The following is a 288358-nucleotide window of genomic DNA, read 5'->3' as shown; positions in this document are numbered from 1 at the left end:
CCAAAAGACATTCGTCTGCGGGTCGTTACCATCCGTGCCGTCTCGTTTGGGTCCATGTTGGTGGATTGTACCAACCGACTGCCTATGTGAGGAGAGTCTTTATTCCTTATCATAATGGGACAAGAGGTTAGTGTTCATGACATGTTTATCTCAGGACTAAAAGAGTCCTTACAAATAAGGAGAGTTAAAGTCAAGAAAAAAGATTTAGTTATCTTTTTTAATTTCTTAAAAGATGTTTGCCCTTGGCTCCCTCAGGAAGGAACCATAGACCACAAAAGATGGAAAAGGATCGGAGATGCCCTTAATGACTTTTATAAAACTTTTGGCCCTAAAAAGAATCCCCATCACTGCTTTCACTTATTGGAATTGCATTAATGAGCTACTTATGGTACATCGCTACACCCCTGACATCGACCGAGTGATACAAGAAGGAAACACATTTTTACAAAACGCTTCCCGCCCCTCCTCCTCCTTACAGGTCCCCTCTTCTAAGTCCTCTCACGATTCAGATTCTATTTCTATTTCAATGCCTCCTGAAGATCCTGAGACCACCAAAAAAGATCCTAGTAAGCCCTTATATCCTCCCCTACCACCTAATTGTCCTGATCTTAATGTAAATTCTAGCCCACCTGAGGACGATCAGTTAAGCCCTGAGGACGAGGCTGATTTAGAGGAAGCTGCCGCTAAATATCATAATCCTGTCTGGCAGTTTCTGGCCTCTAATCAATTGCCCCCTCCCTATAATCCCCAAATGCCTTTAGCTCCTATCCACGATCCTGATCAAACTCTCCTCTCCCACCAAGTCCAACAATTACAAAGAACTGTTCAACTCAAAAAACAACATCTAACTCTCCTTAAACAACTTCAACAATTAGATTTACAACTCTCCTCTGCTGCTACTCAAAAAATTCCCCCCCTTTCCATAAATCCTACAAAAACATTTCCCATCTCAAATAAAAAAAACCCTATTAATCTTTTCCCCGTTATTGAATTCCCCCCAATAAAAACTGAAGGAGGCAGTGCAGATAGTGATAAAGACCCCGACAGAGACAATATAGAACCCGCAAGACACTATAAACGCCTTGACTTAAAAACCACAAAAGAACTCAAAAAAGCGGTGGACGAATATGGCCTCACGGCCCCCTTTACACTCTCAATTTTACAATCCCTAGATGACCTCTGGTTAACCACCCATGATTGGCACTATTTGGCCCATGCCACCCTATCGGGGGGCGATTATGTTCTCTGGAAATCTGAGTTTTCTGAGGCCTGTAAAGAAACTGCACACCGCAACGCAGAAGCGGGAGGCGAGTGCACTGATTCGACCTATGATAAGTTCAGGGGCTTTAAGCCCTACGATACAAATGAAGCTCAACTACAATATCCATCTGGCCTTTTTTCTCAAATTCACCTTGCCGCTACTAAGGCATGGAAAAAACTTCTCCCTAAGGGGCCGGCCACAACTCAACTCACTAGTATTAGACAGAGGCCAGAGGAACCTTATGCTGACTTCATCAGTCGCCTAACCAATGCCACTGAAAGACTCCTTGGTAGCACAGAAACTGATAGTGATTTTTTCAAACAATTAGCTTTTGAAAATACCAATTCTGCCTGTCAGGCAGCCATCTGCCCTAGAAAAAAGGATTCACTCTCTGATTACATTCGCCTATGCACTGATATTGGTCCTGGTCACCAAATGGGCCTCGCTATCGGGGCAGCTTTAAAAGATTCATTACTTAATCTGTCTAAAGGCAAAAACAATTGTTTTTCATGTGGCCAGCCCGGACATTTCGCCAAACAATGCCCAACCCCTCGCCAGACACCATTAGGCCAACCCACTCCCACACCCATATTGCCCCCGCGAGTATGTCCCAGATGCAAGAGAGACAAACATTGGGCCAATCAATGTAGATCAAAAATAGATGCCCACAACAATCCTCTCCTGCCCCAGCAGGGAAACTTCCTGAGGGGCCAGCCCCAGGCCCCTACAGAGAATCCAAACCTTGGGGCGACTCGGTTTGCTCATCCACAACAAAACTTTGTCCCATCTCAAGTCTCCTCCGAGCAACCCCTGGCAGTGCAGGACTGGACCTCAGTCCCTCCTCCAAATCAATATTAACTCCTGACATGGGACCTCAGATACTACCTACGGGTGTCACCGGACCCCTACCACCAAACACTTTTGGTCTAAAATTGGAAGAGGTAGTTCGAGCCTACAAGGCCTATATATTTACCCTGGTGTTATAGATAATGATTTTACGGGAGAAATACAGATTGTAGCCTCCTCCACTTCCTCTCTCATTTCTATACAACCGGGACAGAGAATAGCTCAACTACTCCTTCTCCCACTCCAGACCACCCATAAATCTGCCAACAATGAGCCTAGAAACAACAAAAATTTTAGATCCTCAGATGCTTATTGGATTCAAAATCTCTCCCCCAATAAGCCCATGCTAGATTTAAAACTTGATGGAAAAACCTTTAAAGGCCTTATCGACACTGGTGCTGATGCAACCATTATTAGACAAAAAGACTGGCCGCTTTCTTGGCCCCTTTCTGACACACTTACTCACCTACAAGGCATAGGACAAACAACTAACCCCAGACAAAGTGCCAAGTTCCTAACATGGCTAGATAAAGAAAATAACTCTGGCACAGTACAACCTTACGTTGTACCCAACCTCCCAGTAAATCTGTGGGGCCGTGACATATTATCCCAAATGGGAGTAATCATGTTCAGCCCCAATTCCAAGATAACCATCCAGATGTTAAAACAAGGGTTTCTCCCAGGTCAGGGATTAGAAAAACAAGGACAGGGAATTAAAAAACCCCTGTCTACTGCTCAGTGCCTGCCTCGATTAGGCTTAGGACATTTTCACTAGTGGCCTCTGACCAACCTGCACCCCATGCTGACCCTATATCCTGGAAAGACAACTCGCCCATATGGGTGGATCAGTGGCCACTAAATTCAGAAAAACTAAATGCTGCCAATCAGTTAGTGCAGAAACAATTGGCGGCAGGGCATCTAGAGCCCAGTAACTCCCCCTGGAACACACCTATCTTTGTCGTAAAAAGAAATCTGGAAATTGGAGACTTCTCCAAGACCTTAGGGAAGTCAATAAAACAATGATAATTATGGGCGCCCTTCAACCAGGCCTACCTACCCCTGGAGCTATTCCCTCGGGATCCTTAAAAATCATTATTGATCTCAAAGACTGCTTCTTCACTATCCCTCTACACCCTCAAGATAGACAATGTTTTGCTTTCAGCATACCTATAACTAATTTCCAAGGGCCCATGCAGAGATTTCAGTGGAAGGTCTTACCTCAGGGCATGGCCAACAGCCCGACACTGTCAAAAATTTGTTGCTCTGGCCATCGATCCCATTCGAACTCAGTGGCCCTCTCTTTATATTATTCATTATATGGATGATATCTTAATAGCTGGCAAGAATGGGTCTGTACTTCCTCTCCCCAATATAAACAAGAAAAACCTCAGCCTTGTCCCGCTAAATGCTCTACTATTTACCCTATTATTCATAGTTCTTGTTACAATACCTATAAAACATGTACAAAAGATAACTCCTCTTATTATACGGCTGTCATGACAAGCACTGGTCCCGCTGTCCCTCATTCTGACTGGTCTAACACCCCTGCTGCGGTTGGCATTGGCTCCCATAAACCCGCACCCTGCGCGGCATCTAATATGTTAGAAAAAAATATTTGCTGGCAGATCGAATCCCCTATACCATATGTTTCTGACGGCGGGGGTCCAGCCGATCTCCAATCCAATGAAAAACGCATTAAAAAATTTGCTAAAATACAAAAGACCCTTAACCCTAAATTTACCTATCACCCTTTGGCCCACCCTAAAAAACCGGGTCACGTGGACATTGATCCTCAGACTTTTGACATTCTTAGTTCTACCCACAAGTTATTGCTTTCTGTTAATTCATCCTACGCCAGAGACTGCTGGCTGTGTTTACTACAAGGTACCCCTTTACCATTAGCTATACCCTATCCCTTTGTCACCTCTACTACCAATAATTCATACAACATAGCTCTCCCTTTTTTAGTCCAACCCCTTGGCTTTAACAATACCCCGTGCATCCTCTCTCCCATTCAAAACAATACTACAGAGGTTAATTTAGGAAGCCTCTCCTTTACAAATTGCTCCTCCTTCATTAATGTATCCTCTCCTATGTGTACACCCAATGGATCGGTATATATTTGTGGAAATAATTATGCCTACACCTATTTACCACAAAACTGGACAGGAGTTTGTACCCTAGGCTCCCTCCTCCCAGATGTATCCATCATTCCAGGAGATGAGCCAGTCCCTATCCCGACTTTCGAACATATTGCAGGACGCACTAAACGTGCAGTCCATTTTATTCCCTTATTAGCGGGTCTAGACATCACCAGCACACTTGCCACCGGGTCCGCGGGGATAGGACATTCCCTAGTACAATACCATAAATTATCTGGACAACTCATATCAGATGTCCAGGTACTCTCAGAAACTATCCAAGATCTTCAAGATCAGGTTGATTCCCTAGCAGAAGTTGTCCTCCAAAACAGGAGGGGATTAGATTTACTTACTGCAAAAAAAGGGGGCATCTGTCTGGCCCTCGGAGAAAAATGCTGTTTTTATGCTAACAAATCTGGAATTGTTCGTGACAGAGTCAAAAAATTACAAAAAGACCTTGAAAAAAAGAAGGGACCTCCTTTCCAACCCTCTCTGGACCGGATTCAATGGACTTTTACCCTACTTACTACCCCTGCTTGGCCCCATACTCGGGTGCTTTATCCTACTATCACTGGGACCCATCCTCCTCAATAAACTCATGCGCTTTCTCAGACAACAAATAGAGGCCTTGCAGGCCAAGCCCATACAGGTCCATTACACCCGACGGGAGATGCAAGAGCGAGGAGATCCCTATCTCCAATAACAGGAGTCATAAAACAGGACTCCTCCCCTGTGAGATGAACTGGATAGCCAATGACGGGTAAGAGGACAGCTCTCTAAGTAACATAAAAAATCAAAAACCTGTCGCTGTACCAGGTTTCACAGAGATGGACTGTCCCAACCTAAGACAGGCACAGTTCCCTAGGGGCTCAGAGCTCTTTTTTATAAAACAGAAACGGGGGACCTGTAGTGGGCGGGTGCCTGTAAGGCACCATCACATGACTGAGAAGCATGAGATAGAGGAAGTTACTTGGGTCTTTAGATAACACCCACATTCTGTAAGGTATGTCCAGAGGGCTTAAGACCATCAGCCTGCGGCAACCCTGCTTATGTTAATGCCCCTCCACCCAGCACAAAAATGTATATAACCCATGATTGAGCTGCAATAAAGAGAGACTTGATCAGAACTCCTGTCTTGTCTCCGGTCTTTGTGTCTCCCATTTTCCTCCCTTCTAGGTGCTTCGGGGTCCCTCGTGTAGTGTCCCGCGGGTCGGGACAAGTATCCTATATTCTCATAACACTTTACATTTCTTTTTAGCACCTAACATATCTGTGTATCCACCCTCAATGCCACCTAAAGTGCCAGGCAAACTAAGCACTGAAAAATTTGTTGAATCAGTGGATGAGTGAATGAATGGATGAATGAATAAATGATCAGTCCTTGGCCCCAGCTCTCCAGGATCCATCCCAAACTAGAGGTGCAGGTAAATGGTGGAAACTTTAAGGTAATAAGATCTGAGTGTGTGTGTGTGTGTGTGTGTGTGTGTGTGTGTGTGTGTGTGTTTGGGGCAAAGAGAAAAGGACTGTAGGCCTTTGGTTCAGAAAGTATTTGCAGTCGTTGTCCTCATAACTGAAATATAAGCCTCTTGAAACCATCAAGAATATGGAATCCAGAGAAAGCAGTATGCCTGCGGAAGTACAGCTCAGTGTGAGTATGGCTCAGTATGAATGTTTGTTCTTTTCAAGTTTCCCTAGCTGCATCCAGCAGTGATTCACAACACGGTTGTCCAGAATTGTTTTTGCTTCAGTGAGAGTCTATTTGTTGTTTGTTCCATTCCTGTTCTGTAGCAGGACGTACAATACCATACCTCTCTTCCTTTTACAAATGAGAATTAGGAGGCAGAATGTACAGTGGTGGGAGAGGAAATTGTTTACTCTTGGGAGTCTAATTGAATTTCAGAGAAATAATTGCATAATGTTAAGTGATTTGCATATAGATGGGACCAAGAATTTCCAGGAGACCTTGTTTACTTCTATTCCCTCCCATCTCAACCTTCCAACCTAAGGACACACAGTAGAGGCCAGACACAGGTGCCTTCCCAGTTAGCCCTCACCCGCCTGGTGCTTGGAAGAAAAGATACCAAGGCAAGAGGTTTAACAATGTCTCTTTTTGTCATAATAATGATATGTAATTTAACTCGAAGATTTACTACTTCTAAGAATCAGATTATAAAATACTGTTGGAGCTTGCTCAGCTTGGACAAGGGCCATTAGCGGTATTTTTGATTGGGTTGCCAACAAGCAACAACGAAGTCCTTTGTAAAGCTATTCTTTTTTTTTTAACTTTTATTTATTTTATGTGTGTTTTTCCAGGAACCATCAGCTCTAAGTCAACTAGTTGTTTCAATCTAGTTGTGGAGGGCACAGCTCACAGTGGCCTATGCAGGGAGTGAACTGGCAACCTTGTTGTTAACAGCATCATGCTATAACCACTGAGCTAACCAGCCACCCCCGGGAAAGCTATTCTTAAAGATTCTACAAGCTATATGGGTGGCAGGACCTCTTTCAGTCAATCTTTTGGTTAGAGCAAGCCTTTGTTTGCTTGCTATAGGAAAACATGGTTTCTATCGTGATCCGTAGCACAGTTCTACAATCCTCAGCCTGGTCCTGGGATAGCATCAAATTCCTCTGACAGTCTCTAAAAACTCTTATCAGGAGCATAACAAAATTAGTTACCATGATAAGAGGAAGTTCTAGAAATCACCAGTAAGTTCCCAACACTATAAATAGGAAGCAAGAAAAGTCGGGAGACATCATCAAAATGGCGGCGTGAGGAGAGCCTCTGTAAAGCTCCCCTGGAATTTACACCTAATCGAACAACAATAACTCCACAAAGGACTCCCTGCACAGCAGATAGGCAAGACAAAGTGGCCCACTACTGAATTCACCGAAAGGTGGGCAAATCGCGCGAGCGGGGGAGGAGGGAAGGGAGAAGTGCGAAGACAGAGCAGCACAGGCGGGCGCAGGACACAGATGTACCTTAGTGCTCGGAGCTCGCTGCATCCCGGAACTACCACAGCTGTGGGAGAGGGAAGAACTCGGACGGCTAAGGCTTCGCTTATGGCCCACAGGGCTGAGGGGGCAGCATATAACACGGCTGAACCAAACGCTCACGGCAGAGACCTCGGAGCAAAGACTGAGGGAAGAAGGCTGAAAACGGTGGTTTAAGCCCTCACTGCCAAGCAAAGAATGGAAGGCTTAGGCACTGAAACTAGCCGCACCCTCCCTACCCTCCCAGAGCTCGCCCCACCCCACCTGGCCGGTGCTAGAAGTGGAACAGTAGCAGTGTCAGATCAAAAGAACAGAATATTTGCTGTTCTGAGAACTGTGGACCGCAGACACAGATTCGCAGCCCAACTAGTTCCGGCAAAGGGGAGGGAGCTGTGGATCTAGGACCGGGTGTGGTGATGGTCACCACCATTGCTCTGGGCCACCTCTCACAACTCACACTACCCCAGGCCCCACCTATCTGGGCGGATCCCTGCACGAGTAAACAGAACTGTTGAAACATACAGGCTCTGAATCTGGTGCGGGAAGGGCTTTGGAACTACAAAAGCTCTCCGCATGCCCACACAGACACTGCGCCCTGTGACCCAAAGGAACTATTAGCAGAGGAGAAGCCCATCTCCCAGGGAATCCCCCCATTGTGTGAGAAGCTGGAATAGTGCAGAGAAAACATAGCACTACCGTGTGAGAAAAATAAAACGCTGCAGTTGGAAAGAAAATAAAACATTCTACCAACAAGTACTAGAAAACAATAGAAAGACCTCTTCCTATCAACCTGTTGCAGAAGCCACTCCTGTGGATGTCTAGGAAGAGAAATAATAAATCAGTAATTGCCATGAATAACCAAGACAACAAGACAGCTCAGAAAGAAAGTGAAAAGTCTCCAGAAAAGGAACTTAAAGATATGGAAATATGTGACTTAAACGACAGAGAATTAAAGATTGCAGTTCTGCATCAACGAGATGCAAGAAAACACAGAAAGGAAGTTTAATGAACTCAGAAACGCAATCAAAGAACAACATGAGCATTTTAGGAAAGAGATTGAAATTTTAAAAAAGAACCAAATAGAATTTCTGGAGATTGGGAACTCAACAGAAGAAATTAAGAATGAAATAACCAGCTTAGGTAGTAGAGTTGACCACACAAAAACCTGCACATGGATGTTTATACTAGCATTAGTCATAATTGCCCAAACTTGGAAGCAACCAAAATGTCCTTCAGTAGGGGAATGAATAAATAAATGGTGGTACAGAATTGGAATAATATTCAGAGCTAAAAAAGAAATGAGCTATCAAACCATGAAAAGACATGGAGGAAACTTAAATGCATATTATTAAGTGAAAGAAGCCAATCTGAAAAGACTATATACTGCATGATTGATTTTAACTATTAGGTTGATGCAAATGTAATTGTGATTTTTGCAATTACTTTTTACCTTTTAAACCTCAATTACTTTTGCACTAACCTAATATATGAAATTCTGGAAAAGGCCAAAACGTGGAGACAATAAAAAGATCGGTGATTGCCATGGAGGGGTTTGGGGATGAATAGGCACAGTATAGAGACTTTTTAGGGAAATAAAAAATGACATTATAATGATGGATATATGGCATTATATATTTGTCCAAATCCATAAAATGTACAATCCTGAGGAAAAATAAAGGGTTTTTTTTTCAGGCTGGGGAATTATTGTGGAATAGAAAGTCCTCTGAATTGAGTCAGGAGATTTTATTTCTAATTATGATTCTGCCACTTACAAGCTTTGTGACACTTGGCAATCCCTCAACTCTGTAGACCTCAATTAGCTTTGCTATCAAATGGAGTGAATACTTATAGACAGGAGATATCAAAAGTACTTAGAATCAAAGAACTCCAAATTATTCAATTTAAAATGGTGATTGCATCACTTCATAAAAATACTAATGGTTCGTTCTTTAAAACAAGCCCCATAGCCACTCACCATTTATCATTCTCTTTCTAGAAGGTGACACCAAGGAGACTCCTGTTAGTCTGGCAAGCTTGTCCTGAGCAAACCTTTTTTAGAGTGCAAAGAAGAACAGTTAACCCCTGCATTCAGATTGCTAGACTGAGTTTTTAATTCTTACCCCAAGTTGGCATTTTCTTATAAAGGGACATATACCATATGTGACAGTTGATGGAGCAGTATAGTATGCTGTGGTAGGCCAAGGAGTCAGAGACTTGGGAGACCCGGTAAATGCTAAATTACCTTGAGTAAGTCATTTAACCTCTGTTTTTCAGTTTTCTCATCTGTAACTTGATGATGAAAATAATAGTAGCAGCTACCATTGGTTGAACACCTACTATGGGCCAGGTATTATTCCCAGTATTTCAGATATGCATGATCTGAAACATCCTTCATTAGAAGGCATTACAATCCTCATTTTACAGAAGTGGAAGCTAAGGCCCAAAAAGGTCTTCACTTTCCCAAATTTACCCACTAAGAATTGAATTCAAACCCAAGACCTTATGACTCCAAAACGTGTGTCTTCCTCTTCCCTCCCCATAGTTCTACATTACCTCCCATTAGATAAACTAGAGGACCTCTAAGGTCCCTTCCAAGTCTGAATTCCAATATTTTATGACCCCAGTAGTTATGTGGCCAGACTTACTTAATACGTAATGAATTGCACAATCCTTGCAAGCCCTGCCCCTTTATATTACCATGACATTTTTATTCTTTTTCTAAAAGATTGCTCACATTTGTATTGAAGACCTTGATAAATTAATTCTTAGCAAAATGAGCTCAAATACTTTGCATCTTTCTAAAACCCTAGTCCTTTCATTCAATCAGAAGATAGGTGAAGCACCTGTTTTGGAACAGATTTCTGGTTTGAGAGAAAATTTTAAACCCCTGGGAACCGAGCCATTACAAATGCCTTTTTTTCTATTGAAAACTGGTGGAGTACGTGACTGCCTCTGAGTGGAGAGGTGCTGAGATAAAATGAAGCTCCTAAAGACTCAGTCCCTCAGTTTTTGAAGAGCTTCAACTTTTCAAAGAGGTCCCTATTAAAATGGTAAAAAAGTATGGAAGGATAATAATACCTTAAACTTGGAAGTGGATAGGAAAGCAAAATTGCTTTCCAGGTAAGAATATAAGCCCACCGTGGGATGGGAGCAGAATTTAAATTCCTGGTGGATGTAAGAAAAGTTCCTCGAGGAGACAGAGGAATGAGAAGTAGGGAGGTGTCAAAATCAGCTTGGCTAACTTCTAGTTTTGCTGCATATGAATCCTGCTCATGGAAAACTACAAGAAGACTGATAAATGAGAAAGGGTAAACAGAAAGCAACATTTAAAATAGGAGAAACAACGATCAGAAATTAGAGACTTGTCAACTTTTATGCCAAGAAAAATCCTGGAACAAAAAAAGGGGGGGGGAGATAATCAATTGATAAAGATTTTAAGGTACACAGGGCACTCTATCAACCTGACAATGAAGAATAGGATGTCAGACAAACCTAATTTCCTTCTCTGACAGAATGGCAAGTCCAGTAGTTTGGAAGAAATAACAAATGTAGTATACATTTGATGGGCCTTTATATTCTGCCCCCATGGTGAGGAAAGTGAAGTCTTCAAACAGCTTGCAAATAGAGGTACCCCAGAACTGAGCCAGAGCCAAATCCAAGCACAGGGCCTGCAATTTCATGGTCACTTAATGCCTACCACAAATGGCATGTGTCCTTCAAGTTCTGTTACTATTGTTTAGTATTTGAGGGAATTCTTATACAGGCTTTGAAGGTCTTGCATAGGAATTTGACCTCAGCCTTGAGCTTTCACAGCCAGTAAGTGCTGGAAGGAATCTAATATTTGCCAGCTGTAACTGCACAACTGTTAACCAAGGAATAAGTATAAAATAGAGATAGTTTAAGTCAGAGACTAAACAATTTATAAGCAAAAACTGTAATCTAATTAGTAAATGAAATTGAAGTGAGTTAACAAATATCCATTAGAGTAAGTCCAAAAACATAAAATCTTGTATCTGCTAATAATTTTTGCAGTAACTTATAACCAACCTCTCAAAGATAGATTTCTTTTCAAACCCCAGGCATTGTCAATAACTGACCTGCTCCATAAGGTCAGTTATGTACAAAGCTGTTTGGTTTTCCTTTCAACATATTTAAGAATTCTTACAATTTCATCAGGGTAAACATAGTCACTTCAGTATACCCAGCCATCTGACCCAAGTGGGCCTCCCATGATCTTGTTTTATTACAAGTCCCATATCAGATTTCCCTGAAACTGCATCTAAGGGACAGTCAGGTAAGGTGGTATTATGAACTAATTCATAATGTGTGCCCTTCCCAATTTCATATGCTGAAGTCCTAACCCCCAATGTGACTGTATTTGGAGATAGGGCCTTTAAAGAGGTAACAAAAATAAAAAGTTGAAAGGACAGAGCTCTAATTCAGTCTGGGTGGCATCCTTATAAGAAGAAGAAAAGACATCAGGAAGGTGCATGCATGAGAAATAGCCATGTGAAGTCACAGTGAGAAGACACCCAGCCATCTGCACACTAAGTAGAAGGGCTTTAGGAGAAACCAAACCTGCCAGCACCTTAATTTGGACTTCTACTTTCTAGAACTCTGAGAAAAACAATTTTTGTTTAAACCATCCAGTCTGTGGTCATTTTTTATGGCAGTCCAAGTCGACTAAGACAGGTGGGAAGAGTACACATTGAAGAGTTAGGCCAAGCTGGATTCAAAGCCTGCAACTTGTTGTCTGTATAGTGCTACACAAGTCACTGCACCTTACTGAGTTTCAGTTTCCTCATCTGTAAAATGGGAATAAGAATATCCTCTGGTGGTAGTGTGAAAATTAGCAGAAGGGTTTTCGGGTAGACACCCAAGAGAGGGATTGCTGAGTCATATGGTAATTCTATTCTTAATTTTTTGAGGAACCTCCACACTGCCTTACATAACAGCTGCACCAGTCTGCATTCCCACCAACAGTGTATGAGGGTTCCTTTTTCTCCACAGCCTCTCCATCACTTGTTCCTATTTGTCTTGTTGATGATAGCCATGCTGACTCGGGTGAGGTGATACCTCGTTGTGGTTTATATTTGCATTTCTCTGATGATTAGTGATGTTGAGTATTTTTTCATATGTCATTTGGCCATCTGTATGTCTTCTTGGGAGAAATAGCTATTCAAGTCCTGTGCCTATTTTTCAATTGGATTATTTGTTTTTTTGTTGTATGAGTTCCTTATGTATTTTGAATATTAGCCCCTTATTGGAGGCGCTGTTTGCAAAAATCTTCTCCAATTCGGTTGGTTGCCTCTTTATTTTGTGGATGGTTTCTTTTGCTGTGCAGAAGCTTTTTAGTTTGATATAGTGGAGATTTCTCAAAAAACTAAAAGTAGAATTACCATATGACCCAGCAATCCCTCTCCTGGTTATCTATCCAAAAATATCTGAAAACAATTATCCGTAAACAATGAACATCGTGCTCCATTGTTCATTGCAGCTTTAGTTATGGTGGCCAAGACATGGAAACAAAGTGCCCTTTGATAAATAATTGGATAAAGAAGTTGTGGTATATATACACAATGGAATACTATTCTGCGATAAGAAAAAATGAAACAGTGCCATTTGCAACAACATGGATGGATCTTGAGATTATAATGCTAAGTGAATTAAGTCAGAAAAAGTAGAGAACCATATGATTTCACCAGTATGTGGTATATAAAACTGAAAACAACAAACGAACAAGACAAACAGATGAAGAAACAAACACTCATAGACACAGACAATAGTTTAGTGGTTATCAGAGGGTAATGGGAGAGAAGGATGGTAGATGAGGTTAAAAGGGATCAAATATATGGTGATGGAAGAACTGACTCTGGGTGGTGAACACACAAAGTGAAATATAGATGATGTATCACAGAATTGTACACTTGAAACCTATGCAACTTTACTAACAATTGTCACCCCAATAAACTTTAATTTAAAAAACAAATAAATAAACAAATAAATAAATAAGTAGAAAATTAACAGAAGGTATGTACGCAGACAATCACATAGGGGACCCTCAATAACTGGGCTTTTTTTTTTTTATTAGTACTTTCAATTTAAATATGTTTGCCTAGATTCTGATATATTTTTATCCAAGTTAAATTTTAACCAAATTTAACCAAACCGGAGAGGCTTATTTTCAGTTAAAACTCAGCCTTTAAAGCTCAGATATCTTGCTCTGTTTGAAGTTGCCATATTTTCTTCCCAAGCTCATTTCAAACTGCTCTGTCTCTCTCAGTGTCAGACAGAAAGCTTCCTAAAGTTTCAGATATACTCACTTACATAAAAAAGGATTCCCTCAGTTAATTCCCCATTTTAACTGACTCTTTTTAGTAGTTCATCTCTCAAAATTAAGATCTCCGTATTCAGGTCAGAGTTATGCTCACTCTGACTGCACCGTCATATTTCTCTCACAAGCCTCGTCAGAACAGCTGTCTGTCTCCAAAGCCTTTATCAGTGTCTTCCTTTCTCATCACAGTCAGAATCAGACTGTACCTCCCAAAAAGTCAATGCATTCTAAACTAGCACATTGGCACAGGACCAATTTGACTTCACATCAACAGACAGCATAAAGTGATAGAGACATGTAATAAATGTAATTCAAATATTTACAGTAAAAATCACATGAGATTGATTTGCTGTTATCCTCTTCAATCAGAGCTAATGCTTGCTTGCTTTAGAAACTGGTGGGCAGAAAATATGCAATAAAAACAAAAGTACACAAACACAGATCATCAGAATTAAAGACCAAACACAACTTACACCCATAATCAAGGACAAACACGTTTATCAGATGACATTCCACATATACTGCTGTTGCCCTAGATAATTAATTGTTAAAGTAAGGTTTTCCTGGGAGGAGGTCATTTGTGGCCATGAGAAAATGGAAATATTTGAATTACCAAAATCTAGCATAATATCAGATAGACCTCTGCTCAAATCCCATCCGGGCCTCTTGTCAACCTGTGTAAGTTACAGATTGTCGGTGCTCAATAAATATTAGCCTTCTTTATTCCCGTTCATAACAGGGCAAAATTTTAATGTTCTGACACCAAAAGTCAAGTTGTATAGGTTTACTTGCTCTCTACAAAGTCATAGATGAGGTTATCATTAAAGGATTTGCTGCTTTTTCTTCATGGTGCAGATATTAGTGTTTATTCTTCAACATGCTCTTCAAAGAGATTGACTAAATGATTGAACACAAGGGTAACCAATGCTTGTAGTATTTCAATAGCAAGTTATCATAGTGTGCCAATGAGCACAATGGGTGTGCTGTTTATAGACCTATGCAGCACAGAGAGAAGATGCTGGTTCTTTCTTCATAGAGGCCCTGAAGTCATTTATCCTTTGTGGATAAGCAGAGTTGGTAAGAAGGTGGCAGATGCAGTAAAAGATTCTGGATGAGCATAGGTTACCGGGTCAGGATTAGAAACAGGAGATGACAGAGTAAGGTGCCAAAGGAAGGCCAAAAATAGAAAACAGAGTCATTTGGCCAGGCCAAGTCAGACAGGTGGAGTGGGGAGGAGCTCTGAGCACTACTGAGTTGACTAACAAGATAGAGCCATATACAGACACCTAGCACAGAATCTTAACTGCTCTCAGTCATTGATGCCCTTCCATAGGTTGGGCACTGATCTTGGCTTATTTGAATTCTAGCTATTAATTTCTGTCTCTCCCAATTAATGAAGTACATCTGGGCTTACTGGCTATGGACTTAGAACCAAAGAGATAACAGAGTGGAACATGTGATTTGCTTTAACCCAGAGAATAGACTCCAGGAGCACTCATTCAATTTTGCAAAAAAGACACACAGGAGTGAGGCTCTTGGTTGAACCAATTCACTACAATGAGAGTCACCTGAAATCAGGAATCACACTGTTTTCCAATTTATATCCTCAAAGCATTCATCTCTGCACATATCAAAACAACTATAGTGATAATTATCAATAAATCGTTGTTGAATTACATTTTATTCCTAGCTGTTCTTTATTGTACACAGGCTGAATATTGGAACTGGGTGGCATAAGCCAAGCTCCAAAATATGTGTGGCCTTGGAATGAACTTTATGGAGCTACTGGGGATCCTGGAGTCAATATTATAAACTCCTCTAATTATTAATTACCATTGACAAATATAACCAGTCTTGCTGTCATACAAGATGGATAGACTTCTGTGGTGGTATTTTTCAAGCTTTAATGTGCACCAGAATAGGAGGATTCTTTTTCAAATGCAGATTTTCTGACCCCACATCTACAGATTCTAATTCATTAGTTCTAGATTAGGAATCTCCATTTTCACCAAGCACCCCAGGTTGATGCAAATGGCCTATGGACCAAACTTTGGAAAATACTGCCATGTGTATTCACAGAAAACAAAAGAGAAATTCCTTATTTCAAACAAGCCCATTAGGTCTTTCTGCAGAATGTGGATTGTAAACAAAACCACAAAAGTACTTTAAATCCTGGATTTAGCTTGCCCACTGGCCTAGAGATGGCGTGCAATGTTAAACTGAGGACATTTGACACGATGTTTGCAGGTCTCACGCACAAACTGCAACATCCCCACCAACTCTTGGCTCTTGGTTCTCTTGCAGATTCTAATACATTGGATGCCTGTCAAGACATACTTGGGTTCAGAAAAATACCAGCAAATAATTTGTGCTGTGCTAGCATCAACATGTCACCTGCAGCAGCATTAAGGTATCTGCCTCAACCTTAATTTGAATATTAAAGGTAAAAATTTTTTGAATGTTTTTAAACTCAAAGTTGTCTTTTCTTTTTTAGCCCCCCCAACTAACACCTGCTTCATCATTCAGACATTTGAGAGTCTACTATGTACCAAGCTATATAGTGATACAAAGCAATGATAATAGTAGTTGACATTTATTCAGTTCCAGGTGCTGTACTGATCTCTCTGTGTGCATTATCTTGTTTGCACAACAATCTTAGAAAGTGAGCACTAATAGTCCCATTTACAGATCAGAAAGGTGATGAAACATGGCCAGGGCCACACAGTAAGGGATAGAACTGGGATTCGACCACTGGTCAGAGCACACGTGCTTAACCACTCCATTGTCAATTCTATTAGCACTGGTTATGTATTAGTGGTTCTCAAAAAGTGGTCCCCAGGCCAGCAGCATTATTACCATTACCTGGTAACTTCTTAGAAATTCCAATTCTTGGGCCTCACCCCAGATATAATGAATCAAAACTCTGAGGGTGGGGCCATACAATGTGTTTTCACAAGCCCTCCAGCTGCTTCTCTTGTACACTAAAATTTGAGAAGTACTCAGGGAATGGTCTATGGAATTCTGAGTCTTAGAAACTGATTCAACCAATCAACTCTGGCTACTCATTATATTGTCAGCACAACTTCCCTATGGATGAAGTATAACCTCAAAGCCCAGGGTGGCCCATTGTCCCTCATGGTTCACTCCTTTTCTTATTTTAAAAGATACTTCTTCCACAAGTGCAATAAGAACTTACAAATGTTCCCCTTGCTGATAAGTGAAACTACCATCTAGGCATCTATTTGTTCATTCACTAATTCCTCCATTCATTTATTCACTCATTCCTCAGGGATTTAAGAACCTCTCATGTGTTGGGTACTGGTGCTACATACTGAGGATACGTAAAAAGTACATAATGACGACCATATACAGAAAATCACACAGCATATGGGACTGAACCTTGAGATGTGGTGAGAGCACTGACCACTTCAAAGACTATATAACTCAATATAAGCTATGCCTGCATCACTTGTAAAGACTCAGGTAATGAGATTTATAATTATAACTACACAACAATAACACTGTTCTTTTAATTAATTAGTCCCAACAAAGGTGTGCCTGGAGCATGAGATAAAGTCACCCAAAGACTAAAATTCAATTCTATATTCCCCAGTCAAGTGCCAGCCAGAGTCAATTTCCAGATGGCTTTTCCAGTATCTCTCAAGTAGCATACAGACAACTACTCCCATAACAGCTAATTTTACTTCAAAGTTCATTCACTAAAAGGCTGATGCCTGAAAAGACATTTTACACACATCTCAGGAAAAGTATTCCTGGTTGAAATCCAAGATTGTAAAGTAGACAAATGCTGTGCTTGCCTCATCCCATGAACACATTAAAATTACGACTAAATTATAGAACAATCAACCTGGAGAACCATCTGAAGTCCAGCTGAACAGAAGTTTTATAATAAAGGATATAACAAAGAAGCCACTTCGAGACTAGTAGTAGAGGCAGAGATGCAAAATGGGCTGGCCCCACACCCATGTATGGCAGTTGAAAATTGGGAGAGATATCTCAACCAATGAGGTTCCCCACATAGAAGCAAGGGAACCCAAACCTACAGCAGGCTCCCCAGCCCAGAGTATTGGTATTGGGAAGAGACATCCCCACAACATCTGGTTGAGAAAAACAGTAGGAATTCCGACTCCCCAGATGGGATGGAAGGCTAAGGGAAATGCAGAATCCTTTTTTTTTTTAATTTTATTTTATGATTTTTTAAATTAGTTTCAGGTGTACAAAACAATGTAATAGTTAGATATTTATCATTTATATCCCTCACACAGTGATAACCCCCTTTCCCCATCTACTACCCCTCTGACATTGCATACAGCCATTACATTTCCACTGTCTCTATTCCTAATGCTGTACTCTGTTTCTTGTAAATATATATATATATATATATATATATATATATATATATATATATATATGTAAAATTGTAGTTGACATTCATTATTGTTCAGTTTCAGCTTCAGGTGTGCAGTGCAGAATCCTCTTAAAGGGCATGCACAGGCACTCATCATGGGCTCTGGTAGAGGTACAGTGACTCAGAGGATGTTGGAGACATGAGGAGAGACTGAGTTATGTAACTTCGATGTGATGACTAGAGGGACAGTCACCATTTTCACTGTGTGAAACCCTCCTCCCATGCAGCTGGCAGGTTAGTGCCATCTTTCCTGTGGTGAGCCCCTTCCCCATGCTAATGGCCAAATCTGAATCTGAATTGGTCTGGTGAGCTCTGCTCACTCCACCCAGGTGACTCACTGAGACCCTGCCACATCCAGCTCTGTACGCAGGAAGCTTTATCAGCACCTAAACCTTACAGGAGCTTGCAGGTGGCAGCGGGCCTTGGAGGGTCCTGGCTCTTTGTGGAGCTGCTCCAGACCCAGTACTGGTGGCAGCCATCCTCAATTCACAGCGTGGCCTCTCCCACGGGCCTCCAAGTACAGCAAAGGCAGTGATCAACCATGGATCACTTTGTAGCACTTACCAGGTAGTCCCTGGCCAGTCACAGGGAGTGGGTGACCTAGGCCTTCATTGGCCCCTCCCAAGAGGTCCCATAACCAATATAATTGATTCTTCAAACCACAGCAGAGCACCATCCAATTAGCTCCACAAGTGGAACACCCAGAGGGCAATCTCAACAGGCACCAGAGCCCACCGGGGTGAATCCCATTCCATGGTTAAGCCCCCTGCACAGCAGCCTGTCAGCTGCGGATGAGGCCAGACCCCACAGACAGTTAGCCTGAGGGTTAACACCACCCACAGATATGCCAACAGCAATCAAGGTTCAACTATAACAGGAGGGCACACACAACTCACACAAAGGACACTCCTGGATCACCCCACTCAGCGGACCAGGGAGTCTGTGCCACTGGGCAACCAAAGGACACCTACAACCTAAGGCCACTTGGCAAGACTGGCAGACATAGCAGATCTACCTGATACATAGAAACAAAAACAGGGAGGCAGGCAAAACGAAGAAACAAAGAAATACATTCTAAGTGAAAGAACAGGAGAAAACTCCAGAAAAAGAACTAAACGAAATGGAGGGAAGCAACCTTCCAGAGACAGAGTTTAAAACAATGATTATAAGGATGCTCAAGGAACTTAGTGAGAACTTCAACAGAGAGATGGCAAGCATAAAAAAGGACATAGAAACCATAAAAAAGAACAAGTCAGAAGTGAATAAAACAATAACTGAAATGAAGAATGCACTAGAAGGAATCACCAGCAGACTAGATGAAGCAGAAGCGATTTGGAACACAAGGTAACAGAAAACACCCAATTGGAAGAGCAAAAAAAAAAAAAAAAAAGAATCCAAAAAAATTGAGGCTAGTTTAAGAGACCTCTGGGACAACATCAAGGATAACAACATTTTACATAATAGGGGTACCAGGAGGAGAATAAAAAAAGCAAGAGATTGAGAATCTATTTGAAGAAATAACAACTGAAAACATTCCTAACCTGACAAAAGAAATAGACACACAAGCCCAGGAAGTGCAGAGAGTCCCAAACAAGATTAACCCAAACAGGCCCACACCAAGACACATTATAATTAAAATGGCAAAAGTTAAAGACAAAGAGAGAATCCTAAAAGCAGCAAGTGAAAAGCAGTTAGTTACCTACAAAGCAGTTCTCATAAGATTGTCAACTGATTTCTCAAGAAAAATTTTGCAAGTCAGAAGGGATTGGCACGAAATATTCAAGGTGATGAAAAGCAGTGACCTACAGCCAAGATTACTCCACCCAGCAAAGCTATCATTTAGAATTTAAGTACAGATAAATGGTTTCCAAGACAAGAATAAGCTAAAGGAGTTCATCACCACCAAACCAGTATCAAGGAATGTTAGAGGGGCTAATTTAAGATGGAAAAAAGAAAAGATAAAAAAGTATGGATAAAATGTCAATAACTACATATCTATCAACAATTACTTTAAATGTAAATGGATTACATGCTCCAACAAAAAACATAGGGAGGCTGAATGAATACAAAAACAAAATCCTTACATATGCTGCCTACAAAGGACTCACTTCAGATGAAAAGATACAACAGAGGGGGTGATGTCATAGGAATGGCAGCAGCAGGGCGCACTTTCTGAGTTCTCCTCCGGATCTTCTTGCAAACAAGACCTATAACCCATCAAGGAACTTTTTGCTCATCGCACAGAACACCGGGGAGATTCGTGGTTTACTTGAAGCTAAGGAATACTTGAAGTTGCGCTAATAGGGCGAGCAGGGGAAGGAAAAAGAGGAGCAGAGTGAAAGCGCCCGGCCGGCAGCGGCGGGAGATCCCAGCCCGCAACGGAGCCTCGGCTGGCGGGGGCGAAAACCAAGAACCGAGGTGAGACCCTCTGTGCCGGGCACGCACAGGAGCCCAGGGCGGAGCGGAGAGCGCAGAGACCGGGAGGTGGGCTCTTTCCCTGTGTCCCACGGCTGATGTCTCCCGCCGGGAGGGCGGAGGGAGTCGCCCGAGGGCAGACAAAGAACACAGCCTCCACACCTGGGCCCCTCCCCCGCCCCGCTCTTCCAGTCCTACCCTGCCCTTCCAGAGACTTGGACTGGAAGCCGCGGTGGCAAAACCCGCTGGGCCGGGCACGCACGGGAGCCCAGGGCGGAGCGGAGAGCGCAGAGACCGGGAGGTGGGCTCTTTCCCTGCGTCCCATGGCTGATCTCTCCCGCCGGGAGGGCGGACGGAGTCGCCCGAGGGCAGACAAAGAACACAGTCTCCATACCTGGGCCCCTCCCCCGCCCCGCTCTTCCAGTCCTACCCGCCCTTCCAGAGACTTGAGCCGGCCCCTGAACTGAGGAGTGGCGGCAGATTGCAGAGGAGCCGTGAAGCTCAGACTCTGGGAGGCTTGGCGGGCAGCCCTGGCCCAGGGAGACTGGGAAGTGTGTGTGATTTTGGCTGCGCTGGGAGAGAAGAGACTCTTCCACCCCCAACCACCACCTTTTCTGGCCTGCAGGAAGAGGGCGACACGCGGCTGGATTGGGAGAGTGAAGACCCCTCCATCCCCAGCCCCCACCCTTTCTGGCCTGCCTAGGGCGGGGCGGGTGCAGCTGCAGAGACACACCCGTAGATCAGCAGTGAGGCAGGCGCAGCTCTGGGTTTTCAGCAGATCAGAAATCTCCTGCCCGCACTCACACACAAGCACACTGAAGAAGGGCCTTAAGTCTCAGGAGTTCTGGACACGGGGCCGGTGGTGCCACTCTCAGTTTGCATATGTACAGGCAAGGGCAGAAACTGCACTGATTTTGTAAAAACTATCATCCTGACCCCTCGGGCCCACGCTTTTAAGTCTGCAGTCCCAAAGTCTCTCTGGGCACCAGGTGACCGGCTCTGCCTGCGCAATAAGCAGGGGGCTCTTTGGTACAGCAGAGGACAACCTGGACATTGCTTGGTGGGCTTAGGCCTGGACTGTCGCTGCTTCTTGTTTTGCTTTGTTTTCTTTTGTTTTGCTTTGTCTTTATATCTTCGATATCTGTGCCTGTGACGAGTAGGGGTTATCTGGTGGTTTTCCATGTGAATGTATTTGACTTTTTTTCTTTGTTGTTGTCGTTGTTGTTGTGCTTGGTGATTTGCTTTGTTCTGAAACTGCCCTGCCGGGGCTCAGCTTGTGAGGCACGGTCAGCAGATCAGAAATCTCCCGCCCGCACCCATACACACACACACTGAAGAAGTGCTCTGAGACTCAGGAGTACTGGACCAGGGGCTGGTAGGACTACTCTCAGTGTGCATACGTGCAGACAAGGGCAGAAACGGCACTGACTGTGTAAAAACTATCATCCAGACACCTCAGGCCCACGCATTTAAGTCTGCAGTACCAAAGTCACTCTGGGCACCAGGTGACCGGCTCTGCCTGCGCAATAAGCAGGGGGCTCTTTGGTACAGCAGAGAACATCCTGGACATTGCTTGGTGGGCTCAGGCCGAGACTGTCGCTGCTTTTTGATTTGCTTTGGTTTGTGTTGTTTTGCTTTGTCTTTATATCTTTGATATCTTTGCCTGTGACGAGTGGGGGTTATCGGCTGTTTTTTGCATGTAAATGTATTTGATTTTTTTCTTTGCTGTTGTCATTGTTGTTGTGCTTGGTGATTTGCTTTGTGCTGAAACTGTCCTGCTGGGGCCCAGCTTGAGAGGCACGGGATTCAGAATATCCAGGGGCCAACTCCAGACCAAACCGGAATGCTGCCGGGTTTGACCTCCAGGTCACACACCCAGAGGGGGTTCTCTGCAGGCACTGGAACCCATAGAGGCCAAACCACATTTGGGTGGTCAAACCTCACGCAGCAGAGCGCCCTGCGGGGGGCAGAGCCAAGTCTCACTACGGGTCAGCCCAGGAGTTAACCCCACCTACTCACAAGCAAAAAGCAATTAAAGATCTTCTTGAACGGGACAGTGTACACAACACAAGAGTCACCTTTGGAGCACACGCAGAGGAGGACGACGCAGTGCGAGTCAAATATAAAGGACACATACTACATAAGATAACCTAGCAAGAACTAAGAACTCTAGGGGATCTACCTAATATATCAAAATAAACACAGTCAGCCAGAATGGGGAAACAAAGATACACGTCCCAAATAAAAGAACAGAAGAAGCCTCCACATCTGGAACCAAATGAAGCAGACGTAACCAACCTTTCAGAGACAGAGTTCAGAACACTGGTGATAAGAATGTTTAAGGAGCTTAGAGAAAACATAAAGAAGGATGTAGAAATCATAACGAACAACCAGTTAGAACTAAAGAACACAATTACCGAAATTAAGAACTCACTTGAAGGAATTACCAGCAGGCTAGATGAAGCAGAGGATCGAATCAGCGACTTAGAAGACAAGGTAGCAGAGATCACCCAAACGGAACAACAGAAAGAAAAAAGAATAAAAAACAATGAGGATGGCTTAAGAGACCTCTGGGATAACATCAAGCGCAATATGCACATGATAGGAATACCAGAAGGTGAAGAGAGTAAGCAAGGGATTGAGAACATATTCGAAGTAATAATGTCTGAAAACTTCCCCAACCTGATGAAGGAAACCAACATACAAGCCCAGGAAGTGCAGAGAGTTCCAACCAAGATTAACCCAAACAGGTCCACACCAAGACACATTATAGTTAAAATGGCAAAGCTTAAAGACAAGGAGAGAATCCTAAAAGCAGCAAGAGAAAGACGGATGGTTACATACAAGGGAACTCCCATAAGACTATCAAATGGTTTTTCTACAGAAACATTGAAGGCCAGGAGGGAGTGGCAGGAGATACTCAAAGTGATGGAAAACAAAGGCCTACAACCTAGATTGCTTTATCCAGCAAGGCTATCACTTAAAGTTGATGGAGAGATAAAGAGCTTTCCAGAAAAAAATAAGCTAAAGGAATTTATTACAACCAAGCCAGCATTGCAAGAAATACCAAAAGGACTTCTATAAATAGAAGACAGATCAAAACAACCTAACTACAAATTTAAAAATGGCAATAGCTATGTACCTATCAATAATCACTTTAAATGTAAATGGATTAAATGCTCCAATCAAGAGACATAGGGTGGCTGACTGGATAAGAAAGCAAGACCCTTGTATATGCTGTATACAAGAGACTCACCTCAGAACAAAAGACACACACAGGCTGAAAGTGAAGGGCTGGAGTAAGATATTTCATGCAAATGGAAACGAGAAAAAAGCTGGAGTTGCAATACTTATATCTGACAAAATAGACTTTAAAATGAAGAACATACTAAAAGATAAAGATGGACACTATATAATAATAAAGGGATCGATCCGACAAGAGGACATAACCCTAGTAAACATCTATGCACCCAACATAGGAGCACCTAAATATATAAAACAGGTACTGACTGACATAAAGGCAGAGATCAACAGTAACACTATTATAGTCGCTGACTTCAACACACCTCTGACAACAAGGGACAGGTCTTCCAGACAGAAAATCAATATGGAAACAACAGCCTTAAATCATACATTGGACCACTTGGATTTAATCGATATTTTCAGAACATTTCACCCCAATGCTGCAAAATACACGTTTTTCTCAAGTGCACATGGAACATTTTCCAAGATAGACCACATGTTAGGCCACAAAACAAGTCTTGATAAATTTAAGAAAATTGAAATCATACCAATTGTCTTCTCTGATCACAATGCTATGAAATTAGAAATGAACTACAGGAAAAAAACGGGAAGACACACCAATTCATGAAGGCTGAATAACTTTTTACTAAATAATGAATGGGTCAAGCAGGAGATCAAGGAAGAAGTCAAAACATATCTCGAGAGAAACGAAAATGAAAACACGACGACCCAAAATCTATGGGATGCCGTGAAAGCAGTCCTAAGAGGGAAATACATAGCTTTGCAGGCCTACCTAAAGAAACAAGAAACATCACTAATCAACAGTTTATCTTCACATTTAAGGGATTTGGAAAAAGAACAGCAAAATAAGCCCAAAGGGAGCACAAGGAAGGAGATAATAAAGATCAGAGCAGAAATAAATGAAATAGAAACCAGAAAAACAATACAAAAGATCAATGAATCCAAGAGTTGGTTCTTAGAGAAGATAAAAAAAAATCGACAAACCTTTAGCCAGACTCATTAAAAAAAAGAGAGAGAGGACCCAAATTAATAAAATCAGAAATGAAAGAGGGGAAGTGACAACGGACACTGCAGAAATACAAAAAGTTGTAAGAAGTTACTATGAGCAACTATATGCCAACAAATTTGACAATTTGGAAGAAATGGACAATTTTCTAGAGGCATACAACCTTCCAAGGCTAACTCAAAAAGAAACAGAAAACCTGAATAGACTGATTACCACCACGGAAATTGAATCAGTAATCAACAGTCTCCCAACAAACAAAAGCCCTGGACCAGATGGCTTTACAGGTGAATTTTACAAAACGTTCAAAAAAGAATTATCACCTATTCTCCTCAAGCTCTTCCAAAAAATCCAGAAGGAAGGAAGACCCCCAAACACTTATTACGAAGCCACTATCACCCTGATCCCAAAATCAGACAAAGACACCACAAAAAAAGAAAACTACAGGCCGATATCTCTAATGAACATAGATGCAAAAATCCTCAACAAAATATTAGCGAACAGAATTCAGCAATACATTAAAAAGATCATACACCATGATCAAGTGGGAATCATCCCTGATATGTAACGGTGGTTCAACATCCGTAAATCAATTAATGTGATACACCACATTAACAAAATGAAAAATAAAAATCACATGATCATATCAATAGATGCAGAAAAAGCATTTGATAAAATCCAACAGCCATTTATGATAAAAACCCTTAAGAAAGTGGGAATAGAGGGATCATGTCTCAACATAATAAAGGCCATATATGACAAACCCACAGCTAACATCATACTCAATGGGGAAAAGCTAAAACCATTCCCCCTAAGATCAGGAACAAGGCACGGTTGCCCACTTTCTCCGCTTCTATTCAACATACTGCTGGAAGTTCTGGCCACAGCAATCAGACAAGAAAAAGAAATAAAAGGCATTCAAATTGGTAAGGAGGAAGTAAAATTATCATTGTATGCAGATGATATGATACTATATATAGAGAACCCTAAAGACTCCACTAAGAAACTATTAGAGCTGATAGATGAATTTAGTAAAGTAGCAGGATACAAAATTAATATTCAGAAATCAGTTGCATTTGTACATACCAATAATAAAACATCAGAAGGAGAAATTAAAAAAACAATCCCATTTACAATCGCTCCAAAGACTATAAAATACCTGGGAATAAATTTAACCAAAGAAGTAAAAGATCTGTACTCAGAAAATTTTAAGACACTGAAGAAAGGAACGAAGGAAGATATAAATAGATGGAAAAACATATCATGTTCATGGATAGGAAGAATTAATATAGTTAAAATGTCCATACTGCCTAAGGCAATATACATATTCAACGCAATTCCTATCAAACTACCAACGTCGTTTTTCACAGAAATAGAACATATAATCCTAAAATTTATATGGGACCATAAAAGACCCCGAATAGCAAAGGCAATCTTGAGAAATAAGAACAAAGTGGGAGGTATAACAATACCTGACTTCAAATTATACTACAAGGCTACAGTAATCAAAACAGCATGGTACTGGCATAAAAACAGACACATAGAACAATGGAACAGAATAGAGAGTCCAGAAATAAATCCACACCTATATGGCCATTTAATCTACGAGAATGGAAGCAAGAATGTACAATGGAGTAAAGACAGTCTATTCAATAAATGGTGCTGGGAAACCTGGACAGACACATGCAAAAAAATGAAGCTGGACCACCTCCTTACACCATATACAAAAATAAATTCAAAATGGCTTAAAGACTTAAATGTAAGATCTGAAACCATAAAATACCTAGAAGAAAACATAGGAAGAAACTTTTCAGACATTACCCGGAGTAAGATTTTTACTGATATATACCCTCGCCCAAGGGAACTAAGAGAAAAAATAAACATGTGGGATTATATCAAACTAAAAAGTTTCTTCACAGCAAAGGAAACCATCAATAAAACAAAAAGGCATCCTACTGAATGGGAAAAGATATTTGCCAATGATATATCTGATAAGGGATTAATATCACAAATCTATGAAAAACTCACTCAACTCAACTCCAAAAAAACAAACGACCCAATTAAAAAATGGGCAGAGGACTTGAAGAGACATTTTTCTAAAAAGGACATACAGATGGCAAACAGACATATGAAGAAATGCTCAACCTCACTAACCATCAGAGAAATGCAAATAAAAACCACAATGAGATACCACCTCACCCCAGTCAAAATGGCTATCATCAATAAATCAACAAAAAACAAGTGCTGGCGCGGATGTGGAGAAAGGGAACGCTTGTGCACTGTTGGTGGGATTGCAGATTGGTGCAGCCACTATGGAAAACAGTATGGAGGTATCTCAAAAATCTGAAAATGGAACTACCCTATGATCCAGTAATCCCACTTCTAGGTATCTATCCGGAGAAATCCAAAACTCCAATTCAAAAATCTTTATGCACTCCTATGTTTATTGCAGCACTATACCCAATAGCCAAGACATGGAAACAACCAAAATGCCCATCAGTAGATGACTGGATTAAGAAACTGTGGTACATTTATACAATGGAGTATTACGCAGCCATAAAGAAGAAAGAAATCTTACCATTTGCAACAACATGGATGGACCTAGAGAACATTATGTTAAGTGAAATAAGTCAGACAGAGAAAGATAAGTACCATATGATCTCACTTATTTGCGGAATCTAAAGAAAAGAATAAGTGAATGAACTAACCAGAAACAGTGTTGGAGACAAAGAGGAAAAACTGAGGATTGCTAGATGGGCGGGGGGGGGGGTGAAGGGATTGAAGGGCAGTCGGTGACCACAGGATGGCCACGGGGTTTGAAAATTAATCTGGGGAACGTAATTTAGCGGTTACCAGAGGGTAAAGGGGTTGGGGTGGGAGGTGAGGGTAAGGGGGATCAAATATACGGTGATGGAAGGAGAACTGACTCTGGGTGGTGAACACACAATGTAATTTATAGATGATGTGATATAGAATTGCACACCTGAAATCTATGTAATTTTAACAACAATTGTCACCCCAATAAATTTAAATAAAAAAAAAGTATCATGTGATTGAAAGAAAAAAAAAAGAAATGAAAGAACCCTACAAGAATTTTTTACTCTATCAGAAAGAAAAATATAAGAATGAATGGTATACAAGAAGGAGAAGAAAGGGAGAAGGGAACAGAGAGTATATTCAAACAAATAGTCTATGACAACTTCCCAAATTTGTGGAAAAAACTGGATCCTCAAATCCAATAAGCAAATAGAGCGCCTAATTACCTCAATCTTAACAGGCCTTCTCCAAGGCACATTGAATTGAATCTGTCAAAAATTAATAACAAAGAAAGAATCCTCAAGGAAGCCAGGAAAAAGGAGATGGCAACCTACAAAGGAAAGCCCATCAGGTTATCGTCAGATTTTTCAGCAGAACAATACAAGTCAGGAGGCAGTGGACTCAAATATGCAAACTATTGAAAGAGAGAAATTATGAGCCAAGAATAATATATCCAGCAAAGATATCCTCTAGATATGAAGGAGGAATAAAGACCTTTCCGGACATACAGAAGCTGAGGGAATTTTCTAACACATGACCTGCACTACAAGAAATACTGAAGCAGGTTATTCGACCTGAAACAAAAAGGCAAAAGAATACAAACCCAAGAGTAGTATTATGAACACACAGACAGAAGCAGAAAATAGCAACCCCTACACCAAAGAGGACACTATACACTTAAACATAAAATAAAGGGCAAAGAAGGAAAAAAAAACACTTAAAAAAAGAGAAAAAAGACAACTTAGGTGGTACTGCAGCACAGAAATCATATATAGTGATAATTTGTGACAATGAAACTTTCAAAGGCGAGAGAGTAAAGGGCTGAACTGGCAAAACGGAATGGAGAAAGGAAGCATGCTGAAGAAAACGGAATACTCGAAATATGAAACTTTGTTCTACTTAAACTTAACGGTAAACACTCAAAAAAATCCAGAACTGTAATATGTAACATTATAAAAAGAATAAACAGAGGGAAAACCATGGACACCACCACAGTGAAATAACAGACAGCAACAAAAATGCAAAGAAACAATGGAGACACAGTCCTACAAGAAAACCAGAGATAGAATGATAGGAAATCCTCATACATCAATAATCACCCTAAATGTAATGGACTGAAATCACCAATAAAAAGACAAAGTGTAGCAAATTGAATCAAAAAACTAAACCCAACCACATGCTGCCTCAAAGAGACACATCTCAGCTACAAGGACAAATATAGATTCAAAGTGAAAGGGTTGAAATTGATACTCCAAGCAAATGGCATTCAGACAAAATCAGGTGTATCTATACTGATACCAGATGAAACAGTCTTTTGTATAAAAAAGGTAAGAAGAAAAAAAGATGGACATTTCATAATAATAAAGGGAAATATACAACAAGAAGACATAACAGTAATCAATATTTATACCCCCAATCAGGGAGCACTGAAATATACCAAGTAATTACTAACAGAACTAAAATGAGAAATTAACCAAAACACAATTATAGTATGGAACCTAAATACATCATTGACAGCTATGGATAGATCACCCAAAAATAAAATAAATAAAATAAATACAGAAATAACAGCCTTAAATGAAACATTAGATGAAATAGACATAACTGACATTTATAGAGCACTTCATCCTAGAACATCAGACTATATATTCTTTTCTAGTGTACATGGAACATTTTCAAGAATAGACAATATATTAGGACAGAAAACTAGCCTCAGAAAATTTAAGAAGATTGGACACATCCCAAGCATATTCTCTGAGCACAAGGCTTTGAAATTCGATGACACCTGCAAAAAGATAGCAGGAAAATCCACAAATATGTGGAGATTAAACAACATAATTTTAAGGAAGGACTGGATCAAAGAAGAAATAAGAGGAGAGATCAAAATATATATAGAGATATACAAATGAGAATGAAATATACAAATGAGAATGAAAACACATCCTATCAATATTATTGGGATGCATTGAAAGAAGTAATAAGAGTGAAATTTATATCATTACAGGCCTATCTCAAGAAAGAAGAAAAATCCCAGATAAATAACCTCACGTTACACCTTAAAGAACTGGAAAAATAAGGACAAATGAAACCCGAAGTCAGCAGAAAGAAGGAAATAATGAAAATCAGAGCAGAACTAAATTAAATAAAGAATAAAAGAACAATAGAAAAAATTAATGCAACAAAGTGCTGGTTCTTTGAAAAGATTAATAAATTGAGAAACTCTTGGCTAGACTCCCTAAGATAAAAAGAGAAAAGACACAAATAAACAAAATCAGAAATGAAAGAGGGGAAATTATCACGGATGCCACAGAAATACAAAGGATCATCCAAGAATACTATGAGAACTATGTGCCACCAAATTCAGTAACCTAGAAGAAATGAACAAGTTCTTAGAAACATATAGCCTTCCTAGGCTGAATCATGAAGAATTGGAAAACCTAAATAGACCGGTCACCAGTACGGAAATTGAATCAGTCATATGAAATCTTCCCAAAAGCAAAAGACCAGGACCACATGGCTTCACTAGTGAATTCTACCAAAGAGTCAAAGAGAATCTAATACCTGTCGTACTCAAACTTTTTCAAAAAATTGAAGGACAGAGAATACTCCCTAACTCATTTTATGAGACCAATATTACCATGATACCAAAACATGGTAAAGATAACACAAAAAGAGAAAATCACAGACCAATACCTCTCATGCATACAAATGCAAAAATCCTAACCAAAAGTCTGTTGAATCAAATGCAACAATGCATTAAAAGGATTATACATCACGACCAAATGGGGTTCTTCCCAGGGCCACAAGGATGGTTCAATATACACAAATCCACCAATGTGATTTACCACATAAACAAAATAAAGCACAAAAATCATACGATTATATCAATAAATACACAAAAAGTGTTTGACAAGATACAATATCCATTTATTATTAAAACACTTAGTAAAATGGGTAAAGAAGGAAAATTCCTGAACATAATAAAGGCCATATATGACAAACACTCATCTAATATCACAATTAAGTTTGAAAAACTGAAGCCCTTTGCTCTATGTTCAGGAACACGACAGGGCTGTCCCCTATCACCTCTGCTTTTCAATATACCGTGTTTCCCTGAAAGTAAGACCTAGCCAGACAATCAGCTCTAATGCGTCTTTTGTAGCAAAAATTAATATAAGAGCCAGTCTTATTTTACTATAATATAAGAGCAGGTCTTATAGTATAATATGATATGATATGATATGGTATGATATGATATGATATGATATAATACTGGGTCTTATGTTACTACAACGTAAGACATGGTCTTATGTCATATCATATCACGTTGCATCACATCACATAATATAATACATTACTATTCATTTTATTATTAATTTAATTAATGTAATCATATTAATTTTTGCTCCAAAAGATGCATTAGACCTGATTTCCAGCTAGGTTTTATTTTTAGGGAAACACAGTAGTATTGGAAGTCCTAGCCAGAGCAATCAGGCAAGAGAAAGAAAAAAAGGCATCTGAATTGGGAATGTAGAGGTTAAATGTCGCTTTTTGCAGATGACATGATTCTTTATTTGGAAAACCCTAAAGACTCAACCAAAAAGTTGTTAGAAACAAGAAATGAATACCGTAGAGTTGCAGGCTACAATCTCAACATGCAAAAGTCCATTGCTTTCCTATGTACTAACAATGAAGTCTCAGAAAAAGAAAAGAAGAAAAACAATTCCTTTTGCAATTGCAACAAAAAGAATAAAATACCTAGGAATAAACTTAACCAGGGATGTGAAAGACCTAAACACTGAAAACTGTAAGACATTAAAAAAAAAAAAAATTGAAGAAACCACAAAGAAATGGAAAGACATTCCATGTTCATGGATTGGAAGAATCAACATAGTTAAAATGGACATGTTACCCAAAGCAATATACAGATTTAATGCAATTTCCATCAAAATCCTAATGGCATTTTTTAAAGAAATCAAACAAAAAATCATCAGATTTGTATGGACAACAAAAGACCCCTGATAGCCAAAGCAATCCTAAGAAAAAAGAACAATGCTGGAGGTATCACACTCCCTGACTTCAGCTTATACTACAGGGCAATAATAACCAAAACAGTATGGCATTGGCAGAAAAATAGGCAATCAGAGCAATGGAATAGAATTGAGAACCCGGAAATAATCCCACCTAAATAAGGACAGATAATTTTTGACAAAGAAGACAAACACATACAATGGAGAAAAAACAGCCTCTTCAATAAATGGTGCTGGCAGTTGGAAAGCCACGTGCAAAAGAATGAAACTGGACTGCTATCTGTCACCATGAACCAAAATTAATTAAAAATGGATCAAAGACTTAAGCATACGACCTAACACAATAAACTGCATAGAAGAAAACATAGGTACTAAACTTATGGACCTTGGGTTCAAAGAGCATTTTATGAATTTGACTCCAAAGGCAATGGAAGTAAAAGCTAAAATAAATGAATGGGACTATATCAAACTCAAAGCTTCTCCACAGCAAAAGAAACCATTGGGAGGAGAACTGACTCCGGGTGGTGAACACACAATGAGATTTATAGATGCTGTAATACAGAATTGTACACCTGAAATCTATGTAATTTTATTAACAACTGTCACCCCAGTAAATTAATATATATATATATATATATATATATATATATATATATATATATATATATATATATATATATGGGGGGAACCATCGACAAAACAAAGAGGCAACCAACCCAATCGGAGAAGATTTTTGCGAAAAGCGTCTTCAATAAGGAGTCATATCTGAATATATAAGGGGTCATATACAAATATATAACTCAACAACCAAAAAACCAACAATCCAATTAAAAAATGGGCAGAGGACCTGAATATGCATTTCTCCAAAGAGGACATACAGATGGCCAATAGACATGAAAAAAATGCTCAACATCACTAATCAGCAGAGAAATGCAAATAAAAACCACAATGAGATATCACCTCACACCAGTTAGAATGACAAGAAGACAAATAGTAACAAGAGTTGAAGTGTTGGAAAGGCTATGAAGAAAAAGGAACCCTCATACACTGTTGGTGGGAACGCAGACTGGTGCAGCAAGTATGCAAGGCAGTGTGGAGGTTCCTCAAAAAATTACGAATATAATTACCATGTGACCCAGCAATCCCTCTCCTGGGTATCTACACAAAAAATCTGAAAACATTTATCCATAAAGACAAGTGTGCTCCAATGTTCATTGCAGTTTTATTTACAGTGGCCAAGACATGGAAACAACCAAAATGTCCTTCCATAGATAATTGGATAAAGAATTTGTGGTATACATACACAATGGAATATTATTCTACCATAAGAAAAGAAGAAATAGTGCCATTTGTGACAACATGGATGGATCTTGAGATTATTATGCTAAGTGAAGTATGTCAGACAGTAAAGTTGAGAACCATATGATTTCACTGATATGTGGTATATAAAACTGAAAACAACAGTGGAACAAGACAAATGAAACAAAAAGTCATAGACACAGACAATAGTTTAGTGGTTACCAGAGGGTTCGGTGGGAGGGGAGCGGTTAGTGAGGGTAAAAGGATCAAATATATGGTAAAGGAAGGAGAACTGACTCTGGGTGGTGAACACACAATTTGATATATAAAATGATGTATTACAGAATTGTGCACCTGAAACCTATGTAACTTTACTAACAATTGTCACTCCAAAAGACTTCAGTTTTAAAAAAAGAAAGAATATTGAACGGCACAGGCATCCTAAGGCCTCCTCAGCCACACAGGAGTTGATGTTTCCTCATTTTTGGGCATAGGCATGAGTCACGTGCCCTGACCTCCTTGAAGTCTGTTTCTTAGGCAGAGGAGTGTGAGGTGGACTCCTCAGCAGCTGGTGCAGATGGACTGGACATGAATTCCTACTGATTGGTATATGCTCTCTGCTTTCCTAACGTACTAGGACAAAGAACCTTTTCTCTACTTCCAGGATTCCTTGGTAAGCCTCTCTGAGAGTTCCTGGCCTCCTGCACACAGGACGGTCCAGCCTAGGCTGCCTATCTACCTCTTGATTCATCTTTCACTTCATTTCTTCCATGGCTCAAATCCACTGACTCCTGGATCTTTCTTAAACACTGAGGGTCACAGGCGGTGACAGGCACCCTTGTTATGTGTGGCCAACTTTTCAGGCTTCAGGCAACTCGCCTGACTTTTTATTCTTTTGGTCAGAGACTACGCACGTTCTTCGTTGGACTCACAGAAAGAACAGCAGACACAGATGCGATTTCACTGTTTTCTTGTCTTTATCCAGACTCATGGGGTCACATATATGCTAACTTGGACAAGCCTGAAAACAATCGTAAGAACAGATAATATTTCACTGTCTCTCCCCCCACCTCTTAAGAGTGGAGGGGACCCAAGTTTTCAGTTAGTCACCATTCCCAACAGGGCCCCTATCTTTTGTGCTATTGCAGAGGCCCTTTTCCTGTAACTATTCCTGTCACTGCTACTTCTCTTTCCCCCGGTTGCCAGGCTTTAATCATGCTCTAATTTAAAAAGGAAGCAAACCATGCTTCAAGGTTGTGACTCAGTTTCTCCCTGTATTTTGCTTTTGATTCTCCACTTAACAAAAGAGGTTCACAGTTCAAGCTAAATGGGCAGAGCCTACATTTCCCTGATATTGATGCTATGCAGCCGTGCTTCAGGAACACCAAAGATTAAATAGTAGGAGTAAAATTCATGAGGTGTTCTCACAGTTGCCACCCTCATCTCTCAGTATGAAGTAATAGCAGATGGGGCTTCCTCATTGGTACCTGCAGAAACAATCTATTCTTGTTCTCTTTCGGACTACAAGATTTTTTGCCCCATGAGATCTTTTTGACTGACAGACCCAGTATGAGATTCTGGCATGGACACATGTTGCCTCTTAAATCAAACAGATGAAATTCTTCCACTGTGGCAGCATCTGCTAATGCTTTATACTTGTTCTTTCTTCACAGTTTAACCTTAGACTGTATTTCCTAGACTACTTGAAAGTAGTGTGGGAAGTTCTGTGTACCACATCTAGATCTGCTCCTCAAATCCTTTCACTTATTCCTGAGTTATTCCCTCTTCCCGCATATTTGCTCACTGGGATGGAGATGATCTTGGTTGTTAGGGAAGTCATATGTGGAAGACCTGGTTCCCGAGTGACTGGATGGAGGATAGCTACCCTCAGACCTGGAACACTATGCTTGAGAACTATATGGATAAGAAGTAACATGTTTCGTTTGAGTCATCATCATTTGGGGGTCTATTTGTTGCAGAAGTTTAGCTTACCATAAGAAATAATTTTTAAAAGCTTACCTTTGTTCAGTTCTGTATCCATAGATGTCCTACGTATGTTTTTCAGGCTTCTGGGCCTGCTCTTGAGAGCTCTGAAAAAAATGTTACACTTCTGAATCCCTGATGAAAAGTTTTGCTTTTGGAAAATTTTTCACTGATGATGATCATTAGTCTTTTGGGGCCATTGGGTCAGGGCACCCCCTCCCTCTGCCATATGCCCAGCATGTCCAGGGACTGGATAGGAACTGCATGTATAGGTGGTGCTTACCTTTCTTACTGTCTCACTGGCCAACATTCTAAAGGAATGTTATTGTGTCACAAAACCCTCTTCTGTCCTGGCTTGGACAAGGAAATAAGGAATAGTTGGGGAACAACTGGGGATATTTAAAGATCTAGATGGTATTTAAATGAATACTGAGTGAGGAATTATGAATTTTATTAGGCAGCAAACAGTGTTGAGAAGGAAAAAAAAATCCCTTAGCTTTAAATATACGTACTGAAGTCTTTAGAGGAGAAACATCATAATATCCATACTTTAAAACATTTTAACAAAAAAGTTAGATGAAGCAAATATGACAAAATTTGTTTACAATTGTTACATATAAGTAATGGGTATGCAGGTGTTCATTAAACAATTCTGTCTACATATCAGTACATTTGAAATATTAAAAATGAAATGTAAACGGAAGTCTTCATTCCTTGTAAACAGCTCTCAAGTTGAAGACTTCCTTGCACAATTGAGTTTGAAAGAAAAATACAATGCTTATCTTTTGATTATAATCATTTTACTTTTGGCCTCACCCTAGCATATCAGACACAATGATTTATTCAAATAAGAGGAAAGACACAGCAATCTAGTCTCCCTCTCCTGCCACGCCCTGATGACTCTGACCTTGCCCTTCCCAAATTTATTCAGGACTATGTGGAATATATAGGACTCATGTTGTCCCAAACACTCAGCAAGAGGAAGAAGGTAGCCGATGGGGTGCTCCCTAACAGCGTGTGTACATAAGGCAACACTTCTTGCCAGCTCATTGATTTCAGGTACCTGAAGAACAGATCCCTGGTGTGACCTCCCATACACTCTGCACAGGATCAGGTTACTGATGTCCCACCACCACACCAACTGACATTGCCATGTATGTCCTTGGAAACATCTCACTCCTGAATCAGCTGTCCAAAACATTTTTTATTAGTTTCAAGTGTACAAAGCAATGTAATAGAGATTTAAACCCCTCATGAAGTAATAACCCACCCTCCCAAGCTACTACCTCTATGACATCTTATATAGCTGTTACAATACCATCAACTATCTTTCTTATGTTGTATTCCACATCCCATGACCATATATGCTTATATATTTAGTTATATAGTTGACATTCAATATTATTCTACTTCAGTTTCGTGTGTATAATGCATCGGTCAGACATTTACAAAGTCTATGATGTGATCTTCCTGATAAGTCCAGTGCCTATCTGGCACTTTACATGATCTTTACAACATTGTTGATTATATTTCCCATACCGTATTAACTATCAATTTGTATTTCTTAATGTATTCACCTTTTTCACCCTTTTCCCCCACCCCATTCACATCTATCACCCTCTGATAGATCTAGTACCTATCTGGCACCATACCTAGTTATTACAATATTATTGACTATATTTCTTATGCTATACTCTACATCCCCATGACTACTATATAACACCCAATTTGTACTTCTTCATCCCTTCCCCTTTCACCCATCCTTACCCCCCTCCCATTTTAAAGAAGTCCCTCTAAGATTCCTTGTAATACTGGTTTGGTGATGATGAACTCCTTCAGCTTTTTCTTGTGTGGGAAGCTCCTTATCTGTCCTTCAATTCTACATGACAGCCTTCCTGGGTAGAGCAATCTTGGTTGTATGTCGTTGCTTTTCATCACTTGGAATATTTCACCATTCCCTTCTTTCCTGCAAAGTTTCTGTTGAAAAATCAGCTGGCAGTCTTATGGTGGCTCCCATGTAGGTAACTAACTGCTTTTCTCCTGCTGCTTTTAAGATTCTCTCTTTGTATTTAACTTTGGCATTTTAATTATGATGTGTCTTAGTGTTGGCCTATTTGGGTTTATCTTGTTTGGGACTCTCTGTGCTACCTGGACTTGTCTGTCTATTTCCTTAACCAGGATAGGGAAGTTTTCCATTATTATTTCTTCAAATAAGTTTTCAATTCCTTGTTTTCTCTCTTCTTCTTCTGGTACCCCTCTAATGTGAATGTTGGTACACTTGATATTGTCCTGGGGTCCCCTTAAATTTTCCTCAATTTTTTTGGATTCTTTTTCTCTTTTTGTTCTGGTTGGATGCTTTCTGTTACCTTATCTTGTACATTGCTAGTTGGATCCTCTGCTTCATCTAATCTACTGTTGATTCCATATAATATATTCTTCATTTTCATTATTGTATCCATTATATATGACTGGTTCTTTTTTATGGTTTCCATCTCCATTTTTATGCTTCCTATCTCTCTGTTGAAGTTCTCCCTGAGATAATTGAGCATTCTTATAACCAGTGTTTGGAACTCTGCATCTGATAGATTGCTTATCTCCATTTCTCTTAGTTCTTTTTCTGGAGCTTTGTTCTGTTCTTTTATTTGGGACATGTTTCTTTGTATCCCCATTTTGGCTGACTCCCTGTGTTTGTTTCTATGTATTAGGTAGGGCTGCTATGTTTTCCAGTCTTAGTAGAGTGGCCTTATGTAGTAGGTGTGCTGTGGAGTTCAGTGGCTCGTCTTTCTGGTCACCTGAGCCATGCGCTCCATGTGTGTCCCTTGTGAGGGTTGTGTGTACCACCCTATTGTAGTTGAGCCTTGGTTGACAATTGTACATCAATGTGAGGGACTGACCCTTGGGCTCACTTGTTGTGAGGACTGGCCTTGACTACAGTGGAGGAGTTGTTGTACAGGGGCTGATCCTACAGAGGAGGATCTGCCTCAGCAGGACTCTGGTGCCTGCTTCTTGGGTTTGTCATACCTGGAGGCAGCTGGACAATGCTCCAGCTCTTTTTGAAGCTGGCCACTGAGGGTGCCAGCCCCAGGACCTCCTTGGAGGGGACCTGCTGTAGGTCAAGTTCAGCCACAGACCTTGCCCCACCTAGGGCCATTTGGCAGGAGCCACAAAGAAATTTGAAGTTGGCTGATGCCTGAGCTGTGCTTGGAAGTGCCTTGAGAGGCCACGCTGAGAACCAAGGCTGGCTGCCTCTAGTGCCGCTCTTATAGCTGCTCAGCGAGTGGTACAGGACATGCTCAAGCCAGATGCTGCTTGTCTGTGTTCCACAAACCTTTAAGATACTCTAGGAAACTCTGCAGCTTAAGCTGCAGACTGTCAGAAGGTGGTCTGTGGGAAAAAGCCACTGGAAGCAATCTGTGTGTGCTCGAAAGTTGGGCGGAGCTGGGTCTTGATTCTCCAGGTCATTGCAAAAGAACAGTGGAGACTCAGATATGGTGGCCGCCTGCATCTGCACGTATTGAAGGGGGAGGGCTCAGCAAAGAAACAATGGCCTCCACCAGGTCCTCCGTCCAGGAGAAAGCTACTTCACCAGCCCCCGTCCCAAGCCAGACAACTCAGTTCCCCATCATATGTTCCTGCTGCCTTTCCAGCTGTTGCCCAGCACTGGAGCTCAGAGTGAGTGTCCATTGGTGGGTAAGTCCATGCAGAGTGCCTTTAAGGGGAGCACCAGTGAGTGCAGCTGCACTCAGTCTCACGCAGTCAAAATCTTCGCTGGTTTTCACAACCAGAAATTAGGGGGACTTCACTCCTCAGCACTGCAAACCTGGGATGGGGGGGAGGGAGGGGCTGGGACCTCTCACTTCTCTGGGGGTTGGGGGACCCCCACAGCTGAACTATCCCTCTCGATCTTTAATGGTCATACACAGGTGTGGGACCAGCCTGTTCGGCATCTCTACCCCTCCTACCAGGCTTCTTCTGCCTGTCCTTAGTTGAAAGGCTTCAGTTAAACAAGACTTTAGGCGATTCTCAATAATGGTTGTTTTGTAGATTAGTTGTAATTTTTTTTAATTTTAAGTTTTAATGAGCACAACGTGGAAATAACCTCATAATATTTTAGATTCATAATGTTTTTTTTTCCTTTTTTCTTTTTTTTAAATTTATTGGGGTGAAAATTGTTAGTAAAATTACATAGATTTCAGGTGTACAATTCTGTATCACATCATCTATAAATTACATTGTGTGTTCACCAGCCAGAGACAGTTCTCCTTCCATCACCATATATTTGATCCCCCTTACCCTCATCTCCCACCCCCCACTCCCCTTACCCTCTGGTAACCACTAAACTATTGTCTGTCTTGTCTATGAGGTTTTTTTTTTTTTTCCTTAGACGTTTATCATTTATATCCCTCACTCTGTGGACTCCCCTCCCCCATCCACTATATCTCTAACATCGCACCGAGCCATCCCATTTCCACTATCTCCACTCCCAATGCTGTACTCTGCCTCTTGTAAATGTATACATACCAATATATACATACATACATATATATATATATATATATATATATATATATATATATATATATATATATATAAATAATATTATAGTTGGCATTCATTATTGTTCAGCTTCAAGTGTACAGTGCAGTGATCAGGCATCTACATCTTCCCTGAGATGGTCTCCGAAATGGGACGCATGTCTATCGGATATCCTACAAAATCTTTACAACATTATTGATTACGTTCCCCAGATTAATTTTCAAAACCCCATGGCCATCTTGTGGTTACTGATTGTTTTATAATCCCCTCACCTTCGCCCTTACCCCCATTCCCCCCGCCCATCTAGCAACCCTCAAATTTTCCTCTTTGTCTCCAAACCGTTTCTGATTAGTTCATTCACTTATTCTTTTCTTTAGATTCCACATATAAGTGAGATCATATGGTATTTGTCTTTCTCTGTCTGACTTATTTCACTTAACATACTGTTCTCTAGGTCCATCCATGTTGTTGCAAATGGTAAGATTTCTTTCTTCTTTATGGCTGCGTAGTACTCCATTGTATAAATGTACCACAGTTTCTTAATCCAGTCATCTACCAATGGGCATTTCAGTTGTTTCTATGTCATAGCTATTGTGTATAGTGCTGCAATAAACATAGGGGTGCATAAAGATTTTTGAATTGGAGTTTTGAATTTCTCTGGATAGATACCTAGGAGTGGAATTACTGGATCATAAGGCAGTTCCATTTTCAGATTTTTGAGATACCTCCATACTGTTTTCCATAGTGGCTGCACCAATCTGCAATCCCACCAACAGTGCACAAGGGTTCCCTTTTCTCCACATCCGCGCCAGCACTTGTTGTTTGTTCATTTATTGATGATAGCCATTTTGACTGGGGTGAGGTGGTATCTCATTGTGGTTTTTATTTGCATTTCTCGGACGGTTAGTGAGGTTGAGCATTTCTTCATATGTCTGTATGCAATATGTATGTCCTTTTTAGAAAAATGTCTCTTCAAGTCCTCTGCCCATTTTTTAATTGGGTCTTTTGTTTTTTTGGAGTTGAGTGAGTTTTTTTATAGATTTGTGATATTAATCCCTTATCAGATATATCATTGGCAAATATCTTTTCCCATTCAGTAGGATCCCTTTTTGTTTTATTGATGGTTTCCTTTGCTGTGAAAAAACTTTTTAGTTTGATATAATCCCACATGTTTATTTTTTCTCTTACTTCCCTCGCGTGAGGGGATATATCAGTAAAAATCTTACTCCGGGTAATGTCTGTGATATTTCTTCCTATATTTTCTTCTAGGTATTTTATGGTTTCAGATCTTACATTTAAGTCTTTAAGCCATTTTGAATTTATTTTTGTATATGGTGTAAGAAGGTGGTCCAGCTTCATTTTTTTGCATGTGTCTCTCCAGGTTTCCCAGCACCATTTATTGAATAGACTGTCTTTACCCCATTGTACATTCTTGCTTCCATTGTCATAGATTAAATGGCCATATAGGCATGGATTTATTTCTGGACTCTTCTTTTCCATTGACCTATATGTCTGTTTTTATGCCAGTACCATGCTGTTTTGATTACTATAGCCTTGTAGTATAATTTGAAGTCAGGTATTGTTAAACCTCCCACTTTGTTCTTATTTCTCCAGATTGCTGAGGATATTCGGGGTCTTTTAGGGTCCCATATAAATTTTAGGATTATCTGTTTTATTTCTGTGAAAAACGTCGTTGGTAGTTTGATAGGAATTGCGTTGAATATGTATATTGCCTTAGGCAGTATGGACATTTTAACTATATTAATTCTTACTATCGATGAACATCATATGTGTTTCCATCTATTTATATCTTCTTTCATTCCTTTCTTCAGTGTCTTATAATTTTCTGAGTACAGATCTTTTACTTCTTTGGTTAAATTTATTCCCAAGTATTTTATAGTCTTTGGAGCAATTGTAAATGGGATTGTTTTTTTAATTTCTCCTTCTGATGTTTTATTATTGGTATATACAAATGCAACTGATTTCTGAATATTAATTTTGTATCCTGCTACTTTACTAAATTCATCTATCAGCTCTAATAGCTTCTTGGTGGAGTCTTTAGGGTTCTCTATATATAGTATCATATCATCTGCATATAATGATAATTTTACTTCCTCCTTACCAATTTGGATGCCTTTTATTTCTTTTTCTTGTCTGATTGCTGTGGCTAGAACTTCCAGCACTATGTTGAATAGAAGCGGAGATAGTGGGCAAACTTGCCTTGTTCCTGATCTTAGGGGGAATGGTTTTAGCTTTTCCCCATTGAGTATGATGTTAGCTGTGGGTTTGTCATATATGGCCTTTATTATGTTGAGACATGATTCCTCTATTACCACTTTCTTAAGGGTTTTTATCATAAATGGCTGTTGGATTTTATCAAATGCTTTTTCTGCATCTATTGATATGATCATGTGATTTTTATTTTTCATTTTGTTAATGTGGTGTATCACATTAATTGATTTGCGGATGTTGAACCACACTTGCATACCAGGGATGAATCCCACTTGATCATGGTGTATGATCTTTTTAATGTATTGCTGAATTCTGTTCGCTTATATTTTGTTGAGGATTTTTGCATCTATGTTCATTAGAGATATCGGCCTATAGTTTTCTTTTTTTGTAGTGTCTTTGTCTGATTTTGGGATCAGGGTGATAGTGGCTTCATAAAAAGTGTTTGAGAGTCTTACCTCCTTCTGGATTTTTTGGAAGGGCATGAGGAGAATAGGTGATAATTCTTTTTTGAACGCTTTGTAAAATTCACCTGTGAAGCCATCTGGTCCAGGGCTTTTGTTTGTTGTGAGATTGTTGATTACTGATTCAATTTCCCTGGTGGTAATCAGTCTATTCAGGTTTTCTGTTTCTTCTTGAGTTAGCCTTGGAAGGTTGTATGCCTCTAGAAAATTGTCCATTTCTTCCAGATTGTCAAATTTGTTGGCATATAGTTGCTCATAGTAATTTCTTAAAACTTTTTGTATTTCTGCAGTGTCCGTTGTCACTTCTCCTCTTTCGTTTCTGATTTTATTAATTTGGGTCCTCTCTCTCTTTTTTTTTAATGAGTCTGGCTAAAGGTTTGTCAATTTTGTTTATCTTCTCTAAGAACAAACTCTTGGATTCACTGATCTTTTGTATTGTTCTTCTGGTTTCTATTTCATTTATTTCTGCTCTGATCTTTATTATCTCCTTCCTTGTGCTCCCTTTGGGCTTATTTTGCTGTTCTTTTTCCAGATCCCTTAAGTGTGAAGATAAACTGTTGATTAGTGATGTTTCTTGTTTCCTTAGGGAGACTTGCAAAGCTATGAATTTCCCTCTTAGGACTGCTTTCGCGGCATCCCATAGATTTTGGTTCGTCGTGGTTTCATTTTCGTTTGTCTCGAGATATCTTTTGATTTCTTCCTTGATCTCCTGCTTGACCCATTCATTATTTAGTAATAAGTTATTCAGCCTCCATGAATTGGTGTGTCTTCCAGTTTTTTTCCTGTAGTTCATTTCTAATTTCATATGTGATCAGAGAAGACAATTGGTATGATTTCAATTTTCTTAAATTTATCAAGACTTGTTTTGTGGCCTAACATATGGTCTATCTTGGAAAATGTTCCATGTGCGCTTGAGAAAAACGTGTATTTTGCAGCATTGGTGTGAAATGCTCTGAAAATATCGATTAAATCCAAGTGGTCCAATGTATCATTTAAGGCTGTTGTTTCCATATGGATTTTCTGTCTGGAAGACCTGTCCCTTGTTGTCAGAGGTGTGTTGAAGTCCCCTACCATGATAGTGTTACTGTTGATCTCTGTCTTTATGTCAGTCAGTACCTGTTTTATATATTTAGGTGCTCCTATGTTGGGTGCATAGATGTATACCAGGGTTATGTCCTCTTGTCAGATCGATCCCTTTATTATTATATAGTGCCCATCTTTATCTTTTAATATGTTCTTCATTTTAAAGTCTATTTTGTCAGATATAAGTATTGCAACTCCAGCTTTTTTCTCATTTCCATTTGCATGAAATATCTTACTCCAACCCTTCACTTTCAGCCTGTGTGTGTCTTTTTTTCTGAAGTGAGTCTCTTGTATACAGCATATATAAGGGTCTTGCTTTCTTATCCAGTCAGCCACCATATGTCTCTTGATTGGAGCATTTAATCTGTTTACATTTCAAGTGATTATTGATAGGTACATAGTTATTGCCATTTTTAAATTTGTAGTTAGGTTGTTTTGATCTTCCTTCTATTTACAGAAGTCCTTTTAGTATTTCTTGCAATGCTGGCTTGGTGGTAATAAATTCCTTTAGCTTATTCTTTTCTGGGAAGCTCTTTATCTCTCCATCAACTTTAAATGATAGCCTTGCTGGATAAATCAATCTAGGTTGTAGGCCTTTGTTTTCCATCACTTTGAGTATCTCCTGCCACTCCCTCCTGGCCTTCAAGGCTTCTGTAGAAAAGTCATTCGATAGTCTTATGGGAGTTCCCTTGTATGTAACCCTCTGTCTTTCTCTTGCTGCTTTTAGGATTCTCTCTTTGTCTTTAAGCTTTGCCATTTTAATTATAATGTGTCTGGGTGTGGACCTGTTTGGCTTTATCCTGGTTGGAACTCTCTGCACTTCCTGGGCTTGTATAATGGTTTCCTTCATCACGTTGGGGAAGTTTTCAGACATTATTACTTCAAATATGTTCTCAATGCCTTGCTTCCTCTCTTCACCTTCTGGTATTCCTATGATGCACATGTTATTGCACTTGATGTTATCCCAGAGGTCTCTTAAGCCATCCTCATTGTTTTTTATTCTTTTTTCTTTCTGTTGTTCCATTTGGGTGATCTCTGCTACACTGTCTTCTAAGTCGCTGATTCGATCCTCTGCTTCATCTAACCTGCTGGTAAGTCCTTCAAGTGAGTTCTTAATTTTGCTAATTATGTTCTTTAGTTCTAACTGGTTGTTTGTTATGATTTCTAAATCCTTCTTTATGTCTTCTCTAAGCTCCTTAAACATTTTTATCACCAGTGTTCTGAACTCTGTTTCTGAAAGGTTGGTTAGCTCTGCTTCATTTGGTTCCAGTAGTGGAGGTTTCTTCTCTTCTTTTATTTGGGTCGTGTATCTTTGTTTCCCCATTCTGGCTGACTCTCTGTGTTTGCTTTGATGTATTAGGTAGATCCCCTAGAATTCTTATTTCTTGCTGGGTTATCTTATGTAGTATGTGTCCTTTATATTTGACTTGCACTACTTCATTCTTCTCCTCTGCGTGTGCTCCAAAGGTGACTCTTGTGTTGTGTATATTGTCCTGTTCAAGAAGATCTTTAATTGCTTTTTGCTTGTGAGTTGGTGGGGTTAACTCCTAGGCTGACTCGTTGTGAGACTTGGCTCTGCCCACCGCAGGGTGCTCTGCTGCGTGAGGGTTGACCACTTAAATGTGGTTTGGCCTCTATGGGCTCTAGTGCCTGCAGAGAATTCCCTCTGGGTGTGTGACTTGTAGGTCAAACCCGGTAGTACTCTGGTTTGGTCTGGAGTTGTCCTCTGGATATGTTGAATCTTGTGCCTCTTAAGCTGGGCCCTTGTAGGAACTTTTGATATTTAAGGTATTCCATAACTCCTTTTTTAAGTAGATCAAGAACTGAAGAAGGCAAATGTGAGATTGTTTGTAAAGCCAATGACTGGCAGATATCTTTTATAAAGAAAAATAGTTAATTTGCTGTGAAAGAAAATGTGGAATAACTTACTAGCTGTTGGAATTGTTTAATAACAGCACTCATGTGACATTAATTGTTATTCTAAATAACATATGGCACAGAGGCATAAAAGATAAGCTGTCAAAGAGAACTGTGCATGCTCTGTGGTATTCCCTGTGGCAAACTGCTGCTAACAGATCACCAACCCTATTTCTTCTTTTTTTCTAGGCACACAGCTTCGTGGTATTTTTCTGTCCCCTCTGTTTATATATGCCACAGGACTTCTGGCCAGTGGAATGTGGATAGGAGTGATGTGCCTCTTTCACGCCTGACCCCTACAGCCCTGATACCTGCAATGCTCCATTTTTCTTCTGCTGATTGAATGGAGACGATGCTGAGGACCTAAGAGGTGGAAGAGGCCACAAAACGGAAAGAACAACCACCACTTGGAGGAGAGTTGCCTGGCCAAGAACACCCATACTGGACTGTGGCAGGACCATTATTCTGTCCTGTGTAGTCTCCCATGTTTAGGCAGGTTCATTATGTGCAAATGGCTAAATCTGCTCTGCCTATAAGCAGAGAACTGAAGTCACTTGACCAGTTGCCCTTCCTTCAAAATTAACTTGCCAAAGGAGGTCTTTCAAATTCACAACAGTCTTCTTCCAACATTCAAAATACCACTGATGGGAAAATCATTTTCTTCATTTTACTTAACTCAAGACAGAGGTAATGACACCTGTACTGATAATTAACCACTGGTGACGAAATCTGGTGACACTCTAGTTGTTATATTATAGCTGGAAATTTTGGGTTCAGATTTAATCTGGTCATTTGCAGATAAAGTAGAAAAGATCATGCAGATGCCCTAACATACTTCTCAAACAATCTTTTACAAAAACATTGTTTTTGTGTGTGATCCTAGCTCCAGAACAAATATCTTAAGTCATTTTACACAATCCTTTCTCATTAGGGAAGATGGATATTCTTGAAGATCTGAAAAACTGACCTTATGGTTTAGAAATGTCTAGCAGCTCTTCTGTAGGAATGAAGAAGAGCCAATTAGCATTCTCCATGAACAAATTCCTCAAAGACAACCAACCAGCAATAAGTTTTAACCAATTAGGTTAGACCTGGTCAAATTCTTTTTTTCCTTGAATGAAACTCATTAATATGAATTAATCCAAGTTGTTCAGTGCTCCAGGTTCTACTCACTTGAATTTTGCTAAACCACCCAAAAATATATTAATAAAAGGGTGTCAAATTAGACAGTAATGGGATGCTTCAGACCAAAATGGCATTAAATGCTTTTTATTGAACAAAAAGATAAAACATGGAAGTTGAATTCACTGGGCAAAAGCAGCTTGCCAGGTGAAGCTGCTATACTTTGTGCTAAATAACCTTATAAACTGAGAGTATACAGAAGACATATAGTATGGAAGTTACCTCAACAGCAAGGGAGAAGGTGTAGTTTATACTTTGGGAAGGTAAAATTTGGTCAAGTGACACATTTAGTTGTTCAAAATTTCAAGCCCTTATCCACTTAATTCAGTATGATTCCACATACGTGCATTCAGTACATACTGAATTCCCATTTTAAATGAAGCTGCATTTTGGAATAAATTTATTTTTTTTACATCTATTTGACATGCCACTCAATTTTTTAAATTTTGTATTTGATATTTGTATGTGTGTTTATGTATTTATACACACTTTAAAACCCTTGTTTATAAATACAGGGGTCATGCTGCTTTAAAAAAATAATATTGGTGAATTTTAGTTATTATTTCTTCTGTGCATCTAAGAAACTTCATGTGTTCTCAATGCACCCACACAGGTGGGTTGACACTATATGTCAAAAATACTTTATGAAATGAGTAAGGTAGCTCATGCGTGTTGGCAACCTTTTGTCTATTGTTTTCTGTGGGAGCAGGCTGCCTCCTTTTGACACCTTACTGTGAAGATGAAAGGAATACTTTTTACTTTGAAGCCTAGTTAGCACAGTTGTACATTTACTATAATCCACCTTCAACTTGGTTGGGCTTTCTAATGTAAGATGACAAATACGTTATACTCAGTACACAGCATCAAAAAAGTACTGAAGAAACATTTTAAAGACAATACCTTGGTTGGCTTTTTTTCGTATTGTTTTTTTGTATGTTAAACATCAGCTTCTATGGGATACATTTCCAGAATGGTTTTGTTACCACTTATTAACCCTCTAGGCCAATCAAACAGCACAAATAACATCAATGTTGCTTTTTTCCAATATCTATATCAATTATTGAAGGCTAATCTTAACATACACTAATTAAGAGGGAGTGGCAAAAGAGAAGAATCCAAGAAACATTGCAAATATAGGACTACAGCATCTTAGTTGTAGGGGTGATCTTATGGTGCAGAAAGAGGGGACTCTCTAGAAGGTGATGGTGTTGTTTCTTCAGGTGGAAAAACCATGAGTGTGCAAGCTCGGATGCCACCCAGGGACTCAGGGAGATCAAAAACCTTATGCCATTCATCTTTATCTGGATCATATTTCTGCACTATCTCTACCATACAACGATTATTCCAGGAATACCCACCAACCACATAGATTTTATTTTCAAAGACAGCAACTCCAACATCACTCTGCCCTCTTAACATGGCAGCAATTGGGGTCCACTGGTCAAGGATAGGTGAGTAGTATTCACAGCTTAGGACATCATCATAATCACTTGTTCCTCTGAAGTGATTGCCACCAATGACATAGAGCCTTTCTCCCACTGTACACATGCAATGCAGACCTCTGACAGTGGTCATCGGCGCCTTCTGGATCCATTTGTCAGCATCAGGGTCAAAGCACATGAGCTCCTTTTGGAAAGTGTCATGAGTAATTCCTCCTAAAGAATGAAAATAATAGGCATGAGCTAAACAGATCATCATAAAAATGCAAGAGTAAATAAAAGGCTCTCTGTCACAGATAATTAACTTCTAGCCACAATTATGATATTTTAGTTTATCAATAGTATTTTTAGAAATGTCTACTTTCTATAAATACTTTCCCTGAATTAAAAATAAAGAAAATAACATTTTCATCTTCTTAAAGGACAAAAATATAGTTTATATCATTGCAATGACTTTCTCAGAGACCTATGGGATTTAATAGGCTTAACTGAATGAAAACATATTTTGGTCACTTTTTGAGTTGGGTCTTCAGTAAATCCCAACTACAAAGCATCATTCACTGCCACTGCTTTTTAGCAGGTACCCTCTGGGTGCTGAGCACAGGGCTAAGGCACTTTAAATTCTAGGTGCCCATTTCCTCACTTGCTGAAGAAGAATATCTACTCTAGTTATTTCATTAGAAGTGTGACTATGACTATGAGTTGAAATAAATCAAAATACTTTGGAAAAGTTGAAAGTGTTATGCAAATAAACAAGCTTATAAGAATATTCAGAATTGTTTCTTTTTGTAGAGTTTTGGGTGGATGAGGTAAGGATGGGTAATGTCTTCTATCAGCATGGGTATTTAAAAAGCTAAAAAATTAAAATGCTGAATATATATGGAATTCTATATGTGCAGCAATCGGTTGTTGATCTATTGTGTCTATACCATCTACAAAGTGTATTTTTAGAACACAAATAAATTAGTCTCTACATTAAAAGAATCAGACTACATGTTCTGCAGATTAAGGAGAGATCTAAACTAATTTTCAATGGTGTCATTCAAAGCTCTATTATCTGGTGCCAGATGAAAATCACTGTTTTTTCTTCTGCTTTTTTATATTTTTTCCTGTGCTTTACAGAATTCCCAGAAAGCAAAACAGTGTTCTTTGATTTGAAAATCAGCTATGGTTCCTATCCTACTCTTGATTGTGAAGGTCATTTGTACAATATGTGCTAGTTATGCTAAAGTACCACTAACAATTCAGATGTCATCTCCCCCTTTCCCCCCCCAGAGGATTTGGAGCTCTCATTATAATTACATAGCATCTACAGACAGAAAATAAGTAGATGGTATAAATCATTGACTACTGGAGCATATGATATTCAGGATGGCTCTTTCAATATAAGACATCCCATAGTTGCTCATAAATTTAACACCAGAAACCTAACAATCACATACTATAGGCTTTTCACTGATCCTTTTTGATTACAGATTTCATAAAGCAGTGTTCAGAGATTCAGACCACAAATGTCACCTTAATGCCTTTGTTCTCTAATAATGTAACTGCTGGCCTGGCACAGGCAGGCCTTCAAAAGGGGAACACACTGCCAGAGGCAGACTGTGTCAGGCCCGAATGATAAGAAACTACCTACCAAAGGGAAATTTCAATAACAGAGGTAAACATTACAGGAAAATAGGTCTCCTTTCTAAATTCAACAGAAGGATGATTTAAACACCAAAAGTTTGAGAATGAAAGTTATTATTGGGACACTGGGAGCAAACTATAGTCCTTTCAGACTTTATTAGAAAAATATATGTGCATCTGGCCAAAATATAGGATAACAGCACAGAATTATTCATGCAATGACACCATGCAATGATAGAATCTCATTATAATGCTAAGGAACAGGGAAACATAAGTTGCACTAAATAAGAGAATGAATATTATTCTGTATTATATGTATGAGTATACGAAAAGCAAGTTTATGCACAATAGAACTTATATGTTAATAATGATATATTTCCTCAAAGATATTAGCTACATTTTAAATAAAAATGAATTAAGGGTTGCTAAAAGAATATGATGGTGATTATAAGAGTACAGAATTTGAGTACGGAGCATGAGCATGGAAAGGCAAGTTAGAGAAATGAAATAATTTCCTTTTTTTTAATTAAAGTTTATTAAGGTGACAATTGTTAGTAAAGTCACATAGATGTCAGGTGTACAATTCTGTAATACATCATCTATATCGCACTTTATGTGTTCACCACCCAGAGCCTCTTTGCCTTTTTGTTCTCTATTTCATTTAGTTTTGCTCTGATTTTTATTATTTTCTTCCTTCTGCTGAATTTGGGTTTCATTTGTTCTTCTTTTTCTAGTTCTTCAAGGTGTAACGTGAGGTTATTTATCTGGGATTTTTCTTCTTTCTTCAAATAGGCCTGTAATGATACAAATTTCCCTCTTAAAACTGCCTCTATTGCATCCCAAATATTTTGGTAGGATGTATTTTCTTTCTCATTTCTTTCTATGTATCTTTTGACACTCCTCTTATATCTTCTTTGAGCTAGTCAGTCTTTAAAATTATGTTGTTTAGTCTCCACATATTTGTGATTCTTTCTGGTTTCTTTTTGCAGTAGATATCCAATTTCGATATCTACTTGTTATCAGCCTTGTTATCAGAGAAAATGCTTGATATGATTTCAATCTTCTTAAATTTGCTGAGGCTAGTTTTATGTCTCAATGTATGGTCTATCCTTGAGAATGTTCCATGTACACTAGAAAAAAAAGTATAGTCTGATGTTTTAGGATAAAGTGCTCTATAATGTCAATTACGTCCATTTCATGTAATGTGTCATTTAGGGCGGCTATTTCGTTATTTATTTTCTGTTTGGATGATCTATCTATAGCTGTCAATGATGTATTTAGGTCCCTTACTGTAATTGTGTTTTGGTCAATTTCCCCTTTTAGTGCTGTTACTAGTTGCTTGGTATATTTCGCTGCTCCCTGATTGGGGGCATAAATATTGATGAATGTTATGTCTTCTTGTTGTATAGTCCCCTTTACCATTAGGAAATGTCCATCTTTGTCTCTTGGTACCTTTTCACCCTGAAGTCTGTTTTATCTGATATCAGTATGGTTACACCTGATTTTCTCTGGGTACCATTTGCTTGGAGTGTCCATTTCCACCCTTTCACTTTGAGTCTCTATTTGTACTTCTAGCTGAGATGTGTCTCTTGGAGGTAGCATATGATTGGATTTAGTTTTTTGATCCAATCTGCTATTCTGTGCCTTTATATTGGTGAGTTCAGTCCGTTTACATATCAAGTGATTATTGACATGTGAGGATTTCCTATCATTCTATCTTTGGTTTTCTGGTAAGTCTGTGTCTCCATTGTTTCTTTCCCTTTTTGTTGCTGTCTATTATTTCAGTGTGGTGGTATTCTATGATTTCCCCCTGTGTTTCTTCTTTTATTATGTTATGTATTTCAGTTCTGGGTGTTTTTTATGCGGTTACCATTAAGTTTATGTAAAAGCCCGTTTCATATTTAGAGTATTCCATTTTCTTCAGAATAAGCATTTTTTCTCCATCCCCATATTCCGATTCAGGCCTTTACTCCCCCTGTTTTATGTTTTTGTTGTCAAATATTATCCCTACTTATGCTGGTCGCACAGTCCACTTCAGTATTTCTTGTAGTGCAGGTCGTGTATTAGAAAATTTCCTCAGCTTTTGTATGTCTTGAAAGGTCATTTTTCCTCCTTCATTTCTAAATGATATCTTTGCTGGATATATTATTCTTGGCTCATAATTTTTCTCTTTCAATAGTTTGAATATTTGAGTCCATTTCCTCCTGATTGTAGAGTTTCTGCTGAAAAAACTGATGATAATCCAATGGGCTTTTCTTTGTAGGTTACTATTATATTTTTCCTGGCTGCCTTGAGGATTCTTTCTTTGTTGTTAATTTTTGACGGTTTCATTACAATGTGCCTTGGAGAAGGCCTGTTGGGATTGAGGTAATTAGGTATTCTTTTTGCTTCTTGGATTTGAGGATCCAGTTCTTTCCACATTTATGAAAGTTCTCGTAGACTGTTTGAATATACTTTCTGTTCCTTTCTCCCTTTTATTCTCTTTCTGGTATGCCCATTATTCTTATATTTCTCTTTCTGATGGAGTCAGAAAGTTCTTGTAGATTTCTCCCATTTCTTTTAACTCTCAAGTCTCTCTCTTCTTCCATCTGTGTCATTTCCAGATTTCTGTATTTGATGTCGCTGATTCCTCCATCTCGTCAACTCTACTACCTAAGCAGGCTATTTCATTTTTCATTTCTTTTATTGAGTTCTTAATCTCCAGAAATTCTATTTGGTTCTTTTTTAAAATTTCAATCTCTTTGGGAAAATATTCATTTTGTTCTTTGATTGTGTTTCTGAGTTCATTAACCTGGATGAATGTGTTTTCTTGCATTTCGTTGAGGTTTTTCAGAACTGCAATCTTGAATTCTCTGTCATTGAAGTCACATATTTCCATGTCTGGAAAATTTTCTGGAAAATTTTCATTTTCTTTCCAAGCTGTCTTGTTACCTTGGTTATTCATGGCAATTAATGAATTATTATTTTCTTCCCAGGCATCTACGGAATGGGTTCTGCAACAGGTTGATAGAAAGAGGTCTTTCTTTTGTTTTCTAGTGGTGTTGGTAGAATGTTTTATTTTCTCTCCGACTGCAGCCTTTTATTCTCTCTCACACTGTAGTGTTATATTTTCTCTGCACTGTTTCAGCTTTTTACACAATGGGGGTGGTACCTGGAAGGTGGGCTTCTCCTCTGTAAACAGTTTGCCTGTATCATACAGCATCACCTCTGTGGGGGGATTTGGAGAGTGTCTGAAGATCCAAATCTTTTCCTGCACCCGAGTCAGAACCTGTGTGTTTCAGCTGCTCTGTTTCCTCCTCCAGAGATCCCCTAGATAGGCTCGGACAGGGGTGGGGTGGGTTGTGAGAGGTGGCCCAGAGCAATGGCGGTGACCACCACCACAGCCAGTCCTTTACCCAAGGCTCCCTCCCCTTTGCTGGAACTAGTTGGACTGTGAGTCTGTGGCTGTGGGCCACAGTTCTCAGAACTCCAAATGTTCTGTCCTTTTGGCCTGACACTGGTACTGTTCTGCTTCTAGCACTGGGAGTTGGGGTGGGGGCGGCTAGGCTCAGTGCCTAAGCCTTCCATCCTCTGCTTGGCAGTGAGGGCTCAAACCGCCATTTTCACCTTCTTCCCTCAGTCTTTGCTCTGAGGTCTCTGCTGAGAGCGTTTGCTTCAGCCGTTTTATATGCTGATCCCTCAGACGGGACTTTGGGCCATAAACAGAGAGCTAGCAGTCTGAGTTCTTCCCCCTCCTACTACTGCGGTAGTGCCGGAGTGCAACGAGCTCGGAGCTCTGAGCTCTGGTCTGTGTCCTGAACCCGCGCAGCCCGCATCTCTGCACTTCCCTCTTCCCACTTCCCTCTTCCCCTACTCGCCCAATTTGCCCACATTTAGATGATTTCAGTTGGGTACTTATTAGTATTGCTTGTCTGCTATGCAGGGAGTCCTTTGTGGAATTATACTTCTTCAGTTTGTTGCAAATTCCAGGGGAGATTTCAAGAGGCTCACCTCATGCCGACATTCATACGCTGTAATCGAAACTGAACAATTTCCCATTTCTTCTAAGTTATGTATATTCAGTAGGATTAGTTTGCTGCTAGTCTTATGAAATTACAGATTACCAAAATACTCATATAGAAATGTATACACACAATACATCTTCTAAAATCATCAAAAATTATATTTTGATTATCTATTTCATGGGTTATTTTTATCAACACTATATAGAAAGATAGTTACATAGTTAAAAGTTTATGTATTATATTAATTGTATTGACATCAAATTGTTTACCTGAAATATACATTACTCCTCCATACACAGTTCCAGCATGGCCATAGTGGGGCTCACTCATTTTGGCTACATAGGTCCATTCATTTGTTCTTGGATTGTAACATTCTACAGTAGCTGTTGTTAAAAGAAAGAAAGAATAGGAAAAAAAAGAAAGAATAGAAAAGAAAATGATTCATAATTTCAACTTTAGCAATTAATTATTTTTCCTTTTAAGTAGAACAATAGTAATATCCAAATAACTGAAGCATATCTATTGTAGATACGGGACATTTTCTGGGGGTCTAACATTAATTATTGAGATTATAGTAATTTGAGCCTTTAATGCATGCTACATTGGACTAGATACTTAATGCAATAATGCAACACATTTTTGCCAGTGCAGAAATCACTAGGATTTCTTTTCTTCCTGTATTTTATTACACCTTTATAATATGACCTTTCTCCCATTTTTTACTCCAAAAGTGTGGGAAGAAAAGATGAAAAAATCGCAAGGAAGAAAAACATTTCAATTTTAGATTTTCATGTTAATACACTATATAAGAAAAAAGGTTACTAAATGTGAAGCAAAATTTTAAGTTGAAAATGAAAGTATGCACACCACCTGTGTATGTTCTAATGCATATTGCTTTATTTCATACACATACTACAAACAAGACACTAACAATAATTTTTCTACATCTGTACATTAAAGCCAATAGTCTGTACACACCCAACATTGTTGAAGCCAGTACTTCTCTTAATTTGAGATGATTAGCAGCATAATATGAAGTTAAGATTTTTATTAGGGGTACTGCTCTCAGTAATTTATCATCTTTAACAAAATGCTTTGGAGACGTGACATCAACTTATTTAAATATAAATTTATTATAACCTCAATAATATAACAATAACTGTCCAGACTGTGAGCCTTTTTAGAAAGGCAGACAGATATAAGACTGTTATGAGAACTCTGGTTAAAAGCACGAAGTTTAGATAAACTTGAAAAATTTATACAATTTATTGCAGACACTACCAGGTGCCAACCTAATTTCTTGTTTTTCCCAATCCTGCTTTTTTCCTTACTAAGAGAACCACAACACTGCTCAGGTAAGTGCTGTGCCAAACAAAATAAAATTGAAATTAGCAGATTCCCTTGAAGCTGGAGTTGACCATAATATACTTCTAGGCAAAGAAATGGAAGGAGAAGTCTACTGGGTGTGGCGATTTGATCAATCCATGGGAATAAGGTTTTGCTACCTGCAGCCAAACACAATTCTGACTGATGAATCATCCGTTCAACCCAGTTTCCTATTAAAAATGGATAAAGAAGTCGTGGTATGTATACCCAATGGAATACTATTCTGCCATAAGAAAAGATGAAGTAGTACCACTTGTGACAACATGAATGGATCTTGAGATTATAATGCTAAGTGAAATAAGTCAGACAGAAAATGTTGTGAACCATATAATTTCACTGATATGTGGAATATAAAACTGAAAACAACAAAAGAACAAGACAAACAAACGAGAAACAAAAACTCATAGACACAAACAATAGTTTAGTGGTTACCAGTAACCACTAAAGGGTAAAGGGAATCAAATATATGGTGATAAGGGTAAAGGGAATCAAATATATGGTGATGGAAGGAGAACTGACTCTGGGTGGTGAACATACAATGTGAGATGATGTATTACAGAATATAGATGATGTATTACAGAGTTGTACACCTGAAATCTATGTAACTTTATTAACAATGGTCACCCCAATAAACTTCAATTAAAAAAATTAACATGCTTTGAAGGGTGGACTAGGCATTAGTGTTGGTGCATAGGTTCCCAAGGGGAGTACTTCGAAGGTGACTATAGTGATATTCAGCAATGAGGTGTGTAGCATTTTTTCTAGGATGAGGTTGTGAACTTAATTGTCATACCTGGTATTCATGCCCTTATTTCTGTTTTCCATATTTACAAGAATAGTGCCAACAATTTTGATAGTGGGAGGGGACAAGGGGTGATGCAAGGCAGGGAGTTGTACCCACAAAGCAGTGGTTTCATTATTGTCTAAGAGCGGTGGGCACTGTAATGAGGTAACTGGGAAAATCTAGAGCAAGAGTCAGGCAAACTATAGTCAGAAAGTCAAATCCAGTATGCAATCTTCTGTATGGCACTGAAGGTAAAAAATATGAATGGTTTTTACATTTTTAAAGAGTTGGGGGGGAAATCAAAGAATATTTTGTGACATATGAAAATTAGATGCATTTTAAATTTCAATGTTCATATAAAGCTTTATTGGAACACAGCTTCACCCATTTTTTAAATAAGTTTCCTATAGTTGTTTTTGCTTAGTTATGAAGAGATCTTCATAACTGAAAATATTTACTTTCTGGCTCTTTACAGAATTTTGCTGACCCCTACTCTAGAAAATCATCTTCAGTAGTCTGGTGGCCTGGTATTTAAATTAGGGGCACTCTCCAATTTAATAATTACACTTAGGTTGGTTGTTTCACATATTTCACCAGGAATCTTATTTTCTTGGATGAGTCCACTTGAGTCCAGCATCAGTCCCAAGGGATGATGTAAAACTTACTCGTTCTTTGAGATTGGGAAAGAGATTAGGCCTGAAGAAAACCATTTGGACAATGATGGCTCCTACAGAAGGTAAATGGGCTCTAGAATCCTAAAGTGCTAGTTGGTGATGTGCTGCTTATTAAATAATACCCCAAATCCATTAAGGGATATGGAGGTATTTGATAAATTTCAGCAAGTTTATTGTACATTTATTTGAAAAAAATCTAAGTTGTTTTCTATAAGTTATTTCATTATTTGCAAACTTGATTTATTAATATTTAACTGAAGTGAAAGATATCCTAGCTGTCATATTTATCTTCAATATAGAAAACCTCAATGGAAGATCGATTGCTTATGACGTAACTTTGAAAGATGCCAAAAATAACTGACTCCTTTTTACTTAAGTGACAGCTACTCTAAGCTTCCCCTAGGTTCCCATTGTACCTGGTGTCAAAGTAAAGCAACGTTTCTAAGGAATTATATTTCATCAATATGCCAGGCTCATACACACACACACACACACACACACACACACACACTAGTAGTATCATTTTGATTTATTATGGGCTTGGGTCCAAGCACTCCATGAAAGGATTTTAAAAGGCCAAATGCATTAAAATGATCTAAAATGTCTTGCAAAGGCTGCCACTGTTTTCTTTCATAATTATATATAGGCAATGGTTATTGGGTGTATGAAGAATAAATGATGTACTGGCACTAACGTAATGAACCTATGAAATTATTAAAAGGCTCTCCCATCAATCCCCTTTTCCTGACACCCATTCCTACCCTCTTCTTTATTTACAGAAGCATGTTAATATGTCATCGTAATCAGTTAAGATGGGAATATTAAGTTATTACAACAAATGTGTGTGTGTGTGTGTGTGTGTGTGTGTGTGTGTGTGTGTTTGTATGTGTGTGGAGGGGTTGGTTTCCATTAAAAAAAAAAAAAAGCAATGCTTATGGAGCACGAGAAAAGTTAAAAACCCAGCCTCTGGCTGGAATATTCAGAAATAAAAGCAAGAGTTTCTTTAGAACCAAAACCTGCTATTATGCAGAAACAGTGGGCCCTAGAAACCTGGAAAGGGCAAGTGACACATATACTTTTCTTATTTACACAGAGAAACATTAACAGATAAAATTCAGAAGAACTCATTGATATTATTCTTTTGGGAGGTAATCAGGGCAGGTTATAGCAGGCTTGGTTATCTCAACAATAAAGAATGTGACAAGATGGGACAGTTGACTTCTTGCTCCCATTTGGATTCAACATAGGAGGAACTCTAAGGGAGTGAGGCTGCGTCTGAAAAAAAATTGAAGCTCCTCATTTCTTGGTTTTATGTAATGACTCCTTTTGGCCTGAAGGTTCTCCTGGAGTCAAGACTTTCACTTTGAGTGCACTTAATAAGTCAATCATATAATTTTTAAAACAAACTTACAATATATTTTAACTTAAAATAATTACTACAGATTGGATTTGCTGGATATGTTGATTTTAAGGGAAGCAATCATTTTCTATAATAGTTTAGCTACTTACAGATTTAAAAAGATAATTTCAAAGGGAAAGAATATCAAATAGTTGGCCTTTAAATGTTTCTTTTCACTTTCAAGCTGAAATACAGAAGACTGTTTTTAATAAGAGATGGAGGTGATTTCTGAATGTCCTGAGCAAGGAAGCTAGCCCCTTGACCAATGGAGTAGTCTTCTTCTTGTTCCCAATTGAATGTAATATGTGAAGGGCTCAAACTAGGTGGGGATCAAGTCAGAAAAGAAAACCTCTAACTTCTAGGTTGTATGCAATGCCTGTCCTTGGCCTGAAGATTATAAATTCTCAGAAGAATTAGAACTCTAACCAATATGAGGAACATATATTGAACTTAAGAGCTACATATTAACAGGGATGATAAAATCAACAAGCAAGCCAGGGATGAAAAATATAGCTATTTCCTTTGAGAAAAAAAAAATTCAAAGTGACCATTGACTGCCAGGGTTGATAATCTATAATTTGTAAACTAGTGAAGATGATCTAACACAAATGGTTTTCTTAAGAAAGCGCCAAGTCACTAGTTGCAGCTTGTGGGTATATCCAGACACCATAAATTTAAGATAGTATACCATGAAAATAACATGTGTGGATTGACTGAAGAGACCTGAAATGGTAATTATATATTAAAAGTATTAATACCTCAAATGCTTTTAAAAGTCTGAATATTAAAATATATTGGGAAACCTGTGTGTTTCGTAATCATGACACTTAGTCCAACAATCTGGAAAGTCTAGTCTTAGGAAAAAAAATATCATTGTGACAACAAAGGAGAAAAATTGTGGGTAGCAAAGATCAGTAACATTAAGATCATGTCACTAACAAGAAAGGGCTTGATAAGCTGAAAAGTGTAAGAGCTAAGAGCAGTTATTTTTCTCTCCTACAAATAGCTTATTCTCAAATCCATTAAACTACCATTTATTTCTTAGCATACTAAAGAAAATTATTCTGATAATTACTCTGAATTTATCCAAGCTAATATCAATATTTTAAACTTCCCCAGCTTTCTGGACAACTACAAGGACTCTACAACAGAGAATAAAAGAATAGTGGTGGAAAAAAGGCCAAACAATGATTGTAATGACAGATAAATAGGGCATGATATAAAATGTGGTCTTCCTGATTTCCCTTTTGGACAGCTATCTCATTCCAATTTTTCTAAAATAATAGAATTGTATTTTCTAGGGTTAATCTGTATAGCCAAAGTATTGCTATGTTAACTGTACATGTGATCAATCTTAGATTAGGACAAAAAAAGTGACCATCCAATAAAGCTTACCAGCACAGCCTACATTGAAGAAAACTGTTTGGTATTTCACCAAGAGAGAATGTTTTTTTAAAACTAATAGCCACAGATCATACTACTCAGAGTAATAAACTTTGGATAATATTAAACTTTGTACATTTAACCAACAAAGAAAACAATAGAGGAAGTCATCAAAATGGCGGCGTAAGGTAAGCCGCTGTAAAGCTCCCCTGGAATTTACAACAAATTAAACAGCTATAACTCCATAAAGGACTCCCTGCACAGCAGACAGGCAAGACGAAGAGGCCCACTACTGAATTCCCCTAAAGGTGGGCGAATCGCGCGAGCAGCGGAGAGGGAAGGGAGAAGTGCGGAGACGGAGCCACGTGGGCACAGGACGCAGACCTAGCTCAGTGCTCTGAGCTCGCTGCATCCCAGAACTACCACAGCTGTGGGAGAGGGAAGAACTCGGACTGTTAGGGTTCTGCTCATGGCCCACAGGGCTGAGGGGGCAGCATATAACATGGCTGAACCCAATGCTCACGGCAGAGACCGCAGAGAAAAGACTAAGGGAAGAAGGCGGAAAACGATGGTTTAAGCCCTCACTACCGAGCAGAGAACAGAAGCCTTAGGCACTGCGACTACACGCCCCCTCCCCACCCTAACCCAGAGCTCACCCCGCTCCAACCTTCACGGTGCTAGTAGCAGAACAGTAGCAGTGTCAGATCAAAAGAACAGAATACTTGCAGTTCTGAGAACTGTGTTCCACAGACACAGATTCTGCAGCACAACTAGTTCCGGCAGAGAGGAGAGAGTTGTGGAAGGAGGACTGGCTAATGGTGGTGGTCGCCACCATTGCTCTGGGCAACCTCTCACAACTAACCATGCCCATATCCCTACTTATCTGGGCGGATCCCTGCAGAGGAAGCAGAACTGCTGAAATATACAGGCTCTGAATCTGGGGCAGGAAGAGCTTTGGAACTTCAAAAGCTCTCCACATCCCCACAAGGACACGGTGCCCTCTGACCCAGGAGAACTATTAACAGAGGAGAAGGCCGTCTCCCAGGGAATCCCCCCATTGTGTGAGAAGCTGGAATAGTGCAGAGAAAACATAGCACTACATTGTGTGAGAGAAAAAAAAGGCTGCAGTTGGAGAGAAAATAAAACATTACACCAACAAGTACTGGAAAACAAAAGAAAGACCACTTCCTATCAACCTGTTGCAGAAGGCACTCCTGTAGATGTCTAGAAAGAGAAATAATAAATCAGTAATTGCCAGGAATAACCAAGGCAACAAGACAGCTCAGAAAGAAACTGAAAGGTCTCCAGAAAAGAAAGTTAAACATATGGAAATATGAGACTTCAATGACAGAAAATTCAAGATTGCAGTTCTGTAAAAACTCAACGAGATGCAAGAAAACACAGAAAGGCACTTTAATCAACTCAGAAACAAAATCAAAGAACAACATGAGCATTTTACGAAAGAGATTGAAATTTTAAAAAAGAACCAAAAAGAAACAAGAAAAATCCCAAATAAATAACTTCATGTTACACCTTAAAGAACTAGAACAAGAAGAACAAGTGAAACCCAAGGTCAGCAGAAGAAAGGAAATAACAAAAATCAGAGCAGAACTAAATGAAATAGAGAACAAAAAGACAATAGAAAAAATTAATGTGACAAAGAGATGGTTCTTTGAAAAGATTAACAAAATTGACAAACCCTTGACTAGACTCACTAAGATAAAAAGAGAAAAGACACTAATTAACAAAATCAGAAATGAAAAAGGGGAAGTTATCACAGACACCACAGAAATACAAAGGATCATCCAAGAATACTATGAAGGACTATATGCCAACAAATTAAATAACCTAGAAGAAACGGACAAGTTCTTAGAAACATATAACCTTCCAAGGCTGAACCATGAAGAACTGGAAAATCTAAACAGACCGATCACCAGTAATCAAATTGAATCAGTCATACACAACCTTCCCAAAAGCAAAAGTCCGGGACCACATGGCTTCACTAGTGAATTCTACCAAACCTTCAAAGAGGATCTAATACCAATCCTGCTCAAACTCTTCCAAAAAATTGAAGAAGAGACAGGACTCCCTAGCTAGTTTTATGAGGCCAACATTACCCTCATACCAAAACGTGATAAGGACGATACAAAAAAAGAAAACTACACACCAATATCTCTGATGAATACAGATGAAAAAATCCTAAACAAAATTCTAGCAAATCGAATAGAAAAATGCATTAAAAGATTATTCATCACGACCAAGTGGGGTTCATCCCCGGGACACAAGGATGGTTCAACATCCACAAATCCATCAATGTGATACATCACATAAACAAAATAAAGGACAAAAATGATATGATTACATCATTGATGCAGAAAAAGCATTTGACAAGATACAACATCCATTTATGATTAAAACACTTAATAAAATAGGTATAGAAGGAAAATACCTTAACATAATAAAGGCCATATATGACAAGCCCTCAGCTAATCTCATAATTAATGGTGAAAAACTGAAGCACTGTGCTCTACATTCAGGAACACGACAGGGCTGTCCCCTATCACCTCCGCTTTTCAACATAGTGTTGGAAGTCCTTGCCAGAGCAATCAGGCAAGAGAAAGAAATAAAAGGCATCCACATTGGGAATGAAGAAGTTAAATTATCACTCTTTGCAGATGACATGATGCTATATATAGAAAACCCTAAAGACTCCACCAAAAAGCTATTGGAAACAATCAACGAATACAGTAAAGTTGCTGGCTACAAAATCAACGTACAAAATTCCATTGCATTCCTATATAATAACAATAAAACCTCAGAGAAAGAAATAGAAAAAACAATTCCTTTTGCAATTGCAGCAAAAAGAATAAAATACCGAGGAATAAACTTAACCAAAGATGTGAAGGACCTATATGCTGAAAACTATAAGACATTTTTTAAAGAAATTGAAGAAGACACAAAGAAATGGAAAGACATTCCGTGCTCATGGATTGGAAGAACCAACATAGTTAAAATGGCCATATTACACAAAGCAATATAGAGATTTAATGCAATCCCCATCAAAATCCTAATGGCGTTTTTTAAAGAAATAGAACAAAAAATTATCCGATTTATTTGGAACCACAAAAGACCCCGAATAGCCAAAGCAATCTTAAGAAAAAAGAACAATACTGGAGGTATCACACTCCCTGACTTCAGCTTGTACTACAGGGCTACAATAATCAAAACAGCATGGTATTGGCAGAAAAACAGACACATAGACCAATGGAATAGAATTGAGAACCCAGAAATAAAACCACATAAATATGGACGGATAATTTTTGACAAAGAAGCTAAAAACATACAATGGAGTAAAGACAGCCCCTTCAATAAATGGTGCTGCGAGAATTGGATAGCCACGTGCAAAACAATGAAACTGGATTGCTATCTGTCACCATGTACCAAAATTAATTCAAAATGGATCAAAGACTTAAGCATAAGACCTGACATAATGAACTGCATAGAAGAAAACATAGGTACTAAACTTATGCACCTTGGGTTCAAGGAGAATTTTATGAATTTGACTCCAAAGGCAATGGAAGTAAAAGCTAAAATAAACGAATGGGACTATATGAAACTTAAAAGCTTCCACACAGCAAAAGAAACCATCGACAAAATAAAGAGGCAACCAACTGAATGGGAGAAGATTTTTGCAAACAGTGCCTCTGATAAGGGGTTAATATCCAAAATATAGAAGGAACTCATGCAACTCAACAACGAAAAAACAAACAACCCAATTGAAAAATGGGCAGATGACCTGAAGAGACATTTCTCCAAAGAGGACATACAAATGGCAAATAGACATATGGAAACATGCTCAACATCACTTATCATCAGAGAAATGCAAATAAAAACCATAATGAGATATCACCTCACCCCAATTAGAATGGCTATCATCAACAAGACAAAAAGTAACAAGTGTTGGAGAGGCTGTGGAGAAAAAGGAACCCTCATACACTGTTGGCGGGAATGCAGACTGGTGCAGCCGTTATGGAAAGCAGTGTGGAGGTTCCTCAAAAAATTACGAATAGAATTACCATATGACCCTGCAATCCCTCTCCTGGGTATCTACCCAAAACATCTGAAAACATTTATACATAAAGACACGTGTGCTCCAATGTTCATTGCAGCTTTGTTTACAGTGGCCAAGACATGGAAACAACCAAAATGTCCTTCAATAGATGAATGGATAAAGAAGTTGTGGTAGATATACACAATGGAATACTATTCAGCGGTAAGAAAAGATGATATAGGAACATTTGTGAGCACGTGGATGGATCTTGAGAGTATAATTCTAAGCGAAATAAGTCAGACAGAAAAAGCAGAGAACCATATGATCTCAATGATATGTGGTATATAAACCAAAAACAACAAAAGAACAAGACGAACAAATGAGAAAGAAGAACTCATAGACACAGACAATAGTTTAGTGGTTATCAGAGGCTAAGTGGGTGGGGGCTGGGGGGTGAGGTAAGGGGGATCAAATATATGGTGATGGAAGGAGAACTGTCTCTGGGTGGTGAACACACAATGGGATTTATAGATGATGTAATACAGAATTGTACACCTGAAATCTATGTAATTTTACTAACAATTGTCACCCCCTTAAATTTAAAAAAAAAAAAGAAAAGAATAGGACTTTGTGGCCTCTAATAGGTATCAGATTATGTAAAAGAAAAAACAATAAAAGTCAGTGCTTTGTAAGGAAGAATTTTAACCTGTTCAGTAAAATACTACGTGGGCTTGTAAAACGAAAAATGAGGAAACATGCCAAAATTCTGTCCAAGATTCTGTTAGAATTTAAATTAGCCGAATACACTTTATTGTTGAACCCTCAATATGAAAGCCATACATACTGCACAAATAAAATATTGTGCAACATATTGCTTTTGTGAGATATAACTTGTACCATAGCCAACAATACCATGTTTCCCCGAAAATAAGACCAGGTCTTATATTAATTTTTGCTCCAAAAGATGCATTAGGGTTTATGTTCAGGGGATGTCATACTGAAAAATCATTCTAGGGCTTATTTTCCAGTTAGGTCTTATTTCCAGGGAAACACAGTATATGCCCAGATAAGGCACACTGTCTCTAGGAAAAAGTTTAAAATGAAACTCTAGTTACATTTTTTGTCTTTTATTTTACAGAATGGCTTATTTTATGAGTTAACAAGAATTTCAGGGTAAAGAAATTAGTCTCTATGCTTAATATAAATGCACACACTTACGTAATTCACCAGCTGCATTTCGCCCACCAACTGCATACAGATATCCCTTGAGGGCACTTAGGTGGAAGAAGGTGCGCTTTTCATTTAAAGATGCAACTTGCATCCATTTATTGTACCGAGGATCAAATCTAAAGACTGTATCAACCGCTGTTTTTCCTTTTGTGTCATAATTACTCTGTCCACCAACGACATAGAGAAAGTTTCCAATGACAGCAATGCCATGCTGGTACCTTGGGGCATCCATGGGGGCTAATGATTTCCATTCATGCTCCTTTTCATCATACATGCGCAATTCCTTGCTGACAACCAGCTGCTGCCTCAGCACTCCTCCTAATGTAACTAAATGAGTGGTGTCAGACCGAATAGCAGTCCTGTCTGACTGCATAACTGGCTGCATATATGGCAACATTTGGTAATTGCTGGCTTCTAAAAGGAGATTCACACAAGTATTGTCAGTTCTCATGAAATCCACGGTTTGCACGTAATTAATGAGCTCTTGTGGTGTCATCAGTGGAAATCGTATGTTCTTCATTAATTTTGCAGCAAAGTCCATCCGAGGCTCTTCCAGGCGTAACCAGCGACAGGTAGCCTTAAAGAGCTCAAGTTCAGTGCAGTGCTTAAGGCTATTACTGGAAAGCACAAAGGCAAGCCGCTCAAAAGGGAGTTTCAAGAATTCCCCAGTGCCCAGCAATGCAGGAAAATTCTTCAAGACAAAGCTGTTAATGTATTTATCCACTTCTGTCAGATTGTAGGTGTTGGCAATTCGCCCAACTTCGACACAATTTTCTAGAGTAACCTATTAAGCCAATAAAAAACAAATTAAAACATGACTACTTTCATTACACTCACATCTGGATAACGTAAGTTCCTGTTCTAGAATAAAAGTAAATGCTGCTTTTTACTGTCCATATAGATACAATAAAGATTCTTATCTAAGTGTATTAATGATCTAAACAGAATTCACAAACCATCTTTACCTACTCCAGTAGAAAGGAGACTAGAACAAAATGATCATTCAGTCAGTAGTTTAGAAGTTACTCTAAGAAACAGGGTTATTACTTGACTGTGGTCAAAATAATCGCAGTAAGTCCTCCGTATCGTCATACATTCTTGGAATTGTGGCTGAATGACATATAATGAAAGTGATATAAACAAGAGTTCCTACTATATCTCATCAACTTTATAATGAAATTACAACATTCAAGGACCTGCTGTACTTTTGTCTCCTTAAAAATCTGTGTTTTCTCTCCCTCCCCCAAAATATACTAACAAAATTCTGGCCAGATAGAAATTTTGGAAAAATAGAGGGTTATTCTATTATGGTTTATCTCAATCCTTTTCTAAGTCATGATTCTTAAAAGTAACTCAGCTAGCAGGGCCACTAACAGAAAAGTTCTAACACAGGATTCCTAGATTTCTCTTTCATGTAAATAGACATCATTCATTACTATGATTCATTTTGATTCCTTCAAAAGTTATTGCTTATGGTAAAATAACTCAATAGGACAATTATTCCTAGGGCTAAGTTATTTTCCACATTACTTATCTTGAAATATAAGCAAGTGAATCAATTTCAGGAAAGTTGGAGTAGTTGTGTCTACATCAAATTACTCATGGAGTTTAGTTAGTTTCTGATATCTATTACATACAACATAGTTTTCCTCAGCTGCTGTCTTACTCTTAGCATACTCTAGTTATGCCTTGGGTCAAAATGAGCCCAGAAAAATCTCCCCAGCATGGAGTAAATTATACCAAAAATGGAAACCAGGAAAAGGAAAGAAGCTATGGAAAGGCTTTTCTTTGGCAGGAGCTTTTTTCAATGCTCTAATAACTGATTGGTCAAAACTGAAAAGAGGAAAATCACATCAGCAAATATTATGCAAGAAAGAACTTACAAAAGCAAGTCTACCATACAAATGTCTGGGTATATATACAAACACTAAAACAGAATACAGGCAAAGGACTCAAATAATTTTTCTCAATTTACTCAGGGTGTGTGTTCAAAAATACCACATAAACCTCAATGATGCAACTGAGTGGTTAACAAATTGGCAGATGATTAAGAGAAAATTGGCTAATCCTTCTAGTATCCTTTTTATTTAAAAGCTGAAATGAAACCAAAATATTTACTACTCTAGTTGAAATAATAGCCAGTTAAGATATAATAACACTGAAAGCACTAAGGACAATACACCACACAATTCATAGATTGATTTATTGTTCCAGAATTTGAACTCTTCTAAGCAACTGATTTTCTTTACAGAAATCACCAAAAAGTTTTCATTGCTTGTTATATTTAATAGCTATGTATTGAAAAATACCTAAAACATAATTGTAACACAAAAGAACATGGACAAAAATAAACAAATTATGGAACTTTTTAAATACCGTTAGTTTAACACTATTCAATATCTTGGATTTCTAATGTGGTTAATTAAAAGTACATTAATCCAACTTTAGGAGTGGCTTGTTTTTGTCTCTTAAAATTTTAAATTGGGAGTCGATCAAAATGGCGGTGTGAGGTGAGCCTCTGTAAAGCTCCCCTGGAATTTACAACTAATCGAACAACAATAACTTCACAAAAGACTCCCTGCACAGCAGACAGGCAAGATGAACAGGCGCACTACTGAATTTACCTAAAGGTGGGCGAATTGCGCGAGCCGGGTGAGGAGGGAAAGGAGAAGTGGGGAGACGGAGCAGCGTGGGTGGGCGCAGGACACAGATCTAGCTCAGTACTCCGAGCTCGCTGCATCCTGGAACTACCACAGCTGCGGGAGAGGGAAGAACTTGGACTGCTGGGGCTCTGCTTATGGCCCACAGGGCTGAGGGAGCAGCACATAATATGGCTGAAACCAACGCTCACAGCAGAGAACTTGGAGAAAAGACTGAGGGAAGCAGGCTGAAAATGGAGGTTTAAGCCCTCACTGCGGAACAGAGAACGGAAGCCTTAGGCACTGAGACTAGCCGGCCGCTCCATACCCTCCCAGAACTCGCTCCGCCCCCACCTGCCCGGTGCTAGAAGCTAAACAGTAGCAGTGTAACATAAAAAGAACAGAATATTTGCTGTTCTGAGAACTGTGGACAACAGACACAGATACGCAGCTGAACTAGTTCCAGCAGAGGGGAGAGAGCTGTGGAAGCAGGAACAGCTGTGGTGATGGTCGCTGCCATTGCTCTGGGCCACCTCTCACAACGCACCCTGCCCCTGCCCCACTTATCTGGGCGGATCCCTGCAGGAGTAAACAGAACGGCTAAAACATACGGGCTCTGAATCTGGTGCAGAAAGAGCTTTGGAACTTCAGAAGCTCTCTGCATACCCACACGGACACTGTGCCCTGTGACCAAAGAACTATAAACACAGGAGAAACCCGTATCCCAGGGAATCCTCCCATTGTGTGAGAAGCTGGACTAGTGCAGAGAAAACACAGCACTACTGTGTGAGAGAAATAAAAGGCTGCAGTCGGAGAGAAAATAAAACATTCTACCAACAAATACTGGAAAATAAAAGAAAGAACTCTCCGTATCAACCTGTTGCAGAGGCCACTCCTGTAGATGTCTAGGAAGAGAAATAATAAATCAGTAATTGCCATGAATAAGCAAGGCAACAAGACAGCTCAGAAAGAAAGTGAAAAGTCTCCAGAAAACAAACTTAAAGATATGGAAATAGTGACTTAAACGACAAAGAATTCAAGATTGCAGTTCTGGAAAAACTCAATGAGATGCAAGAAAACACAGAAAGGCAGTTTAATGAACTCAGAAACGCAATCAAAGAACAACATGAGCATTTTACGAAAGAGATTCAAATTTTAAAAAAGAACCAAATAGAATTTCTGGAGATTAAGAACTCAATAGAAGAAATTAAGAATGAAATACCCAGCTTAGGTAGTAGAGTTGACCAGATGGAGGAAAGAATCAGTGACATCGAAGATAGAAACCTTGAAATTACACAGATGGAAGAAGAAAGAGACTTGAGACTTAAAATAAATGAAAGAACTCTACAAGAACTTTCTGACTCCATCAGAAAGAGCAATACAAGAATAATGGGCATACCAGAAGGAGAAGAAAGAGAGAAGAAAACAGAGAATATATTCAAACAAATTGTTGATCAGAACTTCCCAAACTTGTGGACAAAACTGGATCCTTGAATCCAAGAAGCAAATAGAACACCTAATTACCGCAATCCCAACAGGCCTTCTCCAAGGCACATTATATTGAAGCTGTCTAAAATCAATGACAAAGATAGAATCCTCAAGGCAGCCAGGGAAAAGAAGACGGTAACCTACAAAGGAAAGCCCATTTGATTATCATCAAATTTTTCAGCAGAAACCCTACTAGCCATGAGGGAGTGGAACCAAATATTCAAACAATTGAAAGAGAAAAATTATCAGGCAAGAATACTATATCCAGCAAAGATATCCTTTAGATATGAAGGAGGAATAAAGACCTTTCCAGACATACAGAAGCTGAGGGAATTTTCTAATACAAAACCTGCACTACAAGAAATACTAAAGGAGACTATTTGACCACCATCAACAGGGACAATTTGTGGTAACCAAAACATAAAAAGGGGGAGAGTAAAGGCCTGAACCGGAATATGGGAATAGAGAAAGTAAGTGTGCTGAACATAATGGAATACTCTAAATATCAAACTTTATCTTACTTAAACTTAAGGGTAACCACTCAAGAAAAATCCAGAACTGAAATATATACTGTAATAAAAGAAGAAACAGAGGGAAACATCATAGAATACCACCATACAGAAATATTAGACAACAACAAAAAGGCAAAGACACAATGGAGACACAGCCTTACCAGAAAACTAAAGATAGAATGACAGGAAATCGTCACATATTAATAATCACCCTAAATGTAAATGGACTGAACTCACCAATAAAAAGGCACAGAGTAGCAGACTGGATCAAAAAATTAAACCCAACTATATGCTGTCTCCAGAAGACACATCTCAGCTACAAGGACAAGCATAGACTCAAAGTGAAAGGGTAGAAATTGACACTCCAGGCAAACGATACCCAGAGAAAATCAGGTGTAGCCATAATGATATTAGATGAAACAGACTTCTGGGTGAAAAAGATAACAAGAGACAAAGATGGACATTTCAGAATGGTAAAGGGGACTATACAACAAGAAGACATAACAGTCATCAATATTTATGCCCCCAAACAGGGAGCAGCGAAATATACCAAGCAACTACTAACAGATCTAAAGGGAGAAATTGACCAAAACACAATTATACTAGGGGACCTAAATATATCACTGACAGCTATGAATAGATCATCCAAACAGAAAATAGATAACGAAATAGCAGCCCCAAATGACACGTTAGATGAAATGGACATAATTGACATATATCCAACACTTCATCCTAAAACATCAGACTATACATTCTTTTCTAGTGTACATGGAACATTCTCAAGGATAGACCATATATTGGGACGTAAAATCAGCCTCAGCAAATTTAAGAAGATTGAAATCATACCAAGCATATTCTCTGATCACAAGGGTTTGAAATTGGATATCAACTGCAAAAAGAAAGCAGGAAAAAACACAAATACATGGAGATTAAACAACATACATTTAAAGAACGACTGGGTCAAAGAAGAATTTAGAGGAGAGATCAAAAGATACATAGAAACAAATGACAATGAAAATACATCTTACCAAAACTTCTGGGATGCAGCGAAAGCAGTTTTAAGAGGGAAATTTATATCATTACAGGCCTATCTCAAGAAACAAGAAAAATCCCAAATAAATAACCTCATGTTACAACTTAAAGAATTAGAAAAAGAAGAACAAGTGAAACCCAAGGTCAGCAGAAGAAAGGAAATAACAAAAATCAGAGCAGAACTAAATGAAATAGAGAACAAAAAGACAATAGAAAAATTAATGTGACAAAGAGCTGGTTCTTTGAAAAGATTAACAACATTGACAAACCCTTGACTAGACTCACTAAGATAAAAAGAGAGAAGACACTAATTAACAAAATCAGAAATGAAAAAGGGGAAGGTATCACAGACACCAAAGAAATACAAAGGAGCATCCAAGAATACTACGAAGGACGATATGCCACCAAATTCAATAACTTAGAAGAAACAGACAAGTTCTTAGAAACATATAACCTTCCAAGGCTGAACCATGAAGAAGTGGAAAATCTAAACAGATCGATCACCAGTAATGAAATAGAATCAGTCATGTAAAACCTTCCCAAAAGCAAAAGCCCAGGATCAGATGGCTTCACTAGTGAATTCTACCAAACCTTCAAAGAGGATCTAATACCAATCCTGCTCACACTCTTCCAAAAAATTGAAGAAGAGACAGTACTCCCTAACTCATTTTATGAGGCCAACATTATCCTGATACCAAAACCTGGTAAGGATAACACAAAAAAAGAAAACTACAGACCAATATCTTTGATGAATACAGATGCAGAAATCCTAAACAAAATTTAGCAAATCGAATACAACAATGCATTAAAAAGATTATTCAACACGACCAAGTGGGGTTCATCCCAGCAGCACAAGGATGGTTCAACATCCACAAATCTGTCAATGTGATACATCACATAAACAAAATAAAGGACAAAAATCATATGATTACATCAATTGATTCAGAAAAAGCATTTGACAAGATACAATATCGATTTATGATTAAAACGCTTAATAAAACAGGTATAGAAGGAAAATATCTTAACATAATAAAGGCCATATATGACAAGCCCTCAGCTAATCTCATAATTAATTGGGAAAAACTGAAGCCCTGTTCTCTACGTTCAGGAACACGACAGGGCTGTCCCCTATCACCTCTGCTTTTCAACATAGTGTTGGAAGTCCTTGCCAGAGCAATCAGGCAAGAGAAAGAAACAAAAGGCATCCACATTGCGAATAAAGAAGTTAAATTATCACTCTTTGCAGATGACATGATGCTATATATAGAAAACCCTAAAGATTCCCAAAAAGCTATTAGAAACAATCAATGAATACAGTAAAGTTTCTGGCTACAAAATCAAGGTACAAAAGTCCATTGCATTTCTATATACTAACAATGAAATCTCAGAAAAAGAAATACAAAAAACAATTCCTTTTGCAATTGCGGCAAATAGAATAAAATACCTAGGAATAAACTTAACCAAGGATGTGAAGAACCTATATACTGAAAACTATAAGACATTTTTGAAAGAAATTGAAGAAGACACAAAGAAATGGAAAAACATTCCATGCCCATGGATTGGAAGAATCAACATAGTTAACATGGCCATGTTACCCAAAGCAATATACAGATTTAATGCAATCCCCATCAAAATCCCAATGGCGTTTTTTTTAAAGAAATAGAACAAAAAATTATCCGATTTATTTGGAACCACAAAAGACCCCAAATAGCCAAAGCAATCTTAAGAAAAAAGAACAATACTGGAGGTATCACACTCCCTGACTTTAGCTGGTACTACAGGGCTACAATAATCAAAACAGCATGGTATTGGCAGAAAAACAGACACATAGACCAATGGAATAGAATTGAGAACCCACAAATAAAACCACATAAATATGGACAGGTAATTTTTGACACAGAAGCTAAAAACATACAATGGAGTAAAGACAGCCTCTTCAATAAATGGTGCTGGGAGAATTGGATAGCCACGTGCAAAAGAATGAAACTGGACTGCTATCTGTCACCATGTACCAAAATTAATTCAAAATGGATCAAAGACTTAAGCATAAGACCTGATATAATGAACTGCATAGAAGAAAACATAGGTACTAAACTTATGCACCTTGGGTTCAAGGAGCACTTTATGAATTTGACTCCAAAGGCAATGGAAGTAAAAGCTAAAATAAACGAATGGGACTATATGAAACTTAAAAGCTTCTGCACAGCAAAAGAAACCATCGACAAAAGAAAGAGGCAACCAACTGAATGGGAGAAGATTTTTGCAAACAGTGCCTCTGATAAGGGGTTAATATCCAAAATATACAAGGAACTTATGCAACTCAACAACAAAAAAACAAACAACCCAATTGAAAAATGGGCAGATGACCTGAAAAGACATTTCTCCAAAGAGGACATACAAATGGCAAATAGACATATGGAAAAATGCTCAACATCACTAATCATCAGAGAAATGCAAATAAAAACCACAATGAGATATCACCTCACCCCAGTCAGAATGGCTATCATCAACAAGACAAATAGTAACAAGTGTTGGAGAGGCTGTGGAGAAAAAGGAACCCTCATACACTGTTGGTGGGAATGCAGACTGGTGCAGCCGTTATGGAAAGCAGTGTGGAGGTTCCTCAAAACATTACGAATAGAATTGCCATATGACCCTGCAATCCTTCTCCTGGGTATCTACCAAAAAAATCTGAAAACATTTATACATAAAGACACGTGTGCTCCAATGATCATTGCAGCTTTGTTTACAGTGGCCAAGACATGGAAACAACCAAAATGTCCTTCGATAGATGAATGGATAAAGCAGTTGTGGTATGTATACACAATGGAATACTATTCGGCGATAAGAAAAGATGATATAGGAACATTTGTGACCACGTGGATGGATCTTGAGAGTATAATTCTAAGTGTAATAAGTCAGACAGAAAAAGCAGAGAACCATATGATTTCACTGATATGTGGTATATAAACCAAAAACAACAAAAGAACAAGACAAGTGTGAAACAAAAACTCATAGACACAGACAATAGTTTAGTGGTTACCAGAGGGTAAGTGGGGTGGAGGGTGGGAGATGAGGGTATGGGGGTTCAAGTGTATGGTGATGGAAAGAGAACTGACTCTGGCTGGTGAATACACAATGGGATTTATAGATGATGTAATACAGAATTGTACACCTGAAATCTATGTAATTTTGCTAACAATTGTCAACCCAATAAATTTAAGAAAAAAAAAGAAAATAATCAAGTGCACATTTAAGTTTCCTTAATAGAAATTATGCTATTAGAATCAAATAACTTTCATGGTCATCGTAAAGGCAGTTCCAAGAATCATAATTTTCAAAGTTGTCATTTTCATTAATGTACTGGTACTCTCTGCTGCTATATTAAATTTAAATTTAATGAATTTTAAAATACCTTAAATTAAATTTAAGTACCCTAAATTAAAATTCAAATTATACCTGATGCATCCAAATATTCTCATTAACATAATTTGATATTTTAATGACAGGTTTCATCAGAAATTTGTGATGTTATTTTGTTGAAGATCAGTACCTTATACAAATAAATTCCCATTTAGCAATAAAAATCCACAAAGCAAAAGCAAATCTGTTTCTGTCGTCTCATGGGAAATGCAAAGACTAAGTAAGAAATTAGCTGGCAAATTTTGGGGGACTCCTCAGAAATTGAATGCACCAAATTCTCCTTGGTGCTATACAGTTTGTTAAAATGACAGCCTGACATCAAGTACCTCCAATGCAGAGGGAGAACACATGTCCACAGAAAAAGACTGGGAAGAAATCAAACAAACTACTTTGGGGGGCAGAGGATATCTCCTCTGGAGCCGCCTTTCAGAGGTGAGAACATCCCAGGACATAGGGAAGGGACTTTTTGGTAAGAAGAACAAAGAGGTGATTTAAAAACAAAAAACCTTCTCTCAGTCTTTGTCTCACTTCACATTCTAATTCCCATTGAGGTGAATACTGATGGTGTGTCCAGCTTGGAGAATCCAATTACCTTATTCCTTTGCACTTTGAATGGATTTCCCTTATTGGGTGCAATATTAGATATTACAAAGGTCTTTGGGGGGTGGGAAATTAATTGGTTTGAACCCTGGCTGGGTGTCTTCTTTGACTACAGAGTCCCTAATGGCAGATGGGCAAGAAAGCAGTGGTGAAAGTTATAGGCAGAGATATTATTTAATAACCAGCACAGTCTGGCTACCAACTAATCCGAATAGATGCTCAGCCATAAACAAGCGGTATCTGGGTACTACTTGCTAAATATCTGCCTTGGCAATAAGGAAGTCAAGCTTGGTTTGGTTGGGAGGAAAAAATTTTGATTTATTGTAAAATTATCCATACAATTTTCTCTCCAATTGGCATTGAACCTCTTCAAAGACTATATATATATATATATATATATATATATATATATATATACACACACATATATATATATATATATGTATATATATGTATATAAAGACATGTTTCTTAAATTTTTATGGATACCATGTTTCCCTGAAAATAAGACCTAGCCAGACAATCAGCTTTAATGCGTCTTTCAGAGCAAAAATTAATATAAGACCTGGTCTTACTTTACTATAATAGAAGACTGAGTCTATAATATCATATCATATCATATCATATCATATCATATCATATCATCTCATCTCATACCATATAATACAATGTCAGGTCTTATATTAATTTTTGCTCCAAAAGACGCATTAGAGCTGATTGTCCAGCTAGGTCTTATTTTCGGGGAAACACAGTAAACGCAATTTAGATTAAATAAGGAATGTGAAATATATATACCATATAGGATATCCTTGGTAATTATAGTAAAGAGGATAGAAATTATAGAAATGAATGCAAAAGTATGGCAATGAATGATATAAAGCAGAGTTGTTAAATTTTTCTATAAAACTAAAAACACTTTCATATAACATGGAGATAATGGAAAATTTCCTATATTGGTAATATATAAAAAAGAACGTTCCCAAAGCTTACTGCAGATATCATGACCAAATACCAAAATAAACTGTCTTTTTCAATAACTTCTTCTGATTCCCTTTATTTTTCCCTCTGCCTTTTGCCTCTCTCCCACATTACACACCTTCTTTGTTTACCAGCATCTCCAACTTTTTATTACCCCTTGTCACCTCAATAACATTCCTCTACATTTCACTCTGAGTTCCCCACACAAATCGGTGACAATAAATCATTGGTGGAACCAATGATATACCTGTGTCAAGAAAAAAATAAATAAACACAACTTTTTAAAATGAGTTTAAAGAAAGACTATCACTAAGTCGAAAACCCAAAGCATCTTATTCTCTGGTTAAACATGCTTTTATATGAAAATAAAATGGTTTCTTGCTCACCTTCATTCGGTATTATTTATTCTGTATAATTATATATTTAAATTGTAATATTTCCAGTTCAATTACAAATGTCCTATTCCAGCAACTTTACATTAAATTGGGTTTTGTGAGTTAGCCTGTAATCCTCCATAACAGTAACTCTGTGGGGGCAAAGGCTAGATGTTGTATATTCCAACTTGCAAAAATATATAATGAAAGACAAAAAAAAATGCAACTACAACCTGTTTATAAATTAGGAAACAGCTGCATGGTATTTAGCATGCTATAGTTATGGAATATCATAGGGACAAAAAAACTAATGCAATTTTTATAGGTATATAACTAAATATAGGTAATTTTCCATTATCTCCATGTTATATGAAAGTGTTTTTAGTTTTATAGAAAAATTTAACAACTCTGCTTTATATCATTCATTGCCATCCTTTTGCATTCATTTCATAGTCCTCTTTTCTATAATTACCAAGAATATAATATAGCAAGAACAAAAGTGACAGATCCTATAAACTATAATACTAATTATCACCTTAAAAGTATTACTGCAAAGGATGGCAAAGTTAGGAGGAAAGTGGTTCTTGTTTTATTGAGCCTGATATAGAAAATTAATGTCTGTTACAGAAAATTAATGTCTGTATCCCACCAAAGGCAAGTGTGGCTTTATTATCGTATTTAAAGTTATCGTTCAAAACTGACATGTAAATGCTTTGAATGTTATTTGCTGAGTCACACTTAATGTACCAGTGCTCCTCATCACCCACACAAATGATTCAGAATGGAATAGAATCCCCTAAAACTAAGGACATATACAAGAAGCCACGTCAAGACTGGTAGGAGGTGGGTAGAGACATGGAACGGGCCAGTGCCACACCCGCCTGTGACCATTAAAAACTGGGAGAGATATCTCGGCTGCAGAGGTCCCCCCCCCCAGAGGAGCGAGGGGTCCCAGCCCAACACCAGGTTCCCCAGCCCAGGGTTCCAATGCCAGGGAGAGAAGTCCTCATAATTTTTGGCTGTGAAAACCAGCAGAAATTGTGGCTGAGTGAGATGAGGAGAGGTACAATCCCAGGCAATCTTCTTAAAGGGCCCATGCACAGACTTACTTGCTGATGGACCGACTCACCCTCAGCTCCAGCGCTGGGGCAGCAGCTCGAAAGGTGCCATGGACATACGAGAAGGAACTGAATTGACTGGTTTCAGAGAAAAAGCTGGAAGGGCAGTTTTTCACCAATCAGAGGAGCTGGCAGAAGCCATTGTTTCTTTGTTGAGCCCTCCCTCTCCTGGTGTGGGGATGAAGGTGGCCACCATATCTAAGTCTCCATCAACCTGGATAACACTGTTCATTGGCCCTGATTCCCTGAGACCCTGCCGCACCCAACTTTTGGGCAAACCCAAGCCATTTCCAGTGGCTTTTCCATAAAAACAGCCTGTCTTGGATCATGCTGCTGATTTTCCCAAAATCTCTGAAAGGTTCACAAAACCCAAACACACAGCATCTGTCTTCAGCATGTTCTATACTTCTTGCTGAGCAGCCCTAAACCTGGAACTAGCCATAGCCAGTCTTGGTTCATGACTGGGGCTTCTTGAGATACCTCCAAGTCCAGCATGGGTGGCAGCCATCTGTGGATTGCATTGTGGCTCATGCCATGGGGCCCTGTGCAAGGTGCAGGCTGTGGATGCACTTGGCCTGTGGTGGATTCCCTCCCAGGAGGCCCCAGGAATTGACACGCCTGGTGGCCAGCTTCGTGCCTGGTGGCCAGGACTGAACCAGAGCATCACCCGGCTGCTTCCAAGAATGACACACCCAAATGGCAGACAGGGCAGGCACCAGAGCCCTGCTCAAGTGAATCCTGCTCTGTAGGGTCAGTCTCTGCACAACAGCTCCTCACTATAGTCACTCCCAACCAATCACCCCAAGATTCAATCCCTTCCATTGATGTGCAAGCAGCAACCAAGGCTCAGCTACAGCAGGAGTTGTACAACCCACACAAGGAAAACATACAACTCAAGCAAGGGAAACACCTGGAGCTCCAGACTCTGGTGACCGGGGAGACTATGCAACTGGACTCCATAGGACACCTACTATATAAGCTCACTCTACTAAGACTAGAAGACTGAATACATAGAAACAAACACAGGGAGGTAGCCAAAATAGGAGACAAAGAAACATGTCCCAAATGAAAGAACAGAACAAACCTCCAGAAAAAGAACTAAAGAAAATGGAGACAAGCAATCTACCAGCCATAGAGTTCAAAACACTGGTTATAAGCATACTCAATGATCTCGGGAAAAACTTCAACAAAGACATAGGAAACATAAAAATAGATATGAAAAAGAACCAGGCAGAAATAAAGAATATAATAACTGAAATGATGAATAAAATACAGGGAATCAACAGTAGAAGCAGAGGATAAAATCAGCAATTTGGAATAAATATAAGGTAGCAGAAAACACTAATCAGAACAGCAAAATGAAAAAAAAATAATAATAAATGAGGATATTTTAAGGAGCCTGTGGGACATCGAGCATACCAATATTCACATCACAGGGGTACCAGAAGGAGGAGAAAGAGAAATGAATTGAAAACCTATTTGAAGAAGCAATGATGAAAAGCTTCCCTAACCTGGCAAAGGAAATAGGCATACAGCCCAGAAGCTCAGAGAGTCCCAAACAAGATAAACCCAAAGAGTCCCACACCAAGACACATCATAATTAAAATGCCAAAGATTAAAGACAAACAGAGAATATTAAAAGCAGCAAGAGAAAAGCAGTTAGTTATCTACAAGGGAGCTCCCATAAGACTGTCAGCTGATTTCTCAACAGAAACTTTGCAGGCCAGAGGGATTGACAGGAAATATTCAAAGGGATGAAAACTTAGGACCTACAACTAAGATTACTCTACCCTGCAATGCTATCATTTAAAATTGAAGGACAGATAAAGAGCTTTCCAGACAAGACAAAGCTAAAGGAGTTCATCACCACTAATGCAGTATTACAAGGAATCTTAAAGGGACTTCTTTAAGATGAAAAAAAGATAAAAATTATGAATAATAAAATGGCAATAATTATGTACCTATCAATAATTACTTTAAATCTAAATGGATTAAATGCTCCAATCAAAAGATAAGTGGCTGAATGGATAAGAAAACAAAATCCTTACATATGCTGCCTACCAGAGACTCACTTCAGATTGAAGGACACACAGAGACTGTGTGTCCATCCTTTAGGATGGTAAAAGATATTTTATGAAAATAGAAACAAACAAAAAAAGCTGGGTAGCAATACTTATCCCAGACAAAATAGACCTTAAAACAAATACAGTAACAAAAGACAAAGAAACACCCAGTAATCCGATGGATACATATTTGTCTGTAGAAACCCAAAACACTACTTCAAGGGGATATGTGCACCTATATGGTCGTTGCAGCATTGTTTACAATGCCCAAAATGTGGAGGCAGCCTGGGTGTCTGTCCATGGATGAACGGATAAAAAGGAGGTAATACATATATACAATGGACTATTGCTTGGCCATGAAGGGAAAGGGTTCTTGCCATCTGTGGCGGCATGGATGGACCTGGAGGGTAACGTGTTGAGTGGAGTATGTCAGACAGACAAAGACATATGCAATGTGATTTCACTTATATGTGGAATCTAAAGAACAAAATGAACAAACAAAAGTGAAACAAATTCATAGATAAATACAACATTTTAATGGTTGCTAGCTGGGAGGGGGATTTGGGGTGTGGGTTGAAAAGGTGAAAGGATTAAGAAATACAAATTGGTTATTACAAATTAGTCATGGGGATGTAGGTTATAGCACAAGGAATATAGTCAATAATTTTGTAATAACTATGTATAGTGTCAGATGGGTACTAGATTTATCAGGGTGATAGATGGGAGGGGGTTTGAGGGGCAGGGTGAAAAGGTGAAGGGATTAGGAAGTAGAAATTCATAATTACAAAATAGGGGGATGTAAAGTAAAGCATAGGGAATACAGTCAATGATATGGGAATAACTGTATAGTGCCAGGTGGGTACTAGAGCAGTCAGGTTACTTCTTAAATTATATAAAGTCTAATAACTATGCTGTACACCTGAAATTAATATAAAATAATACTGAATGTCAAAAAAAAGAATGGAATAGAATTATCGTTATTCTATAACGTTATTGCATTATCGTTATTTTCCTTTCTAAAAGCTCAAATCCAAGTAGTATTTCAGTTATGTGAACTATAATCACATGCTGTCTTTAAAATATAAACTTGTTTCCTCAAAACATTTGGTTTAAGCACTCAATTCTTAAAATATGAGATTGATGCATTTAAAAATTATCTATAATAGCTTAGCTTGTCAGAGAACTAAAAACAAATCTACTTTTTCTAAAAAAATTAAAGTTTGTTGGAGTGACAATTGTTAGTAAAGTTACATAGATTTCAGGTATACAATTCTGTAATACTTCATCTATATATCACATTGTGTGTTCACCACCTAGAGTCAGTTCTCCCTCCATCACCTTGTATTTGCTCCTCTTTACCCTCATCTACCAGCCTCTTCCCCCTTCCCCTCTGGTAACCACTAAACTATTGTCTGTGTCTATGAGTTTTTGTTTCTTCATTTGTTTGTCTTGTTCTTTTGTTGCAGATGACTTGAATAGACAGTTCTCCATACATACATACATACATGCATACATACAGATGGCCAGTAGACATATGAAAAAATGTTCAACATCATTAATCATCAGAGAAATGCAAATAAAAACCACAATGAGATATCACCTCACCCCAGTCAGAATGGCTATCATCAACAAGACAAATAGTAATAAGTGTCAGAGAGGCTGTGGAGAAAAAGGAACCCTCATACACTGTTGGTGGGAATGCAGACTAGTGCAGCCGCTATGGAAGGCAGTGTGGAGGTTCCTCAAAAAAATTAACAATAGAATTACCATAAGACCCAGCAATCCCTCTCCTGGGTATCTACCCAAAAAATCTGAAAATATTTATCCGTAAAGATATATGTGCTCTGATTTTCATTGCAGCATTATTTACAGTGGCCACGACATGGAAACAATCAAAGTATCCTTCAATAGATGACTGGATAAAGAAGATGTGTATATATACTTTTGAAAAATATATTATCTTGAAACTTTCAGTTCTTATAAGTAGAAAAGGCATCCAGGGCTACTTTTTTTCCTGAATCACTTGATGGCTAAAAGGAAAGGGGAAATAAATAGAATAAGGTTGTACGTTTAACTAATAAATGGAATGCATAAAAGAAAGATAAAGGTAAAATTGAATTTTAAACAATCCTTAAACTAATAATCTACTAACTATTCTCAGAAATCATCATGCATTCTGAGAGGGAAGATTTCTACAATAAAATCACATATATTCTCAGCAGGTAGGATAAAAATAAATAGAATGGTGTGCAGAATAAAGATGTTTCCTCAAAGCACATAGGCAAGAATGTCCTAAAGCCAAGACAGATAATAAACTATACCACAAATAAGCTTTGTCAGGGACAAGCCTCTTCTCTATTAGAAATGAGTTTTGGGATTTCTGCAGAGGACACTAGGAATGAAAAATATAATTTTTTAAAAAAAGAATATAATTTTTAAGACAATACTGTTTATTAAAAACAAAGATATTTCCAAATGGGTAAAACAGAGAGTTACAATAAACGCTTCAAATAGGTTAAGGAACCAACATTCTAATTACAGGAAATTTGTCAATATTAGAAAATTACTGTGATATCATCTTTAAATAACCTTGCTTATATAGAGCTATCTAGAACAAAATTATTTTTCTAATACAGTTATTTTGACAATTGTGTACTTTTATAACTTTTCATAAATTGTGCTTTACGTATCTAGTTTGGTCTTTTTCTTTCAAGGATCTGACCTCAACCAATATATAAAGTTGTAAGAACTAAACTTTTGCATTAGAGAGAGCACAGGTTACTAATGTCACTTCCAAATAAATGATTTGGAAGTTAATGATTCATTCCAAATAAATCATGACACTGCCCCTAGTTTGACTCAGGATGACCATATGTTGCTAGGATCAGTGTAAAGCAATGTTGAGAGTCTATATGTGTAAGCATCAAGTGTTATTACGAAGTTAATTATAAGACTGATACATTTTTTAAAAATACATTTAATACATTTATTTTTTTTTCTTGAAGTGAACTTGTTACATGATGTCAATGGTATAAAATTAGAGAAAAGATACTTATAGCTCTTGAGGGGAAGGGCCTTGTATGATTAAACTAAAATTAAGTTTAGTGCTCAGATTCAGTAGTGACAGCAAGCAGTATTATGGGACATAAACTTCACTTGGGCTACTTGCGCAATGGAGAAGACAATACCAGTCAACAATATAACACCATGCTGCCATAAAACCCTCAAAAATAGCAGTTAGCTTAAAAGTTTGTAAGTAATTATGAGACAGCAGCCTGAGTACTTTAAAATTGAAATAAGCAAATAAAACACACTTTCAATTAACTTACATTAACTGTTGGCTGACTTTATAAGATAAGGAATAGTTTGTTAATAAACTCATTAAGGATATGTTCTCTTGAAACAGAGTTTTAAAGATGAAGCTCCATGTTTAGTAAACGCAATTTAAAAGGCTTAATAGCAATTATTTACCAATATTAAAATTGGTATGTGTTAAGGCAAATTATAGAAAAATGTATTATCCACTAATATAATAAATTAGAAAATATATCAAAATTTACTATTGTCACAATTTTCAATCACAAAAACAAGCTCTAAAAGCTCTAGAAATCTTAGCAACATTTCTTTGCAACCAAAACATTTCATTTCCTAGAAGAAAAATTTAACGTTCTCAACTAAAATAAAGCAATGTCTTCAGGAATTGATGACTGCTAAGTAGTTCATTAATTGGTAGTTTTATGTGCTCTCTCTTATCTATTAAAGAAGGATAAAATGATTCAGTGGGTGATGTGCTTTTATGAACTCAAACTTTTATTCTTAAAGGTTTACACATTAGATATTAGTTCTTTTCAAGACCTCGCCCTCATATTTAAAGGAAGAAAAAGAATTACTGAGCCAATTTGAAAAGACTTCTAGAAGCTCAAATTACGTTTCCATAGAATTCCAGTTAAGGCTGCTTGAATAAAATCATTAAGGTGAATACAACCAGATTAAAATATATGATACTATCAAAAAGGTTAAGATATATATTGTTATCAAACACTTATTGTCTGATGTCATTTGATTACACAGGTTTTCCTTAAATGATTCTGTTTTGTAAATATGCACCTGTACTGTTATCCTCTCAGCTTGCTACCAACCACACACTATCAGACAGGACACCTCTCTCTAATGACCAAAGTTTCCCATTTCTACACAATAGATTCATGAGTCTATTCTAAAGAGGTGACATCAGAGTCTACTGCAGGAAAGATTTGAAGACGAAAATATCTTACCCCAGATATGAGAAATATTTTGCAGAAGTCCAAAACTGGCAGAATCTGTAGAAAACTGGCAGCTTCCAGTGTGTCTTGAAGGTTGTCCATATTAAGAGAAAGCTTTGCAGTATAAATGAAATCAATAATTTTCCTTAAACCGACTTTGCTCACACCATGAAGCTTAATGCACATTAAATCTTGTTCTTTCATTCCACCTTAAATAAAAAGACATTCAATTAAATGAAGGTGGATAATCTAATTAAGGTCAAACTCACTTCTGTTAATTAGATACAATGAAATCAAGGATAACTTCTATTCTGCGTAAGTATTCATGTCAGAGTCAGGCTTCTGTATATTTTACAATTAAAACAGAATACTTACTCAGAAAATTATAAGACACTGAAGAAAGGAATGAAGGAAGATATAAATAGATGGAAACACATATCATGTTCATGGATAGGAAGAATTAATATAGTTAAAATGTCCATACTGCCTAAAGGCAATATACATATTCAATGCAATTCCTATCAAACTGCCAACGTCGTTTTTCACAGAAATAGAACATATAATCCTAAAATTTATATGGGACCATAAAAGACCCCGAATAGCAAAGGCAATCTTGAGAAATAAGAACAAAGTGGGAGGTATAACAACACCTGACTTCAAATTATACTACAAGGCTACAGTAATCAAAACGGCATGGTACTGGCATAAAAACAGACACATAGATCAATGGAACAGAATAGAGAGTCCAGAAATAAATCCACGCCTATATGGCCATTTAATCTACGACAATGGAAGCAAGAATGTACGATGGAGTAATGACAGTCTATTCAATAAATGGTGCTGGGAAACCTGGACAGACACATGCAAAAAAATGAAGGTGGACCACCTCCTTACACCATATACAAAAATAAATTCAAAATGGCTTAAAGACTTAAATGTAAGGTCTGAAACCATAAATACCTAGAAGAAAATATAGGAAGAAACTTCTCAGACATTACCCGGAGTAAGATTTTTACTGATATACACCCTCGCGCGAGGGAACTAAGAGAAAAAATAAACATGTGGGATTATATCAAACTAAAAAGTTTCTTCACAGCAAAGGAAACCATCAATAAAACAAGAAGGGATCCTACTGAATGGGAAAAGATATTTGCCAATGATATATCTGATAAGGGATTAATATCACAAATCTATGGAAAACTTACTCAACCCAACTCCAAAAAAACAAACGATCCAATTAAAAAATGGGCAGAGGACTTGAAGAGACATTTTTCTGAAAAGGACATACAGATGGCAAACAGACATATGAAGAAATGCTCAACCTCACTAACCATCAGAGAAATGCAAATAAAAACCACAATGGGATACCACCTCACCCCAGTCAAAATGGCTATCATCAATAAATCAACAAACAACAAGTGCTGGCGCGGATGTGGAGAAAAGGGAACGCTTGTGCACTGTTGGTGGGATTGCAGACTGGTGCAGCCGCTATGGAAAACAGTATGGAGGTATCTCAAAATTCTGAAAATGGAACTACCTTATGATCCAGTAATTCCACTCCTAGGTATCTATCCGGAGAAATCCAAAACTTCAATTCAAAAATCTTTATGCACTCCTATGTTTATTGCAGCACTATACACAATAGCTAAGACATGGAAACAACCAAAATGCCCATCGGTAGATGACTGGATTAAGAAACTGTGGTACATTTATACAATGGAGTATTATGCAGCCATAAAGAAGAAAGAAATCTTACCATTTGCAACAACATGGATGGATCTAGAGAACATTATGTTAAGTGAAATAAGTCAGACAGAGAAAGATAAGTACCATATGATCTCACTTATTTGCGGATTCTAAAGAAAAGAATAAGTGAATGAACTAATCAGAAACAGTTTGGGAGACAATGAGGAAAAACTGAGGGTTGCTAGATGGGCGGGAGGGGTGGGGGGTGGGGGGGAGGGTGAGGGGATTGGAGGGCAGTCGGTGACCACAGGATGGCCACGGGGTTTGAAAATTAATCTGGGGAACGTAATTTGGTGGTTACCAGAGCGTAAGGGGGTTGGGGGGGGGATGAGGGTGAGGGGGATCAAATGTATGGTGATGGAAGGGGAGCTGACTCTGGGTGGTGAACACACAGTGTGACTTATGGATGATGTGATACAGAATTGCACACCTGAAATCTATGTAATTATACTAACAATTGTCACCCCAATAAATTAAAAATAAATTAAAAAAAAAAACAGAATACTTAAAAAGGAATATCTCTATACTAATGGAGGTCTATAGGATGCACGTGCTTCCAAAATATTGTCCTGTCACTTTGTATCTTTTGATGAATTAAAGATTATAGTAGTGGGACCCAGAGTCTCTGATGGCTCATTAAGATTTGTATCAAGAAAAGAAAAGCTGTGCACATCCCATGTTAAAAAAGCACCACCCACAATCACACTTACGAGGTGTATATTCCTTTTGAAACTGTTTCTTCTTGTAAAGACATAGACAAGAAGAACTGAATTCACTTTAGAAATAAAAAGATTTAAACATGTACTTTTCATATTGTTTAAACGTGGATGCAGAGTTTAAAAGGCAACCTACCTGTGAACATAGCCTTGAAGTAATCACTAGCAGAGGCCATCATGACTCTATGCACAGGGAAGGCATCATCTGTGTCACCTGGCATCAGGGTCACATCACAAAGCAAGCCTTCAAGTCGAAGCTGGTCAAAGCCCTATGACAAAAATATGAGTTGCACTACTAATCAAGACAAAATGGGTATACAAATATCTGCATGCTAAAAGTATGTTTACATATTAATGTGTGTGCAACATACTGTACTTTGCCATGTATAATGCACACTTTTCTACCCAAATTTGTGAGGGAAAAATAAGGATGTGCATTACACATGGGTAGTACTAATTCCGTATCTATATAAATGTTTTTAATTCTTTTACTTATGTTTATGACTTAAAAGTGTAAATTTAGAAATCAATAACGATATCTGTATGCAAAATAATACCCTGGTATACGATGATTGGTTTTATTTAACTTATGATAAACTAGCAAAGATGAAGAGTTCTTGGCCTTCTATGTTGTGTAAATATCATAAATTTGTTACCAGTACATAACATTTCTTGTACTTTGTATCTGTTCTTGTGTTTTGTAATTACTTGTTACATAAAATTTCTTGAACCATAATATGTTAAAAATAAATGCTAAAATTCCTTTATAATGCAAAAACAAATACCTAAATGTAAACAAATAAATATTTGCATTAAAAGATTTAAATGAAAGATTTTTGCCCTGAAAGTTTGGGCCAAAATCATGGGTGCACATTATATAGGGGAGTGCATTATGCATGGCAAAATACAGCATTTAGAAAATAAAATCAATGGAATAATTACTCACTAAAAGAAAAAGAAACTAAACACTTTACTTGATATTTGACAATGCTTATTTAATTCACTTTGGAAAATAATTAAGACTAATTTAGATTAAGAACAAATAAGGAGAGAGTATATGCATTCACTTTTTATACAACCATTGGCTATTACCTTATTTTGAAAAAAATTACCATGTGCACTTTCATTTTCCTATGTACACAATTGTCAGTTATGATAAAAAATGCAGTGAATGTTTAAATTAAAAAAATATATTGCGAGAGACGTCATAAAAATGGTGGCGTGAGGTGAGCTTCTGTAAAGCTCCCCTGGAATAATCGAACAACGATAACTCCACAAAGGACTCCCTGAACAGCAGACAGGCAAGACTAACAGGCCCACTACTAAATTCACCGAAAGGTGGGCGAATCGCGCGAGCAGGGGAGGAGGGAAGGGAGAAGTGCGGAGATGGAGCCGGGCGGGCATGCGCAGGACACAGACCTAGCTCAGAGCTCCGAGCTCCCTGCATCCCGGAACTACCTCAGCTGCGGGAGAGGGAAGAACTCGGACTACTGGGGCTCCGCTTATGGCCCAGAAGACTGAGGGGGCAGCATATAACACGGCTGAACCCAAACTCACGGGAGGAACCTCAGAGAAAAGACTGAGGGAAGAAGGTTTAAAACAGTGGTTTAAGCCCTCACTGCCAAGCAGAGAACAGAAGCCTTAGGCACTGAGACTAGCCACCTCCTCCCTACTCTCCTGGAGCTCGCCCCACCCCCACCTGCCCAGTGCTAGAAGCGGAACAGTAGCAGTGTCAGATCTAAAGAACAGAATATTTGCTGTTCTGAGAACTGTGGACCTCAGACACAAATTCGCAGACCAACTAGTTCCGGCAGAGGGGAGGGAGCTGTGGAAGCAGGACAGGCTGTGGTGGTGGTTGCCGCCATTGCCAAGGGCCAATTCTCACAACTCACCCCACCCCTGGCCCCACACATCAGGTTAGATCCCTGCAGGAGTAAACAGAACTGCTGAAACATACGGGCTCTGAATCTGGAGCAGGAAGAGCTTTGGAATTTCAAAAGCTCTCCACATACCCACAGGGACACTGCGCCCTGTGACCCAAGCGGACTATTAATAGAGGAGAAGCCCATCTCCCAGGAAACCCCCCCCCCCCATTGTGTGAGAAGCTGGAATAGTGCAGAGAAAACATAGCACTACCGTATGAGAGAAATAAAAGGCTACAGTCGGAGAGAAAATAAAACATTCTACCAACAAATACTGGAAAACAAAAGAAAGACCTCTTCCTATCAACCTGTTGCAGAAGCCACTCCTGTAGATGTCTAGGAAGATAAATAATAAATCAGTAATTACCATGAATAACGAAGGCAACAAAACAGTTCAGAAAGAAAGTGAAAAGTCTCCAGAAAAGGAACTTAAAGATATGGAAATATGTGACTTAAACGACAGAGAATTCAAGATTGCAATTCTGAAAAAACTCAACGAGATGCAAGAAAACACAGAAAGGCAGTTTAATGAACTCAGAAACGCAATCAAAGAACAACATGAGCATTTTATGAAAGAGATTGAAATTTTAAAAAGAACCAAATAGAATTTCTGGAGATTAAGAACTCAATAGAAGAAATCAAGAATGAAATAACCAGCTTAGGTAGTAGAGCTGACCAGATGGAGGAAAGAATCAGTGACATCGAAGATAGAAACCTGGAAATTACACAGATGGAAGAAAGAGACTTGAGACTTAAAACAAATGAAAGAACTCTACAAGAACTTTCTGACTCCATCAGAAAGAGCAATATAAGAATAATGGGCATACCAGAAGGAGAAGAAAGAGAGAAGAAAACAGAGAATATATTCAAACAAGTTGTTGATGAGAACTTCCCAAACTTGTGGACAAAACTGGATCCTCGAATCCAAGAAGCAAATAGAAAACCTAATTACCTCAATCCCAACGGGCCTTCTCCAAGGCACATTGTATTGGAGCTGTCTAAAATCAACGACAAAGAAAGAATCCTCAAGGCAGCCAGGGAAAAGAAGACGGTAACCTACAAAGGAAAGCCCATTAGATTATCATCAGATTTTTCAGCAGAAACTCTGCAAGCCAGGAGGGAGTGGAACCAAATATTCAAACTATTGAAAGAGAGAAATTATGAGCCAAGAATAATGTATCCAGCAAAGATATCATTTAGATATGAAGGAGGAATAAAGACCTTTCCAGACATACAGAAGCTGAGGGAATTTTCTAATACACGACCTGCACTACAAGAAATACTAAAGGAGGCTATTCGACCACCATCAACAGGGACAATTTGTGGCAACCAAAACATAAAAAGGGGGAGAGTAAAGACCTGAACTGGAATATGGGAATGGAGAAAGTAAGCGTTCTAAAGAAAATGGAATACTCTAAATATCAAACTTTCTTTTACTTAAACTTAAGGATAACCACTCAAGAAAAATACAGAACTGAAATATATACTGTAATAAAAGAAGAAACAGAAGGAAACATCATAGAATACCACCATACAGAAATAATAGACAACAACCAAAAGGCAAACAAAGAATGGAGACACAGCCTTACCAGAAAACTAAAGATAGAATGACAGGAATACCTCACATATTAAAAATCACCTTAAATGTAAATGGACTGAACTCACCAATAAAAAGGCAGAGAGTAGCAGATTGGATCAAAAAACTAAACCCAACCATATGCTGTCTCCAAGAGACACATCTCTGCTACAAGGACAAGCATAGACACAAAGTGAAAGGGTGGAAATTGACACTCCAAGCAAATGGTAACCAGAGAAAATCAGGTGTAGCCATAATGATATCAGATGAAACAGACTTCAGGGTGAAAAAGATAACAAGAGACAAAGATGGACATTTCAGAATGGTAAAGGGGACTATACAACAAGAAGATATAACAGTCATCAATATTTATGTCCCCTATCAGGGAGCACCGAAATATACCAAGTAACTTCTAACAGAACTAAAGGGAGAAATTGACCAAAACACAATTATAGTGGGGGACCTAAACACATCACTGACAGCTATGGATAGATCATCCAAACAGAAAATAAATAACGAAATAGCAGCCCCAAATGACGCATTAGATGAAATGGACATAATTTACATATATACAGCACTTCATCCTAAAACATCAGACATTCTTTTGTAGTGTACATGGAACATTCTCAAGGATAGACCATACATTGGGACATAAAATCAGCATAAGCAATTTAAGAAGATGGAAATCATACCAAGCATATTCTCCGATCACAAGGCTTTGAAATTGGATACCAACTGCAAAAAGAAAGCAGGAAAAAACACAAATACATGGAGATTAAACAACATACTTTTAAAGAACGACTGGATCAAAGAAGAAATTAGAGGAGAGATCAAAAGATACATAGAAAGAAATGACAATGAAAATATATCCTACCAAAATTTTTGGGATGCATCAAAAGCAGTTTTAACAGGGAAATTTATATCATAACTGGCCTGTCTCAAGAAACAAGAAAAATCCCAAATAAATAACTTCATGTTACACTTTAAAGAACTAGAACAAGAAGAGGGAGAGCGGCTGTTCGCAGTCCCGAGGTGAGGCAGAACTCTGAGGTGGTACATTATGGCTGACATGCAAAATCTGGTAGAAAGATTGGAGAGGGCAGTGGGCCGCCTGGAAGCAGTGTCCCATGCCTCTGCCATGCACTGTGGGAACGGAGACAGTGCTGCAAAAGCAGGAGTAGTTCCCCCTGTGCAAGCATTTGACTCACTGCTTGCTGGTCCTGTGGCAGAGTACTTGAAGTTCAGTAAAGAGATTGGAGGAGACGTGCAGAAACATGCGGAGATGGTCCACACCGGTCTGAAGTTGGAGCGAGCTCTCTTGGTTACAGCCTCTCAGTGCCAGCAGCCAGGAGGTAATAAGCTTTCTGATTTGTTAGCACCCATCTCAGAGCAGATCCAAGAAGTGGTAACCTTTCGGGAGAAGAACCGCGGCAGCAAGTTGTTCAATCACCTGTCAGCTGTCAGTGAAAGTATCCAGGCCCTGGGTTGGGTGGCTATGGCTCCCAAGCCTGGTCTTTATGTGAAAGAAATGAATGATGCTGCCATGTTTTATACAAATCGAGTCCTCAAGGAGTACAAAGATGTGGATAAGAAGCATGTGGACTGGGTCAAAGCCTACTTGAGTATATGAACAGAGCTGCAGGCTTACATTAAGGAGTTCCATACCACCGGACTGACCTGGAGCAAAACGGGACCTGTGGCAAAAGAACTGAGTGGATTGCCATCTGGACCCTCTGCTGGATCAGGGCCTCCCCCACCACCACCAGGCCCACCTCCTCCCCCAATGCCTACCTGTTCAGGCTCAGATGACTCTGCTTCACGCTCAGCACTGTTTGCACAGATTAACCAGGGGGAGAGCATCACACATGCCCTGAAAATGTTTCTGATGACATGAAGACTCACAAGAACCCTGCCCTGAAGGCTCAGAGCGGTCCAGTGCGAAGTGGCCCCAAACCATTCTCTGAACCTAAACCAGGAGTCAGCCCATCCCCCAAACCTACCACAAAGTAGGAACCAGCTGTACTTGAACTAGAGGGCAAGAAGTGGAGAGTGGAAAATCAGGAGAATGTTTCCAACCTGGTGATAGATGGCACAGAGCTGAAACAGGTGGCTTACATATACAAGTGTGTCAACACGACATTGCAAATCAAGGGTAAAATTAACTCCATTACAGTAGATAACTGTAAGAAACTCGGTCTGGTATTCGATGACGTGGTGGGCATTGTGGACATAATCAATAGTAGGGATGTCAAAGTTCAGGTAATGGGCAAAGTGCCAACCATTTCCATCAACAAAACAGATGGCTGCCACGTTTACCTGAGTAAGAATTCCCTGGAGTGTGAGATAGTCAGTGCCAAATCTTCTGAGATGAATATCCTCATTCCTACAGAAGGCGGTGACTTTAATGAGTTCCCTGTCCCAGAGCAGTTCAAGACCCTATGGAACGGGCAGAAGTTGGTCACCACAGTGACAGAAATAGCTGGATAAGCGAAGTGCCACTGGGTTCTTTGCCCTCTCCCTCACACCATGGGATAAATCTGTATTGAGACGGTTCTTTTCTAGATTTCCTCTATGTTTCTGCTCTTAAACTGCTTCTCTGCTTTGAGAAGCACAGCTACCTGCCTTCACTGAAATATACCTCAGGCTGAGATTTGGGGTGGGATAGCAGGTCAGTTGATCTTCTGCAGGAAGGTGCAGCTTTTCCATATCAGCTCAACTGCACTGCCAGTCCATTAAGGAACTGCAGGACTGGTGTGTTTTAGCTTTCAGCCTTTGACCAACAGTCTTTGGGAAGAATAAAGCAGTCCCTAGGAATTAACAGCTCAGAAAGTTCACACAAGTCACTCTTTTTCTAACAATGAGCATGAAGGTACCAGAAGCTGGTGTGATTCCAGCTGATTCTTCTAACCAGACTAATCTTTCACTGTTGACAAGTGAGACAAGGGTTGCACTGGACCAAAGGCTGAAGCTTGGCCATCTAGCTAACGTTCTAAGCAAAATTGTTTCCTATAGCATTCCTTTTATTCTGCATTCCATCCTGGCTCTGTCTGGACCTGAGATAGTAGGTTCTCCTATATCAGCTGCTGTGGCAGTGCCCTGCACCCAGACCAGTTAAAGGAGTCTTGGACCCTTTTTTTCCTCTGGGATCCCTGCCCAGCACCTTCCACAGAGATGACTGAAAAAGAAAAAAATAACACATCATTCCAAGGAATCTGGCATTCCTTCCTCCTTCCATGTTAGGTGCCTGTCATCCATCTGCACTGTTTCCTTTGCCCTGTTATGCTCATCAGCTTTTGGCTTCTGTCCAGGCACCTGCACAAAGGATTAAAATCTCCACTGCAGACTGCTTTTAGGTCTTATGTAAGAATCTTGCACAGCATTGCTAATGTAAATTTCACTTTTTCCCTCTAGGACAAACACCAAAATATGCAACATTTTTTTGGTGGGAAGAGAGATTGTCCTGTGACTTCTGCCCATTTCCTGAGGCCTGTGGAAATAAACCTTTATGTACTTAAAGTTATACAGAAAATAGAATAAAATTAATACCAAACTTGCAAAAAAAAAAAAGAAAAAAAGAACTAGAACAAGAAGAACAAGTGAAACCCAAGGTCAGCAGAAGAAAGGAAATACCACAAATCAGAGCAGAACTAAATGAAATAGAGAACAAAAAGACAATAGAAAACATTAATGTGACAAAGAGCTGGTTCTTTGAAAAGATTAACAACATTGACAAACCCTTGACTAGACTCACTAAGATAAAAAGAGAGAACACACTAATTAACAAAATCAGGAATGAAAAAGGGGAAGGTATCACAGACACCAAAGAAATACAAAGGAGCATCCAAGAATACTATGAAGGACGATATGCCACCAAATTCAATAACCTAGAAGAAATGGACAAGTTCTTAGAAACATATAGCCTTCCAAGGCTGAACCATGAAGAACTGGAAAATCTAAACAGACTGATCACCAGTAACGAAATTGAATCAGTCATCCAAAGCCTTCCCAAAAGCAAAAGTCCGGGGCCAGATGGCTTCACTAGTGAATTCTACCAAACCTTCAAAGAGGATCTAATACCAATCCTGCTCACACTCTTCCAAAAATTTGAAGAAGAGACAGTACTCCCTACTCATTTTATGAGGCCAACATTACCCAGATACCAAAACTTGGTAAGGACAACCCAAAAAAAGAAAACTACAGAACAATATCTCTGATGAATACAGATGCAAAAATCCGAAACAGAATTCTAGCAAATCGAATACAACAATGCATTAAAAAGATTATTCATCACGACCAAGTGGGGTTCATCCCCGGGGCACCAGGATGGTTCAACATCCGCAAATCCATCAATGTGATACATCACATAAACAAAATAAAGGACAAAAATCATATGATTAATCAATTGATGCAGAAAAAGCATTTGACAAGATACAACATCCATTTATGATTAAAACACTTAATAAAATAGGTATAGAAGGAAAATACCTTAACGTAATAAAGGCGATATATGACAAGCCCTCAGCTAATCTCATAATTAATGGTGAAAAACTGAATACGTTCAGGAACACGACAGGGCTGTCCCCTATCACCTCTGCTTTTCAACATAGTGTTGGAAGTCCTTGCAATCAGGAAGGAAGAGCAATTGGAAGTTGGAAGAGCAATCAGGCAAGAGAAAGAAATAAAAGGCATCCACATTGGGAATGAAGAAGTTAAATTATCACTCTTTGCAGATGACATGATGCTATATATAGAAAACCCTAAAGACTCCACCAAAAAGCTATTGGAAACAATCAACGAATACAGTAAAGTTGCTGGCTACAAAATCAATGTACAAAAGTCCATTGCATTCCTATATACCAACAATGAAATCTCAGAAAAAGAAATACAGAAATGAATTCCTTTTGCAATTGTAGCAAAAAGAATAAAATACCGAGGAATAAACTTAACCAAGGATGTGAAGGACCTATATGATGAAAACTATAAGACATTTTTGAAAGAAATTGAAGAAGACACAAAGAAATGGAAAGACATTCCGTGCTCATGGATTGGAAGAATCAACATAGTTAAAATGGCCATATTACCCAAAGCAATATACTGATTTAATGCAGTCCCCATCAAAATCCCAATGGCATTTTTTAAAGAAATAGAACAGAAAAACATCAGATTTATTTGGAACCACAATAGACCCCGAATAGCCAATGCAATGTTAGGAAAAAAGAACAATACTGGAGGTATCACACTCCCTGACTTTAGCTTGTACTACAGGGCTACAATAATCAAAACAACATGGTGTTGGCATAAAAACAGACACATATACCAATGGAATAGAACTGAGAACCCAGAAATAAAACCACATAAATATGGACGGATAATTTTTGACAAAGAAGCTAAAAACATACAATGGAAGAAAGACAGCCTCTTAAATAAATGGTGCTGGGAGAATTGGAAAGTCACGTGCAAAAGAATGAAACTGGACTGCTCTCTGTCACCATGTACCAAAATTAATTCAAAATGGATCAAAAAGACTTAAGCATAAGACCTGACACAATAAACTGCATAGAAGAAAACATAGGTACTAAACTTATGCACCTTGGGTTCAAGGAGCACTTTATGAATTTGACTGCAAAGGCAATGGAAGTAAAAGCTAAAATAAACAAATGGGACTATATGAAACTTAAAAGCTTCTACACAGCAAAAGAAACCATCGACAAAATATAGAGGCAACCAACTGAATGGGAGAAGATTTTTGCAAACAGTGCCTCTGATAAGGGGCTAATATCAAAAATATACAAGGAACTCATGAAACTCAACAACAAAAAAACAAACAACCCAATTGAAACATGGGCAGAGGACCTGAAGAGACATTTCTCCAAAGAGGACATACAAATGGCAAATAGACATATGAAAACATGCTCAACATCACTAATCATCAGAGAAATGCAAATAAAAACCACAATGAGATATCACCTCACCGCAGTCAGAATGGCTATCATCAAGACAAATAGTAACAAGTGTTGGAGAGGCTGTGGAGAAAAAGGAACCCTCATACACTGTTGGTGGGAATGCAGACTGGTGCAGCCGTTATGGAAGGCAGTGTGGAGGTTCCTCAAAAAATTACGAATAGAATTACCATATGACCCTGCAATCCCTCTCCTGGTTATCTACCCAAAAAATCTGAAAACATCTACACATAAAGACACATGTGCTCCAATGTTCATTGCAGCTTTGTTTATGGTGGCCAAGACATGGTAACAACCAAAATGTCCTTTGATAGATGAATGGATAAAGAAGTTGTGATCTCACTTATCTGCGGAGTCTAAAGAAAAGAGTGAGTGAATGTACTAATCAGAAACAGTTTTGGAGACAAAGAGGAAAAACTGAGGGTTGCTAGATGGGCAGGGGGGTGGGGGTGGGGAGGAGGGTGAGGGGATTGGAGGGCAGTCGGTGACCACAGGATGGCCACGGGGTTTGATAATTAATCTGGGGAACGTAATTTAGTGGTTACCAGAGGGTAAAGGGGTTGGGGGGGTGGGAGATGAGGGTAAGGGGGATCAAATATATGGTGATGGAAAGAGAACTGACTCTGGGTGGTGAACACACAATGTAATTTATAGATGATGTGATATAGAATTGCACACCTGAAATCTATGTAATTTTACTAACAATTGTCACCCCAATAAATTTAAAAAATAAAAAAATAAAAAATAAAAAAAATAAAAAAAATAAAAATAAAGAAGTTGTGGTATATATGCACAGTGGAATATACCTTTTCTTACCTTTTCTTTGGCGGTAAGAAAAGACGATATAGGAACATTTGTGACAACATGGATGGATCTTGAGAGTATGATGCTAAGCGAAATAAGTCAGACAGAAAAAACAGAACCATATGATTTCACTGATATGTGGTATATAAACCCAAAACAACAAAAGGACAAGACAAACAAATGAGAAGCAAAAACTTATAGACACAGACAATAGTTTTGTGGTTACCAGAGGGTCCGGGGGGTGGGGGTGGGAAATTAGGGTAAGGGGGATCAAATATATGGTGATAGAAGGGGAACTGACTCTGGGTGGTGAACACACAATGGGATTTATAGATGATGTAATACAGAATTGTACACCTGAAATCTATGTAATTCTACTAACAATTGTCACCCCAATAAATTAAAAATAAATTAAAATAAATAAATAAATAATAATAAAAAAAAACAACTGTTGACCTCAGGTCTTCCTTTTTCTGGTCTTGTATTATTTTCAAAAGGGAAATCCAATATTATGGTGTTTGATTAGTTTATACTTTACTATCCAAAATGTTTTATAAGAGACATTTGATGTTTAAGGAAATCATGTGATCCTTTTTTTAAGAATAAGCTTTTGTCAGTTCTATTTCTTTGAGGTAGAAAGTTGTGTTTTGCCAAGAAAAAACAGAGCTCAAACATTGGCCTCATTCATGGTCTGTAAAGCTGCCCCACAGTGTTCTTCTGTCTTTAGACTTTCTCTTTTTTAAAGGAAATCTGAGTTTATGATTATGTTGTTATGACATAATTTTATGCCTGTAAAATCTTAATTAGCAAAGAAATTCTCCATAATTAAACACTACAATATGTTCTATTGTCAGAAAAACTGACATATCTAGAAAACATGCTCTAATATTTTTTAACCCTTTCTAATTTGGAGTCAGGTATTTGTTAATCAATTGGCTTGCTAGATTTGAGAGCATAATTTATCTTTATTCCAGTACACTTGTTTTTTCTTCTGTGTTCTTACTTTGGAAACCATTATATCACTTAAGAAACCAAAGTATTATTGACCTCAACAACTTAGTGGTATTTACACTGAATATTTTGTGGCAGGCACAGTTAAGAACCTAGGATTCCTGATTCCTAGCTATGGGTTATTTCCACTGTAGTGTGCTGCCTTCTTTACTGATCTGTGTAGACACTAAGTTAAAATTGCCTTTTCCCCCTAAACTCAAAGACTTTTGATTTCTGAAATAAAACAAAACTAGCATAATAAGTCAAATATTCACGAATGTTCCTTATCTTGTAAATAATAGTGGATGTCCAGAATCTAGCTGTCTATTTTAAACAGTGAAATAGACCTTGATGGAGCAAATTCTGGCCACTTAGAAACACAAAATAACTTTCATGTGCTTCTATCAAATCTGCACAGCCTTTCAGATCCCCAGTATTCACTCATCCATTCCACAAATGTTTATGGCTCACCAGGGAGGTTTAAGATGTTGTTCTAGCTTCTGAGCAAATAAGTAGTGATGTTGTCTGCTGTAAGTCCAACTGGATTTGGAACCAAGAGTAGGAAGAGGATGAGAGAAAAACAGATATTATTGGACAATGGATCATCTCCTACCACTATTCCAAAAATCAATAAATTTTCACTATTGCTTCAAAAAAAAAAAAAAAAAGATCAGAGCGGAATTAATGAAGTATAAAACATAAAAAAAGAAAAAGAAAAACCGAAAGCTCATTCTTTGAGATCTATAAATTTGATAAAATTCTTGCCAGACTGATTGGGGGTGGGGGAAGGAGAGAAAACACAAATTACCAATACCAAGACTGAGAGAGGTGATCTCACTAGAGATTGTATGGATATTAAAAGGATGATAAGAAAATATCAAAAACTGTATGCCAATAAATTAGACAACTTAGTTGAAATGGACAAATTCTCTGAAAGACACAAGCTACCAAAGATTACTCTAAAAGAAATAAATAACCAAATAGCCATATGTCAATTATAAACTGAATTTTCACTGGTGAATTCTACCAAACATTTAAGAAAGAAAGAACACCAATTCTGCACAAACACATCTAGAAAATTAAGAGGAGGGAACAACTCCCAACTCATTCTAGAAGGTGACAAAAATAAGGAAACAAAGACCAAAATCCCTCATAAGCATAGGTGCAAAAATTCCTAAAATTTTAGCATATTAAATTTAATAACATATAAAAGGCATAATATATGATGACCAAGTGGGACTTATCCCTACAATACATGGTTGTTTTAGCATTCAATAAGTCAATCAATATAATTCACAATGTTAACAGATTAAAAAAGTGATAAGATCATTTCGATAAGTGCAAAAAAGCATTTGACAAAATCCAACATCCATTTATGATTTTTAAAATTTTTTTCTTCAGCAAACTAGGAACAGAAAGGAACTTCCTTAAACCTATGGCAAACGACATAATACTTAATGGTGAAAAAATAAATGCTTTCCTCCGAATATCAGGAACAAAGCAAGAATGTATACTCTAATCAGTTCTATTCAACATTTTTTTCTGGAATTCCTACCCAGTACAGTAAGGCAAGAAAACGAAATAAAAGACATCACATTGGAAATGAAAAAATAAAAGTATATTTATTTATAGGCACAATGATTTTCTATGTGGAAAATCCTACAGAACCTAAAAAAAGGCTCCTAGAATACTTGTAAGTCAGTTTATCAAGATTGCAAGATATAAGATCAATAATCATTAACAAACTGTATTACAATATATTAGTAACAAACAATCAGAAAGTCAAATTACAAGTTACACAGCACATTTTATTCTCAGTTGGTGTGTGGTAGTCCTCTCTATTACTTCCACACATGCTAGATAACCAAAAAACTCATTTGAGAGAGCCAGGCAATAGACTAGTCTAAAAGGAATGGTGGTACACTGTCTTTCAATTTATATCTTAAAGACATACAATCAATTAGAAGTATTAGAATAACCTACTGTATCCTAACCCGAGTACCCGGAGAGCTATCCCCAAGAAAATGTACTCATTTCTCTATATTCTAGCTGCCATTCAGGAAACTGAAATGAATAAACAGTATCATTTCAAGAAAAACTTCAACAATCTAGATTATTTGAGTTCTTCTTTTATAAAATATAATTTACCCTAAAATCATTATGCCTCCCTTTCTTATGTTAACAATACATTTAAAAAATTAAATTTATTGAGGTGATATTGGTTGATAACTGTAATAATTATGCAAGTTTCAAGTGTACAATTGTATAATACGTCATCTGCATATTGCAACAATACATTTTTAAAGTTGTTTATCTTATGAGCATAGTTTTAAAATTTGATGCAGTTCAGCAACAAGACATGATCAGCAACCCAAATATTTACCTTAGGATAAACATTTCATGAAGTTAGCCCACTGGAAGGCAACACAAGTTAATTTGTGTAGGCTTTTGGAATAATCCATTTCTTTAACATTCTATTACATTGACAATAATTTGAGACTATAACATGATACTTTTCACTGACTTTACAAATAAAATTGGACAGATAAAATAAAATGGAGAAAAATATGGGGAGAGTAACCTGATGACTACCAATCTTAACATGAGAAAATGACAATTAGGAGCTTAGACATCCGGAGCAGGGAGGCATTTTCAAGGTTTATAGGTTTGAGTAAGCATAGGCAACAATCAGGAAATGATTTGTTCCCCACTAGGTAAGTATTCTACAATTAATATATGCTGCCACCATCTGAAACATGGTTTTCTAGTTATGGCCTCCTTGTCCTAACAAGGATGCTTCCAACTGACAGTTAACATTTTTTCTCTCTGTTTTGTTTGTTTGGTTTGTTTTTTTTTCGAATTTGGGCAGGTGAGAGGAATAAGGGTAAACAGGAAAGAAGACATTTTGCTTAATTCTGCTATTTCTATTCACAAAAAAATTTATTATATCACTCATGCCAAATTATCTTTTAGCCTTTGTTAATACATGTTTTTACACTTACAGTAAATGAAAACTTAATGTTTGTAGACATTATAATTTAAAAGACAATACAGTTTAGAGCAAGACTGGAAGATATACAAACACAAATTTACTGTCAGAAAACCTGTGTTCAAGTCCTACTTTTTCTCACTTACTGGCTAAGTGATTTGGGCAAGCCTCCTAACCTCCTTGAGCTTCACTTTCTTAATCTATAAAATGGAGATCCTAATTCTTGCTTTTCTACCTCACAACATTGTTACAAGTATCAATGAGGGTTGTATATGGAAGTAATGTACAACTGCCATCCAAAGTCATTTATTCCACAAATAACAGCAACAATAGCTGTGAAAAGCATTGAGTACTCCCTCTGTGGCAGGTAATGGGGTAGGCTCTTTTTAAGTATTGTTTCCTTTAATTATAATAATGTCAACAATAAATAACAATAATAATCATAGACATTTATTGAACATCCACCGTGTACTCCAGCACTGATCATAGGCATACAGAAACAAAAGATTAGACCCTAGATCTTGCAGATCTCACAGATAGGTGATATTAACAAGGGCTTAGAGGGAAGAATTTAAGAAGCCACTAATCTGCCTGGTTCACACAAACTCCAGCTTCAAAAGGCATTGAAAGTAACTGTCTCCACACTGCGTTCCATAGCGGCTGCACCAGTCTGCATTCCCACCAACAGTGTATGAGGGTTCTTTTCTCTCCACAGCCTCTCCAATACTTGTTACTATTTGTCTTGTTGATGATAGCCATTCTAACTGGGGTGAGGTGATACCTCATCGTGGTTTTTATTTGCATTTCTCTGGTGATTAGTGATGCTAAGCATTTTTTCATATGTCTATTGGCCATTTGTATGTCCTCTTTAGAGAAATGTCTATTCAGGTCCTATACCCATTTTTTAATTGGATTGTTTCTTTGTTGTTCAGTTGTATGAGTTCCTTATATATTTTGAATATTAGCCCCTTATTGGAGGTGTTGTTTGCAAAAATCTTCCCCCACTCTTTGTTTTGTCAATGGTTTCTTTTGCTGTGCAGAAGCTTTTCAGTATGATATAGTGGAGATTCCTCAAAAAATTAAAAGTAGAATTACCATATGATTCATCAATCCCTCTCCTGGATATCAACCCAAGAAATCTGAAAACATTTATCCATAAAGATATATGTGCTCCAATGTTCATTGCAGGTTTATTTATGGTGGCCAAGACATGGAAACAACAAAAGTGTCCTTCAATGAATGGTTGGATAAAGAAGATGTGGTATATATACACAATGGAAGTCTATTCTGCCATAAGAAAAGATGAAACAGTGCCGTTTGTGACAACATGGATGGATCTTGAGAATATTACGCTACGTGAAATAAATCAGACAGAAAAAGTCGAGAACCATATGATTTCACTGATATGTATATATAAAACTGAAAACAACAAAGGAACAAGACAAACAAATGAAAAAACAAAAACTCATAGACACAGACAATAGTTTAGTGAGCACCAGAGGGTGGGGGAAAGGGGATAGTAGATGAGGGTAAAAGGAATCAAATATATGGTGATGGAAGGAGAACTACTTGGTGGTGAACACACAATGTGATATATAGATGATGTAATACAGAACTGTACACCTGAAACCCATGTAACTTTACTAACAATTGTCACCCCAATAAACTCTAATTAAAAAAAAAAGGTAACTGTCATGGGAACGGAGCCATAGGGAGAGACAGTTTTAAGTTTCACTCTGCAGGATTACCCACTGCGTAACTGTAATAGGAAGGTCATGAGATTGAGCCAAAACTAGAATTCCAAGTTTACCACTCTCCATTTAAGATGGATCATCATGAATAAACAGGGGCCAGACAGAAAAAGTAAAATAAGGACATTTCAACGAGAGGGAATGGGTGCAGAGAAACTGAAGTATGAAAGAATAATATACGAGGTCTGACAATGACGTTCACAAACTTGTTGCAACGTTGTTGCTAACCTTTTTTTTTTATATATCAGAGGGATTATTCATTATGAATTTGTACCAACTGGACAAACGGTTAACCAAGTTTACTATTTGGAAGTGCTGAAAAGGTCACGTGAAAAAGTTGGACGACCTGAACTTTTCTCTAACAATTCATGGCTCGTGCATCATGACAATGCACCAGCTCACACAGCACTGTAGGTGAGAGAGTTTTTAGCCAGTAAACAAATAACTGTGTTGGAACACCCTCCGTACTCACCTGATCTGGCCCCCAATGTCTTCTTTCTTTACCCGAAGATAAAGGAAATATTGAAAGGAAGACATTTTGATGACATTCAGGACATCAAGGGCAATACGATGACAGCTCTGATGGCCACTTCAGAAAAAGAGTTTCAAAATTGCTTTGAAGGGTGGACTAGGTGCTGGAGTGAGTGCATAGCGTCCAGGGAGTACTTCGAAGGTAACCATCGTGATACTCAGCAATGAGGTATGTAGCACTTTTTCTAGGATGAATTCATGAACTTAATTGTCACCTCGTATGTTTAGAGATAGTGAAAAATCAAGTCTTCCAGGTATTTGCCTTGACTATATATCCTATTAAATTTACTAAGGTAAAGCAGAAGCAACGATTAAATTGCTGAATGGATAAACGAGTGGACGTTGGCAAGTTTGGAGTTATGGAAGAACAACAAGGGACTATAAAACAAAGGTGCTAGGAGAAAATACTTGCAAATCATGTGTCTGATAAGGGACTTGTATCTAGAATATATAAAAAAACACTTCCAACTAAATAATAAAAAGATAAATAACCTAACTAAAAACTGGACAAAGGATCTAAACAGACAGTTCTTCAAAGACGATATGGATGGCTATAAGCACAATGAAAAGATGTTCAACAGCATTAGCAATCAAGGAGATACAAATCAAAACCTCAAGATACCAATTTACATTTACCAGTATAGCTATCATCAAAAAGACATATTAAGTGTTGGCAAAAATATGGAAAAATTAACACCCGCATATACTGCCTGTGGGAATGTGAAATGGTACAGTCATTTTGAAAAACACTCTGGCAATTTTTCAGAAAATTAGACATAGAATTACTATACGATCTACCAATTCCACTCCTAGGTACACATGAAAAATAAATGAAAACATGTCCATGGATACTTGTACATAAATGTTCACAGCAGCATTACTGAAATAGCCCAAAAGTGAAAACAACCCAAATGTCCATCAGTGGATGAATGGATAAAATAAATGGCATATCCATATAATGAAATAGTAATTAGTCATAAAAAGGACAGAAGTACTGATGCATGCTACAACCTGGATGAACCTTGAAAACATTATGCCAAGTAAAAGAAACCAGTCACAAAAGACCACATGTTGTATAATTTATGTGAAATATTAAGAATAAGAAAATCTATAGAGACAGCAAGTAGATTAATGGTTTCCTGGGATTGGAGAAAGGGTTAAGGGAAAGTGGGAAGTGACTGCTAATGGATACAAGGTTTCTTCTTGAGGGGATGACAATGTTGTACAATGGATTGTAGTGATATTTGCAAGACTCTACGAATACATTGAAAAACATTGAATTGTACACTTTATTTTTTAAATTGTACACTTCAAATGGGTGAACATATGGTATGTAAATTACATCTTCATAAAACTGTTATTTTTAAGCAATAAAGGGGTTACAAAGGGTATGATACAAAGGGTATGATAAAGGGGATTACCATAGAATGGAGTAGTAAAAGAAAGATGTTGACAACTTGGGATAACAGAAAGAAGTCAAAAGATGGAAGTTTTCCATGAGAAGTGAACACAGATGGAGTAGTAGGAAAAGAGTGAGGAAAATGAAATAATTCTTGGTTTTGGGACTTTTTAAAAAGATTTTTATTAAAATATAGCTAACAAACAACATTCTATTAGTTTCAGGTGTACAGCACAGTGGTTAGATAATTATATAATCTAAGAAGTGATCCCCCTGACTAGTCTAGTACTCACCTGACACCATACCGAGGCTTTACTTTACATCCTCATGACTATTTTGTAACTACCAATTTATATTTCGTAATCCCTTACCTTTTTCACTCACCCCCAAACTCCTCCCATCTGGAAAACATCAAAATGTTATCTGTATCAATGAGCTTCTTTGTTTATTTTGTTCTTTAGATTCTCCATATAAGCAAAATCATATTGCATCTGTCTTTCCGTCTGACATATGCCACTGAGCACAATACCATGCTGGTTATTCCACGACACTGCAGATGGAAGATGGCAAGAACATTTTCCCCTCCATGGCCGAGCAATAGTCCATTGTATATAGGTACCACCTCTCCTCTACCCATTCTTCCATCGACGGACACCCAGGCTACCTCCACATCTTGGAAATTGTAAACAACGCTGCAATGAACATATGGATGCACACATCCCCTCGAAGTAGCATTTTGGCTTTCTTCAGACAAATACTCAGAAGTGGGATTACTGGGTCCTTATTATTCTCTTCTTATAAACTTTGTTTTAAAGTCTGTTTTGTCTGGTATAAGTATTGCTACACTACACAAAATTTTTTTTTAATTAAATTTATTGGGGGTGACAATGGTCAGTAAAATTACATGGTTTCAAGTGTACAATTCTATAATACATCATCTATATATCACATTGTGTGCTCACCACCCAGAGTCACTTCTCCTTCCATCACCATATATTTGACCCCATTTACCCACTTATAACATTCCCCCTCCCCCTTACACTCTCTAACCACTAAACTGTTGTCTGTGTCTATGAGTTTTTGTTTCTTTCTTTGTTTGTCTTTTTCCTTTGTTCTTTTCAGTATTGTATCCCACATACCAGTGAAGTCATATGATTCTCGACTTTTTCCGTCTGACTTATTTCGCTTAGCATGATCATCTCAAGGTACATCCACGCCGTGCAAATGGCAGTATTTCATCTTCTCTTATGGCAGAATAGTATTCCATTGTGTATATATACCACATCTTCTTTATGCAATCATCTATTGAAGGACACTTTGGTTGCTTCCATGTCTTGGCCACCATAAATACACCTGCAATGAACATCGGAGCACATACACCTTAACAGATAAATGTTTTCAGATTTTTTGGGTAGATATCCAGGAGAGGGATTGCTAGGTCATACGGTAATTCTATTCTTTATTTTTTGAGGAACCTCCACACTGCCTTCCATAGCGACAGCACCAACCTGCATTCCCACCAGCAGTGTATGAGGTTCCTTTTTCTCCACAACCTCTCCAACACTTGTTATTATTTGTCGTGTTGATGATAGCCATTCTAACCGGTGTGAGGTGATATCTCATTGTGGTTTTCAGTTGAATTTCCCTAATAGCTAGTGAAGTTGAGCATTTTTTCATATATCTGTTGGCTGTTTGTATGTCTTGTTGGGAGAAGTTTCTCTTCATGTCCTCCGCCCATTTGTTAATTGAATTGCTTATCTTTTTGTTGTTGAGTTGTAGAATTCCTTGTATATTTTGGATATTAGCCTCTGACCAGAGGCGTTGTTTGCAAATATCTTCTCCCATTTGGTTGGTTGTTTCTTTGTTTTGTTGATGGTTTCTTTTGTTGTACAAAAGCTTTTTATTTTTTAATTTTTTGCAGGTTGATTAGTTTATTTTTCTCTGAAGCATTTTTTGTTTGTTTGTTTGGGGTTTTTGTTGTTGTTGTTTTTAGTTTCAGGTGTACAAAACAATGTAATAGTTAGACATTTATACCCGTCACAAAGTGATAACCCACCTCCCCCAATCTACTACACCCTCTTAGTTTGACATAGTCCCATTCACTTATTGTAGCTTTTCCTTCCCTTGCTTTTGAGGTCAAATTAATAAAATCCTCTTTGAACCCACAGTCCATAAGTTTAGTATCTATGCTTTTTTCTATGTAGTTTATAGTTTCAAGTCTTATGTTTAGGTCTTTGATCCACTAAGAGTTAATTTTGGTATATGACAGATAGCACTATAGCCTCAGTCTTTTGCACGTGGCTTTCCAATTTTCTTAGCACCATTTATTGAAAGGGCTTTCTTTCTCTACTGTATGCTTTTGGTTCCTTTGTTGAAAATTATCTGTCCATATTAACGTGGGTTTATTTCTGGGTTTTCCATTCTATTGCATTTGCTTGAAATATCTTTTTCTATCCCTTTACTTTCAGTCTCTGTGTGTCTTTCAATCTGAAGGGAGTCTCTTGTAGGCAGCATATGTAGGGATCTTGCTTTCTTATCCATTCAGCCACCTTATCTTTTGATTGGAGCATTTAATCCATTTACATGTAAAGTAATTGTTGATAGACCTGTAGTTGTTATTTTATTATTTATATTTTTGATCTTTTTTTTTCATTTTAAAGAAGTTTGGTGGTGATGAACTCATTTAGCTTTTTCTTGTCTGTGAAGCTCTTTATCTGTCTTTCAATTCTAAATGATAGCCTTGCTGGGTAGAGTAATCTTGGCCGCATGCCCTTGCTATTCATCACTTTAAATATTTCCTGCCAATCCTTTCTGGCTGTGAAATCAGCTGACAATCTCATGGGAGCTCCCTTGTAGGTCTTGCTGCTTTTAAGACTCTCTGTTTGTCTTTAACCTTTGGCATTTTAATTATAATGTGTATCGGTTTGGGACACATCTTGTTCGGGAAGCTCTCTTTGCTTCCTGGGATAGTATGTCTATTTTCTTTGCCAGGTTAGGGAAGTTTTCAGTCATTATTTCTTCAAACAGGTTTTCAAATCTTTGTTCTCTCTCTTCTCCTCCTGGTACCCCTATAATGAGAATGTTGGTATGTTTGATGTTGTCCCAGAGGCCCCTTAAAACATACTCATTTTTGTGGATCCTTTTTTCTTTTTCCTGTTCTAATTGGGTGTTTCCTGCTACCTTGCTTTCTTAATCACTGATTCAAAACTCTGCTTCATCTAATCTACTGTTGATTCCCTCTATTGTATTATCATTTTAGTTATTCTATTATTTATTTCTGACTGGTTCTTTTTTATGTTTTCTATCTCCATTTTTATTTCCTATCTCTTTGTTGAAGTTCTCTGAGATCACTGCGCATCCTTATAACCAGTGTTTTAAACTCTGTGTGTGGTAGATTGCTTGTCTCCATTTTCTTTAGTTTTTTTTTTTTTTTCCCCTGGAGGTTTGTTCTGTTCTTTCATTTGGGACGTGTTTCTTTGTCTCCCCATTTTGGTGGGCACCTTGTGTTTTTTTTCATATGTTAGGTAGGACTCCTAGGTCTACTGGTCTTAGTAGAGTGGTCTTATGTAGTCGGCATCCTGTAGGGTCCAATGACACAGTCTCCCTCGTCACCTAAGCCAGGTGCTCCAGGTGTGTCCCTTATGTGGGTTGTGTGTGTCCTCCTATTGTTATTGAGCCTTTGTTGTAGTTTGCATATCAGTGTGTGGGAGTGACCCTCATCTGATTGGTTGTGAAGACTGGCTGTGACTACAATGGAGAACTTGTTGTGCAGGCACTGACCCTACATTGCAGGACTTGCTTTAGCAGGGCTCTGGTGCCTGTCCAGTCTTCCCTTTGGGTGTGTTGTTCTTGGAGGCAGCCGTGATGCTCCCCCTCAGACCAAAGCTAGTCAATGGGTGTGCCAACCCCAGGTCCCCCTGGGAGGGGACCCACTGCAGCCCAAGTTCAGCTGCAGCCTGTACCCTGCCCAGTGCCACCAGGCATAAGCCACAAAGCCATCAGCAGATGGCCGCCACCAGTGATTGTCTGGAGGTGCCTTGAGAGGCCAAGCCTCCAACCGAGTTCGCTGTCACTAATGCTGGGCTTCGGATTGCTTCAGCCAGAGGTACAGTGCATGCCAAAGCCAGATGTTACTTCTTTGGGTTTTATGAACCTTTGAGAGATTTTAGGAATGTCCACAGCTGAGCCAAGATGGGCCATTTGTACAGAAAAGCCACCAGAGGCGCCTTGGTTGGGCTGGCAAGCCAGGTGGGGTGTGATCTCAGGGAATCACTAGGATGGTACAGACAAATCATGATAGCCAAGTTGATGGAGACTCAGATATGATGTCTGCCTGGGCCTGCACACTGGGGGGGGGGGGGCTCAACAAAGAAACAAGGCTTCTGCCAGCTCCTCTGTCTAGGAGAAAGCTGCTTCTCCAGGCCTTGCCCCTCAGCCGTACAATTCTGTTCCTCCCCATATATCTCTGGTGCTTTTCAAGCTGCTGCCCCAGCACTGGAGCTTAGAGTGAGTGTGTCTGTCAGTGAGTTGAGTTCATGCATGAATCCTTTAAGAGGAGTGCCTGGGACTGCAACTGCCCTTGTCTGACTTGGTCATAATCTCTACTAGTTTTCACAGCCAGAAGTTATAGGGACTTCTCTCCCCAGCACTGGAACCCTGCGCTGGGAAGCCTGGTGTCACTTTGGCACCCTTCATTCCGCTGGCGGTGCGGGGGTGGGAACCGCCACAGCCAACATATTCCTCCTGATTTTTAATGGCTCCATGCAGATATGGGACCAGCCCATTCCACGTCTCTGCCCCTCCTACCACTCTTGAGGCGGCTTCTTCTGTATGTCCTTAGTTGTAGGCCTTCAGTTGAACTAGACTTCAGGTGATTCTCAATGATGGATGTTTTGTAGTTTAGTTGTAATTTTGATGTGGCCATGAAAGGAGGTAAGCACAGTGTTTACCTACTCTGCCATCTTGACCAGAAATCCCTAATTCTTGGTTTTTACCAGTTACTACTTAAGCAAATTCTGTTTAATCTTCCTTCTTTGAGTAAAAGACTTTTTCACTGCTAATTTCATCATGGATTCTCCTGGGATTTGTTCAAAGTTCTAGGAATCCAAGCCTATTAGGTATCAAAATTCTTTCTAGACACTTTCTTTGACAGCCTAGTTTGCTAACGCCTATATAATGGAGTCAACTAATCTGTTTGAACACATCAAGCCCACCAGATGGATGCTTTATTTAGCACACCTTTCACTTCTGATCAGCTACATTTTCTCTGACATCTTCCCTGTTTGGCTAAATGGGAAAAAATAAATGGATATTTATTTGCACCTTACTTTCCCATAAATTGTCACATTTAATTCTCACATCTCTTACCCCTATTACAGATAAGGGTGCTGGCCCAAAGAGGATAAATGACTTTCCCAGAGTCACATAACTAGCTAGTAAGTAGTAAAACTAGGATTGCAGTTTTGGCCTAAACTCATGTCCTTCCCATTACAGTTATGCAGTGGGTAATACTGCAGAGTGAGGCTTCTTAAAACATCCTCTCCCCATGGAAATGTTCCCCTGACAGCTACTTTCAATGGATTTTGAAACTGGAGTTTGTGAGATTGCTAATTTTAAAACAATGATAACATTTACACATTAAACACTTCTGTAGCTTGTTCCCTTGACAACCACACACGTAAGATTAGATACAAAAAATGTCCCTGCTAGTGCTTCTACTTAAAAATCATTTGTGAGAACATAATTTTTAATAGATTTTTAAATAGAGAGCATACCAAGTTTTTCAAAAGCAATACAGAGTGGTAGCTCTACACCACCACAGAAAATATAACATTAAAAACATCAGTTTACGAAAGATCAACTCCACTTAATACAAATGCTCAGGTTACTTTCACATCTTTGTTCCTACCACCAGCCTGGACCAACAAAAACTGAACTAAAACATGACAGAGCTAAGGGTTCTGAGACCCAGCTACACTTGTTTTGTCAACCATTACATATACTTTTTTAATTACTCAGATTATATGCAAAACTGATTCCATTGTAAAATAAACAAATAAATAAACAGTGCAGGGTTATACAGAGCACAAAGTGTTAAACATTATTCACCACCCTCCCTAATGTTTCCAGACCTATTGTTATGTATTTACATTCATGTATATGTATATGTGAGGACTGACAATTAAGTTCACGAACTCATTCTAGAAAAAGTGCTACATACCTCAATGCTGAGTATCACTACAGTCATTTTCAAAGTACTTCCTTGGGGAGCTATGCACTCATACCAGCACCTAGTCCACTCTTCAAAGCAATTTTAGAACTCTTTTTCTGAAATGGCCATCATAGCTGTCGTCATATTACCCTGAAGTCCTGAATGTCATCAAAATGTCTTCCTTTCAACATTTCCTTTATCTTCAGGTAAAGAAAGAAGTCATTGGGGGCCACATCAGGTGAGTAGGAAGGGTGTCCTAATACATTGATTTGTTTACTGGCTAAAAAGTCCCTCACAGACAGTGCCATGCGAGATGATGTATTGTTGTGATGCAAGGGCTGTGAACTGTCGAAAAGTTCAGGACGTCTTCAACTAACTTTTTTATGCAGCCTTTTCAGCACTTCCAAATAGTAAACTTGGTTAACTGTTTGCCCAGGTGGAACAAATAAGTAATGAATAATCCCTCTGATATCGTTTTGACACTTGATTTGGACTGACAGAAATTTTTTGGTCATGGAAAATTGGCTGACTTCCATTGTGCACTTTGATGCTTTGTTTCAGCATCCTATTGGTACACCTGTGTTTCATCACCAGTAATAAAATGGCCCAAAACATCGTCTTGCCTCTCCAAAAGGTCTTGGCAAACTATGACTTTCCTTTGCTTTTGTTCATCAGTGAGTTCCTTCAGGATCATTTTTGCACATACCTTTCTCATGCCAAGATTTTCAGTTAAGATTTTCCTGTTTCTCTATTGAAGTTTACTTGATCTGCTATGCTTCTCACAGTCAGCCAATGATTTTGACACACAATTTTATGAGTTTTAACAATGCTTTTGTCAGGTCTGCTGGTTACTGGCCGCCCTGACCTCTCTTCATCAGTGACGCATTCTCTCCCCTCAGAAAAACATTTAATCCTTTTGTAAACTGCTGTTTTCTTCATGGCATTATTCCCATAAACTTGGACTAACATGTCCCTGATTTCACTTCCACTCTTGCCAAGTTTAACAAGAAATTTAATGTTTGTTTGTTACTCTAATTCAAGTTCAGACATTCTTACAATGGCAAACAAAAACACGCAACAACAATAATGAACTCCACTCAGCAAGACACTGCCACATGTCGACATGAACACAGCTGTGAGACACTGATATACCAAGGTTATGAAACCTTACCGAGCTGTTTGGACAGTGCTGCCAATGTAAGCGCATGGTGGCAAGTTCGTGAACCTAATTGTCCGACCTCATCTATTGTATATTTTTTTTACAAATAGATGGTATTATATATTACATATTGTCCTATTACTTTTCTAACAACTTTATTGAGATGTAGCTAACATACCATATAATTCACTCATTAAAAGTGTACAATTGAATGGTTTTTAGTATATTTACAGAAAATATTGGAACCATCTCCATAATCAATTTTAGGATATTTTCATTACGTGAAAAAGAAAAACCTGCAGGCTTTGCCTATCACCCATGTATCCTCACATTTTCTCTAGCCCTAAGCAACCACTAGTCTACTTTCTGTCTCTACAGATTTCCCTATTCTGGACATTTCATATAAATGGAATCATACAATATGTGGTATTTTGTCACTAAATCTTTTCACATACCGTGTTATCCTGAAAATAAGACTGGGTCTTACATTAATTTTTGCTCCAAAAGACGCATTAGAGATTATGTTCAGGGGATGTCATCCTGAACATGCTAGGGCTTATTTTACGGTTAGGTCTTATTTTGGGGGAAAGACGGTAGCATAATGTTTTCAAAGTCCATCCATGTTGTAACATGCTTCAGTACTTCATTGCTTTATGTAGCTGAACAATATTCTATTGTGTGGATATATCACATATGTCTTCTTACTTTTTTCATTTAATGTATTCTTTCCATTTAATACATACAGATCTATCTCACCTCTCTTTTTAGTGACTAAACAGTATTACATTGTTGATGCAACATAATTTATATAACCATTTCCCTATGGATGATATTTAAGCTATTTCCATTTTTTCTCATTATAACATTAACTTACAAGGCCTGAAAATTAAGTTCGCGAACTTGTTGCAATGATGTTGCTAACCTGTTTTGATATCAGAGGGATTATTAATTATGAATTTGTACCAACTGGACAAACAATTAAATTAACCAAGTTTACTATTTGGAAGTACTGAAAAGGTCGCGTGAAAAAGTTAGACGACCTGAACTTTTTGCCAATAATTCATCATTGTGTGATGACAACGTACCAGTTCACAGGGCACTGTCTGTGAGGGAGCTTTTAGCCAGTAAACAAATAACTGTATTGGAACACCCTCCCTACTCACCTGATCTTGCCCCCAATTACTTCTTTCTTTACTCGAAGATAAAGGAAATATTGAAAGGAAGCCGTTTTGATGACATTCAGAACATCAAGGGTAATACGACGACAGCTCTGATGGCCACTCCAGACAGAGTTCCAAATTACTTTGAAGGGTGGATAGGTGCTGCTGTTGGTGTACAGCTTCCCAAGGGGAGTACCTTGAAGGTGACCATAGTGATATTCAGCAATAACGCATGTAGCAGTTTTTTCTAGGATGAGTTCGTGAACTTAATTGTCCTACCTCTTATTTCCATATGACATAAAGGGGGAAAATAAGAGGCCATCTCTCTTGATGGAAGAAGGACCTTGCCTCTAGAACAATGGTTCTAAAAGTATGTTCCCTGGATCTGAAGCATCACTTGGGAACTTGTTGGGAATGCACATTTCTGGGCCCCACCCGCAGTTTTTGATTAAGAAACTCTGTGGGTGGGGCCCAGTACTCACTGTTTTAACAGCCTTCCTCCTTGTGATTCTGATACACACTAAAATTTGAGGACCACTGCTCTAAATCTGTTTCACTGCACTGCAGTTGCTATCATTATTTGGATTAAAGTACATTTTTAGAATTAGCAGGACCACATAAATTGCCTTAAATACATGACTATGGTCATGGATAGGGCAGAAATATCGTGGAGGGTTATGTGGCTCTCTTTGCATTTTCTTTAGAGAGAATACATTAATATAATTAAAACATCTTCCTCTCATGCTTTTCCTATCTGCTTGACCCCTCATTCTCTCCTCTCATAGCCTTAAAAACCAACAATTAAAACATTTACAGAATTAAGATGCCAGGGATGGAAAGCTTTTCCTTCCTGACCCTGACATTTCTGTTGATGATACCCACAGGACAATGAACCATAAAACCCAGCTCCCATTAGAAACTGAAACATTGGAATAATGTGATTTCACTGAATCACACAAATGGGAACTAGAAGGGAATTTAGAGTTTTCCTAGTCAAGAGTCATATTTTGGAAATAAGAAAAAATGAAGCCCAGAGAAAGTACATGAGATAGTAAAGCACACAGCAAAGATAAGCCTCTTCCCTCACTATGCAATATGCTATGCAATGCAATGCTATGCTATGCTATTACATTATACTGCTTTATTATAATGGTTCTTGACCAGGAATATGCATGAAATTTATCTGAGGAGATTTCTTTTAAAAATACATTTTGGAAGATTTATTTTCCTTATCTTACTAAACAGAGAACACTGATATAATTTAACTATATCTAGAAGACATTTATGGACATCCAATATTATATTGTTCTCTAATTCAGCAATGCCCACAGAGGTCAGAGGTGTCCACAAGGGTCAGAAATATTTGGACTCCTTATCCCTACACTAAATATCTCCACATTGCAGTTCTTTGTGTTCTTTTAGCTTTCTATAGTTTTTCTGTCCTCTCCTTTGATGTGAGTTATTACTTCTTACATCTATCAGTGTGTCTGCATCCAGCAGTTCTCACCCCTACTCCTGCATCTGTTAGTGCCAATGTGAATCGAGACAATAAATACAATTTTTAGAACCATGATAAAGGTGATAGTAAAATAGGGTGTGAGGGACTAGAGAATGCAGTGTAGGGATTTTGTGATGTTTATGTTGGCTGAGACGTGATGGAAAGTTAATGTTGCCAGATACAACACTGTCTAAGAAAGTGTGGCATGACAGCAAGACCTCTTTTGCACAAACAAAACAAAGAATGAACTGTGGGGATTTTTTAAAAAAGCATCACAAACGTATACAGTTTTCCCTTCAAGCTTTCTCCTCTGGTGTTTGTTTTCTTCTTTAAAAAAAGTTAGTAAACTTTATTCTTTTAGAGAAGATTTAGGTTCACAGCAAATTTGAGTAGAAAGTACAGAGAGTTTCCCTATATTCCCTGTCCCCAGACATGAACAACCTCCCCTATTGTCCCACACCACATCTCATACCACAAAAACCCTAGATTGCTTCTAAAGGCATGTAAATACTACAAAAAAGACAGATTAGATTACCTGCAAGACCACAGAACTGTGGGTATTGCTGGTAAAGATGCGTGTGCCTCCTGCTTTGGAAGATTGCAAATGGGATGAGAGGCCCATTTCGCTGTTTCCAAGGGCCAATTTCATGTGTTCGTCTTCGTCTTCCACGAGAGGTCTGAAATTTTTTAAATAAGAAAGAAAGGTAAACTAAAAGTTGTCATATAATTCACAATAATGAGATTATTTAGAGAAATAGTCACTAGTGTCAATCATCTGACTATGGAATATACTAAATTTTGTTTCACGGTATTTTAGGCCCATATCATTCTACATTATAGAAGATATGTATATATTTGTGAAAAGCTTCCCAAAGTCAGTAAGATAAATGAGACCTGAGAAATCAGCTAAAATCTGGTTCAAAACCATAATCACAGAGGGTTTTGCTTTTTTTTTTTAGTGCCAGAGTAATTACTTTCGGTATTTCAAAGTGTAGGTAACAATACAATCAAATTGTGTTATTTTCAGTTAAAATTAATTTGGGACACCAACTTTCAGAAAGCTGAAAATAATATTTATCATTTACTGAACAGTCACTATGTATCAGATACACAAATGATCTTATATAATCCGTAAAGCAATCCGTTGCAATAGGTACTATTATTACGTCCTTTTTATTAGGGGTAGGCAAAATGAACTATAAAAGGGTTAAAAATAACTTAACTAAGGCCACAAAGTTATTAAAGTGGTTGGGCCAGGATTTGAATCTAACTCTAGTCTAATTCCAAACTCCAAAGACCTCATTAATAAAATAAAAGTCAAGATTAACCATGATATATTACAACACTATTTCCTCTTGTATTATTATAGTCCTAATTAACTCCAACTGAACAAAAAGTTTACACATGAAATAATTTCATTTTCTAGCAGAACCTCTCACTTATCAGTTTGGGATTATTTAGCTAAATACCTACAGTCTAGTGGCATTTCCATCTTTTCAAAGAAATAAATAGTAAAAATAATAAATATAAGCTATGCCCATGTGTACTATACCAGTACTTTTTCGGGGGCCATGAAAGAGATGGGAGAACCTGTATTCAACAGATAAATTAGTTCCATAGAGAATATGCCAATATATTAAATAGTTAAAGGGCATCAGTTAGGTTATACCATGACCATCATAGTACAACCTTTCATTATTCCTTAGACTTGTCAGGCTTGTGTCTCCTTAGGTATACATTGCTAAAACTGTCTCTGAATCACCTGCCTAACCCATGGCTCTGAATGGGTTTGTGCATTCATTATACAGACTGCTAAAATGGACATTAGAAAAGAAGAAGGAAGAATGGATGTTTAAATGCTAGAACTTTGTATGTTTCCTATTTATCTGTAACTTCCTAAATGTTGATTTCCTTGTTTGCTAACTCTGGTCTATCCATACCATAAAGATTTCACTATTTTTTACCCTATTATATCTATAAACTAAGTGGATAAGTTTTAACCAAAAAAAGATTTAAAACTATAATATCCTTTTAAAAAAGATCCTGCTTTTCACATTCTGACACCAACTGGCAATAATTAGCAAATATTCTGAGCTTAAGGGTGATATCAATTTTTCTTAATAATAATAGAGCGACCATATAATGAAAAATAAATTAGTACTACAGTACCATGTTTTCCTGAAGTCTCATGGATATTTCATGAAGTGAATAATTTAAAAAAGAAAATAAATGTACCTTTCCAACAGTTTGAAAAATAGCTTTTAAAGAATTCAATTATATACATTACATATGGCATACACATACACACGTTTAAAGAGATTTTCCCGACAGACATTTAAAATTACAGAATCAATAAGAAAAGTGAGTAATAGATTGATGGCGACTGGTATCACTAACCACAAAATTTCAATTCACCCAGAATTATTTTAATGGGATATTAAAGCAGAATGCTTTCTTATTTTCTGTATTCCCTGCACAGAACCTGGCACATGAAAGTATTTTGTTTTGTTTTTTTTAATTGGGGTGACAATTGTTAGTAAAATTACATAGATTTCAGGTGTACAATTCTGTATTACATCATCTATAAATCGAATTGTGTGTTCACCAACCAGAGTGAGTTCTCCTTCCATCACCATATATTTGATCCTCCTTACCCTCATCTCCCACCACCCACCACACTTACCCTCTGGTAACCACTAAACTATTGTCTGTGTCTATGAGTTTTTGTTTCTCATTTGTTTGTCTTGTTCTTTTGTTGTTTTGGGTATATATACCACATATCAGTGAAATCCACATATCAGTGAAATCATATGGTTCTCTGCTTTTTCTGTCTGACTTATTTCGCATAGCATCATACTCTCAAGATCCATCCATATTGTCACAAATGTTCCTATATCATCTTTTCTTACTGCTGAATAGTATACCATTGTGTATATATACCACGACTTCTTTATCCATTCATCTATCGAAGGACATGTTGGTTGTTTCCATGTCTTGGCCACCATAAACAAAGCTGCAATGAACATTGGAGCACACATGTCTTTATGTATAGATGTTTTCAGATTATTTGGGTAGATACCCAGGAGAGGGATGGCTGGGTCATATGATAATTGTATTCGTAATTATTTGAGGAACCTCCACACTGCTTTCCATAACGGCTGCACCAGTCTGCATTCCCACCAACAGTGTATGAGGGTTCCTTTTTCTCCACAGCCTCTCCAACACTTGTTAATATTTGTCTTGTTAATGATAGCCATTATGACTGGGGTGAGGTGATATCTCCTTGTGGTTTTTATTTGCATTTCTCTAATGATTAGTGATGTTGAGCATTTTTTCATGTCTATTTGCCATTTGTATGTCCTCTTTGGAGAAATGTTTCTTCAGGTCCTCTGCCCATTTTTCAATTTTGTTTTTGGTTTTTTGTTGTTGAGTTTCATGACTTCCTTGTATATTTTGGATGTTAGCCCCTTATCGGAGGCACAGTTTGCAAAAATCTTCGTCCATTCAGTTGGTTGCCTCTTTATTTTGTCGATGGTTTCCTTTGCTGAGCAGAAGCTTTTAAATTTCATATAGTCCCATTCGTTTATTTTAGCATTTACTTCCATTGCCTTTGGAGTCAAATTCATAAAAAGCTCTTTGAACCCAAGGTCCAAGAGTTTAGTACCTATGTTTCCTTCTATGCAGTTTATTGTGTCAGGTCTTATGCTTAAGTCTTTGATCCATTTTGAATTAACTTTGGTACATGGTGACAGATAGCGGTCCAGTTTCATTCTTTTGCACATGGCTTTACAGTTCTCCCAGCACCATTTATTGAAGAGGCTGTCTTTCCTCCACTGCATGTTTTTAGCTTCTTTGTCAAAAATTATCTGTCCATATTGATGTGGTTTTATTTCTGCGTTCTCAATTCTATTCCATTAGTCTATGTGTCTGTTTTTCTGCCAATACCATGCTGTTTGGATTCTTGTATACCTGTAGTACAAGCTAAAGTCAGGGAGTGTGATACCTCCAGTATAGTTCCTTTTTCTTAAGATTGCTTTGGCTATTCAGGGTCTTTTGTGGTTCCAAACAAATCTAATGAATTTTTGTTCTATTTCTTTAAAAAATGCCACTGGGTTTTTGATGGGGATTGCATTAGATCTGTATATTGCTTTGGGTAATATAGCCATTTTAACTATGTTGATTCTTCCAATCCATGAGCATGGAATGTCTTTCCATTTCTTTGTGTCTTCTTCAATTTCTTTCAAAAATGTCTTATAGTTTTCAGCATATAGGTCCTTCACATCCTTGTTTAAGTTTATTCCTAGGTATTTTATTCTTTTTTCTGCAATTGCAAAAGGAATTGTTTTTTGTAATTCTTTTTCTGAGATTTCATTGTTAGTATATAATAATGCAATGGACTTTTCTACGTTGATTTTGCAGCCGGCAACGTTCCTGTATTCGTTGATTGTTTCTAATAGCTATTTGGTGGAGTCTTTAGGGTTTTCTATATATAGCATCATGTCATCTGCAAAGAGTGATAACTTCTTCATTCCTAATGTGGATGCCTTTTATTTCTTTCTCTTGCTTGCTTGCTCTGTCAGTGACTTCTAACACTATGTTGAAAAGCAGAAGTGATAGGTGACAGCCCTGTCGTGTTCTTGAACGCAGAAAAAAGGACTTCAGTTTTTCACCATTAATTATGAGATTAGCTGAGGGCTTCTCATATATGGCCTTCATTATGTTAAGGTATTTTCCTCCTATGCCTATTTTATTAAGTGTTTTAATCATAAATGGATGTTGCATCTTGTCAAATGCTGTTTCTGCATCAATTGATATAATCATATGATTTTTGTCCTTTATTGTGTTTATGCGATGTATCACATTGATGGATTTGCGGATGTTGAACCATCCTTGTGCCCGGGGATGAACCCCACTTGGTCGTGATGAATGATCTTTTTAATGCATTGTTGTATTCGATTTGCTAGAATTTTGTTTAGGATTTTTGCATCTGTATTCATCAGAGATATTGGTCTGTAGTTTTCTTTTTTTGTGTTGTACTTACCAGGTTTTGGTATCAGGGTAATGTTGGCCACATAAAATGAGTTAGAGAGTACTGTCTCTTCTGCAATTTTTTGGAAGAGTTTGAGCAGGATTGGTGTTAGATCCTCTTTGAAGGTTTGGTAGAATTAACTAGTGAAGCCATCTGGTCCAGGACTTTTGCTTTTGGGAATGTTTTGGATGACTGATTCAATTCTGTTACTGGTGATTTTTCTGTTTAGATTTTTCAGTTTTTCATGGTTCAGCCTTGGAAGGCTAAATGTTACTAAGAATTTGTGCATTTCTTCTAGGTTATTGAATTTGGTGGCATAAAGTCAGTCCTTCATAGTATTCTTGGATGATCATTTGTATTTCTGTGGTGTCCGTGATAACTTCCCCTTTTCATTTCTGATTTTGTTAATCAGTGTCTTCTCTTTTTTATCTTAGTGAGTCTAGCCAAGGGTTTGTCAATTTTGTTAATCTTTTCAAAGAACGAGCTCTTTGTCACATTAATTTTTTGTACTGTGTTTTTTTTCTCTATTTCATTTAGTTCTGCTCTGATTTGTGTTATTTCCTTTCTTCTGCTGACCTTGGGTTTCACTTGTTCTTCTTGTTCCAGTTCTTTAAGGTGTAACATGAGGTTATTTATTTGGGATTTTTCTTCTTTCTTGAGATAGGCCTGTAATGATATAAATTTCCCTCTTAAATCTGCTTTCGCTGCATCCCAAGAATTGTGGTAGGATGTATTTTCATTGTCATTTTTTCTATGTGTCTTTTGATCTCTCCTCCAATTTCTTCTTTGACCCAGTCGTTCTTTTAAATAATGTTGTTTCATCTCCATATATTTGTGTTTTTTCCCACTTTCTTTTTGCAGTTGATATCCAATTTCAAAGCCTTGTGATCAGAGAATATGCTTGGTATAATTTCAATCTTCTTAAATTTGCTGAGGCTGATTTTATGTGCCAATATATGGTCTATCCTTGAGAATGTTCCATGTACACTAGAAAAGCATGTATAGTCTAATGTTTTAGGATGAATTGCTCTATATATGTCAATTATGTCCATTTTTCTAAGGTGTCTTTAAGGGTTGCTATTTCATTATTTCTTTTCTGTTTTGATGATCTATACATAGCTGTCAATGATGTATTTAAGTCCCCTAGTAAAATTGTGTTTTGGTCAATTTCTCCCTTCAGTTATGTTAGTAGTTTCTTGGTATATTTCGGTTCTCCCTGATTGGGAGCATATTGATGACTGTTATGTCTTCTTGTTGTATAGTCCCCTTTACCATTATGAAATGTCCATCTTTGTCTCTTGTTATCTTTTTCACCCTGAAGTCTGTTTCATCTGATATCACTATAGATACACCTGATTTTCTCTGGGTACCATTTCCCTAGAGTGTCAATTTCCACCCTTTCACCTTGAGTCTACGCGTGTCCTTGTAGCTGAGATGTGTCTCTTGGAGACAGCATATGGTTGGGTTTAGTTTTTTGATCCTATCTTCTACTCTGTGCCTTTTTATTGGTGAGTTCAGTCCATTTACATTTAGCATGATTATTGATATGTGAGGATTTCCTGTCATTCTTTCTTTAGTTTTCTGGTAAGGCTCTGTCACCATTGTTCTTTGCCCTTTTGTTGTTGTCTGTTATTTCTGTATGGTGGTATTCTATGATGTTTCCCTCTGTTTCTTCTTTTGTTACAGTACACATTTCTATTCTGGGTCTTTTTGAGTGGGTACCTTTAAGTATATGTAACAGAAAGTTTGTTATTTAGAGTATTCCATTTTCTTCACCACGTTTACTTTCTCCATCCCCATATTCGGATTCAGGCTTTTACTCTCCCCCATTTTATGTTTTGGATGACACAAATTGTCCCTGTTGATGGTGCTCAAATAGTCTCCTTGAGTATTTCTTGTAGTGCAGGTCGTGTATTAGAAAACTCCCTCAGCTTATGTATGTCTGGAAAGGTCTATACTCCTCCTTCATATCTGAAGGATATCTTTGCTGGATACATTATTCTTGGCTCATAATTCTCTCTTTGAATAGTTTAAATATTTGGTTCGCCTCCCTTCTGGCTTGTAGAGTTTCTGCTGAAAAATCTGATGATAATCTAATGTGCTTTCTTTGTAATTGACTGTCTTGTTTTCCCTGGCTGCCTTGAAGATTCTTTCTTTGTCGTTGATTTTAGACAGCTTCAATAAAATGTGCCTTGGAGAAGGCCTGTTGGGATTTAGGTAATTAGGTGTTCTATTTGCTTCTTGGATTCGAGGATCCAGTTCTGTCCACAAGTTTGGGAAGTTCTCATCAACAATTTGTTTGAATATATTCTCTGTTCCCTTCTCTCTTTCTTCTCCTTCTGGTATGACCATTATTCTTATATTGCTCTTTCTGATGGAGTCAGAAAGTTCTTATAGAGTTCTTCATTTCTTTTGAGTCTCAAGTCTCTTTCTTCTTCCATCCGTATACTTTTCAGGTTTCTATCTTCGATGTCACTGATTCTGTCCTCCATCTGGTCATCTGTAGTACCTAAGCTGGCTATTTCGTTCTTCATTTCTTCTATTGAGTTCTTAATCTCCAGAAATTCTATTTGGTTCTTTTTTAAATTTTCAATCTCTGTCGTAAAATGCTCATGTTGTTTTTCTATTGTGTTTCTGAGTTCATTAAACTGCCTTTCTGTGTTTTCTTGCATCTTGTTGAGTTTTTTCAGAACTGCAACTTTGAATTCTCTGTCGTTTAAGTTACATATTTCCATATATTTATGTTCCTTTTCTGGAGACTTTTCACTTTCTTTCTGAGCTGTCTTGCTGCTTTGCTTATTCATGCCAATTAATTATTTTATTATTTCTCTTCCTAGACATCTACAGCTGTGGGTTCTGCAACAGGTTCATAGTAAGAGATGTTTCTTTTTTTTTCTGGTATGTGTTGGTAGAGTGTTATATTTTCTCTCCCACTGCAGCCTTTTTATTCTCTCTCACACTGTAGTGTTATGTTTTCTCTGCACTATTCCAGATTCTCACACAATGGGCAGATTCCGTTGAAGGCGGGCTTCTCCTCTGCTAACAATCCGCCTGGGTCATATGGCACCACATCACTGTGGGGATGCCAAGAGCTTTTGGAGTTCCAAACCTCTTCCTGCACCAGATTCAGAGCCCGTGTGTTTTAGCAGTTCTGTTTACTCTTGCAGGTATCCACAGTGATTGGTGGGGAGTGGGGTCAGGTGGGTTTTGAGAGGTGGACCAAAGCAATGGAGGCCACCACCACCACAGCCAGTCCTGCTTCCACAGCTCCCTCCCCTTTTCCGGAACTAGTTGGGCTGCGAAACTGTGTCTGCATACCACAGTTCTCAGAAATGTAAATATTCTGTTCTTTCGATCTAACACTGCTACTGTTTCACTGCTTGTACTTGGCAGTTGGGGGTGGGGCGAGCTCTGGGAGGGTGGGGAGAGGGTCTATTCTCAGTGCCTAAGGATTCAGTTCTCTATGGCAGTCAGGGATTTTACCACCATTTTCAGCCTTCCTCTGTCAGTCTTTTCTCTGAGGTCTGTGCTGTGAGTGTTGGGTTCAGCTGTGTTATATACTGTCCACTCAGCCCTGTGGGCCATAAATGGAGCCTTAGATGTCCGAGTTCTTCTACCTCCCACAGCTTAGGTAGTTCCAGGATACAGCAAGCTTGGAGCACTGAGCTAGGTATGTGTCCTGGGCCCACACAGCCCCGTTGCTACAATTCTCCCTTCCCTCCTCCTCTGCTCGAAGAATTTGCCCACCTTTAGGTGAATTCGTAGTGAGCCTCTTTGTCTTGCCTGTCTGCTGTGCAGGGAGTCCTTTGTGGAGTTACAGTTTTTCAATTTGTTCTAAATTATAGGGAAAATTTACACAGTCTCACCTCACACCGCAATTTTGATGACGTCTCCTGCTTTTCAGTTTTAACAGCAAGAGACAAATGACAAGTAAACAAGTTCTTACCTGTAGTTTATTTATTTGTTTATTTACTTATTCATTTATTTAGTTATTTATAAAAAAGCAATTTCCAGAATATGTCATAGAGGCAATGTGGTTTCAGCTTTACTCCTGTCCCTATTTCATCTGTGGTTTTATAAAATGACAAATGATGGTTCTTTAAAGCACTGCATGATTAACAAATGTCTTTGGACTTATCCACAGAAATGAGATTCTGTAATTATTTGGATGACACACATTAAAACTTTCGAATTTTCTCATCAAAATGGCGGCATGAGGTGAGCCTCTGTAAATCTCCCCTAGAATTTACAACTAATTGAACAACAATAATTCCACAAAGGACTCCCTGCACAGCAGACAGGCAAGACGAAGAAGCCCATTACTAAATTCACCTAAAGGTGGGCGAATCGCGCGAGCGGGGGTAGGAGGGAAGAGAGAAGTGCGGAGATGGAGCCGCGCGGGAGCAGGACTCAGACCTAGCGAAGTGCTCCGAGCTCACTGCATCCCAGAACTACCGCAGCTGCGGGAGAGGGAAGAACTTGGACAGCTAGGGCTCCGTTTATGGCCCACAGGATTGAGGGGGCAGCATATAACACGGCAGAACCCAACATTCACGGCAGAGATCTCGGTGGAAAGACTGAGGGAAAAAGGTTGAAAACGGTGGTTTATGCCCTCACTGCCAAGCAGAGAACGGAAGCCTTAGGCATTGAGACTACCTGCCCCCTCCCTACCTTCCCACAGCTCGCCACACCCCCACCTGCCCTGTGCTAGAAGCGGAAAAGTAGGAGTATCAGATAAAAAAAACAGAATATTTGCTGTTCTGAGAACTGTGGACCGCAGATATAGATTCGCAGCCCAACTAGTTCTGGCAAAGGGGAGGAAGCTGTGGAAGCAGGACGGGCTTAGGCGGTAATCACCACCATTGCTCTGGACCACCTATCATAACTCACCCTGTTCCTGGACCCACCTAAGTGAACAGATACCTGCAGGAGTAAAACAGAACTGCTGAAACATACGGAATCTGAATCTGGTGCAGGAAGAGCTTAAGAACTTCAAAAGCTATTCGCATACCCACAGGGTACTGTGAACTGTGACCTAGGTGAACTATTAACAGAGGAGAAGCCAGTCTCCCAGGGAATACCCACATTGTGTGAGAAGCTGGAATAGCGCAGAGAAAACATAGCACTACCGTGTGAGAGAGAAATAAAAGTCTGCAGTCGAAGAGAAAATAAAACATTCTACCAACAAGTACTGGAAAACAAAAGAAAGGCCTCTTCCTATCAAGCTGTTGCAGAAGCCACTCCTGTAGATGTCTAGGAAGACAACTAATAAATCAGTAATTGCCATGAATAACCAAGACAACAAGACAGCTCAGAAAGAAAGTGAAAAGTCTCCAGAAAACGAACTTAAAGATATGGAAATATGTGACTTAAATGACAGAGAATTCAAGATTGCAGTTCTGAAAAAACTCAACGAGCTGCAAGAAAACACAGAAAGGCAGTTTAATGAACTCAGAAACACAACCAAAAAAATAGCATGAGCATTTTACGAAAGAGATTGAAATTTTAAAAAGAACCAAATAGAATTTCTGGAGATTAAGAACTCAATAGAAGAAATTAAGAATGAAATAACCAGCTTAGGTAGTAGAGTTGACCAGATGGAGCAAAGAATCAGTGACATCGAACATAGAAACCTGGAAATTACATGGATGGAAGAAGAAAGAGACTCAAAAGAACTGAAAGAACTCTACAAGAACTTTCTGACTCCATCAGAAAGAGCAATATGAGAAAAATGGGCATACCAGAAGGAGAAGAAAGAGAGAAGGGAACAGAGAATATATTCAAACAAATCGTTGATGAGAACTTCCCAAACTTGTGGACAGAACTGGATCCTCCAATCCAAGAAGCAAATAGAACACCTAATTACCTCAATCCCAACAGGCCTTGTCCAAGGCACATTGTATTGAAGCTGTCTAAAATCAACGACAAAGAAAGAATACTCAAGGCAGCCAGGGAAAAGAAGACGGTAAGCGACAAAGGAAAACCCATTTGATTATCATCAGATTTTTCAGCAGAAACTCTACAAGCCAGGAGGGAGTAGAACCAAATATTCAAACTATTGAAAGAGAGAAATTATGAGACAAGAATAATATATCCAGCAAAGATATCCTTCAGATATGAAGGAGGAATAAAGACATTTCCAGACATACATAAGCTGAGGGAGTTTTCTAATACACGACCTGCACTACAAGAAGTACAACAAGAGGCTATTCGACCACCATCAACAGGGACAATTTGTGTCAACCAAAACATAAAAAGGGGAAGAGTAAATGTCTCAACAGGAATATGGAAATGGAGAAACTCAGCATGCTGAAGAAAATCAAATACTCTAAATATCAAAATTTCTGTTAAATAAACTTAAGGGTAATCACTCAAAAAAATGAAATATATAATGTAATAAAAGAAAAAACAGAGGGAAACATCATAGAACACCACCACACAGAAATAACAGACATCACCAAAAAGGCAAAGAAACAATGGAGACATAGACCTACCAGAAAACTAAAGATAGAATGACAGGAAATCCTCACAAGTCAATAATCACCCGAAATGTAAATGGACTGAACTCACCAAAAAAAGGCACAGAGTAGAAGATAGGATCAAAAAACTAAACCCAACTATATGCTGTCTTCAAGAGACACATCTCAGCTACGAGAAAAACCATAGACTCAAACTGAAAGGTGGAAATTGACACTCCCAGCAAATGGTATTCAGAGAAAATCAGGTGTAGCCATAATGATATCAGATGAAACAGACTGCTATCTGTCACCATGTACCAAAATTAATTCAAAATAGATCAAAGACTTAAACATAAGACCTGATACAATATACTGCATAAAAGAAAACATTGGTACTAAACTTATGGACCTTGGGTTCAAAGAACATTTTATGAATTTGACTCCAAAGGCAATGGAAGTAAAAGCTAAAATAAACAAATGGGACTATATGAAACTTAAAAGCTTCTGCACAGCAAAAGAAACCATCGACAAAATAAAGAGGCAACCAACTGAATGGGAGAAGATTTTTGCAAACAGTGCCTCCAATGAGGGGCTAATATCGAAAATATACAAGGAACTCATGCAACTCAACAACAAAAAAACAAACAACCCAACTGAAAAATGGGCAGAGGACCTGAAGAGCCATTTCTCCAAAGAGGACACACCAATGGCAAATAGGCATATGAAAAAATGCTCAACATCACTAATCATTAGAGAAATGCATATAAAAACCGCAAGGAGATATCACCTCACCCCAGTCAGAATGGCTATCATCAACAAGACAAATAGTAACAAGTGTTGGAGAGGGTGTGGAGAAAAAGGAACCTTCATATACTGTTGGTGGGAATGCAGACTGGTGCAGCCGTTATGGAAGGCAGTGTGGAGTTTCCTCAAAAAATTACGAATAGAATTACCATATGACCCAGCAATCCCTCTCCTGGTATCTACCCAAAAAATCTGAAAACATTTATACATAAAGACACATGTGCTCCAATGTTCACTGCAGCTTTGTTTACGGTGGCCAAGACATGGAAACAACCAAAATGTCCTTCGATAGATGAATGGATAAAGAAGTTGTGGTATATATACACAATGGAATACTATTCGGTGGTAAAAAAAGATGATATACGAACATTTGTGACAACATGGATGGATCTTGAGAGTATAATGCTAAGCAAAATAAGTCAGTCAGAAAAAGCAGAGAACCATATGATTTCACTGTATCAGTGGTATATAAACCAAAACCAACAAAAGAACAAGAAAAACAAATGAGAAACAAAACCTCATAGACACAGACAATAGTTTAGTGGTTACCAGAGGGTAAGGAGGGAAAGGGGTGTTAGATGAGTGTAAAGGGGATCAAATATATGGTGATGGTAGGAGAACTTATTCTGGGTGGTGAACGTACCATGGGATTTATAGATGATGCCATACAGAATTGTACACCTGAAATCTATGTATTTTTGCTAACAATTGTCACCCAAATAAACTTTTAAAAGAGTCGTGTAACAGTAACAATTTCTTAATTTTTCTTAAAACAATTATTTTGATTCACTTTTACATGTTAAGTTAGAATCAAACAAATTGTGCCCAAATAGTTCCATTTCTTCAACACTATAAAACTATTCATGGGAGAGAATGTGTTAATCAATTCTCTTTCTAAAAATCAAATCTTTTTCCTTCAAGGTCTGTATGTTTCTACCAGGCCACACCCACCCACCCCACTACAGCTGGACACTTCTTATTTGCTAAACAATGACCAACCACAGAGCACAAAATCAATTTTTCACAAAGTATACGTGAAGCAGTCAACTGTGTTTGCTGAAAGAGAACAATGACTTTTTCCAAGAGCACCATCTGATAGTTTTCCTGAAACCATTGTCATGGTGGTCTAACTGGACATAAGTATACTGTGGCATTTCTCTGCACTGCTATTTGAAGACAAAAAATAGAAAGTCTAAGTAATTGTCCTAATATTAACAGGATGATACTAACATTGTAATCTTGCCTCCAAAACTCCATATTTTAAAAATTATCTGCAAGAGACATATGTAAATGATATGAGCACACAATTCATAAATATATAACTACAAATGGTTAACAGATAGAAAAATATTCAATCTCATTAGTATTCTAAAATATGCAAATTAAAGCAGAGATATCGTCTTTAAACATATAAACTTGTCAAAGATTACAGTGGAAGATATACTCTTAACATTGGTAGTACAAACGTGTATTAAGCCTCTGCTGTCTTCAATGCACTGTTTACCCAACTGAGTTTTTTAAATGGAAATTATAAATAGCCAAATGTACTTTTTAAAAAAATACTGAAGATTGTGATAATAAAGGATTGTATATTATGTTTATGATCTGGTAGGTGGCCTGCAGCAAGAGTGCTCTGTCAACCTGGTTCAAATATGTTTTCTACAATGAATTGTTTTGTAAAGGTAAGAATTTGCTAGACATTTTAAAGAACTGTATACTCTTACAATTCACCATAGCAATAAGGTTTGGTGGTATTCTATATGCGGAAGGGAAGAGTATCTCACAATTATATCTTTGGCTCTAAAGCCTCAAATCCAACACTCATCAGTCTCCTTACCAAAATGCATGTGTGTGTGTGTTTGTGTGTGTGTGTGTGTGTGTGTGTGTGTTCCCGCAAAATCCACTGAAATGACTACATTTTTTAAAAATGACGTATCAATTTGAAAATCATACAATGATAAAACACACATGTCAAGTTATTGGCTTCTATTATTGCAAGAACAAGTTCAATGTTATACAAAAAGCCAGGTGAGGTCAAATTTCATTGTCAAGAAAAAGGACATTTTAGTGCTTTATAAAATTATTAGTATGAAAATACATGAAATACTTGATTTTTCTTGGTAAAGTTATATATACCAACATGCTGTGTTGTTCTTACACCAAATAAAGAGCAGCATATTAACAGTGCTGTGAATAAAATATACTAGTAGGATCTATGTACTAGCAGAAAAAAAGTATGCCCTGCAACTATCAAAATAGTTGTCAAATTGTTCTCTTTACTTTCCTAAATTGTTAATGTATGAAGAGAAAAAAATAAATGAATCAGAGAAAAGTTAAAAAGACAAAAGTATATGAGTAAGGACGTCATAGAAATGGCGGCAGCGAGGCGCACTTTCTGAGTTCTCCTCCGGATCTTATTACAAACGGGACCAATAACCCATCAAAGAACTCTTTGCTCATCACACAGAACAGCTAAGAGACTCGTGGATTACTTGAAGCTAAGGATTACTTGAAGGTGCGCTAATTGTGCGAGCAGCAGAAGGAAGGAAGGGAGGGGAGTGAAAACTCGCGGCAACGGGCCGGAATCCCGGCCCGCGGGGGCGGCGGCGGCGAAAACCACGGTGGCACCCGCAGTACCAGGCACGCACGGGATCTCAGGGTGGAACGGAGAGCACAGAGACAAGGAGGTGGGCTCTTTCCCTGCGTCCCACGGCTGATTTCTACCGCCGGGAGGGCGGCGAGTGGGCCCTAGGGCGGACAAAGAACACAGACTCCATACCTGGACCCCTCTCCGCCCAGCTGTTCCAATCCTTCCGCCGCCCTTCCAGAGACTTAAACTGACCCCTGAACTGAGGATTAGTGTCAGATTACAGAGGAGCTTTAGTAGTGCTCAGGCTCTGGGAAGCCTGACAGGCAGCCCTGAACCAGGGAAGAGGCCTGAAGAGTGTGATTTTGGCTGGGCTAGGAGAGAAGAGACTCCACCACACCCAGCCACCACCTTTTCTGGGCTACGGGAAGAGTGTGAAGCGCGGCTTGGTGGGGAGAGAGAAGACCCCTCCATCCCCAGCCCCCACCCTTTCTGGCCTACCTAGGGCGGGGCAGGTGCAACTGCCCAGACACTCCTAGGGATCAGCAGTAAGGCAGACGCAGTTCTGGGCTTTCAGCAGCTCAGAAATCTCCCGCCCGCACCCCCCCATACACACACACACATAAGAAGTGCCCTAAGACTCAGGAGTACTGGACACAGGGCTGATGGTGCTACTCTCAGTGTGCATATGTGCAGGCAAGGGCAGAAACTGCACTGACTTTGTAAAAACTATCATCCAGACCACTCAGGCACACGCATTTAAATCTACAGTCCCAAAGACACTCTGGGCAACAGTTGACCAGCTCTGCCTGCGCAATAAGAAGGGGGTTCTTTGGTACAGTAGAGGACAACCTGGACATTACTTGGTGGGCTTAAGCCAAGACTGGCACTGCTTTTTGTTTTGCTTTGTTTTGTTTTGTTTTGCTTTGTCTTTATATCTTTGATATCTTTGCCTGTGTCAAGTGGGGGTTATCGGGTGTTTTTACATTTGAATGTATTTGATTTTTTTCTTTGTTGTTGTTGTTGCTGTTGTGCTTGGTAATTTGCTTTGTTCTGAAACTGCCCTACCAGGGCCCAGCTTAAGAGGCAAAAGATTCAACATATCCAGAGGCCAACTCCAGACCAAACCAGAGTACTACTGGGTTTGACCTACAAGTCACACACCCAGAGGGAATTCTCTGCAGGCACTAGAGCCCATAGAGGCCAAACCACATTTAAGTGGTCAACCCTCACGCAGCAGAACGCCCTGCAGTGGGCAGACCCAAGTCTCACAACGAGTCAGCCTAGGAGATAAACCCACCTACTAACAACAAAAAGCAATTAAAGATCTTCTTGAACAGGACAATATACACAACACAAGAGTCACCTTTGGAGCACATGCAGAGGAGAAGAACGAAGTAGTGCAAGTTAAATACAAAGGACACATACTACATAAGATAACCTAGCAAGAACTAAGAACTCTAGGGCATCTGCCTAATACATCAAAACAAACACAGAGAGTCAGCCAGAATGGGGAAACAAAGATACACGTCCCAAATAAAAGAATAAAAGAAACCTCCACAACTGGAACCAAATGAAGCAGAGGTAACCAACCTTTCAGAGATAGTGTTCAGAACACTGGTGATAAGAATGTTTAAGTAGCTTAGAGACGACATAAAGAAGGATGTAGAAACCATAACGAACATCCAGTTAGAACTAAAGAACACAATGACCGAAATTAAGAACTCACTTGAAGGAATTACCAGCAGGTTAGATGAAGCAGAGAATCGAATCAGCGACTTCGTGCAGGCAAGGGCAAGGTAGCAGAGATCACCCAAACGAAACAACAGAAAGAAAAAAAAATTTAAAAAAAATGAGGATGGCTTAAGGGACCTCTGGGATAACATCAAGCGCAACAAAATGCGCATCATAGGAATACCAGAAGGTGAAGAGAGGAAGCAAGGCATTGAGAACATATTTGACGTAATAATGTCCGAAAACTTCCCCAACCTGATGAAGGAAACCAACATACAAGCCCAGGAAGTGCAGAGAGTTCCAACCAGGATAAACCCAAAAAGGTCCACACCAACACATTATAGTTAAAATGGCAAAGCTTAAAGACAAAGAGAGAATCCTAAGAGCAGCAAGAGAAAGACGGAGGGTTACATACAAGGGAACTCCCATAAGACTATCAAATGACTTTTCTACAGAAACATTGAAGGCCAGGAGGAAGTGGCAGGAGATACTCAAAGTGATGGAAAACAAAGGCCTACAACCTAGATTGCTTTATCCAGCAAGGCTATCATTTAAAGTTGATGGAGAGATAAAGAGCTTTCCAGAAAAAAAAATAAGCTAAAGGAATTTATTACCACCAAGCCAGCATTGCAAGAAATACTAAAAGGACTTCTGTAAATAGAAGAAAGATCAGAACAACCTAACTACAAATTTAAAAATGGCAATAACTATGTACCCATCAATAATCACTTTAAATGTAAACGGATTAAATGCTCCAATGAAGAGACATAGGGTGGCTGAGTGGATAAGAAAGCAAGACCCTTGTATATGCTGTATACAAGAGACTCACCTCAGAACAAAAGACACACACAGGCTGAAAGTGAAGGGTTGGAGTAAGATATTTCATGCAAATGGAAATGAGAAAAAAGCTGGAGTTGCAATACTTATATCTGACAAAATAGACTTTAAAATGAAGAACATATTAAAAGATAAAGATGGGCACCATATAATAATAAAGGGATCTATCCGACAAGAGGACATAACCCTAGTAAACATCTATGTACCCAACATAGGAGCACCTAAATATATAAAACAGGTACTGACTGACATAAAGACAGAGATCAACAGTAACACTATCATAGTAGGGGACTTCAACACACCTCTGACAACAAGGGACAGGTCTTCCAGAAGGAATATCAATATGGAAACACAGCCTTAAATGATACATTGGACCACTTGGATTTAATCGATATTTTCAGAACATTTCACCCCAAAGCCGCAAAATACACGTTTTTCTCAAGCGCACATGGAACATTTTCCAAGATAGATCATATGTTAGGCCACAAAACAAGTCTTGATAAATTTAAGAAAATTGAAATCATACCAATTGTCTTCTCTGATCACAATGCTATGAAATTAGAAATGACCTACAGGAAAAAAACTGGAGGACACACCAATTCATGGAGGCTGAATAACTTATTACTAATTAATGAATGGGTCAAGCAAGAGATCACCTATTCTCCTCAAGCTCTTCCAAAAAATCCAGAAGGAGGGAGGGCTCCCAAACACTTTTTATGAGGCCACTATCACCCTGATCCCAAAATCAGAAAAACACACCACAAAAAAAGAAAACTACAGGCTGATATCTCTAATGAACATAGATGCAAAAATCCTCAACAAAATATTAGTGAACAGAATTCAGCAATACATTAAAAAGATCATACACCATGATCAAGTGGGAGTCATCCCTGGTATGCAAGGGTGGTTCAACATCCTCAAATCAATTAATGTGATACACCACATTAACAAAATGACAAATAAAAATCACATGATCATATCAATAGATGCAGAAAAAGCATTGGATAAAATCCAACAGCCATTTATGATAAAAACCCTTAAGAAAGTGGGAATAGGGGTGTCGTGCAGGGCGTCCGGTGGGGTCTCTTGTCCCACTCCCCACATAAGAACACAGGACATGGTGAAGCCAAAAAGGAACACCCACGGAGCCATAGGTAGTGGAGTCATACCACTATACTCTCACTGGCGACTGGGTTGGAGACACAGGAACCAGGAGGAACACAATTCTCAACCCTCACTGCGCCGCTTGCAGACTCAGCCACCATCTTCTTGCTAGCTCCCCCTTTTTCCTGCTAGCCTAGCCATGGCCGTTATATTAGTGCCCAATGGCTCACTGGTTACAGCTGACGGCCAACTAGCCACAGCTGATGGCCATTTGATCACAGTCAACGGCCATTTACTACCTGAGCCAGCACCTTTCTATGTGAGGCCGAGAGCCTGGAAACTGCTTTTTGGGGCTCTGTCCCCACAGAGGGATCATATCTCAACATAATAAAGGCCATATATGACAAACCCACAGCTAACATCATACTCAATGGGGAAAAGCTAAAACCATTCCCCCTAAGATCAGGAACAAGGCAAGGTTGCCCACTATCTCCGCTTCTATTCAACATAGTGCTGGAAGTTCTAGCCACAGCAATCAGACAAGAAAAAGAAATAAAAGGCATCCAAATTGGTAAGGAGGAAGTAAAATTATCATTATATGCAGATGATATGATACTATACATAGACAACCCTAAAGACTCCACCAAGAAGCTATTAGAGCTGATAGATGAATTTAGTAAAGTAGCAGGATACAAAATTAATATTCAGAAATCAGTTGCATTTGTATATACCAATAATAAAACATCAGAAGGAGAAATTAAAAAAAACAATCCCTTTTACAATTGCTCCAAAGACTATAAAATACCTGGGAATAAATTTAACCAAAGAAGTAAAAGATCTATACTCAGAAAATTATAAGACACTGAAGAAAGGAATGAAGGAAGATATAAATAGATGGAAACACATATCATGTTCATGGATAGGAAGAATTAATATAGTTAAAATGTCAATACTGCCTAAGGCAATATACATATTCAATGCAATTCATATCAAACTACCAACGACGTTTTTCACAGAAATAGAACATATAATCCTAAAATTTATATGGGACCATAAAAGATTCCAAATAGCCAAAGCAATCTTGAGAAATAAGAACAAAGTGGGAGGTATAACAATACCTGACTTCAAATTATACTACAAGGCTACCGTAATCAAAACAGCATGTTACTGGCATAAAAACAGACACATAGATCAATGGAACAGAATAGAGAGTCCAGAAATAAATCCATGCCTATATGGGCATTTAATCTACGACAATGGAAGCAAGAATGTATGATGGGGTAAAGACAGCCTATTCAATAAATGGTGCTGGGAAAACTGGAGAGACACATGCAAAAAAATGAAGCTGGACCACCTCCTTACACCATATACAAAAATAAATTCAAAATGGCTTAAAGACTTAAATGTAAGACCTGAAACCATAAAATACCTGGAAGAAAATATAGGAAGAAACTTCACAGACATTACCCGGAGTAAGATTTTTACTGATATATCCCCTCGTGCAAGGGAAGTAAGAGAAAAAAATAAACATGTGGGATTATATCAAACTAAAAAGTTTTTTCACAGCAAAGGAAACCATCAATAAAACAAAAAGGGATCCTACTGAATGGGAAAAGATATTTGCCAATGTTATATCTGATAAGGGATTAATATCCCAAATCTATGAAAAACTCACTCAACTCCAAAAAAATAAACGACCTAATTAAAAAATGGGCAGAGGACTTGAAGAGACATTTTTCTAAAAAGGACATACAGATGGCAAACAGACATATGAAGAAATGCTCAACCTCACTAACCATCAGAGAAATGCAAATAAAAACCACAAGGAGATACCACCTCACCCCAGTCAAAATGGCTATCATCAATAAATCAACAAACAACAAGTGCTGGCGCGGATGTGGAGCAAAGGGAACGCTTGTGCACTGTTGGTGGGATTGCAGATTGGTGCAGCCACTATGGAAAACAGTATGGAGGTATCTCAGAAATCTGAAAATGGAACTACCCTATGATCCAATAATTCCACTCCTAGGTATCTATCCAGAGAAATCCAAAACTCCAATTCAAAAATCTTTATGCACCCCTATGTTTATTGCAGCACTATACATAATAGCTAAGACATGGAAACAACTGAAATGCCCATCGGTAGATGACTGGATTAACAAACTGTGGTACATTTATACAATGGAGTATTACGCAGCCATAAAGAAGAAAGAAATCTTACCATTTGCAACAACATGGATGGACCTAGAGAACATTATGTTAAGTGAAATAAGTCAGACAGAGAAAGATAAGTACCATATGATCTCATTTATATGCGGAATCTAAAGAAAAGAATAAGTGAATGAACTAATCAGAAGCAGTTTTGGAAACAAAGAGGAAAAACTGAGGGTTGCTAGATGGGCGGGGGGGTGGGAGTAAAGGGGAAGGTGAGGGGATTAGAAAACAATCAGTAACCACAAGATGGCCACGGGGTTTGAAAATTAATCTGGGGAACGTAATTTGGTGGTTACCAGAGCGTAAGGGGGTTGGGGGGTGGGGGATGAGGGTGAGGGGGATCAAATGTATGGTGATGGAAGGGGAGCTGACTCTGGGTGGTGAACACACAGTGTGACTTATGGATGATGTGATACAGAATTGCACACCTGAAATCTATGTAATTCTACTAACAATTGTCACCCCAATAAATTAAAAATAAATAAAAAAAATAAAAAATGAAAATAAAAAAATAAAAATGAAAAAAGAAAAAAAAAAGTATATGAGTAATACCTTTACCTTTTCTCTAGTTAGTTTCTGATCTTTTTGCTTGCAAGCAATACATTACAAAGTGGTTAAACTTAACAATGTATTCTAATAACATAATTCCACTGAAACAAAAAAGTAGGGGTTTTAGTGTCCAGAGTATTAAACAATTATTGTTATTTGCCAGAGTAATAATGTTTTCAAAATTGAAAGTCAGTGCCAGTGGGTTGGTATGCAAGAACAGTAACAGTAACAAAACAAAACAAAAATAAAAGCCATGAATGGTATACAACAAATGGTATATAACAAATTGGGTTGGTTAATCAACGCACTGACTCATGCTTTCCACCACCTGTGCCTCAGAAAAATAAAGTATGGTACATATTTCTCACACTCACAATTTAAAAAGAAAATGAAGAAAAAGGTTTTCTTCAAAGAAGGACTCCCCCGTCATTTGTTTTTCTGCTGTGAAACAGAAAAGTTTCTGCTAGCAGCATCATTTGCTAAATGAAACATTTCTTGTGATAAAGTTGCATGGCAGGTGGAGGAGAAATTTAGCCACCTGTTCTCATATTCATTTGAATTTGAGTGCTAAATCTGTCAAGGTATTTCCTTCCACCCTTGAGAAAAAACTTAAAAATTAATTAAGATGGTAGAAGTCATTTCCCATTGATTTTTCTATAGATTCAAAATATGCATATATATTGAGTTCTAAAGATATTAATAAATTTCCTACATCACAAAATTTAGAATCTTAACTCCCCTTTCCACCCCTCCCAAACGAAAACTGGATGCTATTTTCACTCTCTCTCTCTCAACTTCCATAAAGGAAAAAAAAAAAAAGAGGGAAAGTTTTTTAAAACTCGGAAAGAAAATTTCCAACACATGAAGTAAGTTAATATGTATAAAATAAGCCTGGCATCTTCATTAAAAGAAAAAACCAACAAACAAACAAAAACCTAAAACTTAAAATACTGAAAGATATATTCTTACTAAAATGTCATTTATAGTATCATTACGCAATGAAATTATAAATATCATAGCAACTTCTCTTAATAAGGCATAAATTAATTGCTTGCTATTTAAGAAGCTATAGAGAGCGTATCTCCTTAGTGAGGTGCTGGCTGAAAGGAATCAAGAAAGATAAAGCTTTGGTTAGCTATTTTTATTTTTTAATGACATAAATATAAGTACAACCTTCACTCAGTATCCGTAGGGATCTGGTTCCAGGACCCCCACAGATACCAAATTCCACAGATGCTTAAGTCCTTTATATTAAAATGGCATAGAACAATGCATACAGTCCACTCTCTACATCTGAAGATTCCCAACCTTGGATCAAAAATACGGTTTTCGATTGAAAATACAGTTAGGTTGAACCCGGGGATGCGAAACCCAGGGTACAGAGGGCCAAATGTACATTATTGTCCACTTGCAATGAATTCGCTAATGAAAGTCTTTAGCATAGGTTATATAAAATAGCTGCTAATCTTTCCAAGGCTTTCTTTTCTGCTGCAGCAATACCAGAGCCCACAAAAGAGAAAAAAAAACAAAACGTTCAAATGATTTTCCAAAGTAAAGAAGCTTCCTTATGCATACGTCTGTCACATTTAAAATAAAATCCCATTAATAAATGGCTGATGTCAGTTTTAACATAGGAATAAGATCGTTACCAAGCACCTGCTGTGTAGTAGGCATTGTGCCTGACACGTTCTCCAAGCTGCTTAATTTTCATAACAATCCCATTTTAAAGACAGGAAACTGAAGCTCAGAGAGTTTAAGACCTCACCGTGAGTCTGGTAACTATGATTTAAACTCCAGGCTGATTCCAGAGCCCACATTGTTCACATTATATCAAGCTTAAAAGTGAAAAATAGCAGAGGAGAGATCATAAAGCAATTGACATTTCAATGCTTAATTTACAAATTTGAATTGGAGCTCAGAGAGACACATTCTATTACATAATGGCAAGTCATTTTCTAGTTGAATTAATTCAGTTTAAAATTACCCACTTGTACCACTACTTCCATAAAAACAATACCAATGCTAAAAATCTCATGCCATTCTCCCAATGCATATGGGGTAAGGAGGTGTCATATCCTAGGATATAACACAGACCAAATTTAGGGATAACTTTACATTACTGATATCAACATTTAAAATCACAAATTCTGAATTCCAAAGGCACCAATCACCACAGAAATAGCACTATGACACAGGTGAGAAAATGGAGCTAAACAAATGGAATGACAAATGATACTCCATTAGATAACTAAAACAGGATGAAAGTTTATTATCCAAATCACAAAGCATTTGCACTGAATATCTCAATCTTGTCCCTGCAAACCTTGAAAATTGTTTGCTTCCTCTATCTACCATATTTCAAGACTTTAGTCTTCTTTCATCTTTTAAAATCCATATACCAATTAAGGTACATCAAATCTCATGCATCTAGAGCAGAAAATTGTTCAGTTTAGAAGTTTAGTTTATATACTATTTCTCATCCTTCATATAATATTTTGATGAATGATAGATACAAAGATAATACTCGTAAATAAATACCTGAAGTAGAAATATAAGAGTAACCAAAATAATAAATTTCTAAAGGCTGATTCCATACCTACTATATAAAAAAGCTAAGTCAAAGTTCCCTGACTTTTAGAAGCCATATAAGGTGAGAGAATACAAGTGGTATGGCAGGAGGGAGCTGGCAATATATACTTGCATGTTGGGACAAACAGCATGTTTTTCCATCACTGTTAATAGTCCCCTTCCCAGGGCACAGAGAAATAGTTCTAATCCTCTGGCTGTACATTAGCTCTCTGGCAGGGTGATTCACCCTACAGCCAGCACCAACCCTGCCCACTGAGAAGTCTAGTTATACCTGAGGCAGGGAACACGCCTTCTCATTCTTCAATCCCCAAATGAAGAAACTGGAATGGAAGCTCCAACACCCAGGCCAACTTTCTTTAAAGGAGCTTTTTGCTCCCAGAGGATTTGTTAACCAAGGTGTCATTTTACTCCTAATGCTTGTAGCTCACCAACTTTGAAATTTGACTATTGTGTTATGGTACTTTTCAATGGAAAAGCATGTTATTACAGGATTGGGGTTTCACCTGCCTAAAATTTCAGTTTATTAAATATTCAAACTTCCAAGTTATCCTATTTTAGAGGTTATTATAAAGGCAGATTCCACAAACTCAAACCAATTGGAAATCACTGAGATAAATCTCTTTGGGAATAGGAGAATCATTAATTAAGTGGTAAAAATCTTATCCTTTTTTGTCTCTTCTGAATTTCCCAGTTATATACAACTTCACAAAGTCAGTAATTCATGATCAGGTCTTAGGGGAATGTTTATTTCTCCTTAAAAAATGAACATGAAAAATAAACCCCAAAGTATAAGACTTTCAAACTTACAAAGTAAAAGCCAATTGCATTCCATGTTTTAAAAATGAAAACTGCCAGCTCTAAGATTCTATGTCTTCAAGGCTGTCATAAATATAACAAATCTCAGCCTTGATTTTGTAATGACCTAGAGGCATCTCTAATTATTTCAATGAGTGTGGTAAAAACTTCAGTATCGAATCAATTATGTTTTACTAGAATATGTTTAATATGATTTAATCAAATCAATATTTTAATATGATACCCAGTATTTTTAAGACAGGGGAAGGTGATATAAAAAGAAAAATCAGAAGACAGACTCTCAATCCAGTGAGTCTGGGAATCATACTTAGGGTAGTTCTCTCAAGCTCATCTCAGACATGGAGCTTATAGAAGCAAAGAGTCTAATTTAAGCATAGTTCTTCATATTTAAATTATTTTCCATTTTGTACATAACTATCTGCTTCACCATGAAGGTTTTTTTTCATAAACTTTTGTTATAAGAATTTAAGTTATCTTTCTTATACTACGCTTACCATAAAACATAACCATTGCTGATCTTAAGTTCTCAGGTTGTTAGAAGATGGAAAAAATCCCCTGTCATTTCCAGCCCACTCACCTATCTACACATTCAGTATCATATTGTAAGAGTAGAAATGCAATCTTTAACCCCAGAGATCGCTTCTGATTTTTCTCCTAAAATGCCATCAGAATCTACCATTTTACTACCTTCTTAGAAAATTATTTCAACTAAAATCACTATAATGTTCAGTTCCATATCACAATACAATTTCATGATCTAGCTACAGACAGCTCTGTTAATGTAACAAAAATTGCTCTATAAAAATACTTTTATGAGTTTGTCTATAGTGCAGTAACAATGAGGAAGCAGTCCTTTGGACAAAGTATTTATGTACCATGATTGTATTTGTTTACCCAAAATATTAAATACTCTCAATAAAATTGGTAACAATTTCCTGGAAGGTAGACTAGTTAATTCTTGAGGGGGTTGATGCAAATTAATAAGTCACTGGGGAGTTTGTTACTTTGGGGGCAAGGTTTTTCTTTTTAGGAACATTATGGCCTCTGACTTGAGAATATGTGTTCGAAAAGGTAGAGGCAGACCATATCATTTAAAGAATATGACACAGGAGGCACTCACACATTCTCAGTCATTTAAATGGGAATTTTAAATAGAAGATAATTGGAGAATTTTCTGACTGTTGTGTGTATGTGTTTTGCAGAAGCTATCTGTGAACTGTGAAGTAGTAATGACCTACTGCCTTGATCTGTTTGAGATAAATAGGAGAGAGGGACATTAAGCAAGAAAGAGAAAAGCATTCCTTTCCTTCCTTCTATACAGTATTTAAAAATTAATTTATAATTTCTGACTCTCAGAGTGCAGATGAGGAGACAAGGAAGAGTCACCACACACAGGTGAGGATAGCAGAGTCAAGCTTTTGGAAGTTTTCCCAGCTAGTTGGAAAATGCTACTTTAAATGGCAATACCATCACCCCATCTACAACAGCTGTTTCTTGAAGCAGTAAGTCATTTCCAAAATCCAATCTCTTTGTAGATCGTGCTTGTCGTGCGGGGCGTCTGGCGGGGTCTCCGGTCCCGCCCCCCACACAAGAACGCAGGACATGGTGAGGCCAAAAAGGAACACCCACGGAGCCATAAGTAGGGGAGTCACACCACTATACTCTCACTGGCGGCTGGGTTGGGGAAACAGGAACCAGGAGCAACACAATTCTCAACCCTCACTGTGCCGCTTGCAGGCTCAGCCACCATCTTCTTGCTAGCTCCCCCTTCTTCTCTCTTTCTTCTCTGCTAGCCTCTTCTCCTAGCCTAGCCACGGCAGTTATATTCATGGCTAATGGCTCACTGGTTACAGCTGACGGCCAACTAGCCACAGCTGCTGGCCATTTGATCACAGTCGATGGCCATTTACTACCTGAGCCAGCACCTTTCTATGTGAGGCCGAGAGCCTGGAAACTGCTTTTTGGGGCTCTGTCCCCACACTCCACCCCTACAGGCTCTCGCCTCACAATCTACGCGACAAGCGTCTTCCGCGAGGGGCCCTGTGCGAGGAACCTGGAGGTGAATGCTATTTCCTGGACACAGCCAAGCTCTCTGGTCACAGTCAGGGTTTCTCAGGGCACCACCAGTACTCCTGGGCACAGCCAGACTTCCTGGACTTCTTAGGGTACCACTAGTCTCCCCGGGCACAGCCAGGGTTTCTCAGGGCACCACCAGTACTCCTGGGTACAGCCAGACTTCCTGGACTTCTTAGGGTACCACTAGTCTCCCCGGGCACAGCCAGGGTTTCTCAGGGCACCACCAGTACTCCTGGGCACAGCCAGACTTCCTGGACTTCTTAGGGTACCACTAGTCTACCCGGGCACACGAGGGCCTCTCAGGGCACCGCCACTCTCTCTCTCGGCACAGCCCGGCTTCCTGGACACAGCCAGGGCCTCTCAGGGCACCGCCACTCTCTCTCTGGGCACAGCCCGGCTTCCTGGACACAGCCAGGGCCTCTCAGGGCACCGCCACTCTCTCTGGGCACAGCCCGGCTTCCTGGACACAGCCAGGGCCTCTCAGGGCACCGCCACTCTCTCTGGGCACAGCCCGGCTTCCTGGACACAGCCAGGGCCTCTCAGGGCACTGCCACTCTCTCTGGGCCTCTCAGGGTACCGTGCTGGAACAACAGCGGCTCACAGTCAAGGTGCTTACATATTCTCAATGGTGGCCGGTCAAGACACAAAAAGCAAACATCCCCCAGTTCCACTACATGGTGGTATGTTCCCAAACAGTCAAGCTGTCCATTAAATTAGGGATGGAAGGCAATTCCCCATAGTCCATAGTCATTCACCAGGGCTGTCCTGGGGGTGAGGGACAACCTTGACCTCATCCTCAACTCCCAAAGGACTCAGCAAGCCTTTTCTCCTGGGACTACAAGTCCTGCATCCAGGCTGCCTCAGCAAGCACTTTCCAGCTCACAGGGCCGCAACAACCTTCGCTTTCTCCGGCCTCTGCTGGTTGGGGAACCGTCCACGTCTTTCCACCCCTCCACGGGGTCCAGCTCTCAGGCAGCTGCTCCTCCTAGTCTTCCTGCAACTGAGTGTTCATAGGCACAAACTGCTCCACCGCCCTTCGGAGAGCTTTGGCCGGCACCGTACCCTGCTCGCTGCGCCATGTGTAGTGCAGGGGATCCCGCCGACTACGCCATGTGTCGTGCGGGAAGGCCTGCGGGGTCTGTGGTCCCGCCCCCCACACAAGAACGCAGGACATGGTGAGGCCAAAAAGGAACACCCACGGAGCCATAAGTAGGGGAGTCACACCACTATACTCTCACTGGCGGCTGGGTTGGGGAAACAGGAACCAGGAGCAACACAATTCTCAACCCTCACTGTGCCGCTTGCAGGCTCAGCCACCATCTTCTTGCTAGCTCCCCCTTCTTCTCTCTTTCTTCTCTGCTAGCCTCTTCTCCTAGCCTAGCCACGGCAGTTATATTCATGGCTAATGGCTCACTGGTTACAGCTGACGGCCAACTAGCCACAGCTGCTGGCCATTTGATCACAGTCGATGGCCATTTACTACCTGAGCCAGCACCTTTCTATGTGAGGCCGAGAGCCTGGAAACTGCTTTTTGGGGCTCTGTCCCCACAGTGCTTTAATGAAAAAAAAAAAAAAAAAACTGGTTTATTTAAAGGTATTCCAAATGGAAATGAATTTGACAGCATAGTTTTTGATCATTTTGTGGTCAGTCAGGTGAAAGTTCAAGCATCTGAAATGTGTCTAGATGTCATGTGTTCCAGAGAGACATAGATAGGATATTTCGGATACTAAAAGAAAATTGCTAGCATCCAAATACTTCAGTCATCTCTGACTCCTGCTTCTTCTCCATTTCCCATGTCCAGTCAACTGTCAAAGTACTACTGACTGTCTCTCTACTGTGCTCATATCTTTTACCTTCTCTCCACTTTCACTGCCCTAAAACTTCTGGTATCCATTACTTCTTATTTGATTGGTCATTAATATAAATTATGTATTTGTTATAGTATAAATTATTCACATACTGTGATTGTATTTATAGCTCTGAAAGTCACTTCCTGATTCAGAAGTATTCAATGACTCCTCACTGCTTGCTGAATAAAAACCAAATGCCACACTCTTGGATTCAAGGCTTCTTGTACTAGCTCTCCTTAACTAATCACATGTCCCAGCAAATAATTCAAAATAAATACATATTTAATGATTAAAGAATAAAAATCCAAATTTATTCACAATCAATTGTTTTCCTTTATAATGTCTTTTTCTTACTTATTAACAGCTATGCCTTTTTTCTAATGCTAACCAAGTAATGTGTAAAAGCCATTTTATTTAAACATTTTCATAAAAGGAAACTGTACTTAATTTAAATAGAATATCTGCTAAACAGTTTCAAATAGGTTGAAGCCCTTTTAAGTATAAAAAAGTTCAGAAGATGAGTAAATGTGGATGATGTTTTTCATTACTAATTTTAAATTAATTTCTCCTAAACCCTAGGTCAGATTTCCTTTTTTCCTACTCAGTTATTCCTTTTTTGCAAACCATATACACAAAACACATTATCATTTAAGGGCAAACATACTTGCTTTAAAACATAAATTTGTCTAAAATACCTTTCTCCATTATGGTAAAGGATAAGTGAAAATAAGTCAAATAACTCTCGTTGTCTTGGGACAGATTACAATCTTATTTTTTATCAAATTATAATTTGATGGATTATGACTAAAGTATTCTGGTCACTGGTAAATTGTTTCTACTAAAATTACTTTCAGTCTATGCCAGCATTGTGGTTATTTATCAGGAAGCAAGGAACAGACTCAGGATGTTGCATTAGTTCTTTCTTTTCATAGGAAAGATAGCTGTAACTTGCTCTCAAACAAGACTGTAATGTATTAGATTACTGCATATATCAAATGAACAAATTTGACAATCTTAAGTGAAGTGATTTCCACAGGGCTAAAGACTTCAAAACTACACTCTCTGAACTCATTCATCAACTAAACATTCATTAAACACCTGCTGTGTGCCAGGCACCTCACTAGGAGATAGACAAACAAAGAGCATGCGGGATACTTGTCTGGTAACAAATCACAGTAAAAGAAATAATTACTTTCCAAAGGACTAAATGATATAAAAATGAAGACATCATCAAAATGGTGGTGTGAGGTGAGCCTCTCTAAAGCTCCGCTGGAATTTACAACTAATTGAACAACAATAACTCCACAAAGGACTCCCTGCACAGCAGACAGGAAAGACGAAGACGCCCACTACTGAGTTCACCTAAAGGTGGGCAAATCACACGAGAGGGGGAGGAGGAAAGGGAGAAGTGCGGAGACGGAGGCGCCAGGGCAGGCGCAGGACACAGACCTGGCTCAGTGCTCCGAGCTCGCTGCATCCCGGAACTACCGCAGCTGTGGGAGAAAAAAGAACTCAGACTGCTAGGGCTCTGTTTATGGCCCACAGGGCAGAGGGGGCAGCATATAACACGGCTGAACCCAAGGCTCACAGCACACCCTCGGAGCAAAGACTGAGGGAAGAAGGCTGAAAACGGTGGTTTAAGCCCTCACTGCTGAGCAGACAACGGAAGCCTTAGGCACAGAGACTAGCCCCACCCACCCTACCCTAAAAGAGCTCGCCCCGCCCCCACCTATCCAGTGCTAGAAGCGGACCAGTAGCAGTGTCATATCAAAAGAACAGAATATTTGCTGTTCTGACAACTGTGGACCGCAGACACAAATTCTCAGCCCAACTACTTCCGGCAAGGGGAGGCAGCTGTGGAAGCAGCACCAGCTGTGGCGGTGGTTGCTGCCATTTCTCTGGGCCACCTCTCACAACTCACCCCGCCCCTGGCCCCACCTATCTAGGCGGATTCCTGCAGGAGTAAACAGAACTGCTGAAACATACGGGCTCTGAATCTCATGCAGGAAGAGCTTTGGAACTTCAAAAGCTCTCCACATACCCACACAGACACTGCGCCCTGTGACTCTAGTGAACTATTAACAGAGGAGAAGCCCGTCTCCCAGGGAATCTCCCCATTGCGTGAGAAGCTGGAATAGTGCAGAGATAACATAGCACTACCGTGTGAGAGAGGAATAAAAGGCTGCAGTCGGAGAGAAAATAAAATATTCTACCAATAAGTACTGGAAAACAAAAGAAAGACCTCTTCTTATCAACCTGTTGCAGAGGCCACTCCTGTAGATCCCTAGGAAGAGAAATAATAAATCAGTAATTGCCATGAATAACCAAGACAACAAGGCAAATCAGAAAGAAAGTGAAAAGTCTCCAGAAAAGGAACTTAAAGATATGGAAATACGTGACTTAAACGACAGAGTATTCAAGATTGCAGTTCTGAAAAAACTCAACAAGATGCAAGAAAACGCAGAAAGGCAGTTTAATGAACTCAGAAACGCAATCAAAGAACAACATGAGCATTTTACGAAAGAGATTGAAATTTTAAAAAAGACCCAAATAGAATTTCTGGAGATTAAGAACTCAATACAAGAAATTAAGAATGAAATAACCAGCTAAGGTAGTAGAGGTGACCAGATGGAGGAAAGAATCAGTGACATCGAAGACAGAAACCTGGAAATTACACAGATGGAAGAAGAAAGACACTTGAGACTTAAAAGAAATGAAAGAACTCTACAAGAACTTTCTGACTCCATCAGAAAGAGCAATATAAGAATAATGGGCATACCAGAAGGAGAAGAAAGAGAGAAGGGAACAGAGAATATATTCAAACAAATTGTTGATGAGAACTTCCCAAACTTGTGGACAGAACTGGATCCTCGAATCCAACAAGCAAATACAACACCTAATTACCTCAATCCCAACAGGCCTTCTCCAAGGCACATTGTATTGAAGCTGTCTAAAATCAATGACAAAGAAAGAATCCTCAAGGCAGCCAGGGAAAAGAAGACGGTAACCTACAAAGGAAAGCCCATTATATTATCATCAGATTTTTCAGCAGAAACTCTACAAGCCAGGAGGGAGTGGAACCAAATATTCAAACTATTGAAAGAGAGAAAATATGAGCCAAGAATAATGTATCCAGGAAAGATATCCTTTAGATATGAAGGAGGAATAAAGACCTTTCCAGACATACAGAAGCTGAGGGAATTTTCTAATACACGACCTGCACTACAAGAAATACTAAAGAAGGCTATTCGACCACCGTCAACAGGGACAATTTGTGGCAACCAAAACATAAAAAGGGAGAGAGTAAAGGCCTGAAGCGGAATATGGGAATGGAGAAAGTAAGCGTGCTGAAGAAAATGGAATACTCTAAATATCAAAATTTCTTTTACTTAAACTTAAGGGTAACCACTCAAAAAAAAATCCAGAACTGAAATATATACTGTAATAAAAGAAGAAACAGAGGGAATCATCATAGAATACCACCACACACAAATAATAGACAACAACAAAAGGGCAAAGAAACAATGCATTCACAGCCTTACCAGAAAACTAAAGATAGAATGACAGGAAATCCTCACATATCAATAATCACCCTAAATATAAATGGACTGAACTCACCAATAAAAAGGTACAGAGTAGAAGATAGAATCAAAAAACTAAACCCAACCATATGCTGTCTTCAAGAGACACATCTCAGCTACAAGGAAAAGCATAGCCTCAAAGTGAAAGGTGGAAATGACATTCCAAGCAAATGTTATTCAGAGAAAATCAGGTGTAGCCATAAAGATATCAGATGAAACAGGGTTAAAGGTGAAAAAGGTAAGAGGAGACAAAGATGGACATTTCATAATGGTAAAGGAAACTATACAATAAGAAGACATAACAGTCATCAATATTTATGCCCCCAATCAGGGAGCACCAAAATATACCAAGCAATTACTAATAGAACTAAAGGAAGAAATTCACCAAAACACAATTATACTAGGGGACTTAAATACATCATTGACAGCTATGGATAGATCATCCAAACAGAAAATAAATAATGAAAGAGCAGCCCCAAATGACACATTAGATGAAATGGACAACTGACACATATAGAGCACTTCATCCTAAAACACCAGACTATAGAGTACTTCATCCTAAAACACCAGACTATACATTATCTTCTAGTGTAGATGGAACATTCTCAAGAATAAACCATATATTAGGACACAATATTGGCCTCAGCAAATTTAAGAAGACTGAAATCATAACATGCATATTCTCTGATCACAAGGCTATGGAATTGGATGATATCTGCAAAAAGAAACTGCAAAGATATCTGCAAAGTTGATACTGCAAAAAGAAAGCAGGGAAAAACACAAATACATGGAGATTAAACTACAAACTTTTAAAGAACGACTGGGACAAAGAAGAAATTAGAGGAGAGATCCAAAGATACATAGAAACAAATAACAATTAAATACATCCTACCAAAATTTGGGGGATACAGCGAAAGCAATTTTAAGACAGAAATTTGTATCATTACAGGCCTATCTCAAGAAATAAGAAAAATCTCAAATAAATAACCTCATGTTACACCTTAAAGAACTAGAAAAACAAGAACAAATGAAACCCAAAGTCAGCAGAAGAAAGGAAATAACAAAAATCAGAGCAGAACTAAATGAAACAGACAACAAAAGGAAAATAGAAAAAATTAATGTGACAAAGAGCTGGTTCTTTGAAAAGATTAACAACATTGACAAACCCTTGGCGAGACTCACTAAGATAAAAAGAGAGAAGATACTAATTAACAAAATCAGAAATGAAAAAGGGTCAGTTATCACGGACACCACAGAAATACAAAGGATTTTCCAAGAAAAATATGAAGGACTATATGCCACCAAATCCAATAACCTGGAAGAAATGGACAAGTTCTTAGAAACATATAGCCTTACAAGGCTGAACCATGAAGAACTTGAAAATCTAAACAGACCGATCCATGGTCATGAAATTGAATCAGTCATTCAAAAGCTTCCCAAAAGCAAAAGACTGGGATCAGATGGCTTCACTAGTAAATTCCACCAAACCTTCAAAGAGGATCTAATACCAATCCTGCTCAAACTCTTCCAAAAAATTGAAGAAGAGACAGTACTCCCTAACTCATTTTATGAGGCCAACGTTACCCTGATACCAAAACCTGGTAAGGACAACACAAAAAAAGGAAACTGCAGACCAGTGTCTCTGTCAAATACTGATGCAAAAAATCCTAAACAAAATTCTAGCAAATCGAATACAACAATGCATTAAAAAGATCATTCATCACGACCAAGTGGGGTTCATCCCAGCAGCACAAGGATGGTTCAACATCCGCAGATCCATCAATGTGATACATCACATAAGCAAAATAAAGGACAAAAATCATATGATTATATCAAGTGATGCAGAAAAAGCATTTGACAAGATACAACATCTATTTATGATTAAAACACTTAATAAAATAGGTGTAGAAGGAAAATACCTGAACATAATAAAGGCCATATATGACAAGCCCTCAGTTAATCTCATAATTAATGGTGAAAAACGGAAGCCCTGTGCTCTACGTTCAGGAAAACGACAGGACTGTCCCCTATCACCTCTGCTCTCCACCATAGTGTTGGAAGTCTTTGCCAGAGCAATCAGGCAAAAGAAAGAAATAAAAGGCATCCACATTGGGAATGAAAAAGTTAAATTATCACACTTTGCAGATGACATGATGCTATATATAGAAAACCCTAAAGACTCCACCAAAAAGCTATTAGAAACAATCAACGAATACAATAAACTAGCTGGCTAGAAAATCAACCTACAACATTCCATTGCATTGCTATATACTAACAATGAAATCTCAGAAAAAGAAATACAAAAAACAATTCCTTTTGCAATTGCAGCAAAAATAATAAAATACCTAGGAACAAACTTAACCAAGGATGTGAAGGACCTATATGCTGAAAACTAGAAGACATTTTTGAAAGAAATTGAAGAAGATACAAAGAAATGGAAAGACATTCCATGCTCAAAGATTGGAAGAATCAACATAGTTAAAATGGCCATATTACCCAAAGCAATATACAGATTTAATGCAATCCCCATCAAAATCCCAATGGCATTTTTTAAAGAAATAGAATAAAAAATCACCAGATTTGTTTGGAACCACAAAAGACCACAAATAGCCAAAGCAATTTCATGAAAAAAGAACAATACTGGAGGTATTCCACTCCCTAACTTTAGCTTGTACTACAGGGCTACAATGGGATGAGGGTGAGGGGGATCAAGTGTACGGTGATGGAGGGGGAGCTGGCTCTGGGTGGTGAACACACAGTGTGATTTATGGATGATGTGATTCAGAATTGCACAACTGAAATCTATGTAATTCTACTAACAATTGTCACCCCAATAAATTAAAAAAAAAAAAAAAAAAAAAAAAAAAAAAAAAACAGCATGGTATTGGCAGAAAAACAGACACATAGACCAATGGAATAGAATTGAGAACGCAGAAATAAAACCACATAAATATGGACAGATAATTTTTGACAAATGAGCAAAAAACATGCAATGGAGAAAAGGTAGCCTCTTCAATAAATAGTGCTGTGAGAATTGGAAAGCCACGTGCAAAAGAATGGAACTGGACTGCTATCTGTCACCATGTACCAAAATTAATTCAAAATGGATCAAAAACTTTAGCATAAGTCCTGACACAATAAACTGCATAGAAGAAAGCATAGGTACTAAACTTATGGACCTTGCGTTCAAAGAGAATTTTATGAATTTGACTCCAAAGGCAATGGAAGTGAAAGCTAAAATAAACGCATGGGACTATATGAAACTTAAAAGCAAAAGAAACCATCGACAAAATAAAGAGGCAACCAACTGAATGGGAGAAGATTTTTGCAAAGAGTGCCTCCCATAAGGGGCTAATATCCAAAATATACATGGAACTCATGAAACTCAACAACAAAAAAACAAACAACCCAATTGAAAAATGGGCAGAGGACCTGAAGAAACATTTCTCCAAAGAGGACATACAAATGGCAAATAGACATGAAAAAATGCTCAACATCACTAATCATCAGAGAAATGCAAATAAAATCCACAAGGAGATATCACCTCACACCGGTCAGAATGGCTATCATCAACAAGACAAATAGTAACAAGTGTTGGAGAGGCTGTGGAGAAAAAGGAACCCTCATACACTGTTGGTGGGTATGCGGTCTTGTGCAGCCATTATGGAAGGCAGTGTGGAGGTTCCTCAAAAAAATAGAAATAGAATTACCATATGACCCAGCAATCCCTCTCCTGGGTATCTACCCAAAAAATCTGAAAACATCTACACATAAAGACACGTGTGCTCCAATGTTCATTGCAGCTTTGTTTACGGTGGCCAAGACGTGGAAACAACCAAAATGTCCTTCGATAGATGAATGGATAAAGAAGTTGTGGTATATATACACAATGGAATATTTTTCGGCATTAAGAAAAGATGATATAGGAACATGTGTGACAACATGGATGGATCTTGAGAGTATAATGCTAAGCGAAACAAGTCAGACAGAAAAAGCAGAGAACCATACGATTTCACTGATATGTGGTATATAAACCAAAAACAACAAAAGAACAAGACAAACAAATGAGAAACAAGAACTCATAGACAGAGACAATAGTTTAGCGGTTACCAGATGGTAAGTGGGGTGGGGGGTGGGAGATGACGGTAAGGGGGATCAAATATATGGTGATGGAAGGAGAACTGACTCCGGGTGGTGAATACACAATGGGATTTATAGATGACGTAATACAGAATTGTACACCTGAAATCTGTGTAATTTTACTAACAATTGTCACCCCAATAAAATAAAAAAAAAGGAAAATAAAATCTCAACATTACCTACTAACAAATACCATGTTTCACAATTCATGTAAACCATAGTAACAAAACTAACTGCAAACTTTGCTCCCTAGTACAGAAGTATATGTGTTCATGTTTAGCATATAAGCATCACATGAAAAAATAAATAACATTAACTTTCCTTACTATTATTATATTTTACAGTATTATTCATCCCAGATCAGGGTATGTGCAAGGCTGGATCAGCAAGCAAACAATATTCACTATTCAAAATTATAATCTGCAATTATAATTATGTGGAAAAAAGCCAAATCTTATGATGATGCAATGGTGCATCTCGTCATTTGAAATAAAGGAACTCTCTAATTTCATCTATGTGTGTATTTCAGAAATATGTCTATGAAAAATATTTTAATGAGCCAGGTCTCCAGTCTACTTAAGATCAAAATTTTGGTTGCAGATCTATGAACTTTAGTTTCACTGTGAATCATTCAGAAATAATTACATACACACAACCTTTGTAAGAAAGTGCTCATAATGACTGAAAATCACTTCAATGTGGTAATGCTAAGGGATTGGATGACCTATTCACAACTGAGAAGATCCATATAGTTTTCAAAATTATATTTCAAATATTTTGTGGATCCATCCAAACGAACGCTAGATCAAACTAAATGAGCTAATTAGAAACTAGGTTAACTATAGGACAACAGAAAAGCTGCAATTTAATCACATCAATAAAGCAATATCTAGCTGAGGATTTTTAGTAAACTGGTCTTAAACATTAACTTGTACTACAATTGATGGAAAGGGATAAAATAATAACAAGTAAATATGAATTAATAATGCGTTAAATCGGATGTCATAGGAATGGCGGCAGCGGGGTGCACTTTCTGAGTTCTCCTCAGGATCTTATTACAAACGGGACCTATAACCCATCAAAGAACTCTTTGCTCATCACACAGAACAGCTAAGAGACTCGTGGAAGTATTACTTGAAGGTGCGCTAATTGGGCGAGCAGGGGAAGGAAGGAAGGGAGCGAAGAGAAAACGCGCGGGCCTGCAGCGGGGTCCCGGCGGCGGCACCGGCAGTGGCGAAAACCGCAGTGGCACCCGCAGTTCAGGGCTCGCACCGGATCCCCGGGCGGAACGGAGAGCACAGAGACCAGGAGGTGGGCTCTTTACATCCGTCCCACGGCTGATTTCTCCGGCAGGGAGGGCGGCTAGTGGGCCCTAGGGCGGACAAAGAACACAGACTCCATACCTGGGCCCCTCCCCTCCGCTCTTCCAATCCTACCGCCCCCCCTCCAGAGACTTAAACTGCCCCTGAACTGAGGAGTAGTGTCAGATTACAGAGGAGCCATAATAGTGCTCAGGATCTGGGAAGACTGACAGGCAGCCCTGACCCAGGGAAGAGGCTGGGAAGAGTGTGATTTTGGCTGGGCTAGGAGAGAAGAGACTCTTCCAACCCCAGCCACCACCTTTTCTGGCCTGCAGGAAGAGGGTGACACGGCTGGGCTGGGAGAGAGAAGACGCCTCCATCCCAAGCCCCCACACTTTCTGGCCTGCCTAGGGCGGGGCAAGTGCAACTGCAGAGACACTCCCAGGGATCAGCAGTAAGGCAGACACAGTTCTGGGCTTTCAGCAGCTCAGAAATCTCCTGCCCGCCCTCGCCCCCGCCCCCCCCCATATGCACACACACACACAGAAGAAGCACCCTAAGACTCAGGAGTACTGGACACGGGGCTGATGGTGCTACGCTCAGTGTGCATATGTGCAGGCAAGGGCAAAAAACTACACTGACTTTGTAAAACTATCATGAAGATCCCTCAGGCACACGCATTTAAATCTACAGTCCCAAAGTCACTCTGGGCACCCGGTGACCAGCTCTGCCTGCGCAATAAGCAGAAGGCTCTTGGTACAGCAGAGGACAACCTGGATATTACTTGGTGGGCTTAAGCCAAGACTGGCATTGCTTTTTGTTTTGCTTTGTTTTGTTTTGTTTTGTTTTGCTTAGTCTTTATATCTTTGATACCATTGCCGGTCTCCAGTAGGGTTTATCGGGTGTTTATACATGTGAATGTATTTGATTTTTTTCTTTGTTGTTGTTGTTGTGCTTGGTGATTTGCTTTGTTCTGAAACTGCCCTACCAGGACCAAGCTTAAGAGGCACAAGATTCAACATATCCAGAGGCCAACTCCAGACCAAACCAGAGTACTACCGGGTTTGACCTACAAATCACACACCCAGAGGGAATTCTCTGCAGGCACTAGAGCCCATAGAGGCCAAACCACATTTAAGTGGTCAACACTCACGCAACAGAACGCCCTGCGGTGGGCAGAGCTAAGTCTCACAACGAGTCAGCCTAGGAGTTAACCCCACTTACTCACAAGCAAAAAGCAATTAAAGATCTTCTTGAACAGGACAATATACACAACACAAGAGTCGCCTTTGGAGCACATGTAGAGGAGAAGAATAAAGTAGTGCAAGTCAAATATAAAGGACACATACTACATAAGATAACCTAGCAAGAACTAAGAACTCTAGGGGATCTACCTAATACATCAAAGCAAACACAGAGAGTCAGCCAGAATGGGGAAACAAAGATACACGTCCCAAATAAAAGAACAGAAGAAACCTCCACAACTGGAACCAAATGAAGCAGAGGTAACCAACATTTCAGAGACAGAGTTCACAACACTGGTGATAAGAATGTTTAAGTAGCTTAGAGAAGACATAAAGAAGGATGTAGAAATCATAACGAACAACCAGTTAGAAATAAAGAACACAATTACCAAAATTAAGAACTCACTTAAAGGAATTACCAGCAGGTTAGATGAAGCAGAGAATCGAATCAGCGACATAGAAGACAAGGTAGCAGAGATCACCCAAAGGGAACAACAAAAAGAAAAAAGAATAAAAAACAATGAGGATGGCTTAAGAGAACTCAGGGATAACATCAAGCGCAACAATATGCGCATCATAGGAATACCAGAAGGTGAAGAGAGGAAGCAAGGCATTGAGAACATATTTGAAGTAATAATGTCCGAAAACTTCCCCAACTTGATGAAGGAAACCAACATAGAAGCCCAGGAAGTGCAGAGGGTTCCAACCAGGATAAACCCAAACAGGTCCACACCAACACATTATAGTTAAAATGGCAAAGCTTAAAGACAAAGAGAGAATCCTAAGAGCAGCAAGAGAAAGACAGAGGGTTACATACAAGGGAACTCCCATAAGACTATCAAATGACTTTTCTACAGAAACATTGAAGGCCAGGAGGGAGTGGCAGGAGATACTCAAAGTGATGGAAAACAAAGGTCTACAATCTAGATTGATTTATCCAGCAAGGCTATCATTTAAAGTTGATGGAGACATAAAGAACTTTCCAGAAAAAAAACAAGCTAAAGGAATTTATTACCACCAAGCCAGCATTGCAAGAAATACTAAAAGGATTTCTGTAAATAGAGGAAAGATCAAAACAACCTAACTACAAACTTAAAAATGGCAATAACTATGTACCCATCAATAATCACTTTAAATGTAAACGGATTAAATGCTCCAATGAAGAGACATAGGGTGGCTGAGTGGATAAGAAAGCAAGACCTTTGTATATGCTGTATACAAGAGACTCACCTAAGAAAAAAGACACACACAGGCTGAAAGTGAAGGGTTGGAGTAAGATATTTCATGCAAATGGAAATGAGAAAAAAGCTGGAGTTGCAATCCTTATATCTGACAAAATAGACTTTAAAATGAAGAACATATTAAAAGATAAAGATGGGCACTATATAATAATAAAGGGATCGATCTGACAAGAGGACATAACCCTTGTAAACATCTATGTACCCAACATAGGAGCACCTAAATATATAAAACAGGTACTGACTGACATAAAGACAGAGATCAACAGTAACACTATCATAGTAGGGGACTTCAACACACCTCTGACAACAAGGGACAGGTCTTCCAGACGGAATATCAATATGGAAACAACAGCCTTAAATGATACTTTGGACCACTTGGATTTCATCGATATTTTCAGAGCATTTCACCCCAATGCTGCAAAATACACGTTTTTCTCAAGCACACATGGAACATTTTCCAAGATAGACCATATGTTAGGCCACAAAACAAGTCTTGATAAATTTAAGAAAATTGAAATCATACCAATTGTCTTCTCTGATCACAGTGCTGTGAAATTACAAATAAACTACAGGAAAAAAAATTAAAGACACACCAATTCATGGAGGCTGAATAACTTATTACTAAATAATGAATGGGTCAAGCAGGAGATCAATGAAGAAATCAAAAGATATCTCGAGAGAAACGAAAATGAAAACACGACGACCCAAAATCTATGGGATGCTGCGAAGGAGTCCTAATTGGGAAATTCATAGCTTTCCAGGCCTACCTAAAGAAACAAGAAACATCACTAATCAACAGTTTATCTTCACACTTAAGTGATAGGAAAAAGAATAGCAAAATAAGCCCAAAGGTAGCACAAGGAAGGAGATAATAAAGATAAGAGCAGAAATAAATGAAATAGAAACCAGAAAAACAATACAAAAGATCAATGAATCCAAGAGTTGGTTCTTAGAGAAGATAAACAAAATCGACAAACCTTTAGCCAGACTCATTAAAAAAAAAAGAAAGAGGACCCAAATTAATAAAATCAGAAATGAAAGAGGAGAAGTGACAACAGACACTGCAGAAATACAAAAAATTTTAAGAAATTACTATGAGCAACTATATGCCAACAAATTTGACAATCTGGAAGAAATGGACAATTTTCTAGAGGCATACAACCTTCCAAGGGTAACTCAAGTAGAAACAGAAAACATGAATAGACTGATTACCACCACGGAAATTGAATCAGTAATCAACAATCACGCAACAAACAAAAGCCCTGGACCAGATGGCTTTACAGGTGAATTTTACAAAACGTTCAAAAAAGAATTACAACCTATTCTCCTCAAGCTCTTCCAAAAAATCCAGAAGGAGGGAAGACTCTCAAACACTTTTTACGAAGCCACTATCACCCTGATCCCAAAATCAGACAAAGACACCACAAAAAAAGAAAACTACAGGCCGATATCTCTAATGAACATAGATGCAAAAATCCTCAACAAAATATTAGCGAACAGAATTCAGCAATACATTAAAAAGATCATACACCATGATCAAGTGGGATTCATCCCTGGTATGCAAGGGTGGTTCAACATCTGCAAATCAATTAATGTGATACACCACATTAACAAAATGAAAAATAAAAATCACATGATCATATCAATAGATGCAGAAAAAGCATTCGATAAAATCCAACAGCCATTTATGATAAAAACCCTTAAGAAAGTGGGAATAGAGGGATCATACATCAACATAATAAAGGCCATATATGACAAACCCACAGCTAACATCATACTCAATGGGGAAAATCTAAAACCTTTCCCCCTAAGATCAGGAACAAGGCAAGGTTGCCCACTATCTCCGCTTCTATTCAACATAGTGCTGGAAGTTCTAGCCACAGCAATCAGAAAAGAAAAAGAAATAAAAGGCATCCAAATTGGTAAGGAGGAAGTAAAATTATCATTATATGCAGATGATATGATACTATATATAGAGAACCCTACAGACTCCACCAAGAAGCTATTAGAGCTCATAGATGAATTTAGTAAAGTAGCAGGATACAAAATTAATATTCAGAAATCAGTTGCATTTGTATATACCAATAATAAAACATCAGAAGGAGAAATTAAAAAAACAATCCCATTTACAATCGTTCCAAAGACTATAAAATACCTGGGAATAAATTTAACCAAAGAAGTAAAAGATCTGTACTCAGAAAATTATAAGACACTGAAGAAAGGAATGAAAGAAGATATAAATAGATGGAAACACATATCATGTTCATGGATAGGAAGAATTAATATAGTTAAAATGTCCATACTGCCTAAGGCAATATACATATTCAACGCAGTTCCTATCAAACTACCAACGACGTTTTTCACAGAAATAGAACACATAATCCTAAACTTTATATGGGATCATAAAAGACCCCATATAGCCTCAGCAATCTTGAGAAATAAGAACAAAGTGGGAGGTATAACAATACCTGATTTCAAATTATACTACAAGGCTACAGTAATCAAAACAGCATGGTACTGGCATAAAAACAGACACATAGATCAATGGAACAGAATAGAGAGTCCAGAAATAAATCCATGCCTATATGGCCATTTAATCTATGACAACGGAAGCAAGAATGTACGATGGGGTAAAGACAGTCTATTCAATAAATGGTGCTGGGAAACCTGGACAGACACATGCAAAAAAAATGAAGCTGGACAAACTCCTTACACCATATACAAAAATAAATTCAAAATGGCTTAAAGACTTATATGTAAGATCTGAAACCATAAAATACTTAGAAGAAAATATAGGAAGAAACATCACAGACATTATCCGGAGTAAGATTTTTACTGACATATCCCCTTGGGCGAGGGAAGTAAGAGAAAAAATAAACATGTGGAATTATATCAAACTAAAAAGTTTTTTCACAGCAAAGGAAACCATCAATAAAACAAAAAGGCATCCTACTGAATGGGAAAAGATATTTGCCAATGATATATCTGATAAGGGATTAATATCACAAATCTATGAAAAACTCACTCAACTCAACTCCAAAAAAACAAACGACCCAATTAAAAAATGGGCAGAGGACTTGAAGAGACATTTTTCTAAAAAGGACATACAGATGGCAAACAGACATATGAAGAAATGCTCAACCTCACTAACCATCAGAGAAATGCAAATAAAAACCACAATGAGATACCACCTCACCCCAGTCAAAATGGCTATCATGAATACATCAACAAACAACAAGTGCTGGCGCGGATGTGGAGAAAAGGGAACACTTGTGCACTGTTGGTGGGATTGCAGATTGGTGCAGCCACTATGGAAAACAGTATGGAGGTATCTCAAAAATCTGAAAACGGAACTACCTTATGATCCAGTAATTCCACTCCTAGGTATCTATCTGGAGAAATCCAAAACTCCAATTCAAAAATCTTTATGCACCCCTATGTTTATTGCAGCACTATACACAATAGCTAAGACATGAAAACAACTGAAATGCCCATCGGTACATGACTGGATTAACAAACTGTGGTACATTTATACAATGGAGTACTACGCAGCCATAAAGAAGAAAGAAATCTTACCATTTGCAACAACATGGATGGACCTAGAGAACATTATGTTAAGTGAAATAAGTCAGACAGAGAAAGACAAATACCATATGATCTCACTTATATGTGGAATCTAAAGAATAGAATAAGTGAATGAACTAATCAGAAACAGTTTTGGAGACAAAGAGGAAAAACTGAGGGTTGCTAGATGGGCGGGGGGGATGGGGTAAGGGCGAAGGTGAGGGGATTAGAAAACAATCAGTAACCACAAGATGGCCATGGGGTTTTGAAAATTAATCTGGGGAACGTAATCAATAATGTTGTAAAGATTTTGTAGGATATCCGATAGACATGTGTCCCATTTCAAAGACCATCTCAGGGAAGATGTAGATGCCTGATCACTGTACTGTACACCTGAAGCTGAACAATAATGAATGCGAACTATAATATTATATATATATATATATATATATATATATATATATATATATATATATATATATATATATATTTAGAAGAGGCAGAGTACAGCATTGGGAGTGGAGATAGTGGAAATGGGATGGCTCGGTGCGATGTTAGAGAGATAGTGGATGGGGGGAGAGGGGTCCACAGTGTGAGGGATATAAATGATAAACGTCTAAGGAAAAAGAAAAAACCTCATAGACAAGACAAGTTTAGTGGTTACCAGAGGGTAAGGGGGTTGGGGGGTGGGAGATGAGGGTAAGGGGGATCAAATATATGGTGATGGAAGGAGAACTGACTCTGGCTGGTGAACACACAATGTAATTTATAGATGATGTGATACAGAATTGCACACCTGAAATCTATGTAATTTTACTAACAATTGTCACCCCAATAAATTTAAAAAATAAAATTAAAAAAAAAAAAAGATATCATGGTCTTATCTCATTGACCAGAGAAAAGCATTGTATTTTTGAAGCTTGAAAAACAAAAAGTGAGAATAGAAGCCATTACAGGGCAAGTTGTAAATGAAGGTGTGGGGACAGAGCCCCCGAAAGCAGTTTCCGTGCTCTCGGCCTCATGTGGAAAGGTGCTGGCTCAGGTAGTAAATGGCCATCAGCTTGGCTGGTTGGCCGTCAGCTGTAGCCATTGAGCCATTGGCCACTAATATAACTGCTGTGGCTATGGAGGGAAGTTGAGGAGAGAGGAGGACAGAGGAGGAGAGAGGAGGAGACTGAAGGAGAGTGGAGGAGAGTCGGTCGGTTGGCAGCAAAGCGGACAGCAGGTCGCACGTCGTGTAAACCCAGTGAGACCATAGTGGTGTGACTCCCCTACCTATGGCTCCGTGGGTGTTCCTTTTTGGCCTAGCCATATCCTGCGTTCTTGTGTGGGGAGCGGGACCAGAGACCCCGCCGGACACCCTGCGTGACACTTGGCGTAGTCAGCAGGATACCCCGCCTGACACCCCGCAGGCCGCCCCGCAGGACACCCCGCATGACAGAAGGTCAAAGGTCATTTAGAATTTCTATACACACCTGCTGTGAGAGCCTTTAATGTGTGAAGGAAAGAGGGGAAGAAAGAGGAGGGGCAGTGGGATGGCATAAGCACCACTTTAGCCCAGTTGTCCATGACTGCTCAACTGAGCTTGCCATTCCAATCTGTCATTCTCACTATGTTTCATTATCAAAATTTTAGTGCTCTAAAATACAGTAATACAAGCCTTTTAAATAAAAAAGTCAAGCCCTTGTACCTTCCATAACAGGAAGCAGACAATGTCTAGAAGAGTTAAATAACTGGTTCTGGGTTTGGAACATTCTTCCACTCACCTCCAAGTTCAGAAATGTCACTTTTCAGGCCATAGTAACTTGCTGGATGATCAGGTTTAATGCTCAATAACCGAGTGACATAGAAGTCCTCATCTGTTATTTCACTGTTCCTATTTCACTTAATAGATGTTACCTAACACCCAGATTTCAGTATTTCCCTCATGCACCAAGCACTGAAAGGCATTAGCAAGGCAACAGCCACATAATCATGTTTTATGATTATGTGTGTTTTGATTATGTATGTATCATTGATTATATATGTTTTAAAGATTTTTTAAAAGTTCTGAACAATTTGTATTAATTAGCTGTAAGACTTTCCAGAGACATGTGAGAACCTTCTAGTTTTTAACTGCTATTTTCTTGTAGCTTCCATGTTTTTTTCTGAACAGTCTTTTGCATGAACTGAAATTGTTTTAAGGAAATGGAAATAAATGCAGAGTTCTTGGAAATTTTTGCTTCAATTCATCAATACAATAAAATGGAATCAATATCAATCAACTTGTATTATGAATTCACTTTAGTACTTTTTAGATAGCTCTAATATCATTGGAGAAATTATGAATGCTTCTGCTTGTTACATAAATCTTTATTAAGAAAATGAATTCCATGATTTTATTCAAAAGGTGGCATTAATGCTTATTCGCTTTTAAAAGGAGACTTGGACCATGCAAACCATCTCAAAAACAGCCTGAATTTTAAGAAGGTAAATAAATAATAAAGTTTTTAAATGACTAACATCTTAGTTTTAATACATTTGCATTTTATGTGTTTTGTATACTTGCAAATTCTGTGTATGCAGCAATACATTTATGTTTATTTTACAGGACTTGGAGCATAATAAAGTTCTAATTGTAGAACTTTTTTTTCATGATACTTTCAACACAACCCCAGGTTATAATGCTGTCATTGGATAACTACTTTTTAATAAGATTTACAGTAAATCCTTGTTGCAGTTTGAGAATTGCCTATGTTATGTTTAAACTATTGTAATTTTCAAGAACGAAACTACTGGCCCAGAGATTAATAAGTATAGCTTAGTAACAAGAATGCAAAATTTGAGAACCACCTGGGTTAACTGGAACAATTTTTTTACAATGTATGTGTGGGGACAGAGCCAGGAGTGCAGTTTCCATGCTCTCGGCCTCATGTGGAAAGGTGCTGGCTCAGGTAGTAAATGTGTGGGGAGCCATAATTTCTTGTTATTCTGAAGTCTTGCAGACTGGCTCAGTTGTTATCTTTGCCTGCGACTGAAAGGTGTTTACAAGTTGCTGAGGAATGTGGTGGGAATGGCCAGTTTCTCGGACACAGATCACTGATGGCTATCAGGATAACTGATAGGCTCTGTTATGGGATAATTGCTTTGGGGAGCTTTTAGTGATTTGTAGTGTCTATGTTAAAGTTAAAAATTTACGTTCAATGATGTAATGCATTTCTGTAACTGCTAAGCTGCATGTACTCTGATGGTATAAATTGGTGAAGGAGAGTAAACTCAGGGCTTCAGCATCACTGGAGACCGAATTCGCATCATCATCATCATTTGTGAGTGTCTTTGTTCATTCCCACTCCCCCTTTCAGGTACCTCGTGAACCCGTGGCTGCTGGACGGCCACAATTGGCGCCCAACGTGGGGCCTGAACACGGGGGAATCAGTGAGGAACACCGTACAGGTTGGGCCCAGCTCGGTTATAGAGTGTTGAAGGTACGGTGAGTAGGACACTGTCCCCTCGGTCGAATGAGTGAGTGATAGCTCCACGACTTCGTGTTACGGAGCTTGTTTGGGCTCGAAACTGCGTTTCCGGTTCTGTCTTATGGCATAACGGCGATCAGAACTTTGTTCTGCCTGGTCGGGGGGTTATACCGACACGCCTCTAGCTACGACAGATTTGGTCCCGAGAGGGGCACGGCCAGACGGGCATCTGATTGATCTATTTGTGTGAAAGAAGGGCCGAGTTAGGGAAAAGAGAAATAGGTCACGCTATCAGCAAGGACCGTTAGAAGGTTTGAGAAAATGGGTCACGCCAGCAGCAAGGACCTGTATGTTAGAGGACTTAAGAGATTACTTGCCGCCCGTGGCAGCAGGGTGAGCAAAGAGCAATTAGATAAATTTTTAGAATTTGTAAAGGAAGTTTGCCCATGGTTTCCAGATGAAGGTACCGTCAGCTTGGAGACTTGGGAAAAGGTTGGAGAACAATTACAAGGCTATTATAGTGTCCAAGGACCTCTGCGGGTCCCTGTAGAAACATTTGGATTGTGGACTTTAATCAGAGATTGCTTAGACCTTAAAAGGGAAGGCTGTAAGTTAGAAAGAGTAAAACAGGCAGGGAATGAAGAAACCCTTCCGTTTGCCGCTTCACTGGAAGAGCTGGGAGAAAGGGAGGGGGCTGATTATGCTGAGAAAACTTTTCCATCTGCCGCCTCTCCGGAGGAGAAAGAGGAGGGGGAAGGAGTCAGATATGCAGAGGGACTTGCTAAACATAATAAAGAGCCTGTTAGCCAAAAACCTCCAGATAAACACTGGGAAGATTTAGACCCTCAAGATCAGAAAGATTTAGTGGTGGCTGCAGCTCAAGAAAGCAGACGGCTTGTAAATCCTATAGTTACACTTACAGAACAGATAAAGATGATTCAGGGACAGTTGGTCGAGCTCAAAGTTGCTGTGGGTAAAGAAAATTGTCCTCTGGGTCCCCAGATTTCTTTAAGAAATCAGTGGGATCCTCGGGGTAAAGACCCCCCCCCCCGCCAGGATATGTTAAACCAGGATCAGATTCTGTTGTGCGCTCCCCTCTTCAATTGGCTTGCAAAGAGACTCATAAACAGGGAGAGTCTTTAAAACAATTTAGAGTATATCCTGTCTTTGACAGGCTTGACCAGACAAAAAATGTGTTTAGAAAAAGAAAACCTTCTGGCCTCAGGTCTTATTATTGCACCCGAAAAAGTACAGAGAAGTGAGCCTTATTCTTACTTGGGATTTCAGTTGTTTGCTCAGTATTTCACTCCACAAAAAATAGAGCTTAAAAAAGATCATCTTAAATCTCTTAATGATTTTCAAAAGTTGTTGGGAGATATTAATTGGCTGCGCCCTTCTTTGGGATTAACTACTGGAGATCTTAAACCACTGTTTGAAATTTTAAAAGGAGATTCTGATCCGACCTCCCCCAGGTCTCTTACTGAGCCTGCACGGAAGGCTCTCTCTAAGGTTGAGAAAGCCATTCAGCAAAAAATTCTTTTTATTTTGCCAGCAATTCTCTATCAATCATGTTACTGGCATTCCTTACAATCCACAGGGGCAAGGGATTGTTGAACGCACTCATGACACATTAAAAGTCAATTTACAAAAAATAAAAAAGGGGGAGTTATATCCCCTGACGCCCCATAATTACCTGTCTCATTCTCTCTTTATTCAAAATTTTTTGACCTTGGATGCCCATGGTAAGAGTGCTGCGGAGCGCTTTTGGCATCCTTCCACTGCCACTCAGGCTTTGGTCAAATGGAAAGACCCACTTACGGGCTCTTGGCAAGGCCCAGATCCAGTCCTCATATGGGGCCGAGGGCATGTTTGTGTTTTTCCACAGGATACAGAAGGCCCTCGGTGGCTGCCAGAATGATTGGTGCGACATGTGGACCCTCTACTTGCTGATGACATTGATGACCCTCAGCAATACAGAAGAAGACCAGACGTATTGGGCCTATGTACCTGATCCACCAATCCTCCACCCTGCTGTATGGGAAGGTCCTGAGATTCCAGTTTATGTCAATGATACTCACGCCCTAGGATTGCCTTCTGATGGACACATAAAACAACATTTGGAAAGTTTTGTAAATCAGGCACTCCCTGCAGTCAGGTGACTGATTTACAAGATGGGACTAGAGACTGGTCTAAAAAATCTGTTAATGTATCTGCTTGTGTTCCTTCCCCATATACACTTTTGATTGGAAATATTAATGCACACTTTGTAGAAAATCAATTTAATGCTTCCTGTAATAATTGTTCTTTAACAAATTATATTTCTTGGGTGCCGTTAGGAACTAATGTTATGATACTTAAACAACCATCTTTTGTTATGCTTCCTGTTAATATCTCTGGACCTTGGTATACTAAAAGAAATTTGGCATGATGCTAATGTGTTTTTAGATATGTTTCGGCTTCATAATGAAATTCAAAATATGAGAGAAGCTGAACCCTTAAAATTTGATACAGCTCAGGCTGCTTCTGAGTTTATTGATGCTCTTAGAAATGCTATGCCATCTATGCCTCATATTACCCATTCTGTTATGATTTTTCTTACATTGGGCATCTGTGTCTGTTTGGTTCTGTGCCTACTCCCCATCTTCATTAAATGTTTCATCAGCAGGATGTTAGACTTGCGAGCTGACATCCATCAGCTTGAACTTAAGACAAGGCCTTAAGTCTCTCTCTCCCCCTTGTATGTATTGGGACGGGTTAGCCAATGACGGGTAAATCCTGGGAGGTCCTTCAACACCTAAGACAGGGCTTGTATTAAAAAATACAAGTTCCAAAGACGGGTTAATTGATGAGACGGTCCCGGGCTGCCTAAGACAGGCACCGTCACCTTATATCTCCTGTAATATGGATTTTGCTTCAATAAAATAAAAAAGGGGGAGATGTGGGGAGCCATAATTTCTTGTTATTCTGAAGCCTTGCAGACTGGCTCAGTTGTTATCTTTGCCTGCGACTGAAGGGTGTTTACAAGTTGCTGAGGAATGTGGTGGGAATGGCCAGTTTCTTGGACACAGATCACTGATGGCTATCAGGATAATTGATAGGCTCTGTTATGGGATAATTGCTTTGGGGAGCTTTTAGTGATTTGTAGTGTCTATGTTAAAGTTAAAAATTTACGTTCAATGATGTAATGCATTTCTGTAACTGCTAAGCTGCATGTACTCTGATGGTATAAATTGGTGAAGGAGAGTAAACTCAGGGCTTCAGCATCACTGGAGACCGAATTCGCATAATCATCATCATTTGTGAGTGTCTTTGTTCATTCCCACTCCCCCTTTCAGGTACCTCGTGAACCCGTGGCTGCTGGACGGTCACATAAATGGCCATCAACTGTGATTGGATGACCATCAGCTGTGGCTAACTGGCCGTCAGCTGTAACCAGTGAGCCATTGGCCACTAATATAACTGTTGTGGCTACGCTAGCAGAAAATGGGGACTAGCAAGAAGATGGTGGCTGGGCTAGCAAGAGCGGACTGCAGTTAGCAAGTGGGGTTTGTTGGCTGGAAGAGAGAAGTGGACGGCAGGTTGCGGATCGTGTGGCTTCTGCTTCCTGTGTCTCCAATCCAGCCACCAGCGAGAATATAGGGGTATGACTCCCCTATCCATGGCTCCATGGGTGTTCCTTTATGGCCTCACCATATCCTGCGTTCCTATGTGTGGAGCGGGACCAGAGACCCCGCATGCCACCTCGCATGACAGTATGTTTAAGCCTAACACAATTGTGTTCAACTAAAGCATGGTAGACAGAATAATGGCCTCTCAAATATTTCCACATCCTAATCTCTGGAACCTGAGAATATGTGGTTACATGGCAAAGGCGACTGTGGGGACAGAGCCCCAAAAAGCAGTTTCCAGGCTTTCGGCCTCACATAGAAAGGTGCTGGCTCAGGTAGTAAATGGCCATCGACTGTGATTGGATGGCCATCAGCTGTGGCTAGTTAGCCGTCAGCTGTAACCAGTGAGCCATTGGCCATGAATATAACTGCCGTGGCTACGCTAGCAGAAAATGGGGGCTAGCAAGAAGATGGTGGCTGAGCTAGCAAGCGGTGCAGTGAGGGTTGAGAATTGTGTGGCTCCTGTTTCCTGTTTCTCCAACCCAACCGCCAGCGAGAGTATAGTGGTATGACTCCCCTAACTATGGCTCCATGGTTGTTCCTTTTTGGCCTAGCCATATCCTGCGTTCTTATGTGGGGAGCAGGAGCTGAGATCCCACCTGACACCCTGCACGACAGCGACTGTGTAGATGTGATTAAGGTTAAGGACCTTGATATGGAAAAGATTATCCTGTATTGTCCAGGTGGGCCCAGTCTAATCACATGAGTCGTTAAAAATGGAATAGAAAGGTGGAAGAGTGGGTCAGAGAGAGATCAGTGTGGGGGAAACAAAACAAACAAACAAAACTCCTACTATTGCTGGCATTAAAGACAGAGGAAGGGAGCCACAAGCCAAGGAATGCAGTCAGCCTCGAGAGGCTGAAATAAGCCCTCAGCTTACACCCAGCAAGATGGGAACCTTGGTGGTCCTACAACTGTGAAGGACTGAATTCTGCCAATGATCTAAATGAGCAGGAATGAGCCTTTCCCTTAGAGCAGGGGTGTCCAAACTGTGGCCCACGGGCCAACTGCGGCCCACGTTCCATTGTTAATTGGCCCGCAGCACATTCCAAAAATATATTTAGTTTACTTAAATAAACCAGGTGAGGCAATACGTATTTCACCTCGAGTGAGTGGCCCGGCTGTTTGTGTATTTTACCACATACGGCCCTTGGTGAAAAACGTTGAAAAAAGTTTGAACACCCCTGCCTTAGAGCCTCAGAAGTGAATGCAATCCTGCTGACACACCTTGATTTTAGCCTAGTGAGACCCATACCAGACTTATGACCTAAATAACTATAAGATAATAAATGTGTGATTTTAAAGTCATTAATTTGCAGTAATTTGTTACAGTGGCAATAGAAAACTAATACATGAAGTTTTTTGAGTCCTTGAACACAATTAAACAATGAGACAATAATGTCCACAAGAAAAGTACTAAGCATACTGATTGGGTAGTACCCTTAGAAAGTGCTAAAGAGCGAACCACCTACAGCACTATCCACAACAGCTAATTACCACAGGAGAAAAAACTAGGTAGTCAATGAAGATAGAATAGTGCTTCAAGAGAAATAGAAAACAGGTTAATCCCAGCATCATATCAGCCCCAGTAGTTTTCTACAACTTCACCACTTGACAGTTCAGCCAAGTAAAGCTAACCTCTCTATACCCCCACTCCATTCAAAAAGGCTTATTCATCTGTCATACTTCTTTGTTCTTCTAATCCTAGGTAATTAATAGATGTCATGAAAGTAGTAAACGTCTATAAAAACAAAAAGGCATTAGAGAAGTTAAGAGCTTTGAAATCAAGCTGAATTTGAATTCTCACTTCACCTCTCACTTGAAGTGTAACTTTGAGCAAGTTAATTAAGTTCCCTGAACCACTGTGCCCTTATGCATAAAACAGGGAAAAGAAACCATTACAGAATGTTTGGGAGGCAGCTTGTAAAGTGCCTGGCACTTTTATAGTAGCACTCAATAAATTATGTTATATTTAAGTATGCTAAACCAGGACAATTTTTTAAAAAATTGCAAATAAATAAGTTGCACATGAAATTTACAACATCTGTTATATAGGCTAGATTCAAGTGTTAAGCTCCTAGAGTTCTCGAAGTTGTTTTTAATTATGTTTTGTTTATGGAAGGATAAATTATTCCATTTCTCCATTGAACCATATCATAAGAAGTACTCTCCAACAAGTTGGATATGCTTTTGACTTACCATACCATAAATATGGCAAAATTGGTTAAAAGCCACATATACATATAGTAAGTCATGCCAACAAAAAGCTTTTATGATAATTGGAAACAAGATACAATTTTATTTTTCACTAAGATGACATCCTATAGTCCAGGATCAAATTACCTCATCTACTTGTGAGGTAAAAGTGTACACTTGTGTGTTACAAATCACCTAAGTTCTGTCCATATTAAAGGATGGCATTCCGTTCTTCTTGTTTAAAAAAGTTACTATCAAGTTTAAACATCAATTGCATCATTTTCCATCCTATGTAATATCCATTTTAAAATCTGGTATCTCTTTCCAATTCCTGTCTCTTCGTCTAGCACACATTTCTCTTCTGTAGTGTTTTCATTGTTATTAATCCATTTATTACTTAATTTTTTGTGTGTTTTATAGTGTGTATCTATCGTGATTATTATACAAACAATGGAACTAAGTTTTAAAGGGGATGTAATAATTCATATACAACTTGGATGGCATGATGGTATTGAGGGTGGTTTGATGATGTTAGGTATGCTATGATGATGTTGGAGGCAGGTTGGTTATTTTCAATCAAGAATCTCAAAAGAAAAGGGCAGCTTGGCTAAAAGGCTCAAGTGACAGAGTTTTGTATTCTAATTCCATTTCTTGATTGCTGGATGACCTTGAGTAAAATATCTTATTCATGGCAAAAAAAAAAAAAAAAAATTACTGAAAGTACAGTAAACAGACATGTTATTTGATCTGATTATCTTGGATGAGAGTTTTCACAGCAATCAAATGAATTAAGCAATTAATTTGTTTGTGAATAAAGATAGGAGGGAAGATTAAAAAATAGTTATTCTGAATGACTGCAAGGACTATATCCCTAACACCAGGAGAGTTATACTTGGTACATAACAGGAAGTGAGTAACTTCTGAATATTATAAACTCATTATACAAAACAACTGAAAAAGAATTAAGCACTTTCCAAAATGGAATACTCAGTAACTTCTTTATGTACTGATTCCCCAAGAAGCTCACGTTTACACCACCTCTTTCTCAGTCTTGAGGAAATAAAGCAATACAACGTGGCTGCCATTTCAATTTAAAATATCAGCATGCACAGTGCTTATAATTCTTGACTCTTAAACCACAAATTAAAAAGTCATTAACACAAATACTTGCCTATCTCTTACTTCTTTTCCCTCCCCATAACTTGGCCCCACTTAGGTCTCATCTAAATATTCCATGTTTCAAAGAGAATGTCTGGAAATCTTAGAATTCTTAGTAACTCCAGACTTCCCACGATGGTATAAGATTTGCATTTCCATCTCTTTTCCCTCTGGGGAAAGTGTTTTGAGGGGCACTTGGAAGTAACACTCATTTAAGTATAAAAAAATAACTCTAGACAAATTATTGAAAGTAAAATTCTTATAAATTACTTAAAGCACCAGAAATACTAGTTTTCTGTTTTGCAAGTTTCTTGTGTTCAATATTCTTCAGTTAGATTAAATGGTTTCAAGAGCTTTTGAAAAACATACACAATAGGCTTTAAGACAAAATTTTAACTTTACTTGTACATGCCACACTTCCTCAGACTAAAAGATCTGAAGTAGCTAAAAGAATAAACACTGACTATGGGGAGCAAGCAATCCAATTGTAAACCTCTGAAAAGGAAGTTTGTAAACTCTAAATTCACCATGGTCCAGTGTGAATCCTCTGATTAAAAAGTAATATAATCCCAGGCTCTTTAAGACAAGCAGAACATCTGTAAAAGGAGAGAGGTGTCTTCTTTTAGTGGACTACATAGGGAGCACTGCAGTTAGATGTAGTATCTCAAATAAAGATTAACATTAAAAAATACTATCTGGGTGAGAACAACCAGCAGAGTGAAGGGTCTGGAAAACATGTGACATGAGTAATGGTTAAAGAAAGGGAAGAGTTCCAGTCTTGTATATAATGGAGAAAATAGAAATTTTAGTATATAGCTCAATAAGGCCACACAAGGAACAGGAGATAAAAAATATGAGAAATTGATTTTGCTCAACACAAGGAAGAGTTGTCCACGGATGAAAGGTGCTGCCTTGGTGAGGTAGTGAGCTCTTTGTCACTGACAGTGCTCAAGGAGGACCTGTATCACCATCTTTCAGCTGTGTCACAGGAAGGATTCCTGCTCTAAAGGAGGGGTTGGATTCTCCAAATGACCTCTAAGGTTAATTTTATCCCTATGATCTTCCATTAGTAACTATTAAGCTAGCTAGCCCTTTTGCAAGCTCAGACCATGGAAATTCCCAGAAAACATGCCACAGAAGTTACAGAAGTTACAGACTAACAGTAAATTGCTCTTAGGTGTTATGTTACTGTTCCACGTGATTTTGTTAGATTGAGCATAAGCAGTGAGAACAAGCAGACACAAAAATTTACGTATATGATAATTGTGAAAGTAACTAAATACATGCTTTTCTAATTTGAGATGATTAATGTAAGAAGTATTTCTTACAAGCTAAATAAAAAAGATTTCTAAAGCCACGAGGTTTTGTTTTATTCACTAAATTAGAAAAAAGACAATCTTAGGGTATAGAAAACATGTCAAATTTAGCACATTCCTATTTTATTTGGTCTATTCTTTGATTCACCCACAAGCAAGGAACATTTATGTAGTATGCACAATCTTTTCTCAGGAAATCTAGATGCTGAATTTTAATGATGAAATGATAGATAGAAAACAAATGCTATCAAATACCGTGCTGTTGATATTTAGTATGAAATACATTTTGCATATTAAACAAAATCATGTAAACAAGAAGTTACCTGAATGCAAGTGCATTGACTAAAGGAGGATAAGTTTAATTCACTAACACTCGTACACTCATTGTCTTACCTTGAGAAAGGTAAAATTCTAAGGAAAACAGTTCACAGTGTCTGTCTTGCTAGAATTCACTGTTATATTGCACTGGTTAATTCTTACCTATTGTCTTACTTCCTAGTGCTACACCGTTATTATCAAACTTACTGCTTGTGAAGAAGAGATAAAAGGATCACTAATGTTAATCCTTTTCTATTTCAGGGTTTCCCTAGAATCTAACAATACTTTAATCCTAAAACATTAGCCTGAAGGAACCATGTGCTCTTTTAAGACAATGAATAGCGAAACACCAGAAAACCACTTAGATGGGAGTGTCCTTTCAGCTTTATTAATTTAGGCAAAATGCTGGTTAATTTATTTGGTTCACACCTGTCAGGAGCAGTCTTTACTAATTCAGTTTACACTGACCAGAAGATCCTCCCTCAGACTAACGTTGAACTTCAACCTACTGTTGAACAGCATGTAACAGAAACATGTTAGTCAGATTTCTATGAAGACAGTCCCTTCAACATTCCACATGGATGGCACACCACTCTGCCAGTGTTCAAAACTGAAGCTGAGGGAAGACTATATCTACCCAATAAAGACTCAGTATTTGGTAATCAATCTACCTGGAGGCCAAAGGATTATTTTCCCAAATCTTTTGATTTGGCCAAAGGATTATTATTAAAGACTCAGTATTTGGTAATCAATCTACCTGGAGGCCAAAGGATTATTTTTCCCAAATCTTTTGATTTGGCCAAAGGATTATTTCCCCAAATCTTTTGATACTCCACTCTTCCCAAATCGTATTATAACACAATTTGAAAAGTGTTTTATATTTAAAAAGCTATTTTCCTTAGTATTGTCATAAACATTGACTTTATCATCAATAAGTCTTAAAAATATGGAAAAGTATCAACTGTCATTCAAGTTCTAAAGAAGCAGGAAGAAAACAAACTTGGAGTTTAAAACCACAAGAGAAAAAATAGCTTTTCTGTTCAATGTTAGCAGTAAGTAAAACATTCCTTATTATAGCTTTCACTAGCGTAGCAGCACTGTCCTATTTACAGCATCAATGAAAGAGCTCTATCCAGCTAAGCAGCACCTACACTGTGTTTAGAAAGAGACTTTACATTTTGTTCATACTTGCTCAATTCCCACAATGCATTTTTATTAGGACCAAAAATATTTTATATTGAAATTTCAGTCTTTGAAAAAGTACCCACGTCTTCAATGAAAACCACCTAATATGTATTTGACAAATCACAGTAAATAACAATAAAACATTACAAACCAGTACTGCTGCTACACAGGCAAATATACAAAAAAGATGCTTTATTAACTGTGAAGAATTCAATATTCAAGATACTATTTTAAATGTTTATACATAATTTTACAGGTAAATTCTAAAACATCACATTTTGTCAAAGCGTCAGAATTTAACTATTCCATTTCAATGCAAAGGCTTTAGACCCAAAAGACACAAATAACCATTTAACCTATGTTTGCCAGCAGAATGACTGTGAGAGCAAACATGTTACTTCACCCAGTATTCTAACCTAGCCTTTATAAATTTTGAGAGCAAAAATTATACTAAACTGAAGTCTCCTTTGTGTGTAAAAGTGTTGTGGAATATAAAGAAGCACTGATGAGAACATGTTAAACACGATATTTTTGTTTCTGGGTAAGTAAGGCAATGAACTCTTAAAACAGTAAAAAACTAAACAATTTATTTATAAACCTGATTTAAACTCCCCAAGCTAGTCTTTTCCTATATTTAACATATTTTCTCTGTGTATATTTACACAATATTTCAAATATTGTATTATTTATAAAGAAAAATAAGTTAAGGCCAATTTAATCATAGAAACTGTCACAATTTAAACTCCAGAAAACAAACTTGGAGTTTAAATCCACAAGAGAAAAAATAGCTTTTCTGTTCAATGTTTGCAGTAAGTAAAACATTCCTTATTATAGCTTTCACTAGCGTAGCAGCACTGTCCTATTTACAGCATCAATGAAAGAGCTCTATCCAGCTAAGTAGCACCTACACTGAGTTTAGAAAGAGACTTCACATTTTTTCCATACTTGACTATTTTTCCAAAATAGTCAAGGCTAACACTAGCTCTTTGAATATGTTTTTCCATTCTACCTATGTGTACTACCAACAATCAATGTCAACATGCAAGGTCTGCGATATTTTCTAGCTTCTATCATCTAAATCAATTCACTCATATCATGAGGTCAAAAAGGTGACTATACACTTAAAAGGAAGAAAGTGATTCATTAAAAATGTTTTATTAACCTGTGTCTGAGCTTGTGGCTAGTATGAATTAATCAAATATGAGTACTTTTTTAAAACCATCTCTGAAAATTGGCAAACCAGCTGCAATAGGAGCTGCAGTTTGGACCTATAGGACAGTAAAATATTGTAGAAATGCTAAAATCATTAGTAAATATTATTAATTGTAACCCACTGATTTTAGTTTTGGGTATGTGTTTGTTTGTTTTGTTTTGACAATAAACTTGCTTTTGGTAAATCTTTAGTCATTTCTCACCAGCTAAGATTCATAAAGTCAACAGGCACATCACATTTTCTCAAAATTGTTGAAGGAGCTCTATTAACTTGTCACCTCCATTAATTTGTACTTCTGACAACTACAGCTTTTGAGAACCAAATATAGCTAATCTTTTTTCCTTTTTTTTTTTTACAAATATAACTTAAAACTTTATAAGAAAAAGAATTTAACACCCAAACAGAAAATCACCTGAAGACTCTCTAAGAAGGGATATTTTAAAAATCTGAAAATAAAATGATGACAGGATTTAACTCTGAAATGTCCTCATTTTTTCAGCACTTTCCAGGGAATCACTTTTGGAGTGAGAGCACAAGCAGTTACTTCCTCAGCAGCTGAAAGCCAGTCAAAGAACTAGATAGACACTACTGTGTATCTGAACCTCATATAAAACAAAAACTAAATAATAAAATGGCAACTCATTAGATTTGTTAACACACAATTAACCTAAAACAGGGAGAATTTTCCACATCTTTCCTACAAAAAAATATTTTAAAGGGAACACTCATACTTAAGATAGACTTATACTCAAAAGCTTCTCTTGTACTAATATTAAAAAGAAAACAAAAGTCCAACTTTCCCTCACTCCTTCTATTACCAAAAGAAGTATCACAGACAATACTTTAAAAGATATTTTATTATATCTCCTGGAGTTTGTTTTTAAAGCAACACTTTGCAAATTTAAAAAATAAGATTTTCAAAAATTCTAACCTTCCCAATATACTTCTAAAATAGACATTTGTATAATATACTTTTTAACTCCATGTATATAAATAACTATTCATAGAACTATAATTTGCACAAATTCGAACTTACACTTCTGAACCTGAATTATAAAACTGGGAAAGACATATCAAACCTATTAATATTCATACACAGATCAAGTATAAAAGTCTTGATTAAAAGATTCATTTTCTTATCAATGTGTTAACTCTGAATGTTTCAAATTCATCAAAAAAATTATAGAAAACATTTCCATATTTAACACACACCAACAGCAAGCATCAGCAGTTTTTTGTGCTGCTGCACAAAAGAAGTCATCTTAAGTATTTCACACATACAAAAATTCAAAAAAAAGCCAACCAGTGTGAAAGATTAAAGTTTATCCTTATGTAATTCTTTAGGTATGCCTTTAGACTTTCATATTGGTAATTAAATTACCATTAGGCACTTTAAATGAACATAAATATAAATTTCTAAGAAAATAAAACAATGGTAATAATGTGGGAATGCCAATATATTTAATGTAAGCAAGCTTGGGGTGTTTAATCTTGTGCGTTTTTGGATGTTGCTGTTTGGGATTTTTACCCTCTTTTGCCACAAGGTTGATTCATGAATGAAATCCCACTTTAATATCCTATTTTCCCTCACTTACATATAGGCTGGAGAAAGTGGAGTTGACCTGGATGTTTTAAGCACAGGAACTGGGAATTTCCAGATAGCAGGAGAGCTTGTTTTCCATTTCAATGGCATGTTGTCACCACGGTACTACAATAACAGTAAACGGCGTTTCCATAACAGACTAGGACTTCCATTACACAGAGTACTGACACAGCAGTGGCTGCCTCAGAGAACAAGGAAATGATTCTGGCAGTGCCCTTAAACCAATGTTTCCAATCTGTAAAATAGGGCTGCAAGGTACCTCCTTTAAATCCTCCTGTCCCCTAAAATAATATGACGATTCTATCGTTCTAACTCAACAATAGTGCCACCTCGTTAGGAAAGCGTTGACTGCAGTATATTTTTTTTTAAGACTGCACTGTCCATATCACACAATGCAGCTTTATTTAATAAAAGCAGCTAGGGTTTTGTTTTCTATTGTATTGTTTTAAGCTTGCATTACCATTGTTCTACCTTAACAGGGATACTGCAGCACTGTATTATATTCTGCACCTGTTAACCTGATTTCTGACCAATAGTAGCAGAACAAAAATAGATGGGTTTCACATGAAAATGAAACAACGTACCTACTCAGAATACACTTGTCATCCTCTGAACATTCTTCTTTTGAGCTGCAACAATACAAATGGGATATAAACCTGAGCATAGCCTTAGGCCACAGCTAATAGTGATCAGTGACTAAATTCGGCAGCCTTCTTCCCTCCTGTGCAAGCTCTGGCCACACAATACAAGAATGCCATTATGGGAAAATCCTGTTTAAAAAAATGCCAGTCTCTCTGCTATCCCGTTAGAAGAAGGCAAAATGTAAGAACAAATGTAAACTGCTGCAGAACTCTGCACGTTCTTCTAGTAGCTCCTGATTCAAGTTGCTCTCCTTTTCCCTATTCTTATTTCCAAACCGGGATGAGCAAAATCTCATACATTTACGACAAGCCGTGGTAATACGAATATCAATCTGTCTTCTGCGGCATAGAAGTACAGAGTAGTGTGCTCTTAGTAGCAGTCCTCAGGGGGACACTATCAACAATTTCATTCAATGCTGCCTTCCCCTTCTCTCCCCTCTCCTCTCCGGTTCAATCCCACTCACTCTCTCCCCCACCCATCCCTAAACAGCTCACAAATTGCCTAGAGGAGAGACCAATGCTGCTGGCCAAGCAGGTGTCCATCAGGGACAATTCCAAGGCTCGGCAGCAAGTCCAGTAACCTCTAGGAGGTACTGACTGACCAGAAGTTTCAAAAATTAAAGCTGCTATCAAAGGCCACTTGAGGTATGTCATGAAAGCAATGACAAATATAGGGTTCATCTATATTGTTTTAAAATAATGCCTGAAAGTAGTATCCTAAGTGTCCCTAAACGTGACTCCATGTTTTAATTATCTGTTTAAAGCACCAAAATCACAAATTTTGTACACAGTTCTAACACCAGGAAACAGTACAAACTGGTATTATGGTGAAGTCTTTATTTACAGGCTGAAGAATTTTACTTCTGATGTAGGCATGTCGCCATCACTAAATATCTACCTTCATAGCACCCTTCCACTTCTACAGAATTATCTTTCTTCATCAATGCAAACTTAGTAAAGGCAGACCACCATGACATAAAAAGCACTACCTTGAAAAAAAAATCACTGTAATGAAAAAGAGCTCATATTTACTTTCATGTTTATATCCAAACAATAAAATTGTGCTTCCAACATAAGCAGTTGGCTTTCAGATATTGTTTAAAATTACAACTAGTTTCTAAAAGACTGAGATTTAGACCTTTAAGAGGATTTCTCGTTTGTATTCAAAAATCTCAGATCAGGTGACCTCCGTGGCCTCTGAGAACAACCGCCGACTCTTCTCGGCAAGACAGAACAGCTAAGAGACTCGTGGAAGGATTACTTGAAGGTGCGCTAATTGGGCGAGGAGGGGAAGGAAGGAAGGGAGCGGAATGAAAACGCGCGGGCCTGCCGAAGAATCCAGGGCAGTGGTGGCGGCGGCAGGAGTGGCGAAAACTGTGGTGGCACCCCGCAGTTCCAAAGCACAGGATCCCAGGGCGGAACAAAGAACACAAAAACCAGGAGGTGGGCTCTTTCCCTGCGTCCCACAGCAGATCTATCCCTCGGGGGGAGGGGGGGTGGAGGAGGAGGCGGCAGCTAGTGGGCCCTAGAGCGGACAAAGAACACAGACTCCATACCTGGGCCCCTCCCCCCACTATTCTAATCCTACCCCCGCCCTTCCAGAGACTTAAACTGGCCCATGAACTGAGGAGTAGTGTCAGATTACAGAGGAGCCATAGTGCTCAGGCTCTGGGAAGACTGACAGGCAGCTGTGACCCAGGGAAGAGGCTGGGAAGAATGGGATTTTGGCTGGGCTATGAGAGAAGAAACTTCTCCACTCCCAGCCCCCACCCTTTCTGGCCTGCCTAGGGCAGGGCAAGTGCAACTGCAGAGGCACTCCCAGGGATCAGCAGTAAGTGGCAGACGCAGCTCTGGGCTTTCAGCAGCTCAGAAATCTCCCGCCCGCCCCCCCCCCCCCCAAATACACACACACACTGAAAAAGTGCCCTAAGAATCAGGAGTACTGGACACGGAGCTGGTGGTGTTACTCTCAGTGCGCATATGTGCAGGCAAGGGCAGAAACTGCACTGACTTTGTAAAAACTATCATCAAGACCCCTCAGGCACACACATTTAAATCTACACTCCCAAAGTCACTCTGGGCACCAGGTGACTGGCTCTGCCTGCGCAATAAGCAGGGGGCTCATTGGTACAGCAGAGGACAACCTAGAGTTTACTTGGTGGGCTTAAGCGAAGACTGGCGCTGCTTTTTGTTTTGCTTTGTTTTGTTTTGTTTTGCTTTGTCTTTATATATTTGATATCATTGCCTGTCTCCAGTGGGGTTAATCGGGTGTTTTTACATGTGAATGTATTTGATTTTTTTTCTTTGTTGTTGTTGTTGTTGTGCTTGGTGATTTACTTTGTTCTGAAATTGCCCTACCAGGGCACAGCTTAAGAGGCACAAGATTCAACATATCCAGAGGGCAACTCCAGACCAAACCAGAGTACTACCGGGTTTGACCTACAAGTCACACACCTAAGGGAATTCTCTGCAGGCATTAAAGCCCATAGAGGCCAAACAACATTTAAGTGGTCAACCCTCACACAGCAGAAAACCCTGCGTGCGGTGGGCAGAGCCAAGTCTCACAACAAGTCAGCCTAGGAGTTAATCCCACCTACTCACAAACAAAAAGCAATTAAAGATCTTGAACAGGACAATATACACAACACAAGAGTCACCTTTGGAGCACACACAGAGGAGAACAACGAAGTAGTGCAAGTCAAATATAAAGGACACGTACTACATAAGATAACCCAGCAAGAACTAAGAAATCTAGGGGATCTACCTAATATATCAAAACAAACACAGAGAGTCAGCCAGAAAGGGGAAACAAAGATACACATCCCAAATAAAAGAACAGAAGAAACCTACACAACTGGAACCAAATGAGGCAGAGGTAACCAACCTTTCAGAGACAGAGTTCAGAACACTGGTGATAAGAATGCTTAAGGAGCTTAGAGAAGACATAAAGAAGGATGTAGAAATCATAACGAACAACCAGTTAGAACTAAAGAACACAATGACCGAAATTAAGAACTCACTTGAAGGAATTACCAGCAGGTTAGATGAAGCAGAGGATCGAATCAGCGACTTAGAAGACAAGTTAGCAGAGATCACCCAAACAGAACAACAGAAAGAAAAAACAATAAAAAACAATGAGGATGGCTTAAGAGACCTCTGGGACAACATCAAGCGCAACAACATGTGCATCATAGGAATACCAGAAGGTGAGAGAGAGGAAGCAAGAAATTGAGAATATATTTGAAGTAATAATGTCCGAAAACTTCCCCAACCTGATGAAGGAAACCAACATACAAGCCCAGGAGGTGCAGAGAGTTCCAACCAGGATAAACCCAAACAGGTCCACACCAAGACACATTATAGTTAAAATGGCAAAGCTTAAAGACAAAGAGAGAATCCTAAGAGCAGCAAGAGAAAGACAGAGGGTTACATACAAGGGAACTCCCATAAGACTATCAAATGACTTTTCTACAGAAACCTCGAAGGCCAGGAGGGAATGGCAGGAGATACTCAAAGTGATGGAAAACAAAGGCCTACAACCTAGATTGCTTTATCCAGCAAGGCTATCATTTAAAGTTGATGGAGAGATAAAGAGCTTTCCAGAAAAAAATAAGCTAAAGGAATTTATTACCACCAAGCCAGCATTGCAAGAAATACTAAAAGGACTTCTGTAAATAGAAGAAAGATCAAAACAATCTAACTACAAATTTAAAAATGGCAATAACTATGTACCTATCAATAATCACTTGAAATGTAAACGGATTAAATGCTCCAATGAAGAGACATAGGGTGGCTGACTGGATAAGAAAGCAAGACCCTTGTATATGCTGTACACAAGAGACTCACCTCAGAACAAAAGACACACACAGGCTGAAAGTGAAGGGTTGGAGTAAGATATTTCATGCAAATGGAAATGAGAAAAAAGCTGGAGTTGCAATCCTTATATCTGACAAAATAGACTTTAAAATGAAGAACATATTAAAAGATAAAGATGGGCACTATATAATAATAAAGGGATCGATCTGACAAGAGGACATAACCCTAGTAAACATCTATGTACCCAACATAGGAGCACCTAAATATATAAAACAGGTACTGACTGACATAAAGACAGAGATCAACAGTAACACTATTATAGTCGGGGACTTCAACACAACTCTGACAACAAGGGACAGGTCTTCCAGACAGAAAATCAATATGAAACAACAGCCTTAAATGATACATTGGACCACTTGGATTTAATCGATATTTTCAGAGCATTTCACCCCAATGCTGTAAAATACACATTTTTCTCAAGCACACATAGAACATTTTTCAAGATAGACCATATGTTAGGCCACAAAACAAGTCTTGATAAATTTAAGAAAATTGAAATCATACCAATTGTCTTCTCTGATCACAGTGCTATGAAATTAGAAATGAACCACAGAAAAAAACTGGAAGACACACCAATTCATGGAGGCTGAATAACTTATTACTAAATAATGAATGGCTCAAGCAGGAAATCAAGGAAGAAATCAAAAGATACTCGAGACAAACGAAAATGAAAGCACGACGACCCAAAATCTATGGGATGCTGCGAAAGCAGTACTAAGAGGGAAATTCATAGCATTGCAGGCCTACCTAAAGAAACAAGGAACATCACTAATCAACAGTTCATCTACACACTTAAGGGATCTGGAAAAAGAACAGCAAAATAAGCCCAAAGGGAGCACAAGGAAGGATATAATAAAGATCAGAGCAGAAATAAATGAAATAGAAACCAGAAAAACAATACAAAAGATCAATGAATCCAAGAATTCGTTCTTAGAGAAGATAAACAAAATTGACAAACCTTTAGCCAGACTCATTAAAAAAAAAGAGAGAGAGGACCCAAATTAATAAAATCAGAAATGAAAGAGGAGAAGTGACAACAGACACTGCAGAAATACAAAAAATTTTAAGAAATTACTATGAGCAACTATATGCCAACAAATTTGACAATCTGGAAGAAATGGACAATTTTCTAGAGGCGTACAACCTTCCAAGGCTAACTCAAGAAGAAACAGAAAACCTGAATAGACTGATTACCACCACGGAAATTGAATCAGTAATCAACAATCTCCCAACAAACAACAGCCCTGGACCAGATGGCTTTACAGGTGAAGTTTACAAAACGTTCAAAAAAAAATTATCACCTATTCTCCTCAAGCTCTTCCAGAAATCCAGGAGGAGGGTAGACTCCCAAACACTTTTTATGAAGCCACTATCACCCTGATCCCAAAATCAGACAAAGACACCACAAAAAAAGAAAACTACAGGCCGATTTCTCTAATGAACATAGATGCAAAAATCCTCAACAAAATATTAGCGAACAGAATTCAGCAATACATTAAAAAGATCATACACCATGATGAAATGGGATTCATCCCTGGTATGCAAGGGTGGTTCAACATCCACAAATCAATTAATGTGATACACCACATTAACAAAATGAAAAATAAAAATCACGTGATCATATCAATAGATGCAGAAAAAGCATTTGATAAAATCCAACCACCATTTATGATAAAAACCCGTAAGAAAGTGGGAATAGAGGGATCATATCTCAACATAATAAAGGCCATATATGACAAACCCACAGCTAACATCATACTCAATGGGGAAAAGCTAAAACCATTCCCCCTACGATCAGGAACAGTGCAAGGTTGCCCACTATCTCCACTTCTATTCAACATAGTGCTGGTAGTTCTAGCCACAGCAATCAGACAAGAAAAAGAAATAAAAGGCATCCAAATTGGTAAGGAGAAAGTAAAATTATCATTATATGCAGATGATATGATACTATATATAGAGAACCCTAAAGACTCCACCAAGAAGCTATTAGAGCTGATAGATGAATTTAGTAAAGTAGCAGGATACAAAATTAATATTCAAAAATCTCAGATCAATGTTTCTATGGAAACATACTACTTTAAAAAATTCCAACATATAATTTAATACACCAGAAATACAAACTGAAATAAGCTAACGTAAATTACGAGTACCTTCTTTAAGATACAATCAATATTCAGGAAAAAAGTACTTTCCTATGAAACCCAAACATATATGTATATGCTATGCATATACATACACATACACACATTCATACATATATGGAGAGAGTGAAAGCTTATTTTGAAACATTGACCAGTATTGCATAAACTTTATTAAATATTAAACAGATGTCAGACACCGCTACTTAACAAATAACGTTTATTCAATCTACCGTACACAAATAACCTCCCAAAAACCCACTCAAGCATCTTAGAGGGTTAAATTATATTTCCAACTCTTTTTAGTACCCACACACATAACTGACTCATAGGCATCTTCAAAGGAATCATAGAAAGGAGGATTTATCCATGCCTTAGTGGCAAAAATATATTAAGAGATTAAAGAAATCACCACTAATACAAATAAACCATACTCAATATTTCATATTAGAAGGGTTCGTGTAATAATTCTTAATAGTTATGGAGCAAAAAGGTCCCAGGTACAATCAGCAGTAACAACTTGTTGGAAACACCAAGAAGGAAAAATACACACATATTCTCTCTCTCTCTCTCTCTCTCTCTCTCTCTCTCTCTCTCTCTCTCTCTCTCTCTCTCTCTCTCACACACACACACACACACACACACACACACACGTACTCATCAAGCAAGTTTGGAAAGTCCCACTCCAAAAACCTGAAGCACTCTCAAACATTTAAAAATATAAAACATAAAACAGCCACAAATTAGCTGTCTGTAGCAAGGAGGCAATGTTTTAGAAATGAAACTCAACCACATTCCAACTTATGAAAATATTACAAAGCAGTAATTGCAAATATAACTTCTCCTGAGAACAAACACCAAAACCTATGCAAAAACATGATGTGAAGTGTTTCAAGCAGTTTATCTATAAAGACTACTGAACATTTATGAGTGGAAAATAGGGTGACTCTAGAGTTTTCCAAATTTTTAGGAAGGTAAGCCTCAACAGCAGGTGAAGGCACTTTATTGCAAAGGTTCTCAAGTTATTATCTTCTGTGAACAATCAACTGATTCAAGAAACCAACATATTCTTTTGTCTAATTTTATTAGGCTCCAAAGAAATCAACCAATACCATCAAATTATCTATGCCAATTTTCAGTCTAGATTTCTCTTTAGACTTATTTTTTTTAAGACTTAATGTTTAGAACCTGTTTGTGTGGCATTACAACAATGGTAATATTTGTTCAAAGTGAAAGGAAAATAAGACTGCTTTCCTCCACCCCACCCTCAGCACTCTTAAAGACTTCCAAACTCTAAAAGGCATTTTATCCGATGATAGACATTTATTTATTATATATTCAGTTCTTTTGCTTTAATAAATTCCTAGGAGTCATCTGTAATTATCACTCATGAGCAAACAATTAATATGCCAAAGGCTTTAGAAATAATCCCTTTAGGTAGAAATATGAAACATATTTTCATTTGCTGAACAGCACCATTCCTCATACATCATTTAGAAATAAACTTCATCCAGGTAAAATAACCCCAATTACAAATTAGCAAATTCCAAATTAATCAGATTTTACTACCCTGATGGCAACTCCAGAAGCAAATATGGAGTGTAATTACCATTACATTCCAGAACTAAAATTGTTTTCACCTCAAGGTGAAAGGAAGAAAATGATTAAACACGTGTTTTAAATATAATTTTATGCAGTCTTAGTGTCCCACTACTTTAATATTTAGGTGGGAAATGTCAAAAACCCTCATTTACATAGGAAACGCTGATTTCATTTACAGAAAACTTGGTTTCTATTATGGACAACTGCATAAAACAAGACGGAAAGACAACATACATAAACGCTCCTCAAAGCATTTTATGAACATTAATCACTTAAAAAATACCTGTGAAATGTATATTTCAGAGACATAATAAACAAAGAACAATACTGGGGTTTGGCCAAGGCCATAAAAAGAGACATTATTGGCAAAATTTTACAACACAGAATTCCCTGGCTCCCAATGTAGAAAGAAGATTTGTATAACCTTTAGAACTCTTACAAACCATCTTGCTCAGTACCTTCATGATATAGATGAAAAAACTAAAGCCCAGATAAGTTAACTTGCCAGATGTCACACTGCTAGTTAACTACAGAACTGGAACTAGAAACCATGTTTGCATGTCCTAGTCCACGACTCCCGTTCTAGATGAAACCTTCTCGATGGGACCATTCCATAAGATGTGTGTCTCTATATCAAGTGAACCACATTCTGTAAATGTCTCAATGTATTCTAAAGAAACAAGAACTACAAAGAGCTATTTACTCCTCCAATTAAATGTACACTCAAAGATGGAACTGGGAGAGAAACACCAAAAATCAAGTGTTAAGAAAGATCATTTCCAAAATCTTAATTCCAGAAGGTGTTTAAGAATGATCAGGGAGAATAAGGTAAGTAAAAATTAAGCCAATCATAGTATGGGAGAAAAGTGAAATATACAGCTAATAGTCTAATTTGTTCTCAATCTAAATGTTTCTAAATAATTTTATATGAAAATCTAACTTGCTTACAGACTGCTACAGTTTATCTCCAATCCACCTCCTCACTAATGGAATTGACTAATATGTCGCATATCTGACCTATCTCTCCAGTTTCCTGATATTTCCTAGGAGCTGACTTATCATTTTCTTGCAAGTGTTTGTTAATCCCATGGTGGGTACAGCTAAAGACTAATAGCACTAACCACAATTGATGTGAGCAAGTACTGTATAATATTCTCTTCAGTCCTGACAATGTCTTTTCAGACTAATCTGGATATCCATGTTATTTACATTGCTCAGACAAGACTGCATGTAGGTCATGCCAAAATGTGTGCTCTGTTTATGTTTTGCCAATCAGTAAAATTATTTGGATGCCAACCAAGTAGGAATGTTAAACCCTTTAAAGAACACAAAAAATTAATCTCTGAATAACAAGCAAAATTCTTAATACGTGCAGGGCTCCTTATTACAAGAAATAGAACTGTTCACATGAATGGCTATATACAGAGGGTGCCAAAAAAAAGTATATACATTTTAAGAAAGGAAAAAACTGTATTAAAATTGTAATACTCAATATACACTGATAACAAAAGATGAATACAAGTCACATCTGACATCCGCAATTACCAGAGGTGCTCAAAGTGGTTACCATCAGCATCCAGACTCTTCTGATTACGGCGAATTACTGCTTGAGCAACGTTGACTGAAGTGTCCACTTGTATACATTTTTTTGGTACCCCAGGGGTGTGTGTGTGTGTGTGTGTGTGGGTGTGTTTGTACCTCTTTTATTTGTTTCAGGAAATTGAATATCAAATCAAATACATTAAAATGTCTTACTAAATACTCAGATATGTAGCCTTGCTAAAATCAAAATGGCAAATTCCAGATGTTTCTCAAGGAAAACTATGAGGGAAAGTCATTTCATGTTTTATAAGCACTTTCTCACATATCAATTTTCGTAACAGAACTGTGTGAATCCTTATAGTTCCACAAAGGATTTACATAGACTCTTGTAGTTATGACTATGCTTTGGATTAATATAGTACCTATCTCCTTCATAATACAAACAACTACAAAAATATACTTGTTTTGCAGGCACATATTTATGCACATGCATGTGTATATGCATGGAGAAGTCTTCATACCATGATGGTACAAATAATGTAAAAGGAAGTACACTCCCATTGTTAACCTTTCCAAAGGAAGTTACTAACTTGTTTTTGGGGGGATGGTAAGCTGGTAAGACAGAAAACAACAGGCAATGGACCAAAGGAGAACAAAGGTAATGACTAGGAGAATGGAAAAGCCAGAATGGTAGTTGTTCCTGATATTTATGCAACACCTTTTATAATTTTGGGTCAAATGAATGAGGTAATAAGACTAAGATAGGAATTATGGTGGAAGGACAAAAATACAGAGGGACTGAGCAGATCCAGTTGCTGGGGACTCAATGACCCACGAATTCTGACTGCCCTTACTCTCTCACTGCAGCTAAAAATAGGATTACCAAAATAATTGGGAAATTCAGAAGTTTTTGCCCTTCTTTTTTTTATTTTTTTGTTTGTTTTTTTGTAGTACCTATATTCTTTATGGGTTTCTTCTTTTTTTTTTTTTTTTTAGGGCTACCCTTGAATGCTTCATTCATGTATGATTCCCATATCCATATACCTAAGTCTTAACACATCTTTGGCATGCATAAATGAAATTAAATCTTAAGTATTCCTATCTATTGAAAAATGCCTTAAACTCCAAATCAAAGTGATTGTGTTAGAAGTAGAAGAAACCAGTGATTTTTAAATATAAACAATTTACATACCTGATCTTGTATTACCAGTTTAAAATTGCTTTTAAAAAATGCAATTTAGAGAGTATACCATGATCAAATACGGATAATGTATCTAGTGCTCCAATAAGAGGCCATGCTGTTAACCACACCCTGTGCTCCAGCTATGCTACTTCATCTGCCTGAGATGTCCTCCCCAAATTCTTGCTCCTCCTTCAAGAAGGAATCCCTGAATATTTCCATCTTTTTAAATGAGCACTATTCATGGCACATTGGAAAGCACTTAATAAATATTTATGGAGTAAACTGAAACAGAAGTTTATAAGCAGAGAAGTGTCTAAATAAGAACGGTGTGATTGACGTCATCAAAATGGCTGTGTGAGGTGAGCCTCTGGAAATCTCCCCTGGAATTTACAACAAATCGAACAACTACAACACCACAAAGGAATCCCTGCACAGCAGACAGGCAAGACAAAGAGTCTCACTACTGAATTCACCTAAAGGTGGGTAAATTGCGCGAGCAGGGGAGGAGGGAAGAGAGAAGTGTGGAGACGGAGCCTCACGGGCACAGGACACAGACCTAGCTCAGTGCTCCGAGCTCGCTGCATCCCGGAACTATTCCAGATGCTAGAGAGGGAAGAACTCGTACTGCTAGGGCTCCATTTATGGCCCAGAGGGCAGAGGGGAAAGCATATAACTCGGCTGAACCCAACACTCAGGGCAGAGACCTCGGATCAAAGACTGAGGGAAGAGGGCTACAAATGGTGGTTCAAGCCCTCACTGCCGCAAAGAACAGAAGCCTTAAGCACTGAGACTAGCTGCCCCCTGCCTACTGTCCCAGAGTACACCCCGCCCCAACCTGCCCAGGGCAAGAAGTAAAAAGTAGCAGTGTCAGATCAAAAGAACAGAATATTTGCAGTTCTGAGAACTAGGTTCCGCAGACACAGATTCACAGCCCAACTAGTTCTGGCGAAGGGGAGTGAGCTGTGGAAGCAGGACTAGCTGTGGTGGTGGTCGCCGCCATTGCACTGGGCCACCTCTCACAACTCACTCCGCCCCTGTTCCACCTACCTGGGCAGATCCCTGCAACAGAACTGCTGAAACACACAGGCTCTGAATCTGGTGCAGGAAAAGCTTTGGAATTTCAAAAGCTCTCCATATCCCCACAAGGACACGGTGCCCGATGACCCAGGTGAACTATTAACAGAGGAGAAGTAGAGTTGATGAGATGGAGGAAAGAATCAGTGACATCGAAGACAGAAACCTGGAAATGACTTGAGACTTAAAAGAAATGAAAGAACTCTACAAGAAGTTTCTGAATCCATCAGAAAGAGCAATATAAGAATAACGGGCATACCAGAAGGAGAAGAAAGAGAGAAGGGAACAGAGAGTATATTCAAACAAATAGATGACGAGAATTTTCCAAACCTGTGGAAAGACCTAGATCCTCGAATCAAAGAAGCAAATAGAACACCTAATTAACTCAACCCCAACAGGCCTTCTCCAAGGCACATTGTATTCAAGCTGTCAAAAATCCAGCGACAAAGAAAGAATCCTCAAGGCAGCCAGGGAAAAGAACACGGTAGCCTACAAAGGAAAGCCCATTAGATTATCATCAGATTTTTCAGCAGAAACTCTACAAGCCAGGAGGGAGTGGAACCAAATATTCAGACTATTAAACGAGACAAATTATGAGCCAAGAATAATATATCCAGCAAAGATATCCTTTAGATACGAAGGAGGAATAAAGACCTTTCCAGACATACAGAAGGTGAGGGAATTTTCTAATACACGACCTGCACTACAAGAAACACTAAAGGAGGCTATATGAACACCATCAAGAGAGACAATTTGTGGCAGCCAAAACATAAAAAGGGGGAGAGTAAGGCCTGAACCTAAATATGGGAATGGAGAAAGTAAGCATGCTAAAGAAAATGGAATACTCTATCAAACGTTCTTTTACATAAACTTAATGATAACCACTCAAAAAAAAACCCTCCAGAACTGAAATATATACTGTAATAAAAGAAGAAACAGAGGGAAACATCATAGAATACCACCACACAGAAATAACAACAAAAAGAGAAAGAAACCATGGAGACACAATCTTACCAGAACACCAAAGATAGAATGACAGGAAATATTTACATATCAATAATCACCCTAAATGTAAATGGACTGAACTCACCAATAAAGAGGCACAGAGTAGCAGATTGGATCAAAAAACTAAACCCAACCATATGCTGTCTCCAAGAGACACCTCTCAGCTACAAGGACAAGCATAGACTCAAAGTGAAAGGGTGGAAATTGACACTCCAATCAAATGTTATCCAGAGAAGAACAGGTGTAGCCATAATGATATCAGATGAAACAGACTTCAGCGTGAAAAAGATAACAAGAGACAAAGATGGACATTTCATAATAGTAAAGGTGACTATACAACAAGAAGATAAAACAGTCATCAATATTTATGCCCCCAGTCAGGGAGCACCAAAATATACCAAGCAACTACTAACAGAACTAAAGGGAGAAATTGACCAAAACACAATTATACTACGGGACTCAAATACATCACTGACAGCTATGAATAGATCATCCAAACAGAAAATAAATATGGAAATAGCAACCCTAAAAGACACATTAGATGAAATGGACATAATTGACATATATAGAGCACTTCATCCTAAAACATCAGGCTACACATTCTTTTCTAGTGTACATGGAACATTCTCAAGGATAGACCATATATCGGGACATAAAACCAACCTCAGAAAATTTAAGAAGATTGAAATCATACCAAGCATATTCTCTGATCACAAGGCTTTGAAATTGGATACGAACTGCAAAAAGAAAGCATGAAAATACACAAATATATGGAGATTAAACAACATACTTTTAAAGAACGACTGGGTCAAAGAAGAAATTAGAGGAGAGATCAAAAGATACAGAGAAACAAATGACAATGAAAATACATCCTACCAAAACTTTTGGGATGCAGCAAAAACAGTTTTGAGTGGGAAGTGTACATCATTACAGGCCTGTCTGAAGAAACAAGAAAAATCACAAATAAATAACCTCATGTTACACCATGAAGAACTAAAAAAAGAAGAACAAATGAAACTCAAGGTCAGCAGAAGAAAGGAAATAACAAAAATTAGAGCAGAACTAAATGAAATAAAGAAAAAAAAAGGACAATAGAAAAATTAACGTGACAAAGAGCTGGTTCTTTGAAATGATTAACAAAATTGACAAACCCTTGGCTAGACTCACTAAGATAAAAAGAGAGAAGACACTAATTAACAAAATCAGAAATGAAAAAGGGTCAGTTATCACGGACACCACAGAAATACAAAGGATCATCCAAGAATACTATGAAGGACTATATGCCACCAAATTCAATAACCTAGAAGAAATGGGCAAGTTCTTAGAAACATATAGCCTTCCTAGGCTGAACCATGAAGAACTGGAAAATCTAAACAGACCGATCCATGGTCATGAAATTGAATCAGTCATTCAAAACCTTCCCAAAAGCAAAAGTCCTGGACCAGATGGCTTCACTAGTGAATTCTACCAAACCTTCAAAGAGGATCTAATACCAATCCTGCTCAAACTCTTCCAAAAAATTGAAGAAGAGAAATTACTCCCTAACTCATTTTATGAGGCCAACGTCACTCTGATACCAAACCCTGGTAAAGACAACACAAAAAAAGAAAACTACAGACCAATATCTTTGCTGAATACAGATGCAAAAATCTTAAACAAAATTATAGCAATTTGAAAACAACAATACATTAAAAGGATTATTCATCACGACCAAGTGGGGTTCATCCCCGGGGCACAAGGATGGTTCCACATCCGCAAATCCATCAATGTGATACATCACATAAACAAAATAAAGGATAAAATCATATGATTATATCAATTGATGCAGAAAAAGCATTTGACAAGATACAACATCCATTTATGATTAAAACACTTAACAAAACAGGTATAGAAGGAAAATATCTTAACATAATAAAGGACATATGTGACAAGCCCTCAGCTAATCTCATAATTAATGGTGAAAAAATGAAGCCCTTTGCTCTTCGTCCAGGAACATGACAGTGCTGTCCCCTATCACCTCTGCTTTTCAACATAGTGTTGGAAGTCCTTGCCAGAGCAATCAGGCAAGAGAAAGAAATAAAAGGCATCCACATTGGGAATGAAGAAGTTAAATTATCACTCTTTGCAGATGATATGATGCTATATATAGAAAACCCTAAAGACTCCACCAAAAAGCTATTAGAAACAATCAACGAATACAGTAAAGTTGCTGGCTACAAAATCAACGTACAAAAGTCCATTGCATTCCTACATACTAACTATGAAATCTCAGAAAAAGAAATACAAAAAACAATTCCTTTTCATTTGCAGCAAAAAGAATAAAATACCTCGGAATGAACTTAACCAAGGATGTGAAAGACTTATATGCTGAAAATTATAAGTCATTTTTTAAAGAAATTGAAGAAGACACAAAGAAATGGAAAGACATTCTGTGCTCACGGATTGGAAGAATCAACATAGTTAAAATGGCCATATTACCCAAAGCAATATACAGATTTAATGCAATCCCCATCAAAATCCCAACGGCATCTTTTAAAGAAATATAACAAGAAATCATCAGATTTGTTTGAAACCACAAAAGACCCCGAATAGCCAAAGAAATCTTAAGGAAAAAGAACAATACTAGAGGTATCACACTCCCTGACTTTAGCTTGTACTACAGGGCTACAATAATCAAAACAGCATGGTATTGGCAGAAAAACGGACACATAAACCAATGGAATAGAATTGAGAATCCAGAAATAAAACCACATAAATATGGACAGATAATTTTTGACAAAGAAGCTGAAAACATACAAGGGAGGAAATACAGCCTCTTCAATAAATGGTGCTGGGAGAATTGGAAAGCCACATGCAAAAGAATGAGACTGGACTGCTATCTGTCACCATATACCAAAATTAATTCAAAATGCATCAAAGACTTAAGCATAAGACCTGACACAATAAACTGCATAGAAGAAAACATAGGACTAAACTTTTGAACCTTGGGTTCAAAGAGCATTTTATGAATTTGACTCCAAAGGCAAGGGAAGTAAAAGCTGAAATAAATGAATGAGACTATATGAAACTTAAAAGCTTCTGTACAGCAAAAGAAACCATCGACAAAATAAAGAGGCAACCAATTGAATGGGAGAAAATTTCTGCAAACAGTGCCGCCGATAAGGGGCTAATATCCAAAATATACAGAGAACTCATGCAACTCAACAAGAAAAAAACAAATAACCCAATTGAAAAATGGGCAGAGGACCTGAAGAGACATTTCTCCAAAGAGGACATACATTTGGCAAATAGGCATATGAAAAACTGCTCAACATCACTAATCATCAGAGAAATGCAAATAAAAACCACAATGAGATATCACTTCACCCCAGTCAGAATGGCTGTCATCAACAAGACAAATAGTAACAAGTGTTGGAGAGGCTGTGGAGAAAAAAGAACCCTCATACACTGTTGGTGGGAATGCAGACTGGTGCTGTCATGGAAGGCAGTGTGGAGGTTCCTCAAAAAATTACCATATGACCCAGCAATCCCTCTTCTGGGTATCTACCCAAAAAATCTGAAAACATTTATCCATAAAGACACGTGTGCTCCAATGTTCATTGCAGCTTTGTTTATGGTGGCCAAGACATGGAAACAACCAAAATGTCCTTTGATAGATGAATGGATAAAGAAGTTATGGTATATATACACAATGGAATATTATTTGGCGTTAAGAAAAGATGATATAGGAACATTTGTGACAGCATGGATGGATCTTGAGAGTATAATGCTAAGCGAAATAAGTCAGACAGAAAAAGCAGAGAACCATATGATTTCACTGATATGTGGTATATAAACCAAAAACAACAAAAGAGCAAGACAAACAAATGAGAAACAAAAACTCATAGACACAGACAATAGTTTAGTGGTTACCAGAGGGTAAGGGAGGTGGGGGGTACTAGATGAAGGTTAGGGGGATCAAATGTATGGTGATTTGAAGGAGAACTGACTCTGGATGGTGAACACACAATGGGATTTATAGACATTTTTTTTTTATCTTAATAAACACAGTACTCTAGACGTCATTGAAAATTTTCTTGATGACTGAATGTCTTCCAGTATCTCAGGGTCTTTTTTATGAAAATAAATTCTCATTGACAAAAAGGCAGAAGAAAATGCAGACCCTTGGACATACCCTGATGTTGATTTTTTGAGTATATCCTTGAAATCGGCTTGTTTTAAAGACAATTGCCTCCGTCTCCTGAAAGTGGAGTGCAAAAAAAGAACAAAAAAAAAAAAAAAACTGGTTAATTGTGGCTTTATTATATTTAGTTTTTTTAGCTGTAAATTAATAAACCATGTTTATAAATCCCTATCAGTTAAGACCACACAGAACAATTAGAAAATATCTAAAATAACCTTTTTAAAACCTTAACCAGAAAGTCATAAGATCCTATTTGCTTTTAGAAGCTCTCTTAATGTTTCAAAAAGTCTGGAATAAAGATTGACATTAAATACAACATTTATTGGCAGCTGATCTAGAAGACTAAACTAGCCAAATTTAGACAGAAGGAAACACTTTTCCAGTAAATATATACTCGGCCGTGGACTGCTTTGTCATTTTCTAGCTTTGTCATTTTCTAAAATTCAATTCTTAGCTGATATACTGTTTTGCCATAACAACCTGAATGCAAAATGACACACATTACAAGCTTTCGGAGAACAGATGGCTAATGTTCTTCTAGGTTATTTACTACCAATTTTCTTATTTTCATACTGCTTATATTTAATAAAAAACATATAAATAGATGTACTGTCTCCAAACAGAAGACTTTGTTTTTGTAAAGTCTGGTTATATATCTAACTCATTTGGGCTAATACAAAAAGCAACAATGAACATACTTCTGGTACTGCCTCAGTATATGCACAAGCACTGCAGTATATGCAGTCAGCTCTCTAAAAAACTAAAGTTAAAAAATTAAAGTAAGCTGGCAGGTGTTTGAGGAGCTCAAACACAAGTTTGAATTTATTTACATTTATTTCATTTATGTTGTCATTAGTTTATACAAAGTAAACATTAGTAAGCATTACCTTTATCTAACTTTTTCTTCAAAATATAACAGTTTGGGCTTTTTTCTGGGTCATCTTACAAGCACTATTTCATTATTAAAGTCACAACTAAATCAAGGTCATAGTCCAATAGCATCTTTTAAAAGACCTTGGCAGAGACCTTATACTAAATATTATCCTAAATCTAATGACTTTTTATGCAAAAGGTAGGTAGCAAGTATTTTATTTCCTTTTTAGAATGGTAAATTCAAAATAGTCTCTTCTTAATGGCAATACTATTTCAAAGTCTACTTTTAAAATGCTATATACTTAGATTATTATTTTTGAATCATAAAAAGCTACAATGAGTTAATTTTGTATTTGTCATGTTTTAGCACAAAGTCTCACCAAGAAAATAACAATTATACATTTTTTGCTTAAAAATACATTAAAATATCTTTAAATACAGCTTATTTTATATTCCCATTAATATTCCTTTCTTTTGTGTATTTAAGAAGAATCTGGTGTGCCACCTTCTGGTAACTGAGTGAAATTATGTATCTACACAAGTCACTATCCTTTATTTTAACTTAATATATATAAATGTAATACAGGTTTAGAAATTTATATACATATAAATTTATATGTATACATATAAATTATACATATATATGTATATAAATTTCTAAACCTGTATTACATTTAAGCTATATAAATAAATCTATACCACAGTCTAAAATAAAGTAAAATTTCCTTCATGATTTTTTAAAATAAAGCTTTATACATGCTTTCTATGATTTTGCATGGTCACCAATATGTCTCCTGAATTCTACAATACATATAAAATTGATTTTTGTACAGCACTTCACAGCCACATATAAAAACAACAGGCTTGCTATTTTAATGAATGAGTGACAGCAGCAAATAAAGGAAAATAATGGTCTCCTACCAATAAGCCCATTTTTCTCTTAAGGTTTCAACTCTCATCATTTGTCATGTTCTTGTGGATCCCTCTCTCATCAAATTCTCTGGAGTTTTAAAGTTGAGAGCTGTGATGCACAGCTAGGCTCTGCTACATCGTAGCGCACCCCAGTGCATTTGCCTGGTATAACACTTCAGATGTAGTTCCCCAAAGCAGAAACAGGCTTTATATATTCAAAAACCTATGCATTGCACACCTTTCCTTGATAGGAAATTGTAGTCATTGTGGTTGAACTATGTATATTTCATATCTTAACTCTCCATCAGATATGAAGATCAGAACCACATGAACGTTGAGCTTCAGTTTCAGTAAACTAAACAGGAACAAAGTGTTCATCTTCAGGGCAAAGGCGGAATGAGGCAAATACAAACACCAGGAGATGGGACTTAGGAAAAAAACAACATGCTTACCTGAAAGTAACCTGATTTTTTCAAGGGTCACTGTCCTGTTCTTTGTCATATTACCTTAAATCTTTATTATCTTTAAAGCTTCCCTCCCTTGTGCCTCTAGTAGCCAGTCATTAAGTCCTATCCTTTACTCTTTATTAATTTTTCAGGAATCTACTCCCTAGGGTTTCCTTGATTTCTTTTAAACAAATGAGCTACTTCAAAAATACCTATAACTGGTCTCTCTGCATCACCCATCTTCAATCTATCTATCATATTGCTTCTAGATGGCTTTCTTAAAATACAACTATACATTTTGTGAAGGGGATCACGTATGGAATTTTTAAGTGAGTTGTTTTGATTGTTTGTTTCACTTATGTACCTTTAATTTCTGTTCCTTTTTTAAAAAAATGATTTTTAAGGCTTTATGATTTTCCAAGCTGATGTTGACATCATTTTCTCTGTGTGAGAACTATCAGAAAATAGTGAATACTTTTCAAATATTTAAGGACTTGATGTTTTAAAAGCCATAAAATAAAGAACAGTGATACTAACAAATAACTGCTTAAAGCTAAGTTATCAATAGTATCTATAATATATGTTTTCTGGGGAGATGTGTATCCAGTGACCCAAGGTAGAAAGAATTGATATAATTGTGTTTTTTCCAGTAAACATGAAAAGACACAGCAGTTTATTATTGCATTTCCAAAATACTCTGGAGCCTTACTTTAACACAATGTACTGCACCTCTGTACCTTGGAATTTGTTGTGTGATAAGTCTATCTCGAATTCCCATCCAAGAAACTGTAGTCACCCGAAGGACCTAGGTGACTTATAGAATATGTTCACATGGTGTAAATTTTGAAGACCACTTGTGCCAGTATACTAGTATTCATTTAGGGATAACTCATGCTAGAACTTGAATCATAAATAAAAGGTAATACTTTTTTTCATTCACAAAAAGATCACTTAGACAGCTATGTGTGAAATAGAAAATAAAGTTATTCTATTTTGAATGAATGGTTCAAACTTTTCCCTACCAGAGCCAAGTAGTAACTGAAATAGAATCTCAATTTTCAGTGATAAAAAGTATAAGGATCATTTAATTATACCTCTCTTCAGAAAAGATTTTCTTTCTAATTGCTCCACCTAGCATTTTCAATATTTGGAAATGTAAGCGACTGATATATTTGTCATACATTAACTGACAGTTCATCTTTCTGCCAATTGTACAGTTAGAAAAATTTTAAGTTATTTTAATGAGAGCTAAACCATTTCTGTTTTTATACTCAAATATACCAAATTATGATTATGACCCTACTTTTTAAAGTTAACTTCCTAATGTACCAGAACTTGTACCTGTCATTTTCCCACAAAGTTGGTGATGGGTTATGTCAGTTTTGTTTTTCAAAAATATGTAACATAACTTGTCCCTACCAGATAATTCTACTTTTATGTGTCTGTAGTGGTGTACCATAAAACACATGCAAAATATAAAGTATTAATAATATTTATAATAGTTTTTAATGTTACTTATATTATGAATTTAATTAAAGTGTGAGTTATGTATATTTAAAAAAATACAACCATACGTGACGTAAAGTGTTCAATAAATATTTTACTCAACACATATTTGTTAAGAACTTGCTGCATGTTAGGTGGGTACTCTGCTAGGTGATATAGATATAAAGGAAAATAAGACACAATCTCTTGTTCTCAGGAAGCTCCTAGTTGAGTGAGGAAACAGACAGCACAAAATATGGAGTTTAGGATACACAGTGTTGAGGGGAGTGAATTTTAAGATATAGAGAAACCACACCACTTTGTATTTTATCCTATGTACTGTGAGAAGCCATTTGTTGAATGAGTGGATCACTTCAGGAATCAATCAAGCAACTATGTGCAGCACTAAGAACTCACTAGAAGCTGGTCAATCTACCCCTCGAATTCACCGTCTAGTATCCCTTAACACCAACTTCCCATTCCATATCTCACAAGCTTGCTTTGTTGTTTCTAGCCTTTGCTCCTCCTGCAAGAAATCTCTTCCCCTCTTCACTTTTCTAAACTGAACTCAGACTTCCAGATCCATCTCAAATTCCATTCTTTTCCTGTGATGTCTTCCATGGTAATTTGAGTCTATAGTTTTTAAATGTTCGTTCATTAAACCATGCATTCTTCCTAATGTTTAGCACACAATGTTCAAGAAAACTTTTTGGTCCTTAGCCTACAAAATGAAGCAAGATGGTGAGGAGATGACAGGAAGGCAAAAATCAGAGCCTGGAGGTAAGTTGCCTAAGAAAGCACACAGTATACAGTGCACTAATCTCAGTAACTTTTACCACTCTCAAGCTGGAAAACAAAAGAATCTGAATTGTGAAGAGAACTGGATCTGTATGGGGCAGCAACTCTGCTTTACCACGAGTATGTGACGTTGCTGGCTGTATACATCACAGCTCTGATTCTAAAATTCCAGAGAATTGATGAGAAAGGATACCAACAAAACAGCTGAATGACAGAGCTGTGATCTCTGGGGGGAAAACTCTTGGGGGATGAGGGGACTGTGCTTGCATCTTACCATTTGCAGTAAATCAAGAGAATTCAACTACAGTCCATACAATAAGCACAAGGAATTCATGAAGACACAGAAAGAGACGGGAGAGTGAAGATAGGGGTTTGACTGGATCGTTAAGGTTTAGAACCTCATGAGATATTAACGGAGAAAATCCCAGTGTAAGAAGGGGATGTGTTAAGAAAGGGAAAACAGTGTTAGCTGGGAGATTAATCTAGGACAAGAAGTTTTACTAGAGAAACATGTCCTGAGGTGTAAATATTTAGTGTTCTCTCCTTGTGGAACCACACCCCATTATGCTCAGTGTCAAATACTCAGAAAAGCTTTCCTTGATGTTGGCATTTATCATTCAGCTTTGTTGCATCCTTTTTTATGTATACAAAATCTCTTAGATTTATTCAGTGATGCAAAAACCATAGTGCTTTCTTTTATGTAGACAATAAAAAAAATTTTCATTTGTTCAACCACTTTATGTTAATGTGGGTTAAGAGGATTCTGCTAATAGTTTCAAAAAGCAGTAAATACTAGAAAATATTCTCTCAATGACTTAGAAATATCCCAGATAAAAGCTATCTTCACCATCCTTCGTGTTTATTGAGTGTAAAAACTAACCACTTTCCTTTCCACTAACTTGTAAGGAAAAAATTCAAATAAGAAAGAAATGGAGAATGTGATTTTGGGATATGTGCCATACTTTTCTCAAGAAATCTTCAAAAAATGGCAGTACTTAGGAGACATAAAAATAATTTAAACCACTGATTCTTCAGGATGTTTCTACACTATTTATCAATGATACCATGGATTTTAGAACAAAGAGAAAATACACCAGACTATTTCTTCATTTAGATTTGTGGAAAACAGAACAATTGCGAGTATTTCCCTGAGGCCTGGCAAAAAACAAAAAGCAATAATCATTTTGTATTATACTTTGAACTAGAATAGGTATTTCATCCACATTCAAATGAACTAGTTCATCTAGAAGTTGTAAAAGAAGAAAAGATGGGAATAACTATCTCCTGGTTGTCCGCAATAAGTCTCATAATATTAGTGATTTTGATGATAGGGTCTATATTAGTCTAGTATAAATAATTCATTTACATTCCATGTAAAATACCATCATGTTATCTTATCCATAGCAATACTCATCTGCTTTCTTCTGGTGTAAGATGGCTCAGAGCACGAAGAGTTAAGTGGTTTACAAAGTTTTCTGTCACACAGAAATATCGTTGGATGATAGATTTTGAAAACCATTGATCTAAAAAAGGGTTGGTCAGGGGTATTTATACTGGGAGCAATTGCTCATGTTCCTACAGCCCAGAAGTTCATATTTCAGGTGAATTATTGGATTCCAGTAGTATTACCGCTCAATCTTATGGGAAAAGTGGGGTCAAGTAGAAGAAAATGAGTTGAAATGCCTTTTGCTGTTACTAATAACTCTGGATGTACTGTCATTTCATTAGGGAAAATGGCAAAGGAAGTAGAAGGCCATTCCTCCCATTCCTACTTGAATGAATCATAACCATCTTATATATCCCTAAAATGTAACAAAACTCAGGTCATATCACTATATGGTAACACAAATAATTGAGGGTAATTCAAATTATCTAATAGATATCAATTACCCAGGATTGAAAATAACATATACCAACTCATATTTTACTTACCAAAGTCCCAATCCATTACTACTTAATAGTTATAGTGAGATTCTGAAAAGCCTTCAGATATACATGATAGACCATTAGGAAGAAGGAAATTTTATCATGTTAGTTTGGAAACATAGAAATAATCTAAATTACATTCCACAGACAAAAGGGCAGACATGTGGAGTTAATGAGGAAGTCAGAATATTTATATTTGTCAATTACTTTCCAACGTAATTTTCCTATCCAGATACTCCACGAAGTACCTGACTTGTTTCAAATGTCATGTGATAGCCTCAGCCAGCAGAATTTCAAGTAAAAAAGTTTACTACACCTTTTAATTTTTAAACATCTCATTTTCATTTTCACCCCGACCCTGAGGTAGGTAGGCAATGCAGGTGTTAATAGTCCCATGTTACTAGTGAAGAAAAAGTTATTAAATGATTTGGCTCAAGTGACATAGCTACTGAAAGAACTGGAAAACAAGAATTCAGGTCCCCTGACACCTAATTCGGTGTTCATTAGTCACCTCTGTATTGTATTAATATTTATTTTAGGGGGGAAAAACCACAAATATGCCTCCTAAGTACCACCAAAAAAGTATTTTGAAAAGGTCTCTTCACACTTATCCTGATGAAGTAAAAGGTTTGAGGAACGGAGGAATAGGTTATGAAAGATATAGAATGCCGTATGATTAAATTTGCAGAATGATCAACCTGTACCTAGGCCAGAAATACCTTCCCAATGCCAATTCACAGGGCTACCTTTTATCCCTCAATTAGCAATTTCTTGGCATAGACCTAATGTTCCATACTCTCTCATTCATCAGTGGTTTCCCATATATAGTCTCTCCACTTGGAATTCTTGGCCCTCCTGGTCTACCAAGAAAATTTCTAGTCATACTTAAGTGTCCAAGCATTGTCTCCTTCCATGAAACCTTCCTTCACATCCCTTAGCAGATTCCAGTGCTAGGTTTTCCAAACTCCCATGGCCCTTTGAATATTATAGCTCCTATGATTTTGGATTATAATTGTTTCTATAAACGATAGACTAACCTATAAATTCCTGAGAGCTGGGGTTGGGTTTCCCTTATTGTTTTTATTACACCTAACTCAGTGCCTGTCACATAGTAATCTAACTGTAGGAAGCAATTTTGGTGAAATCAAGTCAGCAGAGGTAGGTTCTCTCCTCCAAGACTAAGAACAGTTTTCAGATGATAATTAAACAAGACATCATTAAAGGGTTTTTATCCTTCCTGAACTAAAATATGAATGGTAAGAAATAAATAGCTTTTTTTCTTTTTTCTGGGTGTCTTCTCCCACTTTTCCCATTCGCCCAGCTGCTCTGTCCTAGCTGCTTGGGATCTGGAGAATCCATGGTCTCGTGCGTAACGGAGACAGGCATGGCTGGGTAGGTGGTTCAGGCGCTTGGACTCTTTGAGACGGAGAGAGGGAGAGAGAACCGGAATGGTGGCAGCGAGGTGCACTTTCTGAGTTCTCCTCCGGATCTTATTACAAACGGGACATATAACCCATCAAAGAACTCTTTGCTTATCACACAGAACAGCTAAGAGACTCGTGGATTACTTGAAGCTAAGGATTACTTGACGGTGCGCTAATTGGGCGAGCAGCAGAAGGAAGGAAGGGAGCGGAGTGAAAACTCGCGGCCCGGGAGGCGGCGGTGGCGAAAACCGCGGTGGCACCCGCAGTTCCAGACACGCACGGGATCTCAGGGCGGAATGGAGAGCACAGAGACCAGGAGGTGGGCTCTTTCCCTGCGTGCCAAGGCTGATTTCTCCCACCGGGAGGGCGGCTAGTGGGCCCTAGGGTGGACAAAGAACACAGACTCCATACCTGGACCCCTCCCCTACCCCGCTCTTCCAATCCTTCCCCCGCCCTTCCAGAGACTTAAACTGGCCCCTGAAGTGAGGAGTAGTGCCAGATTACAGAGGAGCCTTAGTAGTGCTCAGGCTCTGGGAAGCCTGACGGGCAGCCCTGACCCAGGGAAGAGGCCGGGAAGAGTGTGATTTTGGCTGGGCTAGGAGAGAAGAGACTCCTCCAGCCCCAGCCACCACCTTTTCTAGCCTACGGGAAGAGTGTGATGTGCGGCTGGGCTGGAAGAGAGAAGACCCCTCCACCCCCAGCCCCCACCCTTTCTGGCCTGCCTAGGGCGGGGCAAATGCAACTGCAGAGACACTCCCAGGGATCAGCAGTAAGGCAGACCCAGCTCTGGGCTTTCAGCAGATCAGAAATCTCCCGCCCGCACCCAACCCATACACACACACACAGAAGAACTGCCCTAAGACTAAGGAATACTGGACACGGGGCAGGTGGTGCTACTCTCAGTGTGCATATGTGCAGGCAAGGGCAGAAACTGCACTGACTTTGCAAAAACTATCATCCAGACCCCTCAGGCACACGCATTTAAATCTACAGCCCCAAAGTCACTCTGGGCACCAGGTGACCGGCTCTGCCTGCGCAATAAGCAGGGGGCTCTTTGGTACAGCAGAAGACAACCTGGACATTACTTGGTGGGATTAAGCCAAGACTGGCACTGCTTTTTGTTTTGCTTTGTTTTGTTTTGTTTTGCTTTGTCTTTATATCTTTGATATCTTTGCCTGTGTCAAGTGGGGGTTATTGGGTGTTTTTACATGTGAATGTATTTGATTTTTTTCTTTCTTGTTGTTGTTGCTGTTGTGCTTGATGATTTGCTTTGTTCTGAAACTGCCCTACCAGGACCCAGCTTAAGAGGCACAAGATTCAACATATCCAGAGGCCAACTCCAGACCAAACCAGAGTACTACCGGGTTTGACCTACAAGTCACACACCCAGAGGGAATTCTCTGCAGACACTAGAGCCCATAGAGGCCAAACCACACTTAAGTGGTCAACCCTCACGCAGCAGAACACCCTGCGGTGGGCAGAGCTAAGTCTTACAAGGAGTCAGCCTAGGAGTTAACCCCACTTACTCACAAGCAAAAAGCAATTAAAGATCTTCTTGAACAGGACAATATACACAACACAAGAGTCACCTTTGGAGCACACGCAGAGGAGAAGAACGACGTAGTACAAGTCAAATACAAAGGACACATACTACATAAGAAAACCTAGCAAGAATAAGAACTCTAGGGGATCTACCTAATACATCAAAACACACACAGAGAGTCAGCCAGAATGGGGAAACAAAGATACACATCCCAAATAAAAGAACAAAAGAAACCTCCACAACTGGAACCAAATGAATCAGAGGTAACCAAACTTTCAGAGATAGAGTTCAGAACACTGGTGATAAGAATGTTTAAGGAGCTTAGAGAAGACATAAAGAAGGATGTAGAAATCATAACGAACAACCAGTTAGAACTAAAGAACACAATGACCGAAATTAAGAACTCACTTGAAGGAATTACCAGCAGGTTAGATGAAGCAGAGGATCGAATCAGCGACTTAGAAGACAAGGTAGCAGAGATCACCCAAACGGAACAACAGAAAGAAAAAACAAGAAAAAACAATGAGGATGGCTTAAGAGACCTCTGGGATAACATCAAGCGCAACAACATGCGTATCATAGGAATACCAGAAGGTGAAGAGAGGAAGCAAGGCATTGAGAAGATATTTGAAGTAATAATGTCCGAAAACTACCCCAACCTGATGAAGGAAAACAACATACAAGACCAGGAGGTGCAGAGAATTCCAACCAGGATAAACCCAAACAGGTCCACACCAAGACACATTATAGTTAAAATGGCAAAGCTTAAAGACAAAGAGAGAATCCTAAGAGCAGCAAGAGAAAGACAGAGGGTTACATACAAGGGAACTCCCATAAGACTATCAATTGACTTTTCTACAGAAACCTTGAAGGCCAGGAGGGAGTGGCAGGAGATACTCAAAGTGATGGAAAACAAAGGCCTACAACCTAGATTGCTTTATCCAGCAAGGCTATCAATTAAAGTTGATGGAGAGATAAAGAGCTTTCTACAAAAAATTAGCTAAAGGAATTTATTACCACCAAGCCAGCATTGCAAGAAATCCTAAAAGGACTTCTGTAAATAGAAGAAAGATCAAAACAACCTAACTACAAATTTAAAAATGGCAATAACTATGTACGTATCAATGATCACTTGAAATGTAAACATATTAAATGCTCCAATCAAGAGACATAGGGTGGCTGACTGGATAAGAAAGCAAGACCCTTGTATATGCTGTATACAAGAGACTCACCTCAGAACAAAAGACACACACAGGCTGAAAGTGAAGGGTTGGAGTAAGATATTTCATGCAAATGGAAACGAGAAAAAAGCTGGAGTTGCAATCCTTATATCTGACAAAATAGACTTTAAAATGAAGAACATATTAAAAGATAAAGATGGGCACTATATAATAATAAACGGATCGATCCGACAAGAGGACATAACCCAAGTAAACATCTATGCACCCAACATAGGTGCACCTAAATATATAAAACAGGTACTGACTGACATAAAGGCAGAGATCAACAGTAACACTATTATAGTCGCGGACTTCAACACACCTCTGACCACAAGGGACAGGTCTTCCAGACAGAAAATCAATATGGAAACAACAGCCTTAAATGATACATTGGACCACTTGGATTTAATCGATATTTTCAGAACATTTCACCCCAATGCTGCAAAATACACCTTCTTCTCAAGCGCACATGGAACATTTTCCAAGATAGATCCTATGTTAGGCCACAAAACAAGTCTTGATAAATTTAAGAAAATTGAAATCATACCAATTGTCTTCTCTGATCACAATGCTATGAAATTAGAAATGAAATACAGGAAAAAAACGGGAAGACACACCAATTTATGGAGGCTGAATAACTTATTACTAAATAATGAATGGGTCAAGCAGGAGATCAAGGAAGAAATCAAAAGATATTTTGAGATAAATGAAAATGAAAACACGACGACCCAAAATCTATGGGATGCCGCGAAAGCAGTCCTAAGAGGGAAATTCATAGCTTTGCAGGCCTACCTAAAGAAACAAGAAACATCACTAATCAACAGTTTATCTTCACATTTAAGGGATTTGGAAAAAGAACAGCAAAATAAGCCCAAAGGGAACACAAGGAAGGAGATAATAAAGATCAGAGCAGAAATAAATGAAATAGAAACCAGAAAACCAATACAAAAGATCAATGAATCCAGGAGTTGGTTCTTAGAGAAGATAAACAAAATCGACAAACCTTTAGCCAGACTCATTAAAAAAAGAGAGAGAGGACCCAAATTAATAAAATCAGAAACGAAAGAGGAGAAGTGACAACGGACACTGCAGAAATACAAAGAGTTTTAAGAAGTTACTATGAGCAACTATATGCCAACAAATTTGACAATCTGGAAGAAATGGACAATTTTCTAGAGGCGTACAACCTTCCAAGGCTAACTCAAGAAGAAACAGAAAACCTGAATAGACTGATTACCACCACGGAAATTGAATCAGTAATCAACAGTCTCCCAACAAACAAAAGCCCTGGACCAGGTGGCTTTACAGGTGAACTTTACAAAGCGTTCAAAAAAGAATTATCACCAATTCTCCTCAAGCTCTTCCAAAAAATCCAGAAGGAGGGAAGATTCCCAAACACTTTTTACGAAGCCACTATCACCCTGATCCCAAAATCAGACAAAGACACCACAAAAAGAGAAAACTGCAGGCCGATATCTTTAATGAACATAGATGCAAAAATCCTCAACAAAATATTAGCAAACAGAATTCAGCAATACATTAAAAAGATCATTCACCACGATCAAGTGGGATTCATCCCTGGTATGCAGGGGTGGTTCAACATCCGCAAATCTATTAATGTGATACACCACATTAACAAAATGAAAAATAAAAATCACATGATCATATCAATAGATGCAGAAAAAGCATTTGATAAAATCCAACAGCCATTTATGATAAAAACCCTTAAGAAAGTGGGAATAGAGGGATCTTATCTCAACATAATAAAGGCCATATATGACAAACCCACAGCTAACATCATACTCAATGGGGAAAAGCTAAAACCATTCCCCCTAAGATCAGGAACAAGGCAAGGATGCCCACTATCTCCGCTTCTATTCAACATAGTTCTGGAAGTTCTTGCCACAGCAATCAGACAAGAAAAAGAAATAAAAGGCATCCAGATTGGTAAGGAGGAAGTAAAGTTATCATTGTATGCAGATGATATGATACTATATATAGAGAACCCTAAAGACTCCACCAAGAAGCTATTAGAGCTGATAGATGAATTTAGTAAAGTGGCAGGATACAAAATTAATATTCAGAAATCAGTTGCATTTGTATATACCAATAATGAAACATCAGAAGGAGAAATTAAAAAAACAATCCCATTTACAATCGCTCCAAAGACTATAAAATACCTGGGAATAAATTTAACCAAAGAAGTAAAAGATCTATACTCAGAAAATTATAAGACACTGATGAAAGGAATGAAGGAAGATATAAATAGATGGAAACACATATCATGTTCATGGATAGGAAGAATTAATATAGTTAAAATGTCCATACTGCCTAAGGCAATATACATATTCAATGCAATTCCTATCAAACTGCCAACGTCGTTTTTCACAGAAATAGAACATATAATCCTAAAATTTATATGGGACCATAAAAGACCCCGAATAGCAAAGGCAATCTTGAGAAATAAGAACAAAGTGGGAGGTATAACAATACCTGACTTCAAATTATACTACAAGGCTACAGTAATCAAAACAGCATGGTACTGGCATAAAAACAGACACATAGATCAATGGAACAGAATAGAGAGTCCAGAAATAAATCCACGCCTATATGGCCATTTAATCTACGACAATGGAAGCAAGAATGTACGATGGAGTAATGACAGTCTATTCAATAAATGGTGCTGGGAAACCTGGACAGACACATGAAAAAAATGAAGTTGGACCACCTCCTTACACCATATACAAAAATAAATTCAAAATGGCTTAAAGACTTAAATGTTAGGTCTGAAACCATAAAATACCTAGAAGAAAATATAGGAAGAAACTTCTCAGACATTACCCGGAGTAAGATTTTTACTGATATACACCCTCGCGCGAGGGAACTAAGAGAAAAAATAAACATGTGGGATTATATCAAACTAAAAAGTTTCTTCACAGCAAAGGAAACCATCAATAAAACAAGAAGGGATCCTACTGAATGGGAAAAGATATTTGCCAATGATATATCTGATAAGGGATTAATATCACAAATCTATGGAAAACTTACTCAACCCAACTCCAAAAAAACAAACGATCCAATTAAAAAATGGGCAGAGGACTTGAAGAGACATTTTTCTGAAAAGGACATACAGATGGCAAACAGACATATGAAGAAATGCTCAACCTCACTAACCATCAGAAAAATGCAAATAAAAACCACAATGAGATACCACCTCACCCCAGTCAGAATGGCTATCATCAATAAATCAACAAACAACAAGTGCTGGCGCGGATGTGGAGAAAAGGGAACGCTTGTGCACTGTTGGTGGGATTGCAGACTGGTGCAGCCGCTATGGAAAACAGTATGGAGGTATCTCAAAATTCTGAAAATGGAACTACCTTATGATCCAGTAATTCCACTCCTAGGTATCTATCCGGAGAAATCCAGAACTTCAATTCAAAAATCTCTATGCACTCCTATGTTTATTGCAGCACTATACACAATAGCTAAGACATGGAAACAACCAAAATGCCCATCGGTAGATGACTGGATTAAGAAACTGTGGTACATTTATACAATGGAGTATTATGCAGCCATAAGGAAGAAAGAAATCTTACCATTTGCAACAACATGGATGGATCTAGAGAACATTATGTTAAGTGAAATAAGTCAGACAGAGAAAGATAAGTACCATATGATCTCACTTATTTGCGGATTCTAAAGAAAAGAATAAGTGAATGAACTAATCAGAAACTGTTTGGGAGACAATGAGGAAAAACTGAGGGTTGCTAGATGGGCGGGGGGGGTGGGGGGTGGGGGGGAGGGTGAGGGGATTGGAGGGCAGTCGGTGACCACAGGATGGCCACGGGGTTTGAAAATTAATCTGGGGAACGTAATTTGGTGGTTACCAGAGCGTAAGGGGGTTGGGGGGTGGGGGATGAGGGTGAGGGGGATCAAATGTACGGTGATGGAAGGGGAGCTGACTCTGGGTGGTGAACACACAGTGTGATTTATGGATGATGTGATACAGAATTGCACAACTGAAATCTATGTAATTCCACTAACAATTGTCACCCCAATAAATTAAAAAAAAAAAAATAAATAAATAAAAAAATAAAAAAAAAGAACAAAGTGGGAGGTATAACAATAACTGATTTCAAATTATACTACAAGGCTACAGTAATCAAAACAGCATGGTACTGGCATAAAAACAGACACATAGATCAATGGAACAGAATAGAGAGTCCAGAAATAAATCCATGCCTATATGGCCATTTAATCTACGACAATGGAAGCAAGAATGTACGATGGGGTAAAGACAGTCTATTCAATAAATGGTGCTGGGAAACCTGGACAGACACATGCAAAAAAATGAAGCCGGACCACCTCCTTACACCATATACAAAAATAAATTCAAAATGGCTTAAAGACTTAAATGTAAGATCTGAAACCATAAAATACCTAGAAGATAAGATAGGAAGAAACTTCACAGACATTACCCGGAGTAAGATTTTTACTGATATATCCCCTCACGCGAGGGAAGTAAGAGAAAAAATAAACATGTGGGATTCTATCAAACTAAAAGTTTTTTCACAGCAAAGGAAACCATCAATAAAACAAAAAGGCATCCTACTGAATGGCAAAAGATATTTGCCAATGATATATCTGATAAGGGATTAATATCACAAATCTATGAAAAACTCACTCAACTCAACTCCAAAAAAACAAACGACCCAATTAAAAAATGGGCAGAGGACTTGAAGAGACATTTTTCTAAAAAGGACATACAGATGGCAAACAGACATGAAGAAATGCTCAACCTCACTAACCATCAGAGAAATGCAAATAAAAACCACAATGAGATACCACCTCACCCCAGTCAAAATGGCTATCATCAGTAAATCAACAAACAACAAGTGCTGGCACGGATGTGGAGAAAAGGGAATGCTTGTGCACTGTTGGTGGGATTGCAGATTGGTGAAGCCACTATGAAAAACAGTATGGAGGTATCTCAAAAATCTGAAAATGGAACTACCATATGATCCAGTAATTCCACTCCTAGGTATCTATCCGGAGAATTCCAAAACTCCAATTCAAAAATCTTTATGCACTCCTATGTTTATTGCAGCACTATACACAATAGCTAAGACATGGAAACAACCAAAATGCCCATCGGTAGATGACTGGATTAACAAACTGTGGTACATTTATACAATGGAGTATTACGCAGCCATAAAGAAGAAAGAAATCTTACCATTTGCAACAACATGGATGGACCTAGAGAACATTATGTTAAGTGAAATAAGTCAGACAGAGAAAGATAAGTACCATATGATCTCACTTATTTGCGGATTCTAAAGAAAAGAATAAGTGAATGAACTAATCAGAAACCGTTTGAGAGACAATGAGGAAAAACTGAGGGTTGCTAGATGGGCGGGGGGGTGGGGGGTGGGGGGGAGGGTGAGGGGATTGGAGGGCAGTCGGTGACCACAGGATGGCCACGGGGTTTGAAAATTAATCTGGGGAACGTAATTTGGTGGTTACCACAGCGTAAGGGTGTTGGGGGGTGGGGGATGAGGGTGAGGGGGATCAAATGTATGGTGATGGAAGGGGAGCTGACTCTGGGTGGTGAACACACAGTGTGATTTATGGATGATGTGATACAGAATTGCACAACTGAAATCTATGTAATTCTACTAACAATTGTCACCCCAATAAATTAAAAATAAATAATAAAAAAAAAGAACAAAGTGGGAGGTATAACAATAACTGATTTCAAATTATACTACAAGGCTACAGTAATCAAAACAGCATGGTACTGGCATAAAAACAGACACATAGATCAATGGAACAGAATAGAGAGTCCAGAAATAAATCCATGCCTATATGGCCATTTAATCTACGACAATGGAAGCAAGAATGTACGATGGGGTAAAGACAGTCTATTCAATAAATGGTGCTGGGAAACCTGGACAGACACATGCAAAAAAATGAAGCCGGACCACCTCCTTACACCATATACAAAAATAAATTCAAAATGGCTTAAAGACTTAAATGTAAGATCTGAAACCATAAAATACCTAGAAGATAAGATAGGAAGAAACTTCACAGACATTACCCGGAGTAAGATTTTTACTGATATATCCCCTCACGCGAGGGAAGTAAGAGAAAAAATAAACATGTGGGATTCTATCAAACTAAAAGTTTTTTCACAGCAAAGGAAACCATCAATAAAACAAAAAGGCATCCTACTGAATGGCAAAAGATATTTGCCAATGATATATCTGATAAGGGATTAATATCACAAATCTATGAAAAACTCACTCAACTCAACTCCAAAAAAACAAACGACCCAATTAAAAAATGGGCAGAGGACTTGAAGAGACATTTTTCTAAAAAGGACATACAGATGGCAAACAGACATGAAGAAATGCTCAACCTCACTAACCATCAGAGAAATGCAAATAAAAACCACAATGAGATACCACCTCACCCCAGTCAAAATGGCTATCATCAGTAAATCAACAAACAACAAGTGCTGGCACGGATGTGGAGAAAAGGGAATGCTTGTGCACTGTTGGTGGGATTGCAGATTGGTGAAGCCACTATGAAAAACAGTATGGAGGTATCTCAAAAATCTGAAAATGGAACTACCATATGATCCAGTAATTCCACTCCTAGGTATCTATCCGGAGAATTCCAAAACTCCAATTCAAAAATCTTTATGCACTCCTATGTTTATTGCAGCACTATACACAATAGCTAAGACATGGAAACAACCAAAATGCCCATCGGTAGATGACTGGATTAACAAACTGTGGTACATTTATACAATGGAGTATTACGCAGCCATAAAGAAGAAAGAAATCTTACCATTTGCAACAACATGGATGGACCTAGAGAACATTATGTTAAGTGAAATAAGTCAGACAGAGAAAGATAAGTACCATATGATCTCACTTATTTGCGGATTCTAAAGAAAAGAATAAGTGAATGAACTAATCAGAAACCGTTTGAGAGACAATGAGGAAAAACTGAGGGTTGCTAGATGGGCGGGGGGGTGGGGGGGGGGGGGGGAGGGTGAGGGGATTGGAGGGCAGTCGGTGACCACAGGATGGCCACGGGGTTTGAAAATTAATCTGGGGAACGTAATTTGGTGGTTACCACAGCGTAAGGGTGTTGGGGGGTGGGGGATGAGGGTGAGGGGGATCAAATGTATGGTGATGGAAGGGGAGCTGACTCTGGGTGGTGAACACACAGTGTGATTTATGGATGATGTGATACAGAATTGCACAACTGAAATCTATGTAATTCTACTAACAATTGTCACCCCAATAAATTAAAAATAAATAATAAAAAAAAAGAACAAAGTGGGAGGTATAACAATAACTGATTTCAAATTATACTACAAGGCTACAGTAATCAAAACAGCATGGTACTGGCATAAAAACAGACACATAGATCAATGGAACAGAATAGAGAGTCCAGAAATAAATCCATGCCTATATGGCCATTTAATCTACGACAATGGAAGCAAGAATGTACGATGGGGTAAAGACAGTCTATTCAATAAATGGTGCTGGGAAACCTGGACAGACACATGCAAAAAAATGAAGCCGGACCACCTCCTTACACCATATACAAAAATAAATTCAAAATGGCTTAAAGACTTAAATGTAAGATCTGAAACCATAAAATACCTAGAAGATAAGATAGGAAGAAACTTCACAGACATTACCCGGAGTAAGATTTTTACTGATATATCCCCTCACGCGAGGGAAGTAAGAGAAAAAATAAACATGTGGGATTCTATCAAACTAAAAGTTTTTTCACAGCAAAGGAAACCATCAATAAAACAAAAAGGCATCCTACTGAATGGCAAAAGATATTTGCCAATGATATATCTGATAAGGGATTAATATCACAAATCTATGAAAAACTCACTCAACTCAACTCCAAAAAAACAAACGACCCAATTAAAAAATGGGCAGAGGACTTGAAGAGACATTTTTCTAAAAAGGACATACAGATGGCAAACAGACATGAAGAAATGCTCAACCTCACTAACCATCAGAGAAATGCAAATAAAAACCACAATGAGATACCACCTCACCCCAGTCAAAATGGCTATCATCAGTAAATCAACAAACAACAAGTGCTGGCACGGATGTGGAGAAAAGGGAATGCTTGTGCACTGTTGGTGGGATTGCAGATTGGTGAAGCCACTATGAAAAACAGTATGGAGGTATCTCAAAAATCTGAAAATGGAACTACCATATGATCCAGTAATTCCACTCCTAGGTATCTATCCGGAGAATTCCAAAACTCCAATTCAAAAATCTTTATGCACTCCTATGTTTATTGCAGCACTATACACAATAGCTAAGACATGGAAACAACCAAAATGCCCATCGGTAGATGACTGGATTAACAAACTGTGGTACATTTATACAATGGAGTATTACGCAGCCATAAAGAAGAAAGAAATCTTACCATTTGCAACAACATGGATGGACCTAGAGAACATTATGTTAAGTGAAATAAGTCAGACAGAGAAAGATAAGTACCATATGATCTCACTTATATGCGGAATCTGAAGAAAAGAATAAGTGAATGAACTAATCAGAAACAGTTTTGGAGACAAGGAGGAAAAACTGAGGGTTGCTAGATGGGCGGGGGAGGGTGGGGGTAAGGAGGAAGGTGAGGGGATTAGAAAACAATCAGTAACCACAAAATGGCCACGGGGTTTGAAAATTAATCTGGGGAACGTAATTTAGTGGTTACCAGAGGGTAAGGGGGTTGGGGGGTGGGAGATGAGGGTAAGGGGGATCAAATATATGGTGATGGTAGGAGAACTGAGTCTGGGTGGTGAACACACAATGTAATTTATAGATGATGTGATACAGAATTGCACACCTGAAATCCATGTGATTTTACTAACAATTGTCACCCCAATAAATTAAAAAAAAATTAAATAAATAAATAAATAAATGAATATTTAAAAAAAAAAAAGAACCCATAGACACAGACAATAGTTTTGTAGTTACCAGAAGGTCAGGGGCGTGGGGGGTGGGAGGTGAGGTTAAGGAGGATCAAATATATGGTGATGAAAGTTGAACTGACTCTGGGTGGTGAACACACAATGGGATTTATAGATGATGTAATGCAGAATTGTACACCTGAAATCTATGTAATTTTACCAACAATTGGCACCCCAATAAATTAAAAAAAAAGAAGTGATTATATATTATATCGGTAAGGTGGTCTTAGTTTATTCCTAGAACCTGTACTAAATTTTATTAGTCTATCTTACAATTTTAATAATTGTCACTTAATATCCATTTACTTAACTACAAGTAAGAGCTGACTGTGAGAAACAAAACTACCCTAAACAATTTAACCAAATGAAATGATCAGCAACAAATAATTGTTGATAAATGTTATAACCTCTACAAATTTTAATGAATGCCTATTGTGCACAAAATCTTGCTCTATATATGACATGAAATAAATATACATTAGATACAGTTAGTCACTCTCTGAGAAGAGCCCCCTTAATGATGTAAGTAAAGACATGCTCAAATTACTTCAACGCAGAACTGAATGTGATAAAAAAAAATCACTGCAGGGGTAAAACTCTTCAGAGGCAAAAGAGAACCTCCTTATCATCTGCTTGGACTGATCAGGGAAGAATTTAGGTAGGCAGGGCATTGAATTTGAAATGGGTCTTTAAGTAAAGGTAGTATTTCAACAGTCAAGGCGAAGGAAAGGGCAATTCGGGCAACATTATTAGATTAGCAATTTTAAAAGATCACTTTGACTAAACTGTGAAGAATCTGGTTGAATGCCAAATATTGTCAAATTTACTCTTAAGTATTTCACAACTCCATCCCCTCCCCTCTTCTTCACTCCCACTGCCATCACCTTTGTTCACTTTCCTCATTTCTTATTTTGACTACTACAATAGCCACCTAAGTGACATGGAACTATGTATCACCATTCACTGCTATATCCCTAACACATTGCACAGTAAGTGGTGCATAACATTTGTTAAAGGGAGGGTAATCCAATTATATGGTGTTTGGCACTCTTTTTCCTGTATTGCAAATACCAAACAAATATTTTATACTGTGTTTTATTTATCAAATAATACTTTTAGAAAAGTGGAACATTATCAGAGCTTAATACCTCATTGCAGAAATCCTTATTAGAGCTAGGAACATCAGAAAACACTACCACCACAATGTGTCCCCTCCCCTGGACATTGTACATGAGGATGATGCTCAGACTGAAATGTTCTTTGCAGCAAAACAAGCCACATATGGCTGACCTTTCTCTGTACCTCATGAACCAGTGGAATAAAGCTTCAAATAGGGTAAAACATGTGGTGAATAGTAGATTGTAAGACTAAAAACATCTAAGACTAGTAAAAGGTTGAAGCTCTAGTGCATTGCCACTCCCCGATGCTTAATTCTTTATCATTCTACCTGCTTTATTTATTTTTCATAGCAATTTTCCCCAATGTATATGTTTTTCTGACCCCATCAACACCTCCACCAAAATATAAGCTCAGAGAGAATAAAGATTCATCGTATTTTAGCAGATAAAAGTATTTAGGACTTAGCAATTACACAATAAATATTTGTTGAATTATAAAGTGAAAAAGTTGTTAGATTTTTGAGTAGCATTTACTACTTCTCAGACGCTTTGTTAAGCAATGGAGATACATTTCTTTAATACATTCCTTGTCTTACTGAATAACAACTCCATTAAAATTTTAAATATCCTATTAAATTCACGTTACATCTAAACAAAAATTTAGGAAGACTTTATCTCTTTCCAAAATTTAGTCTTTTAATCCAGGACCATGGTATGTCTCCCCATTTTTAAAATATCTTCTTTCTTGTCTCTCAGTTGAATTTTAAAAGTTTCTTCATATAGGTCCCAGACATTTTTGCTGGGATTATTACTACATATGTATGCTTTATGGCTTTTATAAATGGATTGTTTTCCATTATGTCTTCTAAATGGCTATTTCTGATACAGATAAAAGGTATTGATTTTTAATTTTTATCTTATACCAACTACTATTTAGAACTCTTATTAAAATTCTACCAACTAAGAAGTTGCTTTTAAATTTTAGCTTTTTCAGGTACATGAGCCTATCTTCTAAAACTTGATGATTTTTTTTTGTTTCCTCCTTCCCACAAACTATGCCTCTTTATGACATTGGCCAGAATTTATCCATCTACTGTATTAAATAAGGGTGACTGTGGGCATCTTTGTTTTCTTGCTGTTTAAGGAAAAATTCTTAAATTTTATCATTAAGCATGATTCTGGATTGTTGGTTTCAGAGAGAGAGAATTATTTTTATTGTTAAGAGAGCAAGTTTCTATCTCTTTTTATTCTTAAAATGGACACTAAATTTTTTTCAAACACCTTCAGCATTTATTCTTACCATTTTTTCTTATGAGAGCTATTGATAGGATGCATCATATGAGTAACTTTCATAATGTTAAAGAATTCACACTCTATGAAAAAACTTTCTTAGTCACAAAGGGTTCATTCTTTTGATAAATTCCTAAATGTGTTTGATTTGTATTTTACTTATACTTTGAAACTGATCCATATTTATGTATTCAAATAAGCAACATTTTTCTCAGGTTTTGATATCTGAATTATGCAGTATCATAAATGTACTGAACAGTTTCCCATCGTTTTCAATGTTCTGGATCAGTTTATTTAGTATCAGAATTATCTGTTTCTTTCAAAGGGGTCTTATTTATAATAAGAAAGATTATAAGAGTAGGAAATAAAAAGTCATTGTGTTATAAACTAGGAGTCATAAGACTAGTTTCCTATGGTTCGCCAAGTATGACTCAGGTTACAATTCAGTTATCTTGCCATTTACAAATGTATTAAGTTAGAATTAAAAGAACAAAGAGACTTTTCTTTTTAAAAAGTGTTCTTATTAATCATCCAGATTCTATGTGAAATCTAGGCCATAAGTTCATTTCTCCGGTTTCTGGGCAAGAATGTACTTATAATGTGAAGGCCAAAACTACAAAACTCCATGAAGAAACCCTGTATTTGGGAGGGCAAAGATTCCTTGAGCAAGATGCAAACAGCACTGAGCATAGAAAAAAAAAATGATAAATTGACCTTCATCAAAAAACAAACTTATGCTCATCAAAAGACACAAATAAGAAAATGGGATGGCAAGCCACAGAATAAAATTAAAAACTCCAAAAACTCAAATAACAAACAACAATGCATATTTTAAAATGGGCAAAAGACTTCAACAAATATTCCTCAAAGACATACAAATACCTAAAAAGTATATGATAATGTCTCCATTACACATGAGGAAAATGCAAGGTGAGAACAATAATGAGGAATCCAAGAGAATGGCTAAAATTGGAGAGACCAACAATAATAAGATTTAGTGAGGATTCTCACTTATTACTGGTCAGAGTAGAAAATAGTATTGCCACTTCAGGAAAGTGTTTGGCAGTTTCTATTAATGACAAATAAATTAAATACATATCTATTTGACCCAGCAATTTCACTTCTGGATATATATCCAAAGGAAATGAGTGTATATGGCTACAAAAAGATTTATTAAAAATGCTTATAACAGCTCTATTCATAATAGCCAAATGATGGATATAACTCAAATGTCTACCAACATGAAAATGGATAAACAAATTGTGGTGTATTTAAACAATAAAATACTGCACAGCAATAAAATAGGAATTACTGATACCTGCAGCAATGATGGATTTCAAAATCATTGTTTCGAATTTTAAAGAAGCAGTAATGGTGATGAGAGGTGAGCCTCTTGAAATCTCCCCTGGAACTTACAACAAATTGAACAGATATAATTCCACAAAGGACTCCCTGTGCAGCACACGGGCAAGCCCAAGAGACATGCAATTGTAATGATCTAAAGGTGGGCAAATTTGTCAAGCAGAAGACGAGAAAAAGAGGAAGCCTGGAGACAAAGGCTGTGCAGGCTCAGAATGCAGACCAGAGCTTGGGACTCTGAGCTCCCAGCATTCTGGGGCTACAGCAGTCATGGAAGAGGGAAGAATTTGCACTGCTACCGCTCCCCTTATGGCCCACAGTCCTGCATGAGGGATCAGCAAATAACACAGCTGAACCCAATGATCATGGCAGAGATGTCAGAGCAAAGACTGAGGGAATAAGAGGGAAAACGGTGGTTTAAGACCTCACTGCCAGGGAGACAATGGAAGGCATATGCACAGAGTCTGACCGACCCTCCTTACCCTCCCAGAGCTCACCCCACCACCACCCTCCCAGTGCCAGAAGCGGAATGGTAGCAATGTCAGATCAAAAGAAACTAAATATTTACAGCTCTGAGTGCTGCAGCTCCGCAGCCATAGTCTCACAGAACAACTAGTTCCAGTGAAAAGGAAGGAAATCTACTGAAAGGGCTCCCGAGCTATAATCAAACTGGCAGCGTAAGGTGAGCCTCTGTAAAGCTCCCGTGGATTTTACAACTAATCCAACAACAATAACTCCACAAAGGACTCCCTGCACAGCACACAGACAAGACCAAGAGGCCCACTACTGAAATCACCGAAAGGTGGGCAAATCGCTCGAGTGGGGGAGGAGGGAACGGAGAAGTGCAGAGACAGAGCCGCGCGCGCAGGCACAAGATGCAGACCTAGCTCAGTGCTCCAAGCTCGCTGAATCCAGGAAGTACTGCAGCTGTGGGAGAGGAAAGAACTCGGACTACTAGGGCTCCGCTTATGGCCCACAGGGCTGAGGGGGCAGCATATAACACGGCTGAACCCAATGCTCACGGCAGAGACCTCGGAGCAAAGACTGAGGGAAGAAGGCTAAAAATGGTGGTTTAAGCCCTCACTGCAGAGCAGAGAACGGAAGCCTTAGGCACTGAGACTAGCCGCCCCCACCCTACCCTCCCAGAGCTCGCCCCACCCCCACCTGCCCAGTGCTAGAAGCAGAACAGCAGAAGTGTCAGATCAAAAGAACAGAATATTTGCTGTTCTGAGAACTGTGGACCACAGACACAGATTCTCAGCCCAACTAGTTCCGGCAGAGGGGAGAGAGCTGTGGAAGCAGGAACGGCTGTGGTGGTGGTCGCCGCCATTGCTCTAGGCCACCTCTCACAACTCACCTTGCCCCTGGCCCCACCTATCTGGGCGGATCTCTGCAGGAGTAAACAGAACTGCTGAAACATACAGGCTCTGAATCTGGTGCAGGAAGAGCTTTGGAATTTCACAAGCTCTCTGCATACCCACACAGACACTACACCCTGTGAACCAAGCGAACTATTAACAGAGGAGAAGCCCGTCTCCCAGGTAACTCCCCCATTGTGTGAGAAGCTGGAATAGTGCAGAGAAAACATAGCACTACTGTGTGAGAGAAATCAAAGGCTGCAGTCAGAGAGAAAATAAAACATTCTACCAACAAGTACTGGAAAACAAAAAAAAGACCTTTTCCTATCAACCTGTTGCAGAGGCCACTCCTGGAGATGTCTAGGAAGAGAAATAATAAATCAGTAATTGCCATGAATAACCAAGGCAACAAGACAGCTCAGAAAAAAAGTGAAAAGTCTCCAGAAAGGAACTTAAAGATATGGAAATATGTGACTTAAACGACAGAGAATTCAAGATTGCAGTTCTGAAAAAACTCAACGAGATGCAAGAAAACACAGAAAGGCAGTTTAATGAACTCAGAAACGCAATCAAAGAACAACATGTGCATTTTACGAAAGAGATTGAAATTTTAAAAAAGAACCAAATAGAATTTCTGGAGATTAAGAACTCAATAGAAGAAATTAAGAATGAAATACCCAGCTTAGGTAGTAGAGTTGAACAGATGTAGGAAAAAAGCAGTGACATCGAAGACAGAAACCTGGAAATTACACAGATGGAAGAAGAAAGAGACTTGAGACTTGAAAGAAATGAAAGAACTCTACAAGAACTTTCTGACTCCATCAGAAAGAGCAATATAAGAATAATGGGCATACCAGAAGGAGAAGAAAGAGAGAAGGGAACAGAGAATATATTCAAACAAACTGTTGATGAGAACTTCCCAAACTTGTGGACAGAACTGGATCCTCGAATCCAAAAAGCAAATAGAACACCTACTTACCTCAATCCCAACAGGCCTTCTCCAAGGCACATTGTATTCAAGCTGTCTAAAATCAACGACAAAGAAAGAATCCTCAAGGCAGCCAGGGAAAAGAACACGGTAGCCTACAAAGGAAAGCCCATTAGATTATCATCAGATTTTTCAGCATAAACTCTACAAGCCAGGAGGGAGTGGAACCAAATATTCAATCAACTGAAAGAGATAAATTATGAGCAAAGAATAATGTATCCAGCAAATATATCCTTTAGATATGAAGGAGGAATAAAGACCTTTCCAGACATACAGAAGCTGAGGGAATTTTCTAATACACGGCATGCACTACAAGAAATACTGAAGGAGGCTATTCGACCACCATCAACATGGACAATTTGTGACAACCAAAATACAAAAAGGGGGAGAGTAAAGGCCTGAACCGGAATATGGGAATGAGAAAGTAAGCGTGCTAAAGAAAACGGAATACTCTAAATATCAAACTTTCTTTTACTTAAACTTAAGGATAACCACTCAAGAAAAATCCAGAACTAAAATATATACTGTAATAAAAGAAGAAACAGAGGGAAACATCATAGAATACCACCATACATAAATAATACACAACAAAAAGGCAAAGAAACAATGGAGACACAGCCCTACCAGAAAACAAAAGATAGAATGACAGGAAATACTCACATATCAATAATCACCTTAAATGTAAATGGACTGAACTCACCAATAAAAAGGCACAGAGTAGCAGACTGGATCAAAAAACAAAACCCACCCATATGCTGTCTCCAAGAGACACATCTCAGCTACAAGGACAAGCATAGACTCAAAGTGAAAGGGTGGAAATTGACACCCCAAGCCAATGGTACCCAGAGAAAATAAAGTGTAAAAAGTGAAAATAAGGTGTAGCCATAATGATATCAGATGAAACAGACTTCAGGGTGAAAAAGATAACAAGAGGCAAAGATGGACATTTCATAATGGTAAAGAGGACTATACAACAAGAAGACATAACAGTCATCAATATTTATGCCCCCAATCAGGGAGCACCAAAATATACCAAGCAACTACTAACAGAACTAAAGGGAGAAATTGACCAAAACACAATTATACTAGGGGACCTAAATACATCACTGACAGCTATGGATAGATCATCCAAACAGAAAATAAATAACGAAATAGCAGCCCTACATGACACATTAGATGAAATGGACATAATTGACATATATAGAGCACTTCATCCTAAAAGATCAGACTTAACATTCTTTTCTAGTGTACATGGAACATTCTCAAGGATAGACCATATATTGGGACATAAAATCAGCCTCAGCAAATTTAAGAAGATTGAAATCATACCAAGCATATTCTCTGATCACAAGTCTTTGAAATTGGAAATCAACTGCAAAAAGAAAGCAGGAAAGAACACAAATACATGGAGATTAAACAACATACTTATGATTTCACTGATATGTGGTATATAAACCAAAAACAACAAAAGAACAAGACAAACAAATGAGAAAGAAGAACTCATAGACACATACAATAGTTTAGTGGTTACCAGAGGGTAAGGGGAGTGGGGGGTGGGAGATGAGGGTAAGGGGGATCAAGTATATGGTGATGGAAGGAGAACTGACTCCGGGTGGTGAACACACAATGTGATTTATAGATGATGTAATACAGAATTGTACACCTGAAATCTATGTAATTTTACTAACAATTGTCACCCCAATAAATTACAAAAAATATGGACAGATAATTTTTGACAAAGAATCTAAAAACATACAATGGAGGAAAGACAGCTTCTTCAATAAATGGTGCTGGGAGAATTGGATAGCCACGTACAAAAGAATGAAACTGGACTGCTATCTGTCACCATGTACCAAAATTAATTCAAAATGAATCAAAGACTTAAGCATTTAAGACCTGACACAATAAACTGCATAGAAGAAAACATAGGTACTAAACTTTTGGACGTTGGGTTCAAAGAGCATTTCATGAATTTGACTCCAAAGGCAATGGAAGTAAAAACTAAAATGAACGAATGGGACTATATGAAACTTAAAAGCTTCTGCACAGCAAAAGAAACCATTGACAAAATAAAGAGGCAACCAACTGAATGGGAGAAGGTTTTTGTAAACAGTGCCTCTGATAAGGGGTTAATATCCAAAATATACAAGGAACTCATGAAACTCAACAACAAAAAACAAACAACCCAGTTGAAAAATGGGCAGAGGACCTGAAGAGACATTTCTCCAAAGAGGACATACAAATGGCAAATAGACATGAAAAAATGCTCAACATCACTAATCATTAGAGAAATGCAAATAAAAACCACAAGGAGATATCACCTCACCCCAGTCATAATGGCTACCATCGACAAGACAAATAGTAACAAGTGTTGGAGAGGCTGTGGAGAAAAAGGAACCCTCATACACTGTTGGTGGGAATGCAAATCAGTGCATCTGCTACAGAAGGCAGTGTAGAGGTTCCTAAAAAAATAAAGAATGGAATTACCGTATGACCCAGCAATCCCTCTCCTGGGTATCTACCCAAAAAATCTGAAAACATCTACACATAAAGACACGTGTGCTCCAATGTTCATTGCAGCTTTATTTACGGTGTCCAAGACATGGAAACAACCAAAGTGTCCTTCAATAGATGATCGGATAAAGAAGATGTGGTATATATACATAATGGAATACTATTCTGCCATAAGAAAAGATGAAATAGTGGCATTTGTGACAACATGGATAGATCTTGAGATTATTTTGCTAAGTGCAATAAATCACACAGAAAAAGTCGAAAACTATATAATTTCACCGATATGTGGAATATAAACCTGAAAAGAACAAAGGAACAAGACAAATGAAGAAACCAAAACTCATAGACATAGACAATAGTTTAGTGGTTACCAGAGGGGAATTGGGGTAGGGGTTAGCAGATGAGGGTAAATGGGATCAAATATATGGTGATGGAAGGAGAACTTACTCTGGGTGGTGAACACGCAATGTGATATATAGATCATGTATTACAGAATTGTACTCTTGAAACCTATGTAACTTTAATAGCCATTGTCACCCCAATAATCTTTAATTTAAAAAAAAATGACAGACACAAATAATACTGTGTCTGATGCCATTTACATGAACTTCAAGAACAAGCAAAGCTAATCCAAGGTATGTAAGTTAGCATAGTGGTTCCTTTAGTAAGAGTAGAGAAGATCTGGACTAGAAAGGGGTACAAGGGAATTCCCTGGTGCGATGGAATTGTTTTATATATTGATCTGGGTTATGGTTACCTGGATGCGAGTATGTGTAAAAAATTACCAAGATGCATATTTAAATATTTGTTTATTTTACTGTATGTAATTATACTGTATGTAATTATTAAAAACAATGGAAAAAAGCAATTCAAGTATGCTATAACCACCTTGGTTATCAACTTGACCTTAGGAGAAACACTGCTCTCCTATCATTTCCTGTTCTGAATGTGTGATACAGACACTTCTATTCAGCAGTGCTTGAACCCTGCATATACAATTCACCATTACGAATTCAAAATCCTCAAGCTACTATTCTCTTCTGTCTTTTCACTCAGCATGGCCATACATTATTCCTGCTATGATTTTCTTGCTTTCTGTTTCTCTGAGCAAGTTTACCTTACAGGCCCTTGCTCAGATGATAAAACACATTCCAACAAATAGGCCCACTTCATATGATATTTAGTTAATGAGATTATTATACAAAATTCTTAGTATAGTACCTGACAAATAACAATAACTTTATATATGTCCCCTTCATATTTCAACTTTCCCTTCTTTTCATATTCTTTTAAGAAACACCTATATTTGAGTGAAAACGCGCGGCCGGCGGCGGCGGCGGCGGCGGAAAATCCCAGCCCTCAGCGGAGTCTCAGCCAGCGGCGGCGAAAACCTCGGTGGCACCCGCAGTTCCGGGCAAGCACGGGATCCCAGGGCGGAACAGAGAGCACAGAAACCAGGAGCTTGAGAGGCACGGGATTCAGCATATCCAAGGGCCAACTCCAGACCAAACTGGAGTGCTGCCGGGTTTGACCTGCAGGTCACACACCCAGAGGGGGTTCTCTAAAGGCACTGGAGCCCATAGAGGCCAAACCACATTTGGGTGGTCAACCCTCACGCAGAAGAGCGCCATGCGGGGGGCAGAGCCAAGTCTCACAACGGGTCAGCAGAGGAGTTAACCCCACCTACTCACAAGCAAAAAGCAATTAAAGATCTTCTTGAACGGGACAGTGTGCACAACACAAGAGTCACCTTTGGAGCACACGCAGAGGAGAAGGATGACGTGGTGCGAGTCAAATATAAAGGACACATACTACATAAGATAACCTAGCAAGAACTAAGAACTCTAGGGGATCTACCTAATATATCAAAATAAACACAGAGAGTCGCCCAGAATGGGGAAACAAAGATACACGTCCCAAATAAAAGAACAGAAGAAACCTCCACAACTGGAACCAAATGAAGCAGACGTAACCAACCTTTCAGAGACAGAGTTCAGAACACTGGTGATAAGAATGTTTAAGGAGCTTAGAGAAGACATAAAGAAGGATGTAGAAATCATAACGAACAACCAGTTAGAACTAAAGAACACAATGACCGAAATTAAGAACTCCCTTGAAGGAATTACCAGCAGGTTAGATGAAGCAGAGGATCGAATCAGCGACCTAGAAGACAAGGTAGCAGAGATCACCCAAACGGAACAACAGAAAGAAAAAAGAATAAAAAACAATGAGGATGGCATGAGAGATCTCTGGGATAGCATCAAGCGCAACAACATGCGCATCATAGGAATACCAGAAGGTGAAGAGAGTAAGCAAGGGATTGAGAACATATTTGAAGTAATAATGTCTGAAAACTTCCCCAACCTGATGAAGGAAACCAACATACAAGCCCAGGAAGTGCAGAGAGTTCCAACCAGGATAAACCCAAACAGGTCCACACCAAGACACATTATAGTTAAAATGGCAAAGCTTAAAGACAAAGAGAGAATCCTAAAAGCAGCAAGAGAAAGACAGAGGGTTACATACAAGGAACTCCCATAAGACTATCAAATGATTTTTCTACAGAAGCCTTGAAGGCCAGGAGGGAGTGGCAGGAGATACTCAAAGTGATGAAAACAAAGGCCTACAACCTAGATTGCTTTATCCAGCAAGGCTATCATTTAAAGTTGATGGAGAGATAAAGAGCTTCCCAGAAAAAAATAAGCTAAAGGAATTTATTACCACCAAGCCAGCATTGCAAGAAATACTAAAAGGACTTCTGTAAATAGAAGAAAGATCAAAACAACCTAACTACAAATTTAAAAATGGCAATAACTATGTACCTATCAATAATCACTTGAAATGTAAACAGATTAAATGCTCCAATCAAGAGACATAGGGTGGCTGACTGGATAAGACAGCAAGACCCTTGTATATGCTGTATACAAGAGACTCACCTCAGAACAAAAGACACACACAGGCTGAAAGTGAAGGGTTGGAGTAAGATATTTCATGCAAATGGAAACGAGAAAAAAGCTGGAGTTGCAATACTTATATCTGACAAAATAGACTTTAAAATGAAGAACATATTAAAAGATAAAGATGGGCACGATATAATAATAAAGGGATCGATCCGACAAGAGGACATAACCCTAGTAAACATCTATGCACCCAACATAGGAGCACCTGAATATATAAAACAGGTACTGACTGACATAAAGACAGAGATCAACAGTAACACTATCATAGTAGGGGACTTCAACACACTTCTGACAACAAGGGACAGGTCTTCCAGGCAGAAAATCAATATGGAAACAACAGCTTTAAATGATACATTGGACCACTTGGAATTAATCGATATTTTCAGAACATTTCACCCCAATGCTGCAAAATACACGTTTTTCTCAAGCGCACATGGAACATTTTCCAAGATAGACCATATGTTAGGCCACAAAACAAGTCTTGATAAATTTAAGAAAATTGAAATCATACCAATTGTCTTCTCTGATCACAGTGCTATGGAATTAGAAATGAACTACAGGAAAAAAACTGGAAGACACACCAATTCATGGAGGCTGAATAACTTATTACTAAATAATGAATGGGTCAAGCAGGAGATCAAGGAAGAAATCAAAAGATATCTCGAGATAAACGAAAATGAAAACACGACGACCCAAAATCTATGGGATGCCGCGAAAGCAGTCCTAAGAGGGAAATTCATAGCTTTGCAGGCCTACCTAAAGAAACAAGAAACATCACTAATCAACAGTTTATCTTCACACTTCAGGGATTTGGAAAAAGAACAGCAAAATAAGCCCAAAGGGAGCACAGGGAAGGAGATAATAAAGATCAGAAAAGAAATAAATGAAATAGGAACCAGAAAAACAATACAAAAGATCAATGAATCCAAGAGTTGGTTCTTAGAGAAGATAAACAAAATCGACAAACCTTTAGCCAGACTCATTGAAAAAAAGAGAGAGAGGACCCAAATTAATAAACTCAGAAATGAAAGTGGAGAAGTGACAACGGACACTGCAGAAATACAAAAAGTTTTAAGAAGTTACTATGAGCAAATATATGCCAACAAATTTGACAATTTGGAAGAAATGGACAATTTTCAAGAGGCGTACAACCTTCCAAGGCTAACTCAAGAAGAAACAGAAAACCTGAATAGACTGATTACCACCACGGAAATTCAGTCAGTAATCAACAATCTCCCAACAAACAAAAGCCCTGGACCAGATGTCTTTACAGGTAAACTTTACAAAACGTTCAAAAAAGAATTATCTCCTATTCTCCTCAAGCTCTTCCAAAAAATCCAGAAGGAAGGAAGACTCCCAAACACCTTTTACGAAGCCACTATCACCCTGATCCCAAAATCAGACAAAGACACCACAAAAAAGGAAACTACAGGCCGATATCTCTAATGAACATAGATGCAAAAATCCTCAACAAAATATTAGCGAACAGAATTCAGCAATACATTAAAAAGATCATACACCATGATCAAGTGGGATTCATCCCTGGTTTGCAAGGGTGGTTCAACATCTGCAAATCAATTAATGTGATACACCACATTAACAAAATGAAAAATAATAATCACATGATCATATGAATAGATGCAGAAAAAGCATTTGATAAAATCCAACAGCCATGTATGATAAAAAATCTTAAGAAAGTGGGAATAGAGGGATCATATCTCAACATAATAAAGGCCATATAGGACAAACCCACAGCTAACATCATACTCAATGGGTAAAAGCTAAAACCATTCCCCTTAAGATCAGGAACAAGGCAAGGTTGCCCACTATCTCCGTTTCTATTCAACATAGTGCTGGAAGTTCTAGCCACAGTAATCAGACAAGAAAAAGAAATAAAAGGCATCCAAATTGGTAAGGAGGAAGTAAAATTATCATTATATGCAGATGATATGATACTATATAGAGAGAACCCTAAAGACTCCACCAAGAAGCTATTAGAGCTGATAGATGAATTTAGTAAAGTAGCAGGATACAAAATTAATATTCAGAAATCAGTTGCATTTGTATATACCAATAATAAAACATCAGAAGGAGAAATTAAAAAAACAATCCCATTTACAATCGCTCCAAAGACTATAAAATACCTGGGAATAAATTTAACCAAAGAAGTAAAAGATCTGTACTCAGAAAATTATAAGACACTGAAGAAAGGAATGAAGGAAGATATAAATAGATGGAAACACATATCATGTTCATGGATAGGAGGAATTAATATAGTTAAAATGTCCATACTGCCTAAGGCAATATACATATTCAATGCAATTCCTATCAAACTGCCAACGTCGTTTTTCACAGAAATAGAACATATAATCCTAAAATTTATATGGGACCATAAAAGACCCCGAATAGCAAAGGCAATCTTGAGAAATAAGAATAAAGTGGGAGGTATAACAATACCTGACTTCAAATTATACTACAAGGCTACAGTAATCAAAACAGCATGGTACTGGCATAAAAACAGACACATAGATCAATGGAACAGAATAGAGAGTCCAGAAATAAATCCACGCCTATATGGCCATTTAATCTACGACAATGGAAGCAAGAATGTACGATGGAGTAATGACAGTCTATTCAATAAATGGTGCTGGGAAACCTGGACAGACACATGCAAAAAAATGAAGCTGGACCACCTCCTTACACCATATACAAAAATAAATTCAAAATGGCTTAAAGACTTAAATGTAAGATCTGAAACTATAAAATACCTAGAGGAAAATATAGGAAGAAACTTCGCAGACATTACCCGGAGTAAGATTTTTACTGATATATCCCCTCGCTCGAGGGAACTAAGAGAAAAAATAAACATGTGGGATTATATCAAACTAAAAAGTTTTTTCACAGCAAAGGAAACCATCAATAAAACAAAAAGGGATCCTACTGAATGGGAAAAGATATTTGCCAATGATATATCTGATAAGGGATTAATATCACAAATCTATGAAAAACTCACTCAACTCAACTCCAAAAAAACAAACGACCCAATTAAAAAATGGGCAGAGGACTTGAAGAGACATTTTTCTAAAGAGGACATACAGATGGCAAACAGACATGAAGAAATGCTCAACCTCACTAACCATCAGAGAAATGCAAATAAAAACCACAATGAGATACCACCTCACCCCAGTCAAAATGGCTATCATCAATAAATCAACAAACAACAAGTGCTGGCACGGATGTGGAGAAAAGGGAACGCTTGTGCACTGTTGGTGGGATTGCAGATTGGTGCAGCCACTATGGAATACAGTATGGAGGTATCTCAAAAATCTGAAAATGGAACTACCATATGATCCAGTAATTCCACTCCTAGGTATCTATCCGGAGAATTCCAAAACTCCAATTCAAAAATCTTTATGCACTCCTATGTTTATTGCAGCACTATACACAATAGCTAAGACATGGAAACAACCAAAATGCCCATCGGTAGATGACTGGATTAACAAACTGTGGTACATTTATACAATGGAGTATTACGCAGCCATAAAGAAGAAAGAAATCTTACCATTTGCAACAACATGGATGGACCTAGAGAACATTATGTTAAGTGAAATAAGTCAGACAGAGAAAGATAAGTACCATATGATCTCACTTATATGCGGAATCTGAAGAAAAGAATAAGTGAATGAACTAATCAGAAACAGTTTTGGAGACAAGGAGGAAAAACTGAGGGTTGCTAGATGGGCGGGGGAGGGTGGGGGTAAGGAGGAAGGTGAGGGGATTAGAAAACAATCAGTAACCACAAAATGGCCACGGGGTTTGAAAATTAATCTGGGGAACGTAATTTAGTGGTTACCAGAGGGTAAGGGGGTTGGGGGGTGGGAGATGAGGGTAAGGGGGATCAAATATATGGTGATGGAAGGGGAACTGAGTCTGGGTGGTGAACACACAATGTAATTTATAGATGATGTGATACAGAATTGCACACCTGAAGTCTATGTAATTTTACTAACAATTGTCACCCCAATAAATTTAAAAAAAAAGAAAGAAAAAGAAAGAAACACCTATATTTTAAAGTACCTCAGACATCAAAAACACAAATATTGTTTTTTCAAATTAGTTAAAATTCTATTTACATTTCAACACTAACACTGATATATCATGTATTATTTATGAAACTCTTTTTCTCTACACACACATACTTGAATCTCAAAACAATTCTGAGTTGTTGGTACTATCATTATCCCCATTTCATAGATAAGGAATGTAAGACTCAGAGCAATTAAGAAATTTGCCCAAGATTATACCACCAGTACATGTCAGAGCCATGAAATAGACCAGTTCAGCATAGTGCTTCAAATGCTTCACCTAAACCATACAACTAAACTATTGGGAATAAGGGATACTCTTCCAGACCTACAAAGCAAAGGCTCTATTTCTTTGAACCATGAATTTAAAATCGTAAATTGATAGAGGAAGCTCTGAGTTTCTCATGAACTTCATAGAAAATTTTTAAATGGATATTTAAATAACAGAAATATACACACAATCATAGAGCAATACTATTAAAAAACATTTGTCGATACATCTATTCTTAAGCAATGGATACCTGTATTTTTTCATTGATCTGCTTTAAAACTAAAATTCCAATTTTAGTTCCATTGACTGAATTCCATATGTTCACAACTTATACTAATTATGATTTCTAATCATATTCTTTATTTTTCCATTAGCTCAGAACACACGGTCACTAACATGCTTTTCATTCTGTTTGTCACTCAATCGTTCTTTTATTCATTCGTATAGCAAACATTTTTATTTCATGCCAAATATTCAACCAAAACTTATTGAGTAGCACCTATGTTAGGTATAAAAATAGGCAAGAGAGACATTATGTAACTGATAAGGTAAACTGTTTCCATAACTATACCTGTTACGGAGCACTGCAGCGACTGACTCCCCCAGATGCAGGTGATCCATCACCTCCACAAGCTGGGTAATTCCCTGTTCAGGAGGAAAAGGAGTCAATATCTACTATGAAAATCAATACTAGAATTCTCAAAGTATGCTACCTTGGTAATGTTTTATACATTTTGTGATAAAAAGGCAAGATATACTCATGTTCATCTACCAAATGTCAGTATAATAACTTATGAAAATAAAGGAAATTAAGACACTACATCTGCAATAGTCAAAATACTCACAAAATGCCATACTAAATCATTAAATCAACTAAATTTCATGTGAAATAATTAGCTAACAATTACCCATGGAAAAACAACCAAGTATACAGAAGTTGGATTAAGTGAGAAGTCTGTGTGAAGTTGGGTTAGACAAGAGAAGTTTGAAGTGAAGAGGTGAGGTAAACACTTGCCAAGTAATTACAGAAACTGGATTAATTCCCATGTTACCAGGGAAACTTGAGGTCTGAGAATCCCATAAGCAGGGCCCACAATTTCAGCAGTGGATGGCTAAAATTAAGGTTAGAAAGGTATTATATTTTGAAATTTAAAGGCATAAAATAGGTAAACATAAAAACATAAAGACATAAAAATGGGTAAAAGTGTTGTTTTCCTGATCTGGACGGGAATTTTCTGTTTTGGTTATTACTGTTGTTTTTATAATAAAAGAGCAGATAAGGTTGTAGTAAACTGAACTTTAATATATAGGTTTTTATTAATGTGAATGTTTTGCATTGGAGATGTAGAGTACATTTCATGTATTCTATTGATTCCAAATATATTGGGAAGCAAAAATGTGTATTTTACTTAAATGTTTCTTAATAAAATCAACTTATTGCACTGGGAAGATAAAATGTATACAATTTTGTTTATTCACATAATTATGTTTGTTTTAAAACTATGTGAAGACCTAAAATAATTAAGCTAGAGAAAAAAATGATTTTCTTCATTGTTCCCTGCCCTCTTCTTGTCCCTTAATTTAGGGATAAAAGCAAAAGAAGTAGAAAGGAAAAAAGTACTCTATTTCTTGAGTTTTCATAACTCTATAAATGAAACAAATCAAATGACAACATAGCATTTATATTTATTTGCATAATCATATTTTTCTGCTTACAATCCTATTATTACAATTTCTTTTAAATGAGCAGCCTAAATGAAACAAAAATTTTTAAACATCTCAAAATCAAATGTCCTTGGCTTATCTTTTCTAAAAACGTTTAAGTGTTGAAAGAATTTTGAGGTGTTGAGGAATTTTAATTTTGTTTAGGCTACAGTTTTATAGAAGATGTGCCAAGGAAAAAAACAACTTTATCAAAATTACTATTAGGAATCTGGAAACAAATAATTCATGCCCCTTTTAGCCAACTGCATCTAGAGTAGAACATATAGGTCCTAAAATTAGATATGCAAACTTTCACTTAATCCCATTGTTTCAACCAATCCACCTGCTGCACCTGGAACTCTGAGTCTGGGACTCTCCAATTCAAGTTCTCCAAATAAGAAATCTCTGGTCTCCTGAGGAGCAGGAAGTAGGTGACCAGACATGGGACTCCAGCCACTTATTATAATGACTTTCAAGAAACAGCCTGTTTTCCATCTCATGACTCATTCCTGCCTTCCACAGACCAGGTACCTCCAAGTCTTAAAAATTAGGAATCCCATGGGAAGAACTGCTTTCTCTTGAAAGTTCATGTAGAGGAGTATACTGAAGTTGTAACTTCCTTTGCTCTGCATAAAAAAGTAGTTTCAACCTTACATCTGCCAATGTGTCCACTCCTATTCTCTCTGTCCTTTTGAATTTTTCCATTTCTTTACTCTCATTTTCATGGAGTTAGGAAAAGAGAGGAAGTAAATGCATATTATCAATTTAAGCAGGATTTAACAAAAACCAACTGTTTTTAAGCAAGGAATTTGCTTGATAAATTTATATATTAGGGAATTAACACTGCCTGCAATGTAGGGGTATATGAGAGAGAGAGAGAGAGAGAGAGAGAGAGAGAGAGAGAGAGAGAGAGAGAGAGAGAGAGGAAGTACGGAGACCAATTAAGAAACTACTTCCATAGTCAGGGTTTAAAAAAAGGGCAAAGACTAGGGCTATGGGGACAGCCAAGGAGAACTGGGACTTAAGACTGAAGATCACTGATGGATATTAAAAGGATAAGGAGACATCAAAGACAAAATCTATTTAGGTAACTAGAGGAAATGGTGATGATATCAAGTGAGGTAGGGTATAGAGAAGAATGAAAATTATTGAAAGCAAGGAGAACAATGGTTTGGTATAGACATATTGAGTATCCTAAAGTATATCATATAGCATCTAATAGAAAACTGGATATATAGACCTAGATTTAGACTGGAACTAGAATTGAAAATATAGGAACATTTAGATAGTTAAGTAACAGCTGAAGTGATGAGATTGGGAAATATTACTCATGAGTATATTTGCCATGGGATAGGTGGAATTCCAAAAAAAATTGTTGCACAAAAAACAGGAAGACAAGCTAGCAAAGAAGAGAGAGACTAGGTAGGATGGAGAGTTGTGAGATAAAAGCCAAGGAAGAAGGGCAGTGCAGAAGAAGAGTAGTTGGAAGGTATTCAACTGATCAAGTTCTGCCCAGATCAAGGAAGATACAGCTAATTGATTTAATACCTCTAAAGTCAGTAATGATCTTTTTAAGGAGTCAGTATGAGTGGGGAGAACCACACATCAGTGGTTTTGAAAATAAAACAAAAATAAATACATTCTTTCAATAAGTTGTGAGGAACTCACATACATCAGGGAATTATTCTATGGTAAAGATGCCTTCAAACAAGGAAAGAAGAAATGATTAAAAATAATTGGAGGACAACTGGGTAGCCATTTAGAAAAACAACAGGTTATACACTACTTCAATTCACATTAGGGTATCCTAAACAAATTCGAAAAGGATCAAAGATTTAAAGGTAAAAAATGAAGTTGAAATAGTACCAAAGAAAACCCAAGTGGAATTATTTATAATCACACAGTGGAGAATGTAAGCAGCACCCAAAATCTAGGAAACATTAAAAAAAAAAAAAGCATTAAATCTGATTACACAAAAAAAATTAGAATTCTGTACTTCAAAAATACCACGAAACAAAAGGGCATTTGATAAACTAGGAAAAAAATATTCACCATGCACATGACAGACAACAAAGGGCTAATGATATTAACTTACACACACACACACTCAATAACAACAATAAAACACTATTGTAAAGATGAGCAAATAATATCAACAAGAAATGCACATTGAAGAAATATAAATCAATAATAAACAAATACAATTTAAGATGAGGCATTTTTTTCACTTATGAAATTCACACACACACACACATACACACACAAATAAAGTCTGTTTATATCCATTATTAGTGAGAGGGAATGTGGGTTTGGGGGCAACGTTCACTTTTATTCTATACTTTTCTGTTTAATTTATTTCAAAATAAAAAATTAAGGAAGATCCAGCAAAAGGAGCAAGAAGGACTGACCATGACATAGAGGAAACCAGGAAGGTGTACTAACCTAGAAAGTAAAATAGCGTGTTATATGAAGAAAGGAGTAACCCAGTGTGTCAGATGCTGCCGAGAGGTTAAGTGAAGAGTTGAGGAGAACTTGGTGTGGTAACATAGAGGTCACTGGACACCTTGATAAGAATGGTTTCTTTGGAATGGTGGGGAAAAAGATTTGTTAGTGTGGGTTCAAGAAAGAATGAGAGGAAACAAGTATACATGGCACAAAGACATATGCTTTAATAAGAAGCAGAGAAATAGGTGGCAGTTAGAGAGGGATATAGGATGGAAATAATATTTTGTTTTATTGTGTTTTAATAACAGGATATACTAGAGCAAGTAAATCCGAAAAACATTACATTAAGCAAAAATGTAAACTGAAGAAATACAATACAAAAGCACATAAGACAATACCATATATATGTATACACACACACACACACACACACACAGAGGCTGCCAATAAAATGTATATTTTAAGAAAGGAAAAAACTATTCCTTTTAATAGTTATAATAAGTGACATTTATTGTCACTTGCCAAACTTAGCCCTCTGATGGTAACAACTTTGAGCACCTCTTGTAATTGCAGAAGTCTAATGTGACTTGTATTCATCTTTTGCTATCAGTATATATTGAGTATTACAATTTTAATAGTTTTCCTTTCTTAAAATGTGTATACATTTTTGGCACCTTGTGTGTGTGTGTGTGTGTGTGTGTGTGTGTACACGTATACATATGTAGAAAAAGCATAAAGATATTCATGGGAATGACAAGCACCAAATTTGGGATAGTAGTTACCTCAGGAGAGGAAGGGAAAGAAATGCAATTGGGGAGTGATACACTAAAAGCTGCACCTGTATCTAACATTTTTGTTAAGGATCTGAAACAAAAATGGCAAAATGTTAAAGCATTACATAGCTAAGTGGTGGTTCTATGAGTGTTTGTTATATTGGTCTCTGTACTTTTCTATATGTTTGAAATATTTTAATGAAAGAGAAACAAAAGAGTGTAATACATTTTCTCTTCCCTAAAGTAGGAACTATGTAGATAAGCAGACAAGACATGACATATAAAGGTCAGCACTTAAAAATAAAAGAATGTTTTCAAAGACTAAGAAAAAAGACAGGACAAAAATATAACTAGACATGCAATGTAATTTGAAAAGCACACTTCTCCACGGCCATGATATTCTCATGAATAAAAGGGAAATTAATCATTACACAGAGCACACACCTGACAAAGTCTTAATTGTGGTTTTGCCCTTAAAATATTCTACGTAGCTCACCAGGAATAAAACTGACAAGATTGTTTCTGATAGTTGAAATACCTTGCATAAGTTCAACCAATTTTGCTCTTAAGAATTATTTTAAGCAATTCATAAATCTTATATTTCTCAAGCACCTATCATATACTTAGATAATATTTCAAATAGATTCCAGTATATGATTTAGCTTTTAATTAAAATTCACCATCTCACTCTTTCCTACCCTGTCCAAAAATCAATACCTTTAAAAATAATGAGATTTGAGATATACCTAACCAATTTCACACTATGTAAGGTAAGTCCTGTTTATGAACTAAACTGCTGTTATACAAAAGAAATTAATAATTTGTATAATAGTCCATCTTTAAATAAAATTTGGTAAGTACTAAGTTCAGAAAAGCTGACAGAAAAGATCATTAAAAAGTACTGTACACTACAAAATCAAAAAACTGCAAAATGTAGAACAATTGTACATAATTGTACTTCTGTAAATCAAGTTATATATAATAGCATCACTAAAATTCAAATTCATCTTGAAAAGGCAAAATCTGGAGTTTGAGAAATAGAATTGTATTATCTCAGAAATAGTTTGCCATAAAAAAGGTAATATTTTTAAATGTCACAGAGTGACTATCAAATCATTCAGCTTTCACACAGGATAGACAACATGCTCTCCTCCCAAGCGTGGCATTGAAGAGGACCTACCCCCAAACTCTTGCAAATTAGATGCTGAGCTGGGTGGTAATTATTCCCTAGAGTCAATCTAAAACTGGCTAGGACTATGTGGTATGTTCCCACATACACACGCTAACAAAATCTGCCATGCTATAAATGATAGTGGTTGAGCTGTGCTAAACATTGCAGCTACAGCTGATTTCAGAGCACACCTTTTATGTAAGTTATCAGCCTACTTAGTTTCGTACTGATCAGCATTTTGTGCTACAAATAGGGTATCTAGAGAGGTATGAGAACAGCCACTTCTAGGTCTAAACTCCTGCCAAAAGACTAGATTCCCCAAGTCCCATAAATCTCTCCCTTTCCCTGTCCATGTTTCAGGGTGCATGACACACTGTCCTCAACAATTTCACTTTTCTTCCTATAGACTCTGAGACATTCTGCCATGGTGACCACCATGTGATCACTACCACCATTCTCTTTATTGCTACAGGTATACACCATACACCATACAGTTCCACTGCTTTTTGCAATAAAACCTCCCTTTCCTTCGCAGTATGATCCCTTGGTCATCCTTTTTCATGTTGTCACTCATACTAGGTTTTAGGAATGCCAATGGCATATACTGTCAGCTAATGGCATCACTGCAATTGGCCTTTTTACCAGTGTTCAAGTTATTACCCTTGTAGTAAAACAACTCTCTCCGATTTTCTAGTAGTTGCTACCCTCTCATAACAAGGGCTAAAGTTTATCTAACAAACATTTATTGTCACTTGCCAAACTTAGCCATCTTCATTTCTTGCAATTTCATAATGTTACAACTCTTATCTGTAGGGGTAACACTGTAGTATGTTTCACTTTGAATCATGCCTCCCTCTGCTACCCACAAAAATCCTTAACTTAAATTATATATTAACCTCTCTCACTCAATCTCCCTCTCTCTAAGGTTAACCTTCCCCAAATTCACCTTCTTAAGGAATTTTTCATCATTTTTCATCATTCACCTCGCCAATCTTACTTTTGGAAGTCAGCAATTTGTCTCAGCTTCTTCAGTCAATGTCCATTCTACATAATCTATTGAGCTCGGTTACACATATATCTTACAAGAAATAAAAGAGGTGAGAAATAAAATATGGGTAAGAAAAAATAAAATTATTATTTATATCAGTGGTCTTCAAATTTGAGTATGTATCAAAATCCTCTGGAGAGTGAGATAAACACATATTGCTGGGCCCCACCTCCACAGTTTCTCATTCAGTTGATGTGGGATGGGTCTAGGGAATTTGCTTTTTAACAAGTTTACAAAGAATGTTGCTGCTAGTAGATCGTGGATGACACTCTAAGAACTAATGATTTACAGATAGCAGGACAGTTTTTATAGCAAGTACAGAAGAATCAAATGGAAAATCAACATAGTAAGATGCCCACCACAGGAATATCAGCTCCATGAAGATATAGATTTCTTATATTCCAACAAAATCTGTAAAATACCTAGGAATAAGCTTAAAAAGAACTGTGAAAGTCTTATAAAAATAACATTTTACTGAAGTTCATAAACTAATAAAAGATCTGAATAAATGGATACACATGCATCACATACACACAATATAGGATAGAAAAACTCAAAATCATAAAAAAGCAAATTTCTGCCAAAATTCATATAGAAACTCAATGAAATTCCAATCAAATTAGCAAAGGGCTAGAATTTTTTGTGGACAGGGCTAGATAGTTGGTGTGTTGAATCTATAGTTCATTAGGAAAAGTAAACACATAAAAATTGCCCAAATTTTTTTAAAAAAGAAAGATAAGGGGAGGCAACTTTTCCCAACGGATATTAAAATGTACAATAAAGGTACAGGAATTATAACAGTGTGGTACTAGTGTGGGAATAGATAGAGTAATCAATAGAACAGAATCTAATATATGGTGAATCCAATATGATGAATGTGATAGTTGCCATCAGTAGCAAAAAAAAAAAAAATGAATTTCTTAATAAATAGGTTTTGGGTAACTGGCTATGTTGGGGGCAGGGACTGAAATCCTATCTACACCATACATATACATCCCAGATGAATTAAATATCTAAATATGAAAAAATAAAATTGTAAAAATAGAAGATAAAGGGGAACATATTTTTAAAGAGGCATAAATAAAATCTTTCTAAGGGCTAACAAAAAACTCAGAAACTATAAATAAAATGATAATGGTATATATTTGTTAGTAAAAAAATGTTAAAATTCTATATGTACAATACATCATAAACATGCTTAAGACACTGCAGGGTGGGGCACAGGGAGGAAACTTGCAACACATATAACAAGCAAATGTTCATAATACATAAAGTTTCCCCAAAAAATCAATAACAAAGTGAGCAACCCAGTGGGCAAGTATGTGAACAGGCCTTTCACAGAAGAACAACAACAAACAGAATAAGATGTTTGACCTCAATTGTGTGTGTGTGTGTGTGTGTGTGTGTGTGTGTAACTAGGAGAAATCCACAGCCATGTTAAAGACACATTAGTTGAATACCTTATTGTTCTTTTCCACATTTTTACCTTCAAAAGATAATATGACACCTCTTAGGCCCTACTTACCATGGAAAATCCCATATCTCCTACTAAAATATCACAAAAAGAGAAAAATAATGAAAGAGAAAGAAGAAAGAAGCTCACAAACGTTTTTAAATTAATCCATATAGAAATTCAGGAACAATAAACAAAAAATTATTTTGCATTTTACTAGGGAAGGAAATTATGTGGGCTCATCTATTAAAACTCTTAGTTTGGGGTGAGTTTAATCAAGTTGAAGGTTATTGCTTTCTTCCCCATCTCCATGCTAGCAGGACATAATTCCATTTGTCCTCCATCTTCCAAAGGGTAAAATTCTTAAGTGGTTTTATATTACACTAATCACCTTACCAGAAAGCTGTTTATCCAAGCAAAATGAGATTTGCAAGCTATCTTAAAACAAAAATGCCTACATCTCCAATATAGTGCAATTATCAAGTTCAAAGTGACTTGAAAATCTAGATGCAATGTAGCATTTTTATTACATTACATTTTTCTAGTATCGTAAAAGTAAAGATTGAATCATTGTATTATCTTTGCAAAAGAGGCCTTTAAGCTGAAGAATTCTGGTTTTTAAATCAATCTATAGCTGAAATCTGAAGTCCATGCTCTAAACACCAGGCAACATCTAAACAATAGCAAAAATAAATTAAAGTATTTCGTTTCCAGTGATAAATTCAGTATGCCATTTATTTAAAAAGAAAAGGTACTAATTGTTCCCCAAAATAACTTAGGTAAATATGAATAGAAGATGTTTAAGATATTTGATTACATTTTTGACAAAATTTTTGTGAGAAAATGTGGAAAAATTTACATAGGTGAGATTTTTTTAAAGTCTACTATGAAATATACATTTCTAAATTATATGTGAAATATAATATATAAAATACTTGTTATTCTGACTAAGAAGAATACATTGAGTTCCATTCACATGATCACCTATTTATAATAAATTAAGAACCCTACTTAATTAAGGTCTACTGTAATTGATGTACCACTACTATAGAAAAAATTATATTTATTTGTAATCTGCTTCCTTAAAGGTTTATCATATTCTTCAACATTAAATTAAAAAGACAGAATTTCCTTTTAATAAGATACAATGTTATTTAACATCCCACTCAGTCATAATTCACAAGAGTGAATTAAATAAAAACAACAATAAAAACCTCTTCTGATCACATTTAGAGTAGTCTATTTACTACAGTTTTATCTCTTTTTAGTAAGTGATTTTCAAATATGGTAAAAACTGTTGACCATTCACTAATCAGAACTCCACAGAAAGCAACATTCCAGACAAAAACTTTCCAACATAAATCTCCTCTTTATAATTAGGTCATTTAGCTTTTACTATGCAAGTTCTGGATAAAGGTAGTAATTTTTCTGGGTCCATCACAGATAAGTTTAGGAAATTTAACAAAATGAAAGAAGGCAGAAAGGGAAGTGCAGGTAGCTCTACCCTTTATACAATCTTTCATAGCCACAGTAGGAATCATCTTATGGGTTATATTCAGACCTATATTCATTAATAAATAAACAAAGTTAAAGTAGGAATCATTTCTGATTTGCCTTATTATCTGATCTAGAGTCAAGGCTTTTTCTTTGTGCATAGCCTGCTAATAGGATCTGAGCATCTTATTTCATAAGTTAATATCACTACCACAATAAATGCATGAACTCTGATTTACAGATTTGTATTCTTTAAAACAGAAAGAAAACATAAGGACACTTGCACATCAATATAAATTCAGGATGCTTTGGCAATCTTACAATTTCCCCCAATTTTTTTTAACTGCAGGGCCAGGATGGAAGTGAATTGTGTGAGACCTCAGACCCAAAATGTTAAGTGGGTGCCAAAATCAGGAATCAAGATAAATATTAATTTAATGCTTTTTCTTTTTAAAGCAACCCACAACTAGCATTATACTTGTTAATGAAAGATTGGATGCTTCCCCCTAAGATCAGGAACAAGATAAGCGTGCCTACTCTCACCACTTCTATTCCACAACATGCCATAAGTAGCAGCTATGGCAATTCGTCAAGAAAAAGAAATAAAAGGCATCCAGATTAGAAAGGAGGCAATAAAACTATCTCTATTCACAGATGATGTGAGTTGCATATAGGAAAGCCTAAGGAATCAAGTAAAAGATTAATAAAATTAATAAAAGAGTTCAGCAAGTTTACAGGGTATAGATCAATATACAAAATTCAATTGTATTTGTATACATTTGCAATAAATAATGTGAAAATGGAATTAAGAAAACAATTCCATTAATAATAGCATAAGAAGAATAAAATACTTTGGAATAAATTTAACAGAAGAGAGGGTGGTAGATGAGGGTAAAAGGGATCAAATATATGGTGATAGAAGGAGAACTCACTCTGGGTGGTGAACACACAATGTGATGTATTACAGAATAGTACACCTGAATCCAATGTAACTTTACTAACGATTGTCACCCCAATAAATATTAATTTAAAAAAGTAACAAAAGAAATGTAAAAATTATACTCTGAAATTTATAAAACATTGCTGAAAAAAATCCAGTAAGATCTAAATATTTTTTTTAATCCCATGTTCATCAATTGACCTAAAATGGTCAAAACAGCAATGCTCACAAATGTGATATGCAAATTTCACATAATCCCTACCAGAATCTCAGTTGACTTCTTTGTAGAAATTGTCTAGCTGATTCTAAAATTGATATGCAATTGCAAGGGACCCAAAAAAGCTAAAACAATCTTGAAAAAGAAGAACAAAGTAGGAAGAATCATACTTCCTAATTTCAAAGCTTACTACAAGCAATGGTAATCACAACAATGTGGTAGTGGCACAAAAATACAAATATAGATCAGTGGAATACAAGTGAGGGTCCAGAAATAAAGCCATATTTCTATGGTCAACTGATTTTCCACAAGAGTGTCAAGACCATTTAATAGAGAAAGGACAGTCTTTTCAACAAATAGTACTGGGACAACTAGATGGCTACATGCAGAAAAAAAAAAAAGAATGAATTTGGACACTTCACACCACATACAACAACTAATTAAAATGAATAAAACACCTAAATGTTAGAGTTAAACTATAAAATTCTTAGGAGATCACAGATAGGTAAGTCGTTATTTCCTTGGATTTGGCAAAGGATTCTTAAACATGACACAAAACGTACAAGCAACAAAAGAAAATACAATTTGTACTTCAATTAAAACTTGTGTACCCAACAACATTACCGACAAAAGTGAAAAGACAGCCTACAGAACAGGAGAAAATATTTTCAAATTACATATCTGACAAGGGATTAGCATCCAGAACTCCATCTCAACAACAAAAAAATCTCAATTAAAAAATGAACAAACAGAGAGACGTCATCAAAATGGTATCCTGAGGAGAACCTCTGGAAATTTCCCCTGGAATTTACAACAAATTTAACAGCTATAACTCCACAAAGGACTCCCTGCACAGCAGACAGGCAAGAAAAGAGTCTCACTACTGAATTCACCTAAAGATGGGCAAATCACACGAGCCGGGGAGGAGGGAAGGGAGAAGTGCGGATGGAGCCGCAAACACAGGACGCAGACCTAGCTCAGTACACCGAGCTCGCTGCATCCCGGAACTACCACAGCGGTGGGAGACAGAACTTCGACTGCTAGGGCTCCATTTATGGCCCACAGGGCCGAGGGAGGAGAATATAACAAGGCTGAACCCAACGATCACGGCAGAGACCTCGGAGAAAAGACTGAGAGAAGAAGGCTGAAAACAGTGGTTTAAGCCCTCACTGCCACAGAGAAAAAAAGCCTTAGGCATTGGAGACTAGCCGCCCCCTCCCTACCTTCCCAGAACTCAGCCCGCCCCCACCTTCCCGATGCCAGAAGCAGAACAGTAGCAGTGTCAGATAAAAAGAACAGAATATTTGCTGTTCTGCGAACTGTGGACCACAGACACAGATTCGCAGCCCAAATAGTTCCAGCAGAGAGAGGGAACTGTGGAAGCAAGACCAGCTGTGGTGGTGGTCGCTGCCATTGCTCTGGGTCACCTCTCACAACTCACCCCACCCCTGGCCTCACCTATCTGGGCGGATCCCTGCAGGAGTCAACAGAACTGCTGAAACTCTGAATCTGGTGTAGGAAGAGCTTTGGAACTTCAAAAGCTCCCGCATACTCACACAGACACTGTGCCTTGTGACCCGAGCGAACTATTAACAGAGGAGAAGCCCATCTCCCAGGGAATCCCCCCATTGTGTGAGAAGCTGGAATAGTGCAGAGAAAACATAGCACTACCCTGTAAGAGAAATAAAAGGCTGCAGTCGGAGAGAAAATAAAACATTCTACCAACGAGTACTGGAAAACAAAAGAAAGACCTCTTTCTATCAACCTGTTGCAAAGGCCACACGTGTAGATGTCTAGGAAGAGAAATAATAAATCAGTACTTGCCATGAATAACCAAGACAAAAAGACAGCTCAGAAAGAAAGTGAAAAGTCTCCAGAAAAGGAACTTAAAGATATGGAAATATGTGACTTAAACGACAGAGTATTCACGATTTCAGTTCTGAAAAAACTCAACGAGATGCAAGAAAACACAGAAAGGCAGTTTAATGAACTCAGAAACGCAATCAAAGCACAACATGAGCATTTTACGAAAGAGATTGAAATTTTAAAAAAGAACCAAATAGAATTTCTGGAGATTAAGAACTCAATAGAAGAAATTAAGAATGAAATAACCAGCTTAGGTAGTAGAGTTGACCAGATGGAGGAAAAAATCAGTGACATCGAAGACAGAAACTTGGAAATTACACAGATGGAAGAAGAAAGACACTTGAGACTTAAAAGAAATGAAAGAACTCTACAAGAACTTTCTGACTCCATCAGAAAGAGCAATATAAGAATAATGGGCATACCAGAAGGAGAAGAAAGAGAGAAGGGAACAGAGAATATATTCAAACAAATTGTTGATGAGAACTTCCCAAACTTGTGGACAGAACTGGATCCTCGAATCCAACAAGCAAATACAACACCTAATTACCTCAATCCCAACAGGCCTTCTCCAAGGCACATTGTATTGAAGCTGTCTAAAATCAACGACAAAGAAAGAATCTTCAAGGCAGCCAGGGAAAAGAAGACGGTAACCTACAAAGGAAAGCCCATTAGATTATCATCAGATATTTCAGCAGAAACTCTACAAGCCAGGAGGGAGTGGAACCAAATATTCAAACTATTGAAAGAGAGAAATTATGAGCCAAGAATAATGTATCCAGCAAAGATATCCTTTAGATATGAAGGAGGAATAAAGACCTTTCCAGACATACAGAAGCTGAGGGAATTTTCTAATACACGACCTACACTACAAGAAATACTAAAGAAGGCTATTCGACCACCGTCAACAGGGACAATTTGTGGCAACCAAAACATAAAAAGGGAGAGAGTAAAGGCCTGAAGCGGAATATGGGAATGGAGAAAGTAAGCGTGCTGAAGAAAATGGAATACTGTAAATATAAAAATTTCTTTTACTTAAAATTAAGGGTAACCACTCAAGAAAAATCCAGGACTGAAATATATACTGTAATAAAAGAAGAAACAAAGGGAAACATCATAGAATACCACCACACAAAAATAATAGACAACAACAAAAAGGTAAAGAAACAATGGAGACACAGCCTTACCAGAAAACTAAAGATAGAATGACAGGAAATCCTCACATATCAATAATCACCTTAAATGTAAACGGACTGAACTCACCAATAAAAATGCACAGAGTAGCAGATTGGATCAAAAAACTAAACCCAACCATATGCTGTCTCCAAGAGACACATCTCAGCTACAAGGACAAGTATAAACTCAAAGTGAAAGGGTGGAAATTGACACTCCAAGCAAATGGTTCCCACAGAAAATTAGCTGTAGCCATAACAATATCAGGTGAAACAGACTTCAGGGTGAAAAAGATAACAAGAGACAAAGATGGACATTTCATAATGGTAAAGGGGATTATACAACAAGAAGACATAACAGTCACCAATATTTATGCCCCCAATCAGGGAGCACCAAAATATACCAAGCAACTACTAACAGAACTAAAGGGAGAAATTGACCAAAACACAATTATACTAGGGGACCTAAATACATCACTGACAGCTATGGATAGATCATCCAAACAGAAAATAAAAAACGAAATAGCAGCCCTATATGACACATTAGATGAAATGGACATAATTAACATATATAGAGCACTTCATCCTAAAACATAAGACTATACATTCTTTTCTAGTGTACATGGAACATTCTCAAGGATAGACCATATATTGGGACGTAAAATCAGCCTCCGCAAATTTAAGAAGATTGAAATCATACCAAGCATATTCTCTGATCACAAGGGTTTGAAATTGGATATCAACTGCAAAAAGAAAGCAGGAAAAAACACAAATACATGGAGATTAAACAACATAATTTTAAAGAACGACCGGGTCAAAGAAGAAATTAGAGGAGATATCAAAAGACACATAGAAAAAAATGAGAATGAAAATACATCCCACAAAAAATTTTGGGATGCAGCGAAAGCAGTTTTAAGAGGGAAATTTATATCATTACAGGCCTCTCTCAAGAAACAAGAAAAATCCCAAATAAATAACCTCATGTTACACATTAAAGAACTAGAAAAAGAAGAACAAGTTAAACCCAAGGTCAGCAGAAGAAAGGAAATAACAAAAATCAGAGCAGAACAAAATGAAATAGAGAACAAAAAGACAATAGAAAACATTAATGTGACAAAGAGCTGGTTCTTTGAAAAGATTAACAAAATTGACAAACCCTTGACTAGACTCACTAAGATACAAAGAGAGAAGACACTAATTAACAAATTCAGAAATGAAAAAGGGGAAGTTAGCACGGACACCACAGAAATACAAAGGATCATCCAAGAATACTACGAAGGACTATATGCCACCAAATTCAATAACCTAGAAGAAATGGACAAGTTCTTAGAAACATATAGCCTTCCAAGGCTGAACCATGAAGAACTGGAAAATCCAAACAGACCGACACCAGTAATGAAATTGAATCAGTCATCCAAAACCTTCCCAAAAGCAAAAGCCCAGGACCAGATGGCTTCACTAGTGAATTCTACCAAACCTTCAAAGAGGATCTAATACAAATCCTGCTCAAACTCTTCCAAAAAATTGAAGAAGAGACAGTAATCCCTAACCCATTTTATGAGGCCAACATTACCCTGATACCAAAACTTGGTAAGGACAACACAAAAAAAGAAAACTACAGACCAATATCTCTGATGAATACAGATGCAAAAATCCTAAACAAAATTCTAGCAAATCGAATACAACGATGCATTAAAAAGATCATTCATCGCGACCAAGTGGGGTTCATCCCCAGGGCACAAGGATGGTTCCACATCCGCAAATCCATCAATGTGATACATCACATAAACAAAATAAAGGACAAAAATCATATGATTATATCAATTGATGCAGAAAAAGCATTTGACAAGATACAACATCCATTTATGATTAAAACACTTAATAAAATAGGTATAGAGGGAAATTACCTTAACATAATAAAGGCCATCTATAACAAGCCTTCAGCTAATCTGATAATTAATGGTGAAAAACTGAAGCCCTTTGCTTTACATTCAGGAACACGACAGGGCAGTCCCTATCACCTCTGCTTTTCAACATAGTGTTGGAAGTCCTTGTCAGAACAATCAGGCAAGAGAAAGAAATAAAAGGCATCCACATAGGGAATGAAAAAGTTAAATTATCACTCTTTGCAGATGATATGAAGCTATATATAGAAAACTCTGAAGACTCCATCAAAAAGCTATTAGAAACAATCAACAAATACAGTATAGTTGCTGGCTACAAAATCAACGTAGAGAAGTCCATTGCATTCCTATATACTAACAATGAAATCTCAGAAAAAGAAATACAAAAAACAATTCCTTTTGCAATTGCAGCAAAAAGAATAAAATACCAAAGAATAAACTTAACCAAGGATGTGAAGGACCTATATGCTGAAAACTATAAGACATTTTTGAAAGCAATTGAAGAAGACAAAGAAATGGAAAGATATTCCGTGCTCATGGATTGGAAGAATCAACATAGTTAAAATGGCTATATTACTCAAAGCAATATACAGATTTAATGCAATCCCCATCAAAATCCCAATGGCATTTTTTAAAGAAATAGAACAAAAAAATCATCAGATTTGTTTGGAACCACAAAAGAGCTCGAATAGCCAAAGCAATTTTAAGAAAAAAGAACAATACTGGAAGTATCACACTCCCTGACTTTAGCGTGTAGTAGAGGGCTACAATAATCAAAACAGCATGGTATTGGCAGAAAAACAGACACATAGACCAATGGAATAGAATTGAGAACCCAGAAATAAAACCACATAAATATGGACAGATAATTTTTGACAAAGAAGCTAAAAACATACAATGGAGGAAAGACAGCCTCTTCAATAAATGGTGCTGGGAGAATTGGAAAGTCACGTGCAAAAGAATGAAACTGGACTGCTCTCTGTCACCATGTACCAAAATTAATTCAAAATGGATCAAAGACTTAAGCATAAGACCTGACACAATAAACTGCATAGAAGAAAACATAGGTACTAAACTTATGGACCTTGGGTTCAAAGAGCATTTTATGAATTTGACTCCAAAGGCAATGGAAGTAAAAGCTAAAATAAACAAATGGGACTATATGAAACTTAAAAGCTTCTACACAGCAAAAGAAACCATCGACAAAAGAAAGAGGCAACCAACTGAATGCGAGAAGGTTTTTGCAAACAGTGCCTCCGATAAGGGGCTCATGTCCAAAATATACAAGGAACTCATGAAACTCAACAACAAAAACAAACAATCCAATTGAAAAATGGGCAGAGGACTTGAAGAGACATTTCTCCAAAGAGGACATACAAATGGCAAAGAGACATATGAAAAAATGCTCAACATCACTAATCATCAGAGAAATGCAAATGAAAACCACAATGAGATATCACCTCACCCCAGTCAGAATGGCTATCAACAAGACAAATAGTAACAAGTGTTGGAGAGCCTGTGGAGAAAAAGGAACCCTCATACACTGTTGGCGGGAATGAAGACTGGTGCAGCCGTTATGGAAGGCAGTGTGGAGGTTCCTTAAAAAATTACGAATAGAATGACCATATGACCCAGGAATCCTCTCCTGGGTATCTACCCAAAACATCTGAAAACATCTACACATAAAGACTCATGTGCTCCAATGTTCATTGCAGCTTTGTTTACGGTGGCCAAGACGTGGAAACAACCAAAATGTCCTTCGATAGATGAATGGATAAAGAAGTTGTGGTATATATACACAATGGAACACTATTCGGCGGTAAGAAAAGATGATATAGGAACATTTGTGACAACATGGATGGATCGTGAGAGTATAATGCTAAGCGAAACAAGTCAGACAGAAAAAGCAGAGAACCATATGATTTCACTGATATGTTGTATATAAATGAAAAACAACAAAAGAACAAGACAAACAAATGAGAAACAAGAACTCATAGACACAGACAATAGTTTAGTGGTTACCAGAGGGTCAGGGGGATGGGGGGTGGAAGATGAGGGTAAGGGGGGTCAAATATATGGTGATGGAAGGAGAACTGACTCCGGGTGGTGAACATACAATGGGATTTTTAGATGATGTAATGCAGAATTGTACACCTGAAATCTATGTAATTTTACTAACAATTGTCACCCCAATAAATTAAAAAAATAAATAAAGTTTCAAAGGTGCAATATTTCCCAGAGGAGTGGGTTGTTGGAATGGAATGGAAATGAAAGTCATTTGAATTGAGGCACTCAAGGCACTGGGAGGCCATGGAGGTATACTGATCATCCTTATGGATTTCTGAATCATCCAGGACGGTAGGACTAGGGATGAATTGTGAAACAAATGACAGAAACCTCCATAAACATGGCTGAACCAGGAATTGAGTATATGACAGGAGCAAGAAGAGATAGCGTAAGTTATATAGCTAGTGTGCTTTTCAAATAAGAAGAGATTTTTCCTTTTTTGCATGAGTGTGAAGATTTAGTTTGTGAAGAGTTTAGAGTAGAGGTCAGGAAACTACCCATGGGTTAAATCTGGTCTTGTTGCCTGTTTTTTTGCTGACTGCAGTCACACACATTCATTTACACATTGTCTATGACTGCTTGCAAGCTACAACAGTAGAGTCAGGTAATTGCAAGAGCATTATGTATCACAAAGCCTAAAATATTTACTATCTGGTGCATTGAGGACAAAGTTTGCTGACCCCTAGTTTAGAAAACGCATTGGGAAGTAAAGAGAATGGTGACAAAGCTCTCCCTAACCCTCATTCCAACCCAATATGCAGGCCAGGGAAGAAAGAACAGCTTTGAGATGGCTATATGGGACATGGTGCTTTAGGGTAAAGAGGCAGCTTTCAATTAGCAACAGGAGTGAGTATTCAAGAAAGAAGTGGAAACTTAGGAGTGGACTTTGTTTCCCATGAAATAAGAGTTCCAGACTGTGCAGTGGAAATATTGGAAGAGAAAGGTAGCAAGAAATTGGACAGAGAAGGGAGGAATGGCATTGAGAAAATTGTTGCATTGTTTATGTCTAGTCAGATTTTACAATTTGGATGGTGCCTAAGTATCACACGCATAAAAAGGCAAGGAGGAATTTACCCAAGGTTCTCATTTGGGTCAGGCTGAGCTCCTTCTAGATTGCCTCTAGCTTAGCAAGGAATTCCAAACTCCAAAAACAAGGAATTCCAAATTCCAAAGGCAAGATGCCCATGGATGAGTGGCTTCCGGGGCAGCCCCAGGCCTTTCTAATTTCCTTGTTTAGGCAGTCCGAGAAAAATGTCATGTGGTAATTTTTGATTTAGAATATAATCCAATCCTATTTTCTCACTACTGGAATACTCATCAGTTTTACTTTCTGTCTATGGAAATACAAAGGTTGTAAATTTACTTTTTTGTCACCTAGCTGGAGAATGTATACACTGGTAACTCTTGTTTGAAAAGTACATTATTTAAAAAATAATCTAGAAGGCATTCCTGGGTCAGAGTCATATTCGTTGTTTTCTATCTTGAATAATATTCACAAGCAAAAGTTCCATCAAGGCAGGGACCATATCTGGCTTTTTCATTTTTTTCCTACGAGTACTAGTAAAAGCTCAGTAAATTTTTGTTAGATGAATGAATAAGAAATATCTTTTAGCTTAATGGAATATGACTTTGATTAATGTTGAAAGTATTGGAAAATACCATTTTAGATTTTCCAGGAAACATAGTGCTTGCACAAACAGAAAAAATATATATATACATATTACCAAGTTTAAAAAAAAAATAGTACAAGACCAAATTTTTTATAAATACTTTAGGACACATTTTATTTGAGTTGTACAGTAGTTCTCCCCTTATCCATGGTTTCCTTTTCTTCGGTTTTCGTTACCTGCAGTCAATTGCAGTCCAAAAATATTAAATGGAGAATTCCAGAAATAAACAATTCATGAGTTTTAAATTGTGTGCCACTCTGCGTAGTGTAATGAAATCCTTTGCCTTCCCACTCCATCCTGTCCAGGATGTGAAAAATCCCTTTGTCCAGTATATCCACACTATATGAGCTACCTGCCCCTTAGTAGCCATCTCTGTATATCAGATCAACTCCCATGGTATGGCAGTGCTCGTGTTTCAGTAACTCTTATTTTACTTAATAATGGCTCCAAATCCAAGAGTAGTGATGCTGGCAATTGATACATGACAAAGAGAAGCCATAAAAGGATTCCTTTAAGTGAAAAGGTGAGTACAATACATTAAGATATTTTGAGAGAGAGAGACCACATTCTGCCTTGCACTTACATTTCTGTGCGCATTTATTGATAGCACTTTAAGAGGTGGTATTGCTACATTAAAAGATACCTGTAATTTTTCATTTTGATTTATATATTGAATCATTGCCCCACAGAGTTTCATCAAGTTATGCTTCTAAGTATTTGTTTGCCCACAACTTTTCCTTTATCTTTTTTATTTCTACAGCATCTGTAATATTCACTTTGTGTGTGTGTGTTGTGTTCTCTATCTTTATACTTTTGTCACCTCAGGAATGTTACATAAATGGAATGATATAATGTTTAACCTTTACAGATTGGCAGTTTTAAATTAGTTTCAGGTGTACAAAACAAAGCAATAGTTAGACATTTACACCCCTCACAAAGTGATAACCCCCATGCCCCCAATCTCCTACCCTCGGACATACAGATATATGAAAAAATGCTCAACCTCACTAACCATCAGAGAAATGCAAATAAAAACCACAATGAGATACCACCTCACCCCAGTCAGAATGGCTATCATCAATAAATCAACAAACAACAAGTGCTGGTGAGGATGTGGAGAAAAGGGATCCCTCGTGCACTGTTGGTGGGATTACAGATTGGTGCAGCCACTATGGAAAGCAGTATGGAGGTATCTCAAAAAACGGAAAATGGAACTACCCTATGACCCAGCAATGCCCCTCTTAGGTATCTATCCAGATAAATAAAAAATGCTAATTTGAAAAAAATATATGCACCCCTGTGTTTATTGCAGTGCTATTCACAATAGCCAACGCATGGAAACAACAGAAATGCCCATCAGTAGACAACTGGATGAAGAAACTCGTACATTTATACAATGGAGTATTACTCGGCCATAAAGAATAACGACAATAGTTTAGTGGTTACCAGAGGGTAAGGGGGTTGGGGGGTGGGAGATGAGGGTAAGGGGGATCAAATATATGGTGATGGAAGGAGAACTGACTCTGGGTGGTGAACACACAATGTAATTTATAGATGATGTGATACAGAATTGTACACCTGAAATCTATGTAATTTTGCTGACAATTGTCACCCCAATAAATTTTTAAAAATTAAAATAAAATAAAATAAATAAATAAATAAATTTAAAAAAAAGAATAACGAAATCTTACCATTTGCAACAATATGGATGGACCTAGAGAACATTATGCTAAATGAAATAAGTCAGAAGGAGAAAGACAAATGCCATATGATCTCACTTACATGTGGAATCTAAAGAACAGAATAAATGAGCAAACTAAACAGAAATAGTCTCAGAGAATTTGAGAAAAAAACTGATGCTTGCTAGATGGGGGGGGGATGATGGAAAAGGTGAGGAGATGAGAAAGCACAAATTGGTAGCCACAATATTGCCACGGGGGGGTATGACAGACAGTTTGGGGAATATAATCAGTAATGTCATAAAGATTTTGTAGGGCGCCAGTTGGGCACTTGTCTTATTATGGAGACCACTTTATGGACGGTGTAGATGCCTGACCACTACACTGTACATCTGAAGCTGAATAATATTGAATGTCAACTATAACTTAACATATATATAGTCATGGGATGTGGAGTAGAACATAGGGAACAGAGTCAAGGATTTGTAGTAGCTGTAATATTCACTTTTATCCCTAATATATTTAGGCTCTCTTTTTGCCAGAAGTTTGCCACTCTTATCAGGCTACCCCTCCCCCAACACCCCACAGTTTGATTTCCTTGATCTTCTATTGTTTTTGTTTTCTATTCCATTTATTTTTGCTCTTTATTATTTCTATACTTATATGTACTTGGATATTTTTTTCCTAGCTCATTAAACTAAGTGCCTAATACATCTTTTTAGACTCTCTTTTTTAATGTAAACATATAAGGCTATAAGTTTCATTCTAAGCTTCCCTTTAGTTGCACCTCACAAGTTTTGCTATGTAGCGTTTATTATCGCTCAGTTTTAAACATTTTTTAAGTTCATTGTTATTTCATCTCTGACCCTGTGCATTTTTATAAGTGCTTCTTAATATCCAAACACAGGTAATTTTAGTTATCACTTATAATTGATTTTTAGCATAATTGCATAGTGATCAGAAAATATACTGATTTTTAGTGCTCTTGATATTTGTTGAGACTTACTGTATGGTCCAGTATATGGTCCATTTTCATAAATGTGATGTCTGTGCTTGTGAAAGCAAGGTGTTCTCAATATTTGATCAAATAATTTGACATCATCTGTAAATCCCACTGTGTGTTCACCACCCAAAGTCAGTTCTCCTTCCATCACCATATATTAGATCCCCCTTACCCTCATCTCCCACCCCCCACCCTCTGGTAACCACTAAACTATTGTCTGTGTCTATGAGTTCTTGTTTCTCATTTGTTTGTCTTGTTCTTTTGTTGTTTTTGGTTTATATACCACATATCAGTGAAATCATATGGTTCTCTGCAAATTCATAATTGGATAATTTATTTAATTTATATAGCATTATTCACTCAGACTTCAACATCAATTGTCCCCTGGGTCTCCAAACTGAGACAGACGCTACAATCATGAGCCAGCGTATGATGTGTGTATGTTTTATATAAAATTTAAATATATGTAATCTCTTACTGGGTCTTTTTCTCTAGAGAACCCTAATACAAGGGGAAACACACTTTTGCTCTATTATTTTGAGTATTTTGCTTTCCATGTATACCTCTGTGTTTCTTCTTGGTATGCTCTGGAATCTTGTGACACACTTGATTACAGATATAGTTCAGCAAAAAGTGCCAAGACTTTGCTGGACACTGCTGGCTATAGTGGTAGCTGCCGGATGAACAAGACTAGGCCTGTGCTCTTGAGGAGTTTAAAACTGGAAGTGATCAAATATCTACAGTTAAGGTTAAGGCAGATTGTGCTCGATTCTTTAAGATAAAGCTAAGCAGCATGCAGTGGAAATCTGCAGAGAGTAATGATTTATGCTTGTGCAATTGGGGAAGTTTGGGGCTAGTCCTAAGGATGGGTGGGGTTTAAATTACTGCCTGTGGTGGTGGAGAAAGTGGGATTGTAAAAGTGTATCCCAGAAAGAGGGAACATTATGAACAAAGGCCTGAGCCTAACAAAGTAGAGGATGCGTTGGGAATAAGAAAAAAAATGTTACCTATTATGTGCTATTATTTTGTGGGGGGCACTAAGAAGATAGCTTCAGAATTAAAAAAAACCCTACAAAAGAGACAGCCTGCTGTTTCCTCTCAGTAGCTGTGGATACAAATGAATGCAACTGTGCATACAGCATTCCCCTCTTATCCTCTGGGTATACTTCCCAAGACATCCAGTAGATGCCTGAAACCACAGGTATTACTGATCCCTATATATACTCTCTCTTTTTTTCTTATAGATGCATACCTGTGACAAAATTTAATTTACACATTAGGCACAGTAAGAGATTAACAACAATAACTAATAATAAAATAGAACAATTATAACTCTATACTGTATAAAAGTTATGTGAATGTGGTCTTTCTCTATCTTATTGTACTGTACTCACCCTTCTTGTGATATGATACAGCACCTATGTGATAAGATGACATAAGTTGAATAACATAGGCACTGTGACATAGCATTAGGCTACTATAAGGGTGACTTGAACACAAGCATTGCAATACCAAAATAGTCGATCTAATAACAGAGACTACTACTAAGTGACTAATGGACAGGGAGGTTATACAACATGGATAAGCTGGACAAAAGAATGATGCGTAGGATTTCATCTCGTCACTCATAATGGTGGAATTTAAAACTTATTAATTATTTCTGGAATTTTCACACCACAGTTGACTGGAGGAAACTGAAACCCTGGAAATTGAAAGCATGGATGGGGGGGGAGTCTACTGTACAAACAAAACGTGATATATCTATACAATGGAATACTGCTTGGTCGTAGAAGGAATTAAGTACTGATTCATGTTATATAACGTAAAGGAACCTTGGAAACATTGTGCTAATTAAAGGAAGCTAGACACAACAGATCACATATTGTATGATTCTGTTTATATGAAATGCCCAAAGTAAGCAAATCCACAGAGACAGAAAGCAGATTAGCAATAGCCAGGGATAGGAGGGAGAGGAGAGATGGGCCATGCCTGCTAATGGGTACAGAATTTCTGTGGATGAAAATGTTCTGCAATTAGATAGTGGTAATGGTTGCACAACTTTGTGAACATACTAAAAGAACACTGAATTGTACACTTGAAAAGGGTAAATTTTATGGTATGTGAATTATATATCAATTATTACAAATTATACGAGGTATGTACTTACATGAGGTAGGTCCTTATATGGAAAGATCTATAATACATGTTAAGATATTTTTAAAAAGCAGGCATAGAGTAGTTGTACTGTATTCTCCCATTTGTATTTTTAAGAGCATATATACAATTGCTTTTATTTACAGAGAAAACATCTGTAAGCATACAGATTTTAAAAAAACTAACAATGGCTGACACTAGGAAGGGAAGATATTTTTTGTCGTTATTTTTTGTTTTAAGTGTTTACCACGTGTATGCATTACTCTTATAATGAAGACTAGGAAGCACCTGATATATCTATATTGAGAAGGAACACTGTATTGACTACTACTAGAAAGTGAAAACACATTCATATCCTATTATAGCTGGAAATCTCCAGCACAGAGGCTAAAACTAGCCTTCTGATGTACTAAATGTGTAAGTCCTATATGCACCTGTGATGAAATAGATTTGATGAAATCCTAATGTGATATAATATAATCTTAACATAATGAGAATGTTACTCCACAATGATAGACTCTTTATTTTTAAATGTTATAGATGACACTTTAGTACTTTAAAAATAAGGAAATAAAGCATTTCTCCTGAGGAAAATAAGGACAATAAAATATTTACACTATGCCTGTATCTCCCAAGTTTAGACAGCAACTGCAATAATTTAAATCATCAAATCTTAAAATTGAAAGGAAGCTTAACAGATCATCATCAGAGTCCCACCACCTACAATAAATATGCTTAATTCTTCTTTAAACTATCATCCTTACCAAGAGATCAACTCGCCTTTCCTTGAGCACTTTCAGTGACAGGAACTCCCTGTACTCTGAGATGGTCCATTCCATTGCTTTATTAGAAAATCTCCCTTATAATGAGGTGATGTCTAGCTCTTTGAAGCTTCTGCCTACTGAATCTAGTCTTTAAATTATACATATATAACTTATGTGTGTGTGCATTTATTCACTTATTATCTGTTTATTTATATTAAAAACTTCTCTTGTGTTAAATAAATTATGAAAAACTCTAAACCAGGTATCATTATCCACATTTTTACCCTAGGAGTGTATTTTTTAAGAATAAAAAATAATAAATTGGGGGATCTTTTTCTCAAAATCAGTCTGGAAATAAAAAGATTTCTGACTGCTTTCCTATTCCTCTCATATTCATAGTACAGAATTGAAGTTTATTTTTAAATGCTTGAAGAATTATATTTCACAGAACTTTATCTGACCCTCTTTTATGAGAACGGTCACTTTCTACCATGTATTAGTTACTTTCACCCTTGCCATCTCCCCACTGACTCTTCAAAGGCAGGCTCCAGGTCTGAGTCTCCCCTCACTATACTGGCTAATGGGAAACACAATGGCCCCAGGATTAGGGAATCTGAGTTCAAGTCCCAGTTCTTTCTAAGTAGCTTGTTACCTTTCCCAGGTCTCTCAACATCTCTGGGCTTCAGTTTCTTCATCTGTAAATTTAGAGGTTAATATATATGGTCACATTCAGATATAAATATTTTATTATCCTAAGTTAATATTTTTTATGTGGCCATCAATGGACCCCTTTATCAGTGGACTTCAACTCAGGAGGAAGGGGAAGCTTTGCCACTGCTGTTGTTTTGAAGCCGTGCTCTCTAACTCCCTTAAGAGTAATACAATAGAAAAGACAAAGTAAAATCACAGTAAGATACTAACATACTGAGGAAATTTATTGTTAAAGCAGAAAGCTTTTCAGTCAACCCAATCTATATTTACTGTTCCAAGGCATGTAAAACAATAATGTGTGCCAATATTACATGTCTTTAAAGGATTTTAACAAAATTTATGTGCTTGCCATTTAACTGATGCTGCAATAACATACAATAACATTACTTAAGCATTATAATTATATTACTACATTCAATATACTTGTTCTCTATCCTATCTCCAAGATCTTATCTGTGAGATCTACGTCATCTATACAACCCTCTATTTTTTATTGCCCTGATCACAAACAGGTTTATTTTTTGGATATACATAAATAGTTAAAGGTATAACAGATTCTTGTCTGCATGGTACATGTTTCTTAGACTTAGCACTTTGCCTTACAAATTAAAGAAATGTTGCCTATATAAAGATATATTTAAATAATATTACTGCCAAACTAGTAAGCTGGCATATAAAGCCACTCCAAAATGTCTCACTAGCAAGGATTAGGATAAATCTCAAGTTTCAAGTTTTGAGATATAATTAAATCTTAATAACAAACAAGAATTCAGAAAGGCCATAAATAAGTCAAATTTCTACTTCTGCTAAGGTAAAATAGATGTGCTATTTCCCTATTCCTCCTATAAAGTACAGCTAAAAACCTTGGACATTAAACATAAAAGAAATATAAGACAGCTCTAAAACTGGAGAGAATAGGTAGATTGACTAGGGACCTCAGGACCCAAGGAACAACACAGTGGTGAGTTCCCTGGGTTTTCCTATAGCCTCATAAAGCTAAAGAAGCTGGCAGCCTAGAAATGAATTTGAGCACAAAGGGATAAAAGCCCTAAAAAAAGTCTTCTGTCTAGCGAAAGGACCAGGAAAGGGGCAGCTTAGCAGGACGGAACACTTTTAGACAATAGCCATACTACTCCTGCTAAACACCACAGAAAAAAATGTGACTATACCTATGTCACCAAAGGTTTAGCAGGGAGCCTACACTTCCACATTCACAAGGCTGTGATGAGGCATACCTCCCCTTCCCTTCTTGGGTGGTGTAAGACAAGGCCCAGTAGAAAGTCAGGACTTTCACCACTGCCCAGAGTTAATGTGGCCATCCCCTCTCATGGTGTGAGTGGAGGCCACGTAGGGAGCAATAACAAGGCACTCCTACCCCTCAGTCAGGGAGGTATCACTGAAGGCCTAGTGTGGAACTACTACTTGCATCCTCACATATCAGTAATAATGAACCACCCCTTAAGTGTCAAAAGAGGTCAAATGAGGAACCTGGACATCTCGACCCACCTGGCAATAAGGAGGCAGGGTCCTCCCACCCCCTGACAAAGTGTATCAGAAGAAACCCGCTAAAACAGAAACTTTCAGTACGGTCCAGAATCTCTTGACATAATACCCAAAATGTGGAGGTCTTCATCAATAAAATCACTTACCATACCATCAGAAAGATCTCAAGCTGTTTGACAAAAGACTCAATAGATGTCAACACCAAGATGACAAAGATGTTAAAATTACCTGACAAAGATTTAAAGCAGCCATCATAAAAATGCTTCAATAATCAATTATGAATAGGCTTGAAACAAATGGGGAAAAAAAGACAGTCTCAGCAAAGAAACAGAAGATAAGAGAAGAACCAAATGGAACTTTTAAAACTGAAAAATACAATAACTTAAATAAAATATTCACTAATAAGATAGGCTCCACAGCAGAATGGAAGGGACAGAGGAGAGAATCAGTGAACATGAAGATAGAACCATATTAATTACCCAACTTGAACGAGAGAAAAAGACAATAAACAAACAAACAGGGCATCAGGGATTTGACAGACTATAACAAAAGATCTAAAATTTGTGTCATCAGAGTCCTAGAAGAATAGAAAAAGAGGGTGGGAGTGAAAAAGTTTTCAAAGAAATAATGGCTAAAAACTTCCCAAATTTGGCAAAAAAAATATATCTACAGATTCAAAAAGCTGTGTAAATCCCACATAAGATACACCCAAAGAAATCTACTCAAAGATACATACTAATCAAACTTTTGACAAAGAAAAAAATGCTGAAGTCAGCGAAAGAGCAATGACATTTTGCCTATAGAGAAAAACAATTCACAGGACAGCAGATTTTTCATCAGAAAACATAGAGGCCAAATGTAAGAGGCACACAAGTTTTTTCAAGTGCTAAAAGAAAGGAACTATCAACTCAGACTCCTATATCCAGTGACAATATCCTTCAGGAATGAAGAGAATATGAAGACATTATAAGATGAGGGACAACAAAGAATGTATTGCCAATGAACATACTCTAAAACAATGGCTAAAAGAAGTTCTGTAAACTGAAAAGAAATGATAAAAGAAGGAATCTTGGAACACCAGGAAGTAAGAAACAACATGGTAAGAAAAATATGGGCATATATAATGCCCATATTCTTTTCTTTGTTATCTCAAATTCTCTATATTATTTTTGTGGTGATGGAATAGTTCTGTATCTTGATTGAGATAAAATGGCATAGAACTATACAAAAACATTGTTACAATGTCAATTGCTGGGCTTTGGCAATGTACTATAGTTATATTGGGGGAAACTGGGTGAAGAGTACAACAGACCTCTCTGTACTATCTTTGCAAGTTCCTGTGAATCTAATTATTTCTAAATAAAGCTTTTAAAAAATCTAATAAAAACCAGGACATTTCCTAACTAATACTGAGGAAATTTAACACAAATCCTAAGAAGAGTAAAAGGTAAAGTCATTCATAGTCTGCTGGTCATTTTATTGTCATTTTCTTTAATTATCTGTCCAAATAATTGACAATAAGTAATTTTCCTGCTAAAAATACCCCATATTAGAAAAAGGAACCCTCATACACTGTTGGTGGGAATGCAGATTGGTGCAGCCACTATGGAAGGCAGTGTGAAGGTTCCTCAAAAAATTAAGAATAGAATTAACATATGACCCAGCAATCCCTCTCCTGGGTATCTACCTAAAAAGTCTAAAAACATTTATCCGTAAAAATATATGAGCTCCAATGTTCATTGCAGCTTTATTCATGGTAGCTAAGACATGGAAACAACCAAAGTGCTTTCAACAGATGATTGGATAAAGAAGATGTGGTATATATACACAATGGAATACTACTCGGCCATAAGAAAAGATGAACTAGTGCCATTTGCGATAACATGGATGGACCTTGAGATTATTATGCTAAGCAAAATAAGTCACACAGAAAAAGTTGAGAACCATATGATTTCACTGATATGTGGAATACAAAATTGAAAGCAACAAAGAAACAAGACAAACAAAAACTCATAGATACAGACAAAAGTTAAGTGGTTACCAGAGGGTAAGTGGGGAGGGGATGGTAGATGAGGGTCAACGGGATGAAATATATGGTGATGGAAGAAGAACTGACTCTGGGTGGTGAACACACAATGGGATTTATAGATGATGCAGTACAGAATTGTACACTTGAAACCTATGTAATTTTACGAAGAATTGTCACCCCAATAAATTTTAATAAAACAATACCTCATATTATTTGATAATGATTAAATTGCCAATGTTGTCACTTACATCTCCTTCTTTTGATATTTCTTCTTCTGTAGACATTTACCTTAAATAACATAGCTGAAAAAAATTAATTTGAATCCAACCAGCAAACTTCCTTTGAAAATCAAATAATACTATTTGTATAAAATAATAACAGCTAGTATTCATTGAACTTTTAATATTCTAGGTACTGTCGAAACACATGATTTTATAAAATTAATTTTTATTTAATTACTATAAAACCCTTGTTTTCTCCATTTGAGATGAGGAAACCATTACTCAATGAAAAATAGTAAAACGAGTAGCAAACAGCTGAGTTCAATTTTACCTCAGGCTTAGAGTCCTTACTCTTAACGACAACTACACTATAACTCTAAGTCCACAATGCTTAAGTACTATTATATGTAATGGATAGAGAGGACATATGCTGATGTCTATTGAATGATTCCTATTAAATCCTACACTGAAAATTATTTCAATTAGGATTTCAATCAGATTGGGATCTAGAACAAATGTTTTTCAATAGATTGAAGATACGAAATCATGAGAACTGATTTTATGTCCTAAAGGCATATTCAATATCATGACTTCCCTACAATATTAATGACAATAAGTATTCTAGCAGTGTATGATGCCAAAAACTGGTTGTAATACAGTTCCATGTTGTCATACAGCATAAGAAGAATACAATGGTCTAAAGTTTACCAGATTTTCTTTAGCCCAACAAAGTAGGAAAAAAGAATCACAGAAAAATTATACTTTTTATTCGTTAAAATGCTTTTAATTTTCAAAAACTAACAAAGTTAACTTTAAATTATGTTGACATACAAAGATATTACAAAGTAGGCATTTACACAATTAATTCTACACCATTTAAAACAGATCCTTCTTGAGTAGGTTTCCTAAATATATTTTACAAAGATGCCAGCCTCAAATCAACACAACTTAAACCTTCATTTAATTGTAATTTCCCTCTAATTTTTAGGGAAAAAATAAATGACAAGAATACAAACTGTATTCATTATGTTTCTGAAGCTGTAAACTTAAGAGACTTAAAACTCTTAGCTTAAGCCATCCATGGGTCCCTTCCATACCCACATGTTTATCGCCCTTAAAGAAATAAACTCATCCCTAACTATACAAATGAGATACACAGTAGTCACCCCCATATACATGGTTTTGCTTTCTGAGGTTTCATTTACCCATGGTCAACCATGGTCCAAAAATATTAAACGGAAAATTCCGGAAATAAACTAATAAGTTTTAAATCGTGCTCCACCCTGAGGAGTGTGATGAAATCTCATGCTGTCTCCTGCCATCCTACACCATCCCATTCAATCCCACTCAGAACATGAATCATCCTTTTCTCCAGCATCTCCATACTGCATACACTAACTGCCTTGTTAGTCATTTACTAGCCTTCTCAGTTATCAGATTGACTGCTGTGGTATCATTTTGGCAATTCAAATATGCCAAAGAGAAGCTGTAAAGTGCTTCCTTTAAGTGAAACACTACAATACACTACAATATTTTGAGAGAGACCACATTCACATAACTTTTATTACAGTATATTATAATTGTTCTATTTTAGTTATTGTTGCTAATCTCTTATTGTGCCCAATTTGTAAATTAAACTTTACCATAGTTACGTATATATAGGGGGAAAAAACAGTATATACAGGATTCAGCACTATCTGCGATTTCAGGCATCTACTGGGGATCATAGGACGCATACCCTGGATAAGGTGAGACTATTGTACTACTGAAATAACAAATCTTGCCCTGCATGCACACTTTTGTTTATCTATACAAGGTCAGAATTTTCTCAGAGACACATGCGGTAAAGGTTCTCCCCCACGCCTTTCACTTTTACATAAAGTTTAACGTAGTACAGACCTCTGCTTATTAATCTTTCTTTGCTCATGTTTTTTTTTATTTTTTAACCAAAATACAATGTTACATTTCAGCTTTCTACAAAACCATTTTTGAACAAAATGGCTCCCAAATGCATTGGGAGGATTCATCCCACTTTCTATTTGCCAAATGACTGGCAAAATACCAAGGCCTAATGGTACAGCTGCTACCATGTTCTCAGTTACTTCAGGAATTTTTACAGTTTATTGGAGTAATGTGAGAGTTTATACAATTATCTACAGTATGTCATGACTAATACATGCACATTACTAATATTACAAGCTTGCTGCTTGGGCTTACTTTTTCCATTCAGAATATGCTGACGTTATGTTACTTATCATGGGAACACGTGGTATATCACGTTTTCACCTTTGAGCAAAAACTTTAGAATCCATTAAGTTCATATTTCTTAACTGATACATTAGACAATGGGTCAGTTTTATGACCTATTTGGCCTTCAACCCAGTCCACCGATGATTCAAACTAAATCGTTTTCATTACATCACTCACCTAGTCAAAAACTGCCAATGGTTTTTCTCTGCAGCCTGGTATTCAAGTCACTCCATTTTCTGGCCCCATTTTTCTGCTTTCTCTCTTACTAATGAACAGATCCCAAAAGTCACTTGTACCTCCTTATCTTTGCACTTTATTTATATATTCTCTACACACAGAATCTCTTCTCATATCAAAATCCTACTCACCTGTTAAGGCCTAACAGTCCTTGGTTGAACCTACCTTGACTAGTCTAGCTGTTTCTACTCCTTTGGTACTTTTTTCTCAATCATCTTTTTTTAATGTCTGTACGCATCATCTGTCAATGATACTGCAAGCTCCTAGAAGACAGAGGTCCTTGAGCATGTAATTTAACTTTTCCCTCTGTATTAGATTATATCTTTTTAAAATTGGAAGTGTTAAATTAAACGATCTCTAGGACTGCTTTTGGTTCTAAAATTTTGCATATTTCTTTCACCTCCTATTGTATTTTATATTGTATACTGTAATTATTTGATAAATATTTCTGCCTACATGATTTTACCAATACTTATTATAAAATTACTGGCTAGTGGAAATTATAAAATTCTACTGGCTAGTGGATAATACTCTAACTATTGCAATTTCCAGATGGCAAACAGAAAGTGTAATCAAGTAGCCATAATTAGAAAGCTATATATTAATTCATTCATTCATTCATTCATTTTCTCATTCAACAAACATCAATTAAACATCAGAGCAAGGTATCATGCCAAACAACACAGAGATGATATACATGGCCCCTGCCCTCAAGAAACTCACAATCCAATGGGAGAGACAGGAAAATAAAAGCACTACTTATAATGAAGATTGCTAAAGAGAGGCACAAACAATACTATAGAAATATATGGAAGAAACACCTAACAGTGGCTGTGAAGTAGAGGAGGCTCAAGAAAATGTTTCCAAGACAGGTGACAATTAAACTGAATCCTGAAGGACAAGAAGTAGTCAGCATTTCAGGGAGAGTAACAAGTACAAAAGTGTGAGGATAAGAGGACATGAATAAGAGGACCATGTGAGGACATGGTCATAATTGTGATTTTATAATCTCCATTTAAGTCACTGGAAAGGTGACTTAAGGTGACAGGTAACTGGAAAGGTGACTTAAAGGTGACAGGTAACAACTTAGAAGGTACTTGGGGCACACAAAGAAAGAACGGCCATTTATAACTAAGGGCAGCACTTCAGCTTGATGGAGCTAGAGATCAACTTTCCTCTTTCTCCTTACAGCTATGATTGAATGCAACTAAACAGTACCAAGAGGGACATACTAGGCCTTATAAGGACTTTCCACAGCTCTTTAGAAGAACAAAGAGAGTGAGCGGGATACTGTGACAGCCTTTGAGAATGAAAGTAGGACTCTCACTTGTTCACCACTGCATCCTCAGCACCTGGGTTAGACGCTGCTCACTAATTTTTCTAGAATGAACTTGAATAAAATACCTCATGCCCTCTCATCAGAAAAACAGTCCTGCGCTACAAAGTAAGGCTAATTAAAGCCAGCAAGTCTTCTTTATCTGACGATAAAGTAGATTTCATCTTTAAAACAGGTAGATATATGCATACCTAATCCACATGCAGTCACTTGGAGCTATTCTAAACAATTTAGGAGTCTAAACCATTTTGGACACTAACTTAAGCAGAAAATCAAACTATTGTGAAGTAATAGTTCATGGGTATTTTGTACTTCATTTTTTTAAATCAATGAGTGAAAACTCAATATTCACATTATTCTGGATCCAATTTTTTTAAATGGTGTGATACTTTCTCTCATTTTGAATGGCTCTCTTAAACCAGTTTTGCCTTAAATGAGCAAATTTCTAACCCCTTTCCACATAGCCCAATATCACAATAGCTTAATAAACAAAATTAGCAGTGAATAAAAAAAGCAGTATCATAATATAGGCCCCAAAATTCCTAAATCAAGCATTCTTTTTTTTTTAACTCCACAGCACCTGATTCCTTGACTCCAGGTGATGTGAACTCTTAACCTCCATGATAAAGATGTGCTTCCACCTAATTAATATAAAGGTACACTTCATCTTCTTCAAGTGACAGCAGTGCCATCTTGTCTGAGCCTATCCTATCCACTAACTGTGCGATCACCACCATACACTTGCCACACATGACAAGCAGAGGATCCACGTAAGCAAATAAAAAATATACTTAAGAGTCACAGTAAGTCATTTTTAGTGAATCAAGTCACTTTTAACTTCAAATGAAACTACTTTGGCCCCTGAATAGAAACGCAACTCAAGAATATACTAAGCACAGAAAAATACTGAGAAAGTATAAAATAGCATTTCAAAATCATTCCGAAAGAAAATGTAGGTGAAATCAAAAGTAGCAAGTAACCAATCCAAGATTAGCTCATTTTAAGGCACCTATGTTCCTTAAGACATCTAATTATGCACAAAGATTATTTTTAATAAAGTTTTAATAATAAAATGTTTAATAATAGCCATTCTTTCCCCCCTGAAAGATAACACTGACTCTAACTAATTACTGTAGTGTAGACTGGGAACAGCCTGCTCCCTCCATGCCACACACACAGATAGATACTCAGTTTGGTAACTCCCACCAGACACAAATGTAGTCATCACTGTAACAACTGACTATATTTCGGTAAAGTCTAGGTGGCTTAAAAATCTTTACAGATTTTTTTTTTCAAAAAATTTGAATTATTCCCTAATATCTGTACACAATGTCACAGAATACATTTTATAAGACATTTTCCATAACACAACACCCCAGCCAAAAAACATGTTGCTTTTATCACAATCATCTGTCTACTAATAACCTATGTCAGCTTTACAAATATTTAAAAATGTCAGTGTGTACAGAAAATTTCTCAGGCATCTCTGGCTCTGGCCCATACTAGAAGCATGCATAGACCATGTGGTAGCCATTCACACTAGTGGGTTTAGTAGTTTTGTTTAATATACAAGTCTGGCTTAGTTATGTAGTACTAATATCCATGTACTTGTGATAAAACCATAATGATCAAAGTTATATAATCAATTTGGATTGAAAATTCAAATTAGATAAATACATAATCCTTTGAAAGATTAGCCATCAAACAAAATAAAATTAAGAGAAGGTGTTTCACAGCAATTTTGGAGCTAGACTGCAAAAAATAGAAAAAGATCTGAGTTACAATGAGAAGGGATCTATGAACATTATGTAGGGAAGCAATGGTACCAACAGGCACACCAGTTCCATCCCCTTTGTGGCCACATTTCTTACAAAACACATATTTCTGGTTTTTGGAGTGATGAAAGTATTCTAAAATTGATTGTGGCGATGTTTACACAATGCTGTGAATATACTAAAAAGTACACTTTGAATGGGTGAATTGTATGATAGGGGAATTATAGCTCAATAAAGTTGTTACTTTTTTAAAAAAAAAACATATCTATGAAGTCAAATATTATACACAAAAACAGAGCCCTGATTGGCTGTCAACATAAAGGATTCTCAATTTGATTTAACCTCAAAGTTTTTTTTTCCAGTTTCAAATAAACACCTGTAAACACATGAAAGAACAAACACACACATATGTATACATGTATGGGCACTAAAATATTCAAAATAATTTCCTTGCTTTTCAATAAGAATCTCACTTCAAAACTGCCTTGTTCAAAATATCTTGTCAACTCTTTTTTTCTTTGAGGTATAATGAACATCTCGCCAACTTTAACATCCTACTCTGATCATTCTGCTGTATTTCTCCAGAATGTTTTCTAATGTGCCTTTTCAGCTATCATCCTCTCTTATATAATGTCCCCTATCATAGATAGACTAAAAGGAGGCGTTATAGTTAAAAAGCACACACCCTAGAACTAGATTGTATGGATTTTAATGCTAGCTAGCTAGCTCTTCTACTTATCAGAGGTGTAGCCTTGGGGAAGTTATCTAACTTCTCTGTGCCTTGGCTTCCTCATCTGTAAAATGGGGATAATAGTCCCTACCTCATAGCATTTGTACATCATTTAAATGTGTTAATACATATAAACCACTTAGAATGGTGCCAGACTCATGGAGAGTACTATAATAATTTATTAATTACTGATTGGTATTAGTATTAGCATTGGCTGATAACACGTTGCTTTGTGATCTGTTGCCCTTGCTAGGGCTATTTCAGGGCAGTGGTACATTTTCACCCCCTAGTAGAGTGCTTTACATATAATTACTCAATAAATCCTTGCCAGTGAATGCTTAAAGATAACCACACCTACATGATGCCAAAAGTGCTTAGGAAATTCCTTCGTAAGTCCAAAACGAATTTTAATAAGTAACAAATTGTGCAAGAAGATGTACAGTTATACAGCTATAATGATTGCTGTCTCCACTGCTGAAGTTTTGTTTCACCCCAATTGAAGACTAGAGATATGAAAGGATCATTTGACCTAAAGAACCTTTTGTGTCATTAGTCCAAAAGCACTGGGTAAGAAACCAAAGGCCCAAAATTCTGCTCCTAGCTCCACCTCAATGTGTCCTTCTGGAAATCACTTAACCTCACTGTGCATAGTGCACTGAAGTAAATAAAATAAGGTTAATTAACAATGCTTCCAAAGAAAGTTGCTCTATAATAAAGGGCATTATCTTTAACATTTGAGTTCATGACCTGAGGGTAGAATTAAGTCTAATTTTCCTAAAACTACTTTTGAATGTTGTCTTTTCATGTTCATATGATGCTGATAATGACGACTATCTATAAATGCAGGTGATGATGCTAATAATATATCTCATTAGTGTGGTGACCTAGGCTTTTCAAGTACTTGAATGTATATTATCATAATAGTCATCACAAAACACTGAATATACACTATCTAAACAATGTTTCCTACCTTTTCCTTTCTATTTACCTACACCATTCCATAACCAAGTCAGCTACCCAAGGATCATCTGTCTCATCATTTGTCTGGCATTTGAACCAAAGGAAAACACTGGAACATGGATGAGCAGAAATGCTATCTTCATGTACTTCCTCAAAAAGTTAAAGGAGCACTCCAACACGGAAGCTACTCTGAGTAACCTATTTGGACTTATCCATTCATTTATCAAAGCTGCTATTGAACTTTTATCATATCTAAGATATTATTTGATTTGCTCCTAGAGTTAAGTACAATAAAAACTTCAGATAGCTATAACAACTCACAATCTACAGAAGACATTATTCAAACAGAATTATCCCTCTTCCAGTGGCTGAACTATTACAAATACTTCAATATTTCCTAATTTTGGGACTTGAAATCTGGAATAGAGATAAATCAGAAAAATATATGTCCACTTCAATTATCAGACCACCAGAAGTTTTCATGTTTAAAAGACAAAACGGACAGTATATCAAAATGGTGGCATGAGGTGAGCCTCTGGAAATCTCCCCTGGAATTTACAACAAAACAAACAACCACAACTCCACAAAGGACTCCCTGCACAGCAGACAGGAAAAACGAAGAGGCCCACTACTGAATTCACCTAAAACTGGGCAAATCACACCAGCAGGGGACGAGGAAAAGGAGAAGTGTGGAGACGGAGACACTCCGGCACAGGACACAGACATAGCTCAGTGGTCTGAACTCGCTGTATCCCGGAACTACCGCAGCTGTGGGAGTGGGAAGAACTCGGACTGGTAGGGCACCGTTTATGGCCCACAGGTCTGAGGAGACAGCATATAACATGGTTGAACCCAACGCTCATGGCAGAGACCTCGGGGCAAAGACTGAGGAAAGAGACAGAAAACGATGATTTCAGCCCTCACTGCCGCAGAGAACAGAAGGCTTAGGCACTGAGACTAGCTGCCGCCTCCAAAACCTCCCAGAGCTCACCTTGCCCGCACCTGTCCGGTACTAGAAGTGGAACAGCAGCGGTGTCAGATCAAAAGAACAGAATATTTGCTGTACTATGAACTGTGGTCCACAGACACAGATTTGCAGCCCAACTAGTTCCAGCAAAAGTGAGGGAGCTATGGAAGCAGGACCAGCTATGATGCTGGTCACCACCATTACTCTGGGCCATCGCACAAAACTCACCCCGCCCCTGTCCCCACCTATCTGGGCAAATCCCTGCAGGAGTAAACAGAACTGCTGAAACACACAGGCTCTGAATCTGGTGGAGGAACAGCTTTGGAACTTCAAAAGCTCTCCGCATACCCACATGGACACTGCGCCCTGTGACCCAGGAGAACTATTAACAGAGGAGAAGCCTGTCTCCCAGGGAATCTCCCCACTGTGAGAGAAGCTGGAATACTGCAGAGAAAACATAACACTACACTGTGAGAGAGAATAAAGGCTGCAGTCGGAGAGAAAATAAAACATTCTACGAACATGTACTGGAAAACAAAAGAAAGACCTCTTCCTATCAACCTGTTGCAGAAGCCACTCATGCAGATGTCTAGGAAGAAAAATAATAAGTCAGTAATTGTCATGAATAACCAAAGGAACAAGACAACTCAGAAAAGAAAATGAAAAGTCTCCAGAAAAGGAACTTAATGATATGGAAATATGTGACTTAAATGACAGAGAATTCAAGATTGCAGTTCTGAAAAAACTCAACGAGATGCAAGAGCACACAGAAAGGCAGTATAATGAACTCAGAAAAACAATCAAAGAACAACATGAACATTTTACCAAAAGATTAAAATTTTAAAAAAGAACAAAATAGAATTTCTGGAGATTAAGAACTCAATAGAAGAAATTAAGAATGAAATTGCCAACTTAGATAGTAGAGTTGACCAGATGGAGGAAAGAATCAGTGACATAGAAGATAGAAACCTGCAAATGACACGGATGGAAGAAGAAAGAGACTTGAGACTTAAAAGAAATGAAAGAACTCTACAAGAACTTTCTGACTCCATCAGAAAGAGCAATATAAGAATGAGCATACCACAAGGAGAAGAAAGAGAGAAGGGGACAGAGAATATATTCAAACAAATCATCGATGAGAACTCCCAAAACTTGTGGAAGAACTGGATCCTTGAATCCAAGAAGCAAACAGAACACCTAATTACCTCAATCCCAACAAGCTTTCTCCAAGGCACATTGTATTGAAGCTGTGTAAAGTCAACCACAAAGAAAGAATCTTCAAGGCAGCCAGGGAAAAGAAGATGGTAACCTACAAAGGAAAGCCCATTAGATAATCATCAGATTTTTCAGCAGCTACTCTACCAGCCAGGAGGGAGTGGAATCAAATATTCAAACCATTGAAAGAGAGAAATTATGAGCCAATTATAACATATCCAGCAAACATATCCTTTAGATATGAAAGAGGAACAAAAACGTTCCGAGACATACAGAAGCTGAGGGAATTGTCTAATACAAGACCTGCACTACAAGAAATACTAAAGGAGGGTATTCGACCACCATCAACAGGGACAATTTGTGGCAACCAAAACATAAAAAGGGGGAGAGTAAAGGCCTGAACTGGAATATGGGAATGGAGAAAGTAAGCATGCTGAAGACAGTGGAATACTCTAAATATCAAACTTTATTTTACATAAACTTAAGGGTAACCACTCAAAAAAAAAAGATTCAGAACTGAAATGTATAGTGTAATAAAAGAAGAAACAGAGGGAAACATCATAGAATACCACCACACAGAAATAATAGACAACAACAAAAAGGAAAAGAAACAATGGAGACACAGCCTTACCAGAAAACTAAAGGCAGAAGGATAGGAAATCCTCACATATCAATAATCACCCTAAATATAAATGGACTGAACTCACCAATAAAATGGCACACAGTAGCATATTGGATCAAAACACTAAAGGCAACTATATGCTGTCTCCAAGAAACACATCTCAGCTACAAGGACAAGCATAGCCTCAAAGTGAAAGGGTGGAAATTGACACTCCAAGCAAATGGTATCCAGAGAAAATCACATGTAGCCATACTGATATCAGATGAAACAGACTTCAGGGTGAAAAAGGTAACAAGAGAAAAACATGGACATTTCATAATGGTAAAGCAGACTATACAACAAGAAGACATAACAGTAATCAATATTTATGCCCCCAATCAGGGAGCACCGAAATATACCAAGCAACGACTAACAGAACTAAAGGGAGAAATTGACCAAAACACAATTATACAGGGGGACTTAAACACATCATTGACAGCTGTGGATAGATCATGCAAACAGAAAATAAATAACGAAATAGCAGCCCTAAATGACAAATTAGATGAAATAGACATAATTGACATATACAGAGCACTTCATCCTAAAACATCAGCCTGTATATTCTTTTCTAGTGTACATGGAACATTCTCAAGGATAGACCATATATTGGGACATAAAAATAACCTCAGCAAATTTAAGAAGATTGAAATATATCAAGCATATTCTCTGATCACAAGGCTTTGAAATTGGACATCAACTGCAAAAGAAAGCAGGAAAAAACACAAATACATGGAGATTAAACAACATACTTTTAAAGAACGACCGGGTCAAAGAAGAAATTAGAGGAGATATCAAAAGATACATAGAAACAAATGACAATCAAAATACATCCTACTAAAATTTTGGGGATACAGCAAAAGCAGTTTTAAGAGGGAAATTTATATCATTACAGGCCTAACTCAAGAAACAAGAAAAATCCCAATTAAATACCCTCATGTTACACCTTAGAGAACTAGAAAAAGAAGAACAAGTGAAACCCAAGGTCAGCAGAAGAAAGGCAATAACAAAAATCAGAGAAGGACAGATCGATCACCAGTAATGAAATTGAATCAGTCATGCAAAACCTTCCCAAAAGCAAAAGCCCAGGATCAGATGGCTTCACTAGTGAATTCTACCAAACCTTCAAAGAGGATCTAATACAAATCCTGCTCATACTCTTCCAAAAAATTGAAGAAGAGACAGTACTCCCTAACCCATTTTATGAGGCCAACATTACCCTGATACCAAAACTTGGTAAGGACAACACAAAAAAAGAAAACTACAGACCAATATCTCTGATGAATACAGATGCAAAAATCCTAAACAAAATTCTAGCAAATCGAATACAACGATGCATTAAAAAGATCATTCATCGCGACCAAGTGGGGTTCATCCCCGGGGCACAAGTATGCTTCAAAATCCGCAAATCCATCAATGTGATACATCACATAAACAAAATAAAGGACAAAAATCATATGATTATATCAATTGATGCAGAAAAAGCATTTGACAAGATACATTCATTTATGATTAAAACACTTAATAAAATAGGTATAGAAGGAAAATACCTTAACATAATAAAGGCCATATATGACAAGCCCTCAGCTAATCTCATAATTAAAGGTGAAAAACTGAAACCCTTTGCTCTACGTTCAGGAACACGACAGGGCTGTCCCCTATCACCTCTGCTTTTCAACATAGTGTTGGAAGTCCTTTCCAGAGCAATCAGTCAAGAGAAAGAAATGAAAGGCATCCAAATTGGGAATGAAGTTAAATTATCACTCTTTGCAGATGACATGTTGCTATATATAGAAAACCCTAAAGACTCCACCAAAAAGCTATTAGAAGCAATCAACAAGTACAGTAAAGTTGCTGGCTACAAAATCAATGTAAAAAAGTCCATTGCATTCCTATATACTAACTATGAAATCTCAGAAAAAGAAATACAAAAAACAATTCCTTTTGCAATTTCAGCAAAAATAATAAAATACCTAGGAATAAACTTAACCAAGGATGTCAGAGACCTATATGCTGAAAATGATAAGAAATTTTTGAAAGAAATTGAAGAAGACACAAAGAAATGGAAAGACATTCCGTGCTCATGGATTGGAAGAGTCAACATAGTTAAAATGGCCATGTTACCCATAGCAATATACAGATTTAATGCAATCCCCATCAAAATCCCAATGGCATTTTTTAAAGAAATAGAACAAAAAATCACCAGATTTGTTTGGAATCACAAAAGACCCCGAATAGCCAAAGCAATCTTAAGAAAAAAGAACAATACTGGAGGTATCACACTCCCTGACTTTAGCTTGTACTACAGGGCAACAGTAATCAAAACAGCATGGTATTGGCAGAAAAACAGACACATAGACCAATGGAATAGAATTGAGAACCCAGAAATAAAACCACATAAATATGGACAGATAATTTTTGACAAAGAAGTTAAAAACATACAATGGAGGAAAGACAGCCTCTTCAATAAATGGTGCTGGGAGAATTGGATAGCCACGTGCAAAAGAATGAAACTGGACTGCTATTTGTCACCATGTACCAAAATTAATTCAAAATGGATCAAAGACTTAAGCATAAGACCTGACACAATAAACTGCATAGAAGAAAACATAGGTACTAAACTTATGGACCTTGGGTTCAAAGAGCATTTTATGAATTTGACTCCAAAGGCAATGAAAGTAAAAGCTAAAATAAACGAATGGGACTATATGAAACTTAAAAGCTTCTACACAGCAAAAGAAACCATCGACAAAATAAAGAGGCAACCAACTGAATGCGAGAAGGTTTTCGCAAACAGTGCCTCCGATAAGGGACTAATATCCAAAATATACAAGGAACTCATGAAACTCAACAACAAAAAAACAAACAACCCAATTGAAAAATGGGCAGACGACCTGAAGAGACAATTCTCCAAAGAGGACATACAAATGGCAAATAGACATATGAAAAAATGCTCAACATCACTAATCATCAGAGAAATGCAAATAAAAACCACAATAAGATATCACCTCACCCCAGTCAGAATTGCTATCATCAATAAGACAAACAGTAACAAGTGTTTGAGATGCTGTGGTGAAAAAGGAACCCTCATACACTGTTGGTGGGAAGGCAGACTGGTGCAGCTGTTATGGAAGGCAGTGTGGAGGTTCCTCAAAAAATTATGAATAGAAATACCATATGACCCAGCAATCCCTCTCCTGGGTATCTACCCAAAAAATCTGAAAACATTTATACATAAAGACACGTGTGCTCCAATGTTCATTGCAGCTTTGTTTATGGTGGCCAAGACATGGAAACAACCAAAATGTCCTTCAATAGATGAATGGATAAAGAAGTTGTGGTATATATACACAATGGAATATTATTCAGCGGTAAGAAAAGATATAGGAACATTTGTGACAACATGGATGGATCTTGAGAGTATAATGCTAAGCAAAATAAGTCAGATAGGAAAAGCAGAGAACCATATGATTTCACTGATATGTGGTATATGAACCAAAAACAAGAGAACAAGACAAACAAATGAGAAACAAAAACTCATAGACACAGACAATAGTTTAGTGGTTACCAGAGGGTAAGGGGTTTGGGGGGTGGGAGATGAGGGTAAGGGGGATCAAATATATGGTGATGGAAGGAGAACTGACTCCCGGTGGTGAACACACAATGGTATTTATAGATGAATGTAATACAGAATTTTAGACCTGAAATCTATGTAATTTTACTAGCAATTTTCACCCCAATAAATTAAAAAAAAAAGTTAGTAAAAGTTAACTTTAATCGGTGACACAGGTAAATTTGAATAGAACAGGGCAAACCTTTGACCCCATCAATTGTGCTGGTTTAAGTTCATGGTCATTGTGTTCTAACAAGCTCTCTTTTGAAGATTATCAGTCCCTTGGCAGTCCTTCCCTATCAGTTTTGGCTGTTACCCACAACATGAAGAACTCTATTAAGATTCAACAAATTTTAACATTTAGACCATTATCAAGCAACCAATTCCCTTGAACTGAAAATTAGGCAACACAGGGGGAAAATTTAATGTCTATTATTTTTCCATAGGTCATCATGGGAATTTAAGGCTATGAGAATATATGGGTATTTGACTAAAGGAATAGGCTCAAAACAGCACCCTGTGGCCTCAGTGTTTTTCAAAGTCACAGCAGGGTTACCACAGCTGCCCTTTCAAGCAGAGACTTTCTCTGAACTATTAGGTTTTACCTCATATCCTCATATGAATATTGCATTCAAAAGCACAATGTACAGGCATACCTCATTTTGTTGCACTTTGCTCTGTTGCCCTTTGCAGATATTGCATTTTTTTAACAAATTGAAGATTTGTGGCAACCCTTCATCAAGTGAGTTTATCTGTACCATTTTTCTAACAGGCTTAGATGATGGTTAGCATGTTTTAGCAATAAAGTATTTTTAAATTAAGGTATGTAGTGTTTTAGACATGCTATTGCACACTTAATAGACTACAGTATAGTGTAAACATAACTTTTATATGCACTGGGAAACCAAAAAATTCATGTGACTCACTCTATTGCAATATTCACTTTATTGCAGGGGTCTGGAACCAAATCTACAAAATCTCCAAGGTATGCCTGTATCTGAATTTGTATAAATATTGCTAAATATCTTAAATTAGTTACCAGTGAATGTTCTCTTAAACCTTTGTATAAGATAGATGCTTCAAGAAAACATAGCTGCTTTATGTTGCAGCTCCTGGGGCACACTATATGCCACCTCCCTGCTCACCCAGTGTGCTCTAGTTTGAAGGAAAGAGCACTAGACAGAAATTCTATTTGTTTAAATGACGGTAATTCCTGCAATATAATAGGTACTTAATAAATATTTGTTGACCGAATTGGCAGAATAGTTTCAAGGACTAGTTTTCAACTGTAAGAACATTGCAAGAAAATCTTTTGAGAGATAATTATGCTCAAACCCATAAAAGGAAAAGGAAAAAAATATACCAATTATGTTTTATAAATATTGATAAGGGAGAAAATGAAAAAACATATTTTGCTTAGATTAGTTGGAAAGGCTGTCAGAATGTCATATAGGAATAATACTGCAGGGGGTGGGGAATGGTTAGAGCAATCAAAAACCAATTCCATATAGTAGACACTAAGACAAGTTTTCAATTGTTTCTTGTGTTTTCCTTTGTATGTTTTTAATATTAATGATTTCAAGCTTCCAGAGGAAAATAAAGACCTGTAATGAACACTCTTGTCCCCGTGTAACCATGCATGATGCCGGAAATACTGAAGGCCAGGAACCATGCCTCATTTGTTTTATTTCTATACACATGAGGAGTTTAATAAATGTTTAGCAACTGCAAAGAATAAGTGTCTAATCACATTAAATAAATTCTTAACTGAATCCTCTCCCAACCCCCAAAAAGACTCACCCTAAAGAAGCAGATCTTTGTTTAAGTAACACAAGAAAAACAAAAATCAAATACTTTTAATGGTACTAGATGAAAGAGTATTGAAAGACCTGGGTCTTGTTAGCTCAGTTGGTTAGAGCGTGGTGCTAATAACACCAAGTATGCCAGTTTGATCCCCGCATGGGCCACTGTGAGCTGCGCCCTCCTTGATAGGAAGGAAGGAAGAAAGGAAGGAAGGAAGGAAGGAAGGAAGGAAGGAAGGAAGGAAGGAAGGAAGGAAGGAAGGAAGGAAGGAAGGAAGGAAGGAAGGAAGGCCGACCTGGGTCTTTGCTCATTTCAACCATGTGACCCAGCCATATCTGTTTTCCTATGACAAAATGATGCTTATTCAGCCAGTCCTCTATTCAGAGTTGTTGCATGAATAAACCAGCACGTATTTACATGGTAACTAATATAAGCAAGGTATTAAGAAGCATGAAACAGTCTATTTACCTCCCTAATTATCACCAACAGCATCAACTTACTATGTGCAAGGCCCTGGTGCCAGACGTGTTTCCAAATTCAGAAATGTCCAACCTTTCGGATAGGCAATAACCTGCATACTCTATATATTATGTAATACTCCAGTAGGGCCTGAGGCACTGCCCCATAAACATATTACTAATTCTATAGCAAAACCAAATAAAGATTAACATTAAACAGAATAAAGACTATAACTACCCTCACATCAGTTCAAGTCAGATGTTCATCACCTGAGTTTTGGCTCCTAACTTACCAAATGAAAATTTTATAAGTTTTTAGAGGTTTTGAAATTTAAAAATTGCAATCAGCAAATCGTAGACCTAACTCATTTAATCCTCATTTTACCGCTTAGGATACTAAAGTTTTTGAAATTTAAAAATTGCAATCAACAAATCGTAGACCTAACTCATATAATCCTATTTAATCCTTATAGTAAGTACCCTAAGAGGTAAGTTCTATTATTCCTATTTTACACATGAAAAATATGAGGTAGAGAGAGGTTAACTAACTCACCCTGTGTCCCACAGCTAGTAAGGCTCCTAGCCAGAACTGGATCCCAGGAAGCCTAGCTCCAGAATTGTGCTCTTAACAACTATGCTCTATGACCATTCTTAGAAACCACTTGAGAACAACAAACATGTGAAAAGTAAAACAGTATTAAACAATTTAAGGATCCAAAACAATAATAGGAGGCACAACACAAGGCATCATTTATTCATTATTCAACAACAATTCATAGGGGATCATACCATGTGCCAGGTGCTCAGGATACAAGAATGCGCAAATCAGACAAGATCCAGGTCGCCTTCTTGGAGCTGGAGACCAGTGGAGAGATGGCCAGGCGTCAAATGAACATACAGCAGGTCCTCAAATAACGTCATCTTGTTCAATGTCGTTTCATTATACCGTTGATGAGATACTGAAGGAACTTAACCCTTGTTTTATCAATTAGCCAGTGGTAAAATAGGTTTCGTTATATCATTTCACTTAAAGTTGCAGAACCTATAGCCAACGTTAAGTGAGGACTTACTGCAATTATGATACACATGACAAGTGTGACTGCTATTCACGTTCAGAGATCAGGTCTTGGTGATGGCATAATAGGACGTGGAATTTGAACTGTTCCTTGACTAGTGTTGGGATTTGCAATGACAGAAAGGAACGTGAAGGGCTTTGCAAATGGATGATGGCATGGCATCCATTCAACAAGCAGTTACTGTGCACCTACTCTATGCCAAGAATAATGCTAAGACAAAAGTTCCCAACTGGAAAAAACTCCATTTAAACCAACAGAGGATTTGTGTAAGAGAATAATAAGGACATGTAGGACAGTAGGCCTGAGTCAAATCATTTAGAATCCTTGAGTGCTAAATTAAGGAGTTAGAACTAGGCGCTGCAGGAGTCAATGAAGGTTATTTTGTAGTTTAATACCCCACAATATTAGGATTTACCCCTACAGAATGTCAATGACTGCCTGCATTGCTATTTGGGGCCAAATAGACCTCAAAGCTGGATTGCTTTCAAGAAAGGGCTCAGGACAACAAAATAAATGCCAAGTCTAAATTCATTTAAACATCAAGAAATAGAGTAGCCCTGATCTCTCAAAGAATAAAGGTGTGGCAATTTTAAAATGGAGAAGACAACCCCTAAAGGAAAATGGCAAACTCCTCTTAAAATCCCAAAGGCCATTTCTAAAACCTAAATTATTCCTTTATATGCCAAAACCTTCTAGGAAACACATTTCTGTGAGAAAACATTCTTTGAAAAACAAATTATTAAGTTGAACAATGATCTGATTTTTAATAAAGTTGGTGACAACTTACCTCAGTGCACAGGTGAGTGTGTGACAGTGGAAAGTACTCACCTCCGTACTCACCTCCAAGTTCCCATTTCCCTATCCCCTATCTAAACAGAATAGAGGACTACATATATATGAAGCAAACATATCAAACAACGTTTTTCATTCTCAGGTCTTAACTTAAACAACTGAGTAGGTAGATATTCTGTTTATCTCTGCAAAACAAATCTCTATCTCCACTTTTTTTTTCAGCCAGTGACCTTCCACAGAAAAGTAGTTAACAAAGACTCTTCAATGGCTTCCCATTGTTCTGAGAATCAAACCCAAATTCTTTCTCAGAATCTCCAAGCCCAGCATTATCTATTATCTGACAAGCTCTCTAACATCTTTAACCACTCCCCGCCACCCACCTAGCTCACTAGGCTCCAGCCATACTGGCTTGCTTTCAGTTCCTCAAACACCCCAAGTTTGTCTTTCTGCCTCAAAGCCTTAGCACTTTTTCTTCTCTCTGCTCTTCACAAGGTAGGCTCATTCTTTTTTCTCTTTCAGGTCTTTTTTCTCGTTCAAAGGTCACCTTCGCTGAGAGGCCTTTCCTGACCACCACAGTAGCTAATTAGTCCCTTCCCAGATCTCCATTATCATACTTTGCTACTCATTTCCTTCATTTTTCTTACTGCAATCTATAAGGATCTTCTTTTGTTTACTTGTTTATTGTCTATATTGCTTGGTGGAATATAACCTCTGTGAAACTCCCCAAGAGCAAAGAACATTCCTTGTAAGATTTATCATTGTGCCTAATACAGCAGCATGACAAATAGAAGGGGCTCAAAAGATCTTGTAAAATAAATTACTAAATGAACAATATATTTAAAGGCTGATTGCTACGAATGTCAGTAATTTGAAAAAGCCTTTCCCCCCCTAATTTTGAGATGTTTCCTCTGGAGCTGTTCCTTTTTCCATGCGTTTTTTACATTTTCTGAAATCTGATAATGACTGACAAACTATTATGTTATTTCACTGCAATAAAAATATATCAGTTTCAACCAATGGATTTATGGGAAAAGAAATACTTTGAAGGGGTTGTAGTAGTTTATTCAACATCAATAAAATCAAACAATTTGAAAATTGGTTAGTCTCATTTCACTACTGTAAGTCAAATAACATGGAAGAAAAGTAATTTAAAATGCAAAGAAAATGAAAAAAGAAGAGAATTCAATACTCAACTGCAGTTACGTTTAGTATCATCAGAAACATCCAGTATGATAACTTCTAGGTGTACCAGATGGGTATGAAATACATATTGAAACATATTGAAAAGATTCAGATCAAAATGCTTATAATAAACTCACATCCACATTTCACCCCCCCCCCAAACATAACGAGTTCACATTAGTGGCAGTCTTAGCTGAGACTTAGTATGAATAATAATAAAAGGAAAAAATAGCATGATATAAATTATTTTCCTTGAAACAACTTGCAAGTTTGTATATCTTTCCAGAGTAGATTGCCAAGAAAATTACAGATTTAGAAGGATGGCCCTATTAGTATAAATCCCCTTTCCCTACTATAGTCCATTTTTTAATAGAACTAAAGTGAAATCAAAAATTTTCTAAATGAATAAGGGAAACTACATATCACCTGCAAACCATCTAACTAAATTGATAATCAACATTTTTTACTGTTCCTGTAAAAACCACTTTCCTCAGAACATCAACTTAAAACTCCGTATAGTCACACCACACTTTTCAAATTGTGCTTATAAAAATACAGATAAAACACCTTAGGAAATTGAGGCTTATATTTGTCTGTTTTCAAAATGCATCATTTGATGTTGCAGCAGAAACTACATTCATGGTCTCACTGCCAAAAAAAGTGCTACCAGGACAGTGAAATTTGGGGTTATCTTCATTTACAACTTGGTTTCTTCTGAGATTACTACCAATTAGCACACACTATGTCAACAGCAACATCTGGTCACACATCAAGCAAACAGTTCTATCACTGTTAAGTAATAGGATATTAAGAAGAACTGGCAGTTAAGGAAGCTACTTTTTTTTATATGTACAATGATGTAATCACTGCTTAATTATTTCATTTTTCTCAGCTTTCCAATTTGAGCACTAGCTATAGCCATTTCCAAAAACACAACCACAAAACATCAGCATGTGCTAGTTCACTATGTACCTCCACTTTCAGTTTCTCCATTCAATTTTCTTCAGGGCAACTGTATAGGGATAAGGTGATATTGCTGACAGAAAAAGTGGTGCTATGGGAAATCAACTTAAGCAAATTAATCTCCAATCCACAGAAAAGTAGTCTCTTTTTTAAATGCATGTTTTTTTAATGCCGTTTCTTGAAGGTTTATGCAAATATGGAATCTAATGTAAGAAACTGTGGCTTCTTTAAAAAAAAAAAAAGCAGGTGCCTATCCAACAGGGACTCTTTTAAACCCAGAGTCTCTCAGTTACCATACAATATGCTTAGTAACCAGCCTATGCTAACTTGAGTGACTGATCCCAAACCACTAGAGTCCTCTGACTACCATACATTAAAACCACGAACATCCCAGTTTGCAGATGGAGAGATGGAGCCAGCCATCAAAAGTCAATAATCAATCTTTCCCCTCTCTCTCTCTCTCTCTCTCTCTCTCTCTCTCTCTCTCTCTCTCTCTCTCTCTCTCTCTCCCCCTACCCCATCTCTCCCTCTCTCTGTCTCCCCCTGTCTCCCTCTCTGCCCACCCCCCACCAGGCGTGCTCAGCAGCGGGGGGAAAAATCAGATTTAGGGCCATGTTCTACGATTACATACAAACATACAAACATTTTAAGTGGCTATGGTTGTTGGACTAAGTTACTGAAACCTAGAAAGAAGCTTTTAAGGTCCTTAGCTGATATTTACTAGAGGATCAGTTACTTGCAGTAAACTGTAGGCTGTTAGACTGCAAGCTTCCAAGAAAATCATCAGTCAACTGTGATTAAACTAAAGAAGCCAAGACATAAAGAGATGAAGACGTTCAGAGCAGAGTTAAAAGCTTGGAGGAGGAGGCGAGTGCTCCTGACTAGGAAGCCAGCAGCGAAGCCTCCCAAGTTATACGATTCTGAGGAACGGATGAGTTGGGAGGCACAAAGCAGAAACTGTTAGAAGGCAAGCGACAGTGGGGACCAAACGGACTGAGAGACCCCAAACTGTCAGGGCAAAGACAGCAACGCCTGAACTAGACGATCCTGGAGGAATAACAAACAAGCAAAGGAAATTGCGTTCTGGGGTCCTAAAAGAACCCAGGCGTCTGGCAAAGCTAGCTAGTCCGGGAAGTAGGGATGAGAAGGTGCAGAGATGAGGACGAGGAGTAGCACGCGACAGAAAGAGCGGGGGGCATGCAAAGAGAGAAGCTAGGTCCCTGTCCCTCTACCCCTGGTACAGATCCGAACTCCTTACCGCTCACAGGCTCGTGTCGCCGAGTCCGAGACGGGGGGAGGCGGCCGATGGAGCCCCTACAACTTCAGGACCCTGCCTCACCTTGTTAGCCGCGTCCCAGCGTCCAGCCGCCTGTCCACCAGCTGCTGCGCTCCGAGGGCCAAAAAGCGAGTCGCGCGGCGCAGCCACGGCTCCCTCTTGCTACAGGGAACCGGTCCCCGCACTTCCTCACCCCCAGCTCGCCCTGGTCACTTCGCCCTGTCCTCGCGCAGGCGGAGAGCGCGGACCCTAACCCGAACGTCGCTCCAGTTATTTTCAAAAGTCCGTGTTCCGGGCTTACCCGGAATAGGAGCGGAGCTGCGGCGGCCACAGCGGCAGCGCCTCCGCCTGACCTCACCGAGGGGTGTGGGGAGAGGCAGGGGGCGGGAGCCTGGTTAAGGAGAGGAGGGGGGAAGAGAGGAAGGGCGCGCGGATGGGAGAAACATGGCGGCGGGTGGCCCTGGCGGCGCCTGCGCGGGAGGCGAGGGAGCTGGGCTAGGATCGTGCGGAGGGTCCGAGCACAACTTCTCCACCGTAGCTGTGAGTAGCGAGGTGGCCCTGGAGAGGGGGTGACTGCCAAGTGGCCCTCACGTCTCCGAAACCAGAGCTCTCGCGTTGGAGCACACATGGCTTCTAGTGCCCTGGAGGCAAGGGGAGGTGACACTGTCAAGTGTCCAGGAACTGCAGTCCCGCTTAGCCACTCCAACAGGAGGCCCGCCTGTGCCTCCTGCCTATGCCTCTTACCAGCCCTTATCACAGCCTCCCATATTCACGGAGGGTCTGGACACACGGTGTGTTTCACCTCGGTGGGGCACTCACCTCAAAATAAACCTGACCCAGGCTCCCACATAACTGTTAATCACTCCTGAAGTGCGATGACGGCTTCATCTCTCTCCTCCATGCCGCACTACAGAGTATTAACAAAGAGGAAGAATAACAACAAATACAGCAGTTCAACGTCTTACTGAGTGTTTACTATGAACCAACAGCTGAACTGTTTACTCATAGCTACTCCACGAGGTCCACATTATTATTTCTATTTTTCAGGTGACAATATACTGAAGCGTAAAGGTCAAAGAAGTTGTCCAAGATTACACAATTAGTAAGGGGCAGAGCAAGGACTAGGATCTTTATGTTCTTTATGTTTCCTAGTATTTCTCCCATTGCCTACCATTAAACCGTTCAGGAATTTGAAATCTCAACATTGCTGACTTGGTATTTCAAATTGAATGCACAGAAATTCTAGTTGTGGGTTTCTGATAACTTTGAAAATAATCAGCTACGCAAAAATTTGCTAGAACTAAAGATCTGACCACATTGTTAGGCCTTATCAAACTGGTGAATAAGTAAGAAAGAACTCCAAACACATATGGAATTTGCATTATCTATTACCTGTCAGTGTGTTTTACACAATTTGTCTTCATTAACAGGGTGAATTCATTGGCTTCCCCACCATGCTTATTGAATAATTATTGTATACCTACATTACAGCAGTTCCCCAGTGGATGCCTGAAAATGTGGATAGTACCAAACCTTATCTATACTATGTTTTTTCCTAAACACACATACCTATGATAAAATTTAATTTACAAATCAAATACAGTAAGAGATTGACAACAATTTACTGTCTGTAATAAAAGTTATGTGAATGTTCTCTCTCTCTTCAGTATTTTTTCTATTTTCCAGTCCAAACCTATTCCTGAATCTGTGTAGCCACCCCTTACTTGCAGTAAATGGCTTGGTGTCATTTGTTTCAGGAGGTCCCTTACTGAAGTCGTCATATTGGCTCAATGCTTTCTGAAGCAACACATTACCATCAATCGGAACACGTTTTCTGTTCATATTTCCCACCCACAAATAATGTCTTTTCCAACTTAACTAAACACTTATCATGCACTGTGTCTGAAACTTTTAGTTTGAGATGCAACAACAAAACTAGCACAAATTTCTTTTTCGTTCTTCACAATTTCATGGGCAGAAGATTCGTTCTTACCTTATATCTTAGCAACCTCAGCATACAATTTTTTCCTTTCCTTATTAAGTCAAAAACTTTAATCTTTTCGCTTAAAGGAAGCATTTTATGGCTTATTTTTAGCATATCTGAATTGCCAGTATCACTACTCTTGCACTTTGGGGCCATTATTGAGTAAAATAAGAGTGACTTGAACACAAGCACTGCAATACCACAGTCAGTTGATCTGATAACAAAGACAGCTACTAAGTGACCAACGTGCAAGTAGCATATACAGCATGGGGACACTGGACAAAGGGATGATTCACATCCCTGGCCGGATGGATCAGTAGGATGCAAGATTTCATCATACTACTCAGAATGGTGCACAATTTAAAACTTATGAACTATGTGTTTCTGCAATTTTCCATTTAATAATTTCAGACCATGATTGTCCATAGGTAAATGAAAGCAAAATCGTGGATGGGGGGACTACTGTACAAACAAAATGCCTATTAGGTGGAAAGCACCTGGTAACAGATGTTTTCATTTTCATTAAAAAGATATGTTTAAAGCAATCAATTTCAACCTGTACGAAAAGCCTGACACGTAGGTTGAAATAAATACAAACTGAGCTGATATACATCCAAGTCATGGCTATATCCCTCCCTGCCATGAAAAGGTTCAGATGAGGTCATTTTACAGTAAGTTCTGAAATAGAAATTACAGGGAAAATGGGATAATCAGGTGTGGTCCCAGTAGAGCTTTTTCACACAATGTGAAAACCCTTCAGGGTACACAGCAAAGATGTAGGCAATTATAGAATCAGCATTTGAGCAAACAGGTAGTAATAAGATATTAAAAATACACTTATTCAGTAGGAATTAGTTGCTGTTTGGGTTAGGATGTTTTGGATATTTAATCTAGTGGGCAGACACTCTATCTTGGAGTCAGAGGACACTTTTGTGCTATGTGACATTAAGTTAGCCCCATCACCTCTCTGAGTGTTTTCCTGAATTTAGAGTGGGGATAATAATGATATTGGACTGAACTGCCTCACAGTATTTTTCTGGGTTTCAATAAACAAGGCTTGTGAAAGTGCCTTGTAAACTTGTAAAACAAAAACAAAAACAAACCATACACACACACACGCACACACAAATGTAAGACAATGGTTTTGTTAATATCAGACTGGCCACTAGAAGCTAGAAAGGTAATTATGAAGAATTTTATGTTAACCTGTAGCCAAAAAGGTCAAAAACTAGGAAAACCATTTGAAATAGTACAACAAAAATCTGAGGAATGGGGAGATGTAACAGAGGTCCAGGGAATAAGAAAAAAAGTCAAAACAAAATATTAGTGGTAAAAAAAAAAATACAGAGAAGGATGATGGCTATTATGGGCTGAATTCTGTCCCCACCCTTAAAATTCATATGTTGAAAACTTAACCCCCAGAACCTCAAAATACAATCTTATTGTGAGATAAATTGCTTAAAGAGGTAATTGTGTTAAAATGAGATCTTTAGGTTGGGACCTAATCTAACATGATTATTGCCCTTATGAGAAGAGGAGATTAGGACACATACATGCATGCCCACAGAGGAAAGACCACATGAGGACACAGTGAGAAGGTGGCCATCTGCAAGTCAAGGAAAGAGGCCTCAGAAGAAACCAAACCTGCTGACACCTTGATCTTGGACACATAGCTTCTATGAGAACTGTGAGAAAATGTCCGTTTATTGTCGTTTAAAGAATCTAGTCTTTGTTATGACAGCTCTAACAAACTAACATAATGGCAGACATTTTAAATGCCAGCTAGAGTAAGCTCTGTATTTGATATTGTTAATTGCTGTGTAACAAATCACCACAAACTTGGTGACCAGTCTAAAACCACACACATTTATTTTCTCAGTGTCCAGGGGTCATGAATCCAGTCACGGCTGAGCTGGGTAAATTGCTCAGGGTTTTATAAGGCTGAAATCAAGGTGTCGGCTGTGTTCATATGGAACTCAGAGTCCTCTTCAAGCTCATTCAGGTTGTTTTCTGAATTCCATTCATTATCGTTGGAGGACTGAGACCCTCAGCATCTACAGGCTCTAGAGACTGCCCCTCTCCATAGGCCATTTACAACATGGCTGTTTGCTTTGTATAAGTCAGCAGAACTCTCTCTTCTGGAAGAGACTTTAATTACAACTTTAAAATCTCTTCACTTTTGTCATATAATGTAACCTAATCATTGGAATAACCTCTCAGCATGTTCACAGGTCTCAACATTTAGGGGGAGGGGGATATTCAGGGCATGTACACCAGAGGGCAAGAATCCTAGAGGTCATCTTAGAATTCTGCCTATCATGCCCGCCCCCGACAGTTTGACAGCACCAGTTTAATTATATATTTTTAAAAATTCACCAAAACAGAGGCTATACAGACAGATGTGGACACACACACATATGCACACATACACACACGCAAACACAAACACACACCCCAAATAGCATCAAGCCATGACTAATGCCAACTATGTCAAGAAACATTTGCAAGCCTGCTTGCTATGTGCCAAATAAATGTGAACCCAAAGAATTTTGATTGCCTTAACATTGATTAAAGAACAAATTAAACTGTACCATTTTGCCTCTCTACTCAATTTGCATTTCTTTGAAACACTCATCTCGTCCATTACTGAATGGAAGCAGTATTTATGGAGAGCCCACAGGTGTCTGCTTAGCCCATTACTCGCTCCATAGAGTGGAATAATGAACAGAATAAAGAAAAAGTTTTCACAAACTAAGCTAGAAAAGTAGCCACAATACACACACACACACACACACACACACACACACACACACACACACACACACACACACGGTTAGATGGGGCTGTTTAAATACAGAAATAAATACGCACTAAGTAAAGAGATACCAACATGTTCCTATCCCCTTCGTCAGATAAGCAGTTCTAGAATATGTGAGCTCTTAAGTGGGCTTCAAGGAGAGCTCAAGATTGAGCTTCAGGAATCAGAGGGAGGAAAAGACCTAAAAGAACTGTACAGATTTTCTAACATCAAGCATAACCCTAGCCATGAACTACACTAAATTTATTTTGTGTGGGAGGGAGGAGGAACCTAGAGAAGATTATATTACTGACCTCTTATGTCAAAACTTTTCAGAGCTGACTTCGCAACACAGCTCCTATATGATTAATACTTAAAGGAGCTCAAATTTGGATGGTTAAGAATCAAAATTTTCCTGGGAAGTCTGGAAGCACAGGGTTCTAAAAATAAAGTTATAGGATGAGCTGCACAGCAAAAGAAACTATCGACAAAAGAAAGAGGCAACCAACTGAATGGGAGAAGATTTCATTCATTCATTTTAGCTTTTACTTCCCTTGCCTTTGGAGTCAAATTCATAAAATGCTCTTTGAACCCAAATCCATAAGTTTAGTACCTATGTTTTCTTCTATGCAGTTTATTGTTTCAGGTCTTATGCTTAAGTCTTCGATCCATTTTGAATTAATTTTGGTACATGGTGACAGATAGCAGTCCAGTTTCATTCTCTTGCACGTGACTTTCCAACTCTCCCAGCACCGTTTATTGAAGAGGCTTCCTTTTCTATCCCTGTCTATCTAGACAATGTCTCCACTGCACAAAGAACTAGAACCCCAAAGAAACCCCCACTACCCAAAGGGTCCACAGTTTCTCTGTCTCAATTGACTTCTTTCTCTGTGTCTTTTCTTTTTGCTTTTTTTTTAAAGTTTATTGGGGTGACAATTGTTAGTAAAGTTACATACATCTCAGGTGTAAAATTCTGTATTATATCACCCATAAATCCAACTGTGTGCTCACCACTCAGAGTCAGTTCTCCTTTGATCACCATATATTTGATCCCCTTTACCCTCATCTACCAATCCCCTCCTCCCTTAACCACTGGTAACCACTAAACTATTGTCTGTGTCTATGAGTTTTTGTTTCTCAATTGTTTGTCTTGTACTTTTGTTGTTTTGGGTTTATATACCACATATCAGTGAAATCATATGGTTCTCTGAATTTTCTGTCTGACTTATTTTGCTTTGCATTATATTCTCAAGATCCATCCATGTCGTCACAAATGGTCCTATTTCATCTTTTCTTACTGCAGAATAGTATTAAACTCGGTGAATATAACACAACTTCTTTAACCATTCATCTATCGAAAGACATTTTGGTTGCTTCCATGTCTTGCCCACCATAAATAAAGCTGCAATGAACATTGGAGCTTACGTGTCTTTATGGATAAATGTTTTCAGATTTTTTGGGTAGATACCCAAGAGAGGGATTGCTGGGTCATAACGTAATTCTATTTTTAATTTTTTGAGGAACCTCCACACTGCCTTCCATAATGGCTGCACCAGTCTGCCTTCCCACCAACAGTGTATGAGGGTTCCTTTTTCCCCACAGCCTCTCCAACACTTATTATTTGTCTTGTTGATGAGAGCCATTCTAACTGGGGTGAAGTGATATCTCATTGTGGATTTTATTTGCATTTCTCTGATGATTAGTGATGTTGAGCATTTTTTCATATGTCTATTTGCCATTTGTATGTCCTCTTTGGAGAAATGTCTCTTCAGGTTCTCTGCCCATTTTTCAATTGGGTTGTTTGTTTTTTTGAGTTGCAGATTCAAGAGTTGCATGAGTTCCTTGTATATTTTGAATATTAGCCCCTTATTGGAGGCACTGTTTGCAAAAATCTTCTGCCATTCAGTTGGTTGCCTCTTTCTTTTGTCGATAGTTTCTTTTGCTGTGCAGAAGCTTTTAAGCTTCATATAGTCCCATTCATTCATTTTAGCTTTTACTTCCCTTGCCTTTGGAGTCAAATTCATAAAATGCTCTTTGAACCCAAGGTCCATAAGTTTAGTACCTATGTTTTCTTCTAAGCAGTTTATTGTTTCAGGTCTTATGCTTAAGTCTTCGATACATTTTGAATTAATTTTGGTACATGGTGACAGATAGCAGTCCAGTTTCATTCTCTTGCACGTGACTTTCCAACTCTCCCAGCACCGTTTATTGAAGAGGCTACCTTTTCTCCATTGCATGTTTTTTGCTCATTTGTCAAAAATTATCTGTCCATATTCATGTGGTTTTATTTCTGAGTTCTCAGTTCCAATCCATTGGTCTACGTGTCTGTTTTTCTGCCAATACCATGCTGTTTTGATAATTGTTGCCCTGTAATACAAGCCAAAGTCAGGGAGTGTGACACCTCCAACATTGCTCTTTTTTCTTAGGATTTCTTTGGCTATTGGGGTCTTTTGTGGTCCCAAAGAAATCTAATAATTTTTTGTTCTATTTCTTTAAAAATACATTTGGTATTTTCATGAGGATTGCATTAAATCTGTATATTTCTTTGGGTAATATGGCCATTTTAACTATGTTGATTCTTCCAATCCATGAGCACAGAATGTCTTTCCATTTCTTTGTGTCTTCCTCAATGTATTTTAAAAATGTCTTGTGGTTTTCAGCATATAGGTCTTTCACATCCTTGGTTAAGTTTATTCCTAGGTATTTTATTCTTTTTGCTGCACTTGCAAAAGGAATTGTTTTTTGTATTTCTTTTTCTGAGATTTCATTGTTAGCATATAGGAATGCAATTGACTTTTGTACATTGATTTTGTAGCCGGCCACAATACTGATTGTTTCCAATAGCATTTTGGTGGAGTCTTTAGGGTTTTCCACATACAGCATCATGTCATCTGCAAAGAGTGGCAATTTATCTTCTACATTCCCAATTTGGATGCCTTTTATTTCTTTCTCTTGCCTGATTGCTCTGGCGAGGACTTCCAACACTATGTTGAAAAACAGAGGTGATAGGGGACAACCCTCTTGTGTTCCTGAATATAGGCAAAGGGCTTCAGTTTTTCACTGTTAATTATGGGATTAGCTGAGGGTTTGTCATATATGGCCTTTATTATGTTAAGGTATTTTCCTTCTATACATATTTTATTAAGTGTTTTAATCATAAATGGATGTTGTATCTTATCAAATGCTTTTTCTGCATCAATTGATATAATCATATGATTTTTGTCCTTTATTTTGCTTACTTTCTCCATTACCGTATTCTGGTTCAGGCCTTTACTCTCTCCCTTTTTAAGTTTTCGTTGCCATAAATTGTCCCTGTTAACTGTGGTCGAATAGCCTCCTTTAATATTTCCTGTAGTGCAGGTCGTGTATTAGAAAATTCCCTCAGTTTCTGTATGTCTGGAAAGGTCTTTATTCCTCCTTCATATCTAAAGGATATCTTTGCTGGGTATATTATTCTTGGCTCATAATTTCTCTCTTTCAATAGTTTGAATATTTGGTTCCAATCCCTCCTGACTTGTAGAGTCTGCCAAGAAATCTGATTATACTCTAATGGGCTTTCCTTTGTATATTACTGTCTTCTTTTCCTTGGTTGCCTTGAGGATTCTTTCTTTCTTGTGGATTTTAGACAGCATCAATACAATGTGCCTTGGAGAAGGCCTGTTGGGATTAAGGTAATTAGGTGTTCTATTTATTTCTTGGATTCAAGGATCCAGTTCTTTCCACAAGTTTGGGAAGTTCTCATCAACAATTTGTTTGAATATATTCTCTGTTCCCTTCTCTCTTTCTTCTCCTTCTGGTATGCCCATTATTCTTATATTGCTCTTTCTGATGGAGTCAGAAAGTTCTTGTAGAGTTCTTTTATTTCCTTTAAGTCTCAAGTCTCTTTCTTCTTCAATCTGTGTCATTTCCAGGTTTCTATCTTCAGTGTCACTGTTTCATTCCTCTATCTGGTCAACTCTACTTCCTAAGCTGGCTATTTCATTCTTCATTTCTTCTATTCAGTTCTTACTCTCCAGAAATTCTATTTGGTTCTTTTTTAAAATTTCAATCTCTTTCGTAAAATGCTCATGCTGTTCTTTGATTGTGTTTCTGAGTTCATTAAACTGCATTTCTGTATTTTCTTGCATCTCATTGAGTTTTTTCGGAATTGCAATCTTGAAGTCTCTGTCATTTAAGTCACATATTTCCATATCTTTAAGTTCCTTTTCTGGAGACTTTTCACTTTCTTTCTGAGCTGTCTTGTTGCGTTGGTTATTCACGGCAATTAATGATTTATTATTTCTCTTCCTAGAAATCTACAGGAGTGGCTTCTGCAACAGGTTGATAGGAAGAGGTCTTTCTTTTGTTTTCCAGTACTTGTTGGTAGAATGTTTTATTTTCTCTCCGACTGCAGCCATTTTTTCTCTCTCACACGGTAGTACTGTTTTCTCTGCACTATTCCACTTTCTCACACAATAGGAGGATTCCCTGGCAGGTGGGCTTCTCCTCTGTTAACAGTTCGCCTGGGTCATAGGGCGCCGCATCCCTGTGGGTATGCGGAGAGCTTTTGAAGTTCCAAAGCGCTTTGCACCAGATTCAGAGCCCGTTGTTTCAGCAGTTCTGTTTACTCCTACAGGGATCCAACTTGATATGTCGTGACAGGGGCGGGGTGAGTTGTGAGAGGTGGCCCACAGCAATGGCGGCGACCACCACCACATCCAGTCCTGCCTCCACAGCTCCCTCCCCTCTACCGGAACCAGCTGGGCTGCTAATCTTTGTGGACTACAATTCTCAGAATGCAAATTCTGATCGTTTGATCTGACACTGCTACTGTTTCGCTTCTAGCACAGGGTAGGTGGGAGCGGGGCGATCTCTTGGAGGGTAGGGAGGGGCGGCTAGATCAGTGCCTAAGGCTTCAATTCTCTGTGGCAATGAGGGCTTAAACCACTGTTTTCAGCCTTCTTCCCTCATTCTTTGAGGTGAGGTCTCTGCTCTGAGCATTGGGTTCAGCCGTGTTATATGATGTCCCCTCAGCCTTGTGGGCCATAAGTGGAGACCTAGCAGTCCGGTTTCTTCCCTCTCCACAGCTGTGGTAGTTCCAGGATGCAGCGGGCTCGTAACACTGAGCTAGGTCTTCGTTCTTCGCCTGTGCAGCTCCGTCTCTGCACTTCTCCCTTCCCTCTTCCCCTGCTTGTGCAATTTGCCCACCTTTAGGTGAATTCAGTAGTGGGCCTCTTCATCTTGCCTATCGGCTGTGCAGGAAGTCCTTTGTGGAGTTATAGCTGTTTAGTTTGTTGTACATTCTAGGGGAGATTTCCAGAGGCTCACCTCACGCCACCATTTTGATGACATCTCCAGTGTGTCTTTGCTTTTAACTTGCCCCTTCTAGTCCTCTAGCTATAAGCCTCACTCCTTCATTCTTTTTTTTTATTATTAAAGTTTATTGGGGTGACAATTGTTAGTAAAATTACATAGATTTCAGGTGTACAATTCTGTATTACATCATCTGTAAATTCCATTGTGTTTTCACCACCCAGAGTCAGTTCTCCTTCCATCACCATATATTTGATCCCCTTTACTCTCATCTACCACCCATGTCCTCTCTGGTAACCCCCTTACCCTTGGTAACCACTAACCTATTGTGTGTGTCTGTGAGGTTTTGTGTCTTTATTTGTTTGTCTTCTTCCTTTGTTGCTTTCAGTTTTATATCCTACATATCAGTGAAATCACATGTTTCTCATCATTTTCTCTCTGACTTATTCTTCTTAGCATAATAATTTCAAAATCCATCCATGTTTTTGCAAATGGCAGTATCTCATCTTTTCCCATGGCAGAGTATTATTCCACTGTATATATACCACATCTTCTTCATCAAATCATCTATTGAAGGGTAGTTTCCATGTCTTGGCTACATATGAAAAGATGCTCAACATCACTAATCACCAGAGAAATGCAAATAAAAACCACAATGAGATATCACCTCACCCCAGTCAGAATGGCTATCATCAACAAGACAAATAGTAACAAGTGTTGGAGAAGCTGTGGAGAAAAAGGAACCCTCATATACTGTTGGTGGGAATGCAGGTTGGTGCAGCCACTCTGGAAGGCAGTGTGGAGGTTCCTCAAAAAATTAAGAATAGAATTCCCATATGACCCAGCTGAATATGATTTCAACCCTCTTAAATTTCATAAGACTTGTTTTGTGGCCTGACATACATTCTATCCAAGAAAATTCTCCATGTGCGCTTGAGGACAGAATTTTCCAGATATCTATCTGTTAAGTCCATCTGGTATAATGTGTGGTTTAAGGCTGATGTTTCCTTAATGATTTTCT

General features: G+C 37.9%; 2 protein-coding genes across 9 annotated transcripts; one reads left to right on the top strand and one right to left on the bottom strand.

The window, feature by feature from the left end:
* Positions 1–46518: 46518 nt before the first annotated feature.
* Positions 46519–278098, bottom strand: KLHL13 (kelch like family member 13). Of its 8 annotated transcripts, none has more exons than XM_033112321.1 (9): positions 278084–278098; positions 226560–226633; positions 190388–190453; positions 113860–114001; positions 85511–85643; positions 82925–83121; positions 64412–65207; positions 53786–53899; positions 46519–48099 (listed from the first exon to the last, which is right to left on the bottom strand). In XM_033112321.1, exons 2-9 carry the CDS (start codon positions 226607–226609, stop codon positions 47612–47614), a joined length of 1986 nt encoding a protein of 661 aa, XP_032968212.1. In that variant the 5' UTR covers positions 226610–226633; positions 278084–278098; the 3' UTR covers positions 46519–47611. The 8 variants fall into 8 exon arrangements, with proteins under 8 accessions (XP_032968212.1, XP_032968194.1, XP_032968205.1 ...); XM_033112303.1 differs by lacking the exon at positions 278084–278098 and adding an exon at positions 277247–277740; XM_033112314.1 differs by lacking the exon at positions 278084–278098 and adding an exon at positions 277328–277740.
* Positions 89885–92420, top strand: LOC117025978 (adenylyl cyclase-associated protein 1-like). Its single transcript, XM_033112363.1, is given in 2 exon segments — positions 89885–90746; positions 90749–92420. Coding segments are annotated over 2 exon segments (1425 nt in total). The 5' UTR covers positions 89885–89932; the 3' UTR covers positions 91360–92420.
* Positions 278099–288358: the final 10260 nt, after the last annotated feature.

Source organism: Rhinolophus ferrumequinum, chromosome X (assembly GCF_004115265.2).
Source record: "Rhinolophus ferrumequinum isolate MPI-CBG mRhiFer1 chromosome X, mRhiFer1_v1.p, whole genome shotgun sequence".
Classification (NCBI taxonomy): Eukaryota; Metazoa; Chordata; class Mammalia; order Chiroptera; family Rhinolophidae; genus Rhinolophus; species Rhinolophus ferrumequinum.
This window is presented reverse-complemented; position numbering and strand designations above follow the sequence as displayed.

What these genes read in the sequence shown, in the direction of transcription:
- KLHL13 (XM_033112321.1), bottom strand. Translation starts at nt 226,609, where the DNA reads ATGGATCACCTGCATCTGGGGGAGTCAGTCGCTGCAGTGCTCCGTAAC. An exon ending in ACAGTTCTGTGGTCTTGCAG is followed by an intron (nt 85,644 to 113,859) that starts GTAATCTAATCT and finishes TTTTTGTCATAG; the next exon opens with GGCTTTGACCAGCTTCGACT. An exon ending in CTTCAAGGCTATGTTCACAG is followed by an intron (nt 83,122 to 85,510) that starts GTAGGTTGCCTT and finishes TTTTTATTTAAG; the next exon opens with GTGGAATGAAAGAACAAGAT.